Source organism: Cnephaeus nilssonii (assembly GCF_951640355.1).
Source record: "Cnephaeus nilssonii genome assembly, chromosome: 7".
Taxonomy (NCBI): domain Eukaryota; kingdom Metazoa; phylum Chordata; class Mammalia; order Chiroptera; family Vespertilionidae; genus Cnephaeus; species Cnephaeus nilssonii.
Window position 1 is genome coordinate 25,788,662 of NC_137078.1, and position 288,358 is coordinate 26,077,019.

Genomic DNA, 288,358 nt, shown 5'->3' on the forward strand with positions numbered 1-288,358 from the left:
CAAGGGCTGGAATTCTGATTCTGCCACTCTATAGCTTGATCTTGGATAAATCAAAACCTGAGCCTTGGCTTCCTGCTCCATGAAATGGAAACTTTAAAATACACCTTATGGAGCTGTTGTGATCATCTATGCAATGCACTTAGTATATTTCCTGGTATACAAGAAATGCAATAAATGGTTACAATTACTAGCTGCACAGTCAACTCACATTAGAGGTAAGTGGTATATTATCAGTAAAAAAAGTATACATATATTAACAAATACAAGGCATTGTATTTAGGAAAGTGAATAAGTGAGCTAGGCTCAAACAATCTACAAAATATAGGGATTTTAGGAGTTGAGGGTTAGAACGGTCTTGGTGACCCTGTGGCTCAGCCCTCATTCATGGTCAAAACCAGTCTAAAGAATTCAGATAGCCCTACAAGTGTGGCTCAGTGGTCAGAGGTTCAACCAATGAACCAAAAGGCCACCTTTGATGTGCAGGAGGCAGCTAATCAATGCTTCTCTCTCATCATTGATGTTTCTATCTCTCTCTCCCTTCCTCTCTGAAATCAATAAAAATATATATTTTTTTAAAAAAGAACTCAAATGGCATGTTTAATTGAATTCAAATGGCAGTCAAAGCCAGGATATAACCCAACTTTTCTATAAGATTTGAGATCAATAACCAACTAATTAGGGAGAAAAAAAATCTGTGAAAAAACATAGGCTTAATATCCCATTTGAGATAATTAACTTTAAAGCTTATAAATAGACTTAATTTCAAATCTATGTAGCCTTGGGAAAGTTATTGATCCTCTTCCTAAGCTTCAGTTTCTTCATCTGTAAATCAAAAGGGTGGTTCTAATTATAGGATTACTGTAAATATAGCTCATAATAATTGATTAGATTAAAAAAGCATCTAGTATCATCCAGATATCAGATACAAATAATTAACTCCAAGACTTTTATACACCTCCACCACCAAACTGAACAATTTAAGTCAGTATATAAATCATATGCCAAATTGTGAAACCAAACTTGCAGTACCTTGGTATTTATAACACCTTTCAGCTCCTAAGGAATTATGCTGTATGAGGCATAGGTTTGCAGAGCAAACAGCTTTCAGTGGCACTTCTGACCAAAACTACCAAGACTAGAAAAAGTTATCAAATGTGCTAGACAACATTAATCTACTTCCTCTTCTGCTTCTTGTCCTAGCTTCCCCCCCACCTCCACCACTAACTCCCCTCTAGACTCTCTAGGTATGCAAGCTCTTCCTCCTGAAGCACCTCGTCCTTCTTAATTACAATTGTTTATCTTGCACAATTCTTAGCTAGTTATTTGACAAGCCAAGAAAAGTAATTTCTATTTAGTTTACTCACAGGAAAGATCTGTTGCCTGAATCTTTAACGAGGCTACCTATACACTGAGTGGCCAGATTATTATGATCTCTGAATGCACAATAATCTGGGCCACTCAGTGTATATCCTATATAATAAAAGGCTAATATGCAAATTGTCCCCTCGACCAGGAGTTCGACCAGCAGGCAGGGCAGCCAACTGCCCATGTCCCCTCCCCCTGGCCAGGCTAGCTGGACCCCACCCATGCACAAATTCATGCACTGGGCCTCTAATATATATATACTGTGTGGCCAGATTATTATGCGTTCAGAGATCATAATAATCTGGCCACTCAGTGTATAGGAGATTGAACTGTAGCAAATCCCATTTTCCCTTTCAGCGCCCTACCAGACTGACTGGGACTCAAAAATAATCTCTTTCTTGGAGTCTATGAATTGATGTGTAGGACAGATTTCATCTCTAAGCTTTAAAAGGAAGAGACATGGAAAAGAGCTGGGTCGAACAAGACAAAACTTCAGAATAGAAAATTAATAGGATTTTTGGAAATGTGGAAAAATCTACAACCCCCTTTAGCTCTGATTTCAATTATTTAATACACTGTGTGGTTATTTCTTTGAAGTAAAATAATTGTTGAGGGAACAATAATATATTAGTCCCACATTAATGTGATTGAATTATTGAAAACTATCAGGCTTGCCAGCAGAGAAGTAATGAGGCAAGAAGAAATCTGCATTCAAAACTACCCACTGCTTAACCCTACCCTTAAATATTAGTAGCATTTAGCCTCAGTAGGAGACGAGGTAACTTCTTGTGCATAGTTTGGGATTCTAAAATAACAATGTTTCTGTGCATTCAGTTTAGAGTTACAAATCATCAAACCTAGAGTTCCTCACACATTTTTTTGGTACAAAACTCATTCTTCAGTTAGGAATTAGTAGTAGTAGAATGGGTTATAATAAGTTATATATAACCCATATATAACCCTGCATTCAAACATACAAATAATTATTGAACATTTCTCTAAGAGATACTATATATAAATTGGAAAAAATATCAAATGGCATGGAACAATAATAGGAATTCTTGAAATCCTTCCAGCCTATTAAGAGGTAATAGTTGGGGCAGGGGGAGTTGTTTGTTTATTTGTTTTTTTAGGAAGGGAATATTCACTACTTATAACTAAGCAATTTCTATAAATAATGAAATGTAATCCCTAGAAACCCTATGAGATTCTGTAATTCACAGAATTGGAAGCTACCACTTGTAAATTTTATATTATAAGCTAGTATTCTTATTCATCCTTTCCTTTTTATTATTTATCTCTATTCCCATCAGTGTTTAGGCCTAGACAAAATTGAAATGGCTCTGAGAAATTATCTTATGTTTTGGATTGCTTCATTTAGGGTATTTTAATAGAAACTCATTTATTCTCTACTAGTTTTTAAACTCAAAGAAGATAAGAAATTTTCTCACTGCAATATTTTGAACACATAAAACACTGTTAACAGATAGCAGTTGCTCTATATATACTATAGCTCATTTCTTCAATATCCAATTGCTATCAAGGTCAAGTGTTTTCATGTTATTATCCTATATAATAAAAGCCTAATATGCTAAGTGTCCGGTCCTACAGTAGGCCATTCAACCAATCAAAGTGTAATATGCTAATGATATGCTAAGGCTGCTCAACCACTAGCTATGATGTGCACTGACCACCAGGGGGCAGACACTCTGACCAGTAGGTTAGCTTGCTGCTGGCATCTGGCCAATTGGGACTGAGCGAGATGGGCTGGACACACCTTGGAGCCCTCCTGCGGTCCCTCCCCAGCTGGTCAACATCCTGAGTTCCTCCCTGGCCCCGATCGTGCACTGGTGGGGTCCCTCTACCTGGCTTGCACCCTCTTGTTATCCAGGACCCCTCAGGGGATGTCAGAGAGCTGGTTTCGGCCTGATCCTGTAGGCCAGGCCGAGGGACCCCACTGGTGCACAAATTCATGCAGCATGCCTCTAGTAATAAATGATACAATGAGGACTACAGCTAAACTTCTTTATATTACCTTTCCTAAATTACATGTATTTGTTTTCTATACTGCATAACAAATTAATGTTTCTTTAATTCATTTATTCATAATTTTTTCATGAGTGTCATGAACAAATCCCTATAATAATGTTATATAGAAGTTGTCACACAAGCCTCACAAATCTGAGGGGAATTATTATCCTCATTTTACAAATGAGGGAACCATACATTTGAGGGACACTGAGAAAAAAAAGTAATTTTAAAAAGAATGATAGACTAAGTAGTTGAAATGATTTCTCCTCCTCCTTACTCCAAAGTCCATGCTCTTGCTTTGCCACCACTAAGCTGTTTTTGTAGCCAATTTAGGAACTTGCCTACCACTCAAAACATTTTTTCTTTGAAAAGATCTTTTTCTAGCTCAATGGAAAACTCCCTACTTTAGAAACCTCTTTCTCTCTGATTACCTCTACATTGACTAATATGTTTAGATTCTGATCTATCATCTATAATAATAAAAGGGTAATATGCTAATTAGCACGGTCATCTTCCAGCTGTCGTGCTGGACATCCTTCCTGACAAAGCCAGGGGAAGCCAGCCCGGGTCCCGGGTGCCTGTGGGCGGCCAGAGGAGGGAAGCCCGGGTCCCGGGTGCCGGAGGGAAGGAAGGCCTCTAGTATTGCATAATGAAAATGGACATTGCCAACTGTATGATGTGCTGGCTATTAGAAAGACCAGACTCAAAGAGCGGGCTTTGGATCACTGGGACGGCAAGGACCATGGCATGGGGAGATGAGGTTGTAGTGTAAAATGGGAGTGAAGAGTACATCAGCAGGGGTATTTGAGTGTAAGGGGTATTGTACATTAGAACTCCAAGTCAGAGAGAAGCCACGTTACTAATATCAATAGAATTCTACATATACCATAAAAACAAAAGAATATGGTGAAGGATAAAGAAAAAAGACAGCTTTTCATATTCAAAGTGCCAGCTCATGACACACAGCACAGAAGGACAGGAATTCTCTTAATAACCATAACAAAGATTGGCCCAACTTCACTTTTCTTAAACCAGAGCCCAGTTTTTTCAGCCAAACAAATGGTGTACTGGGAGAGATCTCAATTTATGAAAAGCCTATTACTGCTAAGGAACAAAACCTTATTTCCCCCCATAAAATACAGTAACCATTTGCCAATTATAAATTAGCAAATAGAGAGGCTGCTGATCTTTCTCTAATTACAAATAAAGTCTAAGCCCATCCTGGGTTAAATAACAGCTTTTATATATTCTTCAAAGATAAGACAATTCTGGCAAAAGCAGTATTTAGAGGTGACAATTGCAGTAAGTTAGAAAATTATGTATTTTACCCTACCAACATAAAATGAGGTATCTGCTATGATGCTTATTGAAGCAAATTATTATTTTATTGAGAGTAGTTTTATAAAGATTTCCATGTTCTTCCACACACCTCTTTCATATGACTGTTATTACCAAACATTTAATTAGATAGGAATATAAGGTGAAATGAGTGGGTTTTTTTTTTTTTTAAATCATTATATTACACACTTCAATCTTAACTGGAAAAATGCAAATTGGGGTTGAGATTCTAGAAAGTTATTGGGGTTTTTTTTTTTTGTCTGTTTGTATTTTAGAGGAAGTGGGGCCATAGCATTGAGAAGATATTTAAAGATGTACATCATCACGCCCTATCAGGTTTGGCTCAGTGGATAGAGCATCGGCCTGCGGACTGAAGGGTCCCAGGTTTGATTCCGGTCAAGGGCATGTACCTTGGTTGTGGGCACATCCCCAGTGGGGTGTGTGCAGGAGGCAGCTGATCAATGTTTCTCTCTCATCAATGTTTCAACTCTCTATCCCTCTCCCTTCCTCTCTGTAAAAAATCAATAAAATATATTTTAAAAATAAAGATGTACATCATTATACTCTCATTAACTTACTATGTTCTCTGTCTTTTGGAAATAAAGTAATACTTAAGACTAAAAAAATTAACTAATATGATCAAATTTTGACTATCTACATATATTACTTAATTTCAAGATGCCATATAAGATTTTTCCTCTTCCTGACTACTTATGTCAATGCATACTAACCTTTGTCTGATATATATGATTATGTACATTTCATTATAGTTCTAGGCATATTTTAAACTCATCAATTCTAAATGGAAATTCAGTTTCATTGGATGAAATAATAACCAAATTCAAGAAGACCAGTCTCAGCCAAACATTAAGATAGTTAACAAAGTCCTGATCAGTTCAGTTGGTTAGAGTGCTTTCCCTATACACCAAGGTTGCAGGTTTGATCCCCAGTCCAGGGCACATACAAGAAGCATTAACCAATGAATGCATAAATAAGTAGAACAACAAATTGATCTCTCTCTCTCTCTCTTTCCCCCTCTCCCTCTCTCTTTAAAATCAATAAATAAAAAAAGATTGTTAATGAATCAACTAGGATTAAACATGTTGGCCTATAGGGATCAAGGCTAAAGGAGGATGGGGATCAAGGCCAAAGCACTCACATAATATATATATATATATATATATATATATATATATATATATATATATATATATATATACACACACACACATATATATATACTAGAGGCCCGGTGCACGAAATTTGTGCACAGGGGTGCGGGGGTGGTGTCCCTCAGCCCTGTCTTGGCCTGCAAAGACGCCAGCATCCCTCACCCCAGCCTCTAGCCAGAGGTTCCTCCCCTCCTTCTGCACAGCCTCTGGGAAGATGCTTGTCCTGGGGCCTCCTCAGGGCCCTGGCCCACAACGCCCTGCAGTTTGGGTACTCGGGGGCTTGGGCTTTCACGTCTGGCTTCCTCACCTGGCATGGTGAGCATCAGCTGCCATGGGAGCCTTGCCTTAGGAGTCACCCCCTTGGACCATACTACTTGCGAGTGTGTGGGGGGGTGGCCTCGGTGGCAGTGATTTGATGTCTGTAGCATGCCCTCTGACACCCACCACCGCGGCGCCACAATGGTCCCGTCTGGACTGCTGGCAGGGGGCTTCCAGTCTGCGACTGGGGCTGATGGGCTGTGACTGGGGGCTGCAGGTGGAGGACCCCGGCACCCACAGGGCTGTCAGCATCAGGAACTGGAAAGATCCATTTTTCTGGTTCCTCCCCTGCCGCGCGGATGCTGAGCTCCAGGCCCCACAGGCCCGTTCACTCCCGCCGCATGGCCAGCCGGGGCGGGGACGTGGGCTCGCTGCCCCAGAGGCCCCTTCTGTGCCGCAGCACAGCCATGGCGCAGATGCTGAGCTCGCACTGCCGCTGGCGACGCGAGCTCAGCATCCCGCCAGCCCCATTCAGTCCCCGCTCAGCAGCGCAGCGACGGATGGTGTCGGCGGGAGGCGCGGGGGGCAGGGACTCACGTCCCCGCCCCTCGCCCTTCCCACCGGCCCAATCAGCCACCCTGAGTCCCACCCCCCCCACGCCTCCCACCCAATCGTGAGCATAGCGAAGGTACGGTCAATTTCCATATTACCCTTTTATTATGTAGGATATATATATAAAAGGCTAATATGCTAAGTGTCTGACCGTCCAGCTGGTCGCTATGATGCACACTGACCACCAGGGGCAGACACTCAACACAGGAGCTTCCATGACACACACAGAGAAACGGCACCGCGGATCTGGCGCCCACAAAGCAACATTCAGCTTCCCCTAAGTGGGACATAGGCCCTGCCACCACCCTGGAACAACAGCCCACCAAATCACAGCTGGTGCTTCCCAGAGCCCATGGCGCAAAATGCAGCCCACACCCCAGCCCAGCCCAGAAACGGTCGCTGTGGGCACCAGCTAATGACATCACGTAGCAACACTGGCTTCCTCTCCCTAACAACTAGCCTCCTTGCAGTTTCTTCAGCACAGGAACATGACTTGCTTTATAGCCAGATGGAAACATTTTACACCGTAACCAAATATCTGTGAAGCATTTTCCCATGCCTCATCTCATTTGGTCCTCACTGAAGTCCTAGAGTAGGTAGATAGGAGACTCAGTGGAATCCTATTTTCTTTTCATTAGCCGGAAAACAGAGATTTAGAAACTTGACCCAACTGAAAATGACTTCAGGTTTTCTCACTGCACAGAATATAGTCAAACACTGCTACAGTTAAATATTTTACCCTTTGTTCTCCCTGCGTGATCTACAATAATAGTCTGCTTCATGTTTATATTTGCTACTGTGTTGAGGATAATTACCTGAAAGAGAAGTTGGAGTGGTTCACTGGGCTGGAAAAAGTTTAGCTAATTCAGAAAGTAGGTCTAATTAAGCAAGTTTATCTATACATATAAAGCGCTCACTGGCACCAATCGCACACGTGTGTTTCCATCTGTCATTGTCTATCGTGAATTTGGTTGACACTTCTATTATAGAGAAAGTGCAAATAGCAATATTAAAATATTTCTTCTAATTAATTTCCTTTCAATGTGCACGAATTCATACACGGGGCCTATAGTAATTTATAAGATAGAAAAGCAAGCAGAAACTCTAAGAAGGAATATTCTTAGTAGTGGGTTAGTATCTAATACCTAAATGCTAGATGAGAAGTCAGGCAACTTGGAGTAAAATCTGTAGACTTCACTTCCCTAAACTGTAAGGACAGGAATGAGAGCAGCTTTGTACTTGGCAAATCATAAAAACAATTACTAGATTACCTACTTCTAATAGCTTGATCTCTTGAATAGGTGCTATGAAGTCAAGACAATATTCAGATACATTATTTTTTACAAAAATCACTTCTGAGGAAAAATTAATAATAATGGATTATTTAGTCTAAAAAATCCCTGAAGTTGGTCATCCAAGGTATTCTATACACATCACACTTAAGAGTTAGTTTTTCTTGACTCTTACAAAAGGGAAGACCTAAAATGTTGTGATATTCAAGGAGTGAAAAATCGTTTCAAAAGGTTAATATAGCCCTGGCTGGTGTGGCTCAGTTGGTTGAGCATTGTCTGGTGCACTGAAAGGCCACTGGTTCGATTCCAGGGCACATACCCAGGTTTCAGGTTCCATCACTGGTTGGGGTGCACACAGGAGGCAACCAATTGATGTTTCTCTCCCTCTCCCTTCCTCTCTCCCTAAAATGAATAAAAACACTTTTTTTTTTAAAGGCTCACATACACCTCCCTTCCAATAGGCCAAATATGAACACATTTGTTCATATGAACACTTACAGGTCAAGACATCGAGGTAATGAGTCAACCAAAGTTTATGTAAAGAGCAAGCTTAGGCCCTAGCCGGTTTAGCTCAGTAGATAGAGCATCAGCCTGCGAACTTAAGGGTCTGGGTTTGATTCTGGTCAAGGGCACATGTCCAGGTTGCGGGCTTGATCCCCAGTGTGGGGTATGCAAGAGGCAGCCGATCAATGACTCTCTCTCATCATCGATATTTCTATCTCTCCCTCTCTCTTTCTCTCTGAAATAAATACCATAAAAATATTTTTTTAAAAAAAGGGCAAACTTAGGAATTCTTGTTTCTCATTTATCTACAACAACCAACAATTTAAGTGAGAGTTGATGAAGCAGCAGCTCATAGAATACATAGTTTTGCCCCCCTCTTATTTAATATTTGGTATATTTCAACTTTACCAGAGACAAAGTGAGCAGAAATGAAAAATTTTTTTCTCTTTTTATTTTCATTAGCTTCTTTTTCCAAAAAAAGTTAGGTTATTACCTGAAGTGAAATTCTGGATTTTGTACATTCTTATTCTCTGTTACCATGGGTAGCAAAGTTAATTTAATAGAGCAATTAATGAAACACAATGATTAGTTAACAAGATGTTTTAAGCCAGTACCTATAACCCATAGCCTATATCCTCAGTATAGCTCACCTTGTTGAGGTCCATTGTAAGTACTGTAGGATATTGTGAACAATCAAAAATGTGGTTCTTCAAAACCAAGAACAAAAAAGACTCTTCAAATATTCTCCAAAGCAAATGTGAGTGAAGTTATACTTTTCAACATTCACTATTAAACAGGCAGTATTGCCAGACAAACAAAAGGCAACACTGCAAAGATTAAGCAAAGCCTACTGAAACACACCACCACCCCCAGTTAGGGAAAACCACTCTGACACAGGAAGGTTTACATATACCTCAAATAGAATTAAAACATCAAAGCAAACCGTCCATCAGTCTTTACAGAGGCCCTAACCAAGCAACAATCAGCTTCTACCAGCCACAATTAAATCCAAGCCACCATTTAGATGCTTTAAATTAGTAATTGTTAAACCAGCTTCCCCCACCTGATTGTCATAAAATCTTGTGCCCATTGTGAGTCACCTGTAAGTCATAAGCACTTCCTCAAAGAAGCACTTGCTTTTGGAACCATTCCTTTCAGCTGAAGTGCTAATAGCATTGATGGATTTTAGCTTCATGCTTGTTAACGCTTGAGTATAATCCCTTGTGTCTCTCACAGAGGATAGTTCTATGCAGAACTGTGGTCACTCTGCAAATAGGTAGTGGTCTACTGCGGGGTGGGAGGAAACAAATACAGAAAAGGGCACTGGGCGTAGACAGCAGGGAAGGAAAGGCCGTTTTTCTGTTTTCACTGTCGGCCATTGTGGGTATTTCTGTCCCTGAACCCCTCAGCATATATGGGCCTACCCTTTGCAGCTGCTTTTCCACAGATAGCAGCGTCTTCCTTCTCCAATGGTTTGGTTTGGGTTTACCAGCAAAAGGGAACCGACTTTTCCCTTTCATTTGCTTCATCACTAACTTTAGAACAGAATCCTTCGAAAAATATTAAAAACTGAGATGGAGGGGGGAAAATACAATAGTTCTTAGAAGCTTTCTGTCCCAATTTCAAGCGAAGAGGAAGAAGAAGAAGAAGAAGAAGAAGAAGAAGAAGAAGAAGAAGAAGAAGAAGAAGAAGAAGAAGAAGAAGAAGAAGAAGAAGAAGAAACTACAGTGGCCAGTTGTACATCACATCTAAAGAAGACAGGTCAGGTCATTTGTTGGATTTCTTTTTTCCAGGAACACCCACTGAACTTCCTAACTACGCAAGCAATATAGAAAAAGAAAAGGGAAATGTTTAAGGAGTGATATAAGAGAGACAAAGGGAGGGCTGAGATGAGAATGGGGAGAGAAAATTTTAAATTCTGACCAGTAGTCACGACTAGCCATTTCTGAAAACTCTCAAAACTTCTGCCAGGTTTATGGCCAATCTGAACTCACCTTTGGTGTATTCACCTTCCATAAGTCAGTCTTCTGAGTCCAGATTGGCTCCTCGTTGACCCAAATTCAAGAGCTAAAAAATAGAGGGAGGGAAGATGAGTGATACTTTGCAGGAATGGTGCTGCCGAAGTGCAGAGTATCACTTACTGACGTCATAAATAATGAAGGACTAATAAATAACACATTAGAAAGAAACGACCCTCCTTAGTGCCTCTTCATGGTTTCCTAACAATTTATATCCAGAGCACGAGACACACGTTGGATAAATGTTTATTGAATGGATGAATGCATACTCATAGGAGGTTTTGCACTTTGTTATTTTATGTTACGGATTTTTTCTGGGTATTTAAAAAATATCTTAAAATAAAATTTGTTAAAATAATCTTTTATTGTTAGAACACATTTAACCTCCCCTTTTCTTTTAAGCACAATTTACCTGCGACCATGTGCTAATTGTAGTGTCAGAGGAAAATGTAATCGAGGAAAATAGTGCTTTCCCTCGGGGATTGTAGGACCTGTGAACTGAAGGGCAAAGGGTCCATACTTTAAAGCCAGACCTTTGGAATATTAACCAAAAAGTATTTACTGTATTCTGGGCCGTATGTTCTGCAGTAAACATGATGACATAGGTCCTGCCATTTAAGGACATATATAGAAATGGTTTGTACTGTTACTTTATTTTTAAGTGTTTTGAGTAAATACTCAGGCAGATCAATTTCCTTTGGGAACTGTGTTGCATAAATGGCGTTAAGTTTACATTCTCTCACGTAAACAATTGATCAGGCAGACAGACTAAAATTCACACAGAGACGAGCAGTGTCCCCATTCCCGGGCTCAGTGAAATTGTGATCAGAACACTCAAATAGGGAACATGAGTACCATTTCAGGATGTTATTCCTTTCTTTAAGTGTAAATAAGCTCTTCAGTATGAAAGACCAGGTTAAAAGAAGCTACTATAAAATTGTATGCTTTAGAGAGATGCATAGACCTAAGGTTACAATGGGACAAATTGTGTCCCTAAATAATTGCAATATCTAAGTGGGATCTTCTAGAGGCAAGGAAGAGACCAAGGAATATGATTTGAAGTGTCCTACACTCTTACTTAGTAACCAAATGCATGACAAGATAGCACCCTGGAGTACCCACTGTATGCCACACACACCTCTGGGTGTTCACATGCATGCATTATCTTTCATCCTTAAAATGAGTCTTCTAAGGAATGAGAAGGATAAGTAGTTCATTCAAAGTCATATACCTGGTAGTTGGCAGGGTGGGCTCTGAACACAGATCTGACTGATTTCAAAACCCCCTACTTCTTTTGTTACACTAGGAAGCATTCTAGAACTTCCCACAGCCAATGGGCAGAGAGAGGGGAGCCTGAGATGTCTGTGGAAACTGCCGAGCCCACTGACACTCATGCCTCTTCTCAGGGAGGTATGCCCAGCTGCTTCTCCACAAGGGCCTTGCAGGATTTCTGGGATAGAAGAGGGGCTCTGCTGACCATATCAGAGCACATCGGAGGGTCTTATTGGACCCCAGACTCCCCTGAGTTCCCTTCTTTGCAAAGTTGCCAGATAATATACGACACCAGTTAAATTTGAACTTCAGATAAACAATACTTTTTAGTATGTCTTCAACATCGCAAATATTGCAGGGGAGAACTTATTTGCTAAATCTAGCAGCCCGATTTCAAAACATCTTAAATGAGAATTTGAGAGGTACATGCATACAGTGGCTGTTGGCTGGAATTGTGAGAAACCCACCTGTAAGCACATCACCCTCCCACCGCCATGCTGTTGAAGGTTTATCCTGGGATCCCATCACCATTCATTTTATGAGTTTCTAGTGCAGCGGACATAAATTTGTGTCCAAACCCAGGTATGTAAGAAATATAAATTTATATTTCTTTAACTCAGCAGAATTTCTGTTTTAAAACCCCGTTTTTTCAGAGCAAGCAAGCAGAACATAAGCTCAATCATGTCTGAATTGTTTCTGAGGGTTCCCATAGTGCTGTGGGGGACCATTTATTTGTTGGTTTTAATCCTCACCCGAGGATATTTTTCCATTGATTTTTAGAGAGGGTGGAAGGGAGAGGGAACGACAGAGAGAAACATCAATGTGAGAGAAACACATCGATTGGTTGCCTCCTGCACGCACCTTGACCAGGGCCCCGTGCAGCCGAGGTACATGCCCTTGACAGGAATCGAACCAGGGATCCTTTGGTCCACAGGCTGACGCTCTATCCACTGAGCCAAACCGGCTAGGGCGGACCATTTATTTTGTGATGTCCTCTGTCTATGCAAATAGTTTCCAAGGCCCCTCTCATTCGTTCCTGGCCTTGGCCCTTTCAATCCAGGTATTTCTGTTCCTTCATTGTTCTCCTGAGGCACAGGCATTCTGCAGGTACTATGCTACCACGCTAAGGCTCCGAACCCTTCTGCAGTCCTTTAAAGCTCTGCCTGCTTAGGTTCACAGGGTAGTCATCCCCTGTCTAGGTTCTTACTGCCCTGCAGGGCTTCTGCCTTGGGGAGTGAAGCATGATACTCTTTGTCATTAAACTGTCTTAGGCTCTTCCCCCAGGGAAGGACACATAGTTCCTCCAGAGGACACTAGGGCACGTGTGTCCTCTAGGGTTCTCCTCCCCCACTCTAAATGCTCTCTGCCAAGGCAATCTTTCTCAATCTTTTTCTTTTTCGTATTTTTTAATCCCCCCTCCCCATTTTTTTTCTAGGGATGGCCCACCCTCCTCAACAACCCTATCCACCAGCTCTCAAAATTTTTTCCTATGTATCTAATGCCCCTAAGAATCTTAGGTTTTTGGAAGACAATGAAAGGTTATTTCATTTTCACCCTGGCTCATCCTTTCCCTGGGCAATGAATACAAAAGAGCTTGCACCTTGAAAGTGGGAGAGAGGATAAAGAGAGAACAGAGGGCCCTACTGGTTTGGCTCAGTGGATAAAGCATTAGCCCTCAGACTGAAGGGCCCGGGTTCAATTCCAGTCAAGGGAACATACCTCCATTGCAGGCTCATACCCCAGCCCCGGTCAGGGCCAGTGTGGAAGGCAACCAATTGATGTGAGATTTCACCCTCCCTTCCACTCTCTTTGAAAGTCAATGGAGAAAATATCCTCCAGTGAGGATTAACGAGAGAGAGAGAGAGAGAGAGAGAGAGAGAGAGAGAGAGAGAGAGAGAGACAGAGAGAGAGAGGGAGACAGAGAGAGAGAAACAGAGACAGAGAGAGAGAACGAACAGAGGAAAGTATTCTAATCAACTAATTTTAAATATCCTCAGGCCTTTTTTTTTTTCAAGCACCAACTGTAGTCACCAAATCTTCCCTACCCATCAGATGGGAAACATTTAAAAGATGAATTGTCAGGCCTCACTCCAGACCCATAGAATCTCTAGAGTTGAACCTAGAAATAAGTATTTTAACAAACTCCCAACATTTTTCTTACACTCAGTTGCACTGGTCCTCTGACCTGCTTTTGGAAATGGCTCCCTTTTCTGCCCACATGGTCTGTCTTCTTCCCTTTTCTTTTTCACTCCTGGAGTGGCAACATCCAGTAAAGTTCCCTTGCACAGAACCAAAATCTAGTGTGGCGTCCTGTATCCATCTTACAGGGAAGATAACCTGGAGGATGTTCGTAGGTCTTGTCTCCTCTTATTTATTTCCTCTCCCATTTTTCTCATCCTTCAGGGCCCCTGTCCAGTTTCCAAGAAGAAACTCTGAGTGTAACCTACCAAACAAGACCATCCCAACCCACATGTCCTTCTTATGTCAAATGCAAAAGTACTTCCCAGAGGCCTAAATGCTGCTCAGATCTTATGGAGGATCATCAGCATATTTAAGCATCCCAGTTTTTTGAGGCTTAGGGATATTTCTGCAGGAAAAGGCCTAAGCATTTAAGATATATTCACAAAGTAGATAAATTAAAAAGTAAGATTTTTTTTAATTGCTTGCATTGATTTGTTGAAATGGCTGTTAAACACTCTCTTAATTTATTTGAAGAGAACAGTTCACTTTTTTTTGGGGGGGGGGGGGTGGAGGGAATATGGCCAGGTAGGACATGCCAAGCTGGCAATTGTATTGGCCTATTTTATTCCAAAATGGGGTTAGGAGTGCTGAGCTAAACTGGAGCTCTTAAAAGAACATATCATAGTGAGTGACAATGGAGATGCTAACTGAAAATCATTCACAAGTAATGATTGGGAAGACTCACCCCTTGAGATGGTAGTTGGTATTTATAAAAGTCAGCTATGTTTATTGACTTGACTCAACAAAAAGTCCTGTTTGGTTATTATGACATCAGAATACTGCTCCATTTTAAATAACAGAGCAAAGGGCCTGAGAAATGAGGGAGGTGGGCAGGCTGATTGGCAGGTAGGGAAGTGAATATAAACTGTTTCCAATAATTCCTTTAGTTTCGGAAAGTAAATTTATACTATCTTACTCCAGGTTTAAATTATTCAGAAATATATTTTTTCCTTAAAATTAATTAAGCAGCAGTAGCTCTTCAAAGCTGATTGATCAGGAAGTATAACAGATGCCAACCATCGGCAGAGCACTCTGCTAGATGCTGTAAGGCAGCGGTCGGCAAACTCATTAGTCAACAGAGCCAAATATCAACAGTACAATGATAGAAATTTCTTTTGAGAGCCAAATTTTTTTTAACTTAAACTATATAGGTAGGTACATTGTTATTAACTTAATTAGGGTACTCCTAAGCTGGCCTTTGCTAAAAAGTCAAGGGGCCAAAGAGCCGCATGTGGCTCGAGAGCCGCAGTTTGCCGACCACTGCTGTAAGGAAACTCGTTTTCCTGCACAGGGTGTCCTTTTTTTTTCTTTCTGCAAGGTTGATGCAGGGATGGGATTAGAGACCAAAGAAATCACACTTCCCAGGTTGAGAGGCGCTATCAAGTTTTGCTGGGCCAGCCCACAGCTGAAGGGCAAACGCTGTAAGTGCCCCTTCTGTGGGGCTTTATCATCTCCCCTGAAGATCCCTGCTTCCTGTGGGTTGGAGCGAGGTTCTGGCTGGGGACAGCCTTTATCCGTTATCTCTTCATCTCAGAGTGGGACTCTGGAGGAGCAGGGCTGCCCAGGGAGCAGCGTGCCTTTGGCTGCGTGCTGCTCCTTGGTGAACTCTGGGACCTGCTCTAGGGACTCGGCCTGGACAAACCTGATCAGCAGGTCCCTCCAACACGTGTTCTCTTGGCTGAAAATCTGATTTTCCCTCAATGCTTGTGTTGTTTTAGGTATTTTTAGTTTAGATCCCAAACCTTGCCCTTTGTGGTGGTTTGTCCCATTGGGAATCACTTTTTCCATTTTGTTATTAATTCATTTGCTCAATAAGCTTTCATTGAGTCCCTATTGTGTTCCATTATAGGAAACTGAGGCCCTGAGAGCTTAGGCTATATACTCAAAGTCACAATTTTGTGTCTTGGTGATAGGATGGCTATTGCCTGACCCAAATTCCATGGGTCTGGGGGGTGTTTTTACTTTGTTTTCATTGAGTAGTTTGTTTTTTAAAATCTTATGATTTCTTCTTAATGTTCATAGCTTATTTCTCTCTCATTAGTGGCAGCAAAGGGTTGACAGCAACAGGACAACAGAGGCGTAGAGAGGACAAAAGAAATTTTATAATAGGGCAGGTTCACCAGTCTCACTAGTGGCACCTCATTTCATTTTCACAACCACCCTATGAAGTATGTAGTATTGTTCCCATTTTCCAGATAAGGAAATTGAGGCTTAGAGACGTTAAATAACTTGCCTAACTTCATTTGATGAGACATCAAGTATTAGAGCCAGGTTTTGAATCCAGTTCTTTAAAACTCTAATGCCATTCAATTATACTGCCTCGCATGACCCAAGCAGAATAAATTTGATGTCTAAATGGCCACTTAAGCCCTAGCTGGTTTGGCTCAGTGGACAGAGCATCAGCCTGTGGACTGAAGGGTCATGGGTTCAATTCCGGTCAAAGGCTTGATCCCTGGCCCTGGTCAGGGCATAAGCGGGAGGCAACCAACTGATGTGTGTCTCTCACATCAATGTTTCTCTGTCTCTCCCACCCTCTTCCACTCTCTCTAAAAAAAAAAAATAATAATAGTAAATAAGTAAATAAATGGCCACTTAACTCCAATTAGCTCTGCCCAAATATTTAATGAACTTTAAGAGGGTTTGTTTTGGCCATTGGTCCTGAGTTTAAATGACCAGAAGACACTGATAATCCCATGTAAAAAAGTTACTCATTCAAGTAACTCAGCATATCTGCATGTGTTATTACCCAGCTCCAAAGATAACTGAAGGCAGTTATCTGAACAAAGGTGTTACGATGTTTTGGAATGAGTGATAGGGGAAGAGATACTAGAGTTCAGTGACCTCCTGGGATAGCCCTCCTGGGATTGTTTCAAAAGTTATGTTGTGAAAATTTAATTTTTTCTTGAGATCTTCCATTCATTGAGTCACAGACAATTCAAATTCCTCTTCTATAACAATGCTTCAAGTGATTTGCACTTGGCTTTCGAGTTTTCCTAGAGTTTGACCTGAAAGTATGGTATAGAAAGCTGAGTCAAGGGCTTCCAGTTAAACATAGCAGATTAATCAGACACCTTTGTATCTTCTTCTCCCCAAACCCAACAAGTGTGACAGTAACGAATTAATAAAACTATTAAACCACAAGGAAAAAGAAAGGAAAAGAAGACAACAGTAGACAAAAGGGTTTATCACAGCTCGGCGAGAGGGAAAGCAAAAGGGAAAATTAACTCCTTTCCTAAGGCAGAGAAAATTATAGCCCAAGGGCCAGGAGAGGGTATTCCTGACAAAATAGAAAGAGAACCTCTTGGAAGTTCCCAGTACTGTTGGAAGCTGGAGAGTGGCCATGGCTGAAATTAGGAGGTAGGTTCAGTCTAGGTGCACACATACTAGTAATGGATCTCCAGGCTCCTCTCCCACCCTGGGCAGCCAGGGAGCTCTCTCTACCCCAACCCCCACCTTAATTAATCCAGGAAGAACAGTGCAATTGAAACAATGTCGGGGCAGAAAGTATCTCTTTGAGAGAAAGAAGTCCACCTTTATTGAGCACCTGTCTAAAACAATCCATCAATCATCTTCTCACTCAAAGATGTTCTTTCCTCTGTATTCCTCATTATCAGCAGGAAGGGATTAATCATTAAATCCAACCTCTTAAACTAGTATTCATCCCCCGCATTCTAACAGTCATTTAAAAATATGTCTCCTTCTATTCTTCCTTCAACTGAACCAGTTCATATCCTATCGTTTTCTTAGTTATTCTAAGAGGCTTAAAACTGGCCTCGCCTTTTGGAGTCCAATCCCCCACTCATCACCAGGCCAACTCCTAATTATACTTCAGGTCTTAGCTTGAACATAAATGCCTTACAGAAAGCCTTGATAATCCCCTAGCCTAGATTGGGTTCCTCCTCTTGTTCATGATCATAATACACTATACCTCTCCTTTGTACCACTTGTAAATGGTATAAATGTGTGTATGTATGTGTACATACAGCGTGCCCTAAAAAAAGTATGCACACTTTAACAGCCAATAGCTCAAATTTGAAAATGAAATGTATTTTAATAAACATTGCCTTTATAATTATTTAAAATGTGTGTATACATTTTTTGGGACACCATACACACACATACACACACAAAGTAGGTTTATAGTCATGAGTATGCAAAACCAAGTTAATAAAGCTATTGTAATAATCACAACCTACATGTGTACTCATGACTGTATTCATGGATGGGTAATACTTTTGCCCACCCATGTATTTTATATATAAACTAGAGGCCCGTTGCAGGAAGATTCTTGCAATGGGGCTTCCTGCTGCGGTCGCCGCCCCGCCCCGCCTCCTTCCCTCCCTTCTCCCCCACCCCCCTTGCTTGCTTCTCCGAAGCTTTGCTCCCTTCTGCAGCACTTGGCTTCTTTCTGGCCTGGATATGCAAATTAACTGCCATCTTGGTTGGGTTAATTTGCATACCCACCCTGATTGGCTGGTGGGCATGGCTTGTAGGCGTAGCGAAGGTACGGTCAATTTGCATGTTTCTCTTTTATTAGATAGGTCTAGTGGCCCGGTGCATGAATTCATGCACATTGAAAGGAAATTAATTAGAAGAAATATTTTAATATCGCTATTTGCACCATGGCAGTATTGGCTGCAATTTGGTGGGTTGTCACTCTGGTGTGGTGGCAGGACCTGTGTCCCACTTGGGGGAAGCCAAGTGTTGCTTTGTCAGCACCAGGTCCTCGCTGCTGTTTCTCTGTAAATGGCCAGTGTGTGTCATGGAAGCTCTTGCGTTGAGCATCTTCCCCCGGTGGTCAATGTGTGTCATAGCGACTGGTTGGACAGGCAGAGGGACACTTAGCATATTAGCCTTTTATATAGATTGTCTAGAGGCCTGGTGCATGAAAATTCATGCACTGGAGGGGGTGTCCCTCAGCCAGGCCTGCCCTCTCTCACAGTCTGGGAGCCCTCAGGGGCAGGAGGCGACCTGGCAATCAGGGGAAGGCGACGCCCCCATCACACCTCTGCTGCTGCCACTTCCAGCAGCGCAAGCCTCGGCCGGCCCTGGTTACCTGAGCCTTGGACGGCTCTGGGCGGCTGGGCAGCACTATCTGAGGCTTGCCTGTGCTTCGGGCCGGCCCTGGGCGGCTAGGGGGCTGAGGGGACTATGGGACTCCAGAGGCAGGCGCGGAGCAGCCAGACCCGCCTGGGGGTGGGCCTGGCCATGCTGTGCGCCTGCCACCCCAGCAGGGCTGAGAGGACTGGACGCTGCCATCTTTGAGGGCGTGGCAGTCAATTAGCATATTCCCTCTTTTTTTTTAAAATAAATCTTTATTGTTCAGATTATTACAATTGTTTCTCCTTTTTTCCCCCTATATCTCCCCATCACCCGGTTCCCTCCCCCACATTGTCCTTATCCATAGGTGTATGATTTTTGTCCAGTCTCTTCCCATACCCCCCACACAGACACCCCTTTCCCCCTGAGAATTATTAATCCACTCCCATTCTATGCCTCTGATTCTATTATGTTCACCAGTTTATTCTGTTCCTCAGATTTTTAATTCACTTAATTTTTAGAATCACTTGTTCATAGATATGTATTTGTTGTTCATAATTTTTATCTTTACTTTTTTCTCCTTTTTAAAGAATACCTTTCAGCATTTCATATAATACTGGTTTGGTGGTGATGAACTCCTTTAGCTTTTTCTTATCTGTGAAGCTTTTTATCTGCCCTTCAATTCTGAATGATAACTTTGCCGGGTAGAGTAGTCTTGGTTGTAGGTTCTTGCTATTCATCACTTTGAATATTTCTTGCCATTCCCGCCTGGCCTGCATAGTTTCTGTTGAGAAATCAGCTGACAGTCGTATGGGTGCTCCCTTGTAGGTAACTAACTGTTTTTCTCTTGCTGCTTGTAAGATTCTCTCTTTGTCTTTTGCCCTTGGCATTTTAATTATGATGTGTCTTGGTGTGGTCTTCTTTGGATTCCTCTTGTTTGGGGTTCTGTGTGCTTCCTGAACCTGTAAGTCTATTTCTTTCACCAGGTGGGGGAAGTTTTCTGTCATTATTTCTTCAAATAGGTTTGCAGTATCTTGCTCTCTCTCTTCTGGCACCCCAAAAATTCGGATATTGGTACGCTTAAAGCCATCCTGGAGGCTCCTTATGCTATCCTCACACTTTTGGATTCTTCTGTCTTTCCTCCTCTCTGGTTGGGTGTTTTTTTCTTCCTCATATTCCAGATCTTTGGTTTGACTCTTCGGGTGCGGTGGTCTACTCTGTATATTCTTTATTTCAGACAGTGTATGCATAATTTCTGACTGGTCCTTTTCCATTTTTTTGGTATTGTCATTTAGGTCCTTGAAGGTCTCTTCAAGTTTATCAGCGGTTTTTAGAAGATTCTTGAGTAACCTTATAAATATGGTTCTGAACACTGTGTCGTCCATTAGTTTGCTTTCATCTGTCTCTCCTACTTGTGACATACTTCGATGTCTCCACATTTTGGCTGCCTCCCTGTGCTGATGGAGTGGCTTTGTGTGGTTGGTGACCTATAGGGGCCGGTAGCTCAGTTTCCCCAATCACCCTAGGTGGTCGCTCTTGGTACTCCCCTTTGTGGGCTGAGTAGAAAGTCTTGGTGTAGTTAAAAGCCCTGATTGCTGTTGGGAGGAATTGACCTCTGGTCCAATTGGTTGTGAGGGCCTGCTGTGTCTATAACGGAAGAATTGCTGTGCTGGAGACACAGTAGGGCTTTGGTGCTCACTGAGTCTGCCTCTTGAATGTGTCCCTTATGAGAGTGGTTGAAATCTGGTGTCATCCACACCGACAGAAAAGTCACTCTCACTCTTCGACCGATGGCCGAGAGTCCCGTAGGCGTCTGGGTCCCCCGCGTGTCCCCAGAAACTGGAGTTCAGAGTGGTTGGGATTGTTGGTATCACTGGCGGGAGTTGATCTCCAAGCCAGTTGGCTGTGAGGATCAGCAGTGTCTCCGCTGGGAGAGCTTCTGTGCTCAGCTTGGATGGGGCGGAGTCTCAGGGTGGCACAGACAAGCTTTGGTTTCCCGTCTGCTCAGCCCTAAGAGGGGCCGTTTCTCCGTGCCCGAATTAATGGCTGCGCGCCTCTGAGAGAAGGCAGCTTTCGAGCCTCTCCCGCTGCCTAACAGACCAGTTTCTCCCCAGCTGGGGCTGGATTTCAGTGCAGACCCGAGGTTTTGTTTTTCTCCCGAACAAGAAAGCTAGCCACACAGCGTCTGCTGCCCTCCCTCTCCGTGCGCTGCGAGCAAGCCTGCCGCGTATTCAGCCGCCCGCCCTTTCCGCACTCACGGATCTCCGCACCTCCACAGCTCCTGAGGCTCAGCGTCCCCCTCTCTTTTTTTCTCTAGTTGTAGGTTTCCCACTCTGCCAGCTTTCCGGTGGTTCTGGACGGTGTGCGCTCTGTTTTCCAGTTGTAGTTTCAAAATTGTTGTAGTAGGCAACAATTAGGTGTTTACCTTATGCCGCCATCTTGGTTTCTCCAGCATATTCCCTCTTTATTGGCTGTGGGCTCCACCATCTTTGTGAGGGTGTGATGGTCAATTAGCATATTTCCTCTTTATTAGATAGGATGTGTGTTCCTTCTCTCACTAAACTGTCTACTATGTGACAGCAGGGCCAATGTTATATTTTTCAACACTGTACTCCCATTGCTTACTGCACTGTCCAGTACTTAGTAGGCTTTCAGAAGTTAGTTGTTAAATGAAATATATATAAAATGGAACAGATTATTATGACCACCCCATCAGTATTTCGTTGGGCTACCTTTTGCCTTTAATACTGTGGTGATTCTTCTTCTTCTTCTTCTTTTATTAAAATATATTTTATTGATTTTTTACAGAGAGGAAGGGAGAGAGACAGAGTTAGAAACATCAATGAGAGAGAAACATCGATCAGCTGCCTCCTGCACACACCCCACTGGGGATGTGCCCATAACCAAGGCATATGCCCCTGACCGGAATAGAACCTGGGACCCTTCAGTCTGCAGGCCGACGCTCTATCCACTGAGCCAAACTAGTTTCGGCTGTGGCGATTCTTCTTGGCATTGACTCTACGAGATGTTGAAATGTGATGTGAAGAATGTGACACCATGCCTGATGAATAGTACTGTCCAGTTCTGTGAGATTTGATGGTTTGTGGAACCAGCTGCCTGATGGCTCTTTTAACTTAGTCCCACAAATGCTCAATTGGATTGAGATCTGGTGATTGTGGGGGCCACCTAAGCAAGGTAAAGTCTCCCTCATGTTCTTGAAACCACTCCTGCACAATACGAGCACCGTAGCATGGAGCATTGTCTTGTTGGAAGAAGCCATCTCCATTGGGATACTCCATCAACATGATAGGATGAACTTGATCAGCAACGATATTTAAGTATGTTGTGCTATTCAGACGTCGTTCCACATGAATTAAAGGGCCCAAATCATGCCAGGAAAACATGCCCCAAACCATAACACTGCCCCCACCAGCTTGAAGGGTTGTACTCATGCACGTGGGGTGCATGCTTTCATGATGTTTCCGTGAAATTCTCACTCTGCCATCTGCATGATGCAACTGGAAACGTGATTCATTGGACCACATGACTTTTTTCCAATGCTCGACTGTCCAATCCTTGTGTTTCTGTGCGAATTGGAGACGTTTTATCTTGGTAACTGCAGACAGCAAAGGTGTTCGAACAGGCCTTTGGCTTCCATATCCCATATGATGCAGTCAGTGTATGGCTAATTTGCCTACAAATGTCATGTGGTCATAATAATCTGGCCATTCAGTGTATATGTCAAATGGAATATGTGTGTGTGCATAACATATATAATTTTTTAACTTAATTTCCATTTATGTTCCAGGATCACATCCAAGATACCACATTCTGTTACATTTAGCTGTCATGTCTTCGTAGGCTCCTCTTGGCTGACGGTATCTGAAGCTTTACTTGTTTTTGATGTCTGACAGTTTTGAGGAACATGGTAAGGCATATATTATAGGATGCCCCTTTACTGGAATTTGTCTAAAGTTTTTAACATGATTAGAGTGGGGTTTTGGGTTTATGGGAGGGAGACTAGAGGTGAAGTGCCATTTTCATCACATCATGTGAAGGGTACCTGCTCTCAACATGACATCGCTCTTGATGTTGACCTTGATTACCTGGATGTCAGGTTTCTCCTCCTTTCCATACTCTTTAGAAGGAAGACACCACACAGCTCACACATAATGAGTGAAGAATCATGATACCCTATTCCTACCGCATTTTAACTAGAATAAGCATATTATTTCAAATTAATTTTTTTAAAAGAGTGACCTAACTTACCTCTTTACAGGATCTGTATCAAGGGTGCCCCAGCCTTTGGTTAAGAACTGCCTTTCATCTCCTTGAAGGCTAGAGATCACCAAATAATGGACATACAGACAGCAAAGTAGCTAAACTAACTAAGAGAAAGGAAGAATGCCTTTTCTCCTGGAAATCCAAAAAACAAAGAGTCAATTATAATCAGTGGCAACCACTGTGCAGTTCTTCGAACAAGAGTTTGAGACTGACAGAATCTGATTAAGACAGTCTTACTGGATTTGAAGACTGTCTTAATCAGCTCTATCATTTTCTGGTTTTTGTAATCCTAACAAATCCTTAACCTCTCTACGACTCAGTTTCCCCAACAACACAAAGGGTGTAATGTCAGCACCTACCTAACTAGGTTGTTGAAATTATTTCAGGAAACAAAGAAAATAAAGCCCTTTACACTTAACAAATAACAAAGCAATGGAGATATTTGCTGTAATTCACAGAGTATCTTTCCTGCTTACAAATCATGCAACCTCTGGTTCTCCTCTTTGCATCACCAGCATGCCTTCTTCGGTACTGTCTTGAGCACAGCTTAGCTTTCAGACCTCATCAAAGCGATAAGTAAACTTAGCCATGTTTTGTTGAATGAGAACAGTTCCCTTAATTCTAAAATCTTTCCTTTTATATGTTCCTTTATATGTTCATAGCAAAGCTTGAAGATTATTTTGTTATAAGCCAAAATGTGGAGAGAATGGCTCTATGATATAAAGGTGGTTCCTGAGATAGGAAGGAAAGAAGAAGGGAGGAATCAGGGAAGGGGACGAGAGAAGAAACACAGAGATTCAGAGGTTCAGGCTGTGATGAGGATGCTTCCAGTCCATAGAAAAGACCATTCTCCATGTCCTGGTCTGGGGTGACAAGTAAGACATTCATTTAAAAGCGAAGACAGCTTGAGAGAGAATTTGAGGGTGCCTAGGCTGGTGCTCTGCTTCTCCCAGTTGGTTCCCTATCAGCCTTGCTTTGGTAGGATGGAGGGATAGAGAGATGGGCTCCAGAAAGCATTCAGCTGGTCCTTCTTGGGGCACGGAAGAGTTCCTGGAAAACCTCACGAATGATGCAGAAGAGAGCTAAGAATTAAGAGTACTGCCCAGGTTCGCCATGCATGAGCATGTTATAGGAGTGCCATGGCAGGGCTGCCTGGTGGTAGCCCAGAGCTGAGAGCCAGAGGCAGGCAGAGCTGAGCCTCACAATTACCAGTGCGAGACTGCCAGGGGGGACTTGGTCAGCAGTGGGAGTTTGCTAAGCTTCCTGGGAGCCACTGTCCTGCCGAAAGCTTCCCCAGAGGACAGACCATTACTGACAGCAGTGGTGGGTGAAGCTGGGTCAAAAGTCTGTGCCCAAAAATTAAACAAGAAAAGCTGCTCCTCAACCAGGGGTCAGCAGGAGGCAGCAGAGGACACAAGATTACAGGCATGGACCTTGGCTGAAAGGACAACTGGTGCTTTCCAGACCCACCCTGGGAGACCAGAGGGCCAAGGGACAGACCAAGGGGGTGGGGTACAGGGAGTGGGGGTATGTGTGGGGGAAAGAGCTCCCATGCTGAGTTTGGATGAATATTTACCTGATAGAGTTGAATTTTAAACAGGAAGAAACTATCCAGGAATCCTTTTGTACGTACCTGCAACCATTCTTGTTAGCCTATTTTTAATTTGTTGGTAGCCTGTTTTCCTTTTTAAGCTATTCTTTTAAAAATCCTTTTATTTTTAGATCTCTTTTTCCAGTTATTCTGTTTTGGATTTAAAGTTTCATTTTACAAACTTCAAGAGTCTTGAGCCTCTTTTGCTAATTTCCAAACAATTGGATCTATATAACATTTTAATAATAAAACAATCCTACCTTTGTCAATCTCTTTAGCAAAAAAAACCCCAAAAACTTAATTCATAAACTCTTATTGGCAGTTTATGTCTAAAGCCAATCATTACTATTGCTTGCCTTAATAAGCAAAGATGTGTTTGAATTTCCTAAGAGTCAATTCCTTTTTTGAGCAAAGCCATCCAATATATTTATGTGCTTGTGCCTCTAATGAAGCAAATCTGAAAAGAATCAAATGTGAAAATGTAACTGTTATAGGCACCTCTCACCACCAGAGAGGTGTTACCAGACAGGATAGCCCCCTGAGCTAGTGGGAGAGGGCTGTCCCCAACCTTGATCCTTGTCTTCTCATATAAATGAGTTTATGTGAGAGACCTTGACTGTGTTGTGAAAAGCCAATTTATGAAAGCAATTAAAGCATGAACCTTTATTGAAAAAGCAAAGCAAGCAAACCTATACATCTGGCTTATGAAGCACAGATGGGCTTTCAGCTAATCTGAAGAGCAAGTTGGGTGGGGGTCTGAGGTGTTATATACACCCCCCCCCTCCTGCCCCCAATCCATAGGTCTCAAAATTCCTCTGCTGAACATTTTGGTACAGGTTAATTCTAAAGGTTCCCCCGAATTTTTTCCTTTGTTGTGGCCTTCCCAGAATTCATGAGAAGCACCTGGTAACTGTATCTTGCCAAACCCTGAGACTGCTGGCTTCTCTGTTTAGGGCAGTGGTCGGCAAACTCATTAGTCAACAGAGCCAAATGTCAACAGTACAACGATTGAAATTTCTTTTGAGAGCCAAATTTTTTAAACTTTAACTTCTTGTAACGCCACTTCTTCAAAATAGACTGGCCCAGGCCATGGTATCTTGTGGAAGAGCCACACTCAAGGGGCCAAAGAGCCGCATGTGGCTCGAGAGCCGCAGTTTGCCGACCACGGGTTAGGGAATAAAACTGCCCATTTTTTCCTTTTCCCCCTTTCCCTTCCCTTTCTGCATTCTCTCATTAGGGAGTGTTTTTTTGTTTATTTGTTTGAACTATGTGCTCTGTGTCCTTTGCTGGGGAAGATAATGGCTTGCTAGTTACAAGCTGGCTGCAAATTGCCCACACTGTTTGGCCTTGTTTTAACTTTCCTGTCTCAGTTTCCCTTGTTTTAACTTTCCTGTCTCCTGCCCTGGAATCCGGTAACGCAACTATAACAAGAAGCAAAATTAGGTTTCTGATCATTTGCCTCTACCAGGAATATTAGTGCTATTTGATTATCAGCCCAAACTCACACCTTCAGATCATCCTAGTTCACCTTTTAATTAGTATCTCCTCCTTCTTCCATGGAAGTGTGGCTTTCCTTTTCACCCTACTGTTTATAAGTAAGAGTTGGATTCCTGTGTTCACTCAAAGGTTCCAGTTAGCTTGCTTTGGCCCATGGTCTTGACTATGTAACTGTTAACTAGTTATAATGGTTTTAAATGTCTACAAACTCTTAGACTTTGCTCTTCTCAAAAGGAAGAGCTAATTCCCTTTCCTTGCGGGGAGGAGGGAGCTGAACTAGTAACTCATTCCTAAAGAATTGAATGTGGTGGAGGTAACCAAATGTGACTTGAGACCAGGTCATAAAAGTCATTGTACTGTGGCTTCTGTTTGCTCTCTCTGGACCCCTCCCTCAGGGAAAGACAACAGCATGCCATGAGGACACTCAGCAGTGGGGGGAGGAGTGCACGGCCAGGAAGCGCCAGTGTCAGGAGGCGGAGGCACCCACAGGTGGGTTTCCCCAGTTCTAGGCATTGCAGCTCCAGCTGACCTCTTTTTTGATGTTTTTATTGATTTTAGAGAGAGGGAGAGGGAGAAACATCAATGGGACGCCTCCTGCATGCCCCTTACTGTGGATCGAGCCCAGAGCCTGGGCATGTGCCCTGGCCTGGAATCAAACCCAGGATCTCTGAGTGCACCGAACAATGTTCAACCAGCTGAGCCACACCGGCCAGGGGTCCAGCTGACCTCTTGACTGTGACCTTATGAGCAATTAGAGACAGAACTACCTAGAAGTGCTACTCCTGAATTCTGGACCCACAGAAATTGTGAGATGGTGTTTTTGGCTGTTTCAAGCTGCTGAGTTTAAGGGTAATTTATTTTGCAGCAATAGATGAGTAACTAGCTTTCCCACTACAGATAAAAGGACTAGAAAATAATTTCGGTAAACTGGCATTTCGTATCATTAAGACATCCTTGGGTGCACGTGGTACTGAGGTAAGATCTTATATCCTTCTTTCTGGGAATTGTTCTTCTAGGCACTTGCTGCGGCTAAGTATCTTAACACTGGTGTTTGTAAGGAGCTTGGCTTACATGTGGTTGACCACACACTAGGTAAAGATTATGCTGATTCAAGATGGGTGAGTCACATGAAGGTGTGGCTTTTGGCTCATATGTACTTTTCCAAAAATTTTAGTCAAAGAAAAATACATCTACTCTGCTTGATATTCCCCCAAACTCATGCTAGACTATGAAACAATAACAAAGAAACCTAAGAACATCTTTAAGTGGTTGGGTTCAGGCAGGTATTTAGAAGATGAAGGTCCAGCATAACTGTTGAAAGTTGTTACAAACACCAATGTTTTCCAGTTTTAAAGTCCAAAGTTACAAGTGCTTTAGATATGCATTGAGAAAGGGTCAAGTTGGTTTGTGCTAAAAAACCAAACTGGGCATTTTTTTCTCTATTTAAGTTAATCTTTTCTTCTTCCAGAGTCTCCAATTTCAAAACTTGCCTTTTTCTTACAAGACATTCATTGTTCTATGAATGAGCTTGTCACTGTCTCCATGAATAGGGACCCATAAGGATTAAAGAGTTCCTTTCTCAGGGACACCCTGGTGCTGAGAAGACCTGCAGTAAGCTCCAAGGTGGTGGATGCTGCCAACTGGGCTCAGGTTACAGTGACTGAGGCACCCGGAGCACCTGCTTGAGCTGCAGTCTTCTAAGAACTCCATGCAATAACACAGGTACCCAGTGAGCCTCAGCGAAGGGAAGATAACTTGTTTTCCTAAGAATGCACAGAGGTGAGTGTGTGTCCTGGAACACCTGAAAAATAACGACTACGTTTTATTTCAACTTAAATTAACTCGTGGCACTCAAATCTGCAATTATCTCTCCCGCACCTTGAGGGGTTAGAAACAAATGACAAGCAGGTTAATTTAGACTCTAGGATTTTGTCTTCATTACTGTCAGCACCAGTTCATGACAAGTTAAAGAGCAGAACCTGGCCCTAGTCGGTTTGGCTCAGTGGATGGAGCATCAGCCTGCGGACTGAAGGGTCCCAGGTCCAATTCCGATCAAGGTAGGGGGTGTGCAGGAGGCAGCTGATCAATGTTTCTCTCTCATCGATGTTTCTAACTCTCTATCCCTCTCCCTTCCTCTCTGTAAAAAATCAAAAAAAAAAAAGAAAAGAAAAGAAAAAAAGAGCAGAGCCCATGTCCCAGGATTCTCATGGAGTCCTCTTTGGTCCTGGTCTCCCGCCACCTGGGTGTTGTAGCAACCCCAAGAGGTCTGGTGGGATGCTGCTGGACACTGCCTTTCATCTAGGTTAGGAAAAAGTCTGAAAACTATGTATGACTGACTGACTTTTTGTTGTCATTTTTTAATTTAGGAGGTAGGCTTCACACTACAGAGACTTGTGCTAGTGTGACTATAACAAGTTCAAAGCTGAATACAAAAAGCTCTCTACGTGATTTCATATGGGAACATCCTTTTCTGTTTTTAGCTCTTGGTCCAGAAAAGGAGATAGCAAGAACTGATTCAATTACATCTTCTTTTGAGACTTTTTAATTATATGAACAGAAAGTTTTCCTTTTAAAAATAAAGCTTCATCATGTAATTAGTTGTTTTTGTCCAATATAGTTCTAAAGCTTGAATATTGTAATAAAAAAAAAGTATTGGCTAGCGCAGGATAATTTAATAGAAGATAGCCTCTTGCCCTTGCCTAACCCTAAAGGTATTTTTATTAAGCTAGTCTTCATTTTAGGGGGTTCCCTAGAAACACAAGACTGTATTTTTGTTACGATAAAATGTGTCCAAATAACTATAAATAAACGTGATGACAATGGTAATAATGTACTTTGGAAATTAACTGTTAAACACATGCTTATACTTAACTATCCAATAAACTGTCTTAAAACCAGTTTGCTCTCCCACATCATAATGACAAATGACGATGCCATTGATCTCACACTAGTAAATGGACAGAATTTGTCCATTTTGTCTTGAACTGTGTTTGTATTTGTCATAGTTTAATTAAACATTATATAGCTGCTGTTTACCCCAACCCTATTTTGTAAAATCCAAAGAAGTTTTAGGCTTTCCCCCTCTACTTTTTCTTGGCAGTCTATATAAGACACTTCTGTCCAAAAGTTAGATTTAATTCTTGATATTTCAGAAAGGCTATTGTAAACAACTGAGATTATTCTGAAAAGATTCTATAATAGCATTTTTAGGTAAGTCTTCCATATTAAGCTACCTTTAACTACTATTTCACGGATGGCAGGCACTGCTACTTGCTCTAAATATTTGTCTAAGCACCACGACCATGAATAACCCATCCTGTCCTTTCCGCTGCAGATGCCCACCAATGTTGGTCAGTCTGGGACTTTGACACTCACCACAGTCCTGCCTGGCCCTCCATGATGCGTCACCAGACAGAACATGGATCGGAGGAACTGATGGAAGTGCGAGAAGAATCCCTCTCCCAGTCACTAACCTCTCCACCTCAGTTTTCCATTCATCAAACACACAGTAACAACAGTACTTATGGCATCTACTGCTGTGAGGATTAAAGGAGATCATAAATAGCGTATGTTGGGAACAGTGCCTAGTACATAGTAAACCCTCAATGAATGTTGGCTGTGACTATTATTGTTTAAGCTGCAGGGACAGGAGACACACAAATGTGAACAATCAGATTTGAAACTAATGGCAGAGTATTAAAGACAAACAACTGCTGTTTTAAAACCTGAATTAGACCGTCTGTATTCTAAAACACACACACACACAATCTGTACCAATTAAATACGATCAAGTTGAAAGGGGATATAAATTACAGTTTTTCTTTTTCAAAACAGACAATAGTAAAATACTACAGTCAGCTCACTATACACAAAAATCATGAACAGCAGCTTTTCATTAAAGTCTCCAATATCTTACTCACTTACTGATGCTAAGAACTTAAAGAACGAAGGTGCAGAGGGCTGTGCACCGCCCCTCGCTCTCACACACACCGACTGCTGTCCTCCAGGCCAGCTGCACAGGCATCTTCAGAACAGGCACATAAAGCACCTTTGTAAGACCTTCTGCACACGTGATCCTCTCCATGTCTCCATTAGCAGGAGAATTTTCCACATGGAGACAGGGACAGCAGAGTCATCTGAATTCAATCATCTCCTGCAAACAAGGTGAAGTGAGTACCTGTGCACTTGACAGCTCATTCCAACTCTTCAGCATTTTCCAGAATTAAGTACAATAGCAACAGTAAAAATCATACCACAATGAAACCTACCAATCCAAACAAAACCACAGAGAGACAAGAATCCATACCCCTCCCCCACCCCAATCCAACTCTTGGTATGCCCTTGTGTTTCTACAGTAATACTGCTTTCCGCACTCTGCCTGCCTTGCTGGGCTGGACCAAGGTATGAGAAATGCTGGCGGCAGAGCCCCAGTCACTGTCAACGGTTATAATACAATGTCAAATCAGCAGGTGGCAGGCCAGGTGGAAGACCAAAGAACAGAGCTGTGGGAGTTTTCAGTGTGCTTATGAAACAGGACAGAACGGCAGCACGTGGCCTGGTAGCCAAGGGGAATATGGCACCAAACTTGCAGTCAAACATATATGTACACAGAAAACAAGAGTGGACAGCAAAATCGGTCAGTCGTATAGAAGTTCTTTGGTTATAAAGAACGGCATTCTGTAACCTTTTCTGCAGAGGGATTTGCAACCTCATTCTTAGGCAATGAAATGTCTCTCATCTGCTCGTGTATACGAGGTCGCCCAAGGTGCTTTGTAACAAAGTCCAGTACCTTATGATTTCTACAAACCATTTTATCTGCATTCTAGTGTGCAGTTCACCCAGAACAGACATACAATAGATACATTTCATATACATAATATATATTATTTATAAAAAAAACCCCACATTAGAGTATTGACTCCAGATTCTACAGTAAGAACTGATTAAAATTGTACAAGAATAAGTCTGTTTGACTCTGTGGTTTCTACACAGTGCGGTGTGTAGTAAGTGCAAACAAAAATACTGCCACTTAATTAATCCAGGGTTTTCGGTTTTCTGGCCTTTTGGAAGAAGCAGAAGCTGTCGATTCACCCAGGTGGCAAAGCACTGCTGCTGCTCCTCGCTCGGGAGGGGAGAGGTGGTGGCCCAGGCAGTGCATGGCTTCTCCATGCTGGTGTGAGGTCCTGCTGGGTGCAGCATATGTTAAAGATGAGGCTGGTGCTTTGAGGGAGACCCCGGACGAAGATGCGAAGATGCTGGGGCCTGCGGAGGAAGTGCTTGCTGTCTTTCACCGCGTAGTCGAGGTCGTGCTCCCCTGGAATTCAGAGGTTAGTGAGTTCAAGCTCCAGCTCCCACCTGCCCTCCCCACCCACAGGGACCACCCTCAGCCAGACGCACCCACCCCACACAAGGGGCTCTTCCTAAAGGGGCCCACAGGATTCGGTTTATGATGAAATCCAGTTCTAAAATTTACGGTATACCAGGGGGAAACCTGGCCCCAAGGTGAAGCTTCCAGGAAAGGTAATGGAAAGCAAGACCCAAAGTTAAAGTAAAAAATTGTTATTTCTGGGCCCACATACTAAGTCATATTCAGGTGAGAACAAAAGTCAAACTTTAGTACTTAAAAAGTTCTCAAACTGTTACAATGTCAAAGCAACTTACTAAAACTAAAATAACAAAAATAGTAGAGCAATGAAGAAAAAGAAAAAAAAATCACCAAAATCCTGTATCACCCTTATACAACAAATATTTTCCTAAATTCCACCTTTAAACCAAGTATCTGGCAGGGACACAGTTCAGGAGACTTTCAAAAGCAAAAAATGAGGCATGCTTCCTGTTTGCTGGGCAGTGAAATGAGGGGGTTGTTGTCCCTCTTCCCTCTTCTATGGGCTGTGTCTCCCAGTGCAGCCCTCAGACACCCTGCTATTATTACTTCAGTGGAGGGGTTTGTGAAACTTATCCTCCAGGATCCATCCCAATAGAAGGAAAATCTTAGGTGTGGAGGGCAGTGGCTCCTGGGAATCTGAATTTTTAAGAGGCACCCTCTCCCAACACCCCCAAGGGATTCACTGCACATTTAGGTTCAGAAGCACTATTCCTGAGAAGAATTATTCTGGGCTTCTTGTCCCAGCCCTTCTTGGAAGAGGGACTGGAAAGCTGACGTAGGCCAGCAATGCAGATTCTGCTTGAAGGTCAGTGTAGAGGAAGTTGAAGACTTTTGATGCAACAAGTGTTTGGTTTGTAACAACAGTTATGAGTAACTTTATTATTCTTCTTAAGTTGGGGAGAGAAGTTCCAAACTTCAGTTGCTCAAGTAATTTACCTGTACTTCCCCAAAGCACCTTTTACCCTATGGGCACCTAAGTGACTGCATTTTAGCAATTCTACGATGCATGTTATTTCCCCCAACATTTAACATCTCTGAAACTGGATTGTGTTTTACAACTTCTGATTTGATGTAGTTTAATTGGAAGCATTTCTTCTTAATGACACATAAAATAATGGTGTATCTAATAAGCCAAGAAATCACTAATTTGATGAAATATGGCAGACACTACCAAAATTAAACATCTCGGAATGAATGAGGCTGACTGATCCTTATCCACATGAATGCTTCCTTCAACAAAACCTACATGCCAGCTGAAAAGCCACTGCTGCTATATATTTCCTAGTTCTACTCTGAAATTATACAAGCAAACTTCTCCCCACACACAGACGCTGGGCAACATGTGAGCTTGCTCCCCAGGGGGGCCCATCTTCCCTGTCAGAAATGTCAAAAAGAATCTGACTAAGTCACCCAGGTGAAGGGCCTCTGGGGGTTGGTGCACAATTAGGTGTGTCACTTACAGCACAGAACCCAAAGGAATGCCTCTAGAATTAATTACCTGGTCATTCTCTGCCAAGGAATGCGGCTGGCCAGGGTCCTGGGGCTCATCTGAGACACTCTCATTGTCCATTTTATTTGGTAGGTTCTTCCTACTTGAAATCTCTCCAGCAGCAGAATCTGTCAGAGCATCGAAATCATTCCCATCTGACGCTCCCATGAACTCTGTGAAAGAGTGGTCCTCGAGGACGTTTGTGGTGTGCTCCACGGTCACCTCCCTGGGACAGAACTCCCGGGTGGCGTGGCCATTCTTGCTGGAGCAGGCATCCTGCTCTGAACATGAGCCAGTCCTACAGGACATTTTGGAGTTTTTCTCAGGGATACTTTGGGATGATGGGCTCCCTTTGGCTAAGGCACTGTTTTCCTTGAGTGGCACCATAATGATCTTATCCTTTACCAAACCTTTTTCTAGCTCTGTCAACTCTTTGTTTGAGGGCGGTCTGAGATCATGCCCAAGCGACAGTCCAGAATGCTCACTGGAGTCTGTGTCTTTCGTCGGAAGGGCTAGCTGATCTGAGCTGTCACTAGAGGGGACCACCAGGTCGGACAGAGTGGCATTGGAGGCACTGTGGGAAAAGTAGCCACTGGTAATACTGCTGGTGGTAGGGCTACGGGACACTTCTTTCTCTAAGACCCTGGAGTTCGTCAAATCTACTTTAGAAGAAAAACACTCTCTGTTTTCCAAGCTGGCATTGTAAACACTGAAGTCAGCAAACTCCACTGGTACATAAGGCTGTGAGCCTCCCAGCTTCCTGTTAAGAGCTTCCAGGTCACTGTCCTCCTCCTCAGAGTCCTAGAGAAGCGAAGCAGAAGTCAGCCATTAGCTCCTTAGAGCAACTGTACAGTTCAGATAGGTTTTAAATACTTTACTACTACAGGCATTCATGCTTAGTGTTTTTTTTTTTTTTTTTCCTTTTCTTTTGAGTTTGGTTAAGTCTTGTCACCAGTTATGGACACAGGTACCTTGTTCTCAGAAATTTGTGGACACAAACCCATTATCTCCTAATGTGAAGATTTATTTCTTCTATGCTCACGCCATGCTAACTAAAAACTTTTGCTCCCCTGGTTTAAGAAAAAGGTTGGAACAAAGTGCAGCGGACTTGAATTAGTTACTTGTGATTGGTCTTCAGCTGGATGTTGTCCTTTCCCTAATTAAAGGAGAGAGGAAGAGGGACAGCGAGGGAGGAGCTGCTGCTCTACTCGGTCTTACAATCCTCACCTTGGGAAGACAGTGCAGATAAACCGTAGGTGATTTGTGAAAGATTTCTGAGCTATTTTATGGTAGAGAGGGCAGTAAAATAAGGCCCCAACAGCAAAAGGGCTAAGAACACAATCTCAACACGCATTCTCAGCACTATACTAAATCCTGGAAGGCTGTAAAGCACTAGCATTACCTTTCCAGGGGTTTGGGGAAGCATGGATAGAGGATTTGGCTAGAAGGCGAGGAAGATAAGATTTAAACGGAAATCTCCTTTGTCAAATAGCTTTAGAATTCTGTTTACAAAGATTGGTAAATATGCAAAAGTGGGTGTTATCAACTCCTCAGTCTCTCTCCCCAATGAATGATTCTTTTATATTTTGTGGAAAACAATGTAAAACATATGAGTATATTACATTCAAAATAAAAACAAATGACATTACTATCTAGTCCTTTCTAATTAACCTTACATTTGGTGACATTGCAAATATTCCTTTCCTCTTTTAAAATATGACTTTCATTCAACATTCATCTAGCACCTTCTATGTGCCAGCCATTGTCCCAAGAACTGGGAATGCCAATGTTGAGCAACAATCTTGGACACTGCCAGGTGGATGGAAATCTCCTGGAACCAAAAATCAACCGTACTGTTCAGAGCGACACTTGGAGGGGATGAGAGGGGTGGAAAGGGGCAGAGAGAGAGGGTGGGGAGGAGGAGGAGGAAGACCACACCCCACTGATACAGCAGATGGTAGTTCACAAATCAACATAAATTTCATCCACTGAATTTTATTGTAATATTTTCTTTTACATCTCATTAGATGCTAAATTCCTCAAACTAGTTTAATACTCTTCAGCACTTTTTAGTTTTAAAAATAACTTGAATATAAATTATTTAAAAGCATCAGTAGTCTTAATTCCTTGGCTATTAATTAAAGGTGGATATCAAATATCAGTGATAAAGTTCCAGAAATCTGCAAAACATTTTTTGGCAACACTAATCTCTTGCCATCTTATCTTTAGCTGAATTCTAAATTAAGTGGCACTGCTAACCAATGTGTGGAGTAGAGTGTTCTTTCTCCAGGGTTGGGGGAGTGTTTGTAAAGGAACAAAGATTGGGAATCAATGTCTGGATCAGTAGCCTTTGACAGTATTTTCTAGATTCTTCACTTGACTTGTATAGATTCAAAACCAAATTGCAAGTGTTTGTATCTCCTAAATTTTCTTTTAACTTAAGCAAAGAAACGTAACTCCCCAAGCCCAGGTATCTTTATTAAAGAGTTAGTTGTTTCGAGATAAATCAAATTTGGGGCCCTTTTTGTGCCTGAAGTTATTTCTTCTGAAGACTGAGGAAAGGCCTGTCATCCTAAAATACGTAAAACAAATGAAATATTCAATCACAAATCTAACATGTAGAAACAGGTGTACATTTGCCAAACTCACAAAGATAAAAAATTAGTCGTAAAGGATTAGAATGACCTTTAGTAAAACTGCAGAGTCTACAAAACCCCCAAGATGTTAAGTTCAAATAGAGATAAGTACATAGTTCTGCACTGGGGGTGGGGCTAGGGTGGGGCGAAGGGCTAAAGCAGCAGGGACAACTAATTCCAGAAAAAAGAAAACCGCGTATGGAGGAAATATTTCTTAACACATAAAAGGAGACTGAAAGTTTATCAAGTTACTGTCTTCAAAAAGAAAAGAGAGGACTTAATTGTGTTAGACTGTATGTTAAGAGAATTTGTTACGTAGACTTTTTATTCCAGAAATATTCTTTACTAGTATCATTGCAGCTTAAAGAAGACTAAATTAAGCACCACCTTCCTACTATGTCTTAAAGGCAAAAAGAATGAAAACTATTCTTAAAAGTTGATCATGGAATCAAGTTCTCAAGCTTCTCTATAGCTACCGTCTTCATGATTTGATTTTTGCAATTTATTTTATGCAACTGAAATTTATATATAGCAAAAAACCTTGATTCTAAGAAGGAATCAAAACCACATAAAGCAGTGACTCTACAAGGAGTTTCACTTGTTAAACTCATTTTCATTCCCACTATAATTGGCTCTGTATTGTTCATCAGGGAGTCGGTCTCGGTCTTCAGAAAGATTGTACCAGCCAAGGACTCCCAGTATTTCTGTCTGTGGTGCTAGGGCAGTGGTCGGCAAACTGCGGCTCTCGAGCCACATGCGGCTCTTTGGCCCCTTAAGTTTTTAGCAAAGGCCAGCTTAGGAGTACCCTAATTAAGTTAATAACAATGTACCTACCTATATAGTTTAAGTTAAAAAAATTTGGCTCTCAAAAGAAATTTCAATCGTTGTACTGTTGATATTTGGCTCTGTTGACTAATGAGTTTGCCGACCACTGTGCTAAGGGATGGGCAGACCTTTTAGAAAGTGCAGCAGAGGAGTGATTGAAATTGCACTATCTCTGGGGTCACGGGGGCCAGCCCAATTCTGCTGAGGGACAGAGCCTTTGTTCCGACATCTCATTAACTGTGAGACCTTGGGCAAGTCACTCAACAAGTCTTTATGAAAAATGGGAGAAATAAGCCACATGCTGTGTATACAAGACCTAAGAGAGGGAGAAATGACTTCCTTGCTGCTCTTCTCTCTGTTTCATGACTGAGACTCCAAATGCATATCGTTACCTTCATCTTATTCATACACGACACAAAGTACTTGTCTTAAATGATAACAAAATATTGCTTTAAAGGACCAAGCATAGCTATATTCACTATATATTTTTGTGTGAAATTATAGGTTACTTTGGTAAATAGTTGGGCTACAAAATAAAAGGAACAATGTCTCAATATTGCTTCTCAAAAATGATTTCAAACTCCCTTGATGAGACTGAACCATTGATTCAGTCTCTCATTTTTCAAGAGTGGAAAAAGAAAGTGTATTAGGAACAAAGGAAGAAAGCAGTATATATCCACTTATAAGGGGGGAAATAAACTCTTCCTAAGAAGAAACCAGAATCTCAGATCAAGCAAGTGGTATCCTTAAAGTCCACCAAAACATCCTGGAAAAGCTGCTATCTGAAATAAAATAAATAGTTCAATAGCTTCAGAGGAGAGCAGAGGCCCATCTCTCAAGTAAGATGGTACCATCGAGTCCTGCTCAGTGGACCAGAGGCTTGCTGCTGCTTGAGACTTCCCAGGTCAAGAGAATCTGGTTCCAGTCTACCCCTGCTAGCCAGAAGTCCCGAGGTAGGTTTTATTTTAAAACATTAAAGTATAGAAAATAACTATTAGTCAAACTCTGAATACACTGGAACTATCTGCTGGGCAGGCCAGAAGGGTCATTCAGTTGCCTTTTAATGTGTTCTACCCAAGTGTACCAGTTGTTAAAATGAGTTTCAATGTAGTGCCTGTGCGCCATGGGGTTAAGGGTAAGAAATTTGAGGGTAACAAAGCCACCTGGCCTTTCTAGCCCGAGCTGCAGCCCTTATTGATTAAGCAGGGGGTGGGCAACCAAGTGACTGAGCAGCTCATTAAGATTCAGAGGAGCAGCTGCAGTTGTACACTCTCCTCTCCTGCAGGAATTGGATGGGGATTTGGGGCTAGAGGGACAGGGAGAACACAGCAGCAAAGGCAGCAGAGAAGGACAGAGCGGAGAGGGGGAAATGGTGCCTCTTCTCCTTCCCTCGGTGCACAGGAGGAATGAGAAGGTCATTTCCCAAGATCCCCTAGCACTCCAAGCATGCAGCAGAGCGGCCAACTGCATAGCCCCATAGTTAGTTTCACACGGTGTGCATTAGCAGCATATTCCAGAACTGTTCACGGGCCTCACATAATGAGCCTCTGGAATGGCTCTCCCGGGGTGCAGCTGGGAAGGGAAACTGCCCACACTCTGCCCACAGAGCAGCCCGCACACAAACGTCAACCTCAAGCAGCCCCTCTTGCTCACGCTGCTTTACTTTTTCAAAGTCTAGGAAAAGCCGCTAGAGAGTGAAAGCCTAGACACAAAATTAGAGAATTCTTTCCAGGTCTGTCAATCCAGTTGTTTTTTAAATAGAAGTTTCATTTATAATCCAAAGTACCTGGCATGCAGTGTTTTAAAAACAATTTCTCAAATTTGTAAGTTGAAAACCAAGTACTGGGGAATGAGGTTTTACAGGTAGAGTTCCAACCTACCTGTGGTAAAATATAGATAAGCCACCGAGAAGCGAGACTGACACCAAGGGATATGGAATATGTTTAGAGAGCAAATTTAAAAGGCTATCCGGGATGTAGAAACGACGATGATGAGTGGGGATGATGGACTGGAGTGTGGCTACAAACTACAGAACAATCTTGGCAATAGCATCGAGCAACATGAAGAAAGCTTGCAAACATACCCACAGCTAGATGCATGATTACTTACTCCAAGTAAGTGCAATTCCTCTAGGTAGATTAACTTCAGAATCTGGCCAATATGTACAGGCACATCAGAAAGATTCAATATTAGTTAAAGTGATCTCTTTGTTACACTTTTTATAAAGTCTAGAATCATGAAAAGTGCCTTTTTCTAAGCAAATTTACGCTAAGTAAAAAAATAAATTCAATTAAGTAGAATAAACACTTAGGAAAAAAGCACAGGACACAGCCATGTTCATGCAAATTTCATCACTGATGGTCACATTTAAAAAACAACAGCAACCAAACAAAGACCCAATACATGTCTTAATTTTTTTTCAAGTATTTGGATGATTGTGAAAGGGCCTTAAACCCACCACCAGGCAATATGACAGAAACGGTTCCAGAACTTACAATCTTCTTCTCACGTTTGCTATTGTGTTCTACTGGCATGCTGCTGCCATTGCTTCCTGAGGGGACAGTGCAGCCAGGGTTATGTGCCTGAGATGGAGACATGCTCTGCAAAGGTTAAGACACACAGATGCATCACACACAGAAGATGATGACAGCCAAAATACATATTAAGTACGTGCAAGTTAGAAAAGCGATGCAAACACCGTTATTACATGTGAGTAGTGCAGCAAACAATTTCAGAGGCTCGAGTTAAACTACTAATGAAATCTGACAAGACTACACAGATTCTACGGCAAATAGCATAATTGGTTTTGTCAAATTAAAATAAAGTCTTTAATATTTTCAAAAACATCCCGGGAACATCTCTTTCTCACTTGAAAGATTAAAAAGACTTTGAAAATCCATAGATACATAGAAAACAACAGCAATTACTACAACAAATTAAAAAATGACCCTGTGTGCTTGAGAAAGAGATATTCCAGAATAGGATCCATGGTACAGATCATACAGGTATGTCTACATGCAGCATCCAACTTGTTAATGCAAACTGCTACTTTCCCATAGGCAACATGATTGATTCTATTCTATCTTACATGGTACAGACAAGTTAAGCATTTACCTCCTGGCTTAGAAGAGGTCTTGCTTCAAGAGCTATCCTTTTCTTATGCTCCTCTTTTACAGGCATTAGGGGCTTGAAAAACTTTGGTGGCTGAGGAGAGAATGCTTTAAAAGGGCTGACTGTTAAGGCATGAGGATTCTCTGATGTACAACCTGGGGAAGACAAAGTCATAGGTTTATAGGCACAGAGCACTTTAACCCACACACAGGAAGCAAGGTATAACCTAGTCACAGGAGTATCTGGTATAACAAAGAAATTAATATGCTAATATACGGCTAAGCATTAAAACAGAGGTAGAAAACAATGGAGATATAACTACAATATCAAGAAAAGTCATCAAAGAAATGAGAAACCAAATTTTCTACACTCTTTTCAAGATCCAGCTTAAGTGCCACTTCCCAGACCAATTTAGACCCATGCTTATTTTGTTTCTCTGAATTCTCAGAGTTCTTATTATCTGCACATGCATTTTAGCACTTTATCATTTAATATCTAATTTTCTATGTACCTCATTTCCAAAGTCAGATTTTAAGATCTATAAATGATACCTTCTTGTATCTTTCATTGCATATAGCAAACAGAGGCTCAATAAATAATGAGTGAACACTGTATAAGTTTTCTTGCAAGCCCCCTTTTGCCTCAAGCGTTCTCCATATGACTAAGAAAGGACAATTTTCTTTCTGGCTTTTACTCATTTCTTTCATTTTTGGGTCTCTTTTCCTCCTACATTTTCTCCCCAGCTCACTGGTATAATGGCACTTAAGTAAAATACAAGGTGTAAGTTAATAGAACAGATTTGCACAGCCACAGAATGCTGTTCCCATCAATGCATTGAAAGATGATAATACTTAGGTACTAATGTTGTCACTGGTTAAATTACTTTCTGGTATCATTTTAAAAATTGGTTTAGGAATCAGAGACATGTTCTCCTAAACATTCCTTTAATTTGATTACAAAAACATGACAGAAGTGGATATTCTTTTGGGGAAGAATGAAGTCTAATCATAATGTACTAAGATTCGTGTATGTCTCAAAACTGACTTCCAACCCAGGAAATGATGTATGAAAAATGATTTGAAAATCCTAAAGTGTTACACAAAAGGCCTATTATTATTTGAATGATACACTGCATACAAAGCAAAAAGAAATAAAATAAGTGAACATATGTTCCATTCAAGAAAATAGTTTCGGATTATCTAGCAAGTTAGAATTTCAGCTTCCTATCTTATTATTTCCATCTATAAAATAATCTTACTCCCGCTTTTCCTAAGGAATTATAAAGAAACTAGTGGCCTGGTGCATGAATGTGTGCACATTGAAAGGAAATTAATTAGAAAAAAAAATTTAATATCGCTATTCGCCCTTTCTCTGTAATAGAAGTGTCAACCAAATTCACAATCGACAATGACAGATCAAAACACACGCATGTGATTGGCACCAGCGAGAGCTTTATACTAGTATGTATTGCTCATGCGCAAGTAAACTTAGCTTTTATAGATACAGAATAAACTTGCTTAATTAGACCTGCTTTCTGATTTAGCTACACTTTTTCCAGCCCAGTGAAGCATCCCAACTTCTCTTTCAGGTAATTGTCAGCAACACAGCAGTAAATATCAACATGAAGCAGATTATTATTGTAGATCACACAGGGAGAACAAAGGGTAAAATATTTAACTGCAGCAGTGTTTGACTATATTTTGCGCAGTGACAAAACCTGAAGTCATTTTCAAGGTCCACCATTTCTTACTTCTTTTTAGTCGGGTCAAATTTCCAAGCTTTTTAACTCCCCATTTTCCAGCTAATGAAAAGAAAATAGGATTCCACCCAATCTCCTATCTACCTACTCCAGGACTTCTGTGAGGATCAAATGAGATGAGGCACGTGAAAACGTTTCACAGACATTTGGTTACAGTGTAAAATGTCTCCACCTGGCTCTGAAGCAAGTTGTGTTTCTGGGCTGAAGAAACTCCAAGGAGGCTAGTCACTAGGGAGAGGAAGCCGATTGTTGCTATGTGGCATCATTACCTAGATGGACACTTAGCATATTAGCCTCTTATATATACAGATAACATAGAAAAACAATCTCACCACTACCTTCTTTACTCCTTCGAGGTGAATCCCTGGGTAAAGTCCCATAACACGCTACGTCTTGGTAACTGGAGCTGTAGTCAGACATGTCTAACTGGTTCTCTGGCCAACCCTACAAGGTAAAATGTGGGTTAAGCTGTAATGAAGTTCCTCTGAAGTGAAAAATGAAGCCTGATTAGAGTGTGTGTTTTTTAAATGGGATACTAGTATGTACTTTGCTCTATTTTTATTATAAAATATTTTAAACACACATTAAAGTCCTAAATATGACCAGTACTATCATATAAGTACAAGGTATACTTAGAGTGAATAAATGTTAATATTTGATTGCATTTGTTCAAAATTTAATAAAATTATTACAAATAGAGTGACTTATAGGTGCCATTCATCTTCCTCCCTCCCCCAAAGCAGTCACTTTTATGAATTTGGTATGTATCTAAGGAGGCTGAATCATTTAAAGACCAAACTGAAACACTTTTTAGAGAGAAATGGTTCCATTAATAATTTTTCCTGGATAGCAGGCACTAGCTGGGACGGCCCCAGGAAAAATAGGTGATATGGTTACTCTACGTATACCTGAGATTTAAGAGCACCAAACTGGCATAAGATACTAGTATCCTAAGGGAGAAAATTCTTCTTGTATATCATACAAGCTTATTTAATTTATTTCAAATTTCTCAGGAGTTGGTTGCCTCTAAGAACTAAATTTTAAACTTCTTGAGGACATAATCTGTTTTACACTCTGAATCATCCACAGTCCCTAGCTTAGTAATTTACATACAATATGTAATTAAGAAATGTTTGCTGAATAAGATGATGTTGCAAATGCCCTTGATTTTAAATCTCTAATTTTACTCACTTGAAATAATTGTGATTTTGTTATGGTGGATGTAACACCTTAAATCAGTTAGAGTTAGTCTCATAAACACAGATATTCAATTATGTGTGGTATTATCCTAGTATGGAAAGCAGTGTTATATACTAAATAACAATGTAACACTCAGAGTGCACAGCAGCAGTTTCATATCAAGTATTTGAACTTGAAAATGGACATATGGAGACAATGATCTGCATAAGATTAAGATGGGAAGTCCAGAAATTTTAAAAACACCAAGATATCCTACCTTTCCCAATTTAGAGATTGCTAATAACCTAGCCATGCCCACAGGTACACACCTTATCATCTTCATCAAAGCCAGAAAGGTCTGGTCGACTGGAAGAGACCTATAAAAGATGGTTTTACCAATGTGGCTTATATATTTTACATAAATTTTATATATAAGTGTATAAAGAAATATGTTACATGTACAAGTGAAGCCTGTATGACCACCTCCTCTTTTCTTTCTACCTTCCCTCCCTAGGAGCAATGACTACCCTAAAGTTGGAGTTTATTATTCCCATACAGGTTTTATGTAATATTATACATATGCCTATAAATAATATACAGCATTATTTTGCACATTTTTATAATTCATTAAATAGTATCTTACTATATATGGTCTTCTTCAATAGTCCAATACTTTATTGTGTTGTATTCTAGATGGACATCCAGGCTGCTTCTAATTGTTTTTATTATAAACTATGATGAAATAAAACTTATTGCTGCTGCCTCTAAGCACCACTCTTTCTACACACTACCAGTACTAACATGTGTATTATTTCAGCATCCTTTAGTCCTTAACGAACCCTACATATCTGAGAATCACTGAACATATATGAAGGCATGAAGTCTCTGCTTGTTGATAAGGTACAGGCACCGTCAGCTCTGCTCTTCCATAGGGATTTTAGGATCAGCTTATCAAATCCTAAAATAAATTATGTTGGGAATTACAGATCAGTTTAAGAAGATGTGCCAATTTTTTGATATTGTGTATTCACATCAATGAACATGGTCTCCCCATGAGTTGAGGCCCTCTTTATGGTGATAACTGGATTCAGATTTCCTATTTCTTCTTGATTCTGTTGTGTATTTTTGTAGGAAATGTCCACTTTGTTTAAACTTTTACATTTACTGACATATTATTATTCAGGGTTTGCTCTTATGATGTCTAAATCTCTGTTCTCTCTGTAGTGATAAGCCCCTTTTTATTTCTAATATTACTATCTTCTCTCATAGTTTCTTTTCTGCCCCAATCAATAAAAATACAAGTCAACCCATTTGACCAGTCTTTTTATAAAACTACCATTTTTCATAGTTTTGTTTCTCTTCTATTTGATATACCTCTGTTTGATATTTATTTCCTTCTTTATTGAATTTGTAATTCTGTTCTAATACTTATTATTACCTTCTTTTAAAAAATATTATTACCTTCTTTTAAAAATTTTTATCATAAATGTTTCTCTATGAGTCTCTTAAAAAAGTAATTACTCCTCCTCCTTTAAAAACTATAAGTAAAAAATAAAAACCATAAGTATAATAGCGTTATCACATTTTAAAAAGTTAAGCGATTCCTGAATAGTATCAGATATCCAGTGTTCAAATGTCTCATAAACATTTCACAGTTAACCCTAAATCTGGATCAAAATAGTTCATACATTGCAATTGGATATATCTTATCTCTTTAATTTATGAGTTTTCCCTTCTGTCTAGGTCATTCTTCCTGTTAAGTTCCCCATAGTTGAGATTTTGCTAATCGAATTCCCATGGTGTCATTTAACATTTTCCTCTAGCCCTTGTAAATATTAATAGTTAGATCTAGAGCCTTGATCACATTTAGGTTCAATTTGTATGTGTGTGTGTGGGGGAAGGTAGAATACTTCATAGGTGGTTTTTCTTTCCTTTGTAAGATAGATGTTCCCCTCGGTACTTTTTACTCTTTTTAATATAAGAGCTACAAATTTGCTAATAGTAGCTCTCATGCTTTCATGTTCTCTACTGTCTAGTCTTTGTAAGATTCCACTAAAGGCCCCTCATGTTACACAGCTGTGCTCCCAGGTATGCTTCCCTAGGACAGAGGAGCAGGCGTGGCAGTTTGGGACGCCCACGTCAGTGCCGAATGTTCTACTCGCACCTATAAACCCCGACCTCCGGTCCCCTCCTGTGGGACTCGCCCCGCCGCCCGGACCCCGCAGCGTGTGCTCACATTGTGCACGTTCGGTGTGCTGAGGCTCCTCCGCAGGTGCCGCGCTTTGGTGGAAAGGGCTTCTTTGACTGTGACTGCCTGTAAATTTGGAAATAATATTAACTTCTCTCCTTTGATGACAAAAGTAGCATATGTTTATTGTGGATGACTTAGAAATACAGACCTAAAGACCATGTCAATCCCACACACACTCCCCCATATTTACAAAACTGGAAACTTTTTGTACCCACTAATTTTTTTTGCTTAATCTATCAAAAATATTTTTTCATAAATAAAACCAGGAAAATTGCTGAATTAAAGAAATTCATATGTTGTCAATTTTTTTATAGATGAGCAGAGGAAATGTAGAAGAAATACCTCTAACTATATATTTTGTCAAAGTAACTGGTTTTTTTTTCTAATGAGCCCACCACTCAAGTGTTCCCTCTTGGACAGGTATAGAGAGAAGGTGTTTGGTAAATAAATTCATCTTTGTCCATTTGCAATGAAGACTGGTGACTCAACCTCTGGCCCAGTTACTTGCCTGCCGGAGCCGCTCAAGGCTCAAAATGTTCTCCACCTGCAGCACGCCACGCGTGTACTTCTCAATGTACGTTTCTCCATCTGACGTGCCTTCGTTTTCACTCCTTGCTGCCATGAGGGCCAGTGTCTCCCGGTCCTCAATCTCCTCTGTTGCCTAAAGTGACAAAAAGACAGTTATAACACTTCTAGATGAACAGCATATTTTTTTTTATCAAGACTGGTGAGAAAATGATTTAAAAGTTTTGAGAATGAACATTTTCCATTACTTACGTTGCGATCTTTTAAAAAAAGTGATATATATTTTTACCTTTGGTATATTGGATACTATTTCATAGGTTACACCGCAGGAATAAAATATATTTTTCAATGACATTCTCCTCTTCAAACTCTGGGTGAAACTCTGGTAGAAAAGGAAAACTGAATTAAGTGATCTGAAAATATAAGTTATTTAGTTTTGTACAAATTGTAAAAGCATTACCAATCACTGTTTTTGATACACCCATAATACTCAAAATAGAACAACAACAACAACAGAAAAGGAACAGAAAAAAAAACAGAAAAATAATCTCTGTGTCCACCCATGAGGCACAATGATGTCCCACTATTATTTGGGCAGAGTATAGAATTTGCAGCCTACTCAGGGTTTTTTTTTTTTTTTTTTTTTAAATTTCTTTATTGATTAAGGTGTCACATATTTGTCCTCATCCCCCCATTCCCATCCCACACCCCTCCCCTTGGATGCCCCAACCCTCTGTTGAACTTAAGCATTGGTTAGGCTCATATGCATGCACACAAGACCTTTGGTTGATCTCTCCCCCCTCCCCCCACCCTCCCCTATCCTCCCTCTGAGGCCCGATAGTCCGATCGATGCCTCCTTGTTTCTGGTTCTGTTCTTGTTCATCAGTCTATGTTGTTCATCATTTCCCCTAGATGAGCGAAATCATGTGTCACTATAGATATACTTATAAGAATTGAATGTGCGACGAGCAAAAATAGTTATGCTGACAGGCAAATGAATCAGTCTGTAGTGAGTTTCTTTCTGGACCAACAGTTCTTTTGAGACCCAATATCAATGTCCACCGGTTCCCTATGAGTACATGTCGGCACTGACCCCTCAGCTCTGGATGGTGGACAAATGGTGGTAATGCAGGTCCGACTCCCTCTGGTTTGGTCTCGGCTGGACCCAGGGGCACTGCTTCACCCGGATCCAGGGGCCCGCGGCCTCGCCCGGACCCGGGGCCAGGCTCACCCGGATCCAGGGGCCCGCGGCCTCGACCGGACCCGGGGCCCAGGGCTCACCCGGCTCCAGGGGCCCGCGGCCTCGCCCGGACCCGGGGCCCAGGGCTCACCCGGCTCCAGGGGCCCGCGGCCTCGCCCGGACCCGGGGCCCAGGGCTCACCCGGCTCCAGGGGCCCGCGGCCTCGCCCGGACCCGGGGCCCAGGGCTCACCCGGCTCCAGGGGCCCGCGGCCTCGCCCGGACCCGGGGCCCAGGGCTCACCCGGCTCCAGGGGCCCGCGGCCTCGCCCGGACCCGGGGCCCAGGGCTCACCCGGCTCCAGGGGCCCGCGGCCTCGCCCGGACCCGGGGCCCAGGGCTCACCCGGCTCCAGGGGCCCGCGGCCTCGCCCCGACCCGGGGCCCAGGGCTCACCCGGCTCCAGGGGCCCGCGGCCTCGCCCCGACCCGGGGCCCAGGGCTCACCCGGCTCCAGGGGCCCGCGGCCTCGCCCCGACCCGGGGCCCAGGGCTCACCCGGCTCCAGGGGCCCGCGGCCTCGCCCCGACCCGGGGCCCAGGGCTCACCCGGCTCCAGGGGCCCGCGGCCTCGCCCCGACCCGGGGCCCAGGGCTCACCCGGCTCCAGGGGCCCGCGGCCTCGCCCGGACCCGGGGCCCAGGGCTCACCCGGCTCCAGGGGCCCGCGGCCTCGCCCGGACCCGGGGCCCAGGGCTCACCCGGCTCCAGGGGCCCTACTCAGGGTTTTTATTGTGGTTGCTTCTCTCTCTCCCATTTGCTGCCTTTCTTCTGATCATGCCAGGGTTGAATCAGTCTATCCGGGCAGGATCAGTTTTGTGGACAGTGCCTCTGAGATGAGACCTGGGGAGGCATTTGGATAGGGATTTATTTGGGGCCTGCATTTTGTCCTACTTTTGTCACTAATCCTCTTGGACCCAGCACTTAACCCTTTAAACAGTAAAATCTCATAGCTCCATTGCCTGCTAGGATTATGGGTCTCAAATCGACCAAGGTGCAAAGTCCTTGTGGATGACATTAACTTTGCTATCCTCAGACCCCACTATTTTGGATAAATGAGAATCAGACTGTAACTTGGCCAGTATGGTAACAATCTGCACATCCACTGTGATAACATCACAAACACTACTCTGTGATAGAAGGGAAAACTTCGAGCTCATCTATGCAACTGCAGAATCAGGGCCTGTACTACCTGTTTGTTGTAAATATTGGCTGCAATCCGTTTTCGTAACACTAACTCCATGGCAGCTGGGTGGCTGAGCTGGACTGTGGTCTTCACTATCAGGTAAATCCTTTCATTCTGGGGAGTGACCCTATTCAAGTGAACAGAATCATGCACTGAGGAGTCCCAAGAGGCTATGGCTGAAACCTAGAAAAGGGAGAAGGATAGAGAGATGGAAACAAGACACAAGTCAGGTGTATCACACACTAGAGAAAGAAAACAAATGCAACTCAACTGAATAATAGTGTCCTCAACCACAGGTTCCATTTTTTTTAAAAGTTCCCTGTCCTCCCCACCAAAGCAGACCATAGTAGTTTAATGGGAAGACAGGCCCACAGGCACATGAAGCCCTTAAAGAGAAGTTTAGGGATCAATTACCTCCTCATCACTGTGCTTTATGATGGGCAGGTAGAAAAACTGGCTGCCATGCTCCTTGGGCAGGATGGAGTTCACGCCCGAGGCATGGGGGCCCACCAGCTGTTCATTGGCACTGAGGTCATCCGCTAACCAAGACCAGGGCACAGAAACAAAAGTGGGGGAAAGTCAGTTTTTAATTAAGACCAAATAAATGAAGTTTACATGTAATATGTTCAATTTTTCTTTCATTCCTTATCCTGAAGTTGATATAGACTCCAATACTCCCTCACAATCACTTTTATTCTTTACAGAATTAACTATGGGGCCAAAAAGTTGCCTTTGTAAGTCTCCTACCAAATGAACTGAGTATATTCTATATGTAGTGCAAGGAGCAAATATTTTTATTACATATACACAACTTAAAATTTTGATGGTTTCTGATACCAATTCCTCCTATAACTTAGTGTTAGGTTTGTTGTCCTACTTATATAACTTACACTAAATTAGATTTTGAGAAGTTCAATTATCAATTTAGAATCAAAGTCCTGAGCACTTTGGAGAAATCTGATAACCTTCCAATGTCGTACCAAAGCGGAATTCACCCTTCACAAATCTCTGTAATGGCCACCCAGTTTCTGCTTGTACATCTCCAATAATGGGGAACTCATCACTTCATGAGGTACAGTCTACTTCTAGGCTTTTAAAAAATTCTTCATATGAAGAGCCAAAGCCAATCTCCTCATGTCTGCCATCTACCCATTACTGGACTTCCCACCAGGAGAGAGGCTTTGAGGTTGTGTGCTGAGGATCCCAAAGGCCGTGCAGGAGGGCCTGCCAGAGCCTGTCTCTCCCCAAACGCAGCAACTCTGCTTCTGTTTTCTATGCCTGGGGTTCCACTTAAGACTTAATTGTGAAAATGGGTTTTACTACTAAAACATATTAAAAACCACTGCTCTAGAGTCACCCAGGTTTGATCCAATTGCTACAGTGAAGGACAATCCTAACGTAGGGGGACTGTCATGTTCCGGTACCAACACCACTGTGGTGGGAGCAAAGGACACTAGTCAGAAATGCAGATGCCTACTCCCTTGCAAAGCCTAGAGATTCAGAGTCTCTGAGGGTAATTTCCATGTCTGTTAACATTTCCGAGCAATAAATGCAGTAGTGTTTCTATATGAAGTTCTCAATCTCTCTTTTTAAGATTAAATATCCACACCTCTCTTCTAGTGCTCTTACATGTCACGGCCATATACATTTAGTTGGACTAACAGTATCACCTAGATATGGCATATGAGTAATTAGAAAAGTGATTCAATAAGGATTAAAATCATGTGGGTCTGAAGAGATTACAAACCTTAATTAAATGTGATAACCCCTAGATAGTTAGGGGTCTACTTACCGTTCAAATCAAGGAAGAGAACTGGTATGTGGGTTTCCATTCCAGGTGGAGGGATCCTAAATTTAATAACAAAATTTAATCACAACCAAATATGTGTCTTACATCTTGACAGGTAATCAGAAAGCACAGAGGCACGAATGCAGAGGAGAACCATGCTCTTGGAGATACAAGTTCCATTAATGAAATATGTTCACATTCTTGACATTCCTATTAATACAAACCATGGGAATTATGTGACTTATATAAAGAACTACCAGTTGTGTATATGAATTACATGTAATTAACTGAGACAAAGATTATTTGAAGCTTTTCTAAAAATAATTCTAGTGATGGGGGAAAAGAGATGGGAATGTTGTTACAGTGGGAATAGGAGAGAGGATCAAAGACCAGAGGAAGTATACAAAAGAGACAATATTCAAAAGCTCAAAGAAGGAGAGAATGAAAGATGGAGGAAAGGAGGTAGAGTTGTGTGCAGAAAAGACCAAAGCCGTGTTTCATCAAAAACTTGCCCATCTGCATCAGAGTCAGCTTTGGAGGGGGGTGGGGGGGCGCTCTTAAAATGAAAGTCCTGGGTGCATCCTTTTTCTTCCAAATCAGAATAATTAGGAAGGGGACCAGGACTCTACATTTTACAAATGAGGTAAAAGTCTAAAGAGGGCCTCAAAGAGCAGAACACAACGGGACTGGGCTGGCTGTTTATGACAAGTGGCTGCCATACTCTGCGTGTGACCTATAGGATTCCAGCAGAGGAAAATCTGCAGGGAGAAACATCAGGTTAAAAATTCTGTGCCTGCAAACTCAGATTTTCTAGTTATATAATCCCACAGAACCAATTACACTTCCATTCATCATTACAGACACAAGTAACATCACTCATGTTTCTGCGCCTATCCAAAAGAGATGATCTGGGCATGTGTTCAAAAGAAATCTGCTTTCTCCTAAATGCCTAGGATATATTCTTAACAATAAGAATGAGAATAAGCAGCAGCAGTAGTAGCAGTTACCCTTTAATGAATAGGCCCTATAAACAAGGTATTTTGTATATATTATCTCTAATCTTCACAACAATATCATAAAGGTAGCCCCATTAATGATTAAGAATGAAGCCTCAGAGAAGGTAAGTGAACAACACTTAAGAGCTATAGCTGGAAACCACATCCAGATCTAATGGACTGCAGAGTCGAGGATGTCACCCTGTTTCTTATGAGCACGAGGACTGACATATCAATCGATTAATTGATTGTAATTTAGATATATCTTCTGCCCTCTTTGACTACACCCTGGAAATACCCTTCTTTTGAGCCAAAATAAGAGAATTTCTGGAGATCAGGAAACCACGTCCACGTTGCTTATGCAGAGGAACTGAGGAGTGTGGTATTAGATTCCCGGCCAGGTAATAATACTCTCTGGCTTCCTGTGAGAGGAAGCTGTCTGCGGTCGGGAGGAAAAATGGGAAGGCAGCACTGGAGACGGGTGCCCTTTCCCTGGGCAGCTCATGCTATTTAACATTTCCTGTGATAATCTGGGAAAGTCACTTGCGTGACTCCTGCCACAGGCCCTCTGAACCATCCCGTCAGACCTGCACAGAAGGAAGGGTGGACTTACCAGTCGGCAGGTGCCCCGGGGATCCCACTGCCTGGGGCTGGCACCAGCACGGCATTCCTTTCCTCAGTCAGCCCCACCCACTGCTCCACAAGCCGGGCTTCCCGCTCCACTTCGTCCTCGGTTTTCTCTGTGGGGCAGAATGAGGGAATGAGTACCAAGAGCGGAAAAAGTACAATTTCTACATTTAAAATAGATGAGTACTCGGTGATATCCATACATGGCTTGAACATCTGCTACATTACAAAGGCTTTGAGGCTTTGAAGTTCAAGCCTGAGCACCCAGTTGGGCTTGGAGAGGCTAGGACACTAGCTAATGAACCACAAACCGGGAGAGTAGAAGGAGCATTGAAACAGGGATTAAAAGACTTGGGTTGTTTTACTGGTTCTGTAAAATGTGGGGAAGTGATTCAATGGATGAATCTAGTTTCCTACTCTGTCAAAAAGGTATAATCAAGTCGTATCTACTTCATGCACTTGTTGGAATGATCAAATGAAATGATGGATGTGACATTGCTTTATAAGAACTATACACCATTTTATATAGAGAATTAAAGAATACCATATGCCGCACCCTGCAAAACTAACTTTATTTTCCTTCATGCTCATTATGAAGAGATTTTATTTGACCTATTTTGAAATCCTCTTACCTATGGTACAACTCTGGAGCTACCTGGACATAGTGAGTTTCATAGGTGGAGCACACGCACAAAGGACGCTAAGAACGTTGAGCTGAGATGTTGTGTTGGGGAGAATTTTGGCTAACTTCTTCATGAAGTGGATTAACACCTGTGATGTGTCCTTTGGTGCCGAATCATCCGCAATGAGTAAATCATAAAGTGAGGATGAGAGACTATGGGTTTCAAGAGCATATTTCTACTCTGGAATCCAGGAGGCAGTGGCCAGCATAAGCGGATTGCATCCTTAGAGCTCGGGCAGTGGCTGGAGCTGCAGCCAGCTTTGGCTGAGTGCATGGCTACCTCCCAACAGCAGCTGGGGCTGACCTGCCAAAGGCTGTGCTTTTAGAAGTGACCCTTTAGCTGCTGTCAGCTCCATGTTCTGAGCCTGAAATAGCTCATTACTGAGATATGGTATTGATCATATTTGCATTCATCAAAACATAATTTCAGCTTAACATTTAATATCACAGTTAACTCAGAGTTTTATAAAAATTAATTTCAAACTCAGAGCCTTCTTAAGCTAATACTGTACAATAGGATACACAAATACCTATAATTGTTATAAAGTTAAAAACTAAGATACCATTATCCAACAAAGAGAAGAAAGCAACCCACTGCAACTGTCTAGAAGTGAAAAAGCTACTCCAGGGAAAGTTTAATCTCACATACCTTTTTTATTGCTGATCTTTTTAATCTGTTCATCTAAGTATTCTCGCCGCTTAATGAGTGCATCAGACCACCTCTCTCTTACACAGTTTAAGTCTTCTTCCTGACATGAGGGAAGGAAAGCATTTTTCTGTAAAGTGCATAAACAACTAGTATTTCTTTTTTAAAAAAGAGATGTTTCATTGATTAGAAACTTTTCATTAGGAAAGGCCATTGAACATTGCAAGTTCAGTGTGATTAATATGCAAGAAAGCAAAGAGGCCTCACAAACACTGCATGCTGATCGAGAATCCCGTTACTCAGAAATCAGAGCCCATGTATTTCCAAAAGGATAATTGTACCTAAAAGCAAGAGAGACTCAAACTACACCAGCTGTTGGATGATTCCTACATGGTGTGTGTGTGCTTGTGTGTGCTTAAGCTGTAGCTGTTCATCTGAAAGATGTGCAATTCTCTGCTGAAGGACACCATGAACAGAGCCCAAACCATGTAACAGCAAATGGCATGGAAAATGACGGCTATTTTCATAGTTCACAGTTTAATGGCCTGATGACCTATATTTTCTGAAACGCAAAGGATAGATCAGCAGAGAACCTTCCAAATTTGCCCCTACCATGAAGTAACAAAACTCTGCCATGCAAAAACCCAACATGCAGTCAGCCATGCTCCCAGAACTCCCAGAAGCGAGCCAACGGACTTCACGTGGATACGTGGCAGGAAGCGCAGACAGCTGCAGGAGTGAGTTAATGGTGTTGCTGAGATCCAAGGGGATGTTTCTCTTATAGTTTGTTTTTGCTTGCTTGTTTCCTTTCTGAGTAAATTATGATGAGGGAAAGAACCCATAATTCTATTCAAAATGTGCTAATTTGCTTAATTCTAATCTAACCCTTAAGACATTACATTCAGAGCAGACACCTGCAGACTTCTGAGGATCTACCTACAATGCACACACATGTTAAGCACAGGAAGGCACACCAGGAAAACATGCTTTTGAAGTTTATGTGGAGAATTAGTAGAGAGACTGGGAACCAAACCCCAAATAGTCCATCCTAGTTTGCTGCCTTGACCACTGCTATTATTGCTCATTCCGTGATAGCATGTCAGTCAGCAGTGACTGGGTAAAATCTCACATTTGCACATATTAAAAAGTTGAGATTCAAATTCTCCAGATTATAGGTAATTAACCTTGGCCTTAATAAGAGAAGAAAACTGGCTAAACAAAACTGTGTGCATAAAATGTCCTCAATTTTCTTATCCAACAAAAATCTCTTAAGTAAAATGGCATATTAGAACAATATTACTCTCTTGGATGTAAGGAGCTAAGTGTAGTTTCTCGTAGGAAAGACAAGAATCTACTTACAGAACATGGATAGATAACTGCACTAATTTTAACGTCACCAATTTAATACAGCAATCATGGTCTTGCTTAGAAAGGCTTTATAAGCTAGTAATTTGAGATGGCATAGCAAAATAGCAGTATTTGGTTATAAATTTTAAGCTGACAGAGAAATCTATATAGAGGCAGTATTGTATCCCTGATTACATTTAAAGCAAATCAAAAGCAAGTGAAAAACTGCATTTTCTTGCTCTACGCTCCTCCTTCCTCCGCCCTTCTCTCTGCTTTGCGGGTGCTGGCAATTAGCAGCAGCTGTGCCCCATGCCACAGGATTGACGGCAGCAATACCTGATAACTATCCATATCATCACCATCCTCATCATCTCTCTGGCAGGAAAAAAAATAAACACAAAGGACATGCGTTTTGTTTCTCAAACAGCACACTTAAATAATTCTTTAAGCTTAACACACACATTACAATGGACAGCACACACATCAGCATCATAAAACATTTAATTGAAACACAAAAAGATTTAGTAGATTTAATTAACTTGTCTATAATTACTTAAGAAATTTAAGTTTAAAAAAATAAAGAAAGGAGCCCTGCTGGTGTGGCTCAGTGGTTGAGTGTTGACCAACGAACCAAGAAGTCACTGGTTCGATTCCCAGTCAGGGCATATGCTTGGGGTTGCGGGCTCCATCCCAGCAAGGGGCGAGCAGGATGTTTCTCTCTTATCCGTGTTTCTATCTCTCTATCCCTATTCCTTCCTCTCTCTCTAAAAATAATTTAAAAAAACATTAAAAAATAACAAAGAAAGGAATCATTTAAAAACTAGAACTCTCTTAGATGGGACTACCTGCCTACTGCATTGTTATGCAAATAGTTGCTGTGTATTTGTGGGCGAGCTCTTTGAGATTTAGAGTAGGTTTAGAAACATAGAATGACAGAGAAAGGACTTTAGAGATCCCTTTGAGTTTTAGCCATGAGGCAACTAAGGCCCAGAGGATGAAGTGATTTAATCCAAAAATCACACACATAATGGTGGGGGCAGGCCTGTAGTCTCCCACCTCACCACACCACTCTCACTGATGAAATCATCACAGTGAAAGCTCACTGGGGAACCTAAATCTATCTACATTCAGGGCTCTGCACTAGACCACTGCAATAAAAGCAAAGGTCACTATTTTAAATATACGGATCTATCATTATTCACGATTGTGTATATCACCATCCATACCCAACAGCTGAGAAAAATCAGAACTGTATTGAACCCACAGGAACTGTTTACAATAACATAAAATAACAATTTTGGCAAAAAACATTTGGCAAATAAAATCACAGTGTTTAAAATAAAAGAGTTTTAGTTGAGACAATTTTCCTTAAAAATAAGAATAATGAAATTCCCATTTGTAGAGAATATTCATCCATATAGAGGCAGGTTCTATTCAAAATGAATGCTGGGTCATGTAACAACTTTCTTTCATTTTTTTCTACGGTTACTGGAAGGTTAGTATTCAAATAGTGGTCTAGTCATAAAAAAAAAACACTTTTGTTTTTCAAGTTTAAAAACATAATTACATTATCCTCATACCTAAGTATATTTCAAAATATACTGTTACTTAAAAGTGCTTTAAAAATACAGTTAAGATTATTCTCTGTCTAGACTTAAAAAAATATACTTTGTTTTAATTTGGCAGCCACCATTATCATTTGTGTAAGTAATTCATTAAATGCAAGCCAAATACTGAAATAAGTTTTCATGAATTAATTCCCCATGTTAATGAATCATTTATCGTTATTTTTTAGATATAGGAGATACTTCTATTAACTGAAAACTAGCCTGAGCTTCTACGATGGATAACTGTTGTGATGCCAACATATTCTGGACTGGCCTGAGCTACTGAATCAGAAAATTTCTGAAGTACTACATCAACAACAAAAAGTTACTGGATATGTCCTTGATTGGACATGGCAGTAAAAATAAATAAATAAAAGCTTTAAAATAGCCACAGTTTAAATTTGCATGACTGGTACTATGCTCTTTAAAGAATAACATTTAGTACTGGGGAAAGGCTGATATTTGAGAGCTCAAATCTTGACAAAAATCAGTTTTAACTCAAGAGGTACAGCTGTTTTACAAAATGCAAAGAAGCAATCCTTATAATATTCCTAGAATGGGGCATTTAGTCAGTTGATATTCCATATTCTGTAGGTCACAGTTTAGGACACACAGATTCAAAGTTTTATTTAAGATCAGAAACTTGTTAAGCCACAAAAATTTTACAGCAGAAAGGGAGCTCAGAGAACTAATAAGTCTACCTCATCATTTTGAAGAGAAAAAGGGAACTTTTTAAAATTACCCAGTCAAGGTAACTATGCAGGGAGGCCAAATTAGACTTAAGCACACAGGTCTCCCCACTCTAATGGTTTCTACGAGGCCCCGAGGCCACCCCAAAGTTGACAGCCAAGTGAGGGACTGAACTGGGATGAGAATACAGACAGTCCAACTGCCTTCTCCACCCACAAGGAAAAGTCTTGTGGAAAAGACTGTCCCCAGAGTTTCACTCCTACTCTCCCCCAGGCCCTGGGAACTCTGGCCTGAGATAAGGAAAGCAGTGTCTAACAAAGCTATTCCTCCCTTAAGGCCTGAGAGTCCAAGAATGTTCTTTTTAGCTTCCAGAAAAGTCTTTGCCTGAAATCCATGAAACCAAAAGGAAAGAGAGATAGAAGGCGAATCATTCTTGAGATGGACTGGGCTTACGCCCAGACTCCACGAGAAGTGTCTCCTTCCTCTCATGTGACAGTGAGGGAGCCCCAATGTAATGGTCTGATTTCTCCCAGTCCCTAATTCATACCTGAGAATAAACTGGGGACTTGAGGAAGCACATGCATTCCTTTAGGACACTGGGGACAATTTACTAATCTTAAAGTTTATTTTCAAGGAGTACTCCGGTAATATGAAGATCAATTCCTAGAGGCTTTAATCTTTTAATTTTTAAAAATGAAAACACTAGATTTAGTAAGTGGATCAGGCCAGGCAGCAATGCCAAATATCCAACATAATTTGGACCAAATATAAAACAAAACCTGCCTAAAGTAAATGAATACTGTAGCATTAAAATGTATATTTATAAATAAAATAATTATTAATCAACACTAAGCCAATATTGTATTTTAAATCTAGAAAAAGGGCAATGGGTGGAAATATGAGGGCAGGGACAAACAGATGGTTAAGGCAAGGAATTCTGTTGTATTCCCAAATAGGTGTCTCCATCACAGATCACGGATTTCCTTAATTCTGCAGTAATCAATCTTCGTTAAGTTCTGTTTCAAACCTGTTGGTCTTACCTGGTAACTGTCCAGCCCTCTTTGGAGCTTGGTGGACCGGGCAGTCACACAGCCAATAGATACTGACAGGATGGCTTCAACCATAAGTGGCAGTGTCCCTGAATGCTGTACAGGTTTTACTGTGACTTGCACTCTCCGGGAATGACCCTGTGGAGGTGAGGGTGCCATGAGGGAGTGATGTGGAAATGGGTGCCAGGAATGGGAATGGGGAGTGAAGGGGGAAGAGGACAAAGAAGGGAAACAAATTAGGGAACAAAGAGTCAAATAATGCAAAAATTCCAGAGACTGTGTGTTAGAGTGGGACAAAGAAACATGAGACAAAAACAAACCGATTACCTGTCTGAGCTGAAAGATGCCTCCAGTGTTGACGTCTTTCGCCTGGTGAAGCTCCACTGCGGCATACTCCCCTAACTCGTTCAATTCTAATATGGAGATCCACATTTCTATTCTGCGAGTCACTTCATTCCACCTGCAGAACGCATTCCAACATACAGCACTCTCATTGCCCAGGGACACTATTAGGAATAAGCCACTGTTCACTGACCACTTACTATGTGTTAGGCACTGTGCTATGGATGTTCCGTAGACTATTTTCTATTAACTCTCAAAAACTTTTGGTGTACGTTCTTTATATTTTATTGAGGTATAACTTACATTTAGTGACATGTCCAGATCTCAAGCACAGAGTTTGATGAGTTTTGACAAATGCATACATCTGTGTAAGCTATCCCACCGTTAACCTCAGAAAGTTGCTCTTGCCCTTCCCATTCACCCCACAACTATCCCTCCCTGTAGCAGCCATGTAAGCTCATAGATTAGTTTTGCCTTTTCTAGAACTTCATGTAAATGGAATCATATAGTAATATATACTCTTTTAGGTCTTGCTTATTTGGTTCTGCATGTTTTTGAGATTCAGTTAAGTGGATAGCAATAGTCTTTTTAAAATTTCTGAGTACTATTATATGAATACTACTACAATTTGTTTATCTATTCTCACATTGAAGGACACTTGGATTATTTGCAGTTTAGGATATTATAGAGTTGCCATAAACATTTGTGTGTACAAATCTGCTTGTTTTCATATTTTTGGGTAAATACCGAAGAGTGGCATTGCTGGGTCACAGAACAGGCAAATGATTAACTTTACAAGAAGATATTCTCCTGTTTTCTTCTATAAGCTTTATGTAGTTTTGTGTATGGTGTGAAGTAAAAATCAAAGTTGTTTTTTTCCATATTGGTATGCAATTTTTCAGTCTTGTTTATTGAAAAGATTTTCTTTTCCCCATTGAATTTCTTTGTTGCCCAGTGGTTCCTTTGACCATTCTCGTTTCACAAATGAGAAAACAGGCTCAGAGAATCCGTTTTCTTAACTATTGTCCAAGTGCTACTAGTACTCTTGGCCCTGTGTCTGAAGCTCACAGGAAAGTACGAACCTGTCATGCAGCGTTCTTGTCTTAGCATGAAGAGAATCCACCTCCCAGATGGAGCTACCATTTCCAGCACACCGGTGGCCCCACACTTCAATGGCCAGTGCTCCATCTGAAATGAACTCCAGGAATTCCTCAGTTACGGTCACCACATAGTCCTGGGGTAAGGGGGAGGAAAGACAGAGCGACAAAAATTACACATAAAGAAACCTGTGACATTTTTCTTTTTACCTTTTAACTGTATATAGTTCACTTTGGAGTATATTAGCTAGATCCCAACCTTAAAAACCATCTCTACTGTTTTCTAGAACACCATCAAGAAAAAAAGAATATAAAATCTGAAAGTGATAGTATGAGGTAATTTAACCCCACCTCTTTCTTTTATAAATGAAGATAATGAAGAATGCTACTTGTTCCATGTCATACTGCTTGTTAGTTACAGAGCTGACTGACTCTATGTTCCCTCAGTCCTGGTTCATCATTTATAGCTCCCCAGCTGCTCTGACGTTCAGCTGGCACAGACCAGTAAGCACATCAAAAGAGGAACATTTGATTGCTCCTTGCTTTGGTGTAGAAGACTAATAACAGAATGTAATTTTACATGATCATCGTCATGATTCTGAGCTCTTGTTCCTAGACTCTCCCACCCCAATTCCTCATTTAAAACACAAACAGATGACTGTGAGGAAACGAATGCTAACTGACTGAGTAGTAGGGAACAAAGTCAATTTTCTTTCCACTCGCGACTCAGAGGGTGAAGACAACTCTGTGACTAACTTCTGGCAAGAGCTATCCAACCTCACACTATTTAACTTCTTATTTATTTCCTTTAGAGACAGAGCAAGCATTTTAGAAGAAAAATAAACTTAATGACCAATTAGTACAATCTACACACTTTAAAGATTAAATAAACCCCAAGGGCACATAATGATTCCAGGGGCCCTGAGAATCATTTACTATACCAGCTGCTAACTAGAATGCACTTGAAATTCAGATTTTATCATCCTGCTAAATAGCAGCTTTGTAGATCCAAAGAAACACAGGGAATACAGAAACAAAAATGATCAATGAAAAATTTGAGAAACAGATTGCTGAGAACAGGTAATAAATGTGAGTTGTTTTCAGAAAAAGAAAGACTTGATAGTCTTTACATATGTGAAATTTTATAAAAGGTGATATGGATTTGTTTTCTAATTGTAGAACTAGAATGAATAGGCACAGTTTACAAAAAAAATAAATAAAAGGTCTTGAGTACCTATTAAAGATTGTCCATGGAAAAACAAAATTACACAGAAAATAGAGTCTGTCTGTCAAAAATGACTTGCTGGCATTCCAATGTGAAAACCAGAAGGGCAGCTAATGTCCTAAAGTAGGTCTATGCAATATTCCCCCCAAATTTGCTTTTCCCATTTTATATTTTCTTTCAAAACTCATATGGTAGCCCTAACTGGTTTGGCTCAGTGGATAGTGTCGGCCCTGTGGACTGAAGGGACCCGGGTTCTAGTTTGGTCAAGGGCATGTGCCTTGGTTGCAGGCTCGATCCCCAGTAGGGGGCGTGCAGGAGGCAGCTGATCAATGTTTCTCTCTCATGGATGTTTTTAACTCTCTATCTCTCTTCCTTCCTCACTGGAAAATCAATAAAAACATATATAATAATAAAAGCGTAATATGCTAATTAGACTGGACAGCCGAACAAGCTTCCGGACGTCCTTCCGGACGAAGCCGAGGCTGCGAGGGCTGAGGCAAGCCGCTGCAGCTGTGAGGGCGGAGCCCCTTGCATGAATTTCGTGCATCGGGCCTCTAGTATTAAAATAAAATAAAAGACATACTGATTAAAAAAAAAACCAAAAAAAAAAAAACTCAAGGAAAAAAAACACCTCATATGCTTAGAATTCTATACTATACTTAAAAGAGTGAAAATATCTACAGCAACTTACATGTTAAGATGTCCACATATATCAAAGTAACGAGATACAATTTTGCAATATGTATAATGTAATCACATTTTTGTAAAAAAGTGTTTTAAGAAGTTGTGTGCATGACATTAAGAGTGTGTATCTAGGGGAAATGATGAATAACATAGACTGATGAACAAGAACAGAACCAGAAACAAGGAGGCATTGATCGGACTATCGGGCCTCAGAGGGAGGATAGGGGAGGGTGGGGGGAGGGGGGAGAGATCAACCAAAGGACTTGTGTGCATGCATTTGAGCCTAACCAATGGTTAAGTTCAACAGGGGGTTGGGGCATCCGTGGGGAGGGGTGTGGGATGGGAATGGGGGGATGAGGACAAATATGTGACACCTTAATCAATAAAGAAAATTAAATTTCTAAAAAAAAAAAAAAAAGAGTGTGTATCTATGCCCATTCATATGCATGAGCATATGTTTACCACACATATAAATGTTGTGGAATACAGAAAATCGTTTATCAAAATATGTAGCAAACTGTCATTGATCATCACACCTCTGGGGAGTACGATATCGAGTACAGGTTTTTCAGATTTTATTTCAAAATCTTTAAAATTTTTTGAAATTATATTGAAGTACACTTTGAGGTTATAAAGCCCAATAAACATATGATGTCTATAAAACATTCTTATGGGGGAAATTTCTAAAGTACAAGTAGACTTTTAAACTACACTCAGATTTGTTGCCTCCCACATAACTCATTTCATACCTTACAGTGAGAGAAGGTCACGCTATACTGGGCATCCTTGGACTGTGGGGAAGGTACCTCTGGGTCCACTACTGGGGCAGCCACTGTGGACTCACACTGGTCCCAGAATGTGTATTGACAGAAGACAAAATTCGAGAGGTTTAAGGGCAGCCCAGTTGCTTCTTTAATTTTTACCTGAAGAGACAGATTTTTTAAAATGCAACTATAACTTCCATAAAGAAAACATTAAACTATGCATTCTTTTCTTATTCCAACTTCCCCAAATTTAAGATTAAACGATGAAATAATCAGTCATCCACCTGACATCTGGCACCGCTTCATTAGGGTTCTATCTGTAATGAAATCTGTACCGTAGTTCTATAACTAGCATATAAACTTGGCAACAAATACATACAATGCTCTAAAATTTTCCTAGTAATTGAGTTTCTGATATAGATACAACCATTCTAGAAAAGTATGATTCAACAAACAACACACTCCTTGCATGCCAAATACACAGCCCTTTGAAATACCACACTCAGGTCATCAGAGAGCGTGCTATACTTCTGAAAAAAGGACTGTTCATCATTGTATTTATTGCCAGAAAGTTTAACTTCTACTATGCTCTGTGAAAAACTCACAGAATTTTCTATACAATTGTTTTGAATTAAGAAGTCATTTTTCTGAGCCTCCCAGCACTGTCCTCTCACCCGGCATGTCAGTTTTTTGACTCGGTGAATGACTTCCCCACTGCTGTCTACGACTTCAAGACTCCCACTCTCACTGGAGTTCTCTGAGGAGTCGTCTTCCACCACGCGCTCCGGGACAGTCCCTGTGACACGCATCACTTCCACGTGGAGACGCCCTGCGACCTGGGTCAAGGGACCAGAGGACGCGGGGTTAAAAGGCATCGGGGACAACACAGACGGAGGCAGAAAGCCTTCTACAAGATCCCCAATGAGCTATCACTCGGCCATCTCCAGCAAGGAGGAGCTCAGCACTCCTGGAGCCAGTCCTTTCCATGACTGCCCCTCCAATCATCCTGCCTGACCCTGAGCCAAACTTACCTGCCTGTAACTTGCCTTTGGGAGTCATCTTCATTCTTATCCTTCTTGTACCGGATAGCCCACACACAGCTTCAAGACTACTATCATATTCTACCTGGAGTCACCTATTTTCCATGTGTGTATATATTCGTTCACTTACTCATGCTATCAAATACCTGGCCTCTTGGGAATACCAAAATAAAGACGCAGACTCTGCTGTCAGGGCACTCAGTCAAGTGGGGAAAGACAGAGAAGTAAAAGCCCAGTAACGACAGTGTAGACTAGCTGCTACAACAGAGATGATGTACTGGTTGTTATGGAATAAATTTATCACCTCAACAACTATTTGCCAAGAACTGACACCGTGCCAGGAACTGCGCTAAGTGTTGTATTGACAATAGTGAAACAAACAGACGTGGTCACTGGGTGCAGGGAGTTCCTATTCTCCTGGGAGTCAAGAATGGGCTGTCATTCCCACTGGAGCTGAGGGGGTGAGACCTACTCCAGGAGAAACAGCACACACACAGCCAGGGAGTTAGAAGGAAACAGTTCCTTTAAAATGGTTTTTCCAAAAAAGGGCTTAAAATGTCCTCACTATCCTGGTGGTTCTCAGAATAGGTGCTAGTTTAATAGTATCTCTCTTAAAGTTAAGAGAGAAACAAATCAAAATTGTTGAAATTTGCATTCCCGGAGTTGTAATTGGCCAAGTTATCTTTTATACAACAGTGTGAGGTTGTAATCACTGCAGCTGTGAAGGTGACACATGTTCTGGCAGAGCCACTGTCATCTTAAATAGTGAGCTTGTTTTTAAACGTAGCTCAGACCCAACTTCCACAGCAATGTGCACTGGCGCCAGGGACCTGGGAGACAGTGGCTAGAGTATTTGACAAGGCAGACAAATAGGAGGAAGTAGTAAGGGGGAGGGAGCGAATAAGAGAAATCAGAAGATAGTGATTCTTAAGCTTTTTTTAAATGCCTTTTGAGAATCTAATACATTTTTAATGTAATTTCAGGGGATTCATGGAATCTAAAGCCCTCCATGGGCCCTAGCGTAAGAACCCTGACTTAGCCACTGGATCCTTTTGCCACAGGAGTTGTGCCCGTTTTTAACATGAGAAAAAGCAACTCCAGCCCACTGGTCTTCCAAAGCATAATGTTCATGGGGGGTTAGGAGGGTAGGGGGTGTTACGACATGTAGAAGGTAGGCTGTGTACTTGCACACCACAACTGGGAACCTACAGTTGATTTTCCAGGTTTGCTTTAGGCAGAATGGCATCCTATTCTAACTAAGCCTGCTCTAAATAATCACAAAAAATAACCTTGCATGTTATTGAAGGACAAACTAGGAAATAAGGATATGGTTAAATTTAAAATTAAAACATCAGTTGATGGAATGGAAAAAATAAAAAAAGTCTTAATTTGAACATTTTCTGAAATGTTTTAGGCCTACATAAGACCATATCTCTAAATAACTGAAATATGAGAGTTTAAAAGGGGGTAACAATCCTGGCTGGTTTTCCTCTGCGGTTAGAGCGTCAGACCGAGGACCAAAGGGTCCAGGTTCGATTCCTGGTCAAGGGCCCAGGTCAGGGTGAGTACAGGAGGGAACCGATCGATCTCTTTCCCTCTCTCTCTGCCCCGCTCCCCTTTGCCACTCTCTCTAAAGATCAATGGAAAAAATATCTTCGGGTGAGGATTAACCAAAAAATAAAAAATAATAAAAGGGGGTAACAATGGGATAATGAAGCTTGTTTCCTTTGAATATTTTGGGTTTCAAATCTTGTAAAAGACCACTTAGAGGCCAGGGGGAACTAGAGTGTATCACAGGGGTAAGAGATTAAAAGAAATGAATGCAGGGCACAGAGCAGAATCTGGTTTTCAAAGATTTCTAATTTGATTAAAACAAAAAAATTACTAAACAAAAATATAAAATATGTTATAATATTCTTAAAACCATGACTTAAGGTTGATAGTTTCTATTGATGTTAGTAGAGAAAAAAGAATGAGGATTGTGACTCTTTTGCCTAGTTTCTGAATCAACCTCAAGAACTTAAATAGAAAACAAAACAAAAACTTGAACCACTGTCATTTTCTCTGACGCTGGCTTATCCTTACCTCCCCCTGCTGGCTGATGATAGGAACTGCATACTGAAGTTTCACATCACAATATAGACACTCCAAAAACACGTTAGCCACACCGATGAGGTTGTGATTCTCTTGGGCTTCATAGAAGGGGTCACCTCGTTTCCCATAAAGTCTCTTTGCCTGAATGATAGGAGAGGCAGGTAGGCAGCAGAGAAGGAAATAACACATCAAAATGAACAAAATAAATCATTTAAAACTAGCATTAACAGTTTTTAAAAAGCATTTACTCAAACAAATTTAAAAAGTAAAATTAGAATCACATCACAAATAAAACAAAATTAGCACATGGTTAGTTGGGGAACTAAGTGCTATCTGTTTAGAGGATCCTTCTTCAGTTATTGCCTCATCTTCCCTGTCACACCCCATTTGCAGCCTGCTTCATTTCACTCCCCGTGCTTTGCCTCATTTCCTTCACCGAATCAATTTTTGATTAATAATGCCCAGAAAGTGAAATTATGCTCTCTAAAATTATTCACAGTAATCTACCCAGCCATGATCACAGCTCAGGGAGCATGAACATATGCTAATGAATATAAAATCCGCACAGACTACATCCAGCTGACTTCTCACAACACTGACGCAGCAGCACAAATTCTGTTCCACTTTATTTCACTTAAAATGTAGTAAAAATGCAGCCAAGTAAGAATACACTGTGTTCTCTTCATTTGGTTCCATCTGTGTAGGGATCACATGTTATGTTACGGACCCAACTTAGCATTCCTTTCAAGGTCACTTTTACTTTCCTTTCTTAATCTAAATGTCCAGAGCACCACTACAATGATTGTCAGGTGTGTGCACATGAGTGTGCGTGTCTGTGTTCTCACAATTAAATCATTTATACTTTCTGCTTCTAAAAGTCTCCTTTACATTTTATCTTTTTTACCTCGGGAACTTTTTCCTTCCATTCTTGATAAAGGTCTCTCATATCAATTAATCTATTCTCCAGCTTCTCAATGGTCCAAACTTGCGTGCCTTTTCCTTTCCTCCTCACTTGAATAGCTGGCTCACTCACTATTGCTCCTCTCTGCAGAATGAAGAAAAGCAAAAGCAAAACAAACAAAACAAACTTGTTATAACTTTTTGGATTGTTAAAGCAATACACATTATTGTAAAATAGCAAGCTTAAGAAATATAATATATACAAAATGATGAAATTCTACCACCTACAGAATATTTTGGTTTATTTTCCATCTTTTATGTATATCAAGGCACACACTTCATTTTTATCAAAAGCAGAACCAAACAAAATATGAATTTCCTATCCAATTCTCTCTCTACAGTTTTCATATTATGGTCATCTTCGTGTTCACTATTCTTCATAAACATGAATTTATAGGTAGCACAGCTACCCATTATCTGGATGGACTACTTATTTGACTATTCTACGTTCAATATTATGGCTGTCTCAAATTTTTGTTATTATAAAGGACACTATGATAAGCATCCTTATACAAAAAGCATGTTTACATTTTAAGTTCACTTCTATGACTATGGACTGAGAACACATTTCTCAAAGGAGAAGAACTTGGTCAAATGACCACAACCCAGTAAGACTGGTGAGACACTCCCTCGCTCATTTCTGGCTTGACAATGAATGGATGAAAAACTATTCTTTTTCAAAGTTTCTCCTTAAAGAGAAAAATTTTCAAGTTGAACTGATGGGAAACATCCAAATGGTTGCAGAGTGCTCTGTGAATGTAAAGACAGCATACCAGTCTCCCTTTCTTATTCTGAAACTTAAAATGTAGTAAAAATGCAGCCAAGTAAGAATACACTGTGTTCTCTGCAACAAAACATAAACCTCACCCTCATTTCAGAAGGGGGCATTTATACAAAAGAGACAAGCAGGTGGGATTACTTATACACATTTCTAGTTTTAAAGAAAGCATTTAAATTAGCAAACCCTTCAGGCCACCCAAATTCTCATATTCTGATCATAACATATCTAAGGGCATATATACAAGTGAAGGTCCACAGCAGAAGTTTCAAGAAGAATGAAAACTCTGGCTCACTTGAGGATCTCCTTGGGGAGGTTATCTTGGAGGTCAGGTTTACAGTCCATCTTACAGGATTCACTAATGCACACCTTGCTCTCATTCTCACCTTTCTATTAGCACTGAGGTTTGTAGCAGGGATCTGCAGAGTCACCTGGTAGTCAGTGAGTTTGCTCATTTCCTCGGCTAAGAAGTTTGCCTCCCTCACCAAGGTGTTAGCCTTAACTAGCTGCTCGCGCAGTTTTGCCAGGCTCTGCCGGAAGAGTTCATCCCTGTGGTGTAGCAGAAAAGGAAATGAGAAAATGGAAAAGTAAAGGAAACAGCAATCGGTTTCTAAGCGAGTCCCCTTTCTCCTCTCAGTGGTCATCTTCCCTGGATGTGGCTCAAGTTAACCATCTCTTTGCTAGAGAGAGATGCAGCGTGACTACAAGAGTCAGAGTAGGACATCTGAAGTCAGACTGCTCGGCTTTTATCTCATTGGCCCAACTGACTAGCTAAACGACTGGCAAGTCATTTAACCTCCCCGCCTCAGTTTCCTCATGTGTGAGATGGGGAGTGAAAATGGTAAAATACAGCAGCAGACGTGAAGATTAGATAAATAAATATAAAGCATTTAGTGACTGGCACATGATAAATGATCAGTAAATGTCTGATGCTGCTTTATTCCTATTAATTATTATTATAACACAGGAGTTTACTAATGGGTCTATAGACACACCTGGCTTTTTCAAATTCTGGGCTTTTCATTTACTAGATGGCTGATTGAGATAGACTGAATCATTGATTGGCTGCCTCATGCACGCCCCCTACTGGAGATCGAGCCCGCAACCAGGGTGTGTGCCCTTGACTGGAATTGAACCTGGGACCCTTGAGTCCACAGGCCTATCCACTGAGTCAAACCGGCTAGGGCTACCTCAGTTCTGATATAAATGCTTTAAAGTCATTGCTTCTCAGATTTTTGGCTAAGATAAATGTTTTAAAGTCACAATAAAAAAAATTCACATTTAAGAGATTTCTTAACACTAAATTATATTTGAATAGAATCTAAAGTAAGAGAAATAAAAAATAAGGAGAAAGGCTTTTATGCTAAGAATTATTCAAATGGAGTGAAAATTTCTACCTCCATTTTAATACCTAACCTTCTAAGCCTTCAAACTTGGGACCATTTTTACTGAAGGTAAGGGGGTGGTGGTGTGTCTTTAACAACTAACTACAAACATACCTAGGATGGACAATATCCTTGGAAAGGAAAGCCAATTGCTAACAATCCAGATATGGGACTAAGATTTCCCTCTGTGCTAGGTCTGTCCCCCTTTACACGTCTCACAATCCTCCCCCAAAGCCCCACGGCCCTGAGCCTTGACTCTGGTTGACCGGGTTCCATTCTTACCTCTCCTCTGCCCACTGGGTCACCTTCTGCTGAGCTGTCTGGCTGTAGGCCAGGCGGCCAGGGCCGCTGCTCTGGGGCTGCCTCTCCGGGGAGAGCTGCTGGCGGAGCTGCTCCAGCTCCCGCTCATACATGAGCCGCTGCTCCTCAAGCGCACTCCGCTTCTCTTCCAGGTATTGTTTCTCCAGGACCTGCACCACATTTTGAACTGGGTCTGGTGAGCCAAGGGACAAGGCAAGGTGTCTTCAGTGGTGGCTAAGACAGGTGCCTGCCTGTGCTGCTTCAGCAAGCACCATCCACTTCCGCCCCCAGACTCTGACCTTTCCATGTGCTTCCTTAAGAGAGGCCTGAGCGGCCCTGTCAGATGGAACCCTCTCAGTTTCCTTTTCACTAACATTTTAGATAAATGTCCTATATGTAAACATGTTACTTTCTTCAATTTGATGAGCTCATCCTAATGTTAGGTCACTAACCTACTATAAGCAGAGAGAAGAGGAGAAGGGGATGGTGTCCTATACACTGGGAAAAAACGTCACGAAATCGAGGACAAGGGCATAGACAGCCACACAAGATCTGATTGTTATGGTAGTGAATTTTTATGCCCATTTAGCATTCAGTTTTGGTACATGACAAAGGGTTTATATTTCTGATTTTAACCACAAATCACTCTACTCCTGAATTTCTCTAATGTGAGAGGAACAAAACTTACAGATCATAGCAAAATATTGATTGGGTACAGGGTTGGGAAATTTCTCAGGTGCTAATAACTAAGAGGGTAATTCTTACAAAAATAAAAGGCTATTTTTTTGTGATTTTTGCTGTTGCAGATCTAGAGCTCAGCAACGTGCACGTGGGTGAACAGCATAGAGATACTGACAGGTCATGCGCAGAAGGGCCATTCTATGACTAGAGGTGTAATGTAGGTACGACTTGGTCCTGAGGAGTTCCCTGGCTGAGGGAGGACATTCACTTGGTAACGACTAATGAACTCAAAGCCATGGAGAAAGATTAAGGCACTGACCACATATGCAAAAAGAATGTTACTGGCATCTCTAAGTAAGTAGATTGTAGGGAAACAGTATGTTAAACCCTCTGGAAAACCACCATCACATAAATATTTCCCTGAGTACAGGGGACCTAGATGAAATGTGCCCATATTCTCAGACTAGCCTGGGGCTTAACTTCCTCCTTGTACGTGAACACACTTGCCTGTTACTCAGTGCTATTTGTGTTGTATTTCTATTTATTGACTCTCAGTTTAACTTCCAAAATAAGAGTGGGAAATTAAGATTTTGTATAACGCCTGATGATAGCTACTGACAGACTTTTCCAGATGGTCCTTAAGAATTTGGGAAATAAATGTGTAAGTTGTACTAATTTTCTACATGAGCAGTAAGAGAAAAAAAGAGCATATTAGATGAAAAAAATAAGGTTAAATCTATACAAAACAAAAAGTAGAAAGCAATTAAAATATCACAATATGCACAGTGTATTAAGTTATTTTAATACAAGTAACACCCGCAATGACAATAATGATTTATTAGCTACTGGATATATCTCAAGTAGAGGAATATACCCTATGCGTGCATCATCTCATGAAAGCTTTGCGGAAAACCTAAGAGTGGATATCATTTCCACTTTAAAGATGAGGACATTGGGGCTCAGGAAGGTTAAGTAGCTGACCTAAGATCGCATCTGACCTCAGACCAGAGCTAACTGGCTGGGGTAGACATAAACTTAATAATCAATTAGTATAATATTCTCACCTCCAATGTTTTGCTCAGAATTAGTACTCTCTTAAAGAATACAGGATGGGGCAAAAGTAGGCTTATAATTATTCATACAAAAATAATACAACAATAACTATTAATACAAGAATAAATTCTGTGTTTCACGTACTCATAATTATAAACCTTCTTTTGCCCCACCTGTATTTAAAAAATTTTTTATATCTTTGCTAATATAAAATTCTCAAATTCAGCATTTTTTCAAAGCAGAATGGTTATCTTTATAGAGTCCTGACATAGAGTTCCTAAAATAGTTTCTTGAAAAACTGATGGAAAATCAACCACCCCTCTCACCTCATCCCCAGGGAAAAAAAAAAAAAAGACCCTACAGAAAGGCAGACTATGAGTGGACAAGACATTTCCGATAGAGTAAAAATGTATGTATTGCAAAGCATTAGAACTTCTGGCATAACCTAAAACTTCTGAAAAAAAATGTGAATATTATGGTGAATTTTTTAAAAGGGATTCTGTAAGGGCTAGAGAAGGAAAGTTCTTTTAGAATTAAAAATATATATTTCTCAAATAGTATATTTTAGTGCTCTATTTAGATTTTAGGTTTAAAAAGTACAGAATAAGGTCCTCATTATCCATTTATATTTATGCACAGCCTTACTTTCAAGAGTCCAATTTAGTGTTTACGAATCTTTTCTAGAGAGAGAAAACTGGAAAACACACCATTGTATAAAATTATATGCTAGGGTTTTTGCTTAAAGACACTGAATAAGATATTTAATGTTTATTTCTGCTTGTTGGTCCATGGAGTGTAGAAATGAACATGATACTAAATGACTGAAGCAGAGGGATTTCGCCCCAAGGTTCCACACCACACAGAGGCATGTGACTGAGGCTGTTTAAACTGCGTTAGCAGCTGCCATGACCGACACCCCCAGCACTCACCAGGCTTTGTCAGTGGCCACAAATCAATGTGCAGATATGGAGGACGGAGCCACCCAAAGCATCCCTCCCCTGCGCCTGCCCCACAGCTGGCCAGGTGAGCCCTGCCTGGGACTCTGGGTCTGGCCATGCCACACAACCCTGGTAGAGGTACAGGGGCTAAGGGTATTCTTTTTAAACTTCTGATCCTAACACATGTCTGGAAACACCTTTCTCTAACATATATTTGATAATATTTTCTTTTCAAATTAATTAACCAGTTTCAAGCCTTTATCAGTACCCGTATTTTTTAAAAAATAGATCACCCTAATCAGCAAGTCCATCTGACTCTATAATATAGCCTAGGACAGAAGCCAAAGAGTATTTGGTTTATTCTCAAATGACCAATCAACTACCAAGAGATTGTCCACAGTTTTAATTCCCCCCTATCACTTTCCTCCTTTTGAATGAGCTGTTTTAAAACTCAGCGAGCCTGGCGCCTAAGGCCAAGATACCAAGAGGTTGGTATCTTAGGAAAAGAAAAAGGACCACAGTGACTTTGGGCAGAGCACTTCTCTTCTTTATTAGTTCACTGTTTCCCTGGTTTGTAACTATGAAATGAAATGAGCTCAAACTTACTTGTCTGTCCCAAGAATGGAAAAGAGAGGGTGGTGGTGAAGGTGGTAGTAGTTGGAGGGCATTTAAGTGATAAAGAGAATTAAGATTCATTCACACCAGCAGGCCCAAGGCACTAAATTGAAGGGAAGTAAATCCCTTTGGGGAAAAAAACCTTTTAATCTCAGATGGAATAAGTGGGCTATATGACCCTTCACCACTCCTTAATTGTGCTTTAGAGCTACCGTCCACTCTGTGAAATGAGATGGGTGTCTGATTCCTAATTTTGAACCCTTAGGAAGAAAGCATTATTGTCTACAGACACTAGATTTACTTTTACTCTTAATTCAAATGAACTGAGTTTTGATCATTATTTCCCCTAGTGACTCGAAAATACATTATTCTAGTCTGTTACTGGGATAATGCAGGTAAATGCATATGTAGAAATAAGACGTTTTGATTGCTGAGCTGTCAACAGTAATGAAGCCATCAGCAACAGGAGCAATAAATAATACCAGTAAAACACTTGTGCTGTTGGATGCCGAGGGAAAAGAATAGCTACCAGATTTTAACTATGGGGAAAGTAGTGGAGCTGGGACATGGGGAGCCAGGAGTCTTAATTAAAAAGGGAACATCCCTTAATCAAGAATACAGAGTACCGCTGGCAGGCAGAAAAGGTCAGCTTCCCAATCACGTTAGCTTTTGCCAAAGCAGAGCACAAGCATCACTCAGCAGCACCGCCAAAACCCCGTCACGCTCCCTCATGCTAATGCCAATCAGTTAAAACCTTTATCCCAGTGTTTGTGGAGCAGCTTCGTCTGAAACCACAGGAGAGGGAAGAGAATCTTCAAATAGGACCACCAAGGGGACGACCACCAGGCAGACAGGCTTATCATCGGGAAGCCACCTGGCAGCAGAGGTGCATCGCATCAACACTGTCCAGCCGCCCGCGTTTCCGTACTTGCACCAGAGCACATCTGTGTGCCTCACAGGGAAGCCCATTTACGAATGAAATTGGGTAACCCATGGGGAGGGGGAGGGAAAACATTACTTTTAAACAGACAAAATCAACACTGGAGAGCAAGGCCAGATCTGGAATACAAATGAGTAACTCATGTTAATGCCATGAGCCAGGCCACTGATAACTAATTGGTTTGGCCAAGGATTGAAGGAATTAATGAATGCTGACTAAATACTCATTGGTTATTCAGGGGTTCACTATGCATATGACAAGAGGACAGCAATCGGATTAAATTAGAAACCTGTGATATGGGATGATACAGGATTCAACTGATACTCTGCAGAGTTAGAGGATCGAGACATCTAGAATTCTGCAACCTCCTTGAACTACAGAATGGGCGTTCCTCCACCTGGAGTTTGGAGCTATAGCCTCCGGTCACACCCTGTGTCCCTCCAGGCCTCTGAAAATCACTCCCAGGAGGCTTGTTGCTCAGACAGGTGGTTAAACGACCTGTTAATGTGATCCCCATGCCTGAATGTCTGGAATTCTCCCACCTGGTGAGCAAGTGGCAGAGTGGACTGAAGAGTGATTTGTAGCTGTGGTCCACCCTGTGCTGCAGTGTCCAAAGCTCCAAGAGCTAATTTAATCCCTAATGTAAATGTTTAAAAGGAGAAATTACCAAACTTTAGTAATGAAGTTAACTTTCCCCTTCCTTTTTTGCTGTTGCCAGATTGTGCCATTTCTCATTCTGGCCTTTACTTCATTTTACCTCGTTTTTATAATTAAAAAGAGGGGTCCTTGAGGCTGAAAATCCAGAGATAACAGATCAAAATATTTTTTTTTAATTTTTATTTATTGATTTTGGAGAGGAGAGAAACATTGATTTGTTGTTCCACTTATTTATGCATTCACTGGTTGCTTCTTGTATGTGCCCTGACTGGGGATCGAACCCACAACCCTGGCATATTGGGATGACGCTCTATCCAACTGAGCTACCCAGCTAAAGCCAAAGATAAAAATCTTCATTCTTGCAACAGAATCTCCAATATGATATGCCAGAGCAACAATTCACTAGCCATATTCAAATTCTCCCCAGATAGACTTATTCAAAGAGTAGAGTGAGGAAATAAATATTTAAGGGGAACGCTCGACTGTGAAAACCATAATACTCTTTAAGCACCTTGTCAGATAAAGGTTACCCATCATAGGGCTCTTAGGGTTACACGGGTCCCTTCTTCGTTCAAGTTGGGGATCCTCAACTATCCAAAGAACAGGTGAATGGGAGAATTAGGTTGGTCAAAGTTCATAAACCAACTTGCTCAGATGCTCCTGAATGTAGCCTCAACTATATCCCTGCAAAATAGTCCTGGTTTTAGAAATGCAGTCTGTGCCAGGTAGCAAGAGAACTTTCCTGTTCTGCATCTAGTTCCCAGGTACTAAGTGTGGTGACTGGAAGACTGGGAGATGGGAAAAGAAAAAAATCAGATTTATAAAACAGCAAGCAAGGAAAAATTTGGTATTTTACTGAACTCATAAAAGTGTGTATGAGTACTGAAGAAGAAAGGAGGTAAAGAACAGATAGGAAGAACTTTAATGCAATCATTGAAAAACTTCTGGAAGGAGGGAACTAGAAATAATGCTTTAAAGAGACTTTCTCCCTCCAAGATCTGAGACAGGCTGAGCATAGGTCAAGCAAAGAGCCCATAAAGGCTTTTGTTTTAGCCATCATTTAAAAATAACTCTTTGGAGGTATCATTCCAATGGAGTTTATAGTAAAATGTTGTGGCTTGTATCTCTCCATCAGACTCTATTTGACATTCCAGGATTAGTACTCTCCTGGTGATTTTCATGCTCCGAAGGACTCAGAAATGATAGGCTCAACAAGGGGAAATTTGATAAGGAATTCATCACAGTCACTCAGCACTCTAGGACCATGGAAATCTTACCACAACTGGCTTGGAAACAAGAGGTCTCAAAAAGATCCCACCCTCTTCCTGGTTACACCTGGGGGAGCCAACCAGGCCCTGGAATGCTTCCATTAGCCCATCACTTACGGCCTTCTTAAGGAATTAGCGATTTGCTGTGCCTCAGTGTTCAGGATGGCACAATAACTTTACACAGATAGTACTTATCCCCCACTGAATGCTGTGAGATAAAGAACTGCCCAAGACAAAGAAATCTGAGGCCTTACCGTTACTATTCAGTGTTTTCATGATAACCTCCATCTGTGCAAATTCATAGTTATAGTCTGGTTCCGAAGAAGCTTCACTGGCTGCATCCAGGTCATGCTCTGGAGGGCCTGTTTCTTTTTCGAAGTCTTTCAACCAATCTCGCCGTTTCCTCTTAGGTAAATTAATTCTGTGGGGTTTTTCACCATTAGAGAAAATCAACTTGCTTTGCACTCAGATAACAGAAAAAAAATGTATATGAAAATATTAGTGAACACAAAGATGTTACCTAAAAAAGTGGTTATTTCCCCACAGGATTCTATCACCGTGCCACAGCTGGGTGGTATTGCACACGAGGGTACCATTTACACAGGACCTGAAGGAACACCAGGGAAAATGTCAGCTGAATGGTAAAGGGCACAAAACCCAGCCCCAGTAGCTAAAGAGATTACTGGGGAGACTTGCTGATAACAGGAAAGTCTAGGGCCAACAAGTAGGCATCTTCAACAAATTAAATGCAAGAAAAAAGGGGGGAGGTGTGAGGGGAAGCATCCATGGGCTAAAAGAGATCTAAGAAACACAATAATCAATGACAATGGTTGACTCTTATTTGGATCCTGATTTCAAAAAACAACTGAAAAAGAACATTTATGGGGAAATCTGAATACTGACTGAATATATAATGATTAGTAAGAAATTACTGTTAGTAACTTTAGGTATAATGGTATTAAAGTGATGTTTAAGAATATTCATATTTTATTTTATTTATTTTTTAAAATGTATTTTTATTGATTTCAGAGAGGAAGGGAGAGGGAGAGAGAGATAGAAACATCAATGATAAGAGAGAATCATTGATTGGCTGCCTCCTGCACGCCCCCTATTGGGGATCGAGCCCGCAACCCGGGCATGTGCCCTTAATTGGAATTGAACCTGGGACCTTTCAGTCCGCAGGCGATGCTCTATCCACTGAGCCAAACCAGCTAAGGCAAGAATATTCATATTTTAGAGACACAAGCTGAGATATTTACAAATGCAAAGATATAACATCTTGATTTGCTTTAAAATAACCCAGAGGGGAGGAAGGAAGAGTTGTGGAGGACATGTGAATAAAACAAAATTGTCTATGAGGTGCTCATTTTGAAGCTGGATTATGGATATATGGGGTGTGTTATACCATTCTTTTCACTTTCATATCTTTAAAATTTTCCATAATAAAAATGAGGAAAACATAAAAAGAATACCATGTTTAAATCCCAAATAGTAACCAAACATCTTGTAAAGCAAAACTAACAAATGGGAGTGGGGAGGGGCAATTCTGTTCGGTCCGGGGTCATATAAGGCCCTCAAAATAATCTGGTCTGTCCCTACCAAGGCATTAGGGGTGAGTTAATTAAATGCTGGACCAAATATAACAGGCTAATTTTCAAGTTGACAATTTTGTATGGCCTGCGAATGATGTTATAAATATCCAAATGGCCGTTGGCGGAACAATGGTTCCCCACCCCTGCTATAAATGGGTCTGTGTTGGCCTGTGCATCTCTGACTTGTCTAAAACAAACCTTGAATAGGTAACTCGCCCTGTGGACCTTCATAGGTGATCTTTCAGCAGTGGCAGCTTTTCTGACATTGCAACTCAATTACAGCTTACTATCAAGGGGCTATGATGTCAGCAGCCTGCATAACCCTCTGCAAAAGCTTTCATATTAGACCTTATCAACTGATCCTTTGACATGATTAAAGCATAGTCACTGTGACATTTTTTAGGGGAAAAGAAAAAGTCCTCCAGAATTTTTAGTGCTGAAAATCTGGTCTTTTCATAAATGTTTCCAGAGAAAGAGATTTTGGCTTTTACAGGAAGACCTTTGCTCTACGTTCATGGTGTACGCCTTCAGTCAGTCAAGATTCCAAATAACTTGATCTGGGGAAAGAAGAGGAGCCTCACTGTACTTTTTGGCAGTTGGCAATGCTTTCTGGGTCCTCCATTTGACAGGGAGAGTTGGTAAAGTGATGATAACTATTTTTGGAAGATAAGTAACTGTCCTTTGGCGTAAACAAGGGAACAGGAGGACAGAAATGCAAATTCTGAGTCATAGCCCCAGATCTGTGTTAACTGGCAGTCTAATAGAACGTTTCATTAAAATTTATAAGGAATTACAGAAGGCAATGAACATGGGCAGGTCTACTAAGACAGTATGGTCCTTGGACCTAGGGGGCAAAAAATTAAAACTAAAACGACACTTGGCCTTTTTCATCCTCAAAGTTGATTTTCTAACTGCACAGCTGAATGAACAGAAAGCAGAAGCCCATGAGGATCGGGATGTCTTTTAATTAAAGATCCATTTCTAATGTATTTATGAATTATAATAAAGGTGACTATATACAAAACAGAAAACAAGCAAAAAGAGAGATTTTGCTGGTATATTAAAACAAAAAAAAATAAGGGGGATAATTAATTAATTAAAATTTAATTTACTAAAAAACTGTGAGGTGAAGCTTGGTGGAGAAAAATAATAAATATTATTTTGAGTTTTAATTTTTCAATAAATTATTTTTCTCATATAATATCATTATCTGGCTGCCTAATATTTACAGGACTCTAAAGCAGAGTTATGGAAGAAGTGAACTCACATATGGAAATAATCACTCCTCTGTAGTAACATTTAAAATCAAGTGGCTAGGTTTTTATTTATACAAATACTCTGGAAATGCTGTCTTACATTTTTGTAATCTGTCATACACAAACATGATAAAAACTTGGTGTGCATATTTTACACTAACATGTTCCCTCTATTCTTTTTTTTTTTTTTCCAGAGAGGAAGGGAGAGGGTGAGAGAGACAGAAACAGCAATGATGAGAGGGAATCATTGATCGGTTGCCTCCTGCATGCCCCACACTGGGGATTGAGCCCGTAACCCAGGCATGTGCCCTGACCGGGAATTGAACCATGACCTCCTGGTTCATAGGTCGATGTTCAACCACTGAGCCATGCTGGCTGGGTGTGTTCCCTCTATTCTTATCAATCAATTGACTCTCATCATTGAAACTCAAGCTTCAAAAGCTTGTGTCCTATATTTGAAATTATGGACTAATTTATTCATCTGCAAAAATGGAAAATGAGATAAGAATATATATGTATGTCTACACATATATATGTATGTCTACATATACATTGTACACATTTTTGCCAAATGATGATAATGAGTTTTTTTCTCAAAAAGTTTTATGGCATACTTTTCTACCTAAAAAACAAAAATTCATTAGTCACTTTTTCTTTTTAATCCTCACCTGAGTATATTTTTTCCATTGATCTTTAGAAAAAGAATGGAAGGGAGAGAGGTGGGGAGGGAGGCGGTCTGGGGGGCGGGGGAGAGAGAGAGAGAGAGAGAGAGAGAGAGAGAGAGAGAGAGAGAGAGAGAAACATCAATGTGAGAGAGACACATTGACTGGCTGCCTCTCGCACTCGCCCTGATTGGGGCCGGGGATAGAACCTGCATCCGAGGTATGTGCCCTTGACTGAGAATCGAACCCTAGACCCTTTGGTCTGCGGGCCAATGCTCTAACCACTGAGGAAAAAAGGCCAGGGCTCATTAGTCACTTTTTACAGAAAATATAGTTTCCTAAGGTATCTAAATTCCTTTAGAAATTCTAGAAATAGCAGTATGATCAATACTAGAAATGTGTCACTCTGTGCACTTTATTATTTTAAACTCAGAATTATAATTTAAAAAATTCAGTTCCTCATTCTCACTAGCCATATTTCAATGCTCAAGAGCACCATGTCACTAGTGGCCACCAAAGTGGTTTAACAGTTATAGGACCTTCCCATTATCTCAGAAAGTTCTACTGGGCAGTGCTATTCTAGAAGGAAACTAAGAACAGTTCCAGAGTAAATGAGAGGGGCAGACAAAAGGCTTTGCCTCACATATTGCTAACTTTTGTGATAATCTTTAGAGGACCCTGTCTAGGTATATACACACATGCATGCACACACACATGCACACACATGGGTGCCCCTGAACACACATATAAACATATCACTTTGCCATTTATAATATGCTCTTATTACAATAATATAAAAAAGAAAAAAGTTATGGGAACTAACTGGTTTAGAAGTGTACCTAAGCCAAGAAATTAGCATAAAAAGTAACTTCTAGTTGGACATATGCTTGGGGTACTTGGAAAAAGCAAACACTAAACCTCTTTGCAGGAATTTATGTACCCTCACCCAGCCAAGATACTCCTACAGATAAACTGCTGAAGATGAATGAATCTAAGAAATCACAAACTGCTTTAGGAAGCAAACTTATCAGCAGATATAACAAACAGAATGAGGCCCCAACAACTTCAAAGAACAAAATTATCGAAGACAATAAAATATGTGAAAATCATTAACGGCATACAATGGATCAAAAACAAGACTATCAATAGAGAACATATTTGAAAATGGATCTCCAAAACTTGTACAAATGAAAAACAAAGACACTAAATTAAGAACTTAATAGAATGATTAAGCAGCAGGTAAGACAGGATTATAGAGAGAATCAGTGGACTTGAAGATAGGTTTGAAGAAATGACAGTCCCTTAACCCCTTGTCCCTCTCTCACTATGTCCTCATTCCCATTTCCAGCTTCACAACCACGACTCTTGACTCACTTCCTTACCTACCATTCTCTTTTCTTTGCATTGTTCCTTCCATACCCAGAACTACATGGTACCTAAATACCCCAAGGTTGCTAGTGTCTTCCTAACTGCCACATCCAAGTCTTTCTAGCTTCTACTTTTGACCTCTCCTTCCTTAAAATGTTCTCTTCCCTTAGCTCCGAAGACTGTATCCTGCTGTTACCTCTATTGACTGCCTTGTCTCAGCCTCCATCAAGGACTATCCTCAGACCATTCCCAAAACATTGGTTTAATTCTCACACTACACAGTCTCGATCTACTTGCGAGAGGCAACACTGATAATGCCCAAATTCTCTATCTTTAGTAGCTCTATAGCCCTAAATCCAATGTCCTACTGGATATCTCCATGTTGTCATCTCAAGGACACTTCAAAGTATCCCAAACTGAACTCATTACCATTCAGACCTATCTATCATCCTCCAAATGGATTTCTCCTCTTGTATTTTTTATTTTGGTTTAGCCGCACCACTGTTTATGTTTATCTGGTCTCCCAAGATAAAATCCTGTCATCGTTGTTGACTTTCCTTTTCCTTCACTGAGTCACCACTCTGTCCCCAAGCAGATCACTGAAACTTTCTGACTTTCAAATAATTCTCAATACATTTTGTTCTTCACCTCTACTGCCACTTGCTTGAAAATAATTTTATGGTTGGGGGTCACCACAACATGAGGAACTGTGCTAAAGGGTCGCGGCATTAGAAAGATTGAGAACCACTGCTCTAGTGGTTTACTGAAAATTCTTTGCTCTCGTGCGCTGTGGTCCTGCTGGATGCTCACACCTGCTGCTGGCACCAGCCCCGCTCGCACCTGCAGCCAGCGCTAGAGCTGCTGCTCGCACCCGCTCAACACCATTAGTAGGTGTGAACGGTGGCTGCCAGCCCTGATTGCTCTTGAGGGCTTCTCCATCTCCCCCTGCTCCGAGGGGCGATTGGGGCAGCAGCCACCGCTCCCACCCTCTGCTGTTGCCAGCCCCAATCGCTCCATGCCATCAGCGGGCGTGAGCGGGGCTGGCGCCGTGGTGGTGGGGCTGCCAGCAGATAGGGAACCAGGGGCTGCGGTGGGAGGGGCTGCGCAGGGGCGCAGAGGAGGGCCAAGACCTGCCCCTGTGCCCACTGCAGCCTTGTGGCCCATAGTTCCTTTCAAGGTGCACGAATTTGTGCACTGGGCCCCTAGTATTTCAATAAAGCAAAAAAAAGAGGGTATTAAAAAATCCAGCCCTGGCTGGGTGGCTCAGTTGGTTGGGGTGTTGTCTAAAAGGCTGCAGGTTCAGTTCCTGGTCAGTGGTCACATCTAGGTTGCAGGTTCGATCCCCAGTGATCAGGCACATACAGGAGGCAACCAATTGATATTTCTCTCTTGCATTAATGTTTTTTTTTCTCTCTCTTTCTCTCTAAAAATCAATAAAAACATATCCTTAGGTGAGGATTAAAAACACACTCAGAGCCTCTAATAGAGGAGGATACAGTATAAGGCTAAAGACTATTTGAACTTGGAATAAGTAAAATTAAGGAATAGTATCATCTCACCATTAAATATTTTAATAATCATCCTATATAATAAAGAGCTAATATGCTAATTAGACTGAACAGCAGAACGACCATCCGAATGAACTTCCAGATGACCATCCGATGACCTTCCGGATGAAGCCAGGGCTGTGAGGGCCGAGCCCCTTGCACGAATTTCGTGCATCGGGCCTCTAGTATCACTATGAGATCTATAAACGTTCATGCATCAGGTATGCTATTATTAGTCTGTTTTTTATCACTTAGACATTTATATGGCCAATATTAAGAGAATAATTTGAAATGAGTAAAACATTTTCCTCATAAATATTAATGTCCTGAATTACAATATTTGTGTGTTAATGAATATCTTTTTTTAAAATTTCTTTATTGATTAAGGTATCACATATTTGTCCTCATCCCCCCTATGAATATCTTTTAATAGAAATAAAAATGTAAATATATTGTCCTGTCAATTCTCAAATTTTTACATATTATAGCCTAGTTTAATAATTTTTTCAAAACTTTGGAGCTGTTTAACTGATTTTTACACAATGGTTAAACTGAGTAACAACTAATTTTATTCAATATTTATTATGTGTCATGCATTGAGCCAAGGGATTTATATGTTTTGTCTACCATTAGCCTCACTTACCATAAGAGGAAACTGAAGTTTAGATAAACAATGTGTGTTCTCCAAAATCTGCCCAGCTAGTCAAGGCAGAATCAGCCTGCCCCGAAGCTGGGGCTGGACTTGATGCTATCTCAGCTCTATAACTGGAAAGCGATACCCGAGGACCCTCTGTAGCCTTAACTTTGACATAAGTGAGGTAAAAAGATAGAAAGGGGCAGTCTTCTCCTTCTGAAAACAAGGCACACGAGGTATGTTCGGTACCGCTCACTTTCCTTACCTGGCATTTTCTTTCGGAGTGAGAGTGACGTCGCCGTCGGGTGCGATGTCAATCTCGCAGTGCTCAGGCTGGATTCCTATACCGAAGAGCTGGATGTCCTGGGAGGTATCTGCTCCCACTCTGGTGTGGTCCTAGGAACAGAGTATTAAAGAAAGTAAAAACCGCTCCCTTTCAGGAGCACTCCTAGTGCATTCGGTCTCCCTCTTCCTTTCCCCGGGTGCGTTCCCTTGCCTTTCCCTCTCCTAAGCTCCCAGGGCCCTTCTTTTGCTTCTGTGACATGTTTCCGGAGCCTATGCAGCCCAACTAGCTCATTACTACTACCTTTGTAACTTTCTACATGACCTTTCTCTTATCCTACCAAATAATAGACAAATATGCAAATTGACCGTACCTTCGCTATGCCCACGATTGGCCAGGAGGCACGGGGGGGGGCGGGACTCGGGGTGGCCGGGGTGGCCGATTGGGCCAGCAGCGGCACGAGCTCAGCGTCTGCGCCATGGCTGTGCTGCGGCACAGAAGGGGCCTCTGGGGCAGCGAGCTCACGTCCTGCCACGGACCATCAAAAGCGTGGGAGCTGGGTGCCTGTCTGCTCCAGCACCAGGCCTTTCAGAAGCCTTCACCACGCCGGAGGCTTCTGAAAGGCCTGGTGCACCAGCGGACTGGCACCCAGCTCCCCCGCGATCGAAAGCGAAAGCGTGGGAGCTGGGTGCCTGTCCACTCAGGCACCAGGCCTTTCAGAAGCCTTCGCCACGCCAGAGGCTTCTGAAAGGCCTGGTGCACCAGCGGACAGGCACCCAGCTCCCCCGTGATCGAAAGCGAAAGCGTGTAGGGGACCCTACATGTGCATGATTTAATCATGCACTGGGCCTCTAGTAATTTGAATAAAAAAAGTAAAAACCCACACTGACAAGTAACTTAACAAAAACTTACCACAGTCAATTTCAATAACCCAACAGCAACTACATGACAGTATTAAATTAATCAGACAGGAGATGCAAGATGTCTAGACCGTTGTAAGTAAAAGCTTACCTTAACCTGCTATATTTAAAAAAAAGTGTTAAAACAGGATTAGAGGGGCTGATCAACAATGATTAGATACTGCTTTAAAATACTAGAATAAGGAATTCACATTTGACAGAATAACTTGTGTTCTGATTTTAACTCGACAACTTAGTATGTATGTGGTCACAGGCAAGCCATTTCACTGAGCCTCAGTTTCCTTTTTTGCAAAATCAGATAATGATATCAATTTCATTTATTTAACAGGATTCTTTTAAGGATCACCTGAGTTAACAGTGGAAGTGCTTTGAAAACAATTATATAAATTCAAGAACCACTAAAAGTAATTTCATGAAAAGTTATACTTTAAAATATATAACTTTTAACATGTTAAAAATAGATGAGTATCTTCTACTAATATTTAATAGAGCAGTGAAACCTGTAAGTTATACAATGTTCAAGTTAGTGTGGTGTTAAGGACCTCAAACCTCACATATACGTGAACTGTGATTCCTGGTTATTCAAGACCACTGCTCATCCCCTTTGCTTTTTCTTTTGCTCTAAAAATCACTTAACTATTATGATAATAATACCTTCTATTCCACCGAGGAGGCATAAGGCCTGATCTCTCAAAATTAAGATTTCAGAAATAATTCCTTTACCCTTAACCATTTCCTGAATGAACAGATCCTAAGTGTTACTGGACTCTCAACAAGTCAGGTATTATTTGTGCTGTATTATGTCTCTGGAAAAGTAGAATTAAAAGGAGGATAGAAGACTGACCTCCTTGCTTCAATTCTAGCTTATTCCCCATTGCATTCTGTATATTCATCAGGCAGATCAGAATCCTTAACAAGGTGCCTAATCTTCACAAGGGGTAATTTCTCTTTATTTAGAGATTTATGTGTATGGACTGTATATACAAGCTGCCTTCAAGTCTTTGACAATTATTTAAATATGTATATACATGTATTTATATACCACCATAACTCAGAAATTATTTGTATATAATGAAAAATGGCCTCATGGTCAGCTGAGTGCCCTATGTCTTACTTTTCCCTTAACAAAATATGCCAGCATTTTTAAAAGTATGATTTGAGAACATGTGGGATCTCTGAGAAACATTCAAGGGGCTCATGAGGTCAAAACTATTCTAAAAAAACCACTAAGATGCTATTTGCCTTTGTGCTCTCATTTTATCACAAGTACACAAGTGTTTTCCAGAGGCTACATGAGGTGAGATGTCGTGGCTTTGAAGATTAATGGACTGTATATTTGTACATGTTTGTATTTTTAAATGGTCTCTTTATTACCTAATACATTAAGTATAGATAGATATAACTCTGACACACAAAAGTTCTTTGGAGTCCTTGATACATTTTTAAAGAGTGTAAATGGGTTGTGAAAGTTTGAGAATGGAATACAGTAAGCTATCCAACATGGTCAGTGGCATACCCTGGGGCCTAAGAGCCAAATTCAAAAGGCCTCATCCCTTCTCCACACTAAATGGGTGATTATGGGACCAAACATTATTTTCTGAGGATGTATGTCTAGGAGAGATAGACATGGGAGAACCTTAACTGTCTAATCTACCACAAGAGTTTGTTTTAGCTTATGTTGATCTTGAGATCGCCTTAGAATTGCTCAGAAGGATAACTGTGACTCTCCAGAACTTCTCGGGATCTCTGTGATTGAACCTGAATATTGTCAGCATCCCTGTCACCAAAGCCAGAGATCACCTACCTTGATACCCCCAGGTGCCCACTACTGCCCCTCTGATGCTCATGCTCACAGAAAACCAGTCCCAACTGCACAGCCTCAGGAAAATACACAATAGCTGGTTTTCATTCTCAATAGTGAACTGACCATACTATGAATCCTCTTACTTTTAAGGAGGGCTAAGCTGGGTACGAAAATCAAAATCATGGGGACAGATCCGCAGATTCAATTTCGAATTGTACATGAATGAATCAGGATTGCAGCTATGTATTTATATACCCTCTTACCTTTAAATAGTAAACCAGAAGTTCATTGAGAGCAGGGTCTGCATTCAGGTTGACTAAGTAGCACTTGTCATCTCCCACCTTAATACCAGATGTCTCCAGGGAAATCCCCATACTTTCAAGTTGTCGTTGTCTCTCCTGTGCACAAAGCACACAAAAACAGGGAACTCTATTTGTTGTTCTATCTAGTCGCCAGATGTATCCATGGAAAGTGTAAGTCACTGTTTCTGAGGACAATGCCAATGAAATTACACATTCCATTCAGCTCAACCAAGTTAACTTACAGTCTAAAATGTGTGACATCTTGTGTCAGTGTTCTAGGGGCACCAAGGGTGAACAAGACACCATCTTGCCCTTATGGGGCTTACCATCTAGTAGAGGGGGAATTTACTACATAACTGGAGTCAGAAGAGGAGAGAGAGCCCTGTGTCACTAGAGAGGAAGAAGGTGCTGTGGGCTTTGCAGGAGGGAGGTCATGATGGGTGAAGAGGCCAGAAAGGCTCCAGGAAGAGAAAAAACTTAAGGTGGTTCTTAAAGTGTAAGAAGAATTTCAACAGGAAGAAATCAAGGAGTAGCAAGATAAGGGCAGGATATTCTGGGGGAAGGGCACAGAAAAGCATAGTAAAGACTCTGGGAATACTGGAGGATTTCAGGTGTCAAGAACCCCTAGTAAATATGGGAAAGTAGTGAGAGATGGGGCTGGAAGAACAGATTGGGTCCCTATTGCAGAGGGCTTTGAATTCATTCATCCATTCACTCACTCACTCACTCACTCAAAACATTCATGTACTAGGGCTAAGAAAACTACAGCAAACAAAACAAAGGGCTAAGAATACTACAGGGCTGATCTAGGGCTAAGAATACTACAGCAAACAAAACAAAGCCCCCTCTTTCATGAAAATTTATATACTAGTGAAAGGAGATAGGCCATAAAAAAACAGATGAGTAAATATATATAATTTCCAATGGGGTTAAATGCTATGGAAAAACATAAAGCAATGTAAGAGGGATAGGAAGTTAGGTGTGTGTGTGACAGAGACAGAGAGAAAAAAATATATGTAAGAAACATATAAGCAAACAGTTGGACTAGGTCCCAGTTACTGCTTTCAAGCTACTTGATTGGGAAAGACAGGTGCAGAATTAGTCCTTGCTTTATATTTCATCCCAGGTTAAGTTTAGATAGCATCAAGCCCCAAGAATCATACACATTGAACAAACTATGATGCTCTGTATGTTACCAATTATCTGTCAATCAGGTAGCCACATGCTATGCCAAGTGATCTAAAATCAGAACAGATTTTTGTTTAAATGTGAAAAGCAGGAAATATTGAAGATATTTCTGTCCTGGCTGGTTTGGCTCAGTGAATAGAGCTACGGCCTGTGGACTGAAGGGGACCCGGGTTCAATTCCAGTCAAGGGCACATGTCTGGGTTGCGGGCTTGATCCCCAGTAGGGGGTGTGCAGGAGGCAGCAGATCAATGATTCTCTTTCATCATTGATGTTTCTATCTCTCTCCCCCTTTCCCTTTCTCTCTGAAATCAATAAAAATATATTTTAAAAAATTTCCTGTGCCATCCCTGTTCAAATTCATTGCTATCCAACACTTCTAGCAAATGCATGGACCAAACTGTACTTGGTCAAAGACACAAAGCCCGTGTCTATCTGGTCTCTGCAGCCTGTAGTTCAGCAGAAGGTCCTCAAAAGACTTTTTGGGGATGGCAAGTGACTGACAGTACAGAAAAGACAGCACATGGAAACAAATCACAATGTATTAGGCCTACATTATCAAGCTACCTGTGCAATTTCTTCTGTTTTCCTCAGCTTCTCTTCCCAAGTCACTGTTAGTTCTTTTATCAGCTTTTCAGACTCTTCAAGCTTCTCTTTCAGTTCAGGGGCCTTCATAGCCTTTAAAATGAAACCAGAGCGATCTGATTTTCTAATTTTTTTCCACCATTATAACAAGACAATCACTTATTGTCCTTCTTAAGCAGTTATCAACAGTCTGTTGGAAGCAATTAAGTCACACACTGTCAGGGTGGAGTTTAGACCTTGATTAATCAAATGAAATGTAAGAGGCAAATGACTGCTATTATTTAAAGGAGAAAAAGAAATACTAGTGCCCTGAATTAAATTGATACAAATCATTACAGAGTAATTTTACCCATCATACTTAAATTTCGCATTTAAAGACTTAAAAGATACTCAAGTTCATCTTCAAAACAGAAAGTAAGAAAAGAGGTTACCTAAGCAGATTTCTTTTTCAATAAGACAGAAATCAAGGCACATCACCAATAAAGGCATTCCAATTACATTAACCTATCAGGAAAGGTGAAGATTCTTCTCATTTATTTTAAAATTTGAATCGGGTCCTTTAAACTACTTTTCTTATTGATGGCATAAACTTAGTGTATTTATTATGCACTTGGAAGCCAGACATCTGGTTAAAGAAGCAGTAATTTCCCTCTGAGTTTGTCCAATAAGAATAACTAAGTGATCTAAATACAGATATATGCAGCTTGTAAACCTTGGGAAGCCTTTACTTGAAACAATACACTTTGACATCCTATGATATCATCAGTATAATTCTATGAACCCTATGAACAAGAAAGATGGTAGAGCTTGGACCAGAAGTTGAAGGGGCGATGACCTATCTCCCTGGGGGCTAGCCGAGTATGCCTGAGTCTCAGTATTAATAGAGCCTGAGAGGGACATTTGGTGCTGGAGACACATGTGAACATTCTAGGTGAACCTGCTGTGGCTCCTCTCTTCTTTGGCTAGGCACTGCGCTGTCCACCAGGCCTCGATGACATGGTCACAGTGAAATGGCAGATTCAGAGACTGGAGGAAAAAAGTAGAGCATCCACCTTAAACAAATTCCAGACGCATTACACTTTCCTCCCAGGATCAGGACTCTCTTCAAAGGTTATCAGCATTTTGGTTTTTCAGGTGTTTGCTACCTCTCATGGCATCAATAGAAAAACATTATGCTTGATGCCCTGACTGATGATTATAACGATGATAATAAAAACAGCAACATGTGTTGAGCACTTATGTGCAAGGCATTGTGCCAAGTGTCTTCCACTATCAGTGTTTTACTAGGGGTTAGGAATGAAAAAACTTAATAAAACATAGGTTTTTTGAACTATAGAAGCTCACAGTCTGAGAGACGAGAAAGAGATGTAAACAAAAATTATAATACAACTGCCAATTAATTGAGTACTCAGATCTCTGGCTTCACTCCTTTTTGTTTGTGTTATCTCCTTTTGATTACTTTTGTGATTAGATAAGCATTTAAACAGTGCCTGGTACACAAGTACACAAATACTCCACCCTGATAGTCTCCCAACCACCAGAAGAGGGTGGTGTGATGGAATGGTGTGAACTCAGAAGCCTTAGATACACACCCAAATCCGGCAAGTGGAAACAAGTGACTTCACCTAAGGAACTTGGCTCCACCTCAGGCACACTACCTATTTCAAAAGGGACAGTGCCTCACCCGGTAACATGCCTAAAGCAACAGCTATTTGGAAGAGGATGCAATTATTAAAGTCTGGGTAAAGTCGAGGAAAGATGGCAACAATGCACCAATTTGTTTACTCTCAGGAGCTAATATAAATTTTTTAAAATATGTATTTCTGAATTATTCCTAATATTTAATTATCCTTGATCATGCTATCTTCCATGACTTAAGGTGGAGATGACACACAACTAACTTATCTGAGCCCTTTGGGAATACTGTCTACAATATTAATAAAACATCACAATTGGTTCTTAGGATTTCACGCTGGAAGAGATCTGTGCTCTCAAGGACCACTGATTTCCTGCAGCAAACAACTAGCTAGTAGCAACAACTCTCTCTTAATTGTCTGCTTCCTTCACTATAGGTTCCTAGGACAGAAGGCTTGTATTACTCATGTTGTCCTCACAATGCTTAGCACACAGTAGACGCCAATCAACACTCAAATGTTGAGCCACACGAAGATGACCCAGAACTGCAAGCAAGCATGTCCTTACCACTCAGATATCACAAGGCAGAAACTCTGAAAACAGGGAGCACCAGGCTGATTTTTTATTTTTAAATTATAGTTGACTTACAATATTATACTAGTTTCAAGTGTACAATATAGTGAGTAGACATTTATATACCTTACACAGTGTTCACTGCAATAAGCCTAGTACTCACCTGTCACCATAGATAGTTATTACAATACTAGAGGCCCGTTGCACGATATTCGTGCAAGAATAGGCCCCTGGCTTCACTCCCAGCCACCCGGGAGCCAGCAAGTCCCCACTCCCCACCCCACCCGCCCGGGAGCCGGCAAGTCCCCGCTTCTGTCTGGAGCACCACTCCAGTAGCTCCCTCCGTTGCCCCCCTTCCCCTCATAGCAGGCTTCACACCGCTCTGTGCCTGCATATGCAAATTAACCTCCATCTTTGTTGGGTTAATTTGCATACTCACTCTGACTGGCTGTGGGTGCAGCAGAGTGATGGTTAATTTGCATATTTCTCTTTTATTAGGTAAGATTATTGACAATATTCCTTATAATGTACATTACCTCAGCCTGCGAGAGCTGCTCTCTCAGTTTCTCGACTTCCTCCCGCAGTTCCCGGATGACTTTTGCATTGGGATCCTCATTCACAATGGCATGGTTAACAATCCTTTTGGCTCGATCTGCATATCGCAATGTGGAGAGGGTCTCTTCATAGTTGTCTGCTGCTGGGCTAATGGTGGCTATCATAGAGGTCTGGCTGTTGCCTCCCAAATTGTCCTGCAAAATTTCAAATAGCATCTTAGGAAATAGTACTTCATGCACAACATGTATGATGAAAGCAGTAAACATGCATGCATGACACTATGGAAATGGGTTTGTATTTCACAAATAATTTTATGACAAGATGAAATGTGGTCTCTCTATATTCACAACAATGAATAATGTCCATCAAACATTATCCTGTATAATAAAGAGGTAATATGCAAATTGACCATCACTCCAACACAAGATGGCTGCCCCATATGGTCAAAGATGGCCACCCCCATGTGGACACAAGATGGCCACCACAAGATGGCCAGCAGGGGAGGGCAGTTGTGGGCGATCAGGCCAGCAGGGGAGGGCATTTGGGAGGGACCAGGCCTGCAGGGGAGGGCGATTGGGGGAGACTGGGCCGGCAGAGGAGAGCAGTTAGGGGTGACCAGGCCTGCAGCGGAGGGCAGTTGGGAGGGACAAGACCTGTAGGGGAGGGCAGTTAGGGGTGACCAGGCCTGCAGGGGAGGGAAGTTGGGAGGGACAAGGCCTGCATGGGAGGGCAGTTGAGGGGGACCAGGCCTGCAAGGGAGGGCAGTTAGGGGTGACCAGGCTGGCAGGGGAGGGCAGTTAGGGGTGACCAGGCCAGCAGGGGAGGGCAGTTAGGGGCAATCAGGCTGGCAGGGGAGTGGTTAGGGGGTGATCAGGCTGGCAGGTAGAAGTGGTTAGGGGCAATCAGGCAGGCAGGCAGGCAGGCAGGCAGGTGAGCGGTTGGGAGCCAGCAGTCCTGGATTGTGAGAGGGTAGTCAGACATCCCTGGAGGGGTCCCAGATTGAAGCGGGCGCAGGCTGGGCTGAGGGACACCCCTCCCCACCCCCCCGCACGAATTTTGTGCACCAGGCCTCTAGTAATGAAATAAAAGGCAATGGAAATTAGTTTTCATTCTATGTTCATAGGAATTGGGATAGCAGGACAATACTGTCAGGTGTTCATTGTATATTTAGCTTTGCACACACGTTTCAGCTGTCACCTCTGACACAGCTAATTTTTAGTTGGTACAAAACACTGAATGCTGAGTTACCTTAAGAAGCCAAGTGAGGACTGAATCTCGATAAGGCACAAATTTGTTTTTACCCTTGCCAGCTGCCTGGTCAGCCAGTGATGAGATAACCAAACCCAAGGTTGTCAGTGATCTGCCAAGACAATAATTTAAAAATTAGTTTTATAGAATGTTTATTTTGTTTTCAACAATCCTTATAGGTAGTAAGTATAAAATATGCAGAATAAAGCCCTAAAGTTGATACAATCAACTCTACATTAATTTGTCAAGAAGCTGAGACAAAGAAAAACAAAAAGTAACTCCATTAATTTAAAATAATGAATTTAGAACTCCTATAAGAATCTCTTCTGGTGAATCACAGGACCTCTAAAACACTCATTTCAGAACCTAGAAACGTACATTTAAAAGATCACACTGGAAAACTTTAATTTACTCCAAATATTATGACATAAGTCTAAACCATTTACTCTTTGGGCCTAATTTGGGCCATACTGGCCTCTGAGTTTGTTTCCCAGAATAACCATGTGAGTTGCAAAGTCCCCTTCCACTACCTGTTATAAGGTATATAACTGTTCATCTGCTTAAAGCTGGTAAGTTTACTTCACGTAGTTAATAGATTACAAAAACCAAGATCTACCCATGCACAGTACAGCATATGGCTACTCTTCCAACCTTGCTACTCAAAGCAGCTTTGGCATCACCTGAGAGCTGGCTAGAAACAATCTAAAGACTCCCAGGCCTACTGAATCAGGACCAGTTAAAGGTGACTCCAGGTGACACATATGCACATTTAATTTTAAGAAGGCCTCGTTGAAGGCTACCCAAAATGATAAATACGTTTAGTTGTCTTGGCCTATCTCAAAATGTGATCCTGGGATCAGCAGCATTAGCATTAGTGGGGATCTGGTTAGAAATGCATTTTCAGGCCCCTCCCCAGACCAACTGAATCAGAAACTTATAGTGGGGACCCAGCACTCTGCACTTCAGCAAGCCCTCCAGGTGATTCTGATGTAGGCTAGAGTTTGAGGACCACTGGTTTAGGCTACCGAGCTTTCCCTTGTGGTTAATACATGTTCTCTGCACCTGGAGAAAAGAGCACCTAGAAACAATAGATATGTGGTACCGAGGGATGAGGGACATCCTCTGGTGCCACAGTTACATTCCAATTGCTCTTGTAAAAGGAATTCAACTTGGTCCCAAATTTAGCAGCCAGAAAAGAGCAGCCTCAGGTCTCCCAGGATTGCAAGGAAGATTACATGATATAGCAAAGAGAAAGCGCTTTCAAAATAGTTTAAACAATCAGATGTTACTACTTATTATAAACACAAGGCAGGGTACCAAATCAGCCATTGACCAGAGGTTAGCAAGTGAAAGACTAGATCACTTTCTTTCGAATGCCAACAGGTTTGAAATTGATTTGAAAGGGAAAAAAGCCTATTCCCCACAAAGCATAATTAATTCCCCAAAGGGGTTTTACTGAAAAGTCATTGAAATGCAAAGCAAATGTAAGAGGCAGAAAATGAACAAGAATTTTAATAACTAATAGCCATTACCACAAGTGACATAAATATACACATCATAATTGACAGATGTAAAAGTTAAACAAGTCTGACCTAAGAGAAATGAAACATGTCCACACAAAAACTTGCACATGAATTTTCATAACAGCATATTCATAATAACTAACATGTGGAAACAACCCAAATGTCCATCAAAGGATGAAGGGATGAGTAAAATGTGGTATGTCCATACAACAGAGTATTACTGGCTATAAAAGAGGAATGATACAAGCTACATGAATGAACCTTAGGAAATTATGTTAAGTGCAAAAAGCCAAACACAAAAGGCCACTATCCTGAGTTGAACAGTCCCCCTCCCTCAAATTCATGCCCACTAGAACCTCAGAATGTGACCTTATTTGGAAATAGGGTCCTTGCAGATGAAAGTAGTTAAGATAAGATCATACTGGATAAGGGAGGGTTCTAAACCAAGGACTGGTGTCCTTATGAGAAGGCCATGTGAAGACAGACATGGAGAATAGCATGGGAAGACAGAGACAGATTGTAGTGATGTACCTACAAGCCAAGGAATGCCAGTGACCACTAGAAGCTGGGAGAGAGGCATAAAATAAATTTTCCTTCTGAGCCCCCAGAAGGAACAAACCCTGTCGAACCCTTGATTTTGGATATCTGGCCTCCAGAACATAAGAAAGTAAAGTTTGCAACCTAATTTGTGGTAATCTGTTATATATATAAAAACCTAGGAAAATAATACAGCCACGTATTATTTGATTCCATTTACATGAAATATCCAGAACAGGCAAATCTATAGAGACTTAGGATTAGGGAGGTGCCAATGGGGAATGACTTGGGCATGAGGTTTCTTTTGGGGTGATTAAAATGTTTTAAAATTAGGTTGTGGTAATGGCTGTACAACTCTGAATATAATAAACTATTGAACTTTAAATAGGCAAATTATGTGTTATGTGCATTATTTTTCAATGTAGCTTAAAATTTTTTTAATAATTAAAGAAAAATCCAGCAAGTTCAATAATCTTCCCAAAGCTAACAACTTTAAGAAAGAAAATTGCATGTGATATGTAAGAAATAGAGGAAAGTAAGAATTCAATATAAGGCAAAAATATATTTCTGCTTTAATATAGGACATTCTCCACATTTTACAACTATTGAAATAAATTTTTTAGTTGAAAACAATTCTCTGAACTATCCCAGATTTTTAATACACCAAATGAAGCAGAAGTTGTTTTAATTCTTACAAAATATAAAGAGCTCAGTGACTGAAAGGTCATCATTAGCAACTTTATGGTTCACAATGGCCCTTTATATGAAAACATGTTTTGAGGTTGTCATGGATTTTTCATCATTGAACTAAATTTTATGTTGTCTTGTGGCAAATACTTATAGTTCCTAATCTGACAGTGTAGAGAGGAAAAAGGGAAAGTTTCTGTCACTCCTAAACATAAAATCAAATGAGTGATCTGAGAAAAACTCCACTGTACCATGTGCTCTCTGGGAGCCCAGTGCAGCATGTGAGCTCAGGAGCAGGGGTGGAGCTGGATGGGAATTACACAAACAATTCCAGTTACTGCCTTCACTTTGCTCTATAACTTATCTAGTTGGAGAAGTTTCTCATTAGTTGAAGCCACACCCTTTTACCTAATAGTGTGCACACATTCAAAACAAGAACGTAACCTAAACCTATTAGGGTCTCCTTGGAACAAACTGAAAAGAATTATAGGGTAGGTAGGACTTCAGGATGAGTGAGAGCAGGTTGTGACAAGGGGTCCACACCACTACTCCCTACAAGGCCCCACCCAAAATCAATGATCCAGGGGCTCCTGGAATCCTAAAAGCTGTTAAAAGCTTAATGTGTGAAAAGGAGACATATGTACTACTATTTGTAATACTTTAAACAATTAAAAAAAAAGCTGGAAAAAAAATAAAAGCCTAATGTGTGAAAGGTGAGCAACAGGCTTACATATTTAATGAGAACTTTATTCCAGGGAGCTTCAAAATATAACGAAATCACTATTTATGGATCCTGCTACTACTGTCTGCTCATGCTGGAGGCCAATGGGCACCTTTGTGCCTCACAGGTGTCCAGACAGGGTGGGGTTGTTTCCCAATTTTCAGGGCTGAAAAAGTTATTCCAGAATTCTAATTCTACCAAAGCACTGCTCCTTTCCTGAACCTACTGGAGGTGGAGACAGCAAGGAAGCTCCTAATCTTTAAATTTCTTAGCACAATTCTTGGGCTGGGATGAGAGTAGCATGGGGAGGAGCTGACTGGAGGTGAAGGAAGAGTTAGGCAAGGCAATAATATATATATATATATATATATATATATATATATATATATATACACACATATACACATACATACATACATACATACATACATACATACATACATATATATGCTAATATGCTGTCCATCTGGGTAATGATGTCACGTAGCAACAACCGGCTTCCTCTCCCTAGCGACTAGCCTCCTTGGAGTTTCTTCAGCCCAGGAATACAACTTGCTTTAGAGCCAGGTAGAAATATTTCACACTGTAACCAAATGTCTGTGAAGCGTTTTCCCATGCCTCATCTCATTTGATCCTCACAGAAGTCCTGGAGTAGGTAGATAGGAGACTTGGTGGAATCCTATTTTCTTTTCATTAGCCGGAAAACGGAGATTTAGAAAGCTTAGAAACTTGACCCGACTGAAAAGAAGTAAGACATGGTGGACCTTAAAAATGACTTCAGGTTTTCTCACTGCGCAGAATATAGTCAAACACTGCTGCAGTTAAATATTTTACCCTTTGCTCTCCCTGCGTGATCTACAATAATAATCTGCTTCATGTTGATATTTACTGCTGTGTTGCTGACAATTACCTGAAAGAGAAGTTGGGGTGCTTCACTGGGCTGGAAAAAGTTTAGCTAAATTAGAAAGCAGGTCTAATTAAGCAAGTTTATTCTATATCTATAAAAGGCTAAGTTGACTCATGCGTGCATAATACATACAAAGCTCTTGCTGGCACCAACTGCACATGTGTGTTTTGATATGTCATTGTCAATCGTGAATTTGGTTGACACTTCTATTATAAAGGGCGAATAGCAATATTACAATATTTCTTCGAATTAATTGCCTTTCAATGTGCACAAATTCATGCACCGGGCCACTAGTTTATAAATAGATAGCCATGCTTTAAGACTGAAATTCTCAAAAATCTACCTATTTATATCAATGGACAATTTGGGATAAAAAAAGACAGTAAAACTTGGGTGGATAAAAAACAATATAAAAGCTGCTCTAGTAAATACAATCAATGAGAAAAAAAAGGTCACAATTCAACTTTTTTCCCCTCTTCTACACATTCCTCCAACCTACATAGCTTTCTAACCACCAGATTCCTGCCCTTAGGAGTAGATATTATGTGATGCAAGTTATCTGTACTCTTTAGGATGGATTTCAAATATATTATTTTACCTATTTTTTCCAAAGATCTTTTTCTAAGATCATAACTACAGTGTTTATTAAACTTCATTAGTTAGCTTATACAGGTATACCTTGGAGATACTGCAAGTTCAGTTCAGTTTATTTGAAATAATGTGAATCGTAATATTTTTGCTGCTGGAGGGTCTTGCCTTGAATTTGTGAAAAACCCAACATCTATGAAATGTAATAAAGCAAAGTGCAATAAAACCAAGTACACCCATTTCTCCATCTCTTTCTACTTAGATTCTGATCATCTTGAGGCCATGGTTATTCTATTGCCATAGAAATTCCTTCATCAATTACTGTGCCTGGCTTACAGAAAGCACTCAGTATTTGTGGAGTAAAAGAGAGTCTTTAATACATTGAAGAACAGGACATGGACCTCTTTCTAAAAAGAACTAATACAATCATCATTGGTATGCTCTGTGGTTGCTGGCCCAATATCTCCCCCGGCCCTTCTTATTAACAGAACCCTCATTTTATTGGGAAGTATGTGCCAGGCTAAAAACTCCACTTTCCAGAGTGCTTTGTAGCTTGAGGAAGCCATGAAACACAGTTCTGGCCAATGAGATGTAGGGAGACATTACTGGGAGGGGCTTTGAAGGAAGCTATGTACTCTGGATACAAAAGATACAAGATTCAGCTGACAGAGCTGGTGGTCCTTTATTCCTCCTCCTTTCCCCTTCCTGTTTGCAACAGTGAATGGTAGAGCCATCTTGAGGTTATGAGGACAACATGAACACACACTAAGATTAGCAGAGCTGTATGCCTGACAACATTTCTAAGGTTCTGTTCCAGCTTCTGAATTTCTGTTAAGTGAGAAAAAGAAATACACCCTTTGGTTCTCACCATAGCTGGTTTCTGTTGTTTACAGCAGAATGCAGCTCTTGGCTTTTAAAGAATTCCTTGAAAGATGATTAAGTTGGTGAATCTGAGTTTAATACTTTTCCCCATTCTTTAAGAGTGGGTAAGTCCCCCTCCTTAAAAGTAAAGGAGAAATGGCAAAATACAGGGAAAAGACAGTAGCATCACCTGTCAAGAAAGAAAACCCTTATACCTATACCTGAGACCTCATTTCTATTCACCACCTTTTTCTGGTGGCTAATGCAAATCATTAAACTCAAATAATGCTCATCTAATAAGAATCACTCCCAATCTCATTTCCATCACAATTGCTGTGGTGTAATAATAAAGTATATACTAACATTTCCAAAAACAAGTTATTTTGAAAATATGTTCTGGAAATTTTGATATACGTTAAACCTAGAATTCTGTCATCAGATACATTCAGGAAATAAGTTAGAGTTATATGGTATTCATTACTCAGGTCTTCTCAGAGCTTTACCACTGTGAATATCCAAAGGAAGGTTTTACTAGGAGCCTTTCTCAAAATTATTTGTCCAGGCCTCCTTTTTCTTCCCAAAGACATTGGAGGAACTAGTATTTCACAAAAATGCTTTGAGAAACAGAGGTAAAAATGGCACATGCTCCCAAATATATGGGTACTGTGCCCCAAGGAGCAGATTTTTGCTCTGTCCTTTATGGGTCTCTCATGTTAAATGTAAAGATGTTTATTCAGATTTTCCCTGCAATGTACAAATGTAAATATACAAGGATCTCTGACTGCTCTGGAACAATGAACAGAAGCAAGCCATTTTTATTCTCCTTAGGTACCAGTTCAGGCAATACCCATTTAAGTGGGGTTCCCAAGAGGAAACGAACAAGAATCCTCCTGGAAAGTCCTCAAGAAGGAGAAAAGGAGGACTGAGTCACATGAAACATTAAGCTTATAAGTTACTATATTATTACAAATTATATAACAGAACCCTAGGAGTGTCACATACTAATATCTCTAGCACAAGTTCAGTAGAACCCATTTTTAGAGATGTTCAGTATACACTTTATTATTAAGCACAGTAATTGAAATGGAAGTGAGACTGGGAACAATCCTCATTAGATGAATGTTGTTTGCATTTAAGGACTAGCCATTGCTGAGATTAAAATGGAACCAATTTCAATGACATTCCTTGTGGCATTAGAGAGTGTCCATGATCTAAATGAGTTCTCAAGGGAGCTGAACCAGCCAGATGCCAGTAGAAAGGAAAGGTTTCCTCATTCAACCCTCCATAGACAAGCGGAGCAGCAGACTGATTTTTCAGATGCAGTCCCCTGTGAAGATGGTCTGCAGCTGACCTATACCTATCAAACCCTGAACAGGCTGTGGCGGTGAAGTCACACAAGCCTCAGCTCTAAAAATGAAGGAATCATGTGCTTTAAACCTCTTAAGAGCTTTAGAAGAGATGAAGCTCCTAAATCCACAGCCCATGAAGCATACACTAACGTCTGTGTGAAGCCCCTGACAGGCCTGCTTAAGAGGATTATTAATGTCCCATCAATAGAAGCCCAAATAGGAGGCTGAGAGAACGCTTAGAAAACATCAGAGATTCCTTTCATTTTAGCACACAACTGGGTACTGAATTTAAGGCTTAAAAAGCCATTTGTGGAGCGATCAGGCAGCAGTTTCAATTTATTAGATTATTTTACTTTATTAGTACACAGTTATATGGAGCTTGCTATGTGCTGGGCACTGTCGTAAGTACTTTGCAATGAGACACTAATTTAATCCTTTTAATAGCCCCACTCTTAGGGTTGTGTCCTCATCCACATTTTACCGATGAGGAAACTGAGGCACATCAAGGTCATAGGGCTAGTTTCTATAACCAAGAAGCTACAGTGGCTCCTCTAGAAGCCCCCGACCTTCCAGCTGTACCGTCACCCGTGTTCCCACTGCACCCTGTGCAAGTGTCTATGGCACTGAATGTACTAACGCTGCCCTTCCAAGGGATCCCCCTGGACCTTGAAGTCCCTGAGGCCAGGGTCCCATCTTACTCACTCATCCCTGTATCCGTATGCTCAGTGTTCAAACCATATTTTCAAAATGGAGAAAAAAAGTGCAGCTCCATATCCCTTATCTATAACCCATGGGGCTACGTGTGTCTTAAAATTCAGAATATTTCGGATTTTAGAAATTTCACACACTATATGTGACCACTGGCGGGATCTGGGACAGCAATCCCTAGTAAAATACATGGACAATTCTACAGTTAAACTTATGGATAGTAACATTAAGTAAGTAAATAAAGATTATACTAGTAAATATAGATAAAAGACTAGAGATAGCCGCATGAGAGTTTAGGTGAGAGTTTACCAACAAGTGTGCTATGAAGAAAAAAAGCACTTTGGGAGTTTGGGGGTTTTGGAATCACAGGTAAGGGATTGTGAGTCGCAATTTCTATGAAGGCCTCTAACACAGTTGTGAGATTACAGCACTGACTTACTGTGAAAAAAAACCCACAAAAAACAAAAAAACAAACAAACTCCATTCATTCAGTTACTACATATTGATGACCATGCTGAGAATTTGGAGGACCCCTGGTGGAGACCTGGATCCATAATGGGCTCTTGGCACTTAAGTGCCAACTCAGGGAGATTAGAGAGAGGTGCAGACGAAAGAAAATAGCCCTGGAGAAAGGGTTCAGAGGGAGTTCCACTCCCTTCCAGCCAGTTATTTTTGGGAGAGCACAAGACCAACTTGGCAGACATCCACAGGCTAGGAAAGGTGTCATAAAAAAGAGTTCCATGCTTAAATGCTGGGTTATATGGCATTTCTCAATGTTATCCAGTCAAAAAATCCTCTTTCCTTTCACTTTTTCAAATGAAGTGTCTTACTGTTGTCCCAAACTATGTGCCTCTCAAGGGCAGTAACCATGCTATAACAAATAATCATAAACGTAGAGGCTTAAAACAACACATTTAGCTTATACTTCTGGTGGCCAGAAGTCCAGAATGTGTCTCATTAGGCTAAAACCAAGGTGTCAGCAGGGCTGCACTCCTTCTGGAGGCTCTAGGGGAGAATCTGTTTCTTTGCCTTTTCCAGTTTCCATAGCTGCCCACATTCCTGGGTTCATGGCCCTTCCTCCACCTCCAAGCAAGCAACGGCCACTGAAGTCTTTCTCATGCTGCATCAGTCTGACTCTGACTCTGGTTCTCCTATCTGCCTCTTTCACTTGTAAGGAGCTTGTGATTACATCAGACCCACCTGGATAATCTCCCCATCTCAAAATATTAATAACTTAACCACATCTGCAAAATCCCTTTGCCTTGTAAGGTAACATGTGCAAATTTTTGGAATTAGGACCTGACATATTTGGGTGAAGGGGGGGGGGGGCAGTGAGGCAATATTCTATTTACAACAATATCTAAATTCCTTTTGCATCCCCAGCATCTACTGTAGTGCCAGACACATAGCAGAGGCTTAAAATGTCTCATTCATATTACTTAAATGTCTCCAACCATCAGTTTCCTCATTTTGAAACAGATTTAAAAAAATACCTAGTATGAACCGTACACAAAATAATGCAAGAGAGAGTGGCCTGAAAACTATAAAGAAACCTAAATATGATGATAATATCCCACAGACTAGCAGCAGGGGATACACACATCCATTTGTGAAAGCGCTAGTCTATATATCTAAAAGGCTAATATGCCAAGTGTCCCCTTGGGAGTTCAACTGTGAGACTGGGAGTTTGCTCACTCACTATGATGTGCGCTGACCACCAGGGAGCGGCAGGGAACATGGTGGGCAACCAGCTGTGGCGGCGGCAGCGGCAGCTGCAGGGGGCTGAGGGAGCGAGGGAAGGAGGAGGTGGGGAGGCGGGGAACCTGATCGCTGGCCAGGCCTAAGGACCTTACCTGTGCACGAATTTCGTGCATCGGGCCTCTAGTATATAATAAGGAAAGACAGCAGGATGCTAAGAGAATTCCATTCAACTCAATAAGTCATTATGGAAAAGAGCCAGTTGCTGGAGGATCACAACCATGTTATCGTGTGGCCTTGAGGTAGTCTAGTTTGACATACTACATAACTCAGTGTCCAAATCGAAGGAGGCAATGGTAATATTTACTCTGGGACAAAAGTACCAATCAGAACTTTTTTCAGGCTAACAGAACACATGGTCACCCCAAGTACAGCACAGCGGTGAGCCTGGGCTCTGTGGCCAGATTGCCTGTACCCAAATCTAAGATCCACACTTAGAGCTTTGTGACCCTGGACACATTATGTAACTGCTCTCTGCCTTGGTTCCCTCATCTGCAAATGGAGTAACAGACCCCTTTCGCAACGCTAATGTGAGGATCAGATGACCTGCGACACAGAACATTCAGGATAATGCCTGGCACATTGCAAGAGGTCAATAAGAGTTAGTGATCATTACACTTCAAGGCCATACTCTAAATTCCCACAATTCACAGCACAGAATCTTCAGTGTTTCCCCACAATTCCAGCCAGCAGGCAAAGGGCTGGCATGGCTCAGCACCCGTAGACAGGTCTCTAGGACGGCTGACAGTCTCTTCCTTGGTACCTGCTACCTCACACTCCCATTTCTGCTTTCCCATCCTGGTTCCTGAGCTCATTTTGGAATGCAGAGCTGTAGTGCCAGCCTGGCTCCTAACATGCTTTGTCACGAAACATAGCAAAATCCTTTATTAGAATGGGAGATTAACTCCTAAAGCAGCAGTCTTTGCAGCGAGTACGCCTATGTCCATTGGAAAGAGGGGGTGGTATTTTACTTCTAATTTTAAACTGGTGTATACTAAAATTCTAATCTGCTAACAACATTTTAAAATCCCAGCTGCACAGACATGTTCCTGAATAGATTAACTCTTGTCACCTTCTGTCCCAAACAAACCCCAAGTTATATGTTGCAAGACAAAAATGTTACAAGTACAAAACTAAACTGCTTTCTGCTGAACTTGGCATAAAGATAATGATTATACTGTTTATATGAATTATAAAAACAATAGCTACAACAATTAATTTTACTCAGTGCATACTATGTGCCAGGCATTGTTCTAAGCACACTGTGGGCATTTAATCCCAAACAATTCCATGAAGTAGGTACGGTTATTATCCCCATATTACAGATGAGAAAAATGAAGCACAGAGAGGTGAAATCACTTGCCTATGATACTTAAAGATGTAATAAGTGGTGGAGGCAGGACTAACCTCAGGCAGTCTGGCCTGAGTACACCCTCTTAAAGGCAAACTCTCCTGCCTCTCCTGCTGTAAAGCAGGGAGACTTCCTCTTGCACAGCAGGAGCCACCTGGGACACTGCACTCCTGGAAGACAAGTCCTCACTGTCTGTGCCAGTGCTGCGTGCTCCGTGAGGATGCCTTTATCTCCTTTGTCTCCCTGGCAAACTCCTACACATCTGCCCCACTCTGCTTCCAGCCCTCACTGCCTCACTGGGCACACTGTAGGTCCTCGAGGCACATAGTGAGATTTCCGTTTGGCACGTTATTCAATAACTGGTAAGTGTTGTTGTTTTTTGAAGTACTGATGTTTAAACAGTATTAGCCTTATGAAGAGATTCAAAGCAGATTTTCTTTTCAGCGTTAGCTCCCTGAGTTAATTTACTATATGATTTTATTTATGGAATTGTGATTTGCACTTACCTAAGACTACATTACAAAGAATGATACACTAAATATCTGTAGACTGTTTGAGCAGGGCTGCACCTCGTAGCTTGAATAACTTCACGCGTCTCAATCGAGGAAGCTGTTGTTTTTCCTCGGCGCCGTTTACTAAAGCGGGATAGACTCCAAACCACCTGTGATCAGAGCCGTCTGACCCCCAGCCACACAGGCCACTGGATGTGATGCTCCAGGGCAGCACAGCCACCTTACTTGTTAATGTTGCTGCCTTCTTTCAGTCGCTCTCCGGCGGCTCCTGTTTTGGACACTCTTTCGCTTCCAGCCAGGTCCACCAAGCTGACCTTACTGACTTTCTCTCCAGAGTTCTAGGTGTAGGGAACAAGAGAGAAACAATGCATGTGAACACAGAAACCGAATGATTTCTACATATATGTCAGCACTGTAACTGAGGGCAACCGAGCAGCCATCCACTACAGCGAGGCAAATGTCTCAAGATTTGAAACGGTCAGAGTTATCTGGACTAGCAACTTATAGGCAAAATTTAAGTTGGTGCAGTACTGAAGCATTTTGTATGGCAGCTGGGAAGCAATCCAGAACGCATCCAGGAAGCTGGAGATTTTACGTGCCTATGAGGAAATACTAGGGCACGAGGATTCTTGTGCATTCAGGCAAACTCCACTCCCTCTCCTTTTGAGAAAGTGCTTCTTTTGAGAAAGTGCTCTTTAGGCTAAATGTTGTGGTTTCCTCTTTAATATCCCTTAATGACAGTGAGGTAGACTCAGTTGCTTTTAGGTGAATTTCAGTATGGAAGAATACATATTAAAAGCTGTCTGGTGACATCATGATGCTCTTCAGGGAGTTCACACAAGAAATTCAATTAAAAAAAGTTATATACAGGCTGTCCTCAAAAATGTATACACACATTTGAGAACATATAGTTTGTTTATTAAAATGCATTTTATTTTCAAAATTGAGCTATCAGTTGTTAAAGTGTGTATACATTTTGGGGGACACCCTGTATTAAGAAAGACCTAAGAAATTAAATGATTTAAGCAAAGTACGTAGAAGAGCCCGCACAAAATTTTCAGCTGCTAAATCTAACCACAAGACCCATCACCCATGCTTAAGATCTTTTACTGCCAGCAAAGGGTCTGCTCAGTTCCTCACCCCAGACTGCAAGTCATAAAGTGTCTGTGTGACTATGATGTTGAACACAGCGTGCGAGCGGCTACTTTCTTCATTCATGTTGGTAGCAGCTACCGTCCGAGACTTATTTCCCTCAGACATCAGTGACTCAATATCCTAAAGGCAAAGCACGAGGAAAACATTATTAGCAAAAACATATGACCACGGTCCTGCCCACCAGGTGTATGCATTAATTATGATCCTCTGACGCGTTCGCCACCACCCTTCCATAAAAACCTCCCCTTCCTTCACCGAGCATGGTCCAGCTTCCTCCTCCCTCGGTGCTTTCTAGTATATGAAATGTTCCCCCTTCTTTCTGACCCACAATTGTCTTCTTTCTCTGTTAATTACCAATTTTTCCCTTTGCAAGTTACTAGGGAACAAAAGAGCTAATATTTATTGAGCACTCCAGATGTGCAATAATGGTGATTATCTTACTTTATTCGAACTCTCTGGGCTTAACAACTCTAGCTATGTACGCTCACTTATTTGCCTCTATCCTCCAATACTATGGCTCTCCAGGGAATTTTCCTTATTCACCTTTGTACACCTGCCTTACAACACTTGGAACCCATGGATGCTTATGCAATGTTTGATGAATGAACCTTATAAAGGACACTGAAGTTCACAGAGCGATCACTCCAACAAGTCTAGTACCCATCTGAAAAATGCCTTCATTTAAATGGCTAGAGAGTTATCTCACGGATTAATTTTAGTCATGCCGAGAGATGACAGGATAGGCACAACACAGAGATAGCAAAACTAAATTTAGGGGTGTATTCGCTCATTCATTCATTGGCTTTCTTCAGCAACAGGTAGCAGTTTGGTTATGAGATTTCCAAAGCAATGACAATAAAAACAAAGGAACAACATCAAGTCAGGATGTAAGAAGGCATAAAAATCAAGAAGTAGGAAAATGGAGAGAGGACTGATTCCGAAAAACAGAAGAAACGGAAGAGTGAAAAGTAATGGAAACTAAGGCAGGGGACCCTATCAAAGAGAAAGGGTTGAGTTAACTACCAAATATTCTTAACATTTGTCCTGATGGACATCAGTGGCAACCTTAAGTAGAATAGTGTCAACACAGTGGTATTAGCAAAAATATTCAGAAGCTCAAAACGCTGGGCCTCTTAGCCATACTGTGATGCCTTCACCACAAAGCAGGCTGAGGAGTGTGATGAAAGGCCCTTTTTTCTGTTTGGGGTGTGTTGACACTGGGTTTTGGAGACCATGAATGATATCAATATGCTCTAAAGCATTCACATAAAAATCAACATCACTTACATACTTCAATTTACTGTCAGTTATTTAATGACATTTTAAAATAAAAACACTTACCTCAAAACTAGTGACAGCCAGTTGGGATAAACCATCTACATATGGTCCCAAAACTTTATGCTCTCGAACTTTAAGAGACTGTCTACTCCTTCAGGAGAAAGAAAAAAGGAATGAATGGACAAAACTTGGAGGCTTTTCTTTCTTTTTAAGTATTCATAAACCAAGATGGCAGTTTCAAAATAATTTTTTTAATAATAAAAAAATGTCCTAAAAGCTACTTTATTTAGACCAGCAAGATAGCATTCTTTTTCAGAAATGTCTTTTATACTCTGACTTCTATTTAAAGTAACTTACTATTTTAAAATTTCTATCTCCTCTTCCAAACTAAACAGCCAGCACACAGAATACTAGGTTAGGCCAACTTGCTTTAGTAGATGAACTTCACAGTAGGAAAAAAAAAGAAGACAGAGCAAAGAACATTCCAGAATTGAATTTAACAACTCAAGGCTATTTTATAAATAAACACATTCTCAGTAAATATCTTAATATTTGGACCACACAGTAAACAATATTGAAGTGTTTTGTTTTATTTTTAATTTACTCTTCCAAGTCTGTATTGATTTATGCTTCTTCAATGCTGACAATTTCATACAGAAAGTGATATTACAGTATAGCAGTAGCTTGCAGTTACTGATATTTATCTTGTCTTTAGAATTGCCTCTGTTGGTGAAGATTTTAGGGCTCTTTTAAATTTTAAATGGCAAACCTGGTGTGGGACCCATTTGAACAGTGTATCAACAGGTAATTGAGATGAAAGCAAAGCAATACAGATTATGACTATATTGTAATGTCACCTTTTTCATGGCATCAGATATTAATCACCTTTCAAATCAAGAGTCAGTGCTTGGCATCACTCAAGTGTGGAAAAAAGGACCTAAGAACCACTGGTGCTTCCCAAGGTCTTCTAAGAACATTTCAGTTTTCCCACTTAATCTTACAACCCTACAAAACAGGTATTACTAACTTAAATGATGGAAAATTCAATGTGACAATGAGCAATTCTTCTATACTCTAAACAGGGGCAGACCAAACGCACACATTTACAAGGGTGACTTTGATGCACACAGACCCGGAACTCAGCTCACTCTGCTTGCACAACCAGAGACTCTTTAATACTACTCATGAGCAAGAAAAAGTCAAGTTAGCACAATATCAAGTGCCTGTGATGGCATCTGACATCTGGAATTCTTGAACACTGCTGCTGGGATGGGAACTGGTACAATCACTTTGGAAAACAGTCCAACAGTACCAGAAAAGTTAAAGATTCAGTATCTTTGATCTATAACTCCACCCCTAGATGTATTCCTTAAGAACTCATGCATTTGTACACCAGGAGAACTGTACGAGAATGCTCAGAGCAGCACTGCAATGGTAAAAAGTGACAACTACACAAATGACAGGAGATGGGATAAATAAATTATGGTATAATCATACAACAGGATACTAAAGAGTAGTAAAAAGTAATGCCTTATTACTTAATATATCAGAATGAATGGATCATTGAGTAAGTCAACAAAGGACACGTATAACTATGATGTCACTTACACAAAGTTAAAAATATGCAAAAGTATGCATTAACTTTAAAGAAGATGAAGATAAGAAGGGGTAGTGAATAGAATGGGATCCAAGAGGAACAAATAGGAGGCTTCAAAAATATTGGTCATGTTCTATTTATTAAAGAACATGGTGAGTAGGATAGTCTTTGGTTTTATTATTCTTTATATCTTACATGTGTTATAAATGTTCTTCCATATGCATTAAATAGTTCATAAACATTTCCTATGGCTGGGTTACTCCTTACTACCCATAATTTTGATCTTATTCCTTCGATTATACCCTTAATAATATAGCTGCTAAAAGCACCTAAAATATTTTTAGTAACAAGAGAAAGTGTTCATTACGTTACACAGAAAATTCAGAATATTGAACTATATTTAGAGAAAGACTTCAACACACACACACACACACACACACACACACACACACACCATAAATTTGAAATACAGGATCAAAATGCACCAAAGTATTAACAGTGGTTATTTTTGAGTGGTGGGATTATAGGTTGTTTTTATTTCTTCTTACATTTTGCCTATTTTCTAAATTTTATATATAAATATATGTTCCTTAAATCAGTAAAAATTTTTTAATTAAAAAGTTAATAGTCCTCTCCTTCTATGAATCAAACTCATCTTTTTTTTTATCACCTAGTTTTTAAAAAATATAGATGCATGGGTTTTCCCCTATGTCTACTGAATCCTAGCCTATGTGGGTGGGGCTCGGGCCGGTGTGTCCTTAAAAGCCCTCCCCTTGATCCCAATGCACAGCCTGGGAAGAGAATAACTTGCCTGGACTGGGCGATTTCAATCCTTCAACTACTTTATCTCCAATTTAGAGGTGCTGCTTTCCAACGTAAATGGAAGGACCAATGTGTCTTTTTTTTTTTTTTAAATCCTCACCTGAGGATATTTTCATTGATTTTTTAGAGAGAGAAGGGAGGGAGGTGGGGGGAGGGAAGGAGGGAGGGAGAGAGGGAGAGAGGGGGTGGGGGAGAGAGAGAGAGAGAGAGAGAGAGAGAGAGAGAGATCTGTTGCCTCCCATACATACCCTGACCAGGGATCAAACCTGCAACCTAGCTATGTGCATTGACCAGGAATTGAACCCCTGACCTTCTGGTGTACAGGACGATACTCCAAACAACTGAGCCACACCAGACAGGGCGAATGTATCATTCTAACTCAATTTTTATGAATAAACCATGGTGGCCAAAATAATACAAATAGCAAAAACAACTTTTTTAAATGGCATATATAAGCAACATTATACATGAATATGGTATAAACCAGCGGTCGCCAACTGGTGGTGCTTGAGGTCTGAAAGGCTGGTGACCACTGGTATAAACTATGTATACTGGGCATACGAACTGGCTTGGAGAGCTGATGATTTCTCAGTAATTAAACGGAAACCAGAGTAGTGACCAAGGCTCAAATAAAATATTCACTTGAAGTTTTAACTTTAGGATCATTTAAAATTATTACCTCTAGTACAAGCTTAATTTCACCCACTAACTTACCCTTTGGGGTCTAAAAGATCTCGAACTTTCTCATTATAAATTTCCATATAGGAGACTTCCACTTTAAAGGTCTGTGACTCATTTTGCTCCAGAGAGATCCTTTTAAATAAAGCACAGCAGAGCCTTGGGATGAGGCCCAGCTGCTCAGCATTGCCCATCATAGAGAAGGATTTTCCTGAGCCTGGAGAAGAGCAAGCAGAAAGAAAGGAGGATAAAAAAGGAAGCAAAATGTAATGATTCCACCATGTAAGTCTTCTACATATACCAGCCAAGGTCACACAGTGGAAGAGGCAAACTTGACCCCCAAGCCCAACCCTCAAACAATAAGGCTACTATTCTTTCCTTTTCTAAAAATGTTCTTTATTGTTGAAAGTATTACAGATGTCCCCTTTCCCCTCCCCGCATTGACCCCTTCCACCCTGCTCCCCAGACCAAGGCTACTATTCTTTCTATTACACTCCTGCCCTCTAGTTTCACTCTCATTGTGAGATCCAGAGGGCACCTCATTTACAGGTGGAAAACACAAATATAACCACTGTAAACAGCAACTATATAGTATCAAGTAACATTAACAGCATTTACCCCAAACTATTTTGTTTGTGAAAGTGCTTTGATATACAGTCTCTTATCTGAGTATCCTAGTTGTCCAGTAATGTAACCAGAGGCAGTATTGTTATGATTGATTGATTTATTCTAACTTTATAGTTGAAATCATGGTGGCTCAGAGAATTAATGGCTGAGACACTAGTATGTTTTTGTTTTACTTGTTTCAACCAACTGTGCCATGAGCCTAGGTGTAGTAATCATTCATCATTTCTGTATCCCTGTGACAGTCCTCTGTATAGGATACCAAGAGTTTTAAAAATAGTTTTTACTATAACATTTGTACTGAGAAAATGGTAATTATTTTTCTAGTTCAAATACAGGTTAAAGCTATAATTTAGGAAAATGACATTTAATAGTTTGAAACTAGGTTTGCTCATTAACACTAAAATTACTCAATTACCGAAACTGTTGAATTGTCAAAAAGAGGGTTCCTTTTGATCACCTAATTCCTAATTCAGTTAAACCACAAAGGCAGAAGCATTTTTTTCTGTTGCTTCCCAAGGTGTTTTCTATTTCTATGCTTTAAGAAATGCACATGTAATATCATTGACTGTAAATAAAAGCAAGGACTTACCTGTCTGTCCATATGCAAAAATACAAGCGTTATACCCCTGAAAGGCTTTTTCAAGAATTCCTTCCCCAAGGCACTTGAAAACCACCTCTTGACCTACAAAAGAAAAAAAAAAGTTTCTTGATTTATTTGTATTAATAACTGAGTCTCAGTTACCAGCATTCTCTAACTTCAAAAAGATGTTAAAAGTGAATTATTGTGTGCCTTCTATGTGTAGGACCAAGTATTACTAGCTTAATGCATGAAATTTTATTTATTCTTCTTAACTATAGCTCCGTACCTAGATCGATTTATGATTCTACCTACTGCTTCCTTCTAAGGCATTTCTCTAGGCATTAAAGTTTCCTTCCCATTAGTAGTCCATACGGAAGCATCATTTAAATTTGGTTTCATTTCTTCTCATGAGTTAGCATTAAAATGTCATGAATTCTCTTATGTCCCCATCTGGATTCTGAACTAGATTCTCAAGATGAGGAACCACGCCATACACGTTTTGGTATATGCATGTACCTCTGCACCTAGCATGGAGGTAAGTACCTGCCAGGTGCTTTGAAGCCGTTTATTGCTGGTGGAGGTGATGAGTTGAGCACAGACACCGCTCACCTGTGTTCTCATGGGGATTCAGGGACAAGCTCTCTTTGGTGAGCCTGTCTACAGCTTACTGCAGCTCTTGGGGGAGTTCTGTCATTTAGTATAAATATTACAATAGCATCCATAGCATCCAGCTGAAGAGTAACAGTCTGAAAATCTTTTTAAACACTTAAGGTTTCTTTTGCTACTCTTTGAAATTGGTGACATTCATTCCACCATGATTAAGAGAATGAAAATGGTGCTCTCCTTCTGCCGTGCTCTTACAGTCCTCAGAACATCCACTATTACAGCCTTTGCAGAAACTACTGGTTTAAGTACCACTTGCCTCCATTGGCATGATACCCCCTGATTGATGTCAGAGACTATAATCTGTTTGTCTTTGTAATCCTGGTGCCTAGTATAAAATGTTTAATTAATATTTATTGAAAGAATGAGCCCATTTAACCTTTCTATCCTACATGACAATTCCTTTTACATTTGAAAATAATGCAACATAATAAAAGCTTTTGGGCCCTACCCGGTTTGGCTCAGGGGATAGTTTCGGACTGTGGACCGAAGGGTCTTGGGTTTGATTCTGGTCAAGGGCACATACCTTGGTTGCAGGCTCCTCCCTGGACAGGCCCTGGTCGGGGCACATGCGGGAGGCAACCAATCGATGTGTCTCTCTCACATTGATCTTTCCCTCTCTCTTCCACTCTCCCTAAAAATCAATGAAAAAATATCCTCGGATGAGGATTAACAAACAAAACATAAATAAATAAATAAATAAATAAATAAATAAATAAATGGATGGATGGCTTTTGGGTATATGTTCTTCTTTTATGCAAAGTTGGATCTGATTTTAGCAGTTCCTTGTTATACTATGACATATGTTGGTTGCAGAATCGAACTCTTTAAAATGTGTAAATGTGAAACAAAATATAGTATTTTCAACGCTTAGACTGACATAAACTAAAATTTTGACAACATGAGCTATAGCTGGACTGAGGAAATAGGTATTTTCACAAGCTGTTGTAAGAATAAACAAAGGCAGCCATTGTGAAGGAAAACCTAACAGCACTTATGAAAGGAATCTTCCCTCATTGTCTGACCCACTGTGAGACATCTAGCCTAGAGACACAAGGGACTCTTGTAAAGGATGCTCATGGCAGCATTATTTATTCTACTATAAGTTGGAATCAAGTGAAATGCCCATTTGTAAGGGAGTAGATAAAGTGTGACTATTTTATATGATGTAATATTACAAGTCATGTAAAAACAAGCAGATAAACCTACAAATTTGTGTATAAACAATGCTAGAATTCAAAAACATTGTTGAATAAAAGAAGTCATGTTAAGACTGTAGTACATATAATGTAAAAGCTTACATCAAATAGTGTGTGTGTGTGAGAGAGAGAAATCTATGGATACTAAAGTAAAAATAATATGAATTGGAAGGAAATTTACCAAATTTATATACCAAATTTATATAACCTTACTTCACTATTTCTGACTTCTAACAACCTAGCACAGAGCCTGGTACCTAAGAGGTATTCAAAACATGCTGGTGGAATACGTGGACTTTTTTTTTTTTTCTTAAGTACAATTATAAGAGGCTTTGCTAAACACACCATTTGTTGAGAAGACTACCTAAAGAAGAATAAGGTATTGTCAAAATTACTATCTACTAAACACTCTTTCAAAACTGCTTTTATGTTAAAGCTTATGAAGAAAATATTTGACCCACCCTGTTGCTGACTTTTCATACACATCAATATTTTTCCCCATACATTTTCTCAAAGGACCTTCCTTATTCCATAGGTATTTCCCAGGTCCATGCCAAGAGGCTGGCCTTACATCTAGAGCTGAGTGCTGTGGTGTAGAAGACTGGGAATTAAACACAGGCTTGTGAGAACTGAATGTGGTCCTCACAAGTGCCATTTGAAGGCATTCTAAAAGAACCACTCTCTTGGCACACGGAGATGACTGGAACAATCCCTTTTGATCATCCACAGTGGTTAACCAGTCCCCAGGAAGAGTGGGGTGAGGGTGGAGACAAGAGATGCTTTAGATTTGGATAGTCCAACATCCTGACAATACTCATGACTTCAATTCTTATTTTTATGTATTTATTTATTTTTAAGACAGTAAGTTATTTTTTATTTTATAATGTTTATTGTTTGAAGTATTACGTATGTCTCCTTTTTCGCCCATTGACCTCTCCCTGGCCATTCCCACCACCCAGCACATGCCCTCACCCCCCTACTGTCTGTGTCCATGGGTTATGCATACAAGTCCTTTGGTTGATCTCTCAAACACCACCGCCCCCCCCCCCCCCGGCCTTCCCTCTGAGGTTGGACGGTCTGTTCAATGCTTCTATGTCTCAGGATCTATTTTTGTTCATCAGTTTATGTTGTTCATTATATTACACAAATGAGTGATATCATTTATCTTTCTCTGGCTTATTTCGCTTAGCATAATGCTCTCCAGGCCCATCCATGCTGTTGCAAATGGGAATTCTTTCTTTTTTACAGCAGCATAGTATTCCATTGTGTAGATGTACTACTGTTTTTCAATCCACTCATCTGCTAATGGGCACTTAGGCTGTTTCCAAATCTTAGCTATTGTAAATTGTGCTGCTATGAACACAGGGGTGCATATATCCTTTCTGATTGGTGTTTCTGATTTCTTGGGATATATTCCTAGAAGTGGTATTACTGGGTCAAATGGCAGTTCCATTTTTAATTTTTTGAGGAAATGCCATACTGTTTTCCACAGTGGCTGCACCAGTCTGCATTCCCACCAGCAGTGCACGAGGGTTCCTTTTTCTCTACATCCTTGCCAGCGCTTGTCATTTGTTGATTTGTTGATGATAGTCATTCTGACAGGTGTGAGGTGGTACCTCATTGTCATTTTGATTTGTATCTCTTGGATGATTAGTGACTTTGAGCATGTTTCATATCATATGTCTCTTGGCCTTCTTTCGAAAAGTGTCTATTTAGGTCCTTTGCCCATTTTTGATTGGACTGTTTATCTTCCTTTTGTTAAGTCGTATGAGTTCCTTATAAAATTTGGAGATTAAACCCTTATCAGATATAACATTGGCAAATATGTTCTCCCATGCAGTGGGCTCTCTTGTTTTGTTGATGGTTTCTTTTGCTGTGCAGAAGCCTTTTATTTTGATGTAGTCCCATTTGTTTATTTTCTCCTTAGTTTCCATTGTCCTAGGAGCTGTATCGGTAAAGATATTGCTATGATACATGTCTGCTATTTTGCTGTCTATGGATTCTTCAAAGATTTTTATGGTTTCCTGTCTTACGTTTAAGTCCTTTATCCATTTTGAGTTTATTTTTTGTGTATGGTGTAAGCTGGTGGTCTAGTTACATTTTTTTTTTTTGCACATATCTGTCCAATTTTCCCAACAACATTTATTGAAGAGACTGTCTTGACGCCATTGTATGCTCTTGCCTCCTTTGTCAAATATTGAGTATAATGGCTTGGGTCAACTTCTTGGTTCTCTGTTCTCTTCCACTGGTCTATAGGTTTGTTCTTGTGCCAGTAGCCGGCAGTTTTGAGAACAGTGGTTTTGTAATGTAGCTTGATATCTGGTATTGTGATTCCTCCAACTTTGTTCTTTCTCAGGATTGCTGTGGCTATTTGGTGTCTTTTTTAAATTCCATATGAATTTTTGGAGAGTTTGTTCTAAGTCTGTGAAATATGCCGTTGGTGTTTTAATGGGAATTGCATTGAATCTATAGATCAATTCATATTTAGTAACTTGAAAGCAAGCAAGAGGTTGAGTTGATAAAAGGACTCAACTGCGGAGAAGAACTGGTCAAAGAGCTACACCATTGGCTGCACAGAGCTGGGATATTAACCAATCAAGAATTGATACCTCAGGTGGTGAAACATAATACTTCTGGTTTCCGATGCTGAGAGGCTAGAATGATGAGGAATTATTTTCTCGATGATGTTCTTTCAAGGGAAATATCATGATGTTTCTTTTGCCTTGGTAGGAATGGCCTTTAAATTAAAGATCACTAGTTGAAAAAAAAGAAACAATGCTATAGAGATACATGAAATAGGTTTGTGATATGTCAAGTGAAAATAAAAAACCAACTCAGAATGTGTACACTAAAATTGCATGAAAAATAAGCCAAATAATCAAAGAATTCTCCAGGATACAAAAATATAAGAATAAACTTCAGTTTAGCCTATGTCCAAATTACTGTAAATACTAAATAGGGTATGAATTAACCTATTTGTTTTGTATAATATTATTATTTATGCTACTAAGAGGAAAGAAGAGAATTAATTTTTATCAACTGTCCTGTTTGTAGTGTACATTACATATTTTATATCAGTGAATTCTTGTAATACCCAGGTAGATATAGATTGTGATCCATAGGAGACTGGGGTTCTAAAAGAGTAAGTCATTTGCCCAAGATCACACCACTGGTGTATAGCAGGGTCTGTCTGCATTGGCTTCTGAATGTCAAGGCTGATGCCCATCCATAATTGGTGGCTTAATGCTTTGTGACATTGGGAATCAGCTGCTCCCTCCTCGTCTCCATGATATTTTCTGCAATCTCTCAGAACGCATCAGACAGTGCTCTATTTTTTCTCTACCACTGCACTGGGAGCTCCTTTGAAAACAGGAGTTGCTGCATCTTAGCAGAGCGAGTGGCACACAGTAGGACATTCCTATGTTGACACTGCTGTAAAGACTGACATTTAATTGGGAACCTCTTTCTCATTAGTGATGACTGAGGCATCAAAATATTGTGTGTTGAACTTAAAGAGAAATATTTAATTGTATTACAGGTTACACTTTGGTCAAAGTATGACTGTTTTTTAAATTCTAATGAGCCCCTAAAGGCCACAATAGCCTTTGTTAACAATAAAGCACTGGGGTGTGAATAAACATGTTGACATGATATGCACCTACTAATTGGATTAATTGTAATTTAAAAAATCACAGATTACACTTTTGCTAACACACACAGTAACTTCTTGAACCTTGAAAGAAAAATGTGGGACTGAAAAAATAAATGAATCTCTCTGATTTTCACTAAATATTTACATATGCTTTCCAAAAAGTCAAATTCTTTAGGTAGATATTTAGTTACATTTGACAGACACAATATAATTCATGTTTATCATATTTAATAAAGGTTTAAGTTAGACTAGGAAGTGAAAATTTAGAAAACACAAATGGACTATGAAAAAGTAGAAAACAATTATTCTGTGTTTCTGGAAATAATTTTTCCCCTTTTCATTCTTAAATAACTATCATGAAGCACAATTTGTAAAAGGATAAATACAAAGAATTACTGTCAAGTTCATGTATTTTTACAAATATAAGCAAGACTAGAGTCTAGAGATACTGAAATACATTTTATATTGTTTCATGTCTCTAGGGAAATTTATTCTCTTTAAAGACAAGAAATAAGGAATACTCTCCCACCTCTGCAAAGATACATCAACATTAACATTGTTTTATAGCTGCTTAAGCTTTCCATGGTATTCTTAGCTGATATAATCAGTTCTCTATTATGGATACTTAGATTATTTCCTTTTTCTGTAATATCCTTTTTTGGGCACTTTTCTATTGACTTTACTAGGCAAAATTCCAAAAAATCAAATTACTAAGTCCTATTAGTAATGCATGAGTCCTTTTTGCTAGACCCTCAATACTAGCTATTATCATTCTTCCTTGTTTTGACTGTCAGTAGAAAAAAACCAACCCTCTTGTTTTGTTAGATTAAAATTTTCCTTTTCATAGTTTATTGCCCATTTGAATTTATTCTTTAATAAATTGGTTGAGTCCTATGTTTATTTTAATAAATAAATTCATTTTGTCATTGATTTTTTTTACTTATTAATTTTAAAATGCTCATCATATAGTAAGGATATTAACCTTTGATCTATTATATGTTGTAAATATTTTTCCTTTCGGTCTTATGTTGTTTATCATACAAAAGCGTTTGGTCTTGCATATTCAAATCTTTCATCTTTTCCTTTATAATTTTCACCTATGGCATATGTTGTGCTTCCTAAATCCTTTTGGATTATACCAAATTATATAGGCATTTACCCATATTTTCTTCCAGTTTTGTTGTTTTTGTTTTTTACAATTTTATTTCAAACTCTACTCCTTACCAGCTGTGTAACCTTGGGCAAGCTTTTCATTTCTTCATTAGTAAATCAGGAATAATAGCTGCTACTACTGGGCTGCTGTATGATTTAATGAGGCAATATAGATAAAGCCCTTACCACAGTGCCTGGCCATTGTAAGTCTGGAATAAATATTAGTTAATATCTATTATTAATATCACCCCTTAAATCTTTCATCTACTATAATTAATTCCAGGATAGAGAAGGAGGTGATTATCTCATTTTCCTTAAATGGTTGACCCATCTTTGCAACAATTTTTTGAGGTAATCCAATTTCAAAGATAAAAGACGCCTATTTTTGGAAAAAAATTTAAAAGAGTCATTTATTATCATTATTGTTATTTCTTTAGATCCCCTAGAGGTCCCACTTTTAAAATTCCACTGAGAAAAAAAGGGGTGTGTACGTGAACAAGTATGTATGGTGTGTGTGTGTGTGTGTGTGTGTTGGGTGTGTGTGCGTTGGTTGTGTTATGTGAGGGTTATGTGTGTGTTAAGGGTATATGTGTGTTTTGGGTCATGATGAGGAGAGGAATAAGGAACAGTACCATTACTTGCCAACGCATGTTGCCCATGTTGTTCAGTGCAGAAAAAAATATTTGTCATTCTTTTACAACATTAACGTATCTCAGAAAGGTATGGGGGGAAAACAACATAAGATCATATCAATAAAACTGTGAATAGAAACATATTATTATAAAGTTTCCCTTCATTTTCTATTCCGGTGACCTTTTAGCTGTATGAATACTTGGCTGGGGTTATACTTCATCAAGTTTTTTGGTTTGGGGACTTTCAGGGCACCACCGGTACAATAGAGACACCTATGAAAAAGACCAGGCTGCCAACCAGGCCTGAAAAGGCACCGTAGAGTCTTTACACAGCCTCTTGTGGTCCTTAACAGGACCAGCTCGCTAAGAAATACAAACGGTGGCTACACTTCACTTGGTGATAGAGAGAAAATATTAAAACTCAAAGTACCGTACTTTCCGGCGTATAAGACGACTGGGCGTATAAGATTTTCCTGGGTTAAAAAGTCGTTTTATACGCCGGAAAACACGGTATATTGGATTCTATTGATGGGATTAGATATAATGGATTAGATATATTGGACTACCGTATTTTCCGGCGTATAAGACGACTTTTTAACCCAGGAAAATCTTATACACCCAGTTGTCTTATACGCTGGAAAATACGGTAGACCCTTATAGGGTCTGGTTTATCAAAAAGACAGGTTTTTTGCTTTGTTCATTTCTATTTTTTAAACACAGCAGTCCCCTTTTTCTTTCTTCCCCCCCACCCCCCTTTTTCATCATAGGAAAAAAACATTTGCCGACTGCTTTAAGAAGCCAAGTTCACATAAGAAAGGAGTATTTATACTGGACGGTGGGAATCAAGAAATCCACAAAAGATGCACTATCCACACCCTAAATGTTTCCCGACTACACTTAAAAACAGAATGAAGTGCTGTTTGTCTAGGGGTCTCGGACCAGCCCATAAGGGAAAGTTCAGAAGTCCTGTGGGAAGGAGGATCGAGGAATATGCTTCTATCCCAGACAAGCCAAGTAAAGCCTTGGGGCTTTTCAGCTGGACTGGTGCCAGAGCGGAGGTGGCCGCTCTGCAGAAGTCAGCTCCACAGGCCTGATGCAGGGAGTCACAGAACAAACCTGACCTCGCTTGTTAGTAACCATGACCAAGATGCCAATTTCCTCTGTGGGGCTTATGATTAGACCTCCTATAACCGTGTGGACAAGTCTTAAAACACAGGCATGCCCAAAGCAACCCATAACACAATGTCAGAACAGCAGAGAGGCTCCTGTGTGGAACTGCTGCAAGCAAAGTTACCGACTGACCCGCCCAGCCCTGAGTCACATGTGATACAGATCTTTGAAAAGCTAACCCCGAGCCTCCATATTATGCATAACCTGCCCTACTGGGAAGAGCAGCAATGGACTCAAAGTTACTGGCATGTGCTTTGGGAGCTCAGTAACCAAGGCAATTCCCTCCCCATAGCAGGGCCCTGACAGCACAGCACAGAAGAAGAGAAATTAGGGATGGGAGGGAAAATGCACCTATCATTCATATGCCTCACCTCTGGTACCGAAGAGGCACAAGGTCAAACACCACAGTGGGCTATGTTCTAAGAAATGGGAGGAAAAAATGGGAGGTCATACCCTGTCTTACTTGCAATTTGCATTAAGCAAGGCAGCCTCATGTAGATCATGGCTGAGTAAAACACTAGGTATGGCAATACAAGGCTGGACATAACACATACACAAAATAGTGCTCCTTTTCCTAAAGCAGCTGCACAAAGAGCACTCAAGATTTTAACACGATCAATCATTTTATCAGTTTAAACATTGTCTCTCATCGGAGTTAATGTAGAAAAAAAAAATGGTTAAGCTTAATATTTGTGATTTGGAATTCTTAGGCCTTCTCATTTGTGAAGGTGTTTTTCCACTTCTAAACAGGGGTGACAGCCATAGCAATTTTGATGAGTCTGAACTTGGCAGGTGGCTCAGCTCCAAGTCAGAGCACCTGGATGGTGCAAGAGCAGACAGGTCCTTCTCACGTACCTGGGGGGATGAGGAATGCACCTAACTTGAACCAGGTTTCAGTAACCCCCCCCCCCCCCCCCTCACACAGTGCAACTCTCAGAAACTGTCACATGCAGTGACTTTAAACCTGGGTTACGTTAAATGACCCACAACTATGGAGTTCAGATAAAAGAACTAAGGCTTAACTTGGTGACATGAAGTTTAAGTTTTAATCAATTACAGTAGTTTGCCATTAAGGCACCTGATGGTAAAAGGATCTTGAGAAACTGGGCCATGAGGGTAAAAGTTCCATGGTGGCATCCAAGAGCGATCAGCATTGCAGGCCCTGGGAGTCTGACTTGCGGCATGGCCTGGGTGACTCACCCAGACGGATGTTTCCACCCCAGTGACAGCGCTGGGATAGTCAGGAGTTGGCACTGAAGCTTGGCGCCTTTTCTGTTGCCAGATGAAGTGGCTGACTCATAGGGGCTGGGGGTGGAGGAGGCTTGGTACCCGGGATGAAAGAAAGAAATAAACCACCTTACCTGTGAGGATTGTGTAATAGAAAGGTTGTGGGGTTATTCAGGAGGGTATTTTCACATAAAACAACTGTGGAAACAGCCAATGTTCTTCATTTCTACCTGATCAACAGTGTTTCACACTGTCTGTCTCTGATATAGAAGCAGGCTTGACTCGACATCTCCTCTGGACTGTGGGGTGCCCAATATCTACCGCACTTGAGAGGAGGCTAAGACAAAGCCCAAACCAAACACAGGCATTTAGGACTCTTAGAGCACTTCTGACAGGAGGGAGAATGCCTTCAGTATTGTTCCTGGCTAGGTTCCAAGTCAGAGCACTTCTATCTGATTTGCTGAACACAGCCTCTCCTGGGATCAGAGAGAAGAGAGGAGAGCCTGGGATTGCGGTAGAATCTATAGTCTTCACACATCACTGTCATTGACCAAAATCTATGCTTGCCACTGCGTTCAGCTCGCTCACAGGTAGCAGGGGCTCTGAACCTCAGTTTCCTCATCTATAAAATGAGGACAATAAAGTTTCTACTCAACGGGGTGTTGCAAAATGACCTGCTGCAGGTATAGAGATGTGCACAGTGCTAGGATCCTGCTGCTCAGAACTATGTTCTCCTCTAAATATACTTAAGTTACATGAAGTCTCTGGGGGCCAATAAATATTATTCTAAGGAATATATACAGACAAAGAAAGGAAGTGTGGAAGAATGTGGGTGTGTGGATGAAAAAGGGGTCACATACTAAACCTGATAAGCTCAGGGGAAGCCTATATGAGGGGCCCTTTAAAAAGTAACCATATAGGATAGTCTGAACATAAAAACTTCTCACTAAAAGTGAGTCATGGTGGTTAGTCACAACCTTGGCCTGTGGCTTCCTTAACAAAGGCCAGTCTTTACCTAAGTAGCCTGTCCATTGTCTTTTTTTTTTTTTAAAACAAAGTGATCATTTCTTCTTTTTGAAAAAAAAATATTTTTATTGATTTTAGAGAGGAAGGGAGAGGGAGAGAGAGAAAGAGAGAATCATTGATCAGCTACCTCCTGCACACCCCATAATGGGGATCAAGCCTCAACCCATGCATGTGTCCTTAACCGGAATCGAACCTGGGACCCTTCAGTCCACAGGCTGACACTCTATCCACTGAACCAACCTGGCTAGGGCTCTATAGTCCTTTTGCATCCAAGATAATATACCTTTGGAATGTCAGAGTAATCCCCTTTTTCTGGACCCCTCAGAGTACAACCTGGCATCAGAGCTGGAGACCACAGAGCCCCTCATTGTTAACTTGTTCCCCACACACCATCTCTATGTGCTGTAGATGACCATTATTAACTATTCTGTACCCACCAATGTAAAAGAAGTCTGTGTCTCAGGCTTACTTTTCTTCTTCTTTCTTTTTAAATATATATTTTTATTGATTTTTTACAGAGAGAAAGGGAGAGAGATAGTTAGAAACATCGATGAGAGAGAAACATTGATCAGCTGCCTCCTGCATGCCCCCCACTGGGGATGTGCCCGCAACCAAGGTACGTGCCCTTGACCGGAACCGAACCTGGGACCTTTCAGTCCGCAGGCCGAGGCTCTATTCACTGAGCCAAACCGGTTTCGGCTCAAGCTTACTTTTCATCCAATCCCAGAGATCTCCCCACTTTGCTTTCTCCCACCTCCCTAACCTATTACCAATGGATTTCATGTAACCTCCCTTATGTCTCCTCCTTTGATTCCAATGTATAAAACAAGCTGCAAAACTGCCATTGCCAGAAACATTTTCAAACTGTTTAGATTTTGCTTCTTGGCAGTTGTAGTCAGTTTGGCTCAAATAAACTCACAAAAATTCTCTAAAGATCTGGACGTTTCTTACGTGGACAAGTGGGCTTAAAAATAGAGACACATATACACATGCTTTAAAAAAAAACTATAATATTAACTTAGCTCATGTATTTCAGAGAACTTTACTTAACTGACCTTCACTTATTCATTTCTCTGAATTAACCAGCATTCTCTCTTCCACCTGCAGAAAACACTGGAGCATGCCCATTGCATGTGAAATTGCCCAGCTGCGAGACTGCTCTCTGGACTTCCCCAGCTGAGTTACGTTCTTACAGAAGGCTAGTTGTGTTAGCTCCTAAACTGGTTTATGTCAGTAGTACTTCTCTGTAATTATATAATTTAATTAACAAATGCAAAAAAGTTGCTAATTCTAAGAAAACTAAGTTGAATGCTTAGGAACAACTTGGGAAAGATGAGTCACTATAAAGAACTGCCGAATTAGGTGTGACAACTTGTAGAAGACGACATAAGAGAAAAATCAAGAAGGATTTTGCAATTACCATAGATTGTTTCATAAGTGTATTTTAAGGTGGCATGCACCATTTATAATGAATCTACTTTAACAAACTTTTTAAACGGTCAACCACCATAGCTTCTCATAACTACGATTTTGATAAACCTAACAACCAATGATTACTGAGTATTTACTCTGTGCATAGCACTTGCTGAGCACTTCATATATACTTTAACAGTAAAAACATCAATACAGTATGCTAAAACAACTATTTTGGATCTCAGCTAAAAACATTAGTTCTATTTTAGCTGCTGTCAGCTTTTAGAATGCAGATTATGATACACGGTTAAACATTTTTAGAATGTAAATTTTGATGCACAGTTAAACAATGTGACACAGAAACCATTTCTACCTCTGAGCACATAAAATCTGCCATAATGGGAACAGAATCAAACACGGCTGCTCTCCCCACAGCAACGGCCCAGGCTGGGAGGCACTCAGCTGTCCCCTCACAGGACACAGCAATGCTAGCAGGAGTACCACCTTTCTCCTGAACTGCAGGGCATTAACTATGCCTGAAAACACATGGCTTCAGCGAATTTGAGCAACATACCATATGGAAATAATTGTTATATAATTTCTAAGTCAATAGTTTAGACTCTCTCAGGCCAGGAAATATTCATGCCCGCACTGATCCTCAGATATACCACACCAGACTGAGTTTTATTTTTAGCATGAAGGTTTATACATGTATATGTTTATGAAAAATATTCCCCTATAAGAAAGAAACTGACAAAAGGTTACTGGAAATCACTGCTATTGAACAACATGACAGATTTTAGGCAGTGAGAAGACATGTTCTTTTATTGGTGAGAAGCCTTAATTCCCATCAGCAGTGATTCAAACATTTACAAAAACCTATTATCTGTTATGATGCCCTCAAGTTTAACAATATTTATTCTAACATTTTTTAAAAGACATGTTTTTATTGATTTCACAGAAAGAAGAAGGGAGAGAGAGAGAGGGAGAGAGAGAAACATTGATGTAAGAGGGAAACATTGATTGGCTGCTTCCTGCCTGCCCCCTACCAGGGATTGAGCCTGCAACCCAGGCATGTGCCCTGACTGGGAATTGAACCAGTGACCTTTTGGTGAATGGAACAAGGCTCAACCAACTGAGCCACACCAGCCAGGGCTACAATATAATAATTTTGTAATCCTGAATGTGTATCTATGTGCATGTAGGGTTGCAGGGGGAGGCTGTGGGTTTATGAGAAATGCCATGCTTTGGGTGCCTAATTCTGCAGGTTAGTTCTGTTTTTTCTTAGCCCCGGCACAAGGATTTTTGCTTTAAAGACTCAGAATTATGTGCTAGGCAAGCATTATTATGACTAGGTAACCAAAAGGCAAAACAAGAAGAAATAATATAGTTAAAATGTAAAATGTCTCAAAGCATGATTCAGTGTAATTCAAATGGCTTAACAAACAAGCCTTTGATTTGCCTCTGAAAAGTCCACTTCAACAGCTGTTTGGCCAACATAAAATGTCTAATTCATGTTTTATCAGAGAGCTGGAGGAAATCTGAAATCAGTCTAGGCCAGGGATTTTTCAACCAGTATGCTGCAACAATTTGTAAAACATGTAATACCTGAATATTTCATCGGGGCACCTCTTTTCCCGTAGATTGTCAAATAAAAAAATGACAACAGTCAACACAACAATGGCCGTCTGGTGTAAATGAATCAAAATTATACCTATTTTTTTTGTCAGATTGACAAAAAATATATTTTTTGATGCCACAGAATTTTAGTAGTTTATGTGCCATGAGATGAAAAAGGTTGAAAATCACTGGTCTAGCCCATGTCTCCTCCTTTCACAGATGAGGAAACAGATCCCCAAAGTTTATAGCTTGTGGCAAAACCAAGTCTTGTAAACACTAGTACAATGTATTTTCTTTCCAAAGATGCTACTACCCTTACTCCAGCTACATTGTGACAATAATCATGATGATAAATACTATGTGAGTTTTCCCTATGTGCCAAGTACTGGCTTAAAAACTTCACATGAACAGGTCATTTAGTCCTAAAGTCAGAACTATTACTATCTTTATTTAACACTAGAGGCCTGGTGCACAAAATCGTGCACTGGGGGGGGTGGGGGAGGTTCCTCAGCCTGGCCTGCGCCCTCTCATAGTCCAGGACCCCTTGGGGGATGTCCACCTGTCGGCTTAAGCTTTGTCCCCCTGAGGATCAGGCCTAAGCCAGCAGTCAGACATCCATCTCGCAGTCCGGGGCTCTCGCAGTCTGGGACCCCTTACTCCTTACTGCCTACCTGCAGCAGAGGTGGGAGAGGCTCTCGCTACTGCCGCTGTGCTCGCCAGCCGTGAGCCCGGCTTCTGGCTGAGTGACGCTCCCCCTCTGGGAGTGCACTGACCACCAGGGGGCAGCTCCTGCGTTGAACGTCTGCCCCCCTGGTGGTAAGTGCATGTCATAGCTACTGGTCGTTTCACCAGTTGTTATGCCGTTTGGTCGATTTGCGTATTAGGTTTTATTATATAGAATATGAAGAAACAGAAGCAAACTGAGATTAGTAACTCACCTGACCTTACACTGATAGAAGGTGGTGAAGCCATAATTTGAACCCATGTAGTCTGAGCCCACAGCCTTCAATCACATCAACCCAATGAAATGCCATTACACATATTGTAGAACTAAGTATTTCTAAATCAGAAAGCCTGAAACAAGTTCTTGCTATAGCTCTTAATGAATAGCATAAGATAAACATAATTAAGAACTGAACATTTTACACACCACATGAAATTTAGAGTCCCTGTTTCTTTTTGTTCCTTCAATCCATGCGCTTACATTTCTCTCTCTCCCCCTCTGCTCTTTCTGCCCCCCGCCCCAAGTTTTGAGAGCTGCCTTACGAGCTCTGATTCAGTATCAATGATGCCATTATTCATTGAGCCTGACAAGTAGGTTGGTTTTAAAACACACATGCTTCCCCTTCTCCATTTCCTCTATTTCCCATCAGAGAATAAATGCTTATATCTTAATGTTTCCATTCACAATTAAGAAGGAATTGCTATTTTTTAATGAAGATAAAGGAAATCAAATTACCCATCAACTAATCTACTAGTAACATATTTACTAAGCAGAGTACAAAAAATGCAAACAAACCTGAGAGGATAGCAAGCAAGATTTTACTTTCTGCTAAGGCAGTCACAGTGTCTAAAGAAAAGGAAAATTTCACCCACAATTTTGTAAGTAGACATTGCTCTATCAGCCTAGAGAATCCTATTTCAGGGCTAAATGGAACACAGTATTTGATGTGATCATACAAACTAAAATTTAGTAAATTTTAGGCTATCAGTATATTTAAAAATCAGTTTTATCTTTAAATATATTTCTGAACATACTATTTATAATGAAGAGGTACAGAAATCTTAAGTTTCATACTTGAATTTTATGATCTGTACTTAATAAAGTTATTTTTAATTTTAAAAAGTTTGTCCTGCCCTAGCCAGTTTGGCTCAGTGGGTAGAGCACTGTGGACTGAAAGGTCCCAGATTCGATTCCGGATTCGATTCCAGTCAAGGGCACATGCCGGCTTAAGCTTTGTCCCCCTGAGGATCAGGCCTAAGCCGGCAGTCAGACATCCATCTCGCAGTCCGGGGCTCTCGCAGTCTGGGACCCCTTACTCCTTACTGCCTACCTGCAGCAGAGGTGGGAGAGGCTCTCGCTACTGCCGCTGTGCTCGCCAGCCGTGAGCCCGGCTTCTGGCTGAGTGACGCTCCCCCTCTGGGAGTGCACTGACCACGAGGGGACAGCTCGATTCCAGTCAAGGACACGATTCCAGTCAAGGGCACCAGCTCGGCGGGCTGATCAATGATTCTCTCTCATCGTTGATATTTCTATCTTTCTTTCCCTCTCCCTTCCTCTCTGAAATCAATAAAAATATATTAAAAAATAGTTTGTCCTATATTCAAGGACATGAATGATTATTGCAGAAGGCTAGAATGGCCTCTCTGGGCAATAATGGAGGATGTGATTCTAGGAGATATGGAAAAGAACAATATTCCTTAGGCATTATTTTTTTAAAAAATATATTTTATTGATTTTTTACAGAGAGGAAGAGAGAGGGATAGAGAGTTAGAAACATCGATGAGAGAGAAACATCGATCAGCTGCCTCCTGCGCACCCCCTACTGGGGATGTTCCCGCAACCAAGGTACATGCCCTTGACCGGAATCGAACCTGGGACCGTTGAGTCTACAGGTCGACGCTCTATCCACTGAGCCAAACCGGTTTCGGCCCTTAGGCATTATTTTAATCACATCACTCCAAAAGTCCCCCCCCCCTTTTTTTTTTTTTTTACCATATCAGTCTAAATTTCTTAGTCTAGCTTTTAAAATTCCCTATTATTTGGCTTCACTCAGTATGTACAAATGGATCTCCCACTGCTTCCCCCAAGATGCACCTTCTGCTCAGATGAGTCTATACACCATGCTCTCTCCCACGTCTGCATCTTCACTTATGGATAAGACAAATGATGTACTGTTTATGGACACCCTCCCTGAATCAGCATGTCAAGTTTCCTATTTAACCCTTGTAATAGCATATGAGATAGGAACTATCATTTCCATGTTTCCCATTTTACAAAAAAGAAACTGTATCTCAGAGTTTAAATTGTCTAAGAGAACCAAAGCAGGCGTCTTGGGTCTTAAACCCAGGTGTGACCTCTGAGTCCATGTGCTGTCCTTGATATCACGCTGCTTCCTCCGACCTGGATGCCCTCTATACTACCCTTGGGCTAAACATATGCTAAGCGTCTCTGTCCAGTTCCAGTCCCACCTCCTCTAGGATGCCTTCCCCGGCAATTGTACTCTTGCCAGATGTTGCTTCTCCCGGGTTTTTCCATAGCACTTAAAACTTGTAAAATTTAGAGTTTAAATATTATGTAAAAAATGTTTACTGTTGTTTGTTATGCATTCTTTTGCTTTCCAACTTAGTTTTTAATTTCTCAAAGGCTTCCTAGGCTGCATACACAGTAGGGGATTCATGAATACTTAAGGAACTATTCTGGCTTCCTGGGTTATATTAGAGGAACAAACAATAACACTGGGCTGGAGTACAGAATGGGTGGTGGGGAGTCATGGAGCAGAGGGAGGGGAGGGTAGACTGGGGCTATCTAATAAAGGACCTTAAATGCCATCCAAGAAGTACAGTTTAAATCTATAAGTGATGAGCAGTCCTTGAAAGTATTTGAGAGTTGAATGAGAAGAATTCTAATTTAGAAAGATGTATCTAGCTGTATCCTGAATCACATCAATGCAACAGGATGAGACTGGGCTTTGTATAGCCATAGCATTTGTCCTCATTTGTTTCTGTTGCAGTAGGAAATGTTTTACTTTTGTTGTTATTTATATCCAAAAGCACACACCCAGCACAAAAATACACACAGTGCTAACAGTCAAGGCAGACTGCTCCAGACGCTGTAGAATTTATTTATTTATTTATTTAATTCATTACTTTATCTTTAAATTTAATTTATTGGGGTGACATTGATTAATAAAATTATATAGGTTTTAGGGGCACAGACTCCATGGAATTATTATCTAAAGTCCCAAAGGACCAATAAAAAAACACATTAATTATAACCAACATTAAGGACTATTCATTCACATTAATAAAATACACAGCTGACGTTGCAAAACTGATGCTTGAAAAGAAAGACCAATTTACCCAATGTGAATAGCAGAAGGAATTTTCCTAGTTCAAGATTGTTAACTTTTGAAAAATATACACATATCAAATAATTTCTCAACAAGTTTGCTTTAGGTGGCAAGGAAAAGGCTGTCAATAAAATCCCTTACAAGCAAGTCACTTCCTTTTACTCTCTAAAGCCTACATCCTCTCAATCCTTTCCTCGCCTTTTCTTTTAAGTAAATGGAAAAGTCAGTCAGCTGATCCTATATAATAAGGAGGTAATATGCAAATGGTCGTTTACACCATGAAGTGTAACAACCAAACAGCAGGAGGGCAGGGCAGCAAGCTCCGAGAGGAGAGCTACAGGACGGCGGGGCAGTGGGCAGAGAGCTACAGGAGAGTGGAGAGATATTAGCTGCGGTGGGCCCAGCGGCCCCACGAGAAAAGTGGCAGCAAGCTACTCGTGCACGGATTCGTGCGCTGGGCTACTAGTAGTCTTATAAGTAGAAATGGGGAGAAAACACTCATTAAGACCATACTAGAGGCCCGGTGCATGAAATTCATGCACTGGGGGAGGGGTGAGTGTCCCTCAGCCCAGCCTGCGCCCTCTCGCAGTCCGGGAGCCCTCGCTCCTTACCACCCGCCTGCTCGCTGTTCCTTACCGCTCGGTTCACTGCTCCCTCTTTGTGCTGCTGTGGAGGCAGGAAAGGCTCCCACCACCACCCCTGCGCTCGCCAGCTGTGAGCTTGGCTTCTGGCTGGGAGCGCACTGACCACCAGGGGGCAGCTCCTGCGTTGAGCGTCTGCCCCCTGGTGGTCAGTGCACATCATAGCACCCTGTCATTCTGGTTGTTCTGCCGTAATGGTTGCTTAGGCTTTTATTATATAGATATCCAGGAAAGGCGGACCCAATTGGAAGGGAAGGAAATAAACTCTCTTCACTAAACCAAATACTTTGCTCTTAAGCTGAAGCAATTATGATGAACTTCTAGGAAAGGCTAAGATTCACCTATGATCACAAATAATAAAATTAGCAGTCATTTATGTCTGACAGAATAGGGATAAAATGCCTCATGATAAACCACTAGCAAAATGTGGAGCTAGGAGGCAATGTTTCCCTGAGGAAGGTGTGTTTAGCTCATATCACCACGGGCTGCTTCAGAACACTCAGGACGCGTGGGAGTCCTGGAAACCAATGGCTCCTGTGCTTTGCTTAACCGGAACTGTGCATTGGCTGGAAGTTAACAACAGGGAAAGGCGTGGCACATTAAACCTCTTCTTATGTGACAATCACAACAGCTACCATTTATGACTTGAGATGGTTCCCCCATTATCTCTATCCTTTGGAGCAGCTCTGAAGATACTAATATTCCCTTTACAGGCTGAAAACAACAACAACACCTGTCCATGACTTTCCAGCAAGTAGTGGTTGAGTCAAATCCTGAAATCAAATCTATTGACTGACTTCCAAGACCATGCACTAGATTGGAAAGAATGACTGCGAATTTTATGGGGAAAACAGAACTCCAGAATAATTAAAGAAAATAGGTGTAATGGAAAAAGAGGCCAGAGGCCCAACCATCAGCTGCACAAAGAGAGCCAACTTACCAGCATACTTTGCGGTGTTAGATTCATCCATGGACCAAAAGCAATAATCAAAGGCAAATACCTGAATAAAAGAACAAAATATTAAACTTAAAAATTAATTAACTTCTATGAATAAATCAGACTGCAAAAAGAACTCACTGATGAAGATGAGAATGCCTGCTACTGTCACCACAGGTTTGATGCTTTGTTAACCCTGAAGATTCTTTTAGACTAAACTGATGATTATCTTCTTGTATTAGACTAAGTTATATTTGAAAATTGCTATTTATCCATAATTCAAACCAGCACACATCTTAACCAACATTTTAAAAAATGATACATTCAGTGAGAAAAAACAATGACTTCTCTCCAAGTCAACAGTTCCACAGTTCCAGCATCTGCTGTAACCCTCCGGCTGGATCTCCCAGAGCGTCTCAAGAAACACTAAAGTGATCAACTTTCACTTAAAGCAATTCCTCTAACTTTCCATGACGCTACTATTTCCAGCATAGCCAAGGCTCAAAACTCCATGCTGCCATCTTGGACACCATTCCCTCTTGTTTCAGCATGCAATCTTGGACCCAGTGCTAAGAAATCAGTAATTCACTCTTGCATGCATTCATTTTCTATATAGTTACTGAGTGCCTACTGTGTTATCAGGATGGCAGATGCTGCCTGCCTAAGTCCCTCATCAAATCACTGTTTTCCATGTATATGACCACCACCCATGTTCCAGCCATCATCATTAAATGCATAGGGCAATATTCCCTAAAATGTGGCCCAAAGAACAGTAGTTTCTTGAGATAGTCCATAGAAAAGATTAAATCATGTTAGAAATTGTGTACATTTTGCCCTAATTTGAGATTCTCAATATTAAAGGCTCTGAAAAGCCCTCCAGCAAATACATCCATTTAATTGTTTAACTTTTTATTTCTCCAATTAATTTTGGTGAGGAGACCCTTTCTTGAGTAACACCTGTTAACATGCCTTGAAACTAGTATTTCTCTATATACCTACCTTAGCTAACTCTGGCCCAGATGCCTCAGCAGCCACTTTCTCCTGAGTTCCCTTTTATAGCCTTTTTTCCATGTAGTCCAAATAGCAAATTACAAAACTTTCACAGACAGGGACCCTTTAATGCTTAATCATTTCCAAGGGATCTCAAGCTCTGAGCAAACAGAACCCAGGCTCTTTGACCTGGCATTTGAGACTGGTCACAATGAGGCCTTTCCAGCCCAAGTCCCCCAACTTCTTCATGCTTCAGCTGAGCTGGTCAGCACCTTGGTGCTACAATCCCATCCCAGGTGGTATTCTCTTCATTTCCACCCTTCAAAATGCTTCATACTCCTTACAGCCCAATTAAATGTATTTTTCTTCCAGGAAGCATTGCTTGGTTTAATTCAAAGGAATTAGCTGTCTCTTCTCTGAACTCTCACGACACCATTTAATCCTTTTTGTGACACCTACCCCAATTATTATATTTTTCACTTATCGTGTATATTATCTCTGCATACGATTCAAACCCACTGGTAGACTAAGTCCCTTGAAAGCAGGAACCAGACCTGATTCCTATTTGTATACTTCAGTGTTCAAAGTAATTATTTATAATTATTTATTGAATGATTAATGACAATGAGACCTGACATGAAAGCAGGTACTTTCTCCATCCGTCAAAAGATTAAGTTATGCTCTGAATAGTTTCAGCACTATATATACTTCAGAGCTTTTAAAATGGATTCAGGTAGGCACACAACTTACATCATCAATCTCAAGTCCAAATTCAGTTTTGTTACTTATACAAACATTCACTCTGGCCTTACAATAAACAAGGCTAGAATGAACAGCTATGAAACAATAGTCTCAGCCAACAGAGTGTGGAATATTTATTGCATTCAGAGGCTGTTGCAATGACTCCAGAGACCACACAGGCATAATCCAGTTAATCATCCTGCCTCTGGCAGGACTGAGCTTCAACACTTTTCCTGAGAGATGAAGATCTGTCTTACTTTTAAACATTTCCAGAAAAGGAGACTCCACAACCTCCTTTGAATGGCATCTTATACCACGTACTGTTCATTCCCAGGGCATTTTCCTTTCCTTTTGACCCAAGTCAATTCTCCTTACTTTAAATGACCAATAGAGGCTTTTTTCCAATTTTTGTGTATTTTATTGTTTTCTTCTAGAGTCTCAATGAATTCCTCTTAGTAGTTGCTATATAAATGAAGTAACAATTTATCTCCTATTCATTTTCACACCTACCTAAAACTTATTTTTTTAGTTTGCTATTCTGCTAGAGATTTACATTCACAGTGACACCCCTTGAAATAAAACGAAATCCACTCCAAATCTTCAGGATCTACCTCTCAATTAATAATCATTCCAAAATTCTGTTCCACCATCCATTCCTAACAAACAATTAATAGTTTAAGGCTGCTTTTGCTCATAGAAAGATAAAAATTTTTATTTTAAGTGTTGGTCCCCTAATATTCAGAAAATGTTAAAACTGCAGAGAAAAGGGACTGACAGTACTGATAGATTCAACTGTTCTCTGCTTGTCGAATATCAGCCTATCCCTGAACTGAATTATGTCTAAGATTTCAAAGCCTTTGATCACAGGTGTTTTAGAATGCTCATCCCTCAAACCAGTCATGGTTACCATTTTACTAAACATTTACCAGTAAGAAAGCTGAAGCCCAGAAATTGGAGGGGTTTCCCTAAAGCAAGTGAATAGAAAAATTGTTATAATTTGTTTTAATGCATGCCATAAGTGATCATCCCCTCTATGGACTTCGACAGCACGCTGCAGCTCCCGTGGCACTAGGCCACGTGTTGTTCAGTGTGGTCTCACCTCCACTCTAAAGGTGAAGCCATCAGAGGACTTCGGCTCACGCACTTCATAGTGCCTGGGTGAGTACCTCATACAGAACAACTGCTGTACGTAGCATCTCTTCAATAAAAAAAACATAATGCCGCCAAAACCGGTTTGGCTCAGTGGATAGAACGTCGGTCTGCGGACTGAAAGGTCCCAGGTTTGGTTCCGGTCAAGGGCATGTACATTGGTTGCGGGCACATCCCCGGTGGGGGGTGTGCAGGAGGCAGCTGGTCGATGTTTCTCTCTCATCGATGTTTCTAGCTCTCTATCCCTCTCCCTTCCTCTCTGTGAAAAATCAATAAAATATATCTTAAAAAAACCCACAAACAAACAAAAAAAACATAATACCAGGAGAAGGAGTTGGAATGCAGACAAGAATACAGAATGGATGTGAGAACTGTTCTGAATAAAAACAGGTTCAAACTGCAAGATATAGTTTTAGGTGTTTCATTACTTTCAGATGCATGTTCTGGGGAAACTTGGTTCCATCAATGGTTAAACACAGATTTGGTCACAAGATGAGCACTGGGGTCCTCTTCCATACCGTCATTCCATGTTTCATGTGGATGAACAAGTATGGCCACATCATGTATATAGTTGGCACAGAAATTAAAACAATTATTTGTTTGACTGTTGTTAGTTATGACTGTTACTAAAAGAGTTTCAAAGATATTTCAAATAATTTACTTATCATTTTGTCCAGTCATTTTCCTTGAAATCTTGTTAGTATTATAAACTATCTACAAAATATTATCTTTCTTTCCATGGGCAAAATTTACTTAAAATTTAATCACAAAAGGTCTATAACAAAAGGGACATGATTTTCTTAGGTTTTACAGAAGTTTTGGTTTTCCAATACAAAATCCATTGATATTTCAAAAGAGATAACAAACTATTTTCTTGAGATTCCTTGGAAATTGACCACCTAAAAAATTTTTTTCAAAGTCAGCATATTAGAGAAATATGCTAAATAAGATTTTTAACTTAGTTCATAAGAATTCCTAAATGCTTATTTCATCTATTCATTATGGAGTCACTAGTATCTTAACGCGTGTGGGAGATGGGGGACTTCTTAACGCATAGGACTGAGTTAAAAAAAATAAATGGATTTTGGAAACTGAGTGTAAATCTCATATTTCATCAATGCCAATAAACACTGTGAGAAATTTATTTGTAAAGACATCCATACCTTTCAAGTGCCTTCAACTAGAAAAAGAGCCAAAAGTACAGATGTTCTCTAGTTGTTTTTAAAATCTGAAAGCCATTGTCTTCATTGTTTTCAATAAAATGTGACTCCACCTCCTCAGAATCCCACTCCTTCCTCTTCATTTGCAACTTGTAAAATTCATAACAGCATCTAATTCCCTGCAGCTTGCAGTCCACATCTGCTCCACCTTCATCACTCTCTTAAAAATGTTAGCTCTGCATCTTTGTGAACCACTGAACAGCTAGCGAAGTTACTACCAGTTGTTTTTAATAAGTCTGTTGAGTGATGTGCATTCTGAGGCAAAGGAGTTCTAGGACTTGGGAGCAGGATGCAGCATAGCCAAACTCCACCCTTAACCAAAAGTCCAATCTCTGTTGGCATTTCAGCTAAATTCCATTTGCAACTTTGAAAAAAAAAAAAAAGGAAGAATCTTCTACATTCCTCGAAGAACCAGAAGATATCAACATGTTCTAAGAAATGTTTGGCTCAGTGATTAGAACATTGGCCTGTGGACCAACGGTTCGTGGGTTTGAATCCTGGTCAAGGGCATGTACCTCAGTTGCAGGTTATGTGCAGGAGGCAACCAATCGATGGGTCTCTCCTCCCCCTTCCCTTTTACTCTCTCCAGAAATCAGTGGAAAAAGAATCCTCGGTGAGGATTAAAAAAAAAAAAGGAGATTTGCTAGTCATTTTCCTGATCCATAAAACCAAATGTAAAGGTACTTTCCCTGGCATTATCTCTGTATGTTTCCTTTCATTCTTTCTATTCGTATGCTTTCTCTACTACATTCTCCAATTGTAAAACACTTAATCCAGAAAGCAATCAACAAATGCCTATTTGCCACTTTTCTGTTTTAGGTATGTAGGAAACTCAAATATGTATTAGGTATGTTTTTTTCGTCCTCTAGTTGTTTACGATCTAGTTGAAAAGACAAAACATAAACAATTATTTTTTAAAATAAAAAGTACACTTTTTTTCAAAATCAATTTAATATGGCTCATAACCCTTCTCCAGGCAGAAAGTGATAATTTTATCTATCCTCTAGATAATTTAATTTTATGCAAAGAAATATTTCTGAACATAAACATCAGATTTTTTGCAAAGTGAGTCAAAGCCTACTCCCTTTCAATTTGTCCTTATTAAAATCTTTCAATGTCATCTCAAATGTCACTCCTTATGAAACCTTTCTTAAGGACACTGCTTATTACTCTGAATTTCATACCGGTCTAACTAGATTGTGTATAAGAGAGAGAGAGAGACAGAGAGAAAGGGAGAGAGAGAGAGAGGTTCTCTTTGTTCTGCAACATTACTAATTCTTAGAGGACAAGACCATGGTTTTCCTAATGTTTTTACTGTCCATAATCCCACCAAACTAAAATACTCTGAGAAGGTATTTTTTAAAGCAGCTTCTTGGTGAACTACCTTTTAATTAACTAATCTTGCAAAACTGTGTTTTCACATAGGATGGCTGCTTAGAAAGTACACGGTGAGTGTGAATTCTCTGCAGCGTTGCAATCTATAATAATAAAAGCTTAATATGCAAATTGACCGAACAACCGAACAGCAGAATGACCGTCCAGATGCCTTCCGGATGACCACGCTATGATACGCACTGGTGCCAGGCCAGCCAAGGCAGGTGTGATGCGATTGGTCGGGGGGGGAGGGGCCCGCCATCGCCCCATGATCGCCCCGCAGAGGCGATTATGGAGCCCCAGCTGGGTGGGCTGGGCTTCCCTCTGCTGGGCGATCGATCCTGGAGCCCCATGATTGCCCCAAAGAGGGAGGCCCAGGCTACCTGGCCAGCGGTGCTGCAGTGGGTGGGCGGGGCCTCCCTCTGAGGGGTGATCCATCTGGGGGCCCCATGATCGATTGCTCCACAGAGGGAGGCCTAGGCCACTGGCCAGCGACACTGTGGCGGGTGTGCGGGGCTGGCCAGCGATCACCCTGTAGAGGGAGGCCCAGGCTAGCCAAGTGATCGCACCCCACTCCTGTCACCCGCAAAGGGAGGCAACTGGTGGTTGGGGGAGGGGGGCAGTGCCGCACAGATGGCAAGCAGTGGAAGCGGCGGGGGCAGGGCCAGCTGCTGGCAAACAGGGGAAGGAAAGCCCCGATAGGCCCTGATCACTGGCCAGGCCTAGGGACCCTACCCAAGGGGTCCCGGATTGCGAGAGGGCGCAGGCTGGGCTGAGGGATCCCCCCCCACCCCATGCATGAATGTTGTGCACTGGGCCTCTAGTAGAGTGGATAATACAGCAGTACTTTGTCAACCTCTCCCTTTTCACTTCATCTGGTACCACCGATCAGACATTATTTGTATGCTTATTGAGTCCCCACTCTTTTTCTAAGAAGATAGAAGAAAGCTCCCATATTTATTTATATATATGTCAAGAGTCAGCCATCTCTTCAACTCTGAAAACTTCCACCAATCACCAAGAAATCCTCTGGGTGTATTAAGCACAATGGGAAGTCCAGGAGGGAAAAGAAGAAAAGAAAACGTAGATTGTATCAGGGAATCCCTCCTTCCTGAAATCTCCTCCCTCTCCTCACTTCCTGCCCAGTGAGCTACAAATCCTTCTTTAAGAACTGCCTAAATGTCACCTTCTCCAGTGTTTCCTCAACATCCTCTCCACATTTATGCCCCTGTTCTGTGCAGTTTTAGTTGACGGCTCCATCTCTCTAATAACTCTACCTAAATAACTGCACATTTTACATTAAAATAGGACTGTAGGAATTTAAACAAAATGTATACTAATAAATGCTTGGTGCATAATAGTAACTCAGTGTAAGGCAGCCACTGTTATCAGTATTAACAGTATCTACTCATGGGCTCCTCTCCCCAGTTAACAGTACAGCTATCACCTATGGAGTATTTACTATGTACCAGGCACATCCTAAGTACTTTATATTCTCATAAAGCTGGGAGGTTTTCTGAGCCAGGGTCTGTGCTAATTCATTTCTTTATCACTACAGGTATAGACACAGTCCATAGGTGCTCAGTATTTGCTGAATCAAATAGAGAAAAGAGAAAAGCCAAAAAAGGTCCACATTGCCATGAGTAGAGTTGCTACAGTTCCTTGTGTTCTGTGTCAAAAGCATCAATGCAAAACACACTACCTCCTAGCTCCCAAATCCAGAATCAAAGGGTTTGTGGGGGGGGAAATCGCACTCTATGAGAACTCGCTTTGTTTGCATGAAGGATTGTGTCTCTCTCCTTTCATTCTATACTGTCATCCCTTTTCACAATCAATCCACTGTTCACATCTGCACACCCAGCTGCTATTAACAGTTTGTTCCGGCTACTATCTACTTTGCAAACTGAGCCCAAGATCTCTCCACAAATCCCCATTTCTCCAATTTTATAAACATTGGTTTGCCAAAGTCCTGTTTTGTGGTTACTTTTCAACTTTGTCAACTTGAGAGTGTAATTTATATAAAAGACACATGCCAAATTTGTTCACATCTCACCATACTGGGTTATGAGAATGAGTCAGACAAAAAAAAAATTAAAGTACTATATTTCAAGTCAGGTTAAAATTTTCCTTTAATGCCAAGCTTCCAATTTTTTCTCTCTTTCGCCTATTATAAGAGATGTGAAGAGTCATTAAAAAAAAAAAGAGTTAAACCTCATTCATCTTGGAGAAGCTTGACGGAAACAGAAAGGAAAGCCCAACACTGAAAGCCTTCTGACCCCTGGAACGACCTTCACCACTGCTATCTGCAAAAGCCGCTCTGCCAGCAGCACTAACTGTGCCTGTGCCTGTGCATCTCTGCTGCTGGCTCCAAGGAAGGGCTGCCAGAATGGTTACCCTCACTCCCGGTGAGTTCTACGGACGGACACCACCTTCCCAACTCAAAAGCTGTCAAGACTGCTGTCTTTTTACAAAGCAATTAATCGTTTCCTTTACATATGCCTATATGTGTACACAAGCAATATCTTGAATTGCAGTTAATACTGCCTGACTGGGAAGATGTCAAAGCATCTTAAAGACTCAAAGCAAGCCAAGAGCCTCTGCTGCACATCTACCAGCAATAGGCATTATTCCTGATCTCAGGGAATTCAGTCTGTTTAGGAAACAACTGTGTGGAGAGTGTACTCTCAACTGCAGTTTAAATTTCTAAGGGCTCATGGAGAATGTCTCTTCAAACAACTGACTCATCTTTGCATTCATTTAAAAGGCATTTACTGAGTAGCTATTATGAGCTAGTTAGGACAGAAATAAGAGTTCCCCAGTTATAAGGATCTCACCCTCTATTAGAGGGAAGTAATCAAAAAAGGAGAGTACAATATATAGAAGTCAGTATAGGGCAAGAAGGAATAATTACACTGCAGGGCAGGGGTGAGGGTGAGGTGAAAGGGGCTCAGGAAAGGTTTCTAGAAGAGGCAAAGCTTGGGCTGAATTCTGAAAGATAACGGTTGAGAAAACAAGTGGGAAAGGCATTCCAGGTAAAGGAGAAGCTAGCAAGCAACTGAGATGAGGAGGAGCTGAGCAGTGTGCAAAGAGCAATGAGCGGGGAAGAAAGAGGGAAAACACAGGGAGTAGGCAGAGGCTAGACCATGTGAGACTTTACGTGCCTTATTAAGAAGCCTGGGATTGTTTGTTGGCAAATGACAATATCATATTCTTACTTTGGAATGACCATTGTGGCAGCAATGTGGAAGATGGACTGAACAGGTATAAGACAAGAGAAAAAAAGCCAATTAGCAAATAATCATAACAAAGGTAAAAGTTTCCAATACCCAACTTCAGTGGGGATAGAGGAGAGATGTAGTGAACAGTCACTCTTTTTTTATTGCCTAGAATCCCAGACCCCATTTATTCTAGAAATAGCACCTTTTCTTTGGAGAACTGTACTAACCTCCACTCCAGCCATTTGGTTCCCATGGCTTGCTGCCATGTTTTAATATGGCATCCTATCTAATAAAAGAGTAATATGCAAATTAACCATCACTCCATTACACCCACAAGCCACGCCCACCAGCCAATCAGGAACAACTATGCAAATTAACCCAACCAAGATGGCTGCAGCCACAGAGAGATCAGGAGGGAGGTTTGGGTTTCCCTGGCGATGGAGGAAGCCAAGCTTTCCACATACCCTGGCTGGCCCAGGCCTCCACTCCAGGCTACAAAGTTTCAATTATAGAAGATAAATAAATCCCAACAAAAATGGCAGCAGCCACGGAGCTGGAGAGAGCAGGAGGCTAGGGTTGCCCCCGGTGATGGAGGAAGCCAAGCTTTCCACACACCCTGGCCAGCCCAGGCCTCTACTCCAGGCTACAAAGTTTCAATTATAGAAGATAAATAAATCCCAACAGAAATGGCTGCAGCCACTGAGCGAGCAGAAGGCTTGGCTCTGCTCTAGGCTACAAAGTTTCAATTGTAGAAGATAAATAAATCCCAGATACCAGGGCCTCCGCTTGGGTCACCGGGGGGCATGGCCAGCCTGCAAACCACCACAGGCCCCTCGCCCAGGCCACCCCACACCCCTAGGGAACCCCCACCCTGATCCGGGACACCCTTCAGGGCAAACCAGCCGGCCCCCACCCATGCACCAGGCCTCTATCCTATCTAATAAAAGAGTAATATGCAGATTGACCATCACTCCAACACACAAGATGGCTGCCCCCATGTGGTCAAAGATCCTGCCCCCATGGGGACACAAGATGGCCACCACAAGATGGCCAGCAGGGGAGGGCAGTTGCGAGGGACCAGGCCTGCAAGGGAGGGCAGTTGTGGGCGAGCAGGCCAGCAGGGGAGGGCAGTTGGGAGGGACCAGGCCTGCAAGGGAGGGCAGTTGTGGGTGATCAAGCCTGCAGGGGAGGGCAGTTAGGGGTGACCAGGCCAGCAGAGGAGGGAAGTTGGGGGTGACTGGGCCTGCAGGGAAGGGCAGTTGGGGGGGGGACCCAGGCCTGCAGGGGAGAGCAGTTGGGGGGGACCAGGCCTGCAGGGGAGGGCAGTTAGGGGCAAACAGGCTGGCAGGGGTGCAGTTAGGCATCAATCAGGCTGGCAGGGGAGTGGTTAGGGGGTGATCAGGCTGGCAGGCAGAAGCGGTTAGGGGCAATCAGGCAGGCGAGCGGTTGGGAGCCAGCAGTCTTGGATTGTGAGAGGGCAGTCAGACATCCCTCGAGGGGTTCCAGATTGGAGCGGGTGCAGGCTGGGCTGAGGGGCACCCCCGCACACAAATTTCGTGCAACGGGCCTCTAGTATCATATAAAAGCCTATGTTCAGGGGAGAAGGCAGGGAAGATGCACATGGGGGCTCAAGTTGGACCACTCACAGTTCCATAATCTCTTTACCACAGTTAACTGGTCCCAAGCATCTGATGGAATTTTTGGCTTAAGGAACAAGAAGTAAGTCAATCCAGTCTTTCTTTAACAACTGATGCTAGAATCTGGGTAAGGTTGAGGCCATGTTTCTAAGCACGTGGACCACAGAAGCAGAGAGCTGGTGTGCAGTAAGAGAGAAAAATGAAGGGGACACACATGGGGATAGAGACAGAAGAAGGGGAAGTAGGAGAAGTGTTTGTATTTGAACCCCAGCCACTTCCTGTCTGTGAGTTCTTTGAGATATCCCAGAGTCATTTATCCTACTGTTCATCTAGTCAGAGGTCCTATCGTTTTAGATGAAAGACTCCCAATGACTATAGGAAGAAATAAATATGAGATGTTAAAGGAAGAAATAACCAGGCTTGATTATCCTTTGAATATGGGACTGAAAGAAAGTTATGAATATTAACAGTCCTGTGGAAAAAGGTACCAAAAGAAAAGTACCCTGAAAACCATTCAGAGTTTCAAGTTTTTTAAAATAGTTACAAGTTCTACCAAATCCCAGACCAGTATTATGACAGAGAGCAAAGAGCTTCTACTTAGCACTAACTCAACTCCAACTCATAATGCTTTATCATTCAGTTTTACAATCTGCTTCACAGTTATTGAGGGGAGAGGGTTGGGATGTCACAAATCCACAATCGGTGGCATTTCTGGTTCTTTTAGGCTCTGATTGCTTTTCCTCAAAAAACAAACAAACAAACAAAAAAAAAAACACACACACAAAAAACTAGCCACCTAGATAACTTCTCCAACAGCACATTCAAAAGGTAAGGTGGGTATTTACAAACACAGATTTACTCTTCAACAAAAACAGCCCAAAAGAGCCTGAGCTGGGAGGCTCAGCTGGTTAGAGAGTCATCCTGATATGCCAAGGTTGCGGGTTCGATCCCCAGCCAGGGCACATACAAGAATCAACCAATGAATGCATAAATAAGTGGAACAAGAAATCAATGTTTCTCTCTCACACACTCCTTTCTTCTCTAAAATCAATAAAAAGAAAAAAATTTTAAAAAGTCCAAAAGAGAAGATGTAAATGTCTAAGTGTATACCGTATAATCCTGTTGTCTCTAAATGATTGTTGTTGCTCATTAAAAAGGAAAAAAATAAAACCAGGCTGAATTTGAGTCACCTTGAGATCACCTACGAATCTCTGGATCTGTTTTAGAGCCTCCAAACCAATACCTCACCTCATCACCCGCTGCTGGACCAGGCCTGGTCATCCAGCACAGACAGGAGGCTGGGTTGACCCCAAGGCCACAGGCTACCAGGGTCAGAAGAACCAGAGGGGGTTCGGAGGTTGCAAACATTTATTGTGCCGTCAGGTCAAACTGGAAAGGTTGACAGAGTTCACTGTGCTGGGGATGACCCAAGCCGGAGGTGGGGGTGGGGAGAGGTATGAAGCGGGATTCAGGGCACTGCCTGTTCTAACAGGCTTTCACTGCTCTGGATTTGGAGATGGATCAATGCCAAGAGGCAGGGGAGATGGATCTCCTTGTTATCTGGTCCCCTGTCAGTGACATCTTCAGACACCTACAGGCACACAGCTGCAGTGGGAACACCTGGCTCTGAACAAAGCCCGCGAGAAGGAGAGGGGGGAGGGGCAGACCCTATAGAAATTTCAAGTATAGTAACAGCACTATGTTTCGAAGGATTTTTTTGTTTCGTGGGCATTTTTTACAAATGTGGTTTACAATGATAAAGTATATTGGATTGTATTATTGTTCCAATTTAGTTACTGCCCTCCCTATAAGCAGATTACACGTCCCAGTGTGACTGTAGTGCCTCTGGTGGGAGGAATATATTCCTGACCCCACTGACATCAGGTCTGACCATGTGACTTGCTTTGGTCAATTCAATGAGTACAGAGATGTATGCCAGTTCTGAGCAACAGCTTTAATAGGCCATCGCATGATTTTCTTTCTCTCCCATCCCCCAATAACAGCAAGTCCCAGATAGGGGCAATTCCTTCAGATTGAAGCCCAGATTGAAGTGACACAATACAGAGCCACAGGTGATCTCTGCTGACATGGAACAACAGAGAAAAAAACCTGGGTTGTCTCAAGCCACTGAACTTTTGAGGTTACTGCTGCTGCATCACCGAGCACAAGCTGGCTGACACACAACGTGGTTATTACAAAGTAAACGCAGATTGCTATCTACCCTATGTTCTCCACCCACAATTTATCCTACATCCTGCAGCCAGATTAATTTCTTGCATGTACAGTTCTGACCATGTAACTTTTCTATACAAAAATCCAAAATGATCCTTCATAGCCTACCAGATTAATGTCAGATTCCCAACCCTCTGTAAGCTACCTCCTTTCCTAGTTTTTAAAAACACAACTTCCTTTTAGGTACTCTACACTCTAACAAGAGTTTGCAATTCTAAAGGTATCTGTAATATTTTAAGAAAGATATTTTTTTGTTCTTCATCCCTGGTTCCTGACACAGAGCTCCTAAATCCCTTGGAATTTCCTGGGTGACAGAAACCTCTCTTGTTTTCATGGGGGCTGGATGCCAGAAAGAACACATCTTGATTAGCCTAGAACTTTCAGCCCCACTCCTCACTCTCCAGGAAACGGAGAGGGGCTGGAGATTGTGTTAATAATCAATCGTGCCTACATGATGAACCTCCATAAAAACTCCTAAGCAACAAGGTTCAGCTTCCGAGTTGGTGAACATGTCCATGCATTTGGAGGGTGACACACCCCAACTCCAGGGAGACAGAAACTCCTGTGCTCAGGACCCTTCCAGACCTTACCCTACGTACTTACCTATTCATCTGTGCTCTTTATAATAAACCAGTAAACCTAAGTGATTGTCTCGCTGAGTTTTATAAGCCACTGTAGAAAATTACTGAACCCAAGAAGAGGATCTTCGGAAACCCTGATTTGGAGCAAAGTCAATGGCGCTGTGGGTAACTGGGGGACCACTACTTATAATTAGTGTCTAAAGTGAGGACAAGCTGGTGGGACTGAGCCTTTAACTTGTGGGTCTGCGCTAACGCTGGGTAGTTAGTGCTAGAACTGAATTGCCTTGTAGGACACCCAGTTGGTGTCCAAAGAGAACTGGAGAATTGCTTGGTGTGAAAAACCCACCCACTTGGCCTCAAAAGTGTTGTGAGTAAAGAAAGAGTTTTCTTTTAACATCAATGACTTTGTTTCTGTTCCTCACAACAAACATTGATCTCCATGCCCTATTTCTTCCATTTGAAACCCTACACATAACTGCAGGCCCTCCTCAAGCCCCACTTCGGGCTATAAAGCCTTTCTTCCTCTGAAGTCAGAAAGTACTGAAACAAGGAATGATGATGTTTACCATAATTTATTTTCCATCACTGACAGTGTTATATATGTTTAATCTTGTTGACCCCAGCATGAGTTTTAGAGAGCAGTAACCGCTTGAGCTGCCCAAATTCCTCATAAGATACTTTTCACAAATGTTCTCAATATTTGTCTAATTAATGATATTTGCATTCCTAGAAAAAAATGCATAGCAGGAAAGTGATGGTGCCATCTTGCTCATACAGTTGCAACCCTCATGGACCCAGATAGGAAGGCAGAAATGCCACAGATGACAGTACAGCAACTGCATTTAACTGGGTAAGGAAACAAGCAAAAGCCTTAGGGTGGATACTGAAAAATGTTTCAGACTCAGCTATGTGTTTAGTCGGAAACAGTGCTGTCCAATAGAAATATAATACCAAATATGTGACTTAAAATGTTTTTGTAAACACATTTAAAAAGAAAAAGAGATTAAAAATAATTTTAAAAATATATTTTATTTAACCCAAAATAGCTAAAATACTTATCTTTGTGGTATTGGAGTGTACTTTATACCTACAACACATCTCACTTCAGACCGACCACGTATCACAAGCTCAAAAGCCACATGGGGCTGATGGCTGCTGTCCTGAACAATGCAGGTCTACAACTCATCACTTTTGAGGCCAACACTTCGTTTTCAGAAATTCACAAAACAAGGAGGCAGAAGCCACAGAAAATAACGGCGGTCACAGATTGTAAAAGAAATCTGAATGAAACTGCACTGAAGAAGGCATAAGCTGTAATAAGATTTTCCCCTCCATTTTTCTAAGTCATTTTAAAAAGCCAGGGTTTTGGTATATCAATATGCCTCTTTAAAGGATACTGCCTTAAAAAAACAGACACACAGACCAAGGGAACAGAATTGAGAGCCCAGAAGTAAATCTATGGGCAAATAATTTTCAACAAAGGAGCCAAAAACATACAATGGAGAAAAGAAAGCCTCTTCAATAAATGGTGCTGAGAAAACTGGAAAGCCACATGCAGAAGAATGAAACTAGACAGCTATTTGTCACCATACACAAAAATGAACTCAAAATGGATCAAAGACCTAGTTATAAGACCTGAAACAATAAAATACATAGAAGAAAACATAGGTACCAAACTTATGGACTTTGGTCTTAGAGAAAATTTTATGAACTTGTCCTTGAAAACAAGGAAGTAAAAGTAAATTAATGGAACTACATAAAACTAAAAAGCTTCTGCCCAGCAAAAGAAACCATTAACAAAACAAAAAGGCAACCAGCCGAATGGGAGACAATATTTGCAAACAACTCCAATAAGGGCTCAATATCCAAAATATATAAAGGACTATTACAACTCAACAACAACAAAAAACCCTAAACAATCTAATTTTAAAATGAGCATAGGACTTGAACTGACACTTCTCTCAGGAAGACATACAAATAGCCAACAGATATGAAAAGAAGCTCAACTTCAGTAGCTATTAGGGAAATGGGAGTCAAAACGACAATGAGATACCACCTCACATCTATCACAATGGTTATTATTAACACGATAAGTAATAACAAATGTTGAAGAGGTTGTGGAGAAAAAGGAACCCTCATACACTGCTGGTGGGAATGTAAATTAGTACAGCCACTGTAGAAAATAATATGAAGGTTCCTCAAAAAAGTAAGAATAAAGTTACCATATGACCCAGCAATCCCTCTTCTAGGTATCTACCTGAAAAGTTTGAAAACAATTATTTATAAAGACACATGCACCCATATGCTCACTGCAGCATTATTTACGGTGGTCAATAAATGGAAACAACTCCTTTGACATGATTGGATAAAGAAGACATGGTATATTGATCACCAACTTACGCCATACACAAAAATAAACTCAAAATGGATACAGGACTTAAACATAAGACGGGAAACCATAAAAATACTAGAGCAATCCACAGGCAGCAAAATCTCAGACATATGCCAAAAGAAATTCTTCACTGACACTGCTCCTAGGGCAATGGAAGCTAAAGAGAAAATTAACAAATGGGACTACATAAAAATAAAAAGCTTTTTCACAGCAAAAGAAACCATCAACAAAACAACAAGAAGGCCCACTACATGGGAGAACATATTTGCAAATGGCATCACTGATAAAGGTTTAATCTCCAACATCTACAGGCAGCTTATGCAACTTAATAAAAGGAAGATAAATGATCCAATAAAAAAATGGGCAACAGACCTAAATAGAAACTTTTCAAAAGAAGACAGAAGGAAGGCCAAGAGACACATGAAAACATGCTCAACGTCACTAATTATCCGAGAGATGCAAATCAAAACAACAATGCGGTACCATCTCACACCTGTCAGAATGGCTATCATCAACAAATCAACAAACGACAAGTGTTGGCGAGGATGCGGAGAAAAAGGAACCCTCGTGCACTGCTGGTGGGAATGCAGATTGGTGCAGCCACTGTGGAGAACAGTATGGAGTTTCCTCAAAAAACTGAAAATGGAACTCCCATTTGACCCAGTAATCCCACTCCTGAGAATATATCCGAAGAAACTAGAAACACCAATCAGAAAGGATATATGCACCCCTATGTTCATAGCAGCACAATTCACCATAGCTAAGATTTGGAAACAGCCTAGGTGCCCGTCAGCAGATGACTGGATAAGAAAACTGTGGTACATCTACACAATGGAATACTATGCTGCCATAAAAAAAGAAGGAATTCTCATCATTTGCAGCAACCTGGATGGAATTGGAGAACATTATGTTAAGTGAAATAAGTCAGTCAATGAAAGAAAAATACCACATGATCTCACTCATTTATGGATAATAAAGAACATTATAAAATTGAACAAAAAGATAGATACAGAGACAGTAAAGCATCAAACAGACTGTCAAATTACAGGGGGAAGGTTAGGGAGAGGTGGGGGAGATAAGAGATCAATCAAAGGACTTGTATGCATGCATATAAGCATAACCAATGGACGCAAAACTCTGGGGGGTGAGGGCATATATGGGAGTGGGGTGGGGGGGGGGCAATGGTAAGATATGTACACATATAATACCTTAATAAAAAAATTGAAAAAAAAAAGAAGACATGGTATATATATATATATATATATATATATATATATATATATATACATACACACACACACACATACATACAATGGGATACTATTCAGCCATAAGAAAAGATTATGGCATTTGTGACATGGATGGATCTTGAGAATATGATGCCAAGGGAAATTAATCAGATGAAAAAAGTCAAGAACCATATTTCACTCATATGTGGAATATAAAACTAAAAGTAACAAATGAACTAACGAGACAAACAAAAACTCACAGACACAGACAACAGTATGGTGGGTTACCAAAGGGGAAATGGGTAGGGGAGGTAGAAAAGGAAAAAGGGGGTCAAAATATATGGTGATGGAGGGAGACTTGACTTTGGGTGGTGAACACACAATGCAATATACAGATGATGTATTATAGACTTATCCACTTGAAACCTATATAATTTTATTAACCAAAGTCACTCCAATAAATTTAATAAAATTTTAAAAAAAGGTACTGCCTTTAAAAAGCAACCACTTTATTTTGCTGTAATGTCATTTTCTTCTGTTCATGATTTTGAGGGATTAAACGCCTTGATGTTTGGTAGTGCCTGACCTCACTTGTAAATAAAACTTAAAAAAAAAACATTTAAAATGAATTTATAACAAAATCAAACTGTTCAAATAAATCATACACTAACTTTAAGATATTAACATAATGATCATGAGAAAAAAGTGATCAACTGAGCAAAAAAAAGGATATAATCCTAAACAAAGGGATCTTGCAGATATTTACATTTTCTCAAACTCTTCCTTCTTACTCTTTCCCCCATCTTTGCCCCACAAAACCCACCAAGTAGAAAAACAACTTCACAACCATGTGGTATAACAGAAAGTGTTCGAGACTGTACCAGACCGGCACTCAGGAAACCTAGGGTTGGAGCTCTCCTCTAGATGGTTTTGGCCAATTAATTCCGTAAGCATCAAGCTCCCTGGTCTTAAAACAACAGGGCTTGAATGGTCTGAGTGGAGAAATTTCCAGCTCTGTAGTGTTTGCCCGGCACACAGAAGGGGCTCAATAAATACTCAGGGAGGGAAGAAGAAAGCAGAAAGAAGAGGAAGAATTCATTTGTTTTTCTCTGCATATGTTGAACGTGGCTCCTCAGGAAGGTAAGACAGTTGTGCTAGATAAGACAAAAGTATGAAAAGCGAAGGGTCCTAGAATGCTCTGGACATTCTAGCAGCCATCGGGGAGACCAGGAACTGGGTTTCCGAAGGCAAAGCTGCTATGACCAAGGACATTTCCCTGTTCTCTCCCACAGAGCGCACATAGTGGATAATTAGACAGTGATTCCCCACACATGTCCTTTTCCTCTGTACTACCTCCTGCCAAAATCCAAATTTTATGAGAAAGCTAAACTAACAAGCAATTTCCCCTTTCACTTCTACCTCTAAGACAAAAACCTTGGACTCAAAACTACAGTCGCACTAATAAAGAAAAACTCTGAAAATTATGACACAAAGTCTTAGAAAAAAAAAATGAAAGAGGAGGCATTAAGCAGGTGTCTCCATGTTTCTCTAGAAGCTTACTTTTCTTTTTAAGGGAAACAGGACACACGCTATAACCCTGCATACTATGCCACTGCAGAAGAATTAGAAGGCATGCACTTGGTTTATGTTGAAATAAATGTTTCTCCACTAAGGAGTACGTATTTACAAAAAGTAACACCAAAAAGAAAAATGCAAATACACAGTATAAGAGAATTTATAACAAAGATTTACATAACCTTTCTAAGGCAGAGACTGCAAACCTTGTTAGGCATCTATACAAAATGCTCTGCCATCATTTCCAATTCATCCCACTCCAAAACTGAACCCACCAGCTTCTCCCTGCACCAAACCAGCTCTTTTTTCTTTAATTCCTGCTGAATTTTCAGTCACTGTTTCAAACTTCAGAGTCGTCTCTGACTCTCTGTGCCTTATTATCTTCTCCCATATGCTGTCAGCATCCAAGTCCTAGATACTTTATTTCTGCAACGTTTTGATAATACTTCCCATGGCACCATTCCAGTGCAGGCCCTTATTACCGCTTTTCTGGCACATTTTATTGGATCCCACGTCCAGCCCCCGCACTGACCAAATCCAATTCATTCTGCGCTCTGCTTTCAGATTAACCTTCTGAAAGGGAGCCTCAACGGCACCAATGCTTTGTGCGAAATATGCATTTGAGGCCCAACCAGCGTAGTTCAGTGGCTGAGCATTGACCTATGCACCAGGACATCATGGTTTGATTCCCGGTTGGTGTCTGGGCACATGCCCGGGTTGTGGGCTTGATCCCTAGTGGGGCAGGAGGCAGCTGATCAATGATTCTTTCTCATCACTGATGTTTCTATTTCTCTTTCTCTCTTCTTTCCTCTCTGAAATAAAAATGTACTTTAAAAAAAAAAGGCATTTGAGAGATTGATGATAGGTATCAAGCTCCAACCTTGGCATCAAGGTCTACTTCCACAGCTAGATTTGGCTTCAGCCTCTTTCTAGATGTGTCACCCAGGACTCTCCTTCATGCACCATTAGTCCAACTCTATGCCTTGTCATTCTCTGAACACAGTCAACACTCTTTTTTCCACCTCTCGGCACATCTGTCTACAATCAAATGACCAAATATGTGTGAGGCTTTATACTAATATATAATTATACCCCTAATTATTTAATGTTGCTGAAACTACTGTAAGTGATTGGGTTTTTGTTAAATTTTCTTTCCTAATTGTTCATTGCTAATATATAGAAATACAATGTGGCCCTCACCAGTTTAGCTCATGGACAGAGCGTCGGCCTGCAGGCTGAAGTGTCTCAGGTTTGATTCCAGTCAAGAACGTACCTCGGTTGCAGGCTCAATCCCTGGCCCAGGTCGGGGAGTCTGCAAGAGGCAGTCAATCGATGTCTCTCTCTCTCTGTCTCTCCCTGCCCTCCCACACTCTCACTAAAAATCAGTGGAAAAATATCTTCATGTGAGGATTAATAACAACAACAAAAAGAAATACAATTTGTATTTTGACCTTTCTTTCTGCCATCTTGCCATCTCTAAGTTCTAGGAGCTTGTTTGGAGATTCTTAATGATTTCCAAGTACATGACCTTAGTGTATATAAATAAAGATTTTTTGTCCTCCTTTCCAATCTGAATTTCTTTTTTTTTTCTTTTTCTTTATGGCACTGGTTAGGAACTCCAGTCAATAGTGAATAAAAGTGGCTAGAGCATTAACCTTGCCTTATTCCCCATTTGAGGTGGAAAGTGTTCAGTCTTTTAAAATTAAGTATGATGACAGGTGTAGATTTTTAACGGATGCCCTTTATCACGTTGAGGAGGTTTCTACTACTAGTTTGCTGCAGGTTTGTATCATAAGTGTTGAATTTTGTCAACTGCTTTTTTTCTGCATATATACTCAGATGAGCACATGGTTTTTCTTCTTTATTCTGTTAATATGATGACAGTATTTTTTTTTTCATAACTAAAAAAATAACCTGTTAGACCTCTCTGCATAACAGGAGGGTATGAATAGTGACAACTCAACCAAATATTCAAAACAACAGCCCCTCCTTCCTCTTAACCAGCACTACCATCTCAAACATTTCTTAGTAAAACGCATAAAAGCCTTACACATAATATTGCAGGTAGGTGATTATTATTTACCATCATCACATAATCCTCCAACAGTTTCTCAAATACAGACTACATGAAAAAAATACTCCTCAGGAAAATGCAAATTAATGACAACAAAATCCAAGTTGGTGGTGATATTTGAAGGTCCAGTGGGCACTTCCCCTTTGGAGTTAGGCCAGAGAAGAGCATCAGCATCATGGACCAGCCAGGTATTTGGGTCTTCTTTATTTTTTAAAATATTTTAAAACATCTTTATTGTTGAAAGTATTACATATGTCTCCTTTTCCTCCCATTGACCCCTTCTTGCCCCTCCCCACCCACCACCCCAGGCCTTCACCACCCGATTGCTTGTGTCCATGGGTTATGCATATATGCGTACAAAGTCTTTGTTTAATCTCTTTGGATATTTTTTTTAAAAAAAAGGAGAAGAAGAAAAGGAGGAGAAGGAGGAGGAAAAAGATCATAATGGAATCAGGGCAGAGTGTGTCCTCTGGCTCAGTGTCCAGCAAAGTGCTCTGTCCATCAGTGGAGATGACCAATAATACAGCTGGACTTGAACCTTCTTTCTGCTAAACTGGCGAATGTCCTTCTGCTCTAGCAGATCTTTATTTCTTTATTTCCTTTCTTCATTCATTCCATAGTCATTGTGTAGCTGCCATGGGCTATAGGCACTGCCCCAGATAAACCACTAACTTTTTAGTTTTGCCTTTTCCAGAGTATCATATAAATTGGAATCATATAGCTTTTTCAGACTCACTTCTTTCACTTAGCAATATGCATTTAAGTTTCCTTCATATCTTTCATGGCTTGATAATTTATACAATATTCCACTGTAGAGATGTACCACTGTTTGTGGTACTGAAGGACATCTTGGTTGCTTCCAGTTTGGGGCAATTATGAAGTTGCTGTAAACTCTCAAGTGCAGGTTTTTGCGTGGACAGAGTTTTTGACTCATTTTGGTAAATACCTAGAAGCACGATTGCTCATTCATATGATAAGAATATGTTTAGCATTGTAAGAAACTTCGAAGCTATGTTCCAAAGAGGCTACACCACCTTTCATTATCACCAGCAACAAACGAGAATTCCTGTACTTCACATCCTTACCAACTCTGGTACTGTCAGGTTTTGGGATTTTAGTCATTCTAATAAGTGTGTAGTGATATCTCCTTGTTGGTGTAATGACATATAAAGTTGAAGATTTTCATGTGTAAATTTTCCATTTGCATATCTTCTTTGGTGAGGTTGCTATTCAGGTCTTTTGCCCATTTTTTAATTGGATAGTTCATTTTCTTACTGTTGAGTTTTAAGAGTTCTTTGTATGTTTTGGGATAGCACTCCTTATCAGATGTGTTTTTCAAATATTTTCTCCCGGTCTGTGGTTTTCTTTTCATTCTCTTAACAATGCCTTTGTAGAGCAAAGGTTTAACAAAATCCCACTAATCAATTTTAATTTTTTGGTTCATGCTTTTGTTGTTGTATCTAAAAGTCATCACCAACCCCCAGATCTCCTAGATTTCTACCTTATCTTTTAGAAGCTTATAGTTTATAGCTTTGTATTTAGGTCTATGATCCACTTTGAGTAGTTTTCAAAGAGAGATTTAGGATTACGTTTGCTTCTGCCAAGTGCTAAGGGGACCTGCATTCTAGGATCACTTTGATCCAATTTTAATGTTTGAGATTTCCTAGATCACACAAAGATCTTGCAACCACACAGCAATGCATGTAAGGACTGGTTTACTTCTGTTTCACCTTTATACCCCACCCAAGGTTGGGTTTCAATCCACCTTGCCAGCCCAAAGTATAAGTAGGTTACCAAGGACAACAACTCTGGCAGACCCTGACACTTTTGTCCCCCTAAGTCCCCTAGGCCCTGCAAGGCTATCAAAAACACTGCTCTGCTGTTTAGTTGCTTTTATTTGAAAGGCATGTAGTCAAACACCAGGTTAACCTCTCTAAGTTTCTATCTTCTCTCGAATTACTAATTTGGTATTTCTCCAGTGCCTTCAAGTATAAGTTTTTAATATTTTGTCAAGTCTCAGCTGTCCTCAGTTATACAGGAGTCAGAACAGGATGCTGCACCCTATGAATCCCACAAATATTTGTTCAATTGAACCAACAGTCTTTTCTGATACTTGTGCTCATTATTCATTTCAAAATCTCATTGTTTTATTATTATTTTTAATTTAAATTCTTTATTGTTTAAAGTATTACGTATGTCTCCTTTTCTTCCCATTGACCTCTCCCTGGCCGCTCCCACCCCCCAGCACATGCCCTCATCCCCCTACTGTCTATGTCCATTGGTTATGCTTATATGCAAGCGTACAAGTCCTTTGGTTGATCTCTTATCCTCCCCTCCCCTCCTTCCCTCTGAGGTTTGATGGTCTGTTCAATGCTTCTATGTCTCTGGATCTATTTTTGTTCATCAGTTTATGTTGTTCATTATAATTCCACAAATGAGTGAGATCATGTAATATTTATCTTCTCCAACTGGCTTATTTTGCTTAGCATAATGCTCTCCAGGTCTAGCCATGCTGTTGTGAATGGTAAGAATTCTTTCTTTTTTTACAAAAATCTCATTGTTTTAAATCAATAAAAAAATTTTTCTTATATAATCATCATTAAAAGTATCTTTCCTTCTCCCATTTGCTTTCAATATTTACAGCTTCTGCAAGAAAAGGCCTTATCTATTTTAATGTCTTTTTAAACAATTTAACTCTGTGCCACATATTTGATTTCAAGATGATCTTTATACTTTACAGATGTTTTATGGCATACATACACACACACACACACACACGTATAAACGTGATTTAACATTCATTTTATTTTGAAAATTTCATGATACTTCTTAGAAACTATCAGTAGGATAGATTCCTAATGAAACCACTAAGCTATATACACTGGATAGAAAGGCACCAGAACATTTCTGTGTATAAAGAATTACTGATTTTTTTTAACCTTTTGCACTCGGATGTCGAGTGTGACTCGACACGGTTAGCATCGGTAGCAGCTCGAGAAAAAAGCAAGTGAGTGCAAAGGGTTAAAAATGTGCTCTCGTGCCTCTTTTCATTTCAGTGTTTCTCCTTCACTAAGTAGCCACCACATATGGAATTGCTTATGATTTCATTACCTTTTTCTGTGGGGAAAGAATTAAATATATGACAAGGCTGTCAGTCTGTTCAGAAACCTCTAGGAACCAACAGCAAGGGAAGGAAAAGCTACTTGAGGGAACTCACATCTTCCTGAGCAGCAGAGATACTTTCTTGGTTGCGAATTTTAGGGATGATAGCCACATCAATAATTGCTCCTTCCCCCCAAATTTGGCCAGGATGCCAGTGCTTACACTTCCATGACAGCATGCATTTCCTCTTTCTTAACAGGTCTGATGCTATTTGTTCAATGTGTGCCTTCCTTGCTGGAGTTGAAACTCTTAGTGCCAAGGACAATTTCTATATTGCCGTAAGTAAACATAAGGGTAACATTTAGCATTTTAGTGGGTTTCCTTACTCCAAAGCTAAATTATATTGTCCCTCATAACCCTAGAGTCAAGTATGTCTAATCTATTCTGGATTCCTTACCTTCACCCAACACATCTTAGATTCTGACATATAATGTGTGTGGGTGTAGCCTGTCTTGATCGCATCTCAGAAACGAAAGCTATAACCAGCATCATTGGTCAGGGGCTGGTCGAGTTTCTCCTTCCTTCTGGCACTAAGTATCCCTTTGATACCCAATAAAATGCTCACTGGTAACAAAATCAGTCTTCAATTATTCAGGACTTGGTCATTCAGATCCCCTGCTTCTCATATTCTTTTTCCCACTTATTCTCTAACTTTTGGGCTTCTCACTGGTAAATATGACGTCAAAGGCTGGCCAGAGCAAGGGGAATGACTCCTACCAGTGGACTTTCTGAATAGCTAGAAATTCCAGTGGAACACACAGAGCTGGTAGATGGCTGAAACTCTATGTAAAAGGTTGGAGAACTTTTCTGATGATAGCAACTATTCCAGGGAGGACACAAAAAAGACAACCGGTCTAGTCAATAATCACAGTTAACAATACAATCCTATGATGTTACTATTTCGTCCTCACATTTTCTAGGTGGTGATACTAGACAGTCCAAGCTCCTCCATCTACTCAATTTGGAATTAGGCCATACTACATACATCCTCTCTCTGAGCCTCATGTCATCATTAATAAAATAGAAACAGTAACCTGACAGGACCACAACATTAATACCAATAATTAAATGTATGAAACTGCTTTGTAATGTAGAGGATCAGTCTAATTTTATATCATTACCAACATTAATTGCTTGTTCACAATTTAAATTTTACATTAGAAAGATGATTTTTCTTCTCAATGGGACAGGTATTCCACATGGGTTATTGTAATGGATAAAATCCTGGATTTTTACACACTTAGTCAGTATCATGCCACGTTCCATAACAGTGCTTACCTTGGGAGGTTTCCTTAATGATGGAAACAAAACATTTCAACAGCAGAAGTAGAGAGGGTTGTCAACACAGCAGCCACATCAGAAGGTAGCAATGAAAGAGAAAAAACGTAAGAGAAACTCAGCATCCTGATAATATGATCTGAATATTGCAACTTCAAAAAGATTAGAAGCCAAATTCATTTCACTGCTTGAAGTGATAAATTCTTACATTTGCTCAAAAATATAGTACAGGCATAATGAATTTCTTTCCTGGTTTAATAGAACAGATCCAGTTGTTCAGAGATATTTTTAATGATTCTAAAAGATGCCAACAGAAGAGCATCAAGATAAAGATACTGCAATCATACTGCAGGGGGTCAAATACTTTTAAATCAATCTCATATTTAAATTTAGCTTTAATTGTTATTAAAATGTATGTATATTTCCTTTGATAAATTTTAAAACCATGGTTCTAGATAACAATTTTCACATATTTCAACTCTGAACAGAAATTTAAAAGCAAGTTACATGCTTCCCCATCACACATGCACTTTTTAAATATTCAGTTTTGCATGTTAATAACTCAAACATGACTGAAATTGCATCTGGGGAAAACTGAAAAGGAAATCATTTTGAAAGTAACAAACCATTAGTCTGCCTTGCTTTGTAAATGTTTTCCTTGTGTACAAAATTAAGGTGCTGCACTAATCTATACTAATGAAAGGGTAATATGCTAATTAGACCCAGAGACCTTCCAGACAAAGCCATGGTGGTGGGGCCGAGGCAGAGGCGGTTAGAGGTGATCAGGCAGGCAGGGGAGGGTAGTTGGGGGTGAGCAGGTTGCCGGGGGTGGGGGGGGGGGCGGGCGAGGGAGAAGTTGGGGGCGAGAAGGCTGGCAGGGTGGGGAGTTGGGGTGAGCAGGCAGGGGGGTCAGTTGGGGGCTGCAGGCCAGCAAGGGGGGGCATTTGGGGATGAGCTGGCTGGCAGGGAGGGGCAGTTGGGGGTGATCAGGCCAGGAGAGGGTGGCAGTTGGGGGCAAGCAGGCCAGCGGGGGGGTGGTTAGTTAGGGGTGATCAGGCCTGAAGGGGGGGCAGTTGGGGGCAAGCAGGCCAGCAAGGCGGGGCATTTGGGGGTGAGCAGGCCAGCAGGGGGTCAGTTGTGGGTGATCAGGCTGGCGGGGGGGGGGGCAGTTGTGGGCAAGCAGGCAGGCGGGGGGGGGGGAGTTGGGGGCGAGCAGGCTGGTTGGGGGGACAGTTGGGGGTGAGCAGGCCGGCGGGGGAGGAGGGCAGTTAGGGATGATCAGGCCTGAAGGGGGGGCAGTTGGGGGCGATCAGGTCGGCAGGCAGAGTGGTTAGGGGCAATCAGGCAGGCAGGCAGGTGAGCGGTTAGGAGCCAGCGGTCCTGGTCTGAGGGACAGCCCCCCCCCCGTGCATGAATTTCATGCACCGGGCCACTAGTCCTATATAATAAAAGCCTAATATGCTAAGTGTCCGGTCGTCCGGTTGGCCTTCAACCAATCAAAGCGTAATATGCTAATGATAAGCTAAGGCTGCTCAACTGCTCGCTATGATGTGCAGGCCACCAGGGGGCAGACAGTCGACCAGTTGGCCAGTTGCTATGACATGCACTGACCACCAGGGGGCAGATGCTCCAACCAGTAGGTTAGCTTGTTGTTGGGGTCCGGCTGATTAGGACTGAGCGGTCCCTCCCGGGCTGGCCAACCTCCCGTGTCCCTCCCCAGCTCCAATCGTGCACCAGTGGGGTCCCTCAGCCTAGCCTGCACCCTCTCACAATCCGGGACCCCTTGGGGGATGTTGGAGAGCGGTTTCGGCCCCATCCCACAGGCCAGGCCAAGGGACCCCACTGGTGCACGAATTCATGCACCGGGCCTCTAGTAATTTTATAGTATGTGATACTATGACAGTTCTTGGCTTTCCTGACGTGGTTATTCTTAAGGAACCTCCAATATCAGAAATTCATTAAATGTAAAATTATTGTTAAATAGGTATGGGGGAGTGTTTCCCATGACTTCCATCCTTCACAGGAAACAGAATCATGAGGTACAGGCAAATAGCAAGGTGCCCTTCCTCCATCACTGTGTCCATCAGAGCTCTGAGGGCCCCAATAAAACCCAGAGCTCAGCAGCAAGGAAAGGCTGTCCATGGATTCCAGATTCAGGTAGACAACTCAAAACTTTTAAATCTAGGGAAGGAAAACGATTGCATTCCTATGGTGATGAAACTGAAAATTCATCTCCTTGAATTCTAGGAATTAGCTGAAAGGAAATGAGACCTAGGTCATTACCTCGGACAGTTAGGCACAATGAGAATGTGGTTTTTATATTCAGGTTTTAGAGGGGAAACTCTATCTAGAGAAATGGGTTTCTCTGGCTGCTTCCAAGCAAATCTCAACATTCTGTGTCTACCCTTTAAAACAAGATAAACATTTACAGTTGTTATAATAAAAATGCACAAGTGTTTTTAATTCTAAGAAAGCCGTGGATCTCTGCTTTGTGGATAAAGCTTGAGGTTCCTGCCAGGAAAATTTCCTTAAGTGGAACACTGCTCTGGAAGGCCTCTGTTCTGAGCAGGTAGTACAATATTTAACTAAGCCTTCTCTGATTTTGCTTCTTTATTTCTTAAAAGCCATTTAAATCACTGCTTTATTTAACAAAGGGAAGAAAAGTCACTTGAATTATAATAAGGTATGGACCAAGTTTTTAAAATATACCTTCACATTTAGGCTACGATGAACCAAGTACCCTAACAGGGGCGGAGCATGCCAAAAGGAACCCCAAGGCTCTCTCTGGAGTTCTCCTGTGCTTCCTTTATGCCATGACAGGACGATAATCATCACCAGCATCAAAGAACAAGTGCTGGTTTGTAGTTAGTAGCTGTCCAACAATAAAGCTATACTTTCTTCACTCACGTTCCAATGTGACTTTCTTTTTTTTAAAAATTTCTTTATTGATTTAAGGTGTCACATATTTGTCCTCATCCCCCCATTCCCTTCCCCCACCCCTCCCCACGGATGCCCCCACCCCCCTGTTGTCCTTAACCATTGGTTAGGCTTGTATGCATGCACACAAGTCCTTTGGTTGATCTCTCCCTCCTACCCCCACCCTCCCCTACCCTCCCTCTGAGGCCCGACAGTCCGATCGATGCCTCCTTGTTTCTGGGTCTGTTCTTGTTCATCAGTCTATGTTGTTCATCATTTCCCCTAGATGAGTGAGATCATGTGTTACTAGAAATATACTTATAAGAACCGAATGTGAGACGAGCAATAATAGTTATGCTGACAGGCAAATGACAATGCGACTTTCTTTATTCTTTTTAGGAAACAAATCCTACTTCAGCATTTTAAGTACTTGAAAAGTGTGTCCCTTTCATTTAGAAAGATAGCACATTATATGGGAATGCCAATATAATTCTGCTACCATCTTTTTTGTGTGTTTCTGTTTGTTAAGAATAAATGACACTGGGCAGCAGGGAAAAAGGGGAAGCCACTAACTTCATCTACTGCTACCCAATTACTAGTCATTTAGTTTAGAACAAGGATTTTTACTATAGAAGGCAAAGGAAGTCAGGACCTCACAGCAGTACTTCATTAATTGCTACACCCTTCTTGATGTCTGAGTTAGGTCATAAGCAACTAAATCATCCTAATTCAAACCACAGTTTAGTGCTCCAACCCCAAGAGGTTATATATCAATTATTTGGTAGTTGTGAAGAAAAATGTTCCCATTATGAGTAAACCTGATACTATAATCCTATATAATAAAAAGCTAATATGCAAATAGACCAAATGGCGGAACAACCAAACAAGAGGTCGCTATGACGTGTGCTGACCACCAGGGGCGGGGGGGGGGGGTGCAGAACATGGTGGACATTGGCAGCAGGCAGCAGAGCGTGCAACAAGGTGGGTGTCCGCCACAGTGGGATGGTGGAGCAGGTGAGTGGGGGCGCCAGACACTGTCATTGGGGCAAGCCTCTGGTGGTTACTGAAAATTCTTTGCTCCGGCGTGCCACGGTCCTGCCTGCCATGGTCCCACCCATTGCCAGCACCCAGAGCCAGTCCCGATTGCTTGGTGCCATCAGCAGGTGCAAGCGGCAGCTGCCGGCCCTGATCGCTCCCAAGGGCTTATCCACCTCCCCCTGCTCCTGAGGGGCAATCGGGGCAGCAGCTGCTGCTCACACCCACTGATGGTTCTGGTCCCAATTGCACCTGCTGCTGGCGCCAGCCCCAATCGCTCTACGCCATCAGCAGGTGTGAGTGAGGCCGGCGCTGTTGGGAGCGGCGGTGGTGGGAGTGGAGCTGCTAGCAGACAGGGAACTGGGGGTCACGGTGGGAGGGGCCGGGCGGGGGAGTGGAGGATGGGCCGAAACCTGCCCCTGTGCCCACCGCAGCCTCGTGGCCCACAGTTCCTTTCAAGATGCATGAATTCATGCACTGGGCCCCTAGTCAAATATAGTATGCTACCCTTTGAAACAAACTAATGTGATATTATAATATAAATATAAAAGTTTTATATATATATGAAAAAGGATGAATAATATAAACATCTATCAGAAACATAATCAATATTAAGTGAGTATATTTTTTATTATGACCTTGTTGATTATATCAATAAAATCTTATCAGCAAAGAGTTCCGTCAAACTCTCAGTCAGACCCAGCCTATTGCTGAGATACCTATATTACAGAAAGAGGTACTATCCCTGGTGAAGCAAACATCCTGTGAACTACAAAGAACATCCCTTCAAACAGACTGAACAGACCTGCAGACATGGGTGTGGCTGCTGACTCATTAGAACAGAGCATTCCATTGACTCTTGGCTAAAGGCCTGTGCACTCCTGACCACTCTCCACTGCCCACCTTCTCATTCATCCTCAAAAAAAGTCCATTTTAAATTATGTAAACCTCTCAGGAGATTGTGTGTGTGTGTGCGCGCGTGTGTCCCAAAGAAATAAACTGAACATTATTTGACATTTTAGACGCCAGCAAGGTCATAATGTCTCTAGCTCTTAGGATTTGAAGAAAAAAATAGGAGGTACAGTTCTACACTAACAGTGTCTCTATTTTACAAAACACCAAAGCCCCTTCCCTTCTCTCCCAGGACTGGGAAGTCAATGGATCTCTTCAAGTCACCCACACCATGTGTGTTCACCACCAACGCATGCAATTACAATGCTTTTACCTCACTTTTGTCTCCCTGCTCTACCTGATCCAATCTTCCTACTCTCCAAGACCCAGCTCAAGGCCCAGGTTTCTCAGTTCCTCATCCAACTGTTCGAGGCCACCTTGGCCTTCGCCCCTCTGATACTCCGGAATTCCTGAGGTCAACAAAACAGCTTAGCACTGACTGGCACATGTAAAGTCAGTAACTGTTATCTGTACATCAGTAATTTTCTCTGTACAGTATTTGAATCTCCTGTATCCTTAGGATTTAAAACCCTTGAAAGCAGAGGCCATCCCACATGCTAATTTCATGATCCCTGTTCCCAATTTCATATACTCATGTAGGACTGAAAACACTAAAATAATTTTTACATTACAGAGTTAAAAATAATCCAGATGTGAGAATTTACTTCAATCACCAACTCAGTCCCATGACTCCATAATATCGGGGCAAGACTGCTCGCATTTAATATAGTGAAACCTTGGAGATTGTTAGAAAATGTAGACTATTTTCAATGACTTACTTAAAAATAATTATTTCTCTAGACCAGCATTTCACAAAGAGACATTCAATGGGATGTTAACAAGGGTCAAACCCTCAAAAGTTTCTGAGTTCCACTAAGTTCAGAAATGTACGCCCAGTATCATGAGACTAGAGAAAATAACCTCCCCCCTCCACACACATACTCTAGTAAATAAGACTGTAAAGATAAGTTGGGTCTATATTGGGCCAGGTCTTGAAATGGGAGTTGGTACTTAATTAGTAGGTAGTATGGACCTGGAAAGTTTAACAGGAGAGTGAAATAAAGAAAGCAGTATAACAGTGTGTCATAACAATCCTATATAGCTGGAATTCTTTCCCCATTTCTCACACTGAAAGATTTCTGGGTCAAGGAGTCTTTTGCCCATGTTTACAGCCTCTTGAATACAGTTAGGCAATTAGAATTTAGATGGCCAAAGGCTCTGATGTGCACAAGTCCTAATAACCAGTCAGTGTTTCAAGGGACATGAATGATCAGTGTGTGCTTCTAAACACAAATTCCGCTTCCATGTATTAATTATTTGATCAATGATTGTTGGAAAATGCTATAACCTGTATCTGAAAGATATATATAGCTAACTGACATTTGACTCCTGAAGATTAGTCTATGGGCATGACCTTTAGCCCTTGATGATCGTTTCCAGCTTGGAGAACTATATCCTGGGTCACCTAAATTGTCCAAGAACTCTGCTAACCAGCAAGTAATTTCTGAGTACTGATTCCCATACTGCACATTATAGGTGCTTTGAGGGATATGAATGGAGCATAGTCTCTGACCTCATGAAGCTCAAGACCTTGTGAGAGACATAGGTGCACATAGGCGTAACTATTAAACAGACAGTGATAAGTGTCACAGCAGATAGCAACAAAGAGCTGTATTCTGTCAACAAACATTTAACACTCGGTGTGATACTTTCTCGAGCTACAAATATAAATTAAACATGTTGCCGATCAGACAACAATATACTGAACTTGAACACGCATATTACAATAGAAGATGTACACAGCAGTAGCCTCCAAAGAGGGCAAGATCAAGTGAAAACAAGGCAAAGTATTTTCTCTCTGAGGAAAAAACCCCTGAGCAGAATATAGAGGGCTAAATAGTCAGGAAGCTGAAAAAGCAAAGAAATGGCATTTCAGGAGGGGTAACTGTCTGTGCAAAAGCATTGTCAACACAGCCCACTGAGGACCAGAAGACTGTTCTGCTGCGGAGTTCACAGAAACATAGACAGTGGAACATGGGATGATACAGGGTTAGGGTTTTATAAGATAGGTGGGTATAAAAGTCCAGCTTCAACCAGCATTAATTAACTGTAGTCTGAAGATGAGTTTATATACTTGTATACCAACAGGTTAACATATCCATATATTTAAAACATATGACAAGCACTTCTATGAGTTATAAGTAAAAGGGATTATATATGCATTTTGAAGAGCCTCTGAAACCTATCACAAGAAGAATGTTAATGCCCAAAACATTAAATGCTTATAGGAAGCTACAGCAAAATTTTCTGAACATGTGAAGAGACCAATTAATTCAATCAGAACAGACTTCTAAGATCAATATGTCTGGTTTGCTTTGGAAGAGTATGTCTTCTAGACTCTTCTGGTTGAAGGTACATCCTTAATGTCATTTTAAAATTGTTTTTATTCTAATCCCCTATTTCCTATAAGACTTTCATCTTGCACCTATGAATTTTGCAAACTAGGTGCTTTTCAAGAGCACAGTCCCTGTAGCTGGCTAGGGTGTGCTCTGAATCAATGGGAAGACCCAACAGGGCCTGGGCTGGGAAGAGAAAGAAGCAAAGCCAGGAGGAGGAGGACAGACTGGGAGAAAACAGCAAGGCAAGAAATGTGTGGTCAGGATAAAGTTAGAAAGCAAAGATGCTGATTACAGTTGATGAGATGTAATATTTCAGATGTAGAACGTTTCAGGGTGGTAAACTCTAACCTGGTCACAGCAGAATCTTTGTAAAATGGAATGAATGATCATTAATAACTAACACTTAAGCAGTTCTAACTATGTTCCAGGTATGTTCCTGTTAGCTCTACCTGGTTTAATGCATTTAACATATTTGATAACCCTATAAAACTCTCTCTATTATCGTTTTTCAAATGAAAAAAAAAACTGAGATACAAGGTACAGAGATTGTATGATTTGCTTAAAATCACAGTTAACTGGCAGCAGCAGCATGATATAAGCCCAGGCATTCTCTGACTACAGTACCGCCCCCTCCCCGCCCCACTCTTAACAGCTACAGTGCATTGCCTCTCTTGAGTCTACAATAATTTAGTGAAAACTCTTTTAGCCTAGGCTGGGATACTGGATAGCAATCCATGTGGATGCTCAATGATATGAGTCATCCATGCCTGCATGGGTCATCCATGCAGTTAATGTCATCAACCAGCCCTGTCTGTGTCAAGGTCCTTCATGAGTGTGTAAGAGAATCTCAAAGGAGGAATCCATGAAATAAAGGGATGTTGTGGCAGTGTGGAGCCAGAGGAAGGTTGCAAACTCCCACGTCCCGTAGAGAGGAAGAAAACGATCACCACTGGAGAGGGCTATGAATAAAGCCACAAAAATGTGCATGCAGATGTGTTGGGAACAAAACTTAGGCAAGGAACAGCTAAAACAAAGTTGCAGAGTGGAAGATATGTTCATGGAGCAGTAGGCAAACAGAGGTAATTGAGAACTATAAGGCAGAAATAATATACAGCAACCACAGTGCAGACAGCACGAGTGCCACGCCGACTTTGACTTTTTCTAGAAGCGATTGCCACGGATGGCTTGTGCAATGAGAATAACAGGGTGAGATCTGTTCTAGGGAGCCGTGATTGAGGCCACGCCACCTGCAGAGTGAACAGTGAGGGATGTCCTGATGACCCTCTACCTAGCGTCCACCACAGCCTTCATGGTGTGTGAGCTGGCACCACTGCAAAGGCAAGAGAAAAATAGGATAAAAAGGAGAGAACAAAGAAACGATCTGAAGGCAGAATCTGTAAGACTTGCTGACTGATGCGCCACCCCCTGGGCCTCCCCACTCCATCTGCAAGGATGGAAACACAGCTGTAAGGGGTGGAACGACTTTATATGGTACTTCCATCACAGACCTTGAAATGAGATGAATGAAGGGGAAAACGGCTTCAAGTACCTCAATATTTAATATGTTGTTGAGTGTAAAATTTTAATTCCAAATACATTTACAATAAACAACTAATAGTACCAAAACTCATTTAAAGAAGACTAAACTGCATCTTTTTAAAAATTATCATTCCACTTAACCTGCTCTTATTTTCAATAAAAGTCAAAAGGAAAACTGAACCCATTTTGTACTTGTGGAAAGACTTGTGGTTTGATTTTCTGGTGTATTTGGACGACATCCTCCTGGCAGAAGGAAATTTGGCTGGAATTCTATAATAAGTAATATAGGATAGTGGTGAAGAGTTCAGGATTTGGAAACTAGCTCTGCCACCGTCTGTGTTGATCTTGGGCAATTTTACTGAACTGAGCTTCAGTTTCTCTGCTATAAATTCAGGCTAGAAGAGCACTCCTCCAGGACTGTTGAAGGGTTACATGTGATGGCAAGGCTAACACTACACACCATTAGCACATAGTTATTGCCCAATAAATGTCAGATGCTATCGTTGTTACAACAAAGAGCCCTCCAGGATAATACATGCAAATGTCAACACAGCTCAACCAAATTTCATCCAGGAAAAAGTTACTTGGAGTTGAAGAATGAGAGGACTTTTTTGGCAATAGAGAAAATTTATTTTCACAAAAAAGGAAGGAAACATGATGTTTAAAATATGCTCTTCAAACACGGACAGAGGATGTAGACAATTGTGGGAGCACACTATCGGATACATGGACGGTCATTATACTCTTAAAAGAAAGTTAGTATGTGCGAAATGTTTTCAATGTTCAGAAACTGGCTTTACAGAAAAAAGAATAAAAGTGAATGCACAATGTTCTGAGTCTCAAGTGTCCTTGCTGGGAAGAGAGGAATGACTGGGGGGGGTCAACAGCAGAGAGAGCTTCCTGGCAGTGCTCAGGCCTGAGAGGAGACGCCAGGCCTGAAAGGTGCCATTCTACTTACCTCAGTGATGGCATACCTTAAAGGGATGTATAATATTAAAATCTTGAGGGGAAAATGCTCACTGTGTTGTCAATGACACAGTGATTTTGGGCTATGAGAGTATTTCATGCAAGAAAAAAATTTTTAAGAAAATATGTACCGGCCCTGGCTGGTGTGGCTCAGTTGGAGTGTCACACCATACACAGAAAGATGGTGGGTTCGATTCCCGCTCAAGGCACATACCCAGGTTTGGGGCGTTTGCAGGAGGCAGCTGATCAATGTTTTCCTCAAACATCTCTCTCTCTCTCTCTCTCTCTCTCTCTCTCTCTCTCTCTCTCTCTCTCTCTCTCTCTCAAATCAATAAAAGCATGTCCTCAGGCAAGGATTTAAAAAACACACACATGTACAATAAAGGGAGGGAAAGAATAAAGAAAATAAAAACCTTGGAAATATTTAGGTTAAATACCCCAAGCTTGGAGGAGGGGAGAGGGGCTTGAGGTTGAACAATCACCGATAGTTAGTGATTTAATCAATCATGCCTACACAGTGAAGCTTTCATAAAAGTCCTAATAGGTGGGTTCAGAGCTTCCAGGTTGCTGAATAGGTGGAGGTGCTGGGAGGACAGGGCACCAAGAGGGCATGGGAGATCGGAGCCCCTTTCCCATGCCTTGCCATATGCATCTCTTCCATCTGGCTGTTCCTGAGTTGCATGTGTTTTTTTTTAATAATAAACTGATAATCTACTGGGCAAGTTGTTTTCCTGAATTCTGTGAGCCACGGTAGCAAATTACTGAACCTGAGGAGGGGCTCATGGTAACTTTCCACTTATACCCAGTAGGTCAGAAGACCAGGTGACAACCTGGAGTTGTGACAGGCATCTGAAGTGAGGGTGGGGACAGTCCTGTGGGACTAAGCCCTTAACCTGTGAGATCTGATGCTGACTCCAGGTAAAGTGTCAGAACGGAACTGAATTGTAGGACATCCTGTGGGTACTGCAGAGGATTGGAGAACTGGTCTGTGGGAAAATCCCTGGTCTGATGGCCAGAGTGCTGAGAGTAGAGAAACACAGAGTCCTTTTCCCTTTATGGTGGTTACTACCTGGACAAAATCCGGAAGTACCACCAGGCCCCCTGCTCCTCACAGTGCAGCCTGAGGGTTGCTGGCAGTAAGTATTACATGTGTCCCCCTTCCTCTCCCCATTGACCCCCTCCAGCCAGCCCCCGCCCTAGGCTTCACCACCCTATTGTCTGTGTCCACGGGTTATGCATATATGCAATAAGGTCTTTCGTTAATCTCTTCCCACCCACCCATCCTCCCCCGCTTTCCCTCTGAGATTCTCCACTCTGTTCCATGATAAGACTCTCTCCACCTTGGCCTTCCTTCAGAGGTAAAATGTCACCAGACCACCCTCCTCTAACATTTACAAAAGTGTCCATCACTAATGGATTGAAATTAAAAAGGAAAAAGAAATGTTCTTCTGAAAGTTTTAACCCTTTGCACTCGCTTGCTTTTTTCTCGATTCCTTTATTCTACTCGGGATTTAATTTTTTAAATACCCCAGATTTTACAAAGCGCGGCAGTAGAATAAAAAACTGGAGTTTCTTTTCATACAAACTTATTTATTTGGATTTTTTTATATTTCAAATTATTGATACATTCAATACAATTCGACATACGAGCTGCTACCGATACTAACTGTGTCGAGTCACACTCGACATCCGAGTGCAAAAGGTTAATATTGCTTCTCAGAAGCCAATGGGAAATTTTTATTTCTATTTAATCAACTGGTTAATAAAATGCAAAACTTGAGGTGAATACATGAGTATATCCTCAGTAACTGTAAATCCAACATAATGACATTTATATGATCTATCTATCTATCTATCTATCTATCTATCTATCTATCTATCATCTATTTCCAAAAGTAAAATGGGTACACAAAGCAAATAGAAAGTCTTACAAGTTCTATGGCATTATTTTATGCAATCATTATCCATCAATAACAGCTCTTCTGCCCTTTTCTCAAATATTGTCAAGGAAAGTACCACCTAAAAGTTCCTCCTGACTAACAAAACACAGCACCTGCAGCCATGGGCCTCAGCCGCCAGGAAGCCGGCGGACAGGATCGTCCCTATGGAGGGTTCTCAGGCCACTTCATGAGCTCCCGCTCCAAAGCACATGGCTGCAATTCCCAGTCCGGTGAGCCTGGCGAGAACTACACTAGGTTAACCAAACAAAGTGAGCAGAGAAAGCAGGGCTCTTGTGCAATTTTCTTCCTGTGTCTTCAAAAGTGAAGCTTTCGGAAAATACACAGCACAAAGCGCCAATTCTTAATTTAAAATCAAAAGAATTAAGCACCTCTGGGAACCACTCTCAGGCTAATTCTCAGTCTAGCTGCCTAATTAATATGTGGTTTGGAAGAACCGTGCATTTAACTATCTTGTTTTATTCTTATTTCCAAGATTAAGTTTCCGTTTAAGTGAGTTTGTATCTTGATACCATATTTTTATGACAGCATGTTTAGGATTGCATAAACAACATTTAAATGTTCCACATTAGGGAGTCAGGAGCAAACGTCATGCTAAAGGCAACAGCTTAACAAAAGCAGGGGTATTGGCTGAATAATCCCAGTAGAGATGGACAAGGGCCTTTTATGAGAGCTAGTCCAGCATGGTGGTTAGAAGCAGAGACGCCAAATGCCATTCTGCTGGGGTCCAACTCTTGCCTCCACCACTTTCTAGTAATATGACCTTGGATGTGGTGTTTAAGCTCTCAGTACCTTGGATTCCTCACCTATCAAACAGAGTTGTTGTGAAGGTTAAACAAATTAATACATGTAAAGCCTTTAAAGGTATCAGGGTAACCCAGCTGATTGAAAAATCTCCCACTTCCAGACATTTTTTACCCAGAATCTCTTTCCATTTGCCATAGAAACAGGTGCCATTGCTGACGCTGGATGCTCACGAATTTTAAGAGCCTGCCAGGCCCACCACCTTGAGAGCTGCAGGATCAAGACACCGGACCCAGCAGCCCGTGTGCTGTAAGATCATGTGTGTAGAACCACTTAATTTCAAAGTCACACTGGCAGGAACCACAAAGGCAGGAAAATTACAATTCCATTCAATCCCACTTCTGATATGAAAGAGATTTTAGGAAGCTTGCTAACTACACAGGATGATGTTTCTCATCCCCGTCCCTCAGATAGTCATGGGAGCTGCATAGGAGCCCCTGCCGAGAACATGTCTGACGAGAGCCACTCCAGCTGTAAGCATTCATGGCTTTACTATCCTCTGTATTAGGAAGCATGACCTGGACAGCAAACCAGAACAGTCTATTCTAGAACCCAAATATATCTAAAAGCGTTGGCAGAATCCATGCGTCAATTTTAAATTCACAGCACTGAAAAGGAATGAGCTTTCAAGCCACAGAGGAAACTTCAATGCATGTTACTAACTGAAAGAGCTGATCCGAAAAGGCTACATACTGTATGATTTCAACTGTTTGATACTCTGGAAAAGGCAAATTATGGAGAAAGTTAAAAAATCAGCGATTTCCGGGGGCTGCTGGGGATGGATGGCAGGGTCTGAACAGACTGAATAGACAGAGCACAGAGGATTTTTAGGGCAATGAAAATACTCTGTATGATATAACGATGGATAGATGTCATTATACATGTCCAAACCCATACAATGTCCAACAACAAGAGTGACACCTACCCAAGTAAACTATGGACTTTAAGGGATGAAGCTGTGTCACTGTAGGTTCAACTGTAACAAAAGCACCCCTCTAGTGCAGGATGTTGATAATGGTGGAAACCATGCATGAAGGCAAGGGTATAAGGGAAATCTCTTCCTTCCACTCAATTTTGCTGTGAACCTAAAATGGCTCTTAAAAACAAGTTATTATTGTTATTTTTTTACCTAAGCAAAAACAAACAAAACCCCCTTTCTCACCATACCCCATGTGTAATTTCCCTATAAGGCCTGTCACCATCTCAGAGCAGAACTGACTATAGAGGCATGTCTGAGACCGATCCCTGAAGACTTAGGATGGCTAAAACAAGGTTGCATTCATGCTGCAAACGCCTTGAGGACAGCTGCCACATCTGGACCATTTTTATTACTTCGAACCACTTTGCAGCATTTTCTTTGCATGTACTATTTACATGGTTAAAAAAATAAACAAATCTTTTCCCCACTATGCAAGCTCACAACATGGGCCCAATGAACACCATTGTCATGGAATTCTTGAGACTTAAGTATTCTTCTCAAAGTTGTATAGGACACTCATTATTGTGGAAGATATTTACAGATTCAAAACAACAGGAAAGTCTAAGTACACTGACAAGTAAAAAAAATGTCTTGAGTCTAAAGGAGAGTCCAAGGTATGAGCAAGGGACAGGTTTAGCAGGTGTTCGTCCTGATACGCAGTCCCCAACTTACGATGGTTCGACTTAAGATTTTTTTTTAACTTTATGATGATGACAAAGTGATACACATTCAGTGGCAATCATTCCTTGAGTCTTCAATTGTGATTTTCCTGGGCTAGTGACATGTGGTACAACACTCTCTCATGATGCTGACAGAGCAGTGAGCACAGCTCCTGGTCAGCCACACGATCACGAGGGTCAACAACCGACACTCTACACTGTACTGTGCTTTTTGGATATTGTGTTTTATGTTTTCACATCTACAACATGCCCATCTGTGTCTCCTGGTTCTGGTGACAGGACGACGAAGGCAATGACTCTTGAGATGAAACTCAAGTAACTGCCCAACTGTATATTAATGCAAGTGTTCTGATCATGTTTAAGGTAGATGAAGCTAAACTATAATGTTTGGTAGGTTAGTTGTATTAAATGCACTTCTGACTTATGATATTTTCAACGTATGATGGGTTTATTGAGGTGTACCGCATCATAAATTGAGAATCTGTGTAACTGAGAATTATCAATAAAAGAGCAATAGTAGCACTGCCTTAGCAACTTAGTTCTCGCCTTCAAAAGGCATCAAGAAGAAGGGAAAAATCGGTTCACTAAAGTCAGAATCTCAGTTCGAACAAGTTATTATAAAACCACCATTAATAATCTAATACAGGAATGGGTCAGATGAATCTCAGAAAAACAAAATGTTCCACACCAGACACTTTACCCATCACCTCGTGGAGCTACTACTGGGCTCGGTGATGCTGTCTCTGAGGCCTCTAGGGATGATTCCAGAACACTATACTCACGTACTCTACTCTATGGGAAGGAGGGAACCAATGTTATTGAGCATATTCTGTCTATTACACATGGTTCTTGACACCTTATATTATTCACTCAGTTGTCACCACGTGAGGTGGAATTTATTAGTCCCATTTCTCAGATAAATAAACAGTCCACAAGACTAAGTAAATGGCAAAGCTAGGATTAAGACCGAGTTCATGGCCTTTCTAGTATATTCCTTTAAACCCCCATCTAACCTTGCAACCAGAATGACCTACTGAAAATAAATTTCCTATCATTCCCCTGGTTTAGCATCCTGCCAGGACTTCCTATTACACTTGTAATAAATACCAATTTACTTACTGTCATCTACTGGATATGGCCTATGGTTACCTTTCCCACACTCCATCTCTTCCTTTCCACCCATCGTGAGTTCATACAACTCATTTCTACCTCAGAGCAACCACACATGCTGTTCAATGCCAGGGATGTCCCCTCACCTGCAGTTCTTTCTCACACCTGCCGTGAATGTGACCTCCCCTTGGAGGCCTTCCCTGACCGCTCCATCCTGAACTCCCGTTATTTACTAACAATTTTCCTGTGACACCTCTCACACTCTGTCAGTGTTGTGGCTTACTGTCTGTTGTGTCCACTGTAAGGTAAGCTACACCAGGGCTACGCCAGGTCTGCTCTGCTCGCTACCATCTACCCCGTGCCTGGCACGTGTAAACGTTTCGCCTGGTCACAGACGCCCATCTCTTGCCCACTCCCAGGCAGATCTGGGTCACACTCGTCCAGGTTCTTTCCCGCTGCATAGTACTTGATATGCAGGAGAGGATGAATGTTTACTGAAGAAACAAACACATGCACAAAAAACAATCCCAGAACTACCACTGAAAGAATGTGATGTCCCAGACGGCCATTTATGACATCATACAGGAAGGGTAGCCTATTCTTATGTAAATGTCTGGATTCATTTACTTTATTACTGTAGAAAAGTGATTGTTTTGGTTTGGTTAACCACTAATTTGAAAGTCCTTTTAATAAAAATGTGTTTACTGGCTTGTTCATGGGATTGTTCGAAAGCTCTTAACATCCCGGGTATGGACTAGGGAAGCTAATTCCCAGTTCTGGGCCTCAGTGGGCATGTGTGTCAGGTGATCTGGCTGGACTGCGTGCTCTCCGGGGCCCGCCTACCTAAAGGTGACAGCATCACTCAGAGAAGAAAGCATTCACACCCCAGGGTGTCTGCATAGGAAGCCTCCACCCCCCCCCCACCCACCCCCCCCCCGCACCTCCCTACCTATCCACTCATCTCATAGTACTCTGCTCCGTTTTCCTCTCTGTACATTCCACCATTTTAAACACTTTACTTATGTACTTACTTACCTTTTTTTTTCTTCTCCCTTTGCCCCCCTCCACCCAGTCTTGCCCCACCCCAGGCTTTCACCACACTATTATCTGTGTTCATGGGTTATGCATATATGCATATTAGTTCTTTGGTTAACCCCACCCCCACCCCCACCCCACCGTCCTTCTGAGATCTGTCAGTTGCTCCATACAACCATGTCTTTGGACTATTTACTTACTTAGCTATAGATCTCCCTTGGATCTAATAGTTATAAGAGCCATGGAAATAGGGGCTTGGTCTATCTTGTTCTCAGTTGTGTTCCCAGTGCCTAGAAACTCAGGCATAAAACAAATTCATAAATATCTGTTAAATGAATATAAGAGGTCCTTGGCTCATATCACCAGGTTACTTGTAACATTTGAGACAATGGCTATGTTCCCCACACTAACTCTATTTTTCTGGGTTTGTCTGAAGACTGATCAAATATATATGCAGTGTTGTGTCTTTTCCAACAATTACCAATACATGGCCAGTCTTGTGTAAGTCAAGTACACTTAATCTCCTGAGATAGGGCTATAAGAGAATTTCAAAAGTGAAACTGATGTTCAAACCAAGGTGGATTCATACTCAATTTTAGAAAACAAACTAGTAGATTTTAAACTTCCAAAGGGCTCATGTAGGTTTTACATGGTATCTCAGTTCTCCTGCATCCAGAAGAAAACCTGTGGGCACGAGAAATAGATGTTCAGCAGCCCCAGGGGGGACAGCCATGTCTCCACTCCCAATGCATTCACTCTGCGGCTACTGTATTCACTCCAATCTGACCTGCTCTGCTGTCTGGTTTTGCAGCACACAGTAGACAAGACAGCCAAATGCAAGGCTTGGAAGGGAGGCAATAGCAGGGTGGGGTCTCCTGACAGTCCAACACTGTGGCCAGAGACAGGAAGCTGCGAACAACCCAAGCTCCTTTCACCACACAGAAAATAATGAATCATGATCATGTCCAGCAGCCTCTGGCCTCTCAGAGCTTAAGACAGAGGGGAAATTAGGGCACTATGAATAAGGACTGGTGTCTGAAGGAATAGCTCCATTTATCTGGAAAATAAAGCAGCAGGTACAGCTGAAAAATTTTGTTAGACTAGGAATTATTTTAGATAAAGATTCTAGACAATTTTCAATTGTTTGGTATTGAGCTTCTCTGGTTTTTGGTTGTAAAGGTGTAATTAAATGTAGTTTTCATTTTAGTCTTGGTTTCTTTCACATATTAAGGCCAAGAGAACACGGAACAGAACCAACAGAAGAAAACATACTCTCAACAAGGCACAAAATAAGATCTATCTAATACATTTCCAAATCAGCAGGCTTAAAAAAAAAAAAAAAGGCCCTGGCCGGGTACTCCAGTTGGTTAGAGCATCATCCCCAAAACACCAAGGTTGTGGGTTCAATCCCAGTCAGGACACATACAAGAATCAACCAATGAATGCATAAATAAGGGGAACAACAAACTGATTTCTCTCCCCCCTCCCCTCTCTCAAATCAATCAATAAATTAAATACTAATAATAAAAGGAAAAGAAATAAATAAGATCTATCAGTGTCCCTGGCATCTTCATCTCCACTTCTCCCCACTTATTAAAAAGAAGGGGAAGGAGGAAGGGCAGGAGGGAGGGAAAGAGGAACAGATACTGGGAAGAACAATCATTTTCATTAGTGTTTTTAAGCACAAAATCTTTCTCTGCCTAGAGACATTCACAAAGAGATAATTTTGGTCTGAGCCCTCTTGTTACTCTCCTACCTTTGTGGAATATAATTCCAAGGGCAATGAATATCTTTTAAAAGCGGACATCTTATTCTTCTCATCAATTTACAAAACTACTTCTTCACCTTACACACACACACACACACACACACACACACACACACACACACATTCTTTGGCCTAAATATTCTAATTTAAAGGTTCACATCCTCCCTAAAGATAAAGAGACATATCTTAAGGTACTAAAAAAATTCCACTGCAATCCTGAGATTTAGGTTTGAATGAACCAAGGTAAACAATGGAAAATATGTTAATGATGCCTTTCCCAGAGTACTCAGAGGAAGATTACCCCTGCCAGATATACCACAATCAAACATGTTTTTGAAATTTAAATGTTCACAAAGCATGACAGCATAGCAAAGGCTCTTGAGAAACCCTGCAGAGAAAGAAAGAAAAAGGATCTACCTTTTATTGCAGAATAATTTTTCCCTATATGGCAATCATTAACATCAGTTTAAGGGAGCACATTTTAAGGAAAGCTAAACAAATCTCAAGTATCAATAAACAATTAATATAGAAAAACACACTCACATTCTCCATGTTATGAAAGAGGAAAAACATACTCAGAGACCTCCTTCCAAAAGTGTCACAGGACAATAATGACACCAGTAACCTCTTAGAACAATCTTACCAGAAAAGTTTCCTAATCTATCTATATATATAAAAGCCTAAGTAACCGGACGACCTGATGACCAGCTGGTAGCTATGATGTGCACTGACCACCAGGGGGCAGATGCTCAACGCAGGAGCTGCCCCCTGGTGGTCAGTGCGCTCGAGCCTCTCCCACAGGCACTCCCCCTGCATGCCCGAGCTGCACAGCGGGGCCAGGATGAGCGGGAGCAGCACAGCACCCAGCGCAGGCTCGGGCTCCTCCCTGGCCGCCTGCCACTTTGTGCACTACTTCGTGCTGGGCGGAATCCATGCAGACAGTGGGCTGGACCCCAACGAGCTGGTGGGTAAGGCCGGGCTGTGGCGGCACGGAAGTCCACTGATCCCCACAGGCCAGGCCGAGGGACCCCACCAGTGCTCGAATCTGTGCACCGGGCCTCTAGTTTGAAAATAAATGTAACGAGCTGAGGTTTTATTAAAGCTTTGCTCATTTCCACAGGGGTATTTTAAAACTAAACACTGGGAGTTCACCTTAACCAACTCCCTTGACAATGCAACAGCACTATAACTGATGAGAAACTGGGTGGGGAAGGGAGAGGAAGGGAGAATGCCCTGGGAAAGCATGGGCAGGAAGAAGAAAAACTCTGCGTCTTCCTGTGATCTAAAGACTAGTCTGGTTCTAGTTAAAGCATTTGGGTTTCTAGCTGGTGATCACAGGAAAGACTCATTCACGGGATCCTGCAGGAAACAGGGCTTTGATTCCAGACCTAAGAGAATGGAGAGTAACAATCCTGGAGAAGTCAAAGCCAGTTCATGCTTTGTCTCCAGAAAGGAGGACATCCAGCATTCCCACTAATGAAAGCAAACCACCTGGAAATTCCCGCCCAGACTCAGGGGATTTGGCCAGAAAGAAATCAATTCTTGAAGCTTTAAATAGCAAGTTAACGTGCTGAATTTGGGGTCCATATTGTCTTCCAAATACCAGTGGAGAAACAAATGTGAAGAATGGAAAAGCAAACTGTGGCAATCCATACAATGCAATCCATTACAGCAGTGCAAGCACATGAACGATTGTTATACATGTCAATGTGGATGACTCTCAAAACATAATGTCGAAAGAAGCAAGTCTCCGAATGATGGATTCAGTATGATTCCATTTACATAAAGTTCCCCCCAAAAGGGCAAGATTAAACAATATATTGTTTGGAGATATATAGCTAAATATACAAATTATTTTTTAAAGCTGAGAAATAATGAACATAAAAATCAGAAAAGTGAGGATACTGCAGGGCCGAGCTCCTTTCACCCTCTTCTAAGATACAGGTAATCTGTTTCCCCAGCTGGACGGAGGTTATGCAGGCTTTCATTTTTATTATTAGTCTTTAAACACACATGTATGTTTTATACATTTTTGCCTATATCACAATTTTTAAAAATAACCAGTGATTCTCCTCAAGTCTTCAATTAAACAAATGTGAAAAACAGAGTGGATGAGTCAGGAGACCTCATCAACCACAGTGAGGTTAAGAATGCCCCTGGAATTCAGTAAGTCTTTGCAATTAAAATAGGAAATCCCATTACATCTTCCCGGTTCCAGGGGCCTGGAGGCCGAGGATGAGTCCCTGGGGGATTTTTTAGTGGTTGACAGTCCAGATTTTTTCATGTTTGCGGGGAAAACAATTGATGGTGATCAGGGCAACCCTCTTCACAATCATTGCATTAAGGAACACAAATTTCCAAATGAATCACTTAGGCAAATGATAAGGGACAGCAAAAAGGCAGCAGAGAAAATCCTCCACAAGCTGCACCCGAAGGCTAACACAAATGTTCTTTAACCCTTTCCCAACTTCCCCCACTTCTCCAGTGACCTTTCCCCAATTGTCTCAGCTAGGAACATGCTAGCAATCCTCACTGCTGATCTCAGATGGCAGTGAGGGCTAAACCCTCAAAAACCTTTCCCTAAGATACATCCAGCTTAGGAGCCCCAGGAGGATAATAACCAATATTTCCACAGTAAGCTCTCAGGTCAGACATGTCTCAGTCCCACAGTGTCTTCTGCACCTGCATCAATATCTAATACATGAAGGTGCTCAAAATCCTTAAATTTAAAATATTATTCCAGAATTTTAAAATTATTTATATTTAAAACTTTTGAAAAGAACTCAGGATCACTGAATAAATGTTTGTTAAAACTGAAATATAACTTTGTGAGCTGAGATTATATGTCTAACTAGGGGCCCAGTGCACAAAATTCGTGCAATGGGGGGGGGGGTCCCTCAGCACAGCATGCCCCTTCTCACATACTGGGAGCCCTCAAGGGATGTCCTACTGATGGCTTAGGCCCGCTCCCTTTGTGGGAGGTGACCATGTTGATGAGGGGAAGGCACCAGCCCCATTATCCCACTGCTGCAGCCACTGCCAGTCACCACCACCACCAAGGTGTTTTCATCAACACAGACTCCAGTCCCTTCACCATGAAAAAATGACAACTTTCTTTAGGCATTTTCAAGATATGTCTTTCATAGGATATGATATTTCTTTCTTTCTTTTTTTTTTTTTTTTATCCTCACCTGAGGATATGTTTCCATTGATTTTTAGAGAGTGTGGAAGAGAGAGAGAGGGAGAGACAGAGAAACATCAATGTGAGAGGGACATGAGCCCTGACCTGGGCCCTGGCCAGTGAGGAGCCTGCAACCTAGGTACATGCCCTTGATCAGAATCGCACCCAGACCCTGCTGTCGGCAGGCCGAGGCATTATCCACTGAGCCAAACCAGCTAGGGCAGGATATGACATTTCTTAGCCCTCCAGCAGCGGACCTTCGTTTTTTTCTCCAGAAGTGTGGTGGAAAAACCCTAGATCACCTTTTTGGATCCTTATTACCCAAGTTACTAAGAATATTACCAGTGGCATACAGAGAGCTTAACCAATGACCAGTCAGAAAAGGTGTTTCCTCCAGTTCACACCGATCAATGGCTCTGCCCCTGCCCAGGCTTATAGCCTCAGGGCCTGGGCAGGGGCCCTCCAATTACCTCCAATTGCCCACTCTGCCCCTGCCCAGGCCTAAAGCATATGGCCAAGGCTTTAGGCCTGGGCAGGGGCCCCCCAGCTCCCTCCGATCGCTGGCTCCCTCTCCCTCCGATTGCTGGCTCCCTCTCCCTCCGATTGCCGGTTCCCTCTCCCTCTCCCTCTGATTGCTGGCTCCCTCTCCCTCTCCTTCCGATCACTGGCTCCCTCTCCCTCCGATCGCTGGCTCTCTCTCTCCCTCTCCTTCCGATTGCTGGCTCCCTCACCCTCTCCCTCTGATCGCTGGCTCCCTCTCCTTCTCCTTCCAGTCACTGGCTCCCTCTCCCTCTGATCGCTGGCTCCTATCGCTGGCTCCCTCTCCTTCTGATCGCTGGATCTGCCCCTGCCCAGGCCTAAAGCCTAGGAGCCTGGGCCAGGGCCCCCCAGCTCCCTCCGATCACTGGATCCGCCCCTGCCCAGGTCTGGGCAGGGGCCCCCTGGCTCAGGCCCTTCCCAGGCTGCTCAGGGCCCATGCGGGGCCTACCTTGGAGTGACCTGGGTGCTGGACTGAGGCCGCTGGGCACCTACATATGCAAATTAACCATCTTTGTTGGGTTAATTTGCATAGTCACTCTGATTAGCTGTGGGCATAGCGGAGGTACGGTCAATTTACATGTTTGTCTATTATTAGGTAAGATTACATAATATTTGAGACACCATTTATTAATATGCTTAGAAAAGTCACATATACAGGTTCCAGCAGTGCTTGTACTTGATTTGGAATGACTTCCTGCCACTATTTATTTATAATACTGGTTAGAGCTGCTTACAACAGACATTTTTCAAATTTTCTGCACAACTTTGAGTCTTGGACTATAGTTATGCTATGATCCATATGATGCTCTCAAGCTGTTAATTTAAAGTTCTGTATTTGTGCTTTGTTTTCCTCTTGTCTGATTTAAGTTTCTCCTTGGATTAATCAATAAAAGTACAGTATTTTTTACAAATAAACTGCAGATTTTTTAGTCACTCAAGTAATAGGACTTGGCAAGTAAAATGAAGTCTATAAGTAATAAAAATATTTTTTTCCTTAGGACAGTCCTTCTTATGTGAAGCTTGCATTTATATTGGAGTAAACATTCTTCCTTTGACAAAATAAAAAAATGTACTGCCCTTGCAAACACAACAGAACAAGGGCAAAGAGTTCTAGGAAGGACAGACTATGATCTGAGAAGAAGTAGATTACAAAGACAAGACAGAAAAAAAAGGAAAATAAAAAACTTTGTTAAACAGCAAAGTCTCCCGTATGTAGGGAGAACTATACTTAACATAATTATTCTATTCCATGCATGGTTTTTTCTCTTATTGCTGGTTGCAGATAGGTATGAAATGAATACTTAGTTGGTTCAGCAACAAATTCCTACAAAACCTGGGTTAACAGAATTCCCCTATACTTATGATGCACTATATCCAAGAAGACAGAAAATGGATATATTCTTTATGTAAAGTTATCTTTACACACGAACTTCAAGTTAGAATAAAATTAAATGCACTCCTTCCTTCAAACATGCCTTTCAAAAGGAAAAAACAATCAACAAACGCTTCAAATCTACCCATCAGATATGTGGGAGAAGAATATTCAAGGTGGAGGGACTGACAAGTGCAAAAATACTGAGGCAAGCACAAGCTTGGGGACGGAGATGTTAAGAAGCAGACATACTAATATTCAGGACATAGAGCTAATGACTTGATGTAAGGTATGTGGGTAAGAGAGGAATCAGTGAGAAAACTAATGTTTTACATCTCAGCAAGGGGAAGACTGGGGCTGCCTTTTACTAAAATGGGAAGTCTGTGGGAAGAGCTAGTTTGGTGGGGGAAATCAGAATTTTGGTTTTGAACATGCTAACTTTGAGATGCCAATTAGACATTTAAGTGGGAGGGCAAGTAGGCAGTCTAGATACACAGAGGTCAAGATAATGTTTAAAGCTATGTACCTGGATAAGATTATATTCTGTCTTGTGTAGAGCAGACCTGTCTACTAGCCAACATGAAGTAAATACACATGGTTTCTCCATCACGTTAAAGAGATGGTCCAGTGGGAGTTTCACAAGAGGTAGCAAAAGATTTCCTACCCACTTGACTTAAGACAGTGGTCGGCAAACTCATTAGTCAACAGAGCGGCAAACCGCGGCTCAAGAGCCGCATGTGGCTCGCAAGCCGCAGTTTGCCGACCACTGACTTAGGAGATAACATAACGCATCCCTCCAGGCAGGGGCAGATAATCAATAATGTGTGTGTACACTGCATTTAAACAAAGCTTATCACCTCCACCTCAACACAATTAAGAAACATGTTTTGATTAACTGCAGTCATTCACCGATAATAGGGAGACCGCCGAAATAATGACAAAGGCAAGCAGTGTTATCTCTTAGAAGGGTTAAGAAACACTTAGTAAAGAGATACTTAGATGACAGTTTGCTCTAGAAATTACTTACTAATGAAGAGGATTCTTGGCTAGGACAGAGGCAAATCAAAAAGAAAATCTATTTAGTAGTACAAGTAGCAACATTTACTAAAGATGTCAGTTATTTCTACCCTGTCCCAACCCAACTCTTAAGAGAAGTTGTTGTGACCACAGCACCAGAAAAGGCAGCCATATATATGACATCCTGATGCTAACTGCCCATCTTATAATGAACGAGAGGCCCAATGCATGAAATTCGTGCAAGGGGCTCGGCCCTCGCAGCCCCTCGCAGCCTTGGCTGGCCCTCACAGCCCCTTGCAGCCCTAGCTTCATCCGGAAGGTCATCCAGATGGTCATTCTGCTGTTCGGTCTAATTAGCATATTAGCTCTTTATTATATAGGATACTAGGGGCCCGGTGCACAAAATTCGTGCACTGGGGGGGGGGGTTCCTCAGCCCAGCCTGCCCCCTCTCACACACTGGGAGCCCTCAGGGGATGTCCTACTGATGGCTTAGACCCGCTCCATATGTGGAGCGGGCCTAAGCCGAGTCTGACCTCCCTCTGCAGGAGGCAACTGGGGTGATCAGGGGAAGGCACCAGCCCCATTATCCCACTGCTGCAGCCACTGCCAGCCACCACAGCCACCAAGGTATTTTCATCAACACGGATTCCAGTCCCTTCACCATGAAAAAATGACAACTTTCTTTAGGCATTTTCAAGATGTGTCTTTCATAGGATATGACATTTCTTTCTTTCTTTTCTTTTTTTTTATCCTCACCTGAGGATATGTTTCCACTGATTTTTAGAGAGTGTAGAAGAGGGAGAGAAGGAGAGACAGAGAAAAACATCAGTGTAAGAGGGACACTTTGATTGGTTGCCTCCTGCATGAGCCCTGACCTGGGCCCCAGCCAGGGAGGAGCCTGTAACCTAGGTACATGCCCTTGATCAGAATCAAACCCGGACCCTGTGGTCGGCAGGCTAAGGCTCTATCCACTGAGCCAAACCGGCTAGGGCAGGATATGACATTTCTTAGTCCCTCCAGCAGCGGACCTTCATTTTTTTCTCAAGGAATGTGGTGGAAAAACCCTAGATCACCTTCTTGGATTCTTATTACCCAAGTTACCAAGAACACTGCAAGTGGTGGTGTACAGGGAGCTTAGCCAGTGAGCGGTCAGAAAAGGTGTTTACGCTCGAACTGGTTTGGCTCAGTGGATAGAGCATCGGCCTGCAGACTGAAGGGTCCCAGGTTTGATTCCTGTTAAGGGCATGTACCTTGGTTTGGGGCCCATCCCCAGAGGGGAGTGTACAGGAGGCAGCTGATCGATGTTTCTCTCTTATCGATGTTTCTGACAGTCTATCCCTCTCCCCTCTTCTCTGTAAAAATTCAATAAAATATATTTTTTTAAAAAAGAAAAGAAAAGGTGTTTCCTCTGCAGCCCATGTGCAGAGGATCCCCTGCGTTGTGTCCAATGGGCTAGGGGCGTGTCCCTGGCCGCCAGGGGAACTCCCCCAAGCCTGGCGGCCCCGTGTTCGCTGTGTCTGCCGGGATGGGAGGCGTAGACCTGGGCCACTTGACGCCCCCAGCCGCTTCTCCCGGGACCCAGCCCACTTGGTGCCCCCAGCCACTCGTCCCGGGACCCAGGCCGCTTGGTGCCGGCTCCCATAGGCCACCCCTGGCCAAGCGCATTCTGGGATGCGTGGGCCTACAGGCTCGGAGTGGCCTGGGTCCCAAGGATGTTCCCGCGTATGCAAATTAACCCGCTCGGCACCTGCATGTGCAAATTAACCCTCAATCTTTGTTGGGTTAATTTGCATACTCACTCCTGATTGGCTGGTGGGCATCGCGGATGTATGGTCAATTTGCATCTTTCTCTTTTATTAGTGTAGATGTCGGAATCAGACATGTAATTGAAGTGGTCATTATATACAGTTCCCAATAATTCAGAAAAGAAATACATGGTTCATCTTTTGTTAAACTACAGGGCTGGCAAGAAATTCACTTCTTGTAAAGTTCAATGAATTCCTAAATTTATCAACTGATGTACAGAAGCCTTCCCTTATCCACAGGGGATTGTTCCCAGATCCCAAGTGGATGCCTGAAGCCACAAATAGCACCAAACCCTATATATATATATACTATATTTTTTCCTATATATACATATCTATGATAAAGTTTAATTTATAAATTAGGCACAGTAAGAGATTAACAACAACTAATAAGAACAATTTTAACAACAATGTAATAAAAAGTTATATGAATTTGGTCTCTCTCTCAATATCTGGAATTTTCCATTTAATATTTGTGGACTGTGGTTATCCGTAGTTAACTGAACCCTTAGAAAGCAAAACCATGAATGGGAGGGAGGGGGTACTACTATGTTTCTTAGAACACATTTAGCTGTGTCTTGGCTGAAAGGCATCCCCAATTACACATTGACTAAGCAGAGGACTAATAAGAAGCAGACCAAAATTGTCTTTGATGTAAAATTATGTATAATTTCAGTGTATAATCATTTGAGAATGCTTAAGTGCAATAGGATATACTCAGATAAAGAACACTTTACTATCAGATCTGAAAGTGGTACCTTAAAATATAATCAGAATCCAGCAATTCCATTTTTAGGTATATACCCAAAAGAACTGAAACCAGGGATTCAAACACATTTGTACATCTGTATATATACAAGCATTACTAAGAACAGCCAAAACATGGAAGCAACCTAAGTGTCTATCGACAAAAAAAAATAAATAAATAAACAAAATGAGGTGTTTACACACAATAGAATATTATTCAGTCTTAACAGAAAGAATTCTGACACATGCTACAACATGGATGAACCATGAAGATATTAATGATAAGTGAAATAAATTAGGCACAAAAAGACAAATATTGTATGATTCCACTTATGTGAAATGCTTAGAACGCTCAAATTCATACCAACATAAAGCAGAGTAGAGGTTACTGGGGCCTACGAAAGGCCCCTGTTTAACAAGAATAAAGTTATTGCTTAATGGGCAAAGAACTGTTTGGGATGATGAAAAAATTCTGAAAATGGTGATGGTTGCACAACATTATGAATGTAATTAATGCCACTAAATTATACACTTAAAAACAGCTAAAATGGTAAATTTTATGCTATGTATATTTTATCACAATAAACCGTCTAATAAGAGTACAGATAATTCCCTACTTTCATAATCACTGGTACTGAGACAGATAAGAGGAAACAAGATGGTGAGGACACAGGGAGGCTGGCCCAGGCAAGCTCTTGGCATAAACAAGCAGTGTGAGCCCCAGAGCCCCAACCCAAACACCCCAGAGGCAGACGCTGGCAAGGAGGGGCAGCACTTTGACTCCCATAGTCATCAGCCAGAGATGTGTGAAAGAGACTTTCAAGAGAAAGGCAGTTTAGAATCGTCTTATCAGGTATAATATGCAGAGTGCCGGCTGTGAGAAAATGCACTCAAGGAAAGCTGTAGATCTCTGGTAGAAGTTCAGGTTTTTATCTCCCAGACTGGTTGAAACATAGGAAATAAACAAAAATCAGTGAGCTAATAAGCAGGGCCAGCTCTTCGCATCTCCCTCAGACTTTGAACAGGACGGGTTGATGAACCAAAATAAACAACACTCACAGATGTATATGCTTCTCTATAGCTCAGGTATGCTGTGTGAACATATTCTTGGAGTTTCTTATCCTCCAAAATTGAATGAAGCACTCCAAGCCAGTCTCCGATGAAGTTCAAAGAAATCTTTCCACAGAAGTCAGAATAAGTAACAGGAAAGAATCAGGACACTCACATGAGGACTGGGGACGGTGACAGCAGGTTCAGGCAGCTACACACCTGGGGATTCGGTGAAACAACCCACCTAGAACCTGGCACTACCAGCTTGCTTGCTACCTCCAAGGCCACCAGCAAAGGACCATTTTTGGAAATGGAAGCCACAATTAGTTCTACTTCACTGACCAAAGTGGTACTTAGGGAGCAAGAGAAAAGGAAATTCAGAGTTCATTTTATTCTGCTATATGTATTATGTTACATGTAGACTACAAAACAGTGTAAAGACTCACTATAAACACCTCTTTGCTGCTCTGTATCATGCTGTCCAAAACATCTTAATATTGGAATAGTACAAAGTGAGAAGTTGTATTTCTCTGGTCTAAGTAAGGCCACATATGCTGAAAGGTACAGATTATGCCACCCAGGATTATTTTGAGAAACAGCAGATGTAGGAGATACTTGAAAGAGAAGTTATCCTTCTTTAAGGGGCATTTGCATTTATTAAAGAAATATTCATTTGTAAGAGTATCCTCCTCACTGATATCAAGAAGAAAAGGATGACCCTCAATCACAAGAAACTCTTACTGGAGAAGGCACGGACTTAAATCTGCCTAAGAAACCTTACTCTTGTTTATACCTTGCTGTTCCCAGTAACCTCCTATAATTGTCCCCCATGCACACACCCCCGCAACATGCTTTCCTTTTATCTTTAGCTGAAGATGGTATTAAGGTGGTGGCTTAGGCCGCCTCAGGGAGTTACTCATTTTTCACTGGGCATTTCCTATGTATCCATAAGATATACATGTTAATAAATTTGTTTGTTTTATCCTTGTTAAACAGGGGTCCCAGCCAAGAACTCAAAAGAATAGAGGGAAAATTATTTTCCTCCCCTATAGTGTTAGATGTCATAACCATCCAAAAAGTTATAATGTTTAAAAAAACATAAGCAAAAACACTTAATCAAGGTCACAGCAAGTCGTAAACTTCAGAATAATTAGAACAGGTGAACTTAGACCAGTATATAATGGAAACATTGAAGAAGATTTTAATGTAAGATCACAGACACCATAAATAACATGAAAGCTAAACACGAGATCACAAACAATTGGACTATGTAAGCATTCCAGTACAAGCTCATGTCACAAACGATAACTCAAAAGAAAAGAATTTCTACAACAAACAAAGCAGCCCTTCAATAAAAGGTATAAGACCCTTATAATTAATTTTTAAATTAACTGCCTTGTAAGGATTAAAGTACATTTTAGGTTAAAAACTGTATTCTGGCCAACTGGTCTTACCTTTTGACCTCCTTCTCTAGCAGGAATGAAGCACTACATGTGTGAACCTTAGCCAACCTTCATGACAGCACTAAGCCCCAAACCACAGACCACAGTCAACAGCACACAAGCAGATTGTTACATGAGGCTCACTAACCCTTCAGTCAAAGAAAAGGAATGAAAAATGGGGCTACAATTTGGAACGAAAAATGGGGCAATACTTAAAAAGATGATACCATTAGTGAACTGTATCATCCTTTTGCTATTTGCAGGACAAAATGAATTCATTGGTGCCCAAAATTTGGCTAGGTGCTATGGGAGCTAAAAAGCAGAGCAAAATTACCCCATTTCCTGGAAAAAATTATAGTTGATTTTGAAATTTTCATCAATATACATCAAGCCATTACAAAGTGTTTACTTAGAAGTAGAGCAATTGTCAGTTTAGCTGGAACTGTGAAGCAGCCTAAGAACTTATGAGGGAGAACTCACAAAGGCCTAACTCCTTAGCTTCCTAACAGAGGCGGTGAACAATAAAGTGACAAATTCCTCAGGTGAGATCATTATTTTATATAACAGACTCATGGATTTCCATAGAGACTGTAACTACTTTAACTTCCTGGAGACACTAATTGGAAAGGCACTTATGGCCTTATCAGGAAAAACACTGTTCAGAAACTATCTTGCTTTTCCTAAAGTTGTCTGACTTCAGAGTTCATACAAAGGCTAGTAAGTGTTACTGCCAAACTGGCTGAGTGAGATGGAAGGTAGACAAGAACCTGGATCTACCAAACTCTGCCCTAACCTTCTCTAAAAGCATGGAGACCAGAAATTATGTAAATTTCCACAACAGACCATAGGGCAGGGGAAAACAAAGAGGCAGAGGTGATTTCACTTTTCACACAACACCCTAACCAGCTTTTTCGACTGTTGGATCGAGATCACTATGACAATCCCATTTACACACTAGGGTTTAACTCAAGGGGCTACGTAACTTGCCTAAAATTTGATAGAATCAGACCTAAAAACTAGTTATTTGGATTCAAAGTCCTCTGTGTTCTCAACTAACCAACCTGAATTTACTTTCAATTAAGAGAGGGCCTTCCTAAAACACCAATGAAACTCACATGATATCCCTGCTACTCTTTCACGGGAAAACACGGCATTCTTGGGGCTTTGTTATTCATGTTTGGTGTCATGCACACATTATTCTTAAAACTGTAAGGGGCAACTATGGAGAGCTTTTACATAACAAAGTGGTAGTTCAGTGCCAAGTTTCTGTTTTGTTTTTGATTGGTGGTTGGTTGATTCCTTTATTCCCAGGTCTAGAGAGCTAGATGATCATTTTGGTCTTGATTTATTCTGTTGCCTTAGACAAATTCTTCACTCTTCTTTCAGATTGTGAGGAGAGCTTCCTCTTCCAAAGGGATATCAAACATAAGTTGTATTCATGAAATACGATCCCTTGGAGTTTTAAGAGAGGTAATGTGGCATAAAAAAATCCGATTATTTTTCCTGAGCTATTGACAACCTACTGAACACTTACTATGTGTTCAGCACCAGGACTGAAATAAGAACTCCACATGATAAACACGCTCTTCTCACATCTTGAGAAGACAAAATAAAAACAAGGGACACAAAACACGGAATTCTTGAAACTTTGTTTTTAAAATGGCAGCGGTGTAAGACTGGACAATGGAGGACAGCAGCCGTCACATGTGTTCCTGAGAATAGCAGTACTAGAACCTCAAAAAATGTTAAATGCTATTTCTTCTGATGATAACAGTAATGGTCACTGAAAAATAATGCAGAAAAGTATAAAGAAAAAAATAGAGCCCCTGTAACTCTACTACCCAGAAATGAAATAACTACTGTTAACATTATGGCAAATTATCCTTGTAGACTTTTCCTATGCTTCTCTTTGAGAACCACAATGGTTCTCAAAAGGTGGTCCCCGGATTAATGCCATCAGTATATGGAAACTTGTTAGAAAAGCAAATTCTCAGGGCACAACCCAGACTTACTGAATAAGAAACTCTTTGAGTGAAACCCAGCAATATGCATTTTAACAAGTCTTCCAGATGATTCCAGATGATGTGTGCCAAAGTCTGAGAATCACTGACATATGCTAAAAACGCATACACATACATACCTCCCCCCACAAAAAAAATGGAGTCATGGTATACATATTTTTTAAAATTTAAAATCTATACTTGGCACTAAGCTTATATTTTGGAAATTACCAAATACTGCATAAATTCTTTATTACATGCGTGAATGTATTCCGCATGGGTGAAAAATATCACAAAATGGTCCATGTAACAAATGCAATTAAACATTAGAGTCAGCCAGACTAAACTGATGACTAAATAAACAAGTCATTTAGCAATGTGAGGACTTAAGGAAATCCATTTAAATCTGAGTAGTAACGTAAGGTGCTTAGATCTTTTTTTAAAAAAATAAGAAACATCTGTATTAGCTTCTCTATCTTGCCCGTGAATCTATTTTAGGGTTACTTAGAAACTTGCTTTTGCTTTCCAACATTCCAGCACCAGCAAATGGTTCCCTGACCCACCAATCTGCACACACTGGAAGAGTCACCCAGACAACTCCGGCTTGCATCACCTCCACCCCACCACAGCAGACCACTACTGCACAAATGCCAGAAAAGCAATGCAACCTCTGGGAGCTTGCATACAAGCCCAGGCCTTTGACTCAGATAAGTTTGTGGAATGGAAAGGGAAGAAAACTGGAGTAAGTAGCACCAACATCCCTTGGACACTTTGCTTAATTTTGCTGAATTATCTTTTGAGGTCTCAATACATAGCTTTTGAAAACTTTTTGTCAGCTCCAGGGAAACCCCAGAGGAAAAAGTCAAGCTTTTCATTTGCTCCAGGTTATCCAAAAAACTTAACTGGGGGGGAAAAAAAATCAGTTCATGGTAAGATAAGAATATCTCAAGTATATCACTGTTACTTTATTACACAGATAACTGTGACCTTGGCACCTTGTTGAACTTTTCTGGGCCTCAGTCTCCTCTTCTAAGGAGTGATATGATTGGAGAATATAACTTAAGAGTTGTCAAGTGATGGCAACAAAGAAAGCCCAAGAAAGTGCAAGTCTAATAAGATTTTACAGCATCTGTAAAGGATTTATTGGACAGCAAGCTCTCCTCTCAACAACAAAGAAGCGTGCATTCCAACTGCATTCTTCCTTTGGAAACTTCACAAGTGGAGCTAGATATGGTATAGCGGGCACAGGATGAAAGGAATCGTGGAGAAGCAGTTAACAGGCAGGCTGGAGCCAGAATGCCCAGGCCCAAATGCCAATCTCACCACTTACCAGCTGATGACTTGGGCAAATAGCTTAGTCCCACTGAACCTTGGTTTCCACACTTAGAAAATAAGATTAATAGGGTTTTGTGAAGATTGAAATGACTATGTAGAGTACATAAATTCATATCTACATGTTTTAACTATTATTATCAACTAGAGGCCTGGTGCACGAATTTGTGCACCAGTGGGGTCCCTGTGGGATCAGGCTGAAACCAGCTCTCCGCAGGCCAGGCCAAAGGACCCCACCAGTGCATGATTGGGGCTGGGGAAGGACACGGGAGGTTGGCCAGCCGGGGAGGGACTGTGGGAGGGCTCTAGGGCATGTCCAGTGGTCTCGCTTGGTCCCAATCGTCCTGACCCCAGCAGCAAGCTAACCTACCTCTTGGAGCATCTGCCCCCTGGTGGTCAGTGCACATCATAGCGACTGGTCAACTGTCTGCCCCCTGGTGGTCAGTGCATGTCATCGCGAGCAGTTGAGCGGCCTTAGCATATCATTAGCATATTACGCTTTGATTGGTTGAACGGATGACTGGACAACTGGACACTTAGCATATTAGGCTTTTATTATCCTACCTAATAAAATGGTAATATGTAAATTACCATCACTCCGCTACGCCCACGATTGGGCCAGCGGGAGGCGCAGGGGGCGGGACTCGGGGTCGCCAGGGTAGCCGATTGGGCTAGCGGGACGCTGAGCTCGCGTCGCCAGCGGCAGCGCGAGCTCAGCGTCTGCGCCATGGCTGTGCTGCGGAACAGAAGGGGCCTCTTGGGCAGCAAGCTCACGTCCTGCCGCGGACCATCAAAAGCGGGGAAGCTGAGTGCCTGTCTGCTCCGGCACCAGGCCTTTCAGAAGCCTCTGCCGCGCCATCCGAAAGGCCTGGTGCACCAGCGGACAGGCACCCAGCTCCACTGCGATGGAAAGCGAAAGCGTGTAGGGGACCCTACACGTGCATGATTCAATCATGCACTGGGCCTCTAGTATAGGATAATAGATGATGTACTCAAGAAGTATAGTCTAGAAACATCATTAATGTAACATCAAATATGTACCTAGATGACCTAGGGCCACCAAAAGGGCAGACAATGGATTGAGTCAGTTAAGTAGGCATGCTAGTCTAAATCCAAGCAGAGACTATTTACCACGATCTTACTACAACAGTATCTTCCAAGGGACAACATTCAACCCACAATTAGGGATCAAAGGCAAAGCTGCTCAGAGGAAAGCTTCCAGGCTATGGGTTATAATAGGATCTGGGTTCAAATCCTAGCACCTCTACTTCTGAGCTACGTGGCTTCCAACAAATTACTGAAGCTGAGACTTATGGCCCTCATCTCATAAATGATATACTTTCACTTACTCTACAAGGTTGTTATAAACCTGGCACGGAACAGCCATGGAGCAAGTGATCAATAAATGTTAGTAATAATGGTTAAGTCTTGAAAGGAGGTAATACCTCAAATAAAAGCTCCATTTAACCTACAATGAATTTTAAGGAGAACAAATAATTAGTCCGATCATCCGACCTTTTTCTGTTTTGATGCAGAGAGTGGAGAGTGCGTGTGGATCACGAGACACCAGGAGGGTGGCAGCAGCCTACTTCGGGAGAGACGGCCGGCCCGAAGGATGGCACTGGCCAGAACCAGGCCCAACCACAGATCTCACGGCTCCACTCAGAGGCTACCCTCCTTGGAAACAAAACTGTGCAGTGAAATATTTTTTGTCTTTGGGCTACAAAAATAGTTTTGTTTCTTCTATCTTAAAGTTTTTTTTTTTGGTTTTGTTTTGCTTTAATTACAGGCTTTGTTTCTTTAGAAAGTAACTATTTTACCTATACTACAAATAATAGCAATTTACTAATATCAGAAACTATATGCTGGGACCAAAATTAATTAAGCCATCACTTCTCATAACTAGGAAATTAATACAGAATATATACCTTTGCTCATGAATGTTTTCCCCATCCATGATTTGGTTGCTCTTCTCACCATGAGGTGATGTGACATGGTTAATTAAGAGTTTCATTCTTGGGCCCTAGCTGGTTTGGCTCAGTGGATAGAGCATCAGCCTGCAGACCAAAGGGTCCCGGGTTTGATTCCGGTCAAGGGCACGTACTTAGGCTGCAGGCTCCTCCCTGGCCCAGGCCCTGGTCCTGGCATGTGCAGGAGGCAACCAATCTATGTGTTTCTCTCTCATCGATATTTCTGTCTTTCCCTCTCTCTTCCACTCTCTCTAAAAATCAGTGGAAAAATATCCTCGGGTGAGGATTAAAAACAAAACAAAACAAAAAAACCCACAAAGTTTCATTCTTGGAAAGCCATTTCATTTGATTCTACAAAAAAATTTTATCTTTTACGGCTGTTTTTCCTGCAGTAGACTGAGTTCATAGACAACTCTGGAAAAACTAATGAGAACTGACCACGGGGAGACCAGCTTTAAAAGAATAACAGAAAATTGAAAGAAAAACTGGAACTCTAATATTTAGAGCCTTGCTCTGAAAAACAAAACATGTTTATAGTGCATTTTATGTGAAAAAGATGAAGAGTTCTGGTTTTGACTCAGAGCAGATACTCCCTAGAATTAGTCACAGAAAAAAAAGGAATAGAAATTTTACACTTTTCTTCCTAAGAGAGTAATTCAGCTTTTCGAACCTTATTTTTTTTCCTTAGACATTTTTATTAATATGTCCTTTTAAGTTGATGACATGGCTAATAAATGGTATCCTTCCTCTAGATGGTAGGAAATGGGTGTTTAAAAAAAAAAAAAACGAGAACAGAAAATACCTTCAGTTTTTTTCTGAATTACTTAATTATTCTCCTACAAAGCAGATTTAAAGAAAACAATGGTCAATGAGCTCAATAACTTCAAGAATGGTAAAACCTCACCAATGGTCTGCCTAAAGTTCTGCTTCAAATTCCAAGAACATCTTCAGTGTTGTTTATATTCTCATGTATCACATATGAGAATTACAGCTGGCCAAAAGGTTGCAGGTTTGATTCCCAGTCAGGATATATACTTAGGTTTCGGGTTCGATCCCTGGTCAGGGCATGTATGGGAGGCAACCAATGGATGTTTCTCTCTCACTGATGTTCGTCTCCCTCCCTTCCCCCACACCTGCACTTCCCCTCCCCATTCCTCTTTCTATAAAATCAATAAACATATTCTGGGATGTGGAAGGAAGGAAGGAAGGAAGGAAGGAAGGAAGGAAGGAAGGAAGGAAGGAAGGAAGGAAGGGAGGGAGGGAGGGAGGGAGGGAGGGAGGGAGGGAGGGAGGGAGGGAGGGAGGGAGGGAGGGAGGAAGGAGGGAGGGAGCAAGGGGCTGAATGAACTGTGATATAACCAAATTATATGAAAGTTTCCAATTTGGTCAATCTCCAGAAAGCAGTATAAACTAATCTATAAACGTTATCGAAAGGCAGGCAAACAAGCATCCATTACCAACTCTAAGAGTGGTATATTTACACTGGCCCAAGGAGGAGTGATTTAAAGGTAATATACAAAAAATAAAAATAAAATAAAGGTAATATACACAAAGCTGATGTCCTATTAGTAGCAACTCTTGATTCTACCCTTTTTAAGTTCATATTACATTTAGAAAATAAACAAACAAAAGAAACCAATTTGGACAGCTTCACATTGTCTTGTTATACTATTAAAAGCAACAACAAGCTCTTCAAATAGAAAACATTTTTGTTAGAATTTATTTTCAGTGTACCATTTCCTCCCCCACCCCCACTCTAGTTCTCATCAAGTAATCTGATCACAAAAGCATATTAAGTAACCAATGTTCATTTTTTAAAAATCAATACAGTTTAAATAAGCAAAATAAAATGTTTGGACCAAGTAAAATACACACTCGGCCTAAGTCTCCAGTATTCTTGGAATAAAGAAAATAATGAAATAAATGGAAGCTAAGAAGGAGAATTCAGAATAATCAAACCAGCAATTTAGATTTTGAAGTTTACTGATTTTCTACATAGGGGAAAAATACTGTGTACATGTCCAAAGGGAACAACTTTGGCAAACTGTGAGTCTAGCTATTGGTGAAATACAAACTCCCCAACACAAAAGCAACAGTCTGAGTTTCCTTGATCCATTTTTACCTTAAACACAAAGCATGAAAAATGCCTTTTTTCCATTGGGAAACTTCAACCCACTCAACCTGCCTTCCTAGCTCCGGACTAAATGCCTGGCACAGTGGCTTTAAAACCACATTTATATCAGTCAACTCCTGGAGTGCCTTTCATATCTACCCTTCAGTCTGACTTTTATCTTATGACAATGCAATGTAACGATGGAAACACAGGATCCAGAGTTATATTTTTTCCTGCTGCTTTTTATAATTCAATTCCATGGAAATTGTGTTATTTAGGGTCAATTTTACTTTTTAAAGGTTGGAAGAAACAAGCATTTAAGTGGAAAAGAATAAAAAAAAAAATCATTTCTTAAAATCCAGGGCAGATTTTCTTTGTAATTATAAAGAAGTCCTACTCGGTCACTACTGCCTCGTGGCCACAGGGTGCTGGCCTTCTTCCAATCCCTCAGTGGCCCTGGTGTGGTCAGAGTAGAGGCCTAGGCTCGCCGCCCTCACTCACTTGCAAGTGGTCATGGGAAAAATCGAAGCCAGCTACTTACCAGAGACGAGGGAGGCTGAACACAGGCCCATTCCTAATTTAGGAACTTTGAACTCTCCCTGCACTGCAGGCTTCTGCAGCTAGAAAGTCAAATAAAACATCCTGGCAAGTAGCATTCTAATATCATAAACACAGACTCCCCAATAATGTCATCATAAAAGGCAACATCTAAAAATAATACTCTCGTGCTGAGTATCATAAATATGGCCACTGTCCAATGTAGAATGTGACCTAGTTTTTGTTTTGTTTTTTCCAAAAGCAATACACAAATACAGGGTGTCCCAAAAACTTATACACACTTTGAATAATTATAAAGGCAGTGTTTATTAAAATACATTTCATTTCCAAAATGTAATCGAATCTACAGACATATAAATGTATCTGTCTCATGGGGATTAGAATCCCTCACCTTACAATCAGGTAGGTCCTATATTGGCCTACTAGTTGCAACACCTGAAGCAAGTTCCTTTACACCTTGAACTTCAGGTTTCTTATCACTCTAAAGGCAACAGCAACTTGACTTGTTTGCCCCAAATAAATATTCAATAAATGAAGGTTTATTTTTGGCTATTTTTGTTATTTCTATTGTTTACCTAAAGTAGATGGTGGGGCATTAAAAGGCCAAAATGTTAAAGGTTGTTCTCTGTCTTGGAGGGAGGAACGCAAACATTTTTTAAGTTCTTGTCTGTGCTTTTCTCTAGCTCTCAATTTTTCTACAATGAACATTTTAATGCCTTAGTAATCTTTTCTATTCAATTAGTCACTCTCCTGAATTAATGACACTATCAGATTCTAAAGAAACATCTATTCTCTACAAAAAAATAAAAACGATTCCTGCTTAACCTCCTCCTGTCCTCCTGCTAAGGATGTCGTCAGTTTGAGGCCGAAGGCAGTAACAAGCTGACAAACCCAGAGTCCCCAGGGGCTCAGTGAGGGAAATTCAGTGCCACTGACCCCTGGCTCAGCTCCAGCTCTGCTGGGGGAAGGGATGTAGGGAGACCTGGGCACACAATCCTGCAGGCAGCTGGGTCCTCACTGCAACCCCCAGAAAAGCAATGCATCTGCATTCTTCTGGCCTCACCAAGTGATCAAGCTCTGGAACGGGGCCTGTGCAGAGTATTTTTTTACCCTTTGAGACAGTATGGATGGACCCGGAGACTATTATGCTAAGCAAAGTAAGCCAGTCAGAGAAAGACAAATATCCTATGATCTCACTTATAAGTGGAATCTAATGAATAAGATAAACTAACCAACAAAATAGGCCAGAGGTGAAACCATAAAAGTCCTAAAAGAAACCATAGGCACCACAATCTCAGACATCTCTCGTAGCAACATGTTTACAGATACATCTCCTACGACAATGGAAACTAAGGAGAAAAACAAATGGGACTACTAGTACATCAAAATAAAAAGCTTCTGCACTGCAAAAGAAACCATCAACAAAATAACAAGAGAGCCCACTGCATGGGAGAACGTATTTGTCAATGATACATCCGATAAGGGGTTAATCTCCAAAATATATAGGGAATGCATACAACTTAACAAAATGAAGATAAACAATCCAATCTAAAAATCGGGCAAAGGACCTAAATAGACACTTTTCGAAAGAAGACATAAGGAAGGCCAAGAGACATGTGAAAAAATGCTCAAAGTCACTAATCATCTGAGAGATGCAAATCAAAATGACAATGAGATATCACCTCAGACCTGTCAGAATGGCTATCATCAACAAATCAACCAATAACAAGTGTGGGCGAGGTTGTGGAGAAAAGGGAACCCTAATACACTGCTGGTAAGAATGCAGACTGGTGCAGCCACTGTGGAAAACAGTGTGGAGTTTCCTCAAAAAATTAAAAATGGAACTCCCATTTGACCCAGTCAACCTGAAACACTCAACAGAAAGAATATATGCACCCCTATATTCAAAGCAATGCAATTTACAATAGCTAAGACTTGGAAACAGCTTAAGTGCCCATCAGCAGATGAGTGGATAAAAAAACTACAGTACATTTACACAGTGGAATACTACGTGGCAATAAAAAAGAAAGAACTCTTACCATTTGCAACAGCATGGATGGACCTGGAGAGTACCATGCTGAGCGAAATAAGCCAGTCAGAGAGAGATAAGTATCACATGATATCACTCCTATGTGGAATCTAACGAACCAAATAAACTGATGATCAAAAATAGATCCAGAGTCATAGAAGCATGAACAGACTGTTGAAACTCAGAGGGAAGGCAGGGGAGGGTGGGTGGGAAGAGATCAACCAATGAAATAATATGCATATATGCATAACCCGTGGACACAGACAATGGAGTGGTGAGGGCTTAGGGGTGGAAGGAGCAGGCTGGAAGAGGTTAATGGGGGGAAAAGGGGGACCTATGTAATATTTTCAACAATAAAGATGAAAACAAAAAAACAGGCCAGAGATATGGATGCATGGAACAGAATAAATTACCTCAGTGGGGGTGGTAGGGGTGGGGGGATGCGGGGGGAGGGCAGCAGGAAGCGATTAACCAAAGAACATATATGCATGGACACAGACAATAGCATGGGGAAGACCACGGGAGAGGGGCTGGAGGGAGGTGGGTGGAGGGAGGCAAAAGGGAGAAAATAAGAGACCGTCAACAACAACAACAACACAACAAAGCACCCTTGGACACGTAGGGTAGCTGGCATTGAGAATTACTACCCTAGCAGGTCCATGAACCTCTAAGCACTTATCCTCCAAATGGAAGGAATTTCAATTCTCTCAAAATTCAAGGCTCTCCCCCGAATCTGTATGGGCGGTGGTAGGAGAGTGAAGAGAGGCAGAAGACTACTCTGGATAGTTTGTTTTTTTATAAGACTATCTTATAAACAAAAACTTTTATCTTAGATTTATACAGGTGTATAACAAAAACCTGGTTAATTTCAAAATTGAAAAGCTGATTTGTACTACACTGATCAGTATAAATGAGGCTTTTAAAGAGATAAATTACTCATTTCCAACCTAATTCTTGAGTTAAGAAAAAATCTGGTGGCTTGTTTGGTTTTTAGAGTTTGTAAAACCCTAATATCTCCTCCTCTTTAAACCTCACCTCCTTTCATCTTATAGTGACTGCATAGAGGTTTTTTAATGAAAACAGAAATTTCTCCAGTGAGAGTGACACAGAAGACCCCAAATGACTAACTCAAACATGTACAAATGACTAACAGTGACTTCATATCACTTAAATCAGTGGTCGGCAAACTGCGGCTCTGTTGACTAATGAGTTTGCCGACCACTGACTTAAATCAACTTTTGGGCCACCTCTTGATTGCCTGTCTAGAAAAAAACTGTTTTCCCTTTATTCTCACATTCACACACACCTGACACTGGACCTGTGGGCTTTCTCCACCAGGCAATTCTGCCTCTAACTGCCTGGAGTTGCCATCACATCCACAGGTTAAGGGCTCAGTCTCACAAGACTGCCCCCAACACCTCAGACACCAGTTGCAAGTCGAGGTAATCACCTGTGCTTCTGAACAACCAGCTATAAGGCAAAAGTTCCCAAATCTCCTCCTCGGGTCCAATCATTTGCTGGAACAACTAATAGAACTGGAGAAACATTTACATTTACCAGCTTATTATGTAATAAAGAATATGATAAAGGAGATAGATGAACAGCCAGATAAAGAGGTACAAAGGGTGAGGTCCAGAAGGGTCCCTGTGCAGGATCTTCTGTCCCCATGAAGTTGGGGTGCGCCACCCTTCCGGTACATGGATGAGTTTGTTCACCAACCCAGAAGTTCTCTGAACCCTCTGCTTTAGGGTTTTTAACAGAGACTTTATCACAGGCACAATAGATTGTTAACTCCATTTCCAATCCCTCTTTCCTTTCAGGAGAATGGGGAGTGGGGCTGAAAGTTACAAGTTTCTAATCACAACCTGGTCTTTCTGGTGACCAGCCCTCTTCCTGGAGCCACGAAGAGTCCCTTCATTAGAACAAAAGATGCCCCTCTCACTCAGTGAGTTCCAAGGTATTTAGGAGCTCTACAGCAGGAACTGGGGTCCAGGGACCAAGATCAATGTGTGTGTGTGTGTGTGTGTGTGTGTGTGTGTGTGTGCGCGCGCACATGTGTTTCTTATTATTTCACATTTCCCTAACCTTTCAGTCTCTCTCTCTCTCTCTTTCTCCCCAAGGCCCACCCTCACCTCCCCAGGAGCCTCATATCTTTGAAAGACTTAAATGTATGCACCATTCTATGCTTCACAGTCCCAGGCAATGTAGCAAGAAGAAAAAGGAGGTAGAGGGAGTTGCAGGTACTATGCGCCAGGCTTAGGGTCAGGTATTTTATACATACAGGGTTGGGCAAAAGTACATTCACAGTTGTTCATTAGGAAAATAATACAATAATTAATAAATAATACAAAAATAAATTCTGTTTAGAGTACTCACAACTGTAAACCTACTTTTGCCCCACCCTATGGGCAATCCTCTAATCACAGGATTCCTCTAATGTGGCTACTGTTACCCTAGATCACAGACGAGGCTTAGGGGCGTTAACAAACATCCTGAGTCAACAATGCAACAATCTCAATTGTCTACACTCATAAGCAGAATCAATGAGTAATACTAACACATCAAATCCCACAAGCATTATGGGATTTCTATGAAGCCAATGTATGTGTTACATTTAAACGTGTTTGCATTCCCTCAGGAAAAAGATGCCTAATGACAACTGGAAAGTTTGTCAGGGAAAAAGGAGAAGGAAGTCTGGATTGGCCACCAACAATCCAAACTGGAGAACAGCAAATGGAAGTGTCTGGTAATTCAGAGTTGTTATTGCTGGCTGGTCCTAAATCCAAGGGAAAACACGCTTTCGATACGGATTACAATCCGAGGCAGCAATGACTTAGCAGTGACCTCTAACTGTTTTACTCCTTCATCCCCTGTTTCTTCTTGGAACTGCTCAGTGTAGCTTGCAGGAGCTTATTCCATAGTCCTGAAGACACAGTTATATCTTTTCTTTTTAAATATATTTTATTGATTTTTTACAGAGAGGAAGGGAGAGGGATAGAGAGCTAGAAACGTCGATGAGAGAGAAACATCAATCAGCTGCCTCCTGCACACTCCCCACTGGGGATGTGCCCGCAACCAAGGTACATGCCCTTGACCGGAATCGAACCTGGGACCCTTGAGTCCGCAGGCCGACGCTCTATCCACTGAGCCAAACCGGTTAGGGCGACACAGTTATATCTTATTGTGTTATCTGGAAAAAGTGACAACAGGTCTCTTCATATAGGTATGGGAAAGCACAGATGCCTTTTAATTAGAGAATTGGGGTGATTTATTCAGGCTTTTGGGGTAAGTGAAATTATAAAATTCTAGAAATGGATAGCAGCACCTCAAGCACTGCTTTCATTTGACTATTAGTTGTGCAATATAATAGTGTACAAGAATCTATACTGCTTTTAAACAGGTTACATTCCAATTAGGAAGCACAGCGCCTAACACACAGTAGGTGCTCAACAAAGAAAGACCTGCTGGATGAGTGAAGAAAGAAAGGAAAGGTAATGAAACAAGCATACAAAAATAAATAACAAAATGTGGTCAATGTAATGATAAAGGTATGAAGTATTCTTGAAGTTTGGAAAGTGGAGACACTGCTCCCAAGCAGAAGTCATGAAGGTCTTCATGAAGACAGACTATATATGGTCCTGAAAGATTAGGCTATTTGTCAGTCTACCCTTTTCACCTAAAGAAGCATAGGACATATTATTTCAGTAGCCTTGAAACATATGCTTATGACTTGATCTAAAACAAATATTGTGCAAAAAAAGCAGTAATTTTTAAATACCCTTTTCCTCTGGAAATTTGGCAACTAAATCTCACTGAAATGTCAGAAACTAATATCTCAGTTTTCTGAGCTGTAATGGATTCAATATGGTACTTAAAAAAAAAAATCTTTCTCCCATCTTTCTGCCACATGTAGGTTGTCCTTGAATCATTCATTATCTTGGAACTGAAAGTCTTTAGAATTTAACTCTTTTGGAGGCAACATCTTTATCCAGCAAAGAAAATGTAGTGTTTTTATATGTGGGAAATACTCATTTATTTTTTTATTTATGCATTCTGTAAGACAAGTTCAATTTAGACAACCAATCTCATGAAATTTTATAGTCTTGCATGTCAAAAAAACAAACAAACCCATAATGATAAGGACAAGAGTTGTTTAACTCTAATACACATGCAATTGCTACGCAAGCAAGTTGGCACAAGTTCCTTCTTCTTTAAGACCTCCCTTATTTGTTCCAAAATAATAAAAATTCAAAGAGAAACAAATTCAAATCTTGGAAAAACTCTAAGGTGCTCTAGAATGCTTTTCCATCCTCTCCCCTGCGCCCCTCCCCATGCATCTGCTACATATTACCAACACTAAAACAACAGAAGACATCTATAAACAACATTTCCTGCAAGGAAGACACAGACATTCTGGTGGGTATCTTAGGAACAGATGTTTTAGTACATCTGAAATCCAATATTCAAGCAGTGATGATATACCTCACTGTAACATAACAAAGAAATATGTTGTACTTGATTTGTTTTTCTATATAATAGCTCCTCAAGGCCATTCTAGCTCAAGCTCATTATTCAACTGTCTTGCTGTCACTGAGCACAATCTTCTTCAGAATCTGAGAGTCTAACCATTTGAAATGGAAATGAAGTCTCACAAAGGCTGTACCAGAATGCTGCACACACTCACAGGATCAGAGAATACTAGCAAGTATCAGTCCGATCTCATGTCACATGTATGAAACTTGCCCAAGTCAGCGTGACTAGCCAAAGGCAGACAGGACCAGGGTCCAGGTTTCGGGGTTGCCACTTGTAACAAACACACGTACCCAATGACTCTTGCAACTGGAGCTTTCCTGGTGAGGATACGACGATTTCTATTCAACAAAGAAGAGCTGACCGAAACAGACCTTGAGTTTCTCCATGGTAGGTAAGCAAGAAAAAAATGGATGGTTCGTGGACACGTTTTCCCCACTAAGCTTTCAAATACTTTGTTACAGTTTTGTGTTTGTTTCAAAGAGGGTTTTAAAAGTTTGGGTGAATTATCTGGTAGGTTGGTATGACAGCTGTATTCATGATGAGAATTGCTCTTTAAAAGTAATTTGACATCTGTAGCAGGCATTTTCCTAGACTGACTAACTGCTGTCTGGTTTGGTTGTGGTGGTAATAATTAGCAAGGACAATAACAACGGAAGTGAACATGACTGAACTTACTGTGCCCAGCAATGTTCGCAGAACTCTACAGACATTAACTCGTTTAATCTTTCAGCACTAAGGTCTTATCCTCATTTATACACGAGGAAACTGAATGGAAGAGAAGGTTGTACTGTAATGAGCCACGAGTCCTCTGGTATTCTGCTTAGCCAACTGGATATACCACTGGAATGGGAAACTTTGTCCTTCCCATCATTGTTCCTCTTCTTTCAAAATGCACCAACAGAGTTCACGGAGAACTCCCATTTCCCCTTACCAGACACAGTGAATGGGTTTTCAGTAGCAGATCTAACAGGAGGGGCATTTGTAATAGGCAGGCAGGACTTAGAGTAATGCCTGCATAATTATTTTATGTAAAACAGGATGATATGCATTCCAAGTCCTACAAGTTTCTTTTCCCTATAACAAGAATTCCTGCAGTTAGCAGTTTTTTATGACAAACTTTTTAATTGGTTAGGATTAACATATATGACTCTAAATCCTCAAAGAAGTTTTAATTGGTCTTTGAAGAATGGAAGTATTTGCTACACAAGTACTACATTACTCTCCTAAAACCTATTAAGAAGCTTTGCTCTCACCTGGACTTCAAGTAGCTTGGTTCTATGAACTCTGCTCTAATTATATTAAAGAAAGATAAATCAAGGACATTTTACCTTCTTGACTTTCTGGGGAAACTCTAATTACAGGCAGCTTAGTTGGTATGGACTTAATTGTGTCACACCCCTACCCCCATTCATATGTTGAAGTCCTGACCCCCAGTACTTTATAACATGACTAGATTTGGAGATTGGGGGGGGGGGCGGTGTTTAAAGAAGTGATTAGGTTAAAATAAAGTAATCAGGGTGGAACCTAATCCAATATGACTGGTGTCCTTATAAGAAAGATTAGGGCACAGACACATACAGAGGAATGACCATGTGAAGACAGAAAGAAGACGGCCATCTACAAGCCAAGGAGAGAGTCCTCAGAAGAAGCCAATCCTACCCACACCTTATTTTCAGAATTACAACCTCCATGACTGTAAGAAAATGAAGTTCTTTTATTTAAGCCACCTGGTGTATAGTACTTTATTACAGCAGCCCTAGCAAACTAATACAGTTGCTTTTTGCTTTCTCAATTCAAAAGGAAATACAGCAGAAGCTCACTATACATATGATTCAGAAAATGATGGGTCGTACATACTATTCATTACAAACATTGAAGAAGCTCATGGTGAGAATTAGGCAGCCTTGCCATAGATACCACATTATTTGTCTCTTTATACTCAACAATGCAAGGTATTCTATATCAATAAACATATTTCTGTTCACTGACATTTAAATTATGCCACCAGCAAAACAATCTGCAGCCCACTAGGTTTAAATTTTGGTGCTGCCATTTAATTGGCTGTTCAATCTCCAAGTTGGAGCCCCACCCTATCTTTAAAACGGGTACCTAGCTCATAAAGTTGTGGTAAGGATTAAATGGGATAATATATTTCAGAGATGACATTGGCTAAGCAGCTCTTCCAGTACATATTGGATGCCTATGAGCCATGGTTATTGGATTTATCAAAAACAGTAAAGTCCAGCCAGTGTGGCTCAGTGGTTGGGCGTCAACCCATGAACCAGGAGATCACAGCTCGATTCCCAGTCAGGACACATGCCTGGATCGCAGGATCAATCTCCAGTAGGGGACATGCAGGAAGCAGCTGATCAATGATTCACTCTCATCATTGATGTTTCTATCTCTCCCTCTCCTCTCCTCTCTCTGAAATCAATAAAAATATATTTTAAAAACAACAACAAGTCATAGCTCTCCTCTCTCATGCACTGGCTCTGGCAGCTGGATGTAAGTTGAAAAACTAGAATAAAGCAGGCAATTATAAAAAACGATACCTGTAGTTTTAAACATTCTTATGTTAATTTACGTATATGATATAAAGGTTCATTCATTCACCAATATTTAGATGTGAGGCAAAGGCTACTTCTTTGAGAATGGTGTGCTGAATGGGGTTCTGGTTGTCTTTTCTAAGTAAACTATACCACGATGCATTACCAATTTTCAGTCTCTGTCTTTTTAAAGAGGATCAAAAACTAAAAGATCTTTAAAAAATAATCTGAATGCAGGAGCCACCTATATTTTGGTAATATCCATCTTCCTGTACTAAATTCACTGCAATATTTTTTAGTACAGTGCTTCTCAAATGTTAGCATGCTTCCGAATCACCTGGAGGGTTTGGTAAAACACATTTCTGGGCCTTATCCACAGAGTTGCTGATCCAGCAGGCCTGGGGCAGGGCCTAAGAATCGGAATTTTAACATGTCCGCAGAAGCTGCTGCTGCTGATGTAGGAAGCACACTTTGAGAACTCACCCTCACTGATCCTATCTTCCAGATAAAGTGCATCTTTTTGCATTCATATTTCATCAATTTACATAATATTTAATTAAATTCCATCACTTAAGGACAAATACTACTGATGCCTGGTAGCGTACAACTCCACTGGGAGGGGTGGAAGTACTTGGGGATCCAACTGGGATGTCCATTGTGTAGACCCTGAGAAAGAAGATACTTACTAAGAAGGTCTCCCAGTGGCTAACTGGTCTCAAATATAAAAAACAGGGCCAGCCAGCCATTCCTACACAGGGACCTCTCACGCTGCACTTCAAGGAGAAGCCTGCATTAAATTAGCTATCTCTGCACTAAACTGTCTGCTTGTACTTCTGCCTTCTGAGCCAGCACTTATAAAGGAATTCTTAGAATCCGATTTCAACCAATAGGACTGAAGCTTCCCCCCATCCAATCAGAGCCAGTCATATCCCCATCAGCTTTTTCACCAACCAATCAGAGTAGTTCCAATCTGACCAATCAGGACAGTGCCTTTTGGACCAAACTGTAAGGATTTGGAGTCTTCATTTGCATGAGGACGGGCCAATCAGGGATCAGGGGAGGGGACTTCTGTCTATGGGAGCACACTTTCCCTTTCCACCAAAGACTGAAGACTGTTTCCCAGGCTGAAGATGATTCACCAGAGTGGAGAAGACCAGCTCAAGGGCAGAGATGTCTGGCTGGAGAGAAGCCAGGCCTCAGGGTTACCTCACCCAGTGCCTCCTAACAGCCATGTGGTGTTGTATCACAATTGAGCTGTTTGATGAATAAAGTTTCCTTCTTCACTACACCCCAAATCGGAGATTCTTGTTGGTGCTGAATTGACCCCCAGGACTCCCAGTTTGTCAATGGACATTTGACCCACCATGGAGATTAGTTGACTTGTCACAGAAAGAATAGAGAGCACCAGTTAAAGCAGTAAATTGGGTAAATGGAGATAAGTTGAGAAAACTTCTAGGGTATTAGGCTGATGCTTATCACTTTCCTGGATTCACTCTCAACACATAAAAGAAAAGAATAATGAGCTAGAAATATGTGCTTTTCTAATCACATATTTTATACTTTTCTCACTACTCTGCATCGCAGGCTATAATCATATTAGTATACTTACATAGTAGTATAAGGTGATCAATCCAGCTTTAATTTTAAGTATGAAAATACCCTGTTGAGAGTTGACAGGGAAGCCTTACTCCTTTATTACTGTCATTTTCTGAGAAATCAGGTGGCAATTCATGATTCAAGACTTTTGTGACTTTAACTTTCTTTTTAAACCTCACGCTGTTTTCCAGGAGGAATTTCAATTGATCCATATACTAGTACTCCGGAGTCCTTCAAATGCAGACCCAGGACAGTGGAACTTATTTGTGCCTTTCTGGCATCAGTATGCCCCAAATCTATTTTCATTCAATTCAACAACACACATACATGCTAGAACACAAATTACCGCCCCCCCCCCCCGCCCATATCTTTTGGATATCCAGTTGCACTAATAAATCAAGGAGAGAGTAATCAATTGTGACAGCTTGTCACAACCCCAGTTGCACACACATAAACTGGAGGTCAAGGACAAAGAAGCCATGGCCACCTGTGGTCTCCTTCCAAACCACACAGGCACTGGAAAACAGCAGAACCCCAAGGCTGTAAAAATTACAATAGAAATTCCAGTTCAATTTCACTTCCAAAATCTAAAGAAAACCTAAACTTATTCAGAAAATATATATCCCATGATTTTTGCATCTGATTTGTTTTATGCTTGTTCTCTTCTCAATTAAAAGAAATGAAAGACATAAGGACCAGGAAAAAAAGGGCACTATCTTTATTAGCAAATAATATGATCATTTAATAGAGTCCAAAACAATCTGCAAAGAGGTATTAGAATTAATGAGACTTTAGCAACATTACTGCCTATAAAAGTCAGCATATTCCATAGTCAACAATATTATTCTGAGCTACAAAAAAAGCTCAGAAATGCAATCTAAAATGACCACTTGTGCTATATTCACTTGTGCTATACAGCAATGAGAATGGCAAACTACAACTAAGGGATCACAAAAATAACACCAACCAAAAGAAGCCAGATACAGAAGAATAAACACCATGGTTCACATACATAGAGAACAAAAACAGGCCAAACTGAGCCATGCTTTTGAAAGTCCAGACAGTGGCAGCCCTTGGAGGCATGGCAGCCCTTGGGGGCATGGCAGTAATAGGGAAGGAACAGGAGGGGGAACTGCTAATGTTCTGGGTGCTGGTGTTTAGTTTTAAAATTCAGCAAGCTATACATTTATACCTACAGAAAAATGCATGTATTACATTATGTATGTCAATAAAATGTTGTTTTTTTTAAAAAACATATCACGTGAAATAGCAAAATAAAAATGTTAAGTACTAGGCCTAGGTACAAATCTGACAAAAGATACATTTTTAAGGAGATATACCATATTCTCAGCTTAGAAAATTCAATACTGTAAAGATATCAGTTCTTTCCACATTGAGGTATACATCCAGTGCAATCACAAAATAATTCCTGAATGGAAATCTATAAGAAGGACCAAGCTACCCCTGAAGCAGAACAAACTATCCCTGAAGTTACCAGTAAAGCAGAGGATGTGGTTATGCCTCAGGGACAGACAAACAGAACACTGAAACAGAATCCAGTGCTGAGAAAATGATCCTCAGTTATCTGGAAACTTTATATGACAGAACTAGTATCACAGATAAGTAGTGAAAGGCTGGACTATTCAATAAACAGTGCTGGGGCAATAGGTTATCTATATGGAGGAAGAAATGAATCCCTACCTCATACCATATTTTAAAAAATCAATTTCAAGGATTTAAATGTGAAGTGCAAAACTTTGGAATTTGTAGAAGAAAATACAAGAGAGTATTTTTGTGACCTTCGGGTAGTAAATGACTTTTTAAAGTACGCACATAAGACATTAACCTTAGATAAAGGTAAAAGGTAGATCTGAGTATTTTTTAAATTAGAACTGATAAACAAAGAAATTAAAACCAACTACAAGTTGAGAAAAGATATTTGTATATGACTAAAGAGTAATATGCAAAGTATGTGAATAACACCTACAAATCCTATTCTCCCTCCTCCCCCTTCCCTTCTCCTTCTTCAATAATACCCTTAACATTTCATGTAATACTGGTTTGGTGATGATGAACTCCTTTAGCTTTTTCTTGTCTGTGAAGCTCTTTATCTGACCTTCAATTCTAAATGATAGCTTTGCTGGATAGAGTAATTTTGGTTGTAGGTCTTGGCTTTTCATCACTTTGAATATTTCTTGGCACACCCTTCTGGCCTGCAAAGTTTCTGATGAAAAATCAGCTGACAGCTTTATGTGCACTGCCTTGTAGGTAACTAACTGCTTTTCTCTTGCTGCTTTTAAGGTTCTCCTTGTCTTTAACCTTTGGCATTTTCATTAAGATGAATTTTGGTGTGGGTTTCTTTGGGTTCATCTTGTTTGGGACTCTCTGTGCTTCTTGGATTTGTATGTCAATTTCTTTCACCAGGTAAGGGAAGTTTTCTGTCATTTTTTCAAATAGGTTTTTGATTTCTTGCTCTCTCTCTTCTCTTTCCGGTACCCCCATGATGAGAGTGTCGGTACATTTGATCAGAGGCTCCTTACACTACCTTCAGATTTTTGGATTCTCTTTCCTTTTTGCTCTTCTGATTGGGTGTTTTTTGCTTCCTTATATTCCAAATTCTTGATTACATTCTCAGTGTCCTCTACTCTACTGTTGATCCCCTGTAAATTATTCTTTATTTCAGTTAGTGTACACTTCATTTCTGACTGGTCCTTTTTTATGTTGTTGATGTTCTTACTAAGTTTCTTGAAATTCTCACTAACTTCCTTGAAGTTCTGATTAAGTTACTTGCGCATCCTTATCATCATTGTTTTAAACTCTGTATCTGGTAGTTTGCTTGTTTCCATTTCATTTAGTTCGTTTTCTGGTGATTTCTTCTGTTCTTTCATTTGTGACAGGTTTCTTTGTCTCCGAATTAGGTAGATCTGCTGTCCCCCAGACTTCAAAAAGTCATCTTGTGTAGCATGAGCTACAAAGCAATCTGCAGATGACTGCTACTTGTGTTGGGCTTGGAGGTGCTCAGGAGAGGCCATACTGTGAGCCAGGGTGGGCTGCCGCTAATGCCTGACCTGGGGCCATTTATTAAGAGGTACGAGGCATGCTGATTCCAGATGCTGCTTGTTTGAGAGACTTTAGGAAAACCCAAAGCATGAGGCAAGTGAGGCCAGTTGTATGGAAAAACCACTGGAAATGACTTGGATGAGCCTGCAAGTAGGGAGGGTGGAGTCTCAGGGAATCACCAGGGTGGGGCCAAAAGTGTGAGCCAGGTTGATGGAAATTTAGATATGGCACAGCCTGTCAGCTCTTTGGCAGAAAGGGTGCAACAAAGGAACACTGGCCTCTGCCAGCACTTCTGTCTGGGAAAAACTGCCCCTCCAACTCTTGGCCCTATTCCAGACAAGTTACTTCCTCCCCAAATGTCCCAGGCTCCTTTCAAGCTGCTGCCCTGGCACTGGAGCTCAGAGGGAGTGAGTCTGAGTAAGTCTTTGAATGGACCCTTTAAGAGGAACTGCCTGGGACTCCAGCAGCCTCTGCGTCACGTAGCCACAATCCCCACTGGTTTTTACAGCCAGAAGTTGTAGGGACTTCCCAGCACTGGGACCCTGAGCTGGGGGCCTGGTGTGGGGCAGGGACCCCTTGCTCCTCAGAAAAACCTCCACAGCAAAGATATCCCTCTCGATTTTAAACTGCCACACGTGGTATGGAATCAGCTGGTTCCACAATTCTGCCACTAATCTCTGCACCTCCTTCTAGTTTTGATGTGCTTCTTAATTCCCTAGTTGTAGGACTTCTTTCAGCTAGATTTCAGGTGGTCTTGAATAATGGTTGTTCTGTACTTTAGTTATAAATTTTTATGTGGTTGTGGGAGGCGGCATTTAACTACACCACCATCTTAAACAGAAGCTCCTAAAAGTATTTTGGCAGCAAAGGTTTAAAATGTGAAATTTTCCTATTCTTGCAACTTGACATTTTTTCAAAGTTAAAAAAAACAATTTAAACTGTTGTCCAAGGATAGACTAAAAACTCAGCACAGGAAACATCATTTTATATTGAGAACACACTTTAATGCCTCTATCCTATTGCAACCATTTGTTTATGGTAATGAATCATGTAACTGAGCTACTGCTCAGGAGCATGTGTGCTAGAATGACCGCACTGAAGTACTGAGCAGGCTGGACTTCATCGCTAAAGTGTCATGGGCTAAAATTAATTTGCATTGAGTAATGAAGTATTTTGTATGGCACCAAAAGTGGTGACACTTTGGGAGTGGCCACTGCAGATTGACAAATTTCTGTTTAAAAAGAGTATCATTTTCTTTGGGAAAAAAAATAAAAAGAGGCAAATGTCTCCCAACTTCCAAAAAAAAAAAAAAAAAAAAAAAAGACAGAAAATCAACACACTGTCTCAACACTATAGATTTTCAAAAGAAAAATACGTTATGCTGCATGAACATTCAAGGAGATGTTGTTGTTCCAAAACTTGACACATATTCTATCACGAGTCATCTTTTACAATAAAACAGGGCTGAGCAATAGTGGGACAATATAAAGCGAAATCCACACTCTAATAGATTTATATTTTCCAAATAAAGATAAGCATCCTTTTTCTTTACATTATATTCAATATGAACACACACGTCAAATGTACAATATACAACATGACCTCAGGAAAAACAAGATCAGATGAGATGGAGTGTATGCCACTCAAAGGAGATGCTGAAAACTCAGCCACCACTATACATCATAGCTCATTAGAAATTTACATTAGCTTCCTCTGGGTCAAAAAAGCTCTTTGCATAAAAATATTTATTGTGCCCTGGTTTGCCATAAGTATAAATCTTTTAGGGAAAAGTCACCAGAGTGTACCATAGCTCATTGATAAGTTAATTACTAGTGAGGCAAAGCATGTGACCAATGGCTTTGGGGAAGGCCTTGCTTAACATTTATTATAGTAACCACAAAGGCCTTCCTGCTGTGAATTAAAGCCACCCACATCATTTTAATTCTGGCTACTGAGCGATTAGAGAATTAACAGGCAGCTGCTGATATATTTCACCACTTTAGTATAAACAACTGTGACAGTCTGGAGACCTTGGCTATATAAGGGGCCTCTAAATGTATTTTGTTGTTAGCGCAGGATTCATAAGGAGGGGAAAGTAGCTAGGATAGAAAAAGAAAAAACATACTTCTAAACACAACCATAAAATATATCTGACACCAGTGTTCTTAATTTTCTAGAGTTGTAAAACCTTTGAAATTCTGAATAAAGATATGAACTCTCATCCTTGGAAACTGCACATGCATCCACAAACACATCATTTTACATTTAATTTCAGGGGTTCACTGACCCCAGTTTAAAATACCCTGTACTGTATAGGTAGTCATAATATTGCATAACACAAGGTTAAAAAAAAATAAAAAGTACAGCTCAAGCTATTATGCCCAAAGAATGACAAATTAAGAGGTGAAGCCAAAACTAAACACAGTTAAGAGATGACAAAGATATTACTGGTGGACTTTAAAAGAATAATTATAATGGTTTTTATATTAATAAAATTCACTAATTAACTAACATGATACACAATACACAGTCACAAACTTATTTTAGCTAGTTAGCTCCCTTCTTCCTAAACAAAGACTTGTACTAAGACAATTATTAATTACAACCAATTTACTGGGCACTCACAATGCAAGAGTCTGCTGAAGACAAAAACTATTGACCTGAATAGTTTTCCTAGAATATAGTCTTTAGCATACTGCTCTGATTGTTTAACTTAATCCTTGTTCTTTTGTAAATCCTGTTCAAATGTAAATTACACCTGGCAGAGTCTCAGAGTGTGGGATATCTAATCTTTTCTGTTGATCAGCATAAACACAAAATTAGAAATCTCTACTTCCTAATGAATAAAGAGAAGAGCTGAGAGCAATCTGATTCAATTCTAACAAACCAGAAAGGATTTAAACAAATATGAGTGCAAACTTTATTTCTCATTAGAGAAACAGAAGATTAAAAATATAACTACTCAAATACATCTGATGTTATAAAATGGCTTATTGATGGATTACAAAATAAAGCACTGTAATTATGGATTTCATTTGTCAAATTTACCTTCTTAAACTCTTTAGGACCAACAGATAGTAGACCATATGTACACAAACACATTCCTGTCTTATACACTATTTTCTGGATGAATGCCCAATGGAATTTTAACAAAAGCATTATTTATTCAACAGCTGAGCATCTTACACAGTTACAACAGCAATAATGATCTCTCAATCTTAGGAATTATCTTTATTTGTCTAGTAATCCTCAAAAACACTTTTAATCATACTAAACAAATCCTAATGAAACATTTAAAAAATACTTGAAGATTAAATACCCCTTTTAACCACCCACCTAAAAAAGCCCGAGGAACTTAAGTTTTTTTTAACTTTATTTTCATTTTTCTAATCCTCACTCAAGGATATGTTTTTGCTGATGTTAGAGAGAGAAGAAGGGAGAAGAAGAGAGAGAGGAACGTCAAATGGTTGCCTCTCATACACTCCCCCAACCAGGGATGGAATCTGCAACCTGGGTATATGCCTTGACCAAGAATCAAACCTGCAACTTTCAGTGTTCAGGATGACACTCCAACCAACTGAACCATACTGGCCAGGGAAATTGTTTTCTTAATTTTAAATTTCATTAAAAAAAGTCTTAAAAGAATATAATACTGTTGGCTGTGAATGATGAAGGCCTGGAGAAAAGAAGATACCTACTAAGGGCTCCCAGTGGCTAATTGGACTCAAGTTTAAAAAACAAAGCCTAGCAGCCATTTCTACACAGGGACCTCTCATGCACACTGCACTTTAGGAAGAAGCCTGCACTAAACTACCTGCCCCTGCAACTGAACTACCTGCCTGTTTCTGCCCTCTGTCTAAGCCAGCCCTTATAAAGGAGTTCCTTAAATCCTTGTTCAACCAATAGGACAGAAACTTTCCCCATCCAATCAGAGCTCTGCAGCTATATCCCACCCACTCCTCCCCCATCACCTTCTTCACTGACCAGAGTGGCTCCATTCTGACCAACCAGGACAGCGCCATTTGAACCAATCAAACTGGAGAATTTGGAGCCCTTATTTGCATGAGGATGAAGACCTTTTGTGTATGGCCTAACAGCTAAACTGTCATATGCTTACCATCACAGTGGCTTCACACACTTTTCCAAAAAGCTTTAAAAGAACACTCTGAGGTCTTGGGCCAGACTTCCTCTAGGAAACATTCAGAGAAAACATTTTCAATACAGAAATGTCTCTGAAAGCTGTCACCAAACCCTACTACTGAAGTAGTCTTTGGTCTGTAACCTGACACAGAAATAGAAAACTCTTCATATAACAGGCACCGCCTCTACAAACCATTAGGCTTTCATCTAGTTACAATTATACCTTGTGCACAATGAGGAATTTAACCAAAGAATAATCACCAACCATTCTAATCAATTGAATTTGTCTTCAGTGACATTAATTTCCTCTACTATCTCCAGATAGTCAACGTAAATTCCTCAAAAGATACTGAAGCAGATTGCAAAAACTATTCTCTGAAAAATGTTATATCTGACCCTTCATTCTTCTTAACAGAAATGTTTCCTTTTCTTTTTTTTTTTCAATTTCTCTTTGAGAATAACTGTATTTGCATAGAATGTTCTGTATCATACACATTTAACTCTGTATCTGGTGAAAACTAGATACAACAAACTTCTTAGTATCTGAAATGAAGTAAAAATGTCTATAAATATCCCAATACATAGTTTGTTGCTTATAACATTGGCTCTCAAGCTATAAATGGTAAAAGACTATTCTCTGTAAGTGTAGTGCAGCTGTTATTTGAATTTTGAGAGACAAAGTCTACAATAATTGGGTATTCTAACAGCAATTTACTTTTCCCCATCACTATCCTTATATTTCAAACTGGAAAACTCTGTTCAATTCCTTCATCTTTACCTTGAATGTATACTGTGATCTTTTCAATTAATTCCTGTTATATGATTTTTTATTAAATTTTAATTTCATTTACTCCATCTAATCCACTGTCATGGTTTTATTCATACAAATACTAAATTGATTTTCATCCACTATTTTCTTGAATGTATAAAAACCCAGGTATACAATTATTTGGGCGATGCTAACATTTATTTCTAAATAAAAAAAAAAAACCTACTATATTGGTAAGCTATATACAAGTCACTATTTAAGGAGCTACTGATCATTCATTCAATGTTTATTGTGAGGGTTCGTGCCAGGTATACCACGACAAGCACACTACCATGATGTCTGAAGCTTTGTGGGAGCTCCTAGAGACATTCTCATTTATGTTTATAGAGTCTGCATAAAAAACATCCATACCCATACAAAGCCATGCATTTTATGTATATTTGCACTTACTAATTGAGCTATATCATGCCTGGGAGTAATAATGTAAAAAGAAGTTTATAAAATATTCAGTTGCCTCTAAAAATAAAATTCTTGGCATACCAGATGTTTCTCCGTATGAACACATCCGAATTAAGAGTTGGACAACAGGAGAGGAAAGAATGTGTTATTCTTAGGAAAATAAACTGGCTAGAAACAGCAGTCACTGTAAACAACCCTAAAACAAGATGATTTCAATATCTGTTCTATCTGTTCAGTATCTGTTCTAGCTTTATCCCCAACAAGATCTATCCTGCCTGAAGTAGGGAGGACTCCTCTTCAGGAAAGAGAGAGCATTTTCAATTATATTTATTAAACCTCCACATTAACCACCAAATTAACATGAAAATCAGGGACATCTAATGGTAGGTTTCCTTATGCAATTGAAAGCTCACAGTTCCCATCAATCAGCAAGCTCTTCCCAATAGGATGCAATTAAAGTCTAGGGAAAGTTGCATTATGCATTCTGAATGGCATTTGTGATTCTCCAACCAGTAGAGAAACTTTTTAGGGGTTAAAAGTTGCCAACATGGTAGAATCATAAGGACACAGGTGAATAGGAAATTAAAAATAACAAAATTCCTCACGACTGGGGAGCCATGAAAAATTATTTTGGATTTGGTTTGACTGTGAACACTAATGGATCAGCCTCTGGGCACCAATGTTTTGTTGACTGAACCTAACAAATAACAACTGAAAATAACAGAGCTAAACTTCAAAACCAAGTCATCTTTGTCAAGCAAAGCTCTCCCCCAAATAACTTTTTTCCTTCTATATCCTAAATATGCATTTGTGGATGTGATCATGCTGGCCAACAAAACAGTGACTACTTTAGAGTCATAATCTTCAACACTATTATGTGAGTGGATAGTCATATCAGTTACAGTTCACCCCTCTTCCTCTCCACAGGAGCTATATGAGAATATCATCTCCTGCAGAGACGTGAAATCTCTAAGTTGATCCAAAGGGGACACAGTTTTAAATGTTTGAAAGATACTTTTCATGTCATTCCTTAGGAGAGGAACGTTATTCTCAGGAGAATAAGGGTAAGTACAGAACTCTGATGGAACTGTGGTATCCATCATACGATAGTGCATGAAAAACAGCAAAGCCAAAATTGAATGGAGCTGGAAAGAAACCTCTACTCCCTTCACCACAAAGGAACAAATTATGAGCACTACATACCATCACTTCCTTCACTGCACTTGTCATTGCCCACCTTCTCACTAGACACCTATGAAACTCCAAAATAAAAGAAATTCAGCCCTTTCAAAAAGCTTACCATACAATTGTTTTTAAAAAACTATAAAAAAGCAAATGAACAAGTTCATGATGAATGGTCAAACTTAATAGTGTTAAGGAGGTTTGAAGTTAAGACCATGGTCGGAGAAAGATTCTTAGAGGAGGATGCATTTTGGGGCATCTAAAAGAAACTAATGAACGTAAGTTTGTGAAGAGGAGGCTAAAAGAGCATTTCAGACGAGAGACAAGGAAGTGAGAACGTGGGTGTTCAACTTAATGAGATGTGAGCATGGCAAGGAGGGGGACTGTACTAAAGTGGAGTGCGGGGGGCTGATAAAAAGATGGGATTATTAAAGTAGGAGGTAGCAACTTATGTGGAGCTAATAAACAAATTATTAAGATACTAGCGGCCCAGTACACAGATTCCTGCACATTGAAAGTAAATTAATTAGAATACAGATTCGTGCAGTAATTACATTACTGCAAAAAATTACATGTCAAAACAGTATATATAATATAGTATTATAAAATTAAAACATGTGTGCGATTGCCACCAGTGAGAGCTTTATATGTATCACGCACGTGCGAGTAAATGTTTATTTTTAAATTGCCAGTGTGCGTCATATGTACCAGCCGGTCGGTGGGTCAGATGGTCAATGAATAAATCGTGATGTGGTTCATGTTGAATATCAACAAAAACAACCAAATTCACGATTGACAATGACAGATCAAAACACACACGTGCGATTAGCACCAGTGAGAGCTTTATATGTATCACGCATGTGCGAGTCAACATTTTTAAATTGCTAGTGCACGTCATGTATACCAACCAGTTGGTCAGTTGGACGGACAGATGGACGGTCAGTCACTTAGCCTTTTATATACATAGATGAGCTCAACCAAGCCCCAGCAAGCAAGCCAGAGACCTGAAACCACCACCAAATCAGCCCAACAAGCACCAAGCATATTTTAAGCTTTTTATATTATCCCTGAATTAGGCCAGAACATAAAAGGCAAGCTGCACTTACAATATTTTACCAACTGATGATCATAAATTACATAGACAAAACAGACCAATCAACTATATTTAAAGTTCTGGGATCTAATGCCCAATATGACGATGACAATTAAAAATATTATCCAGTGATCCCGCTTCTAGGAATATATCCCAAGAAATTAAAAACACCAATCAGAAAGGATATATGCACCCCTATGTTCATAGCAGCACAATTTACAATAGCTAAAATTTGGAATCAGCCTAAGTGCCCATCAGCAGATGAGTGGATTAAAAAACTGTGGCACATCTACACAATGAAATACTACACTGCTATAAAAAAGAAGGAATTCTTACCATTTGCAACAGCATGGATGGAACTGGAGAGCATTATGCTAAGTGAAATAAGTCAGAGGGAGAAAGATAAATATCACATGATCTCATTCATTTGTGGATTATAATGAACAACATAAACCGATGAACAAAAACAGATTTAGAGACAGAGAAGCATCAATCAGATGCTCAAACCTCAGAAGGAATTTAGGGGAGGGTGGGGGTAAGGGGGAGAGATCAACCAAAGGACTTTTATGCATGCATATAAGCATAAGCGATGGACGCAGACAACAGGGGGTGAGGGTGAGGGCAGGACTGGGGGGGTGGGGGGAACAATGGGGGGATAAGGACACCTTTGTAATACATTAATCCAATAAAGAATAAAAAAGAAAAATATTTGATTATTCGTGCACTGGGGAGGGGGTCCCCTCAGCCCGGCCTATGCCCTCTCGCAGTCCAGGACCCCTTGGCAGACATCCCCCGAGGGGTCCTTAGCGCTGCCCGGAGGCGGGAGAGGCTCCTGCCACTGCCGCTACGCTCTCCAGCTGTGAGCCAGCTTCTGGCTGAGTGGTGCTCCCCCTGTGGGAGTGCACTGACCACCAGGGGGCAGCTCCTGTGTTGAGCGTCTGCCCCCTGGTGGTCAGTGCACGTCATAGTGACCAGTCGTTCTGCCTTTTGGTAGATTTGCATATTAGGGTTTTATTATATAGGATACTTGAAAGTTGCTAAGAGAGGTCTTAAATGTTCTTACCACAAAGAGGAAATGGTAATCATGTGACCTGATGGAGTGTTAGCTAACACTATGGTGATGATCATTTTGTAATATATAAAGTGTATCAAATCAACACATAAACCTTAAACTTACATATGTTATATGTCAATTATATCTCAACAGGGGGGAAGTGACTGTATTTACCGAAAAGATATTGTTGAGGATCTTATTCACTAAATGATACTGTAAAGAGGAGATGTTTCATCCCGGGCTTGGTAACAAGAATAGCTATGTTCTTTTTGAGTACAAATAACTGATAGTGTTATTTGCTTTGTATAATATGATCACATAACTGATAGTGTCTTCCGCTTTGCATGGGCTTCTAGGCTCCTCCAGCCTAAAATAAGGCCCACCTCCAGCAGTACATGGACCTTACCGTGCACACGGGGTGTCTTACCCTGGTTCCAAACAACCTCTTATTCTCCCTTCACCCTGGATACCCTCCCCTAAGCCCTTTGCTCCAGTCTATACTCTGGAGCACTCAGTGTTTGGTTCGTGATACTGTCTTTCATCCACATTTTAACATTTTGGTATTAGGATACATCTTACAATCAAGGTTTAATGGCTCAATTAGCAACAGTTTCTTTTGTGGCACCTAAATACGTCATGATGTATCTTATATAATCAATACTATTTTAGATTCAGTGAAAATATGGTAATAAATTGAAGAACAGACTTGAAACAGCCTTAACAGGTCAAGCTTTTCCTGCAAAGACTGAAACACAGGAGAGAAGCAAGCAGTAAACCACAAAGGAGGCCATTAAAGAAAGAGCCCAGGAAAGATACGTGAAAGCACCTGGCAACAGAGGCAAAAAAAAAAACAGAGGACACGGGCCACAGGGATGAGAACGGCCAGGAAGCTGCAGGAGACAGAAAGGCTAGGCTGGGGTCGAGGAGCCAGGCACAGGCCCACCCTAGGGGAATAGCTGATGCTGGCGTGGGCACAGCAAGTGTTTGCCTGAGTCTGGAGGTCAATGACAGGCACACTAAAGCAGCTGGGCCACAGAGCCAGGCATGACTGTTTTGTCTATTCTGTCCTGACAAATTCCCAGTGGTCCTCTCTCTCACTCCTTAGGGCCCCCAGATGTTGGAGGTATAACACAGCCAATCAACACTTTTCTTTTTGTTTTTTGTTAATCTTCACCCAAGGGTAGTTTTTTCATTGATTTTTCTTTTCTTTTCTTTTTTTTTTAGAAAAAGTGGAAGGGAGGGGGAGAGACACAGAGAGAGAAACATCAATTGGTTGCTTCCCGCACACGCCCCACTTGGGATCGAGCCTGCAATCAATTTATGTGCCCTTGACCAGAATCGAATGTGCAACCCTTCAGTCCCCGGGCTGACACTCTAACTACTGAGCAACCGGCTAGGGCCAATCAATACTTTTCCATTCAATTGGAATTGTCCTCATGCTTGACTCAAATTCTATTTCTCCAATTAGTTCTGGCTTATTAATGACAATGCAGTGAGTAGAATCAAGCTCACATTATCAGCCAGCCCCAAAGTGTCTTAACATATATGCATGATTCAGTTGGTTAGATCGAAGGTCTGTCTATCCTCTCCTACTACACAGTCACGTTAAAATTCACAAGGACAATCCTTAATACCATAGAGTACAATTACATAATCACTGCATCTAGACATCAAAGGCTTTTGCTTCCCTTTCAACATTGTTGCCAACAGAAATGGGGTAGAGGGAGCAAGAGTGTCAAGTGAGTAACATGAGGAGGGAAGGTTTTACAGTATGAAAAATGTGTATTACCAATGACTACAAAAGGCCCCAAGAGAGCAATCTGGGTGATGGAAATGTTCTATATTGTAATGGTGGTGGTTCCACAGGTGTATACCATCATAAAAACTCAAGAAGATATATATATTTAAAATGGGTGCATTTTGTTGTAGGTAAATTATACCTCCATTAAGTTGATTTTAAAGAATATTATCCAGGAACCAATTATTCCACTGACTACATTGCTTTTCCTTTAGCTGTTCACATTGTAGCCACCTCACTACTTCTCACAAAACACACTGAAGAATGGGAGATACAATGCAAATGATATTCAAATAAGTCATTTTTCTCTACTTTTTGAAGCTAGGATCATTCATTGGCCTAAAAGGATGTTTTAATAAATCTTGCCATTGGTTCTCAAAAATTGACATTCAAGAAACTGAACCTTATTCCCTATTGCCCTCAAATGTAAAAAGAGCAAAGCAAAGAAAAAGTACTGAACCCAATCAATGGATAAAGCACAAATATATCAAATTCATAAAAACAGCAGAAAATTTCAGTATTATACTAAGAAGGCAAATATAAGTGGAATACTGTCAAATTATATACGGGTGCTGCTTTCCTGAAGAGAAACACAGAAGTTTAAGGGATTTTTGTTGATAACATGTAAAATTGGACAAAAATAATACTAGCCTGTCAAATATTTAATGGGCTTAGTTTATCACCACTTGTGGAGCTTCAAAGTTGGCTTGATTTTATCCCAGATAAAGCCATAAAAGCCATACAAACCATCCAAAAATTGACCATCTGAGTATAGTATTCAAATATGAAAAATCATAGGAAGGAAGAGGGAGAGAGAGATAGGAACATCAATGATGAGGGAGAATCATTGACTAGCTGCCTCCTGCGACGCCCTCTTATTGGGGCTTGAGCCTGCCATCTGGAAATCAAACCGTGACTTCCTGGTTTATAGGTCGATGCTCAACCACTGAGTCACACCAGCCATGCAAGAATAAGGATTTTTGTTCTATTTAATTCAAATCTCCTAAAGACCGGTTTTATTGGCCAATATTTCAACAATTGGGAGAAACTCAGAGTTTAAACATAGAAACTAGTTCTCTGATCCTTACAAACTTTCACATAACTTGTACTGAGTCAAAAGTTCCATTCTCTTTTTAGAAGCAGGAAGGGAAAAAATTTATTACAAGTGACTCAAAACAAAGTAATGTAACTGTGCTTCATTAGTGAGATGTTTTCCGAACACAGCCACTGAAGACATAGGTGATGTTAAATATTATGACTTATCCAGTAGCTTTATTATCAGGGTTGATATTGTCCTCATTGTTTTACTTTATCTTTGTGGTCATAGATAATGCATGCATCTTGGTCATAATTTTAGATTAAGGAATAACCACATGCTCATCAAATTAAAAAGAAGTACAATCTTTGAGATTAAAAACTTTCAAATAAGTAGGTGTAAGAAAGGGTAAGGTTGAAATGAAAGTTATCAATATCAACTCATAAAAATTGTGCATATATCTTTATAATTCCATCTCTGAAGAGGCCTAACATAGAAACTTTAGTCTTCATAAGAAATGGCCTGGCATACTCATTAGAATCTGTCTCTAATGTTTCCCACACACATAAAAAAAAACACAAAGTTATATACTAAAAAGTAAGTATTCATTATTCTGGAGCACTTTTGCCAGGAGTAAGTACACTTTCAAAAGTTCCGATGAACTTCTGAAAGAACAAAATTAAGATGCTCACTGGTCAAGATGTGACAATTTGAGCATTTACAAAAAAGGAGGGTGTAAATAACAAGTGTCTACGAGGTCTAATCCAAAGAGGACACAATGCTTGATTGTTTCAGCATAGATCGGGCATAGATTCCCTTGACTGTACCCTCCCCATCAGATAATCTGAGACATTATCAGTATTGTTCTAGTCATCATTGTGCATCATACTACTTCAGCACCATCCCTCTGTCTATGGTTCTTACTACTGCATTAATCTATATCCTACATAATAAAATGGTAATATGTAAATTACCATCACTCCGCTACGCCCACGATTGGGCCAGCAGGAGGCGCAGGGGGCGGGACTCAGGGTGGCCGGGGTAGCTGATTGGGCCAGCAGGAAGGCCTGGGGCACTGGCGGACAGCCGGCCAGGTCCCCCGCGATCAAAGGCCAAAGCGGGGGACCTGGCCGGCTGTCTGCTCCGGCGCAAGGCCTTTCGAAAGCCTCCGCAGCGCCGGAGGCTTTCGGAAGGCCTGGGGCACCCGCGGACAGCCGGCCAGGTCCCCCGCGATCAAAGGCCAAAGCGGGGGACCTGGCCGGCTGTCTGCTCCGGCGCAAGGCCTTTCGAAAGCCTCCGCAGCGCTGGGGTAGCTGATTGGGCCAGCGAAGGCCTGGGGCACCCGCGGACAGCCAGCCCGCTGGTGCACCAGGTGCATGATTAAATCATGCACTGGGCCTCTAGTATATATATAAAAGCCTAAGCTACCGAACGACTGAACGACCAGTCGACCAGTCACTATGACACACACTGACCACCAGGGGGCAGACGCGCAACGTAGGAGCTGCTCCCTGGTGGTCAGTGTGCTCCCACAGCGGGAACGCCACTCAGCTGACTGACAGGCACCAGACACAGGGCTCACGGCTGTCAAGCGCAGCTGCAGTGGCACGAGCCTCTCCTGACTCCAAGGCAGCACTACTGAGCGGCTGCAGCTGCGGCAGGCGCAGCGGGGAGCTGTGCGGCGCCCAGCCCGGGCTGGGGCTCCTCCCAGGCCCGCCTGCTGCTTCGCGCACTACTACATCTCTGGGGTGGGGTGGGGGGGGATGTGGGACTGCCGGTTTCGGCCCTATCCTTGGCCCTCGAGGGGTCCCGGATTGCGAGAGGGCACAGGCCAGGCTAAGGGCGAATCCGCACACTGGGCCTCTAGTAGTAATAATAATATACTAATAAAAATAGCTAACACTTATTTACCATGTGCAACAAATTAGGTACAGTGAAATTAAGCAGCTTGCTTGAGACCACCCAATTAGTAAGAGCAGGTGCCAACATTCACACCCAAGGAGCCTCCTCACGCCGCTTCAGCAATGGGGAAGGAAAATTCTAAACATGCCAGCGGGATCTATCTTGGCTGGTGAACATTCTATTCCCTTTTTGTACTGAGCACTTTCTCAGGGGAAAGGCAGATTAAGAAGAGGAAAACTTTGATGAAGGGAGAGGTTAAAGATAAAATCAACCAACCAAACAAACAAAATCAATGAGACAGATTTCTGAGTTGGACCAATGCTTTACTGAACTTAGTATTCTAAATTTTTAGATAGTGTTACAGCCTAGAGGCTTTATGCATCTGCTGTGTTTTCATAACCTTAAGAAATAAGTTCTTCACCTCAGCAGTATAAAATATCATGCATAGAAAAAGGGGAAAGCATCAACATGTTAAGAGATTATGAGCAAATTTTATTTGATTTCTAACGTCCTACATTTTCTAAGTTGTTTAACAGTGAATGGGCGTCGCTTTTATAATTAGGAAAAATTGTATGTTAAAAAGTTATTGGAGATTTCAAAAAGAGAAGAAAGGATATATGCCTCTCACTTCACTTGCATAAAGAGAACTTGAGCCAGCAAAAGTTAGCTGCAAGTTCCTAAAAAGTCAGTCACACAGACCCTTGGATTTAAATAACAGAACAGTTTTATTTGTTAGTTTATCATTTTTAAAGTGTTGTGAAGAAAGAAAGACAGTAGGGGCCCTCTTATACTCAACTGCTCACGGATTGGAAAACTAAACTTGTCCAAGGCAGAGAACACTATCCAAAGCCTTTCGGGAACGGCTGTAGGTCCCAGGAGTCAAGGTGCTGGGTGATCTCCAGAGTCATGAAAAACCCACCAGACAGACTGCTATTAGCAACCACTTCCTATAAGCTGCTGCCCATCTCTCACCCCCTGTGGGTAAGACCTGGCCACTGAGTCTTCTGCCTTCCTGCTCTGATTTCTGAACCATCAAGGCTCAGCCATGGTACTATAGCTCCTCAAAGTTTGGTAACTGTTGGTAACTGTTACCAAAAATAGCTTGTTAATAAGGTGCTTATTAAATAAAATTTGTAATGGCTTATTTAATAAAGTCTGTACAGTCTTAATAAAGACTAAAGTCTGCAATGGCTTACTTAAAAATATAAACTAAAACAGACTCAAAGCTATCCCTGTAGAATGCCATTCTCATGTGACTTCATTCCAATGTGCATTCCTGGACAGCATGCTATGAATTTCCTACCACCCTTAGTACCCCTGGGGGATTGACATACTCAATAGCATCATTTGACCTCCATGTTTCAATTAAAAAAAAAAAAAAAGTAACACCTGCGACAAGGGCAAGCAGAAGATGGAGCATCAACCTAACTGCCATTTAGGAACCAGAGGATGAGAAGTGCCCTTACCCACCAGCAGAAAGAAGAGTAAGCAGGCCAGCAGCTCCTGCCACTCAGGGAGCTGTCCCAGGTTAACAGGCACCACACTACTATCCACCCTTTCTCCCAGCTCTGTACCTCCACCCCTCTCTGTCCCTGACAAATGGAGGAAAAACTTCCCATAATCTCACTCACATCGAGACCAACCACATTAGGCTGGTGCAGGAACACCCAAGGCTGGGAACACCCCACCTCTGGGGCAGACAACAGCTCTGGCACTATAGGAAGTGAGACATGCCTCATGGCGTTGCCTACAAAAGAATTCTCTTCCACTCGGACTTGCTGCTGAGGCTGCTATGCAGGTTGTGCAGCAAACATTAAAAATGTAAACTTTGTCAAAGCCTGGCAAGCCCTCAGCTGGATGGACCTCTACTTATCCTAAGTGGTGCTAACAGAGATGACCTCTGCCTGCAGCCCCAGGCAGGGGTAGTCAAAGTTGTAGGAGGCCCGACCTCTATTTCTACTGTCTTACCCAAAAAACCCACACCACAGTGCACAGCCTGTCATTATGTAATAATCTAAAGCAGAAATTAAAGGTCTCGAAAGGCCCAGTCTAGAAGCGGTAGAACCACAAGTGGTGTGAAGGATACAGCCTCAGGATCAAATCATAACACTCCCCGCACAGACTCGCCGTACCAGGGCATAAAATGCATACCCACACCTTTCATTGTATCCAATCACAAACATGTGAGGACATCTACTATGTACAGGCATGTGCCAGCTGCTGGGGGAAAGAAGTAGGGAAGAAACAAGATAAATAAGACCAGGGGCTCTGCTCTCGAGTTTATAGTCTAGAAAAGGTGCTGAGCCATCTGTACAAATTCTTCAGGGACATGGAGTTGGTTATTATCTTCCATTCAGATACTTGGAAACGTTTACTCATTACTGCATGACTAAACTCAAAGAGCTATAATGAACCGTCGGTGACTAAATGCCAAGGCACTTTATGAGTATCATTCAGCCTGTAGATAAGCTACATAAAAGTGTTCATACACGCCCACACTAACAAAACATTCACAATCAGCTGTGCCTCTAACCTGTAAAACACTCTAGAAACTAGTGAAGGACCAGAAGCCTGGAACATGTCTTCACAGACCCACGGCTCAGAGCACAGCTGCCCAGCTGTGCCTGCCCTACCCTGGGGATCAGCTGGGAGGTGTACTCGGACAAAGGGTCCTGTATGTGCTCTATCTCCTCTTCACTATCCACAGAGCTCCTCAAGTGCCAGTGGAAGCAAACAAGAATGGACAGTTTATTAAATAAAATATCAAGCTCCTTCCCAAAAGTATAGTCCAATATTGAGGCTGCAACCTGGCCAAAATGAGAAACAAGTGCTGTAAGTTCTAAAGTTGACGTACTCTGAAGATCGTTCACTGAGTTGGTGCAAAGCAGCACAGAGCCCTGCTAGCATCTCTCTGCCTCCCAGTCAGAGCGTGTGAGACATCAGGCAGTTTTCACTTGAGTACGGCCCTCCACGAAACAGTGCCCAGAGCAGGTGGCACCAGACACTGGCCAGGGCTTTGGCCCCACTAACAATGGTCACACAGGGACACGGACAGTCATGACTCTCGCACCACGTGGCTGTGTGCACTGATGTAATACCCTGCTAAGCTATGAGAAGTCTTTACTAAAGGGCCACATTATGCAAGCGAGAATCCACAAGCAACTGAAGAGCTCTCATGAGAAACAGCTTTTCAGAAAACTACAAGTAGGAAGCATTATTATTTCCCCCCAATTTATAGGCCCCAAAAGGCACATCAGCTCCTAAACTACAGCTTCTCTCAACCCCACCTCACTGGCCAAAGGGCAGCCTGGGAGGTCCTAGCGACACAGAGCACCTCTGGGACAGCAGTGAGGCAAGGGCCTTCACGCACAGGACGGCGAGGCTCTGGCCTGCAGGCATCTCACACTGCAAACACCGCAAGAAACAAAATTCCTCTAAAACTGCCTTATTCTACTCCAGGGCTTGGTGAAACAGAGGAGGAGATGCTTTTGAAAAAGGTAGCTTTGGTTTAAGTTTCCACATGTTCAGATTCGAACAGGAGTTTTCAGTCCTCCCCCAAATACCACTTCTCTCCTACTTGTCCAACTTTAAAGCAGACGAAGAGCCAACCTGCAGGCTGGTGAACATACACTACACAGATGATGTGTTGTAGAACTGTACACCTGACTCCTGTAAAATTGTATTAACCAAGGTCACCCCTATCCTACATAATAAAAGGGTAATATGCAAATTAACCATCACTCCGCTACGCCCATGATTGGGCCGGCGGGAGGTGTGGGTGGCGGGACTCGGGGTGGCCGATCGGGCCGGTGAGAGGCGCTCCGATCGGCGGGTGGCCAGAGCCAAGGCCTGGGTCCCAGGTGCCAGAGGAAAACTGGTGCCGGCGGAAAACTGGTGCCGTCAGCCAGGTGAAGGAAGGTCTATTGCACGAATCTTCGTGCAACGGGCTTCTAGTAAATTCAATAAAAAAGTAAAAACAGGATTATTAATTTTGATTAGCCACCTACCATTACAATTCTATGTATAGTAAAAGTTCTGTTAGCTCTTTTATAATATAAAGTAGATAAAATATAGAACTAGCAGGGAGGAAAAACACCAAGGTGCTTACATTTTCACAGCAGCCCATCTCAGGCACACACCCGTGAACGAGCCACCCTTCTGAGCACTTCTGTTAGTCTCTATTCAGGGCAGCAGGCTTTGGCCACACGAACGGAGGAAGGGCACCAGAATAAGGAGGAAGGATTCATGGCTTGTCGATGGCAAAAACCTATTTCTGCTCAGCACTCTAAGCAGAGCCTATCACTGAATCCCTAGAAAGACTCCTGTCTAATAAAGAGGGAATATGCTAATTGACCATCACTCAGTCACAAAGATGGCTGCACCCACAGCTGAAGCCAAGTTCCCATAAGGAGCCTTAACGAGCAATCAGCAGGGACCTGAGGCTATGCCCTCCCCCTCCCCTGCCCCCGTGCGGCTTGACAGGGGACCTCAGGCCGTGCTCCCCACCCAGCAGGGCTTGACGGGAGACCTCAAGGTGCACCCCCAGTGCTGGGTCGGGGGAACTCAGGCCGCACCCCCTGCCAGTGGGGCTTGATGGGGGACCTGAGGCTGTGCCCCTCCCCCGCCTGGTGGGGCTTGACGGGGGACCTCAGGCCATGCCTCCCACCCAGTGGGGCTTGACAGGGGATCTCAGGACATGTCCCGCACCTGGCGGGGCTTGATGGGGGACCTCAAGGCAAGCCCCCTGCCCCAGTCTGGGGTGGGGGACCTCAGACCACGCCCCCTGTCCTGGCATCGGGCCAGGGGACCTAAGGCTATGTGCCCTGCCCAGCAGGGCTTGACAAGGGTGGGACTGGCCAGGTGTGGATCTAGCCCAATGGGGGCAGGGGCCGGCCAGGTCTGGGTCTCACACGATTTTGAGGAGCATGTAGGTGGGCGGGGACTTGACTCTGAATCCCATGGTGTGCCCCAGACTCTGACAGGAGGAAGGTTTTCATATACATTTTACTAATTTTCTTTCATCTCTGCACTTCTATTATAGAGAAAGGACAAATAGCAATATTAAATTATTTCCTCTAATTAATCCCCTTTTAATGTGCACGAATTTCGTGCACCAGGTCACTAGTTCACTAAATAAGAGGCTCAGGGAGAAGTTCCTTGTTACTAACACCCACCGTCAGGGCTAGCCAGGATCCAGATGTTTAAGTCAAAGACTGCATTAAAATTATTTTTTTAAAACCAAAAACCTGGTCATTGAATCTGGCAAAATGCTGTGAACACATAACTGATCTGAAATCTAGTTACTTTCAAGTCGCCATTCGATCCTCTCAGAATCCTGAAATAAAAACGTTCCTCTGCACTCAGTGTCAGACCTGGAATGACACTTTCTGACAGGATCTGGTACATGCGGAGTAATAGCCGTCTAATCACGAAGGCTGGCTAATCAAGTGAAAGGCTTTATCTTTCCAATTTAAAACTAGTACATACCTCAGACATTTAAAAATATTCACCCGACCCCCTCCTCCACCCCCATCTTGCCCTACCACTGACTTCAAGGCTGCTTGGGGGAAGGGGGACGGGGCAGTCAGGATGCTGGTGCTCAGGGGCCAGGCCTGTTCCCTTCCCATAATTCCTCCCCTTCTCCACCGCTGATCCTGTTCTGTGCTTCCAGGGCTGGAACAAGGGGCAAAGCAGCAAACTCTGAGAGCACAACTGAGAGCGGGGAGAGGCAACAGGAGAAACACAGGCCTACACTTTCCCCACTTACGAGGCCGCAGGCTGTGAATGTTGGCAGAGATGTTTTATGTGCAGAGAAAAAAAAGAAAAGCACAGCACACACTTCATGTTCATTCATGTACACCTACAAAGTATTTAGCATATCAAAATGTTTTGTCTTCCTCTTTAATTTTAGTGTATGTCTGCATAAAAACACACACAAAAATGGATAAATTGGTCAAAATTTCTGAGAGGGCATGCATCTCTTTCATTTATAAAAATACCATAAATATGCATGCATGTAAGTTTGCTTGATATATCTCTTGAAAAAGACTTTAAGAAAATAAATAGTAGCCCTAGCTGGTTGTATATAGTGTTGGCCAGCAGACTTAAGAGTCCTGGGTTCAATTCCGGTCAAGGGCATATGCCGGGGTTTTGGCCTAATCCCCAATAGGGGTGCAGGAGGCAGCCAATCAATGATTCTCATCATTGACGTTTCTATCTCTCTCTCCCCCTTCTTCTATGATCAATAAAAAGGAAAAAAAAAAACACAAACATACAGGTATTGTGACAGAATGGTGTAGTAGCCAAGAGTCACTGAGTGGACTTTGGAGGCAAACTGCTCTTGTTTAAAACGAACTGTGCAGCTTAATAGCTGTGAAATGTTGGACAAGTCCCTTAGCCCTTGTGTCTTGGCTTCCTTATCTGTAAAGTGGGAATAATAAAAGTTCAGACCTCACCAGTTTGGCTCAGTGGATAGAGCATCAGGCCTGCAGACTGAAGGGTCCTGGGTTCAAATCCGGTCAAGGCACTTACCTCAGTGGCAGGTTTGATTTGCAGCCCTGGTCGGGGCACGTGGGGGAGGCAACCAATTGATATGTCTCTCTCACATCAACGTTTCTCTCTCTTTGTCTCTCCCTCTCCCTTCCACTCTCTCTAAAAATCAATGGAAAAGAAAGAAAATAAATAGTAAATTCAAAGGAAACTAGAATGTTTCTATGAAATAGCCTAAATATATTATTCAAATCTTAATGTGAAACAAAAAGATTATAAAAAATAAATAAGTAAGTAAAAGAGAGTTCAGGGGTAAAATATACCCACTAAAGAAAGGGTGCCAGGGAACCAGATATACAAGTAAAAATATTTCTCTATTTTGAATTTTTAATGGAGAGGCCCTGAGTCCACGTTTGCAATATGGTAAGCAGAACAAGAGTCACCAGCCTGGGGGCTGGGATAATAAAGTCAGTTGCCTCAGGAAGAAAAAGTGAAGTATAGCAACCCAATATTACTGAACACAATGTTTTAGTAGCTTCAGACAGTCATTTTCTCAGAAGTCAGTTTATGATTAGGTAGTACTGTCCACCTATGAATCTCTACACTAACAAAAGCCTCATCACCATATATCCAATCATTAGAAATATAATTAAACACAACAAGCATTTATTGAGAATGTACTATGCCTAGGGTAGCAAAGGAGACCAGCACCCAACAACTACAACAGAGTTGAAGTTCTAGAATTGGAGTCAGAGCCCACCCCTATGACCCATCAACAAGCCCTCATGTTAGCGAGTGGGACAATGGGTGAAATTCCAGGCAGGCTATTTGCAGTAGTTTCCCCCTTCAGCTATTATTCCACAGCTCTGCTGCACCCTCCCATTACCAGCCCCCTTCTTTGCACACACACTTTTAAAAACATGGCAATGTTTTGTCAAGAATAATTACTTCTCACAGGCATTCCATATACAATTTCTCGACAAAAATTCTTCACCTAAACGAATGACTGCCAAATGACTAGAAACTGGTGAACATTTGTTATAGAATTTCCTTCTCGACAAAAATGATCATTATGTCCAGCTCAGCAAAGCTGTGTTCCTGTGTTCTGTCAGCTGAGACGGTGAAGTACTTGATTTGACATCATAAAGGTAGTCTTTAAATCAAAAGTAATCAGAAAATTCTTAACACTTAAAAGTTAGAATTTTGAGACTTCCTTCTTTAATTGCTCTTTTTAGGCATTAAGGTAAATAAGCTTAAGAGTTCTATGGTAATAAAAAGAATGAAATTATCCATGATTAATGTATGCTATGTACACCCTAACCCATGAGGTCTGAACTTTTATTATTCCCACTTTACAGATAAGGAATCCAAGACACAAGGGTTAAGGGACTTGTCCAACATTTCACAGCTAATAAGCTGCACAGTTCGTTTTATACAAGATCAGTTTGCCTCCAAAGTCCACTCAGTGGCTCTTGGTTACTACACCATTCTGTCACAACACCTGTAGTGTTTTATAAAGCTAGTTATTCACACCCAACTGACGGCCACAGAAACACTGTAAAAGGCAAATAAAAGATTTTCTTACTTTGAGAGTTAAAAGCTCTGGCTAAGCTACAAGGTAATTCACAATCATTATGAAAATTTAAAGCTTATTGAGGCTGTTAAATAGATTGGTGAGGTTAACTCAATATAGCACACTACAAAAGCAAAGATGCACCCTGCCATTTAACAAAGTCTATTATACACCAAATAAGAAGAACGCTATTTGATTTTTAATAGAAAAAAATCCTTTAACCACTTGGGCCTTAAGGACTAAAGGAGTCTAAGAAGCTCAAAAACTCTAATAGTTGATGTCGAATTAGGCATCATAGTCCCCGGGGACATCCAACTGTATGTCATAGTCCAGGGGTCACCTGTAATGGTATTTCCATTACTTTCCAGCAAAGAATAAAATTAACAATGAGGTGAATTTTTTACAAAACTAAATGTATGCAATGTTTAAATTCTAAATATGCCTTTCTTTCTGTTGTTGAGAGTCCTTTATTAAATGCAGTATCAAGATATAGTGGTGTTTTTGTTGTAGTGTGCTTCCCAGCATATTTAAAAGAAGTTAGAAACTCTGTTTATCCAATTTTTTTGTTCTACTGGCTTTTAAAATTTTGAAACTCTAGGAACCAATCAATGAGCAAGAAGAGTAAGTCACCCTTGGAAAAAACTAGTTAATAACCTGCCTAAAGAACTTTTTTTTTTTTTTAGTCCCTTAAGAAAACAGTAGATCAACAATTTTGGAAAATTATTTCCACTGAATAATTCATCATAAAAATGCAAATTAAGCTGTCATCCTCAAGAGAGCAATATAGTTCTATCAAAGCCAGCAACACTTCAAGGTTTCAAAAAAAACTTAAAGTGGCATTACCATGCTAATGTTACCTATTTGTACTGTAACTCTAGATCAAAAAAGCAGATGTTTAAAACTGGATAAGGCTGCTCAAATTTAACACCATTATCTTGATAAGCTTTCCCTACCACACTCCTCCCTACTTTTAAAACATTACCCAAGAGAAACAAGTAATTTTAAGGATCTTTCTCAATGTAATAGTGTAACCATCCCTGTTACAGTTTGTATGGTGAATACTAAGCTTTAATTAGATATATAAATAGAAGTAGTTAAGGATAGAAAACACAAAACAACACAAAGAGCCAACAGTAAACAAAACACCCTAACAGTTTGTTACCCAACTTTAAAAAGGACAGTTACAACTGCAAGTTCAGCTGAAAGCCTTTACACAGTCTCTGCTTAGCTGGGATAATACTAGATATGTTCACACACTAAGCATCAATTCTGAAGGCTTGTTTCATTAAATCACAGAATGGAAGTATATGTAAAGGCTTGTTAATCTGACCAACAAACTACATGTGAGTTTGGCCTTCAAACTACATGTATATGGCCTTCCCAAAATTGGGGATAAGTCTACCCCATGCTCACAACAGAACGCCGGTGCAGTTCACCACTGTTTGCCCTTTCTGGTTTTCTTCTGAGGCTCCCAGCTGGAGATACAGGGATATTTGTGGTCATTCATGGTGGGTGTAACAATCTAGGGAGTGTCTCCTCAAGACAACACAAAGAGCCAACAGTAAAGGGAAGAGCTTCCTTTAACTCAAAGGCTTCCTTCCTGTTCCCTGTCTTAAAAAAACAAGGCTCCAAGCTTCTTCCCTTAAAGGAACTGCTACCAGAGGCTGTCCTCACGCCTCTTCTGGCAGCACCAAAGCTCATCACACCTACAGAACAGACTCTGAAGGACCCCACATAATCCACAACTCCACTCTGCTTTCCAAAGAAAGGGTAAAAGGCACAAACCAGAGGGACACACACGGACACACGGACACACACGGACACACACACACACACACGGGGACACACACACACACACACACACACACACACACACACACACACGGACACACGGACACACGGACACACCCACACACCAGAGTTGTCTCATCACCGAAGATCAGACATACTGGGGATTGACCATAGTTTGGTAGAGTTGTAACAGAATGCTCAGAAACAAAATAAGCTGCCCAAGGAAGCTTTAAGCCAACAGCTCTGGAAATGTCATTTCCCCACCCCCACGCATACATACTTATTGCATAAAACAGCTGTATGCCTGCAAGAACAGCTTAAAAATCACTGGGTCCCGAAAGAACACAACGGTACAGGATGAAAACTAATTGAAAAGTTCACAGCGCCCCGCAGCCACATGTGAAAGCTGCTGCCCCCAGTGAAGGAAGGAGGCAGGTAGAATGTCTAAGGACCCAGGCTCCTAGCTAGCTGATAACGACCTCGGGTATCTGGAGCTGGTGGCTGTCTTATTTCACTCGACACCTTCAATTCTCTCATCAGCTACTGCAGGCAAACTGAGCCTGCCGAGAACAGTGACCCTGTCCTCCCCAGCTTTCCCAACACGCTGACAAGAAGTAAATTACAAGCAACCCATTTCAGCCCCTATAAATGTTACCTACTTACTCTATTTGACTCTACAGTTAAGTACAGTTGGGATAAAGCTGAACTTTAGAGCCTAAAAAAAACCAGATGATCTAGTGTAGCTCTCCGTTTTACAGATGAAGAAACTCTGATGGAAAAGGATTATGGCTAGCTCAAGGATATAGACCAAGCTAGAGGCAGAACCAGGAGGCACACATTCTTCCTACCCACTTCATCATGCCATCATGTCTACGCAGAGGGGGTACAGGAGCTGAAGTTGGTATCACCACACAGTTTAAGGGCTAACACCGGGAACTGTGGTCCACAGGACGTCAGTATCAGGGGAAGGGATAGGCAAGTCCCCTGCATCTGGACAATTTAGGTAATTCCTTTCCCCTCTGCGGACATTCAAGTACAAACAAATGAGGGGAGGCTTTATGATTAAATGCACCTGGCTAGGAGTAAGAGGCTTTTTCTAGAAATGGGAGAGAATTTATTTAGCTTTCAGAGGCGTTACTTTCACAACAATACACACCCTTAACACAGGAAGACCCTGTTAAAGTTCCACACATTGCCTTTAATAAGGTAAATATTTAGGCCTATTTTATGAGGCTCTCAAACATTAATTTTGAGAAAGTTAATGGTTCTGAGGATTTGCATACAGGATCACAATGAAATGGTAAAATAAACCAAAGGACAACGTGTGAAAGTGGGCGTTAAAAACTGGTTTATTACACTAGACCAGTGGTTTTCAGCCGTGGCTGCACAGGAGAATCAAGTGCCAACCATGTGAGGCAGTCACCTGGGCCAGTCAACCTGGTCAAGCCTTGAGATGACTACACACCCAGATTCCTAGTCTTCACAGATGAGGCCCCAGACATCACGGAGAAGAGATATGTCATATCTACTTTGCTCTGTCCAAATTCCTGACCCACAGAATCCATGACATAAGAAAGTGGTTGTCTTAACTACATTTTGGGGAGTAGCAACAATAGCAACTGGGACACATGGGAAGTACTTAAAAATCCCAACGTCCAAGTTGCACTGTAGCCCAATTAAGCTAGAATCTCTGGGGGCAAAGGGGGCCCAAGAACCTATTTTTAAAGCACCCCAAGTAATTCTAATATGCAACCATGGTTGAGAAACATTTCTAGGCCTATGCTGTCCAATGCAGTAGCCACCTGTCATAGGTAGCTATTTAAATTAATGAAAATTAAATTTAAAATTCCGTTCTTTGATTACATTAGCCACATTTCAAGTGCTTAATACTCGCATATGGTTAGTGGCTACCATATTGAACAGCAGATATACAGAACATTTCCATCACACGGACAATGCTATTGGACAGTGCTGGTCTAGACCAGTGGCGCTCAAAGCTTAGTCCTGAGCTAACAGCATCACCTGGGAATTTGTTAGAAATGCAAATTCTCAAGCCACACACCAGTCCTGCTGGATAGAACCTTTTTGGGTGGGACTCTCCAGATGATTCTATGCACACTCAACTGAGAAAACCACTGCTCTTGTTACTGCCCATACAAAATATTTTTTTCCATGACCTATGTCATACTTATATCTGAAAATTACCAACTTTTAATTCCATTATAATGAAAAAGAATAGTTTATGTTGCCATAAAGTTTCAAAGTATGTTTTTATATTAGCAAGCTTGTTTGAGAAGAAATGCCTTTCAATTAGCAAAGGAGTATGAAAGAGCTTCATAAGGATGCTCTCAGTTATTTATAATCTTTAAGAGAAACAACCTTAAGATCCAAAAATACAGAAATGGTTAAAAATTATAAAATTCAACAGACTATTCAATTATTAAAATTGCAGAGGTGGACAAAGTAGGTTTACAGCTATAAGTACATAAAACAGAGTTTATTCTTATATTATTATTTATTTATTATTGTGAACAACTGTAAACCTACATTTGCCCACTCTTATATAATTATGGAAACAATGTTGCATGACAAAAACAAATGGGAGAAAGGCAAAACTAAATTATAACTGCAAATATTTGCATTATATGAACAAAGACAGAGGAAAAATAAGAATAACTGATTTGTTAAGCTTGGCTGGTCAATGACAGCTGTGCCCCTACATTAATTTCCGCCATGCTTCTTATAGTTACCTGTGCAAAAACAGAGTATCTAAGGAAGCAGTTTTAAAAAAAACAGGCATATACACACAATGATTATGTTTCAATGTGAAAAGTTCATGCCAAGAACATTTGGTAAAACAGTTCTACTACTTCATCAATGATTCGCTGAACTGTTCACCTCATAGCAACATGAAATAAAGGCTAGATTCAAGTAAATGATGAAGCTTGGACTGGGTGTCCTTCTAATACTGAAAGTCTACCAGGATTTCTCCTCTCTTCTTCTTTAAACTTAAGTCCTACAATCAAATATAAGAATTATGCATTTTTTTAAAAAAAATTTTAGAGATGTAAAAACTTGACTTTTTTTCCCTGTGTTTATTTAGTTTCCACCTAGGTTGGATGGTAACATGCCAAATAAATCCAACAACTATGTGTTTCTCACATTTTCTTCTTACATTTGCAAGTCTAAATTCCCAGAAATACTTTGTTGAGTGATCTTCTTGGGAAAGAAGATCCCACCTAAATAAGCTCTTGACTGTTTTAATATGTTTCCACATAAATTTTAGCATTACTTCCTCTATTGACAGCTCTGTTCTCAGTAAACTTAATTTCTTACATTGTCAGATACAAAATCATCTCTCTGAGTACTTCTGTTTGTCTTGGTGTCTCTGCTACTCTGTTTCCATCCTAGGTAATGTTCTCCAAACTCATTAGAATATTAAATGTATTAACACCTTCTCAGCTCTAGCTCCTGGTAAGATTTAAGAAAAGATAATTGTGGTTGAATAACTCTGAGAAACATTGAGGTCTTCAAAAAGCCTACTATTTGGGAGAAACTTGTACCTGCAAATCTTAAAACTTTGAGTGCATGGCATGTGCAATTTTGTTGAAAATTGAAAACAATCCAAGTTATACATTTATCTCTAGATTTTGTTAGACGAAGCCAAATGAAGTGGTAAGACAATAAACTGGTCAGTTTGATAGCATTTTGAAAATTTTTCCCAGCCCAAGATATATACACATTTTTAATTAAAAATTTCTGAACTAAAATATCTGCAATAGTGACACAAAAATAGGATTTTTTCAAAATCTTCCAACTTTCTGTATTGACTAGAATTATCTTCATGAATTGAGAGTTGTCTGGGGCAGCTACCACCTTCAATTCTAGCATTTTCATTTGCTCTAAAGAGAATCATTATTTTTATTTCTATTGCTGAAAGTTAAATAAAAAGGGAATTTGATAGACTCTTCTAATAGAAATAAAATTTTAATAGCTAAGATCATATACAAAGTATTTTCTGTGTGCTGGGCATTCTTGAATCTAGGCACTGAGAACACAAAAATAAATCATAAATAGTCTTTTCCCGGAGACACCCAGAATCAATTGAATATAGCTACACCGGAGATAGGTCCTTGACATTAAAGATGGGCAGGGAGAGGGGTGAACTACATAGGGGAGTCTATCATTAATGTCCTCAGAAAGAGGGCAAAAATACCACAACCAAGGAACAAGAATAGGATGCTACTTTTTTTAAATTAGGGAACAAAAAGAGAGCTCTTGAAAATTAAAAACATGACCACAGAAAAGAAAAATTAGGGTTGAAAGTGGAGGAAATTTCCCAGAAGGTAGAACAAAAAACAAGAGATGAAAAGTAGAAAGGAAAAATAAAAAGTAATTAGATGACCAGTTCAGGAAACTAACTCCATATCGAAATAAGTGTTGTGGGGCAGCGGGGGGGACACAGAATGAATAAACAGGAGAATTTAAGATGATGATGATGATGATGATGATGATGATGATGATGATGATGATGATTTTAGAACCAAAGGACATGAGTCTCCAGGACAAAAAGGCCCAACTATGGTAATTTCACATACAAAAAGGTAGAGTGGGGGTGGGGGGGGAGAGGAATATTCCACAAGATTCAGAGAGGGAAAACCTAGGTTACACACTAAGGTTTAGAAATCCAAATAGCTTTGGACTTTTCAACAGAAACACCAGAAGGTAAAAGACTTTAGGGCAACCAACATCTTTAATTTGATACCCATCCAAACTATCAATGAGGTGAGTGGGTAGAACAAAGATATTTTCATGGTTTCAAAAACACTTTACCTCCTCAGCACCCTTTCTCTGGAAATAGTAAAGGATGCGCTCTATAAAACTGAGGCAGTAAACCAAGAAAGAAAAGGGAAATAGAAAAACAAGACGTTCTCAGAGAAAACAGATAAGGGGAATCCTCAGAATGATGTGACGGAAACCTCAGGAAGGTGGCTAAACCAGGCAGAGAAGGCCATCAGTTCATAAAGGAGCATGTAAGAAGGGTCAAGGAGAAATGTTTCTAAGAAGATGAAATCAAGAGAGTACTTGATATGTTTGAATGTTCTGAAATAAGGCAAGGGGCAGATAAAGTAAATGCTGAATTAAGAATAAGTAAGTACATAGAAAAAGCGGCAAAATAAAGGAAAGGGAAAAAATAGAAATAATTGTTAACTCCAGGGAAAACAAAAAGTTCTGTATAGAAAAGAGATAGGAAAAGAGACCATATAAGAGTACATGGTTCAACTATAAACAGTGGTCTATTTGGTCATATAAATAATGTAAACACTAAATACTGATGCAACCAAAATTACTATATTGGAAAAATGGGGAATAGAAAGAATTTGGGATGGGCTGGGGATAGAACATAGAAAGAGAACAAAGAGAGAAATCAAACACTAGCACTACCAGCATGTTACTCAGAAATATAGAGGGAAATTCCAAAAGAATGAGCTAAAATTGCTATATGTGGCTGCCCCTGGGGAAAGAAACGAAAAGAATTATTTTTTTTATCATAGCCTTTATAAATTATAAACCTACTTTATACTTTCAACTATGTACACTGATTTAAATACACAGGGTAGGGCCCCGGCTGCTGTGTCTCAGTTGGTTGGAGCGTCATCCCATACACCAAAGGTTGTGGGTTCGATTCCCAGTTAGGGCACATACCCAAGTTGCAGGCTCAATTCCCAGTTGGGGAGCATACAGGAGCAGCCGATCCATGTTTCTCTCTCACATCGATGTTTCTCTCTCTCTCTCTCTCTCTCTCTCTCTCTCTCTCTCTCTCTCTCTTCCCCCTTCTCCCTCCCTCTCTCCCTTCCTCTCTCTCTCAAGTCAATTTTTAAAAGAACATATCCTTAGATGGCAATTAAAAAAAATGTTTTTAATAAAATAAATAAATATACACACACACACACACACACACATATATGGTGGGTGAAAAGTAGATTTATAGTTGGTTATATGGAAAATAATACAATAATTAATAAATAATAATACAAGAATGAACTGTGTTTCACAATCAAACTATAAACCTACCTTTGCCCAAACCTGCATATATACATGCATATATACACATATTTATTAAAATACATATAAACAATATATAAGTGTATATCTGAAAATATACATGAAAAACAAATGACTGCGGTTATCTTTATTTCTGAGAGGTGAGGGGATGGGAAGAGTAGGAGTGACAGCAGGGGAGAACGGAAGACTTTTCACCATATGTCTCTGTATACTTTGATTTTTTAACTATAACCCATTTTGGCAAATTAGGGGTTCTCATTCTATTCCCCCTTCCTGAACTGAACTGTGTGTGTGTGTGTGTGTGTGTGTGTGTGTGTGTGTGTGTGTGTGTGAGAGAGAGAGAGAGAGAGTGTGTGTGTGTGTGAGTGTGTGAGTGAGTGTGTGAGTGTGTGAGTGTGTGTGTGTGTGTGTGTGTGTGTGTGTACACAATCGTCCCGAAGTAATTTCTGGAAGGTATGCTTTAACTTTATTCGACAAGGACTTTTTCCTGTTCTTGCTACCCTATTAGCACCCACATGGCCAGCGTAAATGCCACCTGTCTTTGCAGGGTGCCAGACCCTGGGTCGCTTCCACAGCCCCTCCTCAGTGCTCCACCACACTGGGAACCGAAGCGGCACAGGTGTTTGCTGAGCACCTGCTTTGAGTCAGGTGTTTGCTGAGCACCTGCTTTGAGCCAGGTGCTGCTTAGGGGCAAGGTCACAAAGGTAGGTAGGACAAGATAGCTGCCCTCAGGGAGCTCACAGGCTCAATGAGGAGACTGAAGAGGAAATACGTAATTTGCAAAAATACAGTGCATGCAATGGGCAAAAGTATAGTCTACATAATCTATCACATTGTTTTTTAATGATTTTTCCTCCCTTTTCCCACATCTCTCAAAGGTGAGACCCTCTGCCAGGCCCACAGTTACTGGGCCTATAGTTACCTTTGGATCTCCTGTGCCAAGTATGGTGCCATATGATCTGAACTTCATAAATGTCTCCTGTATAGTAATACAACTGTATTTTAAGAAATAAATTCACATGTCTTAATGTTTCAGAACAGCAATGGTGTACACATCAAACTATTAATCTGGACCTCTGCAGTGTATTATAACCTTAGAATATCAGGACCAAAACAAACATCTTTAACCTCAGAAGCCCTGCGATCTTTCAGTCCTCACCATGTAGTCTTGGCTTTGATTCCATAAAGTGCGAAAATTATGAAAGCTAAGCCTGTCTGTTTCTGTTCCTGGAAATCAATGCCCTCTCACTTGTTTTACTGGTGAGATTCAAAACTTTCACCCAGTAACTTAAAATTTCTATTTATGACTAATACATTCATAGTTTCTTACAATTTTCAGGAAAATGGCACTTCTCAATTTGATACAGGTTTGCCAATATTACTTTAAGTACTTCTTATACTTCAAATGATAGAAATAAATTGTAAACATAACATGAAGCACTATCGCAATTAATCAACCCAGAGCCCAAGGGAGGAATTGTTTCTATTTTTAAATGCACTGTTGCTTTAAGGGAAAACCTGGTGGAGAAACATGAAACCAAGCTGCATAATGAAAATCAAAATGCATTTGGTGTCTCCATCCTTGCAACACAGTAATCCTAACCTACAAGCAACACTGTTGCACTGGCCCCTCGCAGTTGGTCTGTAAATTAAATGACTGGTACCCAGGCAGAACCCCACAGAAAGGGCCCATCTACCACTCACAGAATCAGATCTGCCAGAAGAACAGAACAAGAGAACACCCATATTTCAACGCTATTCTTATTTCAGAGAAGGGGCTATTCCAATAAGCAAGCAGATGGATAAATCCCAAAAGCATCCCACAAATTTTTACTTAAAGGATCCTGATTAATAATGGCAGTGGCCATGAAAGCCCTAAAAACGATCCACTGATTATTCAGCATTTCTAATCAACTGTCTACAGTTGTAATTTCTACCCAAATTCCACAAATAAGTATTTCTCACCACAAATGATAAAACTTCATCTCATTAAACAGTACCTAACAGTAACATTCCTTATGGTTAAGTGACAAGGAACAGGTGCAAAGAACCAGCAAGGAGAAGAGACAGCAGCTACATAACAGCAGTTAGAATATTCTACCTGTTTCTCAGACTGCTTTAAAGAACCTCACCCAACAGATTTTTTTCTGAAACAATAGAAAAATATCCAGTTTGGGGGTGGTGGTGGTGATATTTTCATGTACTCAATGAGTTTACTTACTGACCATGAAATATACAACTACACTGCTAACCATGTATCTAAATTACTATATTTAAAATGTATCTAAAAATATTACCCAAGGATACATCCATCACTTAAAAGTATTTAACACAACATTTTAAATATAAGTTGGCTATTTACTATGACCATAACAATCTGCTCTAGGTAGCAAAATGTTTGCAAACTTGCTAGCTTTGGTACAAAAGAGCAAAAAAAACCAAAACAAACAAAGCACCAAATCTTACATCCTGATAATTTCTTCCCCCAAATTTAGCAAAACTGCGCCTGAACACCACATGATTATAGAATGGAGGCAGTTGCTTCCTTTAGCAATAAAGTAACAAATCCTACTTCAGAGTCTCCATTGAAAACCTTTGAAGAGCAAAAATCACTAAGTTGTAGCGCATCAGTCAACAGGTGACTAGGAACACAAACTCATACTGATCTCCTAGAGCAGTGGTTCTCAACCTTCCTAATGCCACAACGCTTTAATACAGTTCCTCATGTTGTGGTGACTGTATTAAAGGGTTGCGGCATTAGAAAGGTTGAGAACCACTGTCCTAAAGGAATTCATTTTGCCAAATCTCCCAGTTTTTCACTCCTATATTTTGTAAGCTAATGCACTGCTATATTGAATGAATTCCAACCTTTTTCTTCTCAGGGGCTTACCAGAAAAATGCCAAATATTTAAATTATTTTAGGGCATTTTCCCATACTGCTGGGTGGAATAGAGCAGAATTAATAAGGATCCAACAGTTACAACTTTTCAAATGCAAATATGTTGCCCTCTGGTAAACGCAGCCCCCTTTTAATCATCCCCCCCAGTGTCTACACAACTAGGACAAGACTTTTGTTTCCTTGAAAATCAAACTTCGCATATTACATTCAGGCATTATCTCAACCCAACATCACCACCAAAAAAGATTTTAAATGGTCCAGGCCTCAGCCTGGATCATACAGGACTGTTCTGTTTTATTGTGGGGTCCTCTCCCATGTTATACACCAAGTACTGTCAAATGAACGAGGCAGTGCAGCGGTGGAAAGAAACTGGGGCACTGGGTCCCGCGAAAAACAAGGGCTTAGGGTGGTCACCTGCCCACTCTGGCCTCAGTTTTGTTATCTGTAAAATGTGGCTGTTAGACGAATCATCCTTAGGCTCCCACCCATGCGGCCCCTCTCTGTCTGGGTGCTTCTAGGCTTGGGCCTGCCGGGGACACAGCTGACGGGTGCGAGCTCTAGCCAGGGTGCCGGCCCGATGCCGCTCTAGGAGGGGGTTGGGGGGTGGGGTGGACGGGGCGCGGGGAGGGAGGAGAGGAACTTGGACTTGCAACAGCCTCAGACAGGAGCGTGCGACAAACTTGAAGCCAATTCCCCCAACAATAGGAAAGAGCCTCCCATTTTCCTGGCTCAAACTTGGGGACTGCGAGGTCAGGTCCCCCTCCCGCCCTCTGTGCGCCCGCGTTACCTTTCTCCCTGTTTGGTGTTGGAAGGAGGAGGGTGCAGGACCGTCTGATTCCCTTCCATCTCCACCACGCACTTGGTGCTCAGTTCCAGTTCTGAAAGCAAAGGGAGCACGAGCGTTGCCGAGTCGAGCATCCCGCCGGCGCGGGCTCTCTCCCGGGAGGCGGCCGAGCCGGACACCGGCGCCCGGGTCTGCGCGGCCGGTGCGGGCGCCGCCTCCGCCCGGCTCCCCGGCCTCGGCCGCGCGCTCACCGCCCGGCCCCGCCGCCCCGCAATTTCCAAAGTTGCCCCCGCCCTCCCCGGCCAGACCCCCGATCGGGACGCGCGGAGAGCTCCTCACCTCGTCGGTTCATGGGCCGGACCCGGACGGCAACTTTTACCTTGGTATCCGACATGTTGGCGGCGCCCGCGCGGCCCGAGGCGGCCCCTCACGCGCCGCGCCGCCGCCGCCGCCGCCGCCGCGCGCCCCCCGAGCGCGGCCGCCGCCGCTCCGCCGCGAGCTCCGTGAGGCAGCGCCGAGGCGCGCGGGCCATCCCGGGGGAGCGCGACGCGGGGCACGGCCGCGGCCCGGGGAGGGGCGGGCGCGGGGCGGGGCGGGGCGCGCGGGCGGGGAGGAGGCCGCTCCGGCCCAGGCGCCTCTCTAGCCGCGCGGGCCCAGCCGAGCGCGCAGCACCGCGGCCCCTCGCGGCCGCCGGGGGCCCGGCCGCACCGCCATCTTCGCCGCCCCGCCCGCCCGCCGGGCCCCAGGCTCCGGGAAGCCCGACTCGGCCGCCCGCGGCGTCCCCCGCAGCCGGCGGGCCCGGCGATCACGGGGCTGGGGCCGCGGGAGTCCGGGGCGGGACGCCTGCTGCCCCCGGGCGGGGCTCCGGGACCGAGGCTGCACCGGCGCCCCACGGGGACCCTCCGTGGACCCGAGGCCCCTTCTGGGGCCGCTGTCACCGCAGACCCGGAGCCTGGGCGTGCCGGGTGGGCAGGCCTTCCCCGGGGACTGGATGCGCCTGAACCGAACGCCGCCCGCCGGCCCCTCCGCCCGCCCGCCCGCGCGCCTCGCAGCGCCGCGCCTGCAGCGGTATTTTAAGATGGTTGTGGGGAACCGAGGCTAGAAATTCATCTGTGCCTCTACCACCGAGTGTGTGTGTGTGTGTGTGTGTGTGTGTGTGTGTGTGTGTGTGTGTGTGTGTGTACAGTGCTTTCGCTTCCTTTCTCTTCCCTTCCACTTCTCTGTGGTGGGAGGCTTGTCAAGTGGGCCGGGAGGGTCATTAACTCTTACATAAGAATTTAATGGCCGTGGATTCTGTTGTCCTGCCAAGTGCAGACGTCGCTGCCAGGGCGGAACTGGGTGAATCTGATTTATCCTGTTTGGGTAAACCAGGGCTTTTAGGCGCCTTACGCCAGGCAGGCGCTTGGAAGCGGACAGAAGCGTAAAATCCAGAGTTCCCGTTCTGGGAAAAATCTTTCGGTTTTGTGTGTCTGTAGAAATTTAATTATGCATAAGTTCACCGAAAGGTGTATTGGGGGCCCACTGTGCACAACATGCTGTGGAGGACACGCGCAAACATGAATGAAGTTATGTCTCCTGTGCTACGGTAGCGCAGAGCCCAGAGTCAGATCTAATGCCAGGCTGCAGGTGGTATGAGAGAGGTTCGGTTCGGTCTGGAACAGGAGCCCATTATGGGCTTGACTTGAAGTGGTGCTCAACTGATGCTACTTCTCCACCCCTGTCATGTGCCAGGACCAGCTAATTCAGTCCACCTCTGAACGGGTCTGTGGCATCTACTTCCTCCACCCATTCAGCTAGTCAGCAAATGTGTACCCAGCACCTCTGATGTGACGAACACTGTTCTAGGTTCTTGGGCTGTATTGCTGAACAAAAGAGGCAGAATTAACAGCTTCCTGGGGCTAACAGTCTAATTCCGTGCCTGTGTCCTCACCTGTGGGCTACTGTGACTTCTTAACTGAATGTCTAACTTTATCTCCTATACTCTTGTCTATATCCAGCTTCCAGATTGATTTTTTCATGAGTAACAATTTATCGTTTAATCATGCATGCTACTCCATTGTTCAAGAAGCCTTCCTGGTCATCTGATGTGTCCTATTCATATTAGCTCCTCGGCTCCTGTGAAATGCTGCATTTCATCCCAAACTTTTTCACAAGCAAGATTCCATCCCTGTGCTAAGCCATTGATCTGTAGTTTCCACCAGTGTAAAATGTAGAGGGTTGAATTGTGTCTCCAAGAGATATCTTCAAGTCTTAAACCCCAGTACCTGTGAATGGGACCTTATTTGGAAATAGGGTCTTTGCAGGTGTAACCCAGTTAAAATGAGATGGGCCTTAAATCCAATGACTGTATCTTTAAAAGAGAAAGGAGAGAGAGATTTGAACCCACACACCCAGGGAAGACCATGTGAAGATGGAGACAGAGATTAGAGTGATGCAGCTGCCAAGATTTTCCAGGAGCTCTGACAAGTCAGGAAGAGGCAAGGGAGAATTCTTCCCTAGAGTCTTCAGCGGGAGCAGAGCCTTCTAGCACCTTGATTTTGGACTTCTAGCCTCCAAAACCGTTGAAAAAATAAATGTCTCTTATATTAAGCCAAACAGTTTGTGGTAATTTGTTATAGCAGCCTTAAGAAACTAAGACAGGGCCCTAGCCGGTTTGGCTCAGTAGACAGAGAGTCAGCCTGCAGACTGAAGGGTTCCTGGTTCGATTCTGGTCAAGGGCACATGCCTGGGTTGCAGTCTCGGTCCCCAGTAGGGGGCCTGCAGGAGGCAGCTGATCTGATTCTCTCTCATCATTGATGTGTCTATTTCTCTCTCCCTCTCCCTTCCTCTCTAAAATTAATAAAAATATATTTAAAAAAAACTAAGGCAGGAATTAATGTCTCTGCCTGTCCCTGACCCATCCTTTTTCACCTCCTCCCCTCATTCTCTGCCATATCATGAAAGCCTTGTGTGCCTAAGAAATTTCAACTCTGTTCTAAAGGCAGTGAAAACTGAATGAAGGCTTTGGTTTTAGAGACAAGGTCTGGCACATTCCGAGCATTCTGAGGAATCCTCTCTAATAAAATGGTAATATGCAAATTAACCATCACTCCGCTGCATAAGCCACACCCACCAGCCAAGCCACGCCCACCAGCCAATCAGGGCGAGTATGCAAATTAGCCCCAATCCAAGATGGCTACAGCCACAGAGAGCAAGGTTTCCCAGGTAACAGAGCAAGCCAAGCTTTCCATTGCTGTTGCAGGCCTAAGCCTCCACTCAAGCTACAAAGTTTCAATTATAGAAGGTAAACAAATTCAAACAAATGGCGGTGGAATGGAGCTTGAGAGAGCAGGCCAGGGTTGCCGGCGACAACAGGGGAAGCAAAGCTTTCCACACACCCTGGCCGGGCTCACCCGCTTAAGGCTACAAAGTTTCAATTGTAGAAGGTGAATTAACTGCCACAGAAATGGCTGCCACCCCAGGCTACAAAGTTTCAATTGTAGAAGGAAAATAAATTCCAGATACCAGGGCCTCCGCTTGGGTTGCCAGGGGGCGTGGCTGGCCTGCAAACCACCACAGGCCCCTCACTCAGGCCGCCCCACACCCCAAGGGAACCCCCACCCTTATCTGTGACACCCTTCAGGGCAAACCAGCTGGCCCCCACCCGTGCAGCAGGCCTCTATCCTATCTAATAAAAGAGTAATATACAGATTGATCATCACTGCAACACACAATATAGCTGCCCCCATGTGGTCAAAGACCCTGCCCCCATGTGGACACAAGATGGCCTGCAGGAGAGGGCAGTTGGGAGGCACCCGGCCTGCAAGGGAGGGCAGTTGTGAGGGACCAGGCCTGCAAGGGAGGGCAGTTGAGAGGGACCAGGCTTGCAAGGGAGGGCAGTTGGAGGTGATCAACCCTGCAGGAGAGGGCAGTTAGGGGTGACCAGGCTGGCAGAGGAGGGAAGTTGGGGGCAAACAGGCTGGCAGGGGAGCAGTTAAGCATCAACCAGGCTGGCAGCGGAGTGGTTAGGGGGTGATCAGGCTGGCAGGCAGAAGCGGTTAGGGGCAATCAGGAAGGCAGGCAGGCAAGCAGTTGGGAGCCAGCAGTCCTGGATTGTGAGAGGGATGTCCGACTGCCCGTTTAGGCCCGATCCCACCAGGATCGGGCCTAAACGGGCAGTCGGACATCCCTCCAGGAGTCCCATATTGGAGAGGGTACAGGCTGGGCTGAGGGACAACCCCCCGCCGTGCACGAATTTCGTGCACTGGGCTTCTAGTCTATACTAATAAAAGGGTAATATGCAGATTAGACCGGACATCCTTCTGGACAAAGCCACATTGGCAGGGGCCAAGGCAGAGATGGTTAATGGTGACCAGGCTGGCAGGGGAGGGCAGTTAGGGGCGACCAGGCAGGCAAGCAGAGTGGTTAGGGGCAAATCAGGCAGGCAGGCAGGTGAGTGGTTAGGAGCCAGCAGTCCTGGATTGCGAGAGGAATGTCTGACTGCCGGTTTAGGCCCAATCCCACAGGCATATCTATACTAATAAAATGGTAATATGCTAATTAGACCAGACAGCTTTCTGACAACCTTCTGGAAATCCTTCCAGACAAAGCCACAGTAGTGGGGCTGAGGCAGAGGCAGTTAGGGATGATCAGGCAGATAGGGGAGAGCAGTTAGGTTGGTCAGGCAGGCAGGGGAGAGCAGTTAGGGGTGATCAGGCCAGCAGGGGAGAGCAGTTAGGGCGATCAGGCCAGCAGAGGTGAGCAGGTAGGGGGATCAGGCTGGCAGGAACCGGTGAGCGGTTAGGAGCCAGCGGTCCCATATTGGAGAGGGTGCAGGCCAGGCTGAGGGAACCCCTCCCCTGCCCCTGGGCACAAATTTCATGCACCGGGCCTCTAGTGATTTCAAAAGCCTATGCCAAGGAATGTTGCAGTTATCCAGATGAGAGACGATGATGGCATGAACAAAGCCATTGACAGTGCAAATGGAACACAAGGAACAGATGCAGGACTTAACTGGAGATAAGAGAGGAATGACATAACAACCAATGAGATTGAACACTAAGTGAGCCAAAAGGGTTGCAGGTGACTGAGAAAGGGTCTGGAAGGATGATGGCCCATAATACACCATGAATGGGTGAGGAAAGAGTAGGTCTTCAAGGGAGAAGGGCATGGTTAATTTGATGTTGCTGGCTAAATAAACAGTTTCCGTTGGCTCTTTGCTGAGTGGTCCCTCCTCCCGCTTTTCACATTTCCCAACCCTCTCCAACTTGAAAAGCCAGATTAGGCCTTACCTGTTCTAAGAAGGGTTTACTAAACGTTTCAAAACAGTTTTTGCCTTAACTCATTTGGAATTATATCTTCTAGAGCTGGAAAGTGCCTTTGGGGTCTTCTGGGCCCTCGGCAACGTCCCCCAAGGTGGCCATCCTCTACTTGAATATGTCTGGAGGCAGAGTGCTCATTGTTGCATGACTGTTTTAAAGCTCTACAGTTAGAGAAGACTTCCGCGAAGAATCACATTTGCCTCCCTGGCATATCCCCAGCTGCAGCTCTTGGTGCTGCCTTCTAGAGCTTCGCACGTCACGTCGAATTCCACTTAGACATCATAGCCTCAGATACCTGAAGGTGGCTCTCATGTCCTCCTGAAGAGCGCTGTTCCTCAGAATATGCTTGTCTGGTTACTGTTGTTGTATAACACATCCTCCCAAAACTTAGAGGCTTAAAACCCCTCGAGAAGGGCTCACCGGGGAAGTTCCAGCTCTGGTTCTATCATGAGGTTGCAGCCAGATGGTAGCTGGGACAGGCATTATCTTTCTCTAGGTTCAAGGTTTCTCCATGTGGTCTTTCTGACTTGGGCTTCCTCACGGCATGGTGGCTAGGTTCCAAGAGTGAGCATTTCAAGGGTACAGAGCAAGCCGTATCATCTTTTATAGGCCTGGAGTGTCACTTCTGCCATAGCCACCCAACCCTTCCCAAATCCAAGGGGATGACTATGTTCCCCTTATCTCATTGGGGAAGTTAATATTTTAGGAAGATTATGTGGGGTGGGAAATACTTGTGTTAGTCCTTTTTGGAACATACAATCTGTCACATAATGCATTCTCTCAACTGTCCTATTCATCCTCCTCTGAAAGTATATTATGTACAGTAAGGCTTAAGAATTCGATAGGCAGTGTTGGATCTTGTCTCACTTGTTCATAGCCTGGAACAAGTAGTTGAACTTGCCAAATCTTCAATCAGTTCACAAGTAAATGAGGAATGTGAACTCTTACTGCACAGGATGTAGTATGCCTTTATGAGTAATGCCTTTTATGCAATGTTCCACTTTTTCTGAAACCTGTGTCACCCCCCCCCCTCCCGTCCCCCTCCCCACACACACACCTCAGCCTAAGGCTCCTCATCTTCAGCTGCCATGTTTGTACTAATAACCCCAGCTGCCTGGTATAATTCATAGGACACCAGGGATATTCCTGCCACATACTGAGTCTTCCAGGTTCTCCCCTCTGGAAATCTGGGCTTAGGATTCAGAGGGTTGTGACCCAAGAGTATGACCCTTGGAGTCAGACTATCTGGTTTGAATCCTGAGCCTTCCCTTTATGAGCTAGAAAATGTTTATTAACTCTTCTTGGCCTCAATTTTCTTATTTGCAAAATAGGATAATGGTGATTGGTTATCGTAAAGGTACCTACTTTATAGGGTTATCCTGAGAATAAAAAGAGTTAATAAAATTCTCATCACAGCATTGCGAATGGTGGCCGGCATCTCCAGGAAGTCAACCTGAGGGCTGTGGGGTGGCTGTATTGTTCACAGTCATAGGGAGGGCCAGAACACTGCTCTGAAGCAGAGAAATCATGAAGCAGTTGTACATGGCACGTAGGGAAGAGGGAACTGTTTGGGTTTCTGAAAACCTTCCAGGTTCTGCTTCTAGGCTCTGTCAAAGCTGAGCTGCATTCCTGATCCTGGATTCAAAGGGCTGTAGGAGCCCGGCTGACATGGCTCAGTGGTTGGGGCATTAATCAATTATGTATACATCTATAGGGGAGGTTGTGGAAGCTCTCAGACATCTAGCAAGGGAAAATCCAAGTTTATCCAAGAAGGAGTCATGGATTGTACACTATGGATTTTAACTGGATGGAATCTGGAACTTTCTAAATTCACCCATACTTTTTTTCCCCCCTCATTTAGTGAAGTAAGCAGTAAAAAAGGCTAATAAAAGGATGCAAGTGCTTTTATTGAGTGACAGCAAGGAAGGTTCTGGGAGCTGGACAGACAGTGTCCCTCTCCAGAGTCAGAGGAGAGAGAAGCTCAGGGTACAGCAAGGCAACTTGTTGAGGTCATGGGCCTGCTGTGTAGCAGCAAAGCTCACCTGAGAGCTGGCCTCACCTGAGAAGAACCCCAGACTGAGCTATGGAACAGGGCTCCCTGACAACACAGCCTGGCCCAGACATTTTCAACCATCTCTACAGTCGCCAAAGACCAGCTTAACCAGCTACAGCTGCTGTGCACACTGGTCACTATGCACACCCCAGTGCACTTCACAAATATGCTTTTTATTAGGATGAGCTTGTTAATAGGGCTCTACTTTAGAAACTGGGTTCTGTTTCTCTACTTTAGAACACCATGGGTTCTGAAAAACTGGCAGACACCAGATAACAAACATCCCAGGGCCTCTGGAATCAACCAATTTCTGTGAGATGAAGTTCCAAAGCTATCTCAGTGGGAAGGAGGCTGCCAAGCTGGTGTAAAAACTGCTTAATGGCTTGAGTCTACCAAGGATCAATGAGTAATGACAGAGCAGGCAAATACTTAAATTAGAAGCTTTCTATAAATCTACTTTAACAACTGTATCTGTCAGCCTAGGCTAAGTTAGTGTGGTGACAAACAACCGCTGAATTTCAGGGGCTTATAAAAACAAGGCTTTATGCCTCGGTTACATAACTTGTCTATCACAGCCTGGTTGTCCATCACAGTCCTGCTCCTATCATTTTCATTCCGAGTCTTCCAGGCTGATGAAACAGATTTGTGATGGACAGAAAGAAGGTGTCAGACCACACAATGGCTCTTCAAGCTTTGGCTCAGAAATGGCACATACTGCTTTTCAATTTTCATTGGACAAAGCAAGTCACATGTTCAAACCTAGCCTCAATGGTGCAGAAAAGAGTAATTTTCCCCCAAGGAGCATGCAATGTTGTCATATATATATATATATATATATATATATATATATATATATATATATATATATATATTGGTGTCTACCCATGGTTCCTGGCTCATAACTCCTACAACTCTTACTAGTATACCTGGTAATTACCTAAGTGATTAGAGCTTAGGAGCATCTTTTGTTACAATATTTGGTTTTTGACCTTCATTCCTGAAATAGCTCAAGAGCATTAATGGCTAAATGAGGTGATTGTAAGAAAGCTCCTAGATAACCAGAGAATGAGAGCTAGTTGCCAAGGAAACCAACCATGTGATTAGAGGATTGGGACTTTCAGCCCACCACCCTCCACCGTTACCTCAAGGGAGGGGCTGGAGGTTGATTCAATTACTAATAGCTAATGATTTCATCAGTCATACCTACACAGTAAAACCTCCATTAATTTTTTTTTTCTTAAAGAATTGGACTTAGGAGCTCCCAGGTTAGTGAACATGTGGAGGTGCTGGGAAAGGGGTGTGCCTGGAGAGGACATGGAAGCACCACACCCCTGCCACATACCTTGCCCTCTGCATATTCTTTTGTAAGTCAACTAGTAATCCAGCAAGTGAACTGTTTTCCTGAGTTCTGTGAGCTGCTCTAGCAAATTATCAAACAGAGGAGGGGGTCATGGGAACACACGGTGACAACCTAGACGTCTGAAGTGGGGGCAGGGGGCTGAATCCTTCACCTGTGGCATCTGATGCTGACTCCAATTGTAGGACATCCAGGTGGAGAGTGTCAGAATTGAGTTAAATTGTAATATACCCACTTGGTGTCCCCGCGCCCAAAAACAAAAACCACACACAAAATTGAACTAATTGATGAGGGGAAAACCCCTACCCACATTTGGAGTCGTGAGTAGACAGAAACACAGTGAGATTTTTCCTTTACAGAAGGGCTCCAAACCATTCCTTTTACCACAATAATATTTATATGTCTCAACAGTTAACAGTAGCAAACATTTATTAAACATTGACTATTTACCAAGCACGGTTCTAGTGTTTAACCCTCACAATTACGCTATGAGGCATACATTATTATTATCCTTCATTATACTAATCAGTAAAAAATGAAGAAAAAATTTTGGTTACTTATTCAAGGTCACATACCTGGGCTGAGGTGACCTTGGGATTTGAATACACATACAAATTGGAACATGCATGTGAGTGGTTTTCTTAGGGGGATCATGGATTTGCCCTGACATATTTTTCTGGCACAAAAGATAAGCAATATAAATAATAATTCTGTTCATATTATGCTTTATAGTTTAATGCAATAGGTAGCTTCCACAAAAGAGTCACAACATACTGTGGGAGATAGAAGAGAAAATAATTCTTTTCATGGCAGTGATCTAGGTCCTGGATTCTAGGATGCAGGGAGGTGTTTGCAGAGAATATTAGGCTCAAAGTGGCATAATAGGAAAAGCAGACTTTGGTGTCAGCCTGGCCATGGTTTGTTTTCTGCCTCTGTTATTTAGTTGCTGTGTTTATCTTGGACATTTAAGCCTCAGGTCCCTTGTATGCAGAGTGGGTACAATAATATCTATTTCACAGGGTTGTTGTGAGGATTGCATTAGATAATGGATGTAGAATGCCTGGCTTGGAAACAGTCAACAAATGGTAGTTGTTATTGTTGTTGTTATTGAAAAAGGATAGAATTTTCATATGAATGTGTGTGGAAGAGCAGTCTATGTGGGGGGACCAATGGGAACAGGAGCACGGAGGCAGAAAAGCAATGAAATGCTGTGCTTTAGGAAGCTTCAGCAATGTGCACTGGAAGGGCTGGCCCCCGGAGAGATCAGACACTGAAAATGATCTGGGAATGGATTGTCCACGCTAGATTTGAGGAGCACTTGAAGTGGAGGATGAGCAAGGACAATGATGAGGAAGAGAAGGGTGGGGAGGCAACCCTGGATGGAAGTCTTTGTCCACACTGCAGGTCGGTAGAGCCCTCTTTTGAGCAGGACCAGTCGCTGATCAGAATAGGGTCCAACATCCCTTTCAATGCACAGACCTGCAACCTACCTTCAGAAGCACTGGAAACCTAGCCAGGTGGCCCCAAACCTGGCTGACCATTCTTTGCAGCCTGCTGAAGCAGGGATTCCTCTGTCTTCTCTCAGGCAGATTCAGCAGGTCTGGGCTGAGCTGATTCTGGAATAGCCCATGCCTGGACTGGCATTTAGGAATAGCTTGGTTGTTGTACAGCCTTAGTTCTTGAATAAAAGCTCACGGAATGATTTGGAATTAGCCAAAACCAACCCAAAAAAATGGTGAGAAGAAACCCAAAAGAGAGCAGGCCTTTCCTGAGGAACGTACCTGTCTGTAAGGACTGCAGGTTGGGAGTTGCGTGGGTAAGTGTAAGGGAAACCAGAGCACTTTAGTTTTAATTCTACAAAGTTCACTGATAGAAAGTGGAAAAGCGGCCCCCTGTCCATCTATCAATGGGTCCATTCATTTATTAAATGTTTATTGAGCAGCTGGCACATGAGGTACTGCGGAAACTGCTGGGGATTTAGAGAGAGGCGTCTCTTCCCTCAAGGGGTTCCTAGGCAAGGAGGGAGCAGCTAGATGAACTGGGCCACATTCTCATGGTGTATGAGCCAATCCTGGGGAAAGCCACAATGGAGGCTTCACGCTAGAGAGGATTTTTTATCAGAATCCTAATGACTTAGGGGTAGCTTGCCAACCAGGGAAAGAAAATGTCTTAATCTGGAATGACTGAGTTGCAAGAAACAGAGACAGACTCAAAGTGGCTAAAACAAAGTGAAGTATGCAGGAAGAACACATCTCTTTGGGGAGGCCAGTACCATAAGTCTCATGAAGGGCAGAGTCTGGAAAGCTGAGAATACAAATTACTGCCTTGTTTCCTTTTAGCCCTGTGGTCTTCCGTTTCTCTCTGCGTGTTTAATTTCCTCTCTCTCTCTCTCTTTAGATGAACTTGGTACATGATGAAAAATGGCCACCTTCAATACCTTTGTACATGGCCTTCTTGTTCCACTTCCCAACAACAGCTAACCACACAGAACAGTGAGCAATATCTTGTCTTCAGGTCCAGTTAAAGTCAGAATGTGTGTGTGTGTGTGTGTGTGTGTGTGTGTGTGTGTGTGTGTGTGTGTTTTGAAGGTGGTTGTGGGGAGCTAAAACTGTTAACAGACTGAAGAAAAGGCAGAAGGGATGAGTGTGCAGCCAGAAGAGTGGAGGAGGAAGAGGAGGACTGGAGTCGTGAAGTGAGGAGTTAGGGAGTCAAGGGTTCCGCAGAGGGAGGGAGGTTGTAGATGGAACTTGGAGTGTGGGGGTCCTGTGTGCGGTGGGGTTGGTATTTAACTTCCCCATTCCCACCATGCTTATTCTGCTGCTGCAGTTCCACCGGAAAGGGTACTTTCTTTCATTTGGTAGAAAAATATATTGTATCTCCACATCACCTTTAAGCACGAAATCATTGGGTCTGATTTCTGTCTCTATGATCCTGCCTGCCATTGCCCTTCTAAATGTGAACCATATCGAACCATCCATAGGAAGCAACCTGAGTAGGAAGGAGGGGCTTCTGGGACAGGTGTGCAGGGGCTGTTCTATGTCTTCTACTAAGTATGTTGTTTGCTGAAGAAAGGGGATAGGGGAGGGGCTCTGTGGGAGTGTGGAGGAAGCATAGTCCATGACACATAAAGAAATGGTCTGGAGCTGAAACCGGTTTGGCTCAGTGGATAGAGTGTTGGCCTGCGGACTCAAGGGTCCCAGGTTCGATCCCGGTCAAGGGCATGTACCTTGGTTGCGGGCACATCTCCAGTGGGGGGTGTGCAGGAGGCAGCTGATCGATGTTTCTCTCTTATCGATGTTTCTAACTCTCTCTTCCTCTCCCTTCCTCTCTGTGAAAAATCAATAAAATATATGTTAAAAAAATGTTTCTATCTTTCCCTCTCTCCCTTCCTCTCTCAGAAATTAATAAAAAAAATCTTTAAAAAAAAAGAAATGGTCTGGAAAACATGGGAGTGGTAGATGGAGATCCTCTTAAACTACCTTGTCACCCATGGGTCATAAACAAAATGTCCCAGCGCATTAACTCAGTGAGATAGGAGAGGATGGTGGGCTCAAGGAAACGTCTGGGGCTGGAAAGCCTGTCTTTGGTGCAGTGCTCATCTTTACCCAGGCCACTTTGGGTACCCCACTGCCCTAACCCCCTTCCTTCTGCGGGGATTCTTATCCATGCCTTGGCTCGTGGCCTGCATGTGCTATGACACCCTGCTACGATTCCAATACCAGAGGGTGTAGGAGGACTTATAGCATCATCAGCCCTTGTTCATCCTTTCCTCCCTCCTATCCTACTCCTCCTGGGCCACAATTCTTAACCTTACATACCTATTAGCTGTGTGACCTCGGGCAAATGATATACCTTCTCTATGCCTCAGATTTCTCACCTACAGAATGTCACTAGTAATAGAACTACTTCACAAGATGATTATCAAAATTAAATGAAGGGACTCGTGTAAAATGACTGGCATTGTGCCTTCACATAGTAAACATTCAGTAAATGTTAGCTGTCATAATCACAGTGCATCACAGCCTGCTGGTTTGATTGACCCCTTCCTGAACAGTGAGCTCCCTAAAGACTAAGTCTGTAAAGTGATGGGCACATTGAAGGAACTCAGTAAAAGGTACTTGGTATTGATGGTTATTATTACTACTGTTGAAGAGGGTAGGAAACTTGCCTTGCTCATCTGAATCTCGCCAGCTCATGGCACAGGTCCTAACACCCAGCGTCTTCTCAGTGGGATATTCGTTAAAAGAATGAATGGAATAGTTGGGTCTCTGTTATTTTCAAAATAGTCAGCATGGAAGTAAATGCATTGATTATTGTGATGTTTCTAAATGTTTTCCTTTCAGAGCATGTGACGTTCTTATGAGCATTCTCAGCAATGGCAGGTCTCCATTCATCACTTAGTCCTGGGGTTTTCAAGCTGGTAGTTATGTTAGAGATCAATTAATCCAATCACTTGGCCTTACACAGAGCAATTGGCACCTGAGATATTAGGTGGTGTGACTGAGGCCACACAGCTGGTCAGTAACAAAGCCAGGGACATGGGTTTTATAGTTAAGTCCGGAGGCAAAATGGGTGAATCAGCTGAAAAATACTGGTTTGTTCAAAAGAGAGGTAGGAGTGAAAATAAACTAGATTTGCTTATCTCATGAGAGTCCCCAGCGTGCTGGGATGTCGTTACTGGCATGAGCTGGCTTTGAAGGGCAGTGTCCAGACCAGCTCCACGCCCTCCCTAACAGCTCTCAGTATGTTCACTCCTGGCCGGGTCACCGGGTTTTCATTAAAAACTCTTGTCGAGTGAGGCTGCAGGCCTGGAGAGCCTGGGCGTCTCCCCTGCCCTCCGCTCACATTGCTTCCGGGCCTCTGCCTGGCGCTCTGCCCACCCCTTCTAATGTGATGCTTCAGAAAATGATTCTTTTCTCATTTCTCCCAAGATTGGTACATAACTGGCCCGCTCTAGCTGCGCAGGAGAGGCTAATTCAGTACACACAATGGGTGCCTTGAGGCATCAGGGTTCAAGCCTCTTGCAGAACCTGGGAAGGCCAGGTGGTTGTTCCTGACTGCATCAGAGACACAGGCCTACCCTGTCCCTGGCCACACCCCTCACCCCAGCTTCACTGGACTGTTCAGTCAGGACAAAACTCTTGTCTGAATAAGCCCTGATATATTTGTTACAAAACAAAAGAGAGTTTTCTTTTAGTCAAGTTAATATCAAGACAGACATCTACAGTAGTAAAAACTCCACGGGAAAGCCACAGGCTAATCGTGTTGGGAGTCAGGTAAAGGCAGCTGTTATAAATTAAGTAATATTTCCCTCTGTGGAAGTGAAAAGGTCCTTTGCTTCACTAGAAGATCCAGGATAGCGCCTTGGAATTGTTTCCTCACCTCCTAGGGTCTCCTTAAACACTACCTCAGATCTCCACGCGAGGATCGGATCGAGGATCGGGTCGTCCTTGTCTCCCAGAGTTCAGTAAGGTGGAAGGAAAACAATGACCTGCAAAATCTTTCTCCAGGGAGAGTGCCTTCCTGGGGGCCAGGAGCTCAGGTTTCCACAGGAGGTGCTTGCTGAGGAATGGTTTCAGGGAGCCCGGCAGGTAAAGCTCTGTAACTCCAGGAAGCATTTGCTAAAGACTTTGCCAGACAAGTGGAAGAAATATGGCTCTAAAAATGACTGTTCCCTTTTGAACAAGAAAATCCCACATTTTTGTGGAGGGAGTAATGCACTGTAGTGGCAGCGGACAGATGTGTTTCCAAAAATAGATTGTAAGGCAACACTTGTGAGGCTGTTGAGAACCTCGCTGGTTCTGTGGATGCTTTCTCCAGGATCGCTGAACTAAGCTCAAGCACCCCTTGACCTTAAAACGGCTCGAGCTACAGTACATACTTATTGCCTCCATAGTCTATGAAATCATTATTGTAAAAGGTCAAATATCCTCCTATATTTGGAGAGAGGAGTGACAATAAATTTTCCTGTAAGAGCTTTTAATACAAAACTGAACCAAATGCAGCGTTGGATCCTGATTTAAACAAACTGACTATAAGCAGATACTTGGGGGCCAATCAGAAAAATTTAAATATGGATTGAATGTTAGATGATACTTAAGAAATTATTGTTACTTTTGTGAAGTAATAGTATTTTGGTTATGTAATTAAATGTCATTTTTAAAAAGATTCATACTGAAGTAGTTAAAGGCAAATATGATGTCTGGAATTTATTTTAAAGAGTTTATCAAATATATATAACAGATGATGCTACAAGGGCTAAAGGTCAATTATTAATATAGGTAATTATTACATTGGGGTTTATTATAATATTCTCTTGATTGATTTATGCTGTGTTTTTAAAAAAACCTCACCCAAAGATACGTTTTTATTGATCTTTTAGAGAGAGAGGAGGAACCTTTTTGGTGCAAGGGATGATACTCCAACCAACTGAATCACCTGGCCGGGGAGATTTATAATGTTTACAATATTTTCTAACAAAGTATGTTAACAATAAAAATAAATACAAATTAAAAAAAAAAGACTCACAAAAGAAATAGAGGCATTTTGCAAGTGGAAATAATAATGAATGTGAACTAGTTTATTTACAAACCTAGTACAAAGCAAATTTAGTTTTTCAATGAACTTTCTCAACTCATGATCAGACAAAATAATGGTATTTAACACAGGAGCCTAACCACGATAAAGAAATTAGAAGGTTAAAATAATATAAAATGTTTCATTTACATTATCCCAAAATGAAGTTTTAATTTTTTTTAAAAAAAGTCTAAATGTATGGTGCCAGTTGGGTACTAGAAATATCAGGGGGACACTTTATGAAGTATATGATTGTCTAACCACTATGCTATACACATGAGACTAGTACAAAATAATATTGAAAGTAAACTGTAACTGAAAAAAGTCAGACTTTTTAAAGTATATCTTTGATAATTTATAATAAAAATTGTTATCCATATAAATGACTGTAATGTTAATATGTTTAGTGTTGGTTGATTTTATTAAAATACTAGAGACCAGGTGCACAGATTTGTGCACGGGGTGGGGAATCGGGGAATCCCTCAGCCTGGCCTGCGCCCTCTTGCAATCCGGGACCCCTCAGGGGATATAGCAGTGCACTAAGCAGCAGGTGGCCAGGGAGGAGCCCTAGCCGTGGCCAGGCACCATGCCGCTCACACTCATCCTGGCCCGCTGCGCCTGCCGCCGCCACTCAGTAGCACTGCCACAGAGTCAGGAGAGGATCCCACCACTGCAGCTGCACTCACCAGCCATGAGACCGGCTTCTGGCTGAGCGGCACTCCCGCTGTGGGAGCACACTGACCACCAGAGGGCAGCTCCCGTGTTGAGCATCTGCCCCCTGGTGGACAGTGCATATCATAGCAACTGGTCGACCGGTCGTTCAGTCATAACAGTCACTTAGGCTTTTATATATAGAGACTAGAAGCCCGGTGCACGAAATTCATGCATGGGGGAGGGGGTGTGTCCCTCAGCCCAGCCTACATCCTCTCCAATCTGGGACCCCTCTGGGATCCCTCCCACAATCCAGGACTACTGGCTCCCAACTGCTCGCCTGCCTGCCTGCCTGATTGCCCCTAACCGCTTCTGCCTGCCAGCCTGATCACCCCCTAACCACTCCCCTGCCAGCCTGATCAACACCTAACTGCTCCCCTGCTGGCCCGATTGCCCCTAACTGCCCTCCCCTGCTGGCCCTGTAACCCCAAACTGTAGGCCTGGTCACCCCTAACTGTCCACCCCTGCAGGCCTGGTCACCCCAAACTGCCTTCCCCTGCAGGCCTGGTCACCCCTAACTGCCCTCCCCTGCTGGCTTGGTTGCCCCTAACTGCCTTCCCCTGTAGGCCTGGTCCCCCCCCCAACTCCTCTCCCCTGCCGGCCCAGTCACCCCTAACTGCCCTCTCCTGCAGGCCTGGTCTCCCCCAACTGCCCTCCCCTGCAGGCCTGGTCCCCCACAACTGCCCTCCTCTGCAGGCCTGGTTGCCCCCAACTGCCCTCCTCTGTCAGCGCATTCACCCCTAACTGCCCTTCCCTGCAGGCCTGGTCCTTCCAAACTGCCCTCCCTTGCAGGCCTGGGTCCCCCCCAACTGCCCTCCCCTGCAGGCCTGGTCGCCCCCAACTGCCCTCCCTTGCAGGCCTGGGTTCCTCACAACTGCCCTCCCCTGCTGGCCTGATCGCCCACAACTGCCCTCCCCTGCTGGCCATCTTGTGGCAGCCATCTTGTGTGTTGGAGTGATGGTCAATTTGCATATTATTCTTTTATTAGATAGGATGGGTTAAAAATATACAGGTTCTTTACATTACATAGAAAAGTAAACCCAAATTGCATAAATCCCACCAATCAGGAGCAAGGTTGTTTATTTGTGCCTAACTGGGTAACAAGAGGATCTCACAGAACTGTGTGTAATCACGTGGGTTCCCATGTGGTTTAGTTGTCTCTGAGGATGCCGCTAGTGGACAATGCTTCCTCATGACCGACTTCACATTGTCAGCAGGACTTCACATAAACTTACCAGCAGTGGGATTTCACCTTAAGCCACGGCCTTTTTCCAGCCACTGCTGGGTGCGGGCACATCTAGACGGGTTTCTGAAAGCCTGCCAGGGCTGTCCTGAGCACTCTGATTTGAAGGTGGAGCTGAAGCACCTCCTGGGGCAGAACTTATTCTAAGGAGAGAAGAAACTCGACAGAAAGCCTTCGTCATTGGAAGATGGAGAGGATTCTGAACAGAATAGAGTGGGTTGTCCTCTAATTCTGCATAGTAGGGCATCCCCAAGATGAAACAGAGGGTCCTCTTACATTAGGACAGGGGGCCTGCGAAATTATGTGGTGTGGCCCTGCCAGGCAACCCAGGCAGGACTCAAAATTCAATAAATCGAGGAGCTTTTTTCATAGCAACATAAATTTATACTAAGTGCATCATAAATATCCAAATGGCCCTTGGCAGAAAAAAGGTTCCCCATCCCTGCATGATTAGGATAACTTGAGGAGAGTTTGGGGACCTTTTATAGTTCAGAAAACTGGGTTAAAACCAGCAGAGATCTTGTCATAGGGAAGCATGAGGGGAAGGAGGGGTTACTGTCTTTGCATGGAGGCAGTTGTGAAGAGAAGGCCACTATGAGAGGAGCAGTGACTTTTTAAAATATATATATATTTTTATTGATTTCACAGAGGAAGGGAGAGGGAAAGTGAGATAGAAACATCAGTTATGATTGAGAGAATCATTGATTGGCTGCCTCCCGCACGCCCCCACCTGGGATTGAGCCCACAACCCGGGTAAGTGCCCTGATCGGGAATCGAACCTGGGACCCTTCAGTCTGCAGGCCAATGGAGGGAGGAGCAGTGCCTTTTAGTGAGGGATGCAAGCAGCCAAAGGTGACACCACAGGGAAGGAGACAGCAATAAATACTCCTTTCCTCCAGGACCTCCCGCTCCCCAGGGTTGACCAGCTGACATCAGAAAGAGAGAGCTGCCTGAGAGAGAGCAGGAGGGGAAGCAGGGAGAGTGGGTGTGGGGCACACGGGGAGATCTGACCACACTTTCTCCTCTGTCCAATATCCACAGAGCACCAGAGTAGTGTTTTTAACATTTTCCTTAGTGTCATTCCTGTGTTCAAACCCCACCCTAGTGTTCTCTCACACCTGGAATAAATCTAAACTCCTCACCTGAGCCCATGGGGCCATCACTGCCTGGATGCTGCCTGCTCTCTGGTCTCGCCTCTGGGCACACTTCCTGGGCACCCTCAGCCCAGCCACACCGACTTTCTTGCTGTTTCAGGACACACCATGCTTTCTTGACTCAGCCTTGGTCTGGAAGATTCTTTGGATCATTCATGTCACGGCTCAAAGGCCACCTTGGAAAGGCCTTCCCTCCCACCCCATCTAAAATGGTGACCTTTCTCCAGGCACCTTCTGTCCTCTCACCCTGGGTTCAGTGCCCCTCTACTCCTGGGTCCCTGAGCCCCTCCCTGCCCTGCGTGCTGTGCTTTAGCCCTCCTCCAGCCATGGCCTTCCCATAGGGCAAAGAGTCACAAGGCCGAGGGGATGTGTCCACTAAGAGCTCACAGCTTGGAATTAGGATTCAATCTGAGAAGCAGAATCACCACACACACACACACACACACACACACACACACACATCTTGTACATATATACACATATATGGGGGGGCGGTATTTGTCCCAAGGATTTGACCTCATACAGTTGTAAGAGTGATTAAGTCACTGTCATGATGTCTGATGTTGAAGCTTAAAATGCACAGGGCAGACAATGGGGAAGGGAAGGGGGACATGAAGTGGGGAGATGGAGAGTAAGCTGGAACCACAGTGTGGGCTGGGGTCCCATGGGGATGGACAGAAACCTGTGTCAGTTCTCGTTAACTCGGACCTTAGGGGTGTGGGTGTTCCTTGTCACAGAGCTAAACGTACACACACACACCTGGCCCTGGAGTCAGAGATGTTGAAGGAGGATCCAGGGAGAGGCAGAGCAGGTGCTGCTGCCTCGTGGGCCACAGGTGAGCCAGCAGATTAGCCACCACACCTGTGGCTTACCAAATGGCTGCTGCTTCCTCCTGCCACCAAAAAACAAACTTCCCCAAAAAAATCATGGGAAAGGGAATTCTGGGGAATAGGATTCAGCCAGCCAACCTGATACATTAAAACTCCACCACCTCTGTTCTTGCCCACCCTCCAGGCATCTCCTACCCTAAAATTCCCAAAGGGCCTCAACGCCACTTCCATGATCTGCACGGATCTCCTTCCTGGTTCAGTCTTTCTTTGGGCCACTCATGCCACCCTGAGGTGTGACCAAAGGATGGCTGTCTTCAGAGGTGTAAATGGAGTTGGAACATGCAGGCTGGCCAAGTGTGTTGCGGGGTGGGGGTGGGGGTGCGGGGGGAGCCACTCACAATTCAGGACAGAGTGAGAGGTGGCAGAGAAAAGGGAAGGCCAAGGCCAAAACTCCCCCATTATTACATTCCTGGGTGAAATCCCAAAGAAACCAAGAAACCTAAATTTGAATATTACAGTCCATTATGAAGGCATCTTTGTCAAGGTTGATGGATAAAACATGTTTTATTTAAGTTTTTAATACAGATTTATAAATTTGAAATATTTATGCTTTGTGAAGGGAAGGTGTCAGTAGATGGGAAGGTGACCCAAGGTAATGGACACTGAGTAAATACTCCCGAGGCACACAGTACCCACTTTTCACTTATTTAGGGTAGCAATAGCATGCATCAAGTCAGAAAGAATTCCTTTCAAATTTGTATTGTATTCTTTGAATTCGCATGATCCAAAACTCAAAAGGAAAAAATGATAATCAATGAAAAGTGTCCCTCCCATTTCTGTCTGCAATGGCTTAGTTCCTCTCCTCGGGACAACAATGTTTCTTATGTTCTCTTTCAGGGACAACCTCTGCATGTATAAACAAACTTGTACATCTGTCTCCCACCCCTTTAAAGTTTGAACCTACATTTTAGCATATCATTCGTACTGTTCGCCGCCTTGCCTTTGTCATTTAATAATGTGTCTTAAAGATTGTTTCTAATAGTACCTGAAGAGCTTCCTCCTTCTTTGTTCATAGCTTCATAATATTTTATGATTCAACTAGTTCCTTACTGAATGGACATTTAGGTTGTTACCAATCTTTCGCTGTGACAAATAACATCATATGTCTGTAGGAAGCATATGTAAGAAATGGGATTGCTGGTTCAAATGGCTTCTACATTTACAATTTTGGGAGGTGCCTATCAAGAGGTTTAAACAAGCTCCACTCCCATCAGTGATGTAGGAGGATGTCTGTTTCCTCTACTTTTGCTAACAAATCACATGTGACGGCCTTGAAAATGCACCACTGTGTTCTGTATCCGCCGCTGTGAATGCACTGAGGCCAGGCTTCCCACAGGCTGCTCCCAGCCAGTGGCCGATGGCAGCCGGGACAACTAAGGAAGACACAATCCTGCAAGATGTGGGATTGTCTGTAGGTGACTTCAGCTCAGCTCTCCGTCAGTCTGGCCAAACTCTTAGAACTGTGCTGTAGCCTGAGCCTCCCCCATCCAACCCTCCTCCCTTCCTTCGCTCTTTCTCAGGGGTTAGGTCAGCATCATGGTCCTAAGGTGTTCATTTCCTCCATCTTCCCTCCCCTGGTTCCTTCACAGGAATTTTCCCCAAAACATCTCTTACATATCTAATCCCACCTTGATGCCTGCTTCTCAGGAGAACCTGAAGTTTTCTTATTAAGAGTGAAGTTGGACATGTTTATATATTTAAGAAACATTTACACATTTTTTCATGAGATATCTCTTCATCTCCTTTGCTCATTTTTCTATTGGGTTAATGGTCTTTTTTACTAACTTATAGGGTCTCTATATTTGAGGGAAATCAGACCATTTTAATATGAATTGCACAAATATTTTTATAGTTTATGTCTTCTGCTTTTGTCTTTTCCCCCAAGGAAAACTATTTATTTTTTGTCAAACTTATTTTTCTGTTCTTTCCTGGCATCTGGGCTTTGTTTCACATTTTGAAAGTTCTTTACTACTTAGAGAAGATTTAAAAATTCTTCCATCAGTACTTTTATTTTTAACATTTAAATCTTTGATCCTTCCTGAATTGATTCTGGTATATCATATGAGGTAAGGATCCAAAATTTATTTTTTACCAGATGGCTACCAGTTGTTCCAACCTTATTTCTCAAATAATCTTTTTCCTACAAATTGGAAATGCTACCTTTATCATGTAGAAATTTCCATTTGTGCTTGGGACTCTTTTTCTATGTTTCATTTGATTCTACTGATCTTTCTTGGAGCGATAATTTGGTCTGTATTTTATTAATCTAGTGTTATTAAAAAGTAAGCAAGCATATATCCAAGATTCTGGCATAAATTTATTCAAACTTTCGCCAGAGCAATATCTTCAACAGATGAATTTTTCTTTGGGTAAAATATTCTGAAACCCTACATCTGCCAAAATCCAATCTTCTTTACCTGTTAAGGCTGAAGTCCAACTATAAGTATAGTCAGTATTAGTTAATAAATCTTGACTTTTCTATAGGAAAATAGCTAGCTAGTATCAGTTTTGGGTTTTTTTTTTGTGTGGGGTCAAGTTAGTGGACTTTGCTCATAGTTGGGATAAGAAATTGACCCTACAATTTCTCTGCTCACCATTTTACTTTCTCCTAAAACATGGTTCTGGTTTTTGTTTTGTTTTGTTTCATCGGCTGCCTGTGTACACTTACTTTATAATCTTATCACAAACCACCCTTTTCTCAGTATTAGTGGTGTTTTGATGTGTAGATAGCTGTGAGATGATGCTTTACAGAGCTCCAACCATGGGAAGTGTAACTAACCAAGAACCTCAGCTGCTGTGCTCTGAAATGCATTGATGTGTGTGTGCTGAGGCAGTGCTCCAAGCGCTGCTCCCAGTGGTGACGGAGGGAAGCAGAGATGCTAAGGCAGGCTGCTCTGCAACTGGGAACACCTCTCCCAGATGACTGGCTCCTGGAATACCCGATGGCCTTGCTGAGCCTTCCTTTGATGCCATGGCAGTCAAGAACACTCCTAACCACCATCTTTCCCTCTCTCCTTTTCGTGGGGTCAAATGCAGGGTCATCTAATGGCTCTCCAAGCCTTACCCAGCTTTCTCCTCATCTTCTCTCACATAGGTATTTTATCCAACTAAAATCCTTGCACATTTAATCTCAGTTTGACATCTGATACTTGGAAGACCTGCATTAACAAAAGCAGCCTGTTCTTATAGCTATTAAATGTATTTACTGGTACTTTTTCTATACACCCACTAAGGATTGTGTGTAGGTGACTTCAGCTCAGCTCTCCATCAGCCAAACTCTTAGAACTGTTAGAATTGTACTTGGATGTTGGATCCTCGCTCTTGGCCACCTGCTTCACTCTCTGTGCATTAGGAATTACTCTTTTTCTCAGCTGGGCACAGCATCCTTCCTCTTAAACACAGATAATCAGTCAGAAATCACTAAATCTGTGTGTCAGTAAGGACTTTCGGACTTTAGCAGTCACATAGCAAAAATGAATGGAATAATTATCTTCAGAAAAATTAGTGCCTGGCTAATAATATGAAGAGGTCGTTTCAACCTGGGCTTCACTGGGTGTATAACCCAAAGCATAGAGCTGCTTCCAAGGGGTTGAGATCACCTTTCCTCTGCAGGTGAAGCAGTACTAATACACCATCATGATCCACCCAATGAGGGAAGGACACACCCCTGATTTTAGTTAAATATAACCCCTCCTGCCTTTTCTAAAATTCAGTGCTTCCAATACTTAGATTTAATTGCAAGCATCTGCCTCTTTCCATCTTCAGGGATTACGATATTCTGGAGAAACCAAGTGTTACTGGAAGGTTAAAAATCTCAATTATTAATCCTCTCTCAGAATCCCAGGATAACATCATTTTCAAGCCTGAAATGCTTCACAAGAGAGCTGTTGGCTTGCCGCCTGACCAGATCTTTTCAGGTTGTGGCGTGCATGATGGAATGTCTCAGAGATGACTTCTGTAGGTGAGTCTTCCCTCTGAGTGTCTTTGGGCAAGATTGGTCACATCCATTTCATTGCTGATGAGGTGTTTGTTCAAAAAAAGAATGTTTAAATGGTTTACTTAACAGCTTTGATTAACAGTATTTGCATCCTAATATGTCAGTTATAGGCATTTACTCTCTCATTATTAAAAATTCCTGCCTCTTTCACTGTGCAAAGGACAATGTATATGTGTAACATATGGGTGGAGTTGATCTGAGAAAGAATTTATGAAGGAGAAAATTATATAATCTCTAATTTTTTAGGGAGAGCCTAAATTTTTACCAGGTGGCCTCATTATTTTTTTAAATATATGTTTATTGATTTCAGAGAGGAAGGGAGAAGGACAGAGAGATAGGAACATCAATGATGAGAGAGAATCATTGATTGGCTGCCTCCTCCATGCCCCACACTGGGGATTGAGCCCACAACCTGGGCATGTGCCCTGACCAGGAATCGAACCGTGACTTCCTAGTTCATAAGTTGACATTCAACCACTGAGCCACACCGACCTGGCAAACATGTCCTACTTCTTTCCCTTGTTTCAATGTTATGTCATAACCAACATATTTATTTTTTAATAGCTACATAATATTTAATCATTCATATGTAATTTACTTCATCACTCTTAACAAACACCTAGGGTATTTGGGGGTGTTTGATTTTTAAATAGCTTGTTAATGCCATTATAAACATATGTAACTTTTTAAAAAATGCATTTCCTTTGTGATCAGTTCCAAGGAATAGTATTAGTAAATAAAAAATATAAATAATGACTTTTGATAGGTAGCCAAATGTCCTCCAAAAAATACAATACAGGCTAGTAGTATAAATAAGACATTTTAAAACTTAATTCATTATGTGTTGCTATAAAAAATAAAGAAGAATATAATAAAGTGCTCACAAGCAGTTCAACTTCGCAAGACTTAAGAATAGGCAACACACAGGACAGCAAAAGGCTTAGAGAGGGCTGTTCTGTCTTAAGTAAGGAGGCTCTGAAGGTGAGAATGTCATGTGTGAGGTATTAACCAGTCTTGCTGGCAGATATTTTTTCTTTTTTGAGAAAGATTGGGTTTAAATTGGGATTTAAAAAAGGTTATGGTATTAGTAGCCAAGAACATTCAAGGCAGAGAAGCATACCAAGGATGAATTTTGAGTCCAGACATAAATTGAAATCCCAGATCCATATTTTAACCTTGTGGCCTTGGGCAAATTCCATGCCCTTCCTCAGCCTCATGGAGAGCTGTTGTAAGGAATAGAGGGGGTACATGTGAAGCGGAAACATGATAACTATCACCATTGTCAAGAGCAGTCTAACCTTGTTAGTGGCAGATAATGGCACAATCTTGAAATTGTCACAACTTTGGTGAAAAGATCATAAAGGGCCATGGAAGATGAGGAGGTAAAGAGGGAGAAGAGAAAAAAAGAGGTGGAGAAAGAGCTGGAGACAAGGAGGTGGGAGAAGTAGAAGAGAAGGAAGAGAAGGAGGAAGAGGAGGTAGAAGAGGAAGCAGAAGAGAAGGGAGAAGAACGATAATATAGATGGTGTGGAAGATAAGGCAACTAATTAGGCTCTAAGGTTTGCTCCTTATGATAATCCCGCACTAATAGCACTGCAGAGGGTAATCTAAAAGTGATGGCATTTGAGTTCAGTGCAGTGCAATATCTATATATGGTGTGGAGAGAATAAGTTTGGGCCAGTGTGACCACTGTGACAGGAATTTTTGATAAGTGACAGGTCTGCTTGCCTGGTGGCCCTGATGGTTTAGGGCAGGGTCCAATACAGTGGCTGGAAGGATGAGGGTAGGGCTCACTGTCCAAATGGTGGTAGCTGAATAAATTTGGGAAGATTTCAGGAATCAAACAAAGGAATTGGAATTCAAGCAGACTTCAGTCTCAAGAGGAAACTAGAGGACTAATTAGGAGGATAGGGGGAAAGTACCTGGGTTTCCATACTGAGTAACAAAAGCAAGGATATGGGAGAGGTTGCAGGTCCCAAGCAAGAAGACATCCAGGTATCTCCTTATACAAGACACTGGTCAAACATGAAACTAATTTCAAACAGCTGCTAGAGGAGCATCATCTGCTAGAGGAGCTAGTTCATTAATTCATTCCTTCAACAACTTTTGATTAAAGTCCAGATTCCATGCTTAGTCCTGAGAACATGAAGGTGAGGAAGTAATTGTTTTACATGTAAGGTGATCTCTGGTGTGGGAGACAGAGATAAAAATACAGAATGATCAGTGCAAGAAACCAAGAGATGCTACAATGAGCTTTACAATGGAAATGAAGCTTGAACTGAGTCCTTTAAAAATGAATAGAGAGAAATTGGCACCCTCATACCCTGTTGGTGGGATTAGTTTGGAAGCTCCTCAAAAGATTAAACAGAATTACCATATGACCCAGCAATTCTACTCCTAGAGAACTGAAAACATATGTCCACACAAATCCTGTATACAAATGAACATAGCAGTGTTATCTGTACTAATAAAAGGGTAATATGCTAATTAGACCAGATAGACCATACGTCTTCCATATGTCCTTCCGGACAAAGCTGCAGTGGCTGCGAGGGCCAAGGAGGGCTGGCAGCCATGGCAGCCAGCAGTGGCAGCAGCAGCGGGGTGATGGGGGCGGCACCTTCCCCTGATCGGCCTGGTCACCTCCTTCAGAGGGAGGCCAGACTGCATCTTAGACCCACTCCCTGCTGTCAGTAGAACATCCCCTGAGGGATCCCAGACTGTGAGAGGGGGCAGGCTGGGCTGAGGGACCTCCACACCACCCCCAGTGCATGAATTTTCATGCACTGGGCCTCTAGTTTATAATAATCAAAAGGTGGAAACAACCCAAATGTCTATAAATTAATGAATGCCTGACAAAGTGTGGTATATCCAAACAATGAACTATTATTCAGCCATAAAAAGGAATGAAGTACTGACACATGCTACAACAAGGATGGCTCTTAAAATTATGCTGAGAGAAACCAGTCTCAAAGTGTCACATACTGTATGATTCCATTTATGTGAAATATCCAGACCAGAGACAGAAAGCAGTTAGTGTTTGCCAGAGGCTCAGGGGAGGGGAAAAGGGTGAGGGACTGCTTAATATGTGTATATATGGGGTTTCTTTTGGAGATGATGGAAATGTTTTGGAACTATATAGAGGTAATGGTTGTACAACATTGTGAATATTAAATGCCACCTAACTGCACACTTTTAAGTGGTTAATTTTATGTTATGTGAATTCTATTCAATACAAAATGAATAGAGATTCTCCCAGTGGACAACAGGAAGGAAGACCTTCTACAGAGCTCACATCATGTGCCAAGGCCAGAGATTGTTTGAAAACATGAAGTACTTTAGTGTGACAGGGAGCAGTAGAAGATGAGACCAGAAATAGGGGTGAAGGCCCAAAACTAAAGGGATAAGGTGCTTAATTTTATAGAAATAGGTACCTACTAAATTGAGGCTCAAGATGGGCAAGGCTGAAACTGTAAGTGAAGACACTGTGTCCAAGGTTGTTATTGTTCACAGAACATTAGAAATGGGAGGGGCGGGGCTTAGAAAAATATCCAGCCAGTTCTTTTCCATGATGGAGTCAGGAAACACTGGCATTGTATGGTATGGGGTGGGGGTGGGGAAGTTGTGGTCAGGTCATTCATTCACTGCTGTGTCTCCATCATCTAGAACAGTGCCTAAGCAGCCATTACGACCGGTCGACCGGTCGCTATGATGCGCACTGACCACCAGGGGCAAACACTTAACACAGGAGCTGCCCCTTGGTGGTCAGTGTGCTCCCACAATCAACCTCCCATGTCCGGCCAACCTCCCACGGTCCCTCTTCCCAGCCAGCTGGCCCCAATCTGCCCCAACTGGGACTGGGCGAGATTGCCCCCATTGGCCCCAATTGCCGGCCAGACCGAGGGCCCCCAGCTGTGCATGAATTCATGCACCAGGCCTCTAGTTGTTAAATAAATAGAATCAGTTTGGGGAAAGCTGCATACTATAGGTTGTCCCAAAAATGTATGCACACACTTTGAGTAATTATAAAGGCATTGTTTATTAAAATACATTTCATTTTCAAAATTGAGCTTTCAGCTTTTAACCCTTTGCACTCGCTTGCTTTTTTCTCGATTCCTTTATTCTAATGCTAACCGTGTCGAGTCACACTCGACATCCGAGTGCAAAAGGTTTTAAAGTGTGTATACATTTTGGGGGGACACCCTGTATTTCCCTCTTGGAGGGCATCTCTGCACATTAGCAAAATAAAGTCCCTGAGAAACAGATTGTAAAGAAATCACTTTTAACTTTCCATCCAGCATTTCCTAGCTAACGTGCCCACACACTTCTTTTTTCATGATGCTTGTGCACATCCTATGGATATCTAATGCTCGCCAGGCAAGTCGGGAAATGATAACCTGGTTCAACCTTTCTTTTACAGGTGAGTCACAGAACACCAGGTAGAAATTTTAAACCAGACACAGATGCAGTGAAAATCAGAAGTATCTAAATTGCAAAGAACTAAACCCCCAGAAAACAGAGCCTCGCTTATAATAAATGTGTTGAGGGGCAAACTGTCCCCTGGTTTGGCTGGAAGCAGAGATGCCTGGGCAGCCTCTTTTCTTCTCCTGCCAACGTAATCTGAGCCGTGCCCTGGCTGAGGGAAGCTGTTTCCCCCTGGACACCCTCTGGTAGTTGTCCACACTTCCCTGGATTGAACAGCAGAATGCTCAGCCTTGCTGACCGCAAATCAGACATTTACTGACAGAACACCACTTTTCTTTTTAAAATATATTTTTATTGATTTCAGAGAGGAAGGAAGAGGGAGAGAGATAGAAACATCCTCTCTAATAAAATGGTAATATGCAAATTAGCCATCACTCCGCTACATAAGCCACGCCCACCAGCCAAGCCACGCCCACCAGCCAATCAGGGCGAGTATGCAAATTAACCCCAATCCAAGATGGCTACAGCCACAGAGAGCAAGGTTTCCCAGGTAACAGAGGAAGCCAAGCTTTCCATAGCCGTTGCAGGCCTAAGCCTCCATTCAAGCTACAAAGTTTCAATTATAGAAGGTAAACAAATTCAAACAAATGGCAGCAGAATGGAGCTTGAGAGAGCAGGCCAGGGTTGCCGGCGGCAACAGGGGAAGCAAAGCTTTCCGCACACCCTGGCCGGGCTCACCCGCTTAAGGCTACAAAGGTAGAAGGTGAATTAACTGCCACAGAAATGGCTTCCGCCCCAGAAGGAGAAGCAGGCTTGGTTCCGCCCCAGGCTACAAAGTTTCAATTGTAGAAGGAAAATAAATTCCAGATACCAGGGCCTCCCCTTGGGTTGCCAGGGGGTGTGGCCGGCCTGCAAACCACCACAGGCCCCTCGCTCAGGCCGCCCCACACCCCAAGGGAACCCCCACCCTTATCTGTGACACCCTTCAGGGCAAACCAGCTGGCCCCCACCCGTGCACCAGGCCTCTATCCTATCTAATAAAAGAGTAATATACAGATTGATCATCACTGCAACACACAATATAGCTGCCCCCATGTGGTCAAAGATCCTGCCCCCATGTGGACACAAGATGGCCACTACAAGATGGCCAGCAGGAGAGGGCAGTTGGGAGGCACCCGGCCTGCAAGGGAGGGCAGTTGTGAGGGACCAGGCCTGCAAGGGAGGGCAGTTGAGAGGGACCAGGCTTGCAAGGGAGGGCAGTTGGAGGTGATCAACCCTGCAGGAGAGGGCATTAGGGGTGACCAGGCCGGCAGAGGAGGGAAGTTGGGGGCAAACAGGCTGGCAGGGGAGCAGTTAAGCATCAACCAGGCTGGCAGCGGAGTGGTTAGGGGGTGATCAGGCTGGCAGGCAGAAGCGGTTAGGGACAATCAGGAAGGCAGGCAGGCAAGCAGTTGGGAGCCAGCAGCCCTGGATTGTGAGAGGGATGTCCGACTGCATTTGGGCCTCCAGGATCGGGCCTAAACGGGCAGTCGGACATCCCTCCAGGAGTCCCAGATTGAAGAGGGTACAGGCTGGGCTGAGGGACAACCCCCTGCCGTGCACGAATTTCGTGCACCAGGCTTCTAGTCAATGATGAGAGAGAATCATTGATCGGCTGCCCCCTACTGGAAATGGAGCTGGAAACCCTGGGCATGTGCCCTGATCGGAATCAAACCTTGACCTACTGGTTCATAGGTCAATGCTCAACCACTGAGCCATGCTCGCCAGGCTACACCAGCTTTTCTTACCTGTAAAAATGAGGTAAGACACTACCTACTTCCCCATCACAGGATTTACTACGAAACATTTGGGGTTTGAGCCTCAGGTCTTTCAATGAAATGGGCCTCTTTTACAATTTTTTTTTGCCATTTCCTTATTTATTCTAAATAAATATGTGCCATAGTACATTTATATTCTCCTTTTAAAAGAGCCCTCCAATTGTATACACTTGGGACCCGTGCAACATGGATCCCACACTCAAGTGGCCAGACTGGACACTCTGTGAGGGCGAGGATCCCTGCACCAGCATTCGCAGCCTTCCCGACAGTTAGCAGGAACTCAGTAAATATTTGTGGCGGATTGACTGTTTAGAGATCATGTACATTAAACACTTGGCAACTAGTCCTCATTACATTGAGTTTTATGAATAAGCAGTCAGACAGGCAGAACAGAAAGTGCACCCGAAGGTGATTATATGCAGAACTAGGCACAAGTCATTGATTTTGAAAGGACCCACAATGCCTATGAAAAATATGCCACATCAAGGGAACAAATTGCAGGTTTAGGAATACAAACTTGTCCTTGTGCTCCAAAATGAACTTGTCCTTCCCATCGCTTACTGTCATGTGGATATCCTTGCTGGTTCGGAAGGCAGCTGCGGCAGTCTGCCCTTGTCCAAGAGCATGTGACAAAGGGAACTTTGATGCAACGTTAATCATATTCTGAGCTCCACACAGTGCAGGTGAAGTCATTAGAACAGCAAATACTCTGTCTGATGTTCCTTAAGAGACGGGTGAGTTTCTCACTCAGTGATGACTGACATTCTTTATAGTAATGATGAGAATCATGAGGGCTTCCTGGGAAGCCAATCAGAAGGCAGCTGGGCCCTGGCCAATGTGGCTCAGTTGGTTGGAGCATCATCCCATACAGCAAAAGGTTGCAGGGTGGATTCCCTATCGGGGCACATACCTAGCTTGTGGATTTGATCCCCGGGCAGAGCACCTATAGGAGTCAACAGATCAATGTTTCTCCCTCACATCGATGTCTCCTCCCTCCCCCCACTTTCCTGTTTCTCTCTCTAAAATTAATAACCATATCCTCAGGTGAGGAATAGTGGCCTGTGTATTTGTGTGTGTGTGTAATATGTGTATATGAAGTGTGCATGTGTGTGTGTGTATATATATACTCTTTTGTGTAATTGCCTCTGTAAATAGAAAACCAACGGAATTCTCTGAGAATAGTAATTACCTGCAGCAGCGAGTGACTGAGCTATTCATACAGCCAGCACCAAGGCCCCAGCAGGCATGAGAGGGTCTGCTCTTCCTTCCTCCCCCACACCTCCTTCCGCCTTCTCTCGAACCCATCCTGGAAGGTGCTCACCCTTCTTATCATCATCATAAAGGATGGCTAGAACGTGAGGATGCCTGCAACTAACTCCACTGACTTGTTGTCCGACTCCTAAACACTGCTCCAGTCTAGTCAAAGGAAACGAAAGTGGCGGGACAGCCCAGCTTGTAGGCATTGGGGACAAGTTGTCAGTGCCATCAGCTGCTGGACCGAAACACTGGGCTATTTATCACACAGAGCCCCATCTGTTCAAGGCACAGGAATGCTATTTGCTGAGAGAGTCAAGGAAGAATTGATAGCAATATTCCCTTGCTTTTACATTAGAGGGTTTGAAAAATAGCCTTTCAAAAGAAAGACACCTTTGTGTCCCAACTGTGTTATAGATTTAACAGCATCACTGGACTGAGGTTCATTACTTGCGTTAGTCAATCCTAAGACGCAGCAGGACTCCAAACCTTCCCTCTGAGAATTCTGCTCTGTGAATGAATTCTGGGCAGTTTTTTGTTGGGGAAAAAAAAAAAAAGGATTTGGCTTATGATGAGCAAAATTCAAAGGGCAAATGGAAGAGAAATAAAAATGGCTTTAGATAAGAAAAGAGCCCATTTGCATAAAATTTACATATGGTCATCTGAATTCTCAACAAGGAACATATTTGAAGATGGTTATCCCTCAACTAAATTCTCCCTTTATTCCCAGAAAATTCATGATAAGGTGCTTTAGTGTGAACCCTATCATCATCATCATCATCATCATCATCATCATCATCATCATCCTCTCATTGTTGTTATGTTAGGCTATTGTAGTCTCTTTAAATCTGGAAATTGATATCTTGCAATTCTGAAACATTTCTTTATTATGTCATTGATAATTTTCTTCTCTCTATTTTCTCTATTCTCTCTTTCTCTAAAACTTGTTAGCTGGATGTTGGGCCTCCTGGAATGTTTCTCTAATTTCCTTATTTTTTTTACTCCCATTGTCCATCTTGTTCTACATCTTGGGACATTTCTACCAACATAACTATTCAGCATTTGTATAGAATTTTTTATTTGGTTAGTGTGTTTAATTTTGTTTTCTTTTCTTAGAATCCTTTTCTTGTCCCACTTCTCTTATGTTTCAGCATCCTGTTCTTGTTTTTTCTTATTGTTCTTAAGGATATTAATCCTAGTTTTCAAACTTTTCTTCTATTATTTGCATTGTTTTTGTTTCTTCTGGGTTATTTTGTTTGTCTGTTTATTTGTTTGTTTTAGACTCTTTTGCAGCCAAATCATTAGCCATTACCTATGGATGGATGTAGATCCCTCCCCATAGAAAATTCTCTATCCAGACAAATTGACTAACTAGAGATCCTGCTTGACACCCTGAGCACCAGGCTTTCCCTTCCTCACTCTCCTCCGTGGCCACTCCTGAGTGGGGCTGTAATGATGCTGTCATCCATCTGGTGCCAGCATGTGGTGCAAAGTAATCTATAAACCATTCATTAAGTTATCTTCCTCAATCCACTACTTATTAGGAGGTCTGGTGAGGCCATAGATATGAAGTAAGGAAAGGGAACAACATAGTAAGAGTGGGGGGTATGGAACTCACTGCTTTATGACCTTCTCCAGAGCAGTCTTATCTGTACCATTTTCATCTGATGGTAGTTGAAGCAGTAAAAAGCCGAGTGGCAGTCGTGTGTGTGTGTGTGTGTGTGTGTGTGTGTGTGCGCGCGCGCGCGTGTGTTTGTGGTGCTTTTCAAATGGTGGGCCTTTTCATCGGAACATGGAGAAATGTTGGAACACAGCATTGGAAATGCCAGTTTCCAGAGTCTTTTTTTCTGGGAAGCCTGATAGCCTTATGGGGGTTCCATTATATGTGATAAGTTCCTTTTCTCTTGCTGTTTTCCAAATTAGTCTTTGTCTTTTAATATTCTGATTATTACATGTCTCAAGAGTAATTCTTTGGGTGGATCTTGCTTGAGGTCCTTTGAGTTTCCTGTACCCGAACGTCCATATCTCCCTCAAGATTTGGAAGTTTTCAGCTATCATTTCTTTAAATAATTTTCTGCCTTTTTCTCTCTCTTCTGTTTCCGGGACTTGCATGATGTGAATGTTCATTTGGTTGATGGTATCCTATAATTCATGTAGGCTTTCCTTCCTCTTTTTATTCGTTGTTCATTTTGTTCACCTAACTGGCTAATTTCAAATTATCTCTCTTCTGGTTCACTGAGTCTTTCTTCTGCATCTTCATTTTATAAATGAATAAGCTAGCACCCAGTATATTATACTAAGATAGGCAGTTTCTCATGGAAGTGTGACTAGACCACAGGACCAGATTTCATTTCATTTGGGTCCCAAGGAAGAGTTGGAGGATCCTGGTGTGAATGGTCGAGGCCAAGGATGTTATTTATTTATTTATTTATTTATTTATTTGAGAGAGAGACAGAGAGAGAAACATTGATTTGTTGTTACACTTATTTATGCATTCATGGGCTGTTTCTTGTATGTGCCCTTACTGAGGATCGAACCCATAACCTTGGAGTATTGGGATGATGCTCTAACCAACTGAGCTGCCTGGCCAGGGCCAGTCCAAAGATGTTTTATAACTTTGGTGTAAGGGAGTGGAAATTTGGTATAACAAAGAGTAAAGCGGTTGAGAGTGACTGGTTTGCATTAGTTTCCCCTAAATGACTGACTGGCGCGGGGCTACCTCTTACTTAGTGACACTTTGGATAATTGGGGAAAACCACTATATATCAGCTTCGTTCAAGGCTTTAGATTCAAGTAGCTCTCTTCTTTCCTTGATGAACTTTCCTTAGACATGTTTCTCCTTGTCTCTTCTTGTCATCAGAACACCAAGATCTAGAGAACTGATATTAAAATAAGAGCTTGGAGCAGGATGTTAAATAGGTTTTAACTTGTTTGTCATTCCATTTAATATTTTATAGTTATTTATTGGCTGTTTTGAGAAGGACCCTAAAGATTTATCCAAACTCATTAAGAAAAAAAAAGTAATATGATAATTAGTAACGTATTTGGACATGGCCAGTGTTTTAGGTGTGTTCCATAGAAACAAACTCTGAGACTCAGAGACTTGCTTGCAGGAGGTTTATTAAGGAGTTTATTCAAGAACAACATTTGTAAAGAAATGAGGGAAGCAATATGAAACATTGCAGTTGCTACAAAGTCCTTAGACAATTGTATGGGGGATCTCTAGAGCTAGGTTGTCCCAAATGAGACAAAGTGCCAGGCCTTAGCACTAATCTCTTCCTCCTATTTACACTAACATTGACACTGGTGGGCTGAAACTTTGGGCAAGGTAGCTCCCTTTGGGCAAAGCCATTCTCAGAGAAGATGCAATTATGAGCCATCAGTGGCCAACACTTGTGACAGCTAAGTGAAAATATGCATGGGTCCTGAAAGGGGAATCTGGGTAGTTTACCTCAGTATTCACTATGGCCACCAAAGAGGGAGTGGCCAGGCATGTGAGAGATATTTGTCATTCTGGACTAGGGAAGAAGGCAAAAAAAATTTCCTGCTACTTAAAGTGTGAGCCGTAGGCTAGAAGAGCAAGATAAGACCATGCAACAAACAAGGACCACTTAAGCTCACTAGAGGACAATACTAAGTTTTAGAACCCAATGTTGTTGTTGTCATAGTATTCCTGTGCTTGGTCTTGTCTGTTGTGCATATACCTCCCTTGGAAAACTCACATGGGATGGCAGCTGCTTCATTAGCAACCGGAGAGGATTTAGGAATTCAGGCCTTGAATTCTGGTCATCTTTCTCAATACCTTTCCACATTAGAGACACGAATAATACCTATTTAATGCCAGCTCATCATAACTAATGATATGATTCTCCTTTGCCTACTATACCCTGCCTCTCCTTCATTCCTCCTGCTCTGGAGGTATACAAGATGGAAGGTGCCAAGGCCCCAGCTAGGCTTTCATCAGAGTCTACATTGACTGCAGAAGAAGCCCAGAAGCTGCTGTGAATCTAAGTCCGGAAGAGGGAGGGTCATTTGAAGTCTAAAAGTTCTCTATTTATCCCCCCCAAAAATTCCTTAAATCTTCTCCCAAATCTTTAACTAGAGGAAACCCAAAGTATAGCTTATCTGTGGGGCCAGAGTTAGAATCAGAATGTTCTACAGTTACATCACCCAGGTGAAGTTATACTGTGTTACTGCCAAAATTTCAACATCCCCCCCACCTAAATAATGGATAAACTCACTAGCAGCCTGCCATTTACATTTTTTTAAACTTTATTTTCTCCCTGATTAAAAAATCATAGATCTAAATATGAACACTAATATTCTAAAGCTTCTAGAAGTAACCACAGATAAATATTTTTATGACTTTTGGGTAGGCAAAGATTTCTTTGACAAGACACAAAAAGTCCAGAAGACAAAATTGAATATTAGACTTTATCAAAATTGAAAACATCTGCTCATCAAAAGACATCATTAAGAATGTAAAAAGATGTAGACTTGGAGAAAATGTTTGTAATATACATATTTTACAAAGGTCTTATATCCAGAATGAATATATATATATATATATATATATATATATATATATATATATATATGTATTCCTACACACCAATACTAAAATGACAAACAATTCCATTGAAAAACAGCAACAGACTTGCACTTCACAAAAGAAGATAACTGAAAGTCTATACAACATATGAAAGAGCCCTCAAAATCATTATTCATCAGGGAAATTCAAATTAAAATCACAGTGAGATACTATGAAGACCTAAATGAATAAAATTAGAAAGACTGACAATAATATGTGATGACAAGGATATGGAGGAGCTGGGACTCTCATACAATACTAATGGGAATATAAATGGTGCCACCACTACAAAAAGCTATTTGGCACTTTCTAACAAAGTTAAACATATGTCTACCTTACAACTCAGCAATTCCACCTCTTGTGTATAACTATAAACGAGTGAATATGTGCACATAAAAATTGTATGTGGATGGTCATTGCAATCTTATTCATGATAGCTCCAAAATGTAAATAAGCAAAATGTACACCAGTAGGAGAATAGCTAAACAAATTGTGGTACATTAAAGTTACACTGTCATATTTGCGTTTTAGAATTTGCTGGCAAAGTTCTAGATCTATGAGGATGGTTTGGATGTGGAAATGCAGAAGCTATTAAGGGGAGTAGACAAATTAGGGGACTCTTGACAAACAGGCAGGTTGCATGGAATTGGGGTAGAGGAAATATTTTGAGAGGTATTTAGAACAACTGGGTTAGGGGATGAAGGGGAGAAACTTTATCTAAGAACAGCTTCCTACTGAATTTACAACCCTAGCTATGCCATTGACTAATTACATGAATTTCAGGAAGTCTCAATCTATCAGGGCTTTAATTTCTAACCTTAAAGATTTCTCATATTGTCACCTTCCCCTCTTATATTAAAGGCAGGTAGATATCACTAACAAAACCCAGTCCCTTCCCCTGTTGAGCCAGGACAAGTCTCCAGGCAAGTACCACCAATGAGAGAATGTTGAATCTACATGCTTGCCTTGGGCATGATGATCTCCAAGTTTATTCCCAACTCTAATAGCATTATTATGAATTACATCATCACATTCTTCAAGTGGAAAGTGAAATTAGAAAAACTACTGCTTAATAAAGATCTGTAAGTAGTACTATACTTGAAATATATACTTGAAATAATGTGAGCTTATTTCCATGTTTGGGAGATTTTATTTTAATAACAGAAATTTCTCACAGAGTATAAATAGCAATCAACACTAAACAACAAAATTGATTTTTGGCTCCCATAATTAAAGAAGATGCTCAGTTCTTGTAGAATAAAACATGAGTAAATTTTCATGACTTTAGATTGCACAAGGTGATGGTTTCTTAAATATGACAAAACAAAAAAAACCGATAAACTGGACTTTATCAAATTAAAAACTTGTGCTTCAAAGGACACCATTAAAAAAGTGAAAAGATAACCCACAGAATGGAAGAAAATATCTGAAAAGGGACATGTATTGAGGGTATATAAAAACTCTTCCAACTCAACAATAATAAAAAGGAAGACAAATAACTCAATTTTAAAAATGGGTGAAGTATTTGAGTAGAATTTCTTCAAAGAAATAGATAAATGGCTAATAAGCCCATGAAAAGATGTTCAACATTAATTTTTAGGAAAATGCAAATCAAAACCACAATAAGATATCATTTCATTCATGGCTAATATTTAAAAAGATAGATAATAACAAGTCTTTCAAACAACCTTGCTATGAACTGGTCCAGAGCGTAACAGCTTCTAAGAGTGCTACTCAAATACTTCACCCATTGCTGAGGATGTGGATAAATTAGAACCCTCATCCATCACTGGTAGAATTGAGAAATAGTGCAGTCACTTTGGAAAATAATTTGGCAGTTCTTTAAAAGGTTAAACATAGAGTTATCATATAGCCTAGTAATTTTATTCCTAGGTATATACGCAAAAGAACTGAAACTATATGTCCACACAAAAATGTGTACCTAAATGCTCATAGCAGCATTATTCATAATAGCCACAAAGTAGAAACAAACCAACTATTGGTTTCTTTTTTATCCTCACCCAAGGATATGTTTATTGATTTTAGAGAAAGTGGAAGGGAGAGAGAGAGAGAGAGAGAGAGAGAGAGAGAGAGAGCGAGGATTCTAGAACAGTTTATGGAGGAGGCTGTTCTGAGATGCTGGTGGCTGATGCTGTGACACAACTTGCCAATAAAACACCAGGTAAAGAAGCTGTGGCAATGGAGTCTTATGCTAAAGCACTGAGAATGTTACCAACTCCTATAGCTGACAACGCAGGCTATGGCAGTGCAGATCTGGTGGCACAGCTCCCAGCTGCCATAGTGAAGGCAATACAACTGCCAGACTGGATGTGAAGGGAGGTGCTATGGGCGATACGGGAGTGCTGGGAAAAGCAGAAAGTTTCCCGGTGAAGTGACAGGTTCTTTGGAGTGCAGCTGAAGCAGCAGGGGTGGTTCTGCATGTGGACAACATCATCAAAGCAGCACCAAGGAAACGTGTCCCTCGTCACCGCCCTTGTTAAGCACTCTTAGAAGCTGTTACGCTCTGGACCAGTTCATAGCAAGGTTGTTTGAAAGACTTCGACTTCTTAAAGAATCGAAGTTTATCCGTAGTTCTTATATCCTTAAGTTTGGACATTTAGCTGACCGTTTATTTTTTACATGGATCTAACTTATTTGCTGTTCATTTTTTCATAAAATTCAGTTGTTTTCAAAGCCGATTTCTCATACTGTGCATCAAAATAAAAATTTGAACAATAAAAAAATATGTTATATAAAAAATATGCTGAGAAGCCATGAGAAAGGCTGAAGCAGGAGGAAAGAGGCACAACTTGCTTTTAAAAGCCACTAAGAAACAGTGTAGATTTGGCGTGGGAGGGAGAAGCAAGAATAAGTTCAAGACACCAGTCAGCAGATTTGAGCAATAGTCAAAGTAAGAAACCATGTTGCCTAAGACTGGGAATAGCTATACCAACAGAGACAGGTGGAGAATTGCGAGATATATTTTGAAGGTTTATCATACTAGATTTGTTTTTGGATTAAATATGGAGAGTGAGAGAGGAGGAGGTATTAGGAATGATTCATAAGTTTCTAGCTTTGGCAACTGAATGGATAGTGCTACTTACCCCTGGCGAAGATTCATTTATGTCTCACCAAAGCCCTATGAATTAATCATACTCTAAACATTTGAAATTGAGGATCAAAAGTTGTTGAATTAATTTTCCCAAAACAAACAACTAGTAAGAGATAGCATCACAGTTGTTCCTCTGTTCTAACAAAAGCCCATACACTTTCCACTGGGCAATCTGCTTCACGTGTTCTCTTAACTAGGAATAGTACTGTACCTGCAGATGTCTGTGACAACAAGAATTTGCATTTAAAGAGATAACATTTGGTCCTGGCTGGATAGCTCAGTTGGTTAGAGCATCAGCCCAATACTCCAAGGTTGCAGGCTCAATCCCCGGTCAGGGCACTAACAAGAATCAACTAATAAATACATAAATAAGTGTAACACAAATCAACGTTCCCCTCTCTCTCGCCAATCGATACATTAAAAAGAAAGAATATAGCATTTGCAGAAGATAAAAACCAACATTTAAAAAAAGTGAATTAATGTGCATCTTTGGCTTTTAAGGAAAAAAAGATGAATTTGCATACATTTGTTGCCTGATTGTTTACTAAGTTGAACTTTTCACATGTAAGACAATAAATTGTTATAGCATTCATGTGAGAAAAGAAAACAAGTGAATTACCATTTGCTGATTTATGGCATTTCTGATCACGGAGTGTTTGAATTTAGAGAACAGTTCCACAGTTCAGTAGGTTAGATATACGGCTTTTGGTTCTTCGACAGCTGAAAGTATTTGTTCTCTCTCAATGCTGTTTTTTAGTGCTTTCCCTGACTTGGCACGATTAGCTTCTATTATTAACTTTCACATGCAATTTTGGACAAATATTTTATTCTTAGGCTGACCAAGAAGAAAGAGATCCCAGAGGCCCTAACTCTGCTCCCTACATATTAGTCAAAGAGAAAGGGCATTCTCAAGGGGAAATGGGGTCAAGGATTCCGAGAACTGAGAAGACATGAAGAAAGTGGGAAAAGAGCTTCACAGAGAAGCAACCCAAGGAAGCATTTACCACATAAGGGTATTGGAGAGGCTAAACGACCTGTGCCCAGTGCCATCTGTCTGGCACCGTGCTGCTGAAGCCTAAAATTGTGACCTCAAACTTAAATCACTTTAAAGCAAAGTTCCACAACCTTTTTAAACCTCTGTTCTCTTAGCTAAAACTCCAGATTCTCACAGTCTGTATTCTCTACCAGCCGAGATTCAGAAATAGAGTCCTGGGGTTATTTTTCCACCAGCCAAGATTAATTGACCTTCACTGTTGGCACTATTACTTTGAATTTTTTCTGTATAAATGTGTATTATAATATTGAGTATGGCCTTTTCAAACAACAATCCACATCTGCTTCTCTAGTCCCAATAAAGAGAGCATTTCTCTTCTTGTTTTCTTCCCCTCTCTCCTTGAAGTTTGAAAATCAGGAATTAAGGAATTATCAGTAGTTTCACAGTTGCTACAATGGAGAACAGAACATTAAACTCCAATGGTCACTTTCACATTTAGTGTAGAGGCATATATCAGAGAATGCCTAAAAGAGGGATCCCTGGCTGGGTAGCAAAGTTAGTTATACCATTGTCCCAATACACCAAGATTGTGGGTTTGATCCCAGGTCAGGGCACATACAAGAATCAACCAATGAATGTATAAATAAGTGGAACAAATTGATCTCTCTCTCTCTCTCTCTCTCTCTCTCTCTCCCTCCCTCCCTCCTTCCCTCTCTAAATAAATAAAATAAATAAAGAAAGAAATAAGGAGGGATAATAGGTGACAACAAGTTTTTATTGGAAACAAAGAAAAAGATGGTGAAGGACATCAGGAACTTAAAAAAAAAAAAAAAGAATACTAGAAACTCAGAAAATGCAGACTACGATCTTCAGTCATCCAAGTTCCAGGAGATTTGCTGACCTTCAACCGTAGAACCAGGATAATGTAGAACCAGGATGGTAAAGACCAGGATGACACATAGCAGACCATCATTTGACTAGTTTTGGGATCCTTATTAAAATGGACTGTGCTGGGCTGCACGTACAGAACTTTTCAATCCCCTCTCCTTGATCTCCTTGTTCTGCTTTCCCTCTCCCTCCTTATAAAAACCTCTGTGTGCACAGAAATGTTGAGATGGGCTTTTCCCAAGAGTCCTCCATCTTCTTGAGATGCCAGCACTGAAATAAACTTCTTTCCTTTTTTACCAGCACCTGTCTCACAAGTTTGGCTTTTGTGGTGACAGGCAACCAAACCTTGATTTCGGTTACAATTTTATTCTCCCTCTGCTGTAGATATATCCTGGGAGCATAGTAAAAGGTTTCTGGCTCAGTCCATTTGGGTTTCTATAACAAAATATAGATTGGATAGCTTATAAACAACTTGGCTGGGAAGTCCAAGATCAAGGTGTCATCTTCTTATGAGGGCCCTCTTCCTGTGCCACATCTCACAGTGTCCTCACCTGGTGGAGGGGCATGGGATCTCTCTTGATTCTCTTTTATAAGACACTAATTCCACTAGTGAGGGCTCTTCTGCTGACTGGAACACCGCCCAAAGTCCCCACCTATTCATACCATCACCTTTGGTGGTTAAGATATCAACATGTGAATTTTAGGGAGACATAAACATTCAGATCATGGCATAGTTTTCCTTTCTGGAGTAGAATTAAAGAAGTATGTCCCATCTGTCTCCTGACTTTAGTATCTGGAGGGTTCTCTTTCCAGAGGTGATTGAAGGTGCTAAAAACCAGAGAGGACAATGTGTGGAAGACAAACCGGACCTGCTTCATCATTTTACCCCTGCCAGTCCTGCTGTAGGAACAGTCATGTACCATTAGCACAAGAACAACCAGCCTGAATCAGTGTGGCACAGGACAGAAATGGCCCAATCTGGGAGTTGAAATGATGTTTGTCAGAGGCCCATGTGGCTCTCTTATCCTTTCTCCCCATCAGTTTCTGTCATCTCTTTTAGAAAAGCAAAAGGTTGCAAAGGTTGAAGGGACTGACGTTAGAAGTGGAGTCAGGTAAGGCTGGAAAGGAAGTCTGTACTTCCTCTGCACCATTTTACATGCTGTATATGCATTTATTTGTTGAAAAAGAGGAAGGGAATCACTTCTTGCTGGAGCTTTTTATCAGTTCATATTTCTCTGTTCCTTGAATGCACCCAATACTTTCTGCCTCAGGCTATGAAGTTCTCTGCTTTGAACTCTCCCATGTTCAAGCTCTGTAAAATATAATTTTCCATAGCCAAAACCTTAAAAAAAATTTTTTAACTATGAAGAATTTTAAAAGACAAATTAGAAAGAATAGTATAATAGTATAATACACACAGTAATGGGCTAAATGGTGCCCCGCAGAGGTTATGTCTATGTTCTAGCCCTGGGAATCTATCAATGTGACCTTATTTGGAAAGAGGGTCTTTGCAAATATAATCAAGTTAATCTTGAGATGAGATCATCCTGAATTATCTAATCCTATATAATAAAGATGTAATATGCAAATGGTTGTTACATAACGACCGACCACGTAAGGACTGGATCACGGATCAGCAGGAGGGTGGGGCAGTGAGCTATAACGAGCGGCGGAGAGCTACAGGAGGGGACAGGGCAAGAAGCTATGAGGGGGCAGGGGGTGGGGGGGTGGAAGGAGCTACAGGAGGGTGGGGCAGTGGGTGGAGAGCTACTGGAGGGTGGCAGCGGGCTACTGGCGCACAGATTCATGTGCAGGGCTATTAGTGCTCTTATAATAGAGACAAGAGAAACACAAGCACAGGAAAGAAGGCTATGTGACCACGGAGGCAGCCACAAGCCAAGGAACACGTGGAGCCATCAGTAGCTGGGAGAGGTGAGGAAGGATTCTCCCCTAGAGCCTCCAGAGGGAGTGCAGCACAGCTCTGCTGATACCTTGATTTTAGATTTCTGGTCTCCAGACTGTGAGAGAATAAGCTCTGGTTGTTTTAAGACTCCAATTTGGAATAATGTGTTATGGCAGCCAAGGAAACTAATATATCCCACATACCCATCATGCAGATTCAAAATCATTTTGTTACATAATTTTGTTACATTTGTTTTGTGGACAAAGAAAGGGGTTCTATGGAAAGTAACCTCATTATAAACTCCTAACTGGGCAGATCATGGTGGGTAGTCACACCCCAGGCATTTAACTTATTTCCTTCCTTCCTTCCTTCCTTCCTTCCTTCCTTCCTTCCTTCCTTCCTTTCTTTCTTTCTTTCTTTCTTTCTTTCTTTCTTTCTTTCTTTCTTTCTTTCTTCTTTTCTCTTCTCTCTTCCTTTTCTTTTTGGCGCCATCTCGGGCAGAGCACGAGTGCCTGGTATTTCACTTTTTAGTAAAAGGTTTATCTTTGCCTTTAGCAAGCCCTGTCCATTATTTCTGTGCATCTAGGTTAACACATCTTCGGTATAAGCTATAACTACCTTCAAGAAAGCACGTAATCTTGTTAACTATCCTGTAATCTAATCCCCTCACTTTTTTACCCCCCTCCATATAATCTTCTTTATATTCCCTCCTTAATCTCAAATGCATAAAAGAAGTTGCAAAACTGTTATTCTCCAGAGCATTTGAGATCTTGCTCCCCAGCATATGTAGTTAGTTTGGTTCAAATAAACTCTGATAAATATTCTCTATGGGTTTGGACATTTCTTAAGTCAAAAATTTCATTTCTTTCTTCCTTCCTTCCTCCCCCATCACTCTCTCCCTCTCTGCCTCTCTCCTCTTTTTCTTTAAACTGAAATGTTTTAAAGCATATTCCAAATATCGTGCCATTTAATCCTTAGATAATTTAGTGTATATCCCAGAAGTTATGAATATTTTAAAATTTAATCACACTGTTATCATAACAATTAACTATATTACAATCAAGTAGCTAAAAATAAGTTCTTAGCATCCAAAATGTCTTATAATATTTCTGTAATCCTGTTAGATTTCTCACTCCTCTCTGAATTACCTTTTGTTTTCTCTTATCTTTCTAGATAAGAAATGCCTGGGATTAAACATACCATTACAGGTTTGGCTCCTAGGTATATGGGTGGTGAGTATCTCAATGCTCTTTCCCACTCCATGATGAAAAAATTATTGGAATTCTTTATCTGGTTAAAAATAAAGATTTATTTTTTCTTTATTATATGAGCCTTTGTCTAGGATTGATATTCAGAACCTCAAAGTCATGTTGGAGATGAATGAGAATAAAGTCATGATACAAAAAAGTAAGTTGGCTTCAAGCTGTTTTCCTCAAATGTAGAAGAGTTTTGCTTTGAAAAATGAAACAGAATTTTAAAAGGTGAAACCGGGAAGTTACTCTGCATTGGCTTTAAATAATTTCCTCTTACAAGTTTTCCCTTTCTCTGAGAAATTTCTACACCAGTTTTTTTTAAAAAATATGCTCTGAACAATTGCATTTGGCAGTAGTTTCAAAGAGAAGTATGGTAGCTGTAGACTGGATTCAGGTGTTTGCTGTTATAGAGGCATACCCTTTTGGTACTTTACCTGTGTTCCTAAAATTACTTTTTGAAGGAGATTAATATTTATTATTTCCATTGTCCTTAATAAAAGGGGTTAAGGGCAAATCATTCTTATGAATAAGGAGGACTGGCAACCTTTTAGGGCATGTGGTATGAGGGGTACAGATAGGATTTTTGCCTGAAAAACATACTCTCCACATCCTAGGTTACTATATTAGAAGCATCTTCATTCTAAATTTGTCAAAATTTAAATATTTCTTGGCATGTTCTGAGATATGTTAGTGATGGGAGCAAGAAGGTCAAGGTTACTGTGACTGACCAATGACTGAGACCTAGACTTGCAAAAATTGGGTACTGAATATTTTGAGAAGAGAGGGTAGTGCCACCAAGAGGGGAGAAAGGCAACTTGAATAACAGAAAAGCGTGAGGGTACCCAAGATAAAACCCTCCAGCTTCCTCTTTCATTGTTCTTTCTTCAGACCTAGTGTCCCTAGTCTCACGGCTGCCATGGCTACCAGGGCAATTGCTGAGTGCTAACCTTTTCTGTCTAAAACAGAGGAAGCTCATCATCTAAGTGAGTTTAGTCAGATCTTGAGATCTAGCCAAGTGACTCCTCCTTTACTCATATAAGTTCCATGAATGGCTCTCTTTCAACAAGGCAACTGCACCTCCCTCCTACAGACTTTGAAGCACTTGATTTATGCAACTTGTTTGTTCATGCTTAAATGAAACCTTTGGCAGAATAGAGAAGCTTGTGCAACTCTCTCTCTTCCTGATATTTTCTTCTATCATAACCCAGTCAAGGGGAAGGAGGAATGCATCTGACATGCACACAGTTGTAGCATAAAAAGTTAGGAACTAATGAGACAGGACAGAAAGAAGTTAAGGAAAAGTCCCAACAAGTAGAATGAAGAAGTAGGAGCCAACATCCTCTCACCAGAGCCTGAACCTCTGGGCATGATCAAAGAGAAACAGTTTAACGGCAGGAAAACCCCTGTGGTGGTTGTAGTGGTCAATGACAAGACTGGCTAGGACCGGATCAATCCAAGATGAAGGAAAAATTGACCAGAGACTGTCCCCAAAGCACATTATACCACCATTATAATAAAAACCTTACACCACAAGTGGAAGGGGGAACAAAGGGATGAATGCCATGACACTTCCAGAAAGGACCATGTTAGGAACAAGGCCCCCTCCCAACCAGAAGGCAGAGTCAGAATTTGGCACCACAAAGCTTGAAAACATCCCCCTCCTCCCCACCCCCAATACATAAAATCCCAAGAACTGACCACCTATACAAGCTCACTCTTGAGTTGGCTCACATCCACTGGGAAGCGTACTTTCTGCTTCTTTCATAGTAGGGCCCGTGCCCTGGCCTCTTTCTTTTTCTCTACTTGAATAAAAACCAGCTTTATTCTCACTTTGATTCATCCATAAAAACTTTCCTGGGTGAGTCAAGGACCTGGAGGTACCCTGGTCGCCTGACACGTGAAAGGTCCGGGACTGTGCCAAAGCAAGACCAATTCTCAGCACAGGAGCTGTCTGGTAACACTAAGAATGATGTAGCTTGAATTTCAACACTTGTCTAACTTTCTTGGTAACTTACTGTCTTAGTTTTACCAGAAAAAAACACAAGAACATCGGAGGAAATGAAAGTTTCTGGCACCTCAATCTATGAAAAACATAAAACATAGCCCAGTTCCTAGTCAAATTAACATAAACTCTCACAGTAAGGTTTATTTACTATAGTTCTTATTATCTAAAATACCATGTCCCCCTTTCAGCAAAAAAATGACAAGCATGCTAAAAAACAAAACAAAACAAAGGCAGTCTGAAGAGACAATAATAATCAGAAGTGGACTCAGATGTGATACAGATTTTGGAATTATCAGATAGGAAACTTGAAACAACTATGATTAATATGTTAATGGATTTAATAATATAAATTGACAATATGGAAGAACAGAGAAATGGAAACCTTAAAGAATAAAAAAAGAAATGCTAGAAATCAAAAGTATGAACAGACTAAAGCCTTTGATGGGTTTATCAATAGACTGGACACAGCTGAGCTGAGAAAAGAATCAGTGAACTTGATGATATGTCCATAAAAATTTCCCCAACTAATATATAAAGAGAACAAAAAATGAAAAAATGAACAAAAATCAGAATAGAATATACAGGAATTGTGGGAAAATACAAAAAGCATAACATATGTATAATTGGAATAACAGAAGGAGAAGAAAGAATAAAAATGGCAGAAAAAATATTTGAGTTAATAATGGCTGGGAATTTTTCAAAATTAATGACTGACACAAAACTGCAAATCCAGGAAGCTTAGAGAATATAAAAAATGAAAAATACCAAAAATCTACACCTAAGAATATATTTAAATTGCAGAAAACCAAATACAGAGAGAAAATCTTAAAAGAAGCTGGGGTGGGGGAAATCTTATTTAAAAAGGAGCAAATATAGGAATTATATGTGACTTTTCATCAGAAACCATGCAAGCAAGAAAAGGGTGGAATGAAATATTTAAAATGTTGAAAGAAAACCCTACCAACCTACAATTCCATATCCAGTGAAATTATACTTCAAAAGTGAAGGGGAAAAAAATCTTAGACAAACAAAAATGAGAGAATTCATCACCAGTAGACATGCCTATAAGAGATTTATAGTTCTTCAGAGAGAAGAAAAAATCATTTAGGTTGAATCTCAAATCTACATAAAGAAAGAAAGTATATTGGAAATGAATAAGTGAAGGTAAAACAAGGTAGGATTTTTTATTCTTAATTTATCTAACAGATAACTGTTTGTTCAAAGTAATAACTGTAACAACATATTGGATGATTATAGCATATGAATAAATGAAATCCTATATAATAAAAGCCTAATATGCTAAGTGTCCGGTTGACTGGTCGGCTGTTCAACCAATTAAAGTGTAATATGCTAATGATATCTAAAGCTGCTCAACCGCTCACTATGACGTGCATTGACCACCAGGGGCAATTGACACTCCGACCAGTAGGTTAGCTTGCTGCTGGGGTCTGGCCAATCGGGACTGAATGAGACAGGCTGGACACGCCCTGGAGCCCTCCCGCAGTTCCTCCCTGACTGGCCAACCTCCTGTGTCCCGCCCCAGCCCCAATCATGCACCAATGGGGTCCCTTGGCCTGGCCTGCACTCTCTCGCAATTCAGGACCCCTCCAGGGATGTCACACAGCTGGTTTCGGCCAAATCCTGCAGGCCAGGCCAAGGGACCCCATTGGTGCACAAATTCGTGCACCAGGCCTCTAGTCAATGATATAGGAATCAGGAACACTCTATAAAAAGCTACCTGCACTATCCCTGAAGCTGAATAACATTATTTGAAAGTGGACTTAGGCTAGTTGCAAATATGTGTTGCAAACTAGGTCCTCCACTAAAAATACTTTTTTTTTTAAAAGGAAATATAATTGATATTCTAAGAGAGGAGAGAAAATGAAGTTACTTGATATGCTCAATTAAAATCAGAGAAAGCAAAAAATAAAGATAAGATTAAAAAAGAAACAAAGAACAAGTGCAATCAACAAAAAATAGTTACAAACATGGTAGATAGTAATCCATCATTTTATATATGAACTAGTGGCCTGGTGCATGAAATTCATGCACAGCAGGGGGTTTCCTCAGCCCAGCCTTCACCCTCTCCAATTGGACATCCCTCTTGCAATCTGGGACCGCTGGCTCCTAACCACTCACCTGGCTGCCTGCCTGATCACCCCTAACTGCTTCTGCCTGCCTGCCTGATCGCCCCTAACTGCCGTCCCCTGCCAGCCTGATCTCATCCCCAATGGCCCTCCCCTGCTGGCCTGATCTCGCCCCCAACTGCCCTCCTCTGCTGGCTGATTTGGTTCTGACTGGTCGGTTTCTATGCCAGCCAGCATCAAAAGCTCCGCCTCCTAGGCAGCCATTGGCTCCTCACAGTTGACCCAGATTTGGTTCTTTTTTTTGGGGGGTGGGGAGAGGGTGGGCTGTTTATTAAGTGGTTATTACAGGGGTCAGACCACATAAGTGGTGTCAGCCCTGGGAATGTGACCTGTCAATGTTGATCACAAAGACCCCAAGGCTGGTCCTGGTGAGCCCCAAGGTCAGAAATGAAACTGAAAGGCCTTGGTCACATGCTGCTTCCAGGCATCCAGGCTGGGCAGCAGGAAGGAGATTCTCATGACGTGCCAGGTCTCCCCATTGAACACCACCGAAGTCTGGTAGGACAGCAGCTGCACGCCTGCCTCTGCCAGGAACCCAATCATGGTAGGCAGCATGGCAGGGTTGGAGGGCTGAGCCTGGAACAGGAGCAGGGGCAGACCCCTGCGGACAGGCACTTCTGGTCTGAAGGCAGCTCCGTTGAGTGCCTGCAGCACAGGTGTGGTGCCCTGGATAAAGCCCACAGCCTGGTAGGGGGCACCTGCCAGGGCCACACTCAGGAGGCCTTCCCCGCATCCTTGCTCTCTTGGCACAGTGGGGTTATGGGAGGTGGTTACATTGAGGCCAGCCTCCTTCACCAGTAGCTTGGCGTTCACCAAATTCACATCCGCATGATTAGAAGCATCTTTAAGGAGGCCGACAATGACTGCGGGGCTCAGGCAGTTCCCTGCATTCTTCAGGGATAAGCCCTGCATTACCACCTGGATGGTCCCTTTGGGGGACCCTGCCCAGGGTCACATCAGAGTTCCCAGAGCTTCTGCCAGATCGATCCAAGGTTTGGTGTAAGGAGAGAAGGCACTGGTAAGGGCCTGGGCGTTCACGACCCCTGCGAGGGCTCTCCCCTTCACCATGTCCATGAACTGGACAGCAATCTCCTCCCCGCAGCAGCTCTGGGCCTGCTGGGTGCTGGCGCCCAGGTTGGGGCAGCTGATGACATTCTCGTGGTCCTCCAAGGCTGGTCCCAAGGCAGCTTCTCCGTGAACACGTCCAGCGCTGCGCCCGTGCACTGTCCCAATTGCAGGGCCCGGAGCAGGGCGCCCACATCCATGATCCCTCCGCAGGCGCAATTCACCATGCGCACGCCCTTCTTGCACAGGGCAAAGGTGCTGTCGTTCAGCAGGCCTGTGGTGGAGGGCAGGAGAGGGGTGTGCACAGTGATGAAGTCACAGAGGGGTCAGATCTCCTCCAGGGGCAGCTGCTGAATGCCGAAGGAGGCCAAGACCTCTGGTGAGATGATGGGGTTGTACCCTACAGTCTTCATCCCGAAGGACTGCATCTGGTCGGCCACCTCTCTCCAAATCCTCCCCAGGGCAAGAATTCCCAGGGTCTTTTCATTCAACTCGGTTCCCATGAATTTCTTTCTGTCCCATTTGCCATCCTTCATCGAAGCCGTTGCCTGGGGAATCTGCCTGGCCAGACACATGATCATCCCACAGGTGAGCTCTGCAGCACTAAGACTGTTCCCATTGGGAGGGTTCATGACCAGGATGCCCTTTCTTGTGGCAGCCTCCAGATCCATGTTGTCCACGCCAGTGCCGGCCCTGCCCACCACCTGGAGCTTCTCTGCTGAGTTGATGACATCCACAGTCACCTTGGTGGCCGAGTGTAGGATAAGGCCTTCCCAGTCCTGCAGCTTGGCTATCAGCTCCTCTTTGCTCAGGTTCTGCTTCTCCACCACCTGCAGCTCTCCATCTTGCAGGATTTTCCGGCAGCAAGGGTCCAGGCTGTCACTGATGAGCACTTTCTGTAGATTTGCAAAGGCCATTGCTGGAGCTGGCTTCGGGATCCACCACTCTCCCTGAACAGAAACACCTCTAAGACCCCAGATTTGGTTCTGATTGGTCAGTTTCTATGCCAGTTAGCGTCAAAAGCTCCGCCTCCTAGGCAGCCATTGGTTCCTCACACTTCACCCAGATTTGGTTCTGATTGGTCAGTTTCTATGCCAGTCATCGTCTCTGGGCCTATCAACGGGGCCTGATCAGAAAGGCGGGGCTGATCAGCAGCCTCTGTGGAGTCCTGGAGAGAAATAGAGGCGGGGCTGCTGGCCAGACTGGGAGAGAAAGAGAGAGGCAAGTGCTGGTCAAAAGCTGCCACAGAGGCAACGGATCAGTCCCTGCTTCTCTCTTCAGACCTCTCTCTGCCCTGATTCGCAGCCCCCTCAGTAGTCAGTGCTGGTGCACTGAGCCTGCAGTGGATGCACTCAGTGCTAGGTTGCCACAGCAACCCAACACTGACTTCTGGTTTGGTCCAGCTTCGGTCTAATTGTGTTACACCCTGGCTCTTTATTATAGAAATGGTCCAAGAAACACTAATTGGAAAACAGAGACAGTCAGATGGCTTAAATAATAATGTGGTAGGCAGTTAGACAGACATGAGTAGATCAGGGATGATGGGCCAGGTACAGAAGGTCACCAGGGTGGAAAACCCCAGGTGCCTAGCAATGGACAATTGTAGAATGGGACCTCACCTCCCCTAGGTTTGGACCACCTGACCTATCCTCCCTAGAGATAACATCTCAGTTCTATTTCAGCCCCAGGCCCAGTAAAGCCACAAAACCAGGTCAGTGACCTCATGGCTGCCCTTAGGACTTTCTGCATTGAATAATGACCCCCTGCCCTGGCACTGACCAATCAATCAGTGGAGACCTAGACCCTGAAAAGACACACCTGGAAAGCTGCTGAATATTCTGTTAAGATTTTCCCCTGGGACCTCCCTAAAAGCTCCACCCTGAAAACCCTTAGGACTGAGGACTCAGTGCACTCACCCTCCCTGGAGCATGCCTGCACCTTTCCCTTTTCCTTTTTCCTTTCTCTTACTCTTCTCCCTTTCCCCTCCCATTACCTTCCTTATTCTCAAAGGAAGGGCCCTAAGGAAGGTGCCTCCATAACTCATTTCCTCAGCCCATCTGTTCTACAGATTACTTCTTCTAACTCTGTAATTTACCAAATAAATGTTCTCTTACATTTTGGGTCTTGATTCTGAATTCTTTCCTAGCCAGAAGACAAGTACTGAGGTTGCTGAACCCAGGTTTAGTCAGACCCCTGGTGCCATTCCCACCACCTACAACAATCAGTAAGACCCAACTATAAGTTGTCTATAAGAAACCCACTTTAAGTATAAAGACATATAGGTAAAAAGTAAAGGGATGGAGAAAGCTATAAAATGCCAACATTCACCAATAGAAAGCTGGAATACAATAATAATTCCAGACTTCAGAATAAGGAAAGGTATCATGGATAAAGAGAGGCATTACATAATAATAAGGGGGTCATTTCTTTAAGAACACATAATCCATAATATGTATGTACCTGACAACAGAATCAAAATACATGAGGTAAAAACTGACAGAACCGAAAAGAGAAATAGATGAAATCTACTGTGATAGTTGGAGGTTTCAACACCCCTCCATCAGTAAAAA

At 41.7% G+C, this 288,358-nt stretch overlaps 1 protein-coding gene and 1 pseudogene across 5 annotated transcripts; both read right to left on the reverse strand.

Annotated features, from left to right (window-relative positions):
- Window positions 1-28,832: 28,832 nt before the first annotated feature.
- On the reverse strand, window positions 28,833-237,531 carry KIF13A (kinesin family member 13A). Of its 4 annotated transcripts, none has more exons than XM_079776433.1 (40): window positions 237,397-237,531; window positions 237,061-237,151; window positions 152,991-153,003; window positions 128,142-128,202; window positions 108,743-108,835; window positions 107,563-107,743; window positions 104,493-104,580; window positions 103,137-103,271; window positions 102,222-102,334; window positions 90,495-90,606; window positions 89,228-89,440; window positions 86,466-86,576; window positions 84,675-84,809; window positions 81,670-81,800; window positions 74,866-74,952; window positions 74,600-74,766; window positions 68,176-68,386; window positions 66,895-67,057; window positions 65,675-65,815; window positions 64,762-64,911; window positions 62,311-62,472; window positions 61,622-61,795; window positions 58,949-59,100; window positions 57,852-57,984; window positions 57,516-57,662; window positions 54,515-54,553; window positions 52,835-52,934; window positions 51,490-51,616; window positions 49,885-49,940; window positions 48,507-48,631; window positions 48,099-48,275; window positions 45,966-46,058; window positions 45,656-45,812; window positions 45,137-45,210; window positions 43,230-43,277; window positions 42,054-42,165; window positions 39,966-40,117; window positions 39,347-39,451; window positions 33,400-34,191; window positions 28,833-31,829 (listed from the first exon to the last, which is right to left on the reverse strand). In XM_079776433.1, the coding sequence occupies exons 1-40, from the start codon at window positions 237,449-237,451 to the stop codon at window positions 31,803-31,805; spliced, it is 5,403 nt and encodes a 1,800-aa protein (XP_079632559.1). In that variant the 5' UTR covers window positions 237,452-237,531; the 3' UTR covers window positions 28,833-31,802. The 4 variants fall into 4 exon arrangements, with proteins under 4 accessions (XP_079632559.1, XP_079632561.1, XP_079632560.1 ...); XM_079776434.1 differs by having other exon boundaries at window positions 28,834-31,829; window positions 42,060-42,165; XM_079776435.1 differs by lacking the exon at window positions 39,347-39,451.
- A 47,573-nt stretch (window positions 237,532-285,104) lies between these two features.
- Window positions 285,105-286,705, reverse strand: LOC307103591 (D-3-phosphoglycerate dehydrogenase-like; annotated as a pseudogene). The gene has a single exon. The product of its transcript is annotated as a D-3-phosphoglycerate dehydrogenase-like (transcript).
- Between the last annotated feature and the right edge of the window lie 1,653 nt (window positions 286,706-288,358).

What these genes read in the sequence shown, in the direction of transcription:
- KIF13A (XM_079776433.1), bottom strand. Translation starts at nt 237,451, where the DNA reads ATGTCGGATACCAAGGTAAAAGTTGCCGTCCGGGTCCGGCCCATGAAC. An exon ending in ACCCAGTGGGCAGAGGAGAG is followed by an intron (nt 67,058 to 68,175) that starts GTAAGAATGGAA and finishes GCTACACCACAG; the next exon opens with GGATGAACTCTTCCGGCAGA. An exon ending in GCAAACGTGAGAAGAAGATT is followed by an intron (nt 34,192 to 39,346) that starts GTAAGTTCTGGA and finishes TCGCTTCTCTAG; the next exon opens with GACTCTGAGGAGGAGGACAG.